The 288,358-nt window shown below is 45.1% G+C and overlaps 4 protein-coding genes and 1 non-coding gene across 7 annotated transcripts; 3 read left to right on the top strand and 2 right to left on the bottom strand.

The window, feature by feature from the left end:
* Positions 1–7,516: 7,516 nt before the first annotated feature.
* Positions 7,517–7,623, top strand: LOC118760254 (U6 spliceosomal RNA). Its single transcript, XR_004996674.2, has one exon. It is a non-coding gene; the product is annotated as a U6 spliceosomal RNA (small nuclear RNA).
* A 60,378-nt stretch (positions 7,624–68,001) lies between these two features.
* Positions 68,002–152,892, top strand: TRIM24 (tripartite motif containing 24). 2 transcript variants are annotated; one of them, XM_058681320.1, is made up of 19 exons: positions 68,002–68,704; positions 100,376–100,494; positions 106,199–106,346; positions 110,585–110,717; positions 111,602–111,718; positions 112,346–112,460; positions 116,037–116,183; positions 129,013–129,130; positions 134,000–134,166; positions 135,646–135,819; positions 137,959–138,132; positions 139,488–139,623; positions 141,675–141,747; positions 142,808–142,976; positions 144,943–145,271; positions 146,291–146,423; positions 147,241–147,315; positions 149,223–149,372; positions 152,584–152,892. In XM_058681320.1, exons 1-19 carry the CDS (start codon positions 68,353–68,355, stop codon positions 152,791–152,793), a joined length of 3,039 nt encoding a protein of 1,012 aa, XP_058537303.1. In that variant the 5' UTR covers positions 68,002–68,352; the 3' UTR covers positions 152,794–152,892. The 2 variants fall into 2 exon arrangements, with proteins under 2 accessions (XP_058537303.1, XP_058537302.1); XM_058681319.1 differs by having other exon boundaries at positions 68,072–68,704; positions 134,000–134,283.
* A 5,882-nt stretch (positions 152,893–158,774) lies between these two features.
* On the bottom strand, positions 158,775–205,002 carry SVOPL (SVOP like). Its single transcript, XM_058681466.1, has 15 exons — positions 204,913–205,002; positions 204,682–204,788; positions 201,830–201,928; positions 199,593–199,664; positions 196,614–196,738; positions 195,315–195,378; positions 194,069–194,194; positions 191,396–191,524; positions 173,436–173,509; positions 171,434–171,639; positions 170,735–170,846; positions 169,001–169,082; positions 167,648–167,737; positions 160,191–160,304; positions 158,775–158,867 (listed from the first exon to the last, which is right to left on the bottom strand). The coding sequence occupies exons 1-15, from the start codon at positions 204,992–204,994 to the stop codon at positions 158,856–158,858; spliced, it is 1,494 nt and encodes a 497-aa protein (XP_058537449.1). The 5' UTR covers positions 204,995–205,002; the 3' UTR covers positions 158,775–158,855.
* An 8,441-nt stretch (positions 205,003–213,443) lies between these two features.
* Positions 213,444–258,090, bottom strand: ATP6V0A4 (ATPase H+ transporting V0 subunit a4). Of its 2 annotated transcripts, none has more exons than XM_058681326.1 (21): positions 257,970–258,090; positions 254,814–254,947; positions 252,439–252,517; positions 252,083–252,177; positions 248,155–248,280; positions 247,616–247,710; positions 246,283–246,409; positions 243,628–243,710; positions 242,934–243,027; positions 241,047–241,259; positions 238,494–238,644; positions 237,545–237,684; positions 234,510–234,667; positions 231,678–231,771; positions 226,394–226,512; positions 224,809–225,025; positions 221,909–222,010; positions 219,365–219,493; positions 217,458–217,575; positions 215,518–215,689; positions 213,444–213,728 (listed from the first exon to the last, which is right to left on the bottom strand). In XM_058681326.1, the coding sequence occupies exons 2-21, from the start codon at positions 254,928–254,930 to the stop codon at positions 213,635–213,637; spliced, it is 2,523 nt and encodes an 840-aa protein (XP_058537309.1). In that variant the 5' UTR covers positions 254,931–254,947; positions 257,970–258,090; the 3' UTR covers positions 213,444–213,634. The 2 variants fall into 2 exon arrangements, with proteins under 2 accessions (XP_058537309.1, XP_004594429.2); XM_004594372.3 differs by lacking the exon at positions 257,970–258,090 and adding an exon at positions 256,402–256,721.
* A 21,666-nt stretch (positions 258,091–279,756) lies between these two features.
* TMEM213 (transmembrane protein 213) lies at positions 279,757–286,511 on the top strand. The gene is made up of 3 exons (XM_004594479.2): positions 279,757–279,949; positions 283,900–283,968; positions 286,047–286,511. The coding sequence occupies exons 1-3, from the start codon at positions 279,838–279,840 to the stop codon at positions 286,214–286,216; spliced, it is 351 nt and encodes a 116-aa protein (XP_004594536.2). The 5' UTR covers positions 279,757–279,837; the 3' UTR covers positions 286,217–286,511.
* The last annotated feature ends 1,847 nt before the right edge of the window (positions 286,512–288,358 follow it).

Raw genomic sequence — 288,358 nt, 5'->3', positions numbered from 1 at the left:
TGGCACGAAGGCCTAGGGGCTAAACATGCCAGGATCCCATATGGCACCAGTTCTAATCCCGGCAGCCCCACTTCCCATCCAGCTCCCTGCTCATGGCCTGGGAAAGCAGTCAAAGACAGCCCAAAGCCTTAGGACTCTGCTGCCTTGTGGGAGACCTGGAAGAAGTTCCTGGCTCCTGGCTTTGGATCAGCTCAGCTCCAGCCATTGTGGTCACTTGGGGAGTGAATCATTGGACGGAAGACCTTCCTCTCTGTCTCTCCTCTCTGTATACCTGATTTTGCAATAAAAATAAGTAAATCTTTTTTAAAAAAAAAATGGGCTTTTATGGTTGCCAGTTCATATCCTGGCTACTCTACTTCCCATTCAGCTCCCTGCCTGTGGCCTGGGAAAGCAGTCAAGGATGACCCAAAGCCTTGGGACCCTGCACCCATATAGGAGACCCAGAAGAAGCTGCTGGCTCCTGGCCTATTGAGATCAGCTCAGCTGTAGCCATTGCAGCCACGTAGGGAGTGAACCAGCTGGCAGAAGATCTTTCTGTCTTTGCTTCTCTCTGTAAACCTGACTTTCCTATAATAAATAAATAAATCTTTTTTTTAAATGAGGATTTTTTTGTTTGTTTTCACCATTTTTTTAAGATGGTGAAGCAAAAAGATCTTTTCCTCTCTGTCTTTCCTCTGTGTGAATCTAACTTCCCAATAAAAACAAATCAATGTTAAAAAAAAAAAAAAGTAGAAAAAAACAGAGAAAAAGACACCTTCCTTTGGTTCACTCCTTAAATACCTTCAGCAGTCAGGGTTGAACCAAGCCAAAGCCAAATCCCAAAACTTAGTTCATGTGTCTCCAAGGGCTGCAAGGATTCAAGTACATGAGTCGTGGCTGGTTGCCTCCCAGGGCACACGTGATCGGGAAGCTGTAAGTGGAAGAAGGGCAGGACTTGAACTCTTGCACTCCACCTACTTTTGGAGGTGCCCCAAGTGGCGTCCTAACCCTGTGCCAAACACGCCGTATTTTCTTATTACTTAGTTTTGAACATTCCTTATGTATTCGGCATGCAAATATTTTGTTCATTGTTCTGTCATCTATGACTCACCCTTGTGTTTTTAAAAAGAATGACTTTCCAAAGAAGTTTTTACTTTATTTTAATAAAATCAAATTGTATTTTTCATTTAAGACTTATGGCATTGTGTCCTAAGAAATCTTTGCCTGATCCAAGATGATGAGGTTTTTGAGCTTTTTGCATTTTCATATTTAATTCTTTAAACACTATTTGTTAAAAGACTACACTTTGTCCATTAAATTACCTAATTGAATAGATCCTCTATTCCACTGGTCTCTTCTGCTAATACCTTATTGTCCTGATCACAGTAGTGTTAGAATAGATTTTGAAATCTAGTAGTGTTAATCCTCAAGTTTAACTTTTTCAAAAAAAACAGCAATTCTTTTTTATTCTTACCTGAAAGGAAAAGGAGCAGAGAGGTCTTTTTTCTACGCTCCCTAAATGGTTACAACAGTTAGGGCTAAGCTAAGCCAAAGCCAAGAGTGTAGACCTCAGTGTGGGTCTCCGAGACGGGTGCAGGGGCCCTAACACTGGAGCCACCTCCACGGCCTTCCCAGGTGCACTTGCAAAGCAGCTGGAACTTGGACTTGCGCTTTGAAACAGGATGTGAACATCACAAGCCAGGGCTTAGCCCCCGGGCACTCCTCGCGGGACGTGCCTTGGACAGTGTCACTCTCTTACTCCTGCTCTGTTTCTCTGGGTTGTGTTTAAGTAGTGAGGCATTTTGTTCCAGACGTCTCCCTCTGCACATCAAGCTTGAGCTTTTTATCTCTTAGGCCTTTCTGTGACTGGCTACCACAGGCCTCAGCTGTCCCGTTTCTATTAATGTGCTCTGATTTCAAGAGGAAAGAATTCAGTCTCCTGTAAGTCTAATGTTAGCTGAGGTGTTCCACAGAGGCCCTTTCCCCCCATTCGTCTTTTGCTGAGAATGGACTTGAATTTTTTCCTGTCTGCATGTATTATAAAGATCCTACTTTTTCTTCCATTTGCTGATGTTACATATTATGTTGATTTACTTACAAATATTGAACCAATATTACGTTCCTTATGTAAACTCCCCTTTTCCAGTCTATCTTCTGCTGGATTCAATTTGTTAAAATGTTAAGGATTTATGTTCAATGAAAGTTATTGATCAAAAGGATTTATTTGTTTTGTCCAGGGACAGAATTACTAAAACCATTTAGTTTAGAGATCTTAGATGGCTTCATTTTGTGATTGTAGACTAGGGTATCGCTTAACTCAATGAAATCTGTGTGCTCCACTGAGCAAAACAGTTGAGCTATATAGACTGCAAAGACTAAGGACAGCAGGAAGAAAAAACAAAAAGCAGATTATTCATTTAAAAGTCACTCTCTTTATGTGACAGGGACAAGGAGACAGAACAATAGAAAAATAATCCATTGGCTCATTTGGGGTTACTGTTTGGTAAGGATCAAAGGATTAAATCCAGGGAGTTTCACTATCACATCAGTTGAACCTGTCCTGTACATGATTTTGTCACCTCTCTGTCCTGATTTCTTAGAGTCTACCTGGTTTTGGTTCGGTGACATGGAACCAGATTTTTAGTCTGGTCCCCAAGAGTCTTCTACTGGAACCCTGCTTACACATGAGAGTCTCCCATAATTTGATGATTCCACCGTTTGGACATAAATAGTAGATACCTTGTCAGGTCACCTTTAAATCTGTGGCCATTGCCTGGGTCCGAGTCTTCTAAAACTCAGAGCCTAAGACAAGGATTAGGGGGCTGATCACATGTTGGGTAGGTATGAAAAACAGACCTGAAGGATGTCATAAACAAACACGGTACAACACGGTAACATGCAGACCACTGCTTAAAAACCAGCCATGAAGAAACACAGCAGGTTATTCCACAGGCAGGCTTTCAGGAAAGCATGGTGCCTCAGGACAAGCCATAGAATGCCTGGAAACAAGGAGAAGAGGCCTGGCTCATCACATCTCACCCTTTGTTGTCCACCAGCCCATAGCTCATACCACATCATATGGTATGAATAATTCATAACCATGTAGTATAGATGGGAGATACTGTAGGAGAGAAAAACAAATGTCGTTGAAGTTTCACTCTGCGGAGAGGAGATAATTCACAACTACAGTCTCCTTCCTCCTCCCCTCTCAATACAGCCACAAAATTAGACGATCACCAAAAGAACACAAAGGTGGGGAGAGGATCCACCCCAGTGTTTAGAACCCCAGGACAGGAGGAACAGCCAGCAATGGCTTCCATAGGTTTCCTTTTTGTCTTCCTTGTATCTCAAACTGAGGCCAGCAAGCACAGACAAAAATGAAATTAATAAAATGGCCGGGTGAAACATGTACTCTGGAAAAAGAGTTGGTCCAGTAGGTACCCAGCTTGGAGGCTCAGCCCTCGATGTCACCCATTGACAAAATTTGGGTCACTCTGCCCCCAAAGGAGACATCAGGGGACTCTAAGTAGAGCATCATATTCCCACCTCAGCCTGGGGAAGCTGGGAGGCCCAGGCTGCCCTCTCCTGAGGTGTCAGCCAGCCCAGCATGGGGCCATCTACCCAGTGACAGAAGGCAGCTCAGGCCTAGTATGTCTCTGACCTCTTTTCCCCAACAGTGTAAGGTAATTCAGGTTGGCTCTCTGTGGCCCCAGTGTCACCAACAGAAATATGTTCACCTGCCAGGACTGGAAAACACTTTCTGTCCCAAGGGTTATGGCATCCCCCACTCCGCACCGGCAGTACCAGCAAGAATTGAGGAGGGCCCCTTTAGCACCAGGCAATCCTAGTATCCCACCATTTTCCCAGGTGCACCAGTGTTGTACACACACAAATAGTGACACCAAGGCCAGAGAAGCATTCCAATGAACAAAACAGACCAGAATAGCACTGAGAATGCTGAAGACTAATTTGTCATTGGAACTATATCCCACAAAAGAAAGTCAAGACCTTAAACCTAAGTGGGTGAGTCACCTGTTAAAAGATTTAAATAGGATTCAGTATCTTACCATAATATCTAATATATCTAGACTGCAGCAGAAAATCCCTCATTATCCCAAGAATCAGGAATATTAAAAATTGAAATGAGAAAGGAGAATCAATGAGCAACAGAAAGATAAGACAGATATTAGTATTGTCTGACAAGGAGTCTAAATAATTATCGTAAAAACATGTTATGATAAACAAGTGCAAATGTTCTTGGAACGCAAGAAAATAAACCAGAAAATACTATCAAAGAAATGAAGGCTTTGAAAAATGGTAATTATGAAACAGAAAATGCAAAAACTTACAGGAAGGACTCAATAGTTGAGTGGTAATGGCAGATTTTTGGAATCAGAGACTTGAATAAAGACGAGTAGAATTTACTTAGTGTAAACAACAGAGAAAAATCGGGACAGAAAGCAGGGTCTCAGAAACTAATGAGACAATAAGAAAAAGTCAAGCATGCTTATCATTGGCATGCCAGATGAAGAGAAATAATTCAAAGAAATAATAGCTAAACATTTCACAAGTTTAGCAAAAGCCAAAAAAAAAAAAAAAAAGGCACCCCCTAGCAGCTGGAGTTCTCGCCTTGAACGCGCTGGGATCCCATATGGGCGCTAGTTAATCCTGGCAGCCCTAATTCCCACCCAGGAATTTGGAGAATTCATATAATAAATCATGGTTCACCTACACAATACTATATAAGCACTGTATAGAATGAGGCATAGCTGTGTGTATAAGGAAAGATGTTTAAGACACATCAGAGAAAATGAAAGCAAAGATACAGAATCAGTATTGTATGATCCCATTTGGATAAAAAAAAAGCAAATATTTATATTTTTTACAACTCACCAAAATCTCCTTAAGAAAACAAATAAACAAACCAAAAAACTATTAAACAATTTAAACAGAACCCAGTGTGATAGCCTGGTGGCCAAACCCTTGCCTTGCATGTATCAGGATCCATGTGGGTGCTGGTTCATGTCCCATCTGCCCCACTTCCCATCCAGCTCACTGCTTGTGGCCTGGGAAAGCAGACGAGGATGGCCTAAAGCCTTGGGACCCTGTACCCGTATAAAAGCCCAGAAGAGGTTCCTGGCTCCTGGCTTTGGATTGGCTCAGTTCTGCCTGTTGTGGCCACTTGGGGGGGTGAATGAGCAGACGGAAGGTGTTTCTCTGTATAAGTCTGCCTTTCTAATAAAAATAAATAAATCATTTTTTTAAAGGAAATTAAATGAAGGTGTGGAGGGCAAGAGGACAGTAATGTGTGTGGCAGTTTTGGACTCCACTTACATAACATGTAAGGGCATAGGTTTGAATCCCAGCTGCTCTGCTTCCAATATAGCTTCCTGTTAATATGCCTGGCAACGGACGATGGTCCAAGTGCTTGGGCCACTGCCACCATGTACGAGGTCAGAATGGAGTTCCTGGCTCCTGGGTGACCAGCCCCAGGTATCGCTGTCATTTGAAGCAAACTAGCAGCTCGATTTCCCTCTTTGTCTATCCATTCCCCACTCCCCACCCTATATCCTCAATATGTGTTTTTCAAATAGACACATCTTTTAAACTAAGAGAACTATTCTTTGGGGGGAAAACTGGCACTTGTGGAAAAGAACTCAAATCTACTTTTCCTTATAACTTCCTATACTGCATGAATTTTTCAGTACATTTGTGTTTGATAATGTAGAAACATCTAAATAAATGACCAATAATGAAATGAAAATGCAAAGAAATGGATAAAGGGTTTGAATAGGCAATCCAAAAACATGAAAGTAGACCCCCAAAAAGTATAGATTTATTTATAAGAATGTTTATCACTTTGCAATTTATACTTTCAGAATTTAAATGTATTTGAATGGCAGATAGAGACATCCACTGGTTCACTTCCCATATGCCTGCTACAGGCAAGGGTGGGTCAGGCCAAAGCCTGGAACCTGGTGTGTGTTTGTTTGTTTGTTTGTTTGTTTTTAAGTAGTATACTTTTTATGATACAATTTCATAAGTCTGGGATTTCCCTTACCCCCTTCTCAAATTCCCTTCCTCCCAATGATTTCCTCTAAATTATTACAATAATATAGTTCTTTATAAGCAGTAACAAGTCCATCATTCTGCTTTTTAAGTGTATCCTGACATGACGGGTATAGACAATGGCAGAGAGTCCAACATCCTATTGTCAAGAAGGAGTAAACTGTCTCACTGGGAGTCCATCTTTCATTTGGAAGTAGAGATGTATACTGCATTGTATCTTCACATCTGAAATGATCATCTCTGTTGCATAGTTACTGTACATTCCCTTAAATGAAAAGCCATAAAACAATATCAACAACACGAATAAAGTTTACAAATTTGTAACGTCATGAAGTTAGATAACATGTTACTGAATGACCTATGTCCCGCTGAAGAAATGAAAATCAGAACCCATTTTGCAGAAAATGTTGTATGGTCTATGAGCTAGTGAAGAATTTAATAATAGAAAAGAAACCGTTTTGAGGAAAGGAATTTGGCCTTTCATCGGAGTCTCTCGTGTGGGCATGCAGGACCCAAGTGCTTGTGTTCTACCTGCTTCCTCCCTGGGTGCACATTAGCAGGAAGCTGGCATCGGACGCAGCACTGGGATTGGTCTGCCACAAAGCGTCTTTACCACTGCTCCATGTGGGCACTCCTAGAACATTTTGAAACCTAAGTATTTATCAATAGAGAATCGATAAAACCATTGTTCATCTTATAGCTGAATGCCTGAGCAGTCATTTTAAAAATAAAGATACTTGTCATACCATCTCTTCTTTTTTAAAGAGCTCCATGTTTTATTGCTATATCAAAATGCAAGCTACAGGACTGGGTGTTGTGGCAAAGCAGGCCACTTGGCTTACCCACATCTCGCATGAGTTTCTGGTTTGAGTTTGAATGCTTCATACTTCTGATCACATTTCCTCTTCAAGCTCCTTGGAGGTGCCAGAATATAGCCCAAGTGCTTGGGTTTCTATAGCCCATGTGGGAAACTTAGATAAGTCCTGGCTCCTGGCTTCAACCTGGATTGGCCTGGATAGTACAAGAATCTGGAGAGCTAATCAATAGAGAGGCAATCACTAGATAGAAATGGCTATGTGTGGGTATATGTGTGTACGTGTGAGAGTGTGTGTGGCATCTCTAATTCTGCCTTTTCAAATAAATAAGTTATCTTTAAAAAAAGGCATGCTAGATAAAATATATTACTCTGGTTTGAGCATCATTTCCGTATTATGCTTATTGATCCATTTATCAGAGAGAATGATAGATTAAATCTAAATTAAATCTATAAAATATTCTTAAAAGCAGAATTGAAACTGAATTCAATCATACATCCAGACTTAACTTCTAGTCTTACTAGAAATATAAAGCAAGAGGAACAGGAGGAGAAATGCTACCGTCTAAATGTGGACCCTAGAAAATTGAGCAAATAAATGGAATTATTATGAAAGCAGAGAAAGATCTGCTTGGGGTTAAAAGAAATTTGAGAGTGCTTGCTTCGGCAGCACATATACTCAGACTGGAACTATATAGAGGAGATTAGCATGACCCCTGCGCAAGGATGACACGCGAATTCATGAAGCATTCCATATTTTGTATTGAAGAAAAAAGAAATTTGAGAGATAATTCCATTCATTGTAATACATGGACCTTGTTGATGGTGAATCAAACGTTGACCACAAACTAAGTATTAGAGGTATCAGAGGTAAGACTAAGTATTGCTAAGAAATAAACATTTATTTTTTACTTTGTCGGTTGTGTTTTAGGGATGTGTATTATGTGTAGTCCTTATTTATTGAGGATACATGCAAAAATATGGGTAAATTTTTAATTTGCCATAAAATAATACCACACAGACATAGAGGGGTATGTACATGAAAAAATATCTTAGAAGTATCATCTTTTTTCAAAATAAGTTATGCATACGTAACTTATACTATTTGATTCCTTTCACTGGAGAGTGTATGTGAAAGTCCACAGGTTTTGCTAAAGATATAACTAACTGGGCAAACTTCATCAACCTATTTATAGTAATTATGTTGATGTGGCAAGATTAGGAATGATCTGCTTTTTTGATTTTTGCTTGTGCAAATTGTTCTTCATCAAAAATCTTCGTAGAAAAAAAATGTGAAGTTGGGTATTTTTAAAATCTCATTTTCTGTTCCAATCTTTTATCATGCCACTTAGCTTGCTCACGCACGCCCACTCTACTTGTCCTTTTAACCTCGCCTGTCTCATCGGCGCTCCCAACCCTTGCTTTCTTCCAAGTAGGCATAGGGGCTGTCACCTCCCTCCCCATCCAGGTGAGATCTGGACAGCCCCTCAAGCACTCAGGGTATCAGCAACTGCTTTGCGACGTTGTTGCTCCATTCAGAACAGCTAGGAAACCCTCAATCTTTGGATCAACCTTCAGCTAGAAAACCCTCTTTGTGCCAAAACCACTGAGTGCCTGCTGCGGGGATTACTACCCTCTGCAACCTCAGCTGGGCTCGGAAAATGGACTAGGAGATTCACTGTGGCTGTCAGCTTACCATTTCTTCTTTTTTTAAAGATTCATTTATTTGATTGGGAAGTTGGGTTTACAGAGTGAAGGAGAGACAGAAAAACCTTCCATCTGCTGGTTTACTCCCCAAATAGCCACAACGGCTGCAGCTCAGCCGATCAGAAGCCAGGAGCCTGGAGCCTCTTCTGGGTCTCCCATGCAGGTACAGGGTCTCAAGGCTTTGGGCTGTCCGCAACTGCTTTCCCAGGCCACAAGCAGGGTGCTGGATGGGAAGTGGAGCGGCCAGGAAATGAACTGGTACCCATATGGGATCCTGGGCATGCAAGGTGAGGACTTTAGCACTAGGCTTCCACGCCAGATCCCTTCTCATTTTTTTACAGTATTTTTTAAGTAGGCTCCTCCACAGAGCAGGCCAATGGAGAACATCGCCCAAGTTATGTACAATCCCCGTCTGCATACCATAGTCTAGTTTGTGCTATCAGAAAAGAAGAAGAAGACGACGAAAATTGGGTAGTAGGGACTGTAAAGCAGGTGTGGAGGCTGAGCAATCCAAGATTCAGGTGCCAGCAGGTTCAGTGTCTAGTGAAAACTGTTCTCCACTCACATGGTGATGCCAGAAGGGCAGGAAAACGCTGGAAGCTTCATGAATGCTTTATCATCTGGACTTTGATACCACTCACAGGGCAGGTGCCTTTATGGCCTACTCACCTCTTAAAGGCGCCACATCTTAATTAGTATTATCACATTGGTAACTTTTTTTTTAAATCTTCTATCAACATTTCCTTTATGCTTTTCCTGGGAATAGAGCCTCATCCCTTCCCTCCCTTTTCTCCCTCAGCATTTTCTGCTCCCCCCATTTTTTCACACTGGAAACTCTTGGACTTTGACAAGGACCCCCTGCAAACCACAACACCATCTTCCCAGCCCGTCTTTCTTTCCTCTCTCCTGTTTAATCTACCCATCCACCCTCAGCTTGGCTCTGCACTCCTTTGCCTTTGCCTAGAATATGTTCAAGTCTTCGCTGTGTTGAAACAGAACAGAAACAAACAGAACGCATTTTAGCCTCCGAGTGTGATGTCTATTATTACCTCTCCTCGCCTTCCCCAACCACTGAACTCTGGCTGTAGGCCTCACCTCTCCGTTCAGCCTCCTGCCAATGGCACCACGACTGTCATCAGTTAAATGCAATTTCAATCTTCAGTACTCTTCCACAGTCTTGGCTAGGAGTATCTGATCCTTCTTTGCTGAACTGTCATTTTTCTGCAGTTTCTATTCCATTAGGTTTCTTTTTTTTTTTTTTTTAAAGATTTATTTATTTTTATTACAAAGTCAGATATACAGAGAGGAGAAGAGACAGAGAGGAAGATCTTCCATCCAATGATTAACTCCCCAAGTGAGCGCAACAGCCGGTGCTGTGCCAATCCAAAGCCAGGAGCCAGGAACTTCTTCCAGGTCTCCCACAAGGGGGCAGGGTCCCAATGCATTAGGCCGTCCTCGACTGCTTTCCCAGGCCACAAGCAGGGAGCTGGATGGGAAGTGGAGCTGCCAGGATTAGAACCGGCGCCCATATGGGATTCTGGCGCATTCAAGGCCAGGACTTTAGCTGCTAGGCCATGGCACCAGGCCCTCCATTAGGTTTCTAAGACAATATTTGAATAGTGTGGGCCATGGCTGAAAAAAATTAGAAACCCTGCCCTATCTTTTAAATCTGACAGAAACTTAGCACTTTGATTAATGCAAACTGTTATTTTGTTATCTACTGGTTAACATCTTCTTTAGTTGCTAGGTATTGGCAAACCCTACAAAAGAAATCTCATGGAGAGAGGTTCCTCAGGGAGTTTACTCAGGAGAAAATTAAAGCTTTGCAAATCCAAATCTGAATGTTCCATGGAGATTCTCAGAAGGTCACAACAGGAGGCAAAGGGCTGTTAAAGGCAAAACAAGGAGGATTACATAAATTATTATCCTTGATCACCAGGATCAGTAACACCAATGGCATCCATCCAAGGGTGATCAGGCAGTTGTTGGGCAATTGGCCTCGCGGAACGAGTCTTTGTGTAAGATTGTGGCTTTCAGAGACTGTTTGAAATAGTTTCTATCATGGGCATATGTGTGAGGGCCTGGCTTCTGCACAGCTCCCACTTCGTAATCATCTGATTTCATTTAGCTTGGTTTTAACAGAGTGATTTTGTTTTGGAACCAACAACTTTCATAGTATCTAGGAGGTCACTCGTGTGCTTTATGTCCAGGTTGTCTAAGCATTGCAAAATACAATGTAGTTTTGCCTGGGTTGAAAGGTCAACAGAGGATGCTTCTCCTTCCATCAGTAATTCAATGCTACTGCAGGACCTCAGCCTCCCAGAGGCTCCTCTAGGCTGTGATTTGAGTCTCCCTTTCCCTGAAAATAAAACTCTGCATTTTTCACCTTGAGTGTACTCAATCTGCATAGTCACTCATCTTCCTATAGTTCCTGCCTTCAGAAGAGGGAAAAGTGCTCTAGGGTTTGTCCGTTTGTTTAGAAGACAGACTGATGGAAAGAAAGAAAAGACACCATCCCATTAGTTTACTCCTCAAATGAACAGGAAAGGCTATGTCAGCCCAAAAACAGGAGCCAGTCTCCATGTGGATGGCTGACACCCAAGCATCTGAGCCATTCGCTGCTGCCTCCCAGGGTACTCGTTAGCAGAACACTGGAATAAGGAGCAAAGCTAGACTCGAATCCCAGGAACTATGAGATGTGGACTTCGCAAGCAGTGTCTTAACTATTAGTCCCATACTTAGTTTTAAGCTCTTTAAAAATCGTGTGGTAATCCCTGTGAGTCATTCTGTCTTTAATCCCAGGTTTGAGAAATTTGGGTAAATGACATGGTTGAGTGGAAAGAGACCAGGCTCTCCAATCAGACAGGCATAAATTCAGTTCACAGCTCAACCTCCTACTAGTACATGAGCTTGGTTTTTCCCTTCATTCTAAACAGAACATTCCTCAAGAGTGCTTTTAGTTCTGTGAAGTCTTCTCACATTTTATCAGCCACACCATGCAAGTGGGGACTTTATTTTTAAGCCCTCAAATAATTTTCAGTAAGACTTTCTTTCTTTATTGAATATAAATTCTTGTGAATAGCTGTTGAAAAAAACACTTTCACTCCACATTAATAAAATTAAGTAGGCAAGAAACCAGTTTATTATTTGAATTATATTTATTAAAGATGTGTTTATTTATTTGAAATTCAGAGCTATAGAGAAAGGAAGAGACAGAGATCTTTCATGCACTGGCTCACTCGCAAAATGACTACAACAGTCTGAGCTAGGACGGTCAGAAGCCAGGAGCCTAGAATGCCACCCTGGTCTCCAATGTGGCTCAGGGGTGCAAGCACTTAGGACATTTTCCACTGCCTTCGCAGTCATGAAGAAGGATCAAGGTCAGAAATAAAGCTGTTCACTCCTATGTTCATAGCCGCACAATCAGTAATTGCAAAAACATGGAAGCAACCAAAATGCCCATCAACAGAGGATTGGATAAGAAAGCTATGGTTCATCTACTCCATGGAATACTACTCAGCTATTAAAAAAAAACAAAATGCAGTTCTTTGTGGCCAAATGGGCCAAACTGGGAACCATAATGCTAAGGGAAATGAGCCAATCCCAAAGGGTTAGATACCACATGTTCGCCTTAATTTAAGAAGATATGATGTTATGCATAACATGTTATGTTATGGATATTATGTCATATGTAGTATATAAACTAAAATGGAAATGTGAATGGGGTGGTCACAGAATGTGGTTAAGAAATTGCATTTTTTTTGAAGTTTTTTTTTTTATTAATATTTTGCATTATGTGACAGTTTCATAGGCTCTGGGAATCCACCCTCCCCGCCCCCTCCTCTCCCCCCTGGTGGATTCCTCCACCTTGATGCAGCATTACAGTTCAAATTCAATCAAGATTCTTTCCTTGCAAACATATACCAAGCATGGAGTCCAGCTACTTATTGTCCAGATGGGTTGAACAGTTTCTTGGGGAGACCATTTCTGGTCCGAAGTCAGAGCTGGTATAATATCATCACAGTGAATTAAGAGTCCCAATATAACATCAACAGCAGAAATTGCATTTATTTTAAACATGTTGGCTGCTCAATACTATGTCAATTAATTCCATAACGATGTTAATTGTTGCTGATAATATGTTAGTGCTTTTATTTGATCGGGATGATACTCTGCTGGCTCTGCCCTCAGACCAGAGAGGGTCTCCCCAATAAGTAGTTGGACTTGACTGGACTATAAGATGCTGGACTCTACAGAACTACTAGTGTCTCTGTTATCAGGCTAACACACACATACACACACACCTCTTTCCTGGATTAAATACATTAAAAAATAATAATAATAAAATTTAAAAAGATGCTGGACTCTATGCATGGCATGTGCTTGCTAAGAGGGAATCTCAACTGAACTTGAACTATGGTTACGCAACAGGGTAGTGGAACCGATCATGGGGGGAGGGTGTGGGGAAGTGGGGGGAGAATCCCAGATCCTATGAAATTACAACACAATGTAATTAATGAATAAATTTAATAAAAGAAAAAAGAAATAAAGCTGTTCGAACTTACTTTGCACGCCCAGGATCCCGTATGGGTGTCAGTTCGTATCTCTTCAGCCCTTCTTCCCTTCCAGCTCCCTGCCTGAGGCCTGGGAAAGCAGTAGAGGATGACCCAGAGCCTTGGAACCCTGCACCTGTGTGGGAGACCCAGAAGAGGCTCCTGACTCCTGGCTTTGAATTGGCTAAGCTCTGGCCATTGCAGCTACTTGGGGAGTGAATAAATGGATGATCTTCCTCTCTGTGTTTCCTCCTCTCTGTGTATCAGACTTGCCAATAAAAATAGATAAGTCCTTTTAAAAAAGAAAAAGAAGAAAGGGAATAGTGCCCAACGCTGTTCCTGGACGTGCTCACAGCAGCCCACATTTCCCCTAGTGTGTTCCTTCTACACTGTCCAAAATAATAATGATAGATAATTAAAAGCTGTTGGGACTCAAATTAGCACCCACATGGGATGCTGACCTGGGTGGAGACGGTTCAACTCACTTTACTTCAACGCTGACCATGTTTGACTTGGTTTGTAGCTAAATGATTGATTTTTATTCATTTGTTTATTTGTTTGCATGTTTATTTAAAGGACAATGATGTCCCATTCATTCCCCTAGAGCCTACAACTCATCAGCCAGTAACTCAGTCAAGGTCTGTAACGTGGATATAGGAATCCAATTCTTGGGCCATTATCCTGTTACCGTCTAAGGTGCTTTTTGGCACAAGTTGGACTGAAGAGTGTTCCAAGACTCAAACCAAAGTGCCCAACACATGCTGTGAGTGTACCAAGCAGTAATTTTGACATTCGTGCCAAATACCTACCCCATTTATTTGCATCTTTATAATCAGTGCTGTGTGTGTTACTGTGCTATCAGTATTTTCTGTGATTCTTGGCTATGCTTTGTAGAACAAGAACTTTTTTTTTTAATGTTATCTTTTTTTTTTAAGATTTATTTATTTTATTACAAAGTCATATACAGAGAGGAGGAGAAACAGAGGGGAAGATCTTCCATCCGATGATTCACTCCCCAAGTGAGCCGCAACGGCCGGTGCACGCCGATCCAAAGCCAGGAATCAGGAACCTCTTCTGGGTCTCCCACAAGGGGTGCAGAGTCCCAAGGCTTTGGGGCCATCCTCGACTGCTTTCCCAGGCCACAAGCAGGGAGCTGGAAGGGAAGTGGAGCTGCCGGGATTAGAACTGGTGCCCATATGGGATCCTGGCACATTCAAGGCAAGGACTTTAGCCACTAGGCCATGCTGCCGGGCCCTAGAACAAGAACTTAACAGTGACCCAAAGAATAAATTTTTTTTTTCTTTATCCAGAAGTCTGTACATCAGCAGGACTAAAACCAAACTGCAGGCCAATGTCTGATCCTCCTTGTGAATGCACTTCATGGTCATAAAAGAGCTTCCAGGGCTCCAGACATCAAGTCTACTTTCAAGAGGAGAGGGGAAGGAAAAAGATGGTATCAATCATATCTGTTGGTGCTTTTTTTTTTTTTTAAGATTTATTTAACTGTATTGGAAAGGCAGATTTACAAAGAAGAGAGACAGAGAGCTCCTTTATCCTGGGCCCAACGTGTTGACTCAGTGGCTAAATCCTCCCCCTCACAAGTGCCAGGATCCCATAGGGGCGCTGGCTCATGCCCCAGCTGCTCCGCTTTCCATCTAGCTCCTTGTTTATGTCCTGGGAAAGCAGCAGAGGATGTACTAAGTCCTTGGGATCCCATACCTGTGTGCAAAACCCAGAAGAAGCTCCTGGCTTCTGGCTTTGAGCCAGTTCAGCTCTAGCTATTGCAGCCATTTGGGGACTGAACCAGTAGATAGAAGATCTTTCTGTCTGCCTCTCCTTTTTTTCTGTAAATCTGATCTGCCTTTCTAATAAAATAAATAATATTTTTAAACAGTAGCAACAACAACAACAAAAAATCCTTCATCTATCAATTCACTCCCCAAGTGGCTGCAGTGGTAAGAGCTGAGCTAATCTGAAGCCAGAAGCTAAGAGCTTCTTCTAGGTTTCCCACATAGGTACAGAGTCCCAAGGCTTTGGGCCATCCTTTAATGCTTTCCCAGCAGGGGAAAAAATGGGAAGGAGAGAGTTGAGTGGGAAGTGCAACAGCTGGGACACAAACTGGCTGCCATATGGAATAACAGTGCTGGGAGCTGGAGAATTAGCCAATAGGCCCAGGGCGCCATCCCTTTTTTCTTTCATCAGAAAAGAAAAAGTTTTCCAACACTCACTATAGTTCTTTGTTTCTGTCACACACAGATCAAATACAAGTAAAACCTCAAAGGTCAGTATTTGGTTTCCCCAGTCTCTGTGGTGAAAACTTTCATGAAGTATGTCTACCACAAAATCACTGATGAAATCAACCCTAAACCACTCTGTTGCTTGGGAAATTAAGTTTTATTTCTGAGGCATGCATGCAGGAGAAGGCAATCTGACACCACTTATATTCTTATGCTTAACTCTACTAATGCTTAAGGTGTCCATTTTCTTCAGAGATGGGGTTCATTTTATATTTTAATAGAAGGAATCCAATACTCTTAAATCTAGGCAAGTTGAATTTGGGGCTCAGTTCCACATATTTATGGTGTATCATGGTACTGTCCCTCATTGGGGTTTTGTGGCAAAATTGAAACTTATTTTGCAATTACATATTTGTGGAGTAAAAATTATGGATACACTAAAGACAGAAGTATAAATGTAGAAGGGTAGAATATTATAGTAATGAGACAAGACTTCCCGTTTCACTCATATTGAAATATTTGTTAATAATTTCAAAGAGTTATAGAGATGGCAAATCATGTAAAATGATAGACAGTTATCACCAATATTCATTTATCATGTTTTAGTAATAACTAATACAATATCTTATTCATAATAAAATACTGTAATTATAAACAAATATTTCTTACTTCTTGCCACCCATGAACTGATTATATAAACAAATGCTGAGATATAAGTACTAACCACCTGCATTTTAACTTCTTTCTTCTTTATGTCTATGATGTGTGTATATTTGGCATTTAGCTGCTCACATGAGATCAGACACCTAAACCAAGTCCAGATGGAATGAAAATTAATGTATAGAATGTATCCTAAGGAATGACAATCTAAAAGGGGTGCTTCTAACTAAATAAATCAATGCAACAAATATAAGCTATAAAAATAGATACAAATTCATCCACTCCATGGAATACTACTCAGCTATTAAAAAAAACCAAAATGCAGTTCTTTGTGGCCAAATGGGCCAAACTGGAAACCATAATGCTAAGGGAAATGAACCAATCCCAAAAGGTTAGATACCACATGTTTGCCTTAATTTAATATGATATGATGTTAAGCATATCATGTTATGTTATGGATATTATGTCATTTGTAGTATATAAACTAAAATTGAACTGTGAGTGGGGGGTCACAGAAAGTGGTTAAGAAATCGCATTTATTTTTAACATGTTGACTGCTCAATACCATGTCAATTAATTCCATAACGATGTTAATTGTTGCAGATGGTATATTAGTGCTTTTATTTGACCGGGAAGATACTCTGCTGACTCTGCCCTCAGACCAGAGAGGGTCTACCCAATAAGTAGTTGGACTTGTCTGGACTATGGGATGTTGGACTCTATGCTTGGCAAATACTTGCAGGGAGGGAATTTCAACTGAACTTGAACTGTGGTTATGCAGCGGGGTGGAGGAACCCACCATGGGGGGAGGGTGGGGGGGAGAATCCCAGATTCTATGTAAATACAACACAATGTAATTAATGAATAAATTTAATAAAAAATAATAATAATAAATAAAAGCGCACACACACACAAAAAATAGATACAAATGTCTATGGGAAGTTACTGAAGGATAAAAGCCACATAGCAACATTACAGAGAAAATTAATTTGTAGTAAACAGTGGTTGGGATGCTAGGAAGCCATCTGGGAAAGAAACATGGCTTGGCTCAATGACCTCGTTCCTTTTGCCAGAGTAAATCTCACATGACTCAAATTTTAAGCATAAAAATGAAATCTTAAAAGTGGCAAAAGCCGTTCTTATATAAGATAATATAGACTTTGACATGAAAAATGTTAAAAGAGATGAAGAAGAACACCACATAATGACGCTCAAAGGATACATTCAGCAAGAAGAGATCACCTTACCAGTTTCTTATGCTGATTTCTTTTTCATTTCTAATTTTATTTGGTTTTTCTCTGTTTTCTTTGCTAGACTGACTAAGTTTGTTTTGCTCATCTTCTAAAAAATGGCTCCTTCTTGTTGCAATTTGTAGTTTTTGTTTCAATGTCACTTGTTTTTGCCATTTCTTGGTTCCAGTTCATTTTTCCCTTCTTAATAAGTCCTTGAGGTGCATTTAGATCACTTATTTGAGATATTTTTGGTTTTATAAGCATCAGATGTTACAAATGTCCCTCTCAATACTGCTTTTGCTATAACTCATGGGTCTTGATATTTTGTTTTAATTTTCATCTCTTCAAAAAAGTTTTTTTTCCCTTATTAATTTCCTTCAGTGACATGTAGGTCACACAATAGCATCATTTTCTTCAAGAAAGTTTTTGATTTGCTTTTTCATTTCTTCAGTGACATATTGGTCATTCAGTAACACGTTATTTAACTTCATGTTGCTTAACTTTTCTGTTTTTCTTCCTGCTGTTGATTTTGTTTTATGGCTTTTCATTTAAATAGACATATAGTACCTGTGTAATAGAGACTATCATATCCACATGTGAAGATACAATACAGTATGCATCTCTACTCTTAAATCAAAGATGGATTCCCAATGAAACTGTTAACTATTTCTTGACCATAGGGGGAAAAAGTAGTAGAAAGAAATGTAAATTAATCTTGGTGTATGTCTAAATAAGACACAGGGCCAAGAAAATCTAAAAGATGAATAAATTGGGCTCCTCAAACATGCCAGTTTTCTGTATGGCCAAAAGTATCACAAACAAGCTTAAATAACAAACCAGAAAAAAAATGATAACATATTTGGGAAGATTTTCTTAATATATGCTCTCTTTTTTTTAATATGTTCTCTTTTAACATCCTTTCAAATTTTTTATTTGCTTGAGAGGCAGAGAGACAAAGAGGAAAGAAGGAATCAAGAGACACAGGGAGACAAAGACTGACTCATTCCCCAGTGGCAAAGGCTTGAGTTGAACCTGCTCAAGTCAGGCACTGGGAACTCAATCTAAGACTCTCATAGGGCAGCGTAGATAAAATTATCTTGAACTATCACTGCTGCCCTTTCAGAGTCTGATTTAGCAAGGAGCTCCAATCTGGAGCCAAATCCAGGTACTCTAATTAGGGTTGTGAGCATCCCAGTCAGTGTCTGTGTTACTCAACCAAATGCTACCCCCTAGAGTTTCTCAATACCTACTTTGACCCAGAATTTCCAGTTTTAAAAATTTGACTATTGATATTCTTCCCCATGTATTCAAGGACATATTCACAGAACTATTCCTTGTAACACCATATAGACATAGCAGATAAGACACATGACTATTCATTATCCTGAGATATTAAGGGGAAAATTTTACAGCAATTTTTCAAAATGGGCTACATATATACATACATACTAATCCACAGAAATAATACATCATGAAATGAAAAAAAAAAGGCTCAGAAGAATGATTGCTTGAAAAATATACTTATGGAGCCTGGTGCCATGGCCTAGCAGCTAAAGTCCTCGCCTTGAACGTACCAGGATCCCATATGGGTACTGGTTCTAATCCTGGAAGCTCCACTTCCCATCCAGCTCCCTGCTTGTGGCCTGGGAAAGCAGTCGAGGACAGCACAAAGCTTTGGGACTCTGCACCCACATGGGAGACCCGGAAAGAAGTTCCTGGCTCCTGGCTTTGGATTGGCGCAGTACCAGCTGTTGTGGCCACTTGGGGAGTGAACCGTCAGATGGAAGATCTTCCTCTCTGTCTTTCCTCCTCTCTGTACATCTGCCTTTCCAATAAAAATTAATAAATTAAAAAAATAAATCTTGGGCCCGGCGGCGTGGCCTAGCGGCTAAAGTCCTCTCCTTGAAAGCCCCGGGATCCCATATGGGTGCCGGTTCTAATCCCGGCAGCTCCACTTCCCATCCAACTCCCTGCTTGTGGCCTGGGAAGGCAGTTGAGGACGGCCCAAGGCTTTGGGACCCTGCACCCACGTAGGAGACCCGGAAGAGGTTCCGGGTTCCCGGCTTCGGATCGGCGCGCATCGGCCCGTTGCGGCTCACTTGGGGAGTGAATCATTGGACGGAAGATCTTCCTCTCTGTCTCTCCTCCTCTTTGTATATCTGGCTGTAATAAAATGAATAAATCTTTAAAAATTAAATAAATAAATAAATAAATCTTGAAAAAGAGAATGACCTCATCCAAATGTCTCTCACATAAAAGTGCTCAAAGTTTTATTTTATGCGTTGAGCCTGCACAGTTCTCTGAGGCCCTAAATCCTCTCAATTGCTCTCAGTTCTGAGAAACGAAAAGGCTATTGTGATAGCATTCTCTCCACGTTGATACAAAAACCCTGAGGGGAAGAAATGACATGTCCCACATGTCTTCCTTAAGAAAGACAAAACTACAGTTGATCCTTAGACATATGAGTCCCTTCCAGGTCAACACTGCAGCAGACACAGGCTAGCAATGAGTCTGCACAGGGTAGCATATCACTTGCACACTGCACTAAGCTGGATCTGGAAGGAAACACTGGATCTTGTAAATCTGCCCTTAAAAAGTAATTGGGGGGTTCGGGCCTTGGGTTTGGGGGCAAGTGCCACTCCTCACAGTGTGGCAACTGTTGGGGGGTGCCCCTGCCGGGTCAGACCCAATGCTGGGGGCTCACGCCAAAGACACTGCCACAAGGCAGTGAACGAGTCCTCGGCCTCCCCCAGAACCCAAGAGAGCTCTTTACTCAGGGTAAGTGCGCCATGAGGGAACTTGGGAACTGGGTTAAAATTCCTAGCTCCACCCAGCTGCTAATATCTTGCGGCTGGGTGAGTTTGGAAGGGGTTCGGGCCTTGGGTTTGGGGTCAAGTGCCGCTCCTCACAGTGTGGCAACTGTGGGGGGTGCCCCTGCCGGGTCAGACCCAATGCTGGGGGCTCACGCCAAAGACACTGCCACAAGGCAGTGAACGAGTCCTCGGCCTCCCCCAGGGTAGTAGTGCACCATGTGGTGCCAGGCTTTGCCTGCTGGCCGCCCGGCGGCAAACTCTGGGGTTTTTAAGATATGTTTGCTGCCGAGTCATAGCTCCCACTGGTGAACATGTGACCCAGACTTGGGAGTCGGACAAGCTGGGCAAAGTAGCGCCAACAGTTGGCTAATGTGTAAATTGGAAATAGAACGCAATGTACTGGGCAGGACTGAGCAAACCTTAGCCTACAAGCAAAACTAGAAACCAGCATGGAGCACAGATCATACCGAGCTAGGCTCTAGCACCTACTGGTCCTCAGAGCAACCACAGGCAGGTGCGTGATTTATGGCTAGGAACAGACCCAACTGGGGAGGTAAGGGGACACCCTAACTGGGTTGAGGTTCCCACCAAGGGGCGCATGTGCTGGAATTGGGGCTGCGTTCTATCTAGGAAACAGTTGTAGTCACCCGAGGCACTAGTGTGGGCTGGGATAGGATGCACCAGGCCGGCACAGACCCCAACCATCTGGTGTCATGGAGAACCAGGGTAGATGTGGGTCTGACTAGGCTGGGTCTCAGCCCCCTACTGAGCCATGTGTGAGCTGTATGTGGGTATGGACGAGCCATGGCCGGGCTGAAACATCCAACAACAAGAACCAGAATGGGGTGAAAGCCAGCCAGGAAACACCACTGTTCCTGCTAGGACAGGAGGTGAACTGAGTAGGGCTGGCTCAAGGACCCCCTGGTATGTGCAAAATCTGGCATTGGGAGAGGTTCTGATGGAGGATCCTGGGCAACTCCTCTGGCAGGACACAGTCCCTGCAGGTAAGCGCAAGAAGCATGATAGGAAACAGCCCAGAATAGGCCATGGAGAGTTTCCCACTGGCACACATTCGGCATGGGTCAGGGGCAAACCAGGCCGAATCAGTTCATGTCATCCACTGGCAAATCCGAACACCAGAACAGAGTGTGGGTTGAGCCAGGTTTGGTCACGACAAAACCAGTACACACTATGGAATGTCAGGGTGAGGTTGCCTGTACTGGATGTGGCTGCAGCACCCAACCAGCACACGTGAGGTCCAGGAAGGGACAGGCAGAGCTGGCAGGGGGATTAGGGGCTGGTCCCCTCGCCGGACAACTACTCCCACTGGAGAGCATGAGCTGGGATGGGAGCAGACAAGACAAGGCAGGACTGCAACACCTGTGCGCTGCATGTGGACTAGATCAGGGAAAAGCCAGGCTGGGCTGATTATTCCTGCGGATGCAAGCATAAATTAGAGTGGGAGAGGGATGTTTGGGCTTAGCTGCAGCATCAGCTGGCAGAAGCTGGCACTGGGGACTAATTCTGTCAAGTCAAATCACAGAACCAACTAAAGAGTGCATAAACCAGGATCAAGAGAGACCTGGGAGGGAAAAAGTGGGTTCCCCCTTCTTGGGTCACTACTCCCGCGGGAGAGCATGAAAACTAGGACGGGGGCTGGGGTGGCTAGGCAGAGAGGCGCTCAACGACATCCGTGAGGGCTGGATGGTTGAGTTGATTAGATGGAACTAAGCTTTAATACCCATTGACAAGTACAAGAGCCAAATGGGATGGGGGACAGACTGGTCTACTGCTACACATACTGGCAAATCAGGGTAGGGGGCGGGCCTGGTGGGGGTTATTGTGGGTCGCCCCGACTAGGCTGCAGCTCCCACTGGTTGATGTAAGGGCCAAGTATATGCTGGGCAGAACCAGACTGGACTGCAACACCCATTGGTTCCTGTGCAACTCGGGACTGAAAACAGAACCAACCCAGCAATTGCAACCACCAGCTGATCGTGGTGATGGACTGTGCCCGGCCCTGTGTTTGCTAGAACATACAAGAATCTGGTCTGGGAATACCTCAAAGTTTCTTTGGAGATCTCCCCAATCGAACTGCTGGACTCAGAACTCAAACCAAGAAAAGACAGAAGACAGAACAGGTCAATCATTCATCTCAGCTATATGTTGGCAGCAAAATATGGGGCAAACGGAGACTTTATGAAGGACCATATCAATCAGTGGACGACCTCATCGAACGAAACTGGCAGCAAATCATAACTAGAGAACTATTAAAACCACTTGAACAAATATCTCAGAGCATGCCCCACATCCGGGACTTGGGGTGGGCGGGAAACCAGGTGGGGCTTCTTCCTCAATATCCCCCTTAATCTCAGATACATGATGGAAACAATATGGACATAATAATATTACCCACTTCCCTATACCCCCTGAACCTTTTTTTTAACCGTAATTAACTATGTAAAGATTGTCAACAACAATACAATAAAATACATTATTTAAAACACACACACAAAAAAAAGTAATCGGGACTTTTGTTATATCTGTGTGGTAGCATGATCCAAGTATACTGGCAGTCTTCCCAGAGGACGCAAAGAAATGTTTGCTATCTTGCTCAACAGGTGTACTAAGGGACACACTGTATAAATCAGGGACACAGAAACAAACAGTAGTCAGGGATTTTCAAAGGTAGTCTGTGTAGGATTGGGGACTACTAGTCTATTACTGTCCAAAAATCGCTATTTCATCAGTGGCTCTTAGATCTCAAAATGTATCTGCAATTTTGCTTGTTTGTGTTTTTTGAATTTTTTTTTAACTTTTTAATTATTATTATCATTTTATGATACAGTTCCATAGGCCCTGGAATTTCCCTTACTCCCTCTCCAAAGCCCTCCCTCCCCCACTGAGTTCCCCTATATTATTACTGTAGTACAGTTCTTCATAAACAGTTGTATGTTCATCATTGCAGACATGGACAAATGGCAGCCAGTTCAGCATCCTATTTCAAGATACGGTTAGCAGTTTCTTTGGGAGTCCAGCTTTGATCTGGAAGTAGAGATGCATATCGCATTGTATCTTCATATCTGGATACGATAGTCTCCATTACACAATTACTATATATGCCCTTAAGTGAAAAACCACATTGCAAAATAAGCAACAGGAAGAAAAACAGAAATTAAACACAGCATACAGCTAAATAACATGCTACTGAATGACTAATATGTCACTGAAGAAATAAAAAGAAACTCAAGAATCCTCTTGCAAATGATGCTACTGTATGACCTATGAGTCAGTGAAGGATTTAGTGAGAAAGTGTTTTGAAGAAATGAAAGTGAAAACAAAAACATTAAATCCATGAGATACAGTTTCTGCTTATCTTTGTTGGTGAGGTATGTCTCCCGTAGGCAACAAATAGATGGGTTTTTGTTTTTTAAATCCAGTCTGCTCATCCATGATGTTTGATTGCTGAGTTTAAGCCATTTACATTCAGGGTTAATATTAATGGGTGGTAATTCGGTCCTGTCATGTTAGCAATGGTTTGTTCATTGATTTAGTCTTCTATTGTTATTTTACTAGAAAGTTCTTCGCATTTGCCTTCAGTTTAGGTGGGCACTATTCCTCTTCTCTGTCAAGAGAACATTTTTAAGTATCCTTTTTAGAGCAGGTTTGGAAGAGGAATATTCTTTTTTTTCTTTACTGTGAAATAATTTTATTTCATTTTCAAAGACAAAGGAAAGTTTTGCTGGGTACGTTATCCAGGGCTGACAATTTTTTCCTTTAAAATCTGGAATATGTAGCTCCATTCTCTTCTGGCCTGTGGAGTTTCCTGCGAGAGGTCAGCCGTGAGTCTGATTGCCCTTCCTCTAGAGGGCAATTGATTTTTTTCACATGCACGGTTAAGGATCTTTTCCTTATGTTCGATTGAAGAGAGCTTGATTATCATGTATCATGGTGAAGATCACTTTTAGTCAACCCTGTTGGGAGTTCTGTGCCCCTCCTGGATGTTGTTTCCCAATTCTTTCTCTAGATTAGGGAAGTTTTCCTTTATTATTTCATGAAATACATTTTTAAACCCAGCTTCACTTTCTGTACCTTCTGGAACTCAAAACTGAGAATTTTAAATCTGTTTTAGTCCAGGAAGCATAGAGAGTACTTGGTTTTCCCTCACTGCCTGCACACATTTGCATTTGATTCTAAAAGGAATGATTACAACATTTGTCCCTTATCTAGACTTTCTTTTCATCAGGTATAGGTAAAGGGTCAAGTGCAGGAGGTGGAGGAAGAAGGTCTTATTCCAGAGCATGAAGAAGCAGAGGGTGGGCCAGGGAGGAGCCATAGGTAGATAAAGCACCGAGGCAAATTCAAGGGCAGTTGATTGTATTCTGTGACTCAGGTAATCCTTGTAAGTTCTGAGATGCTCTCAAAATTACATCTCGTAATGGATCTTTGTCTCAAGACACCCATCAATATAACTTCCCAGAGGCTGTTGTGGCACCCAGGGTTAAACCACTGGTTGGGAGTTCCACATTCCATATCCTGAGTGCTGGTTCAAGTACCAGCCATTGTGCTTCTGATCCAGCTTCCTGTTTACGTGTCCAGGAAGCAGCAAATGATGGTTCAAGTACTGAGTCCCTGCCACCCACATGGAAGGCCCAGATGGAGTTCCTGGCTCCTGACTTTTGCCTGGCCACGCCTTGATTGTTGTGAACATTTCGGAAATGAATCAGCAGATTAAAACTTCTCCCTCTTCCTGTTCTATTTCTGTCTCTCCCTTTCAATTTGCCTTTCAAATAAATAAATAGATCTCTTTTTTTTTCAGAATAGATTCATTTTATTTTTGATATTTACTTAGTTGGGAAGGATGCATGCCTATGAGGACCACCAGATAGAGTGGGAAGGGTAAGGAATGGGGGAAAGTGCATGAAGCAACTGCTTCTGATCTTCCTTTCTATACTTCCTGTATCTGGGGAAAGTGGAAGGGGGAGAGGGCTGCTTCCATCAGCCTAACTATACCAGTACCCAGAATGTGGGATGGCCACTCAATGTCATCCTGGGGTTCCTAATATGGAGTATATTCCAAGGAATCTCCTTAAGTAGTCTTGATAGTTCTGAGACGCTGTTGCTTTTGTTGCTCCAGGGTTGAGGAAATCCCTCCAAGTTCCACTGGCTGACATAGTCCACCTCACAGTCTCACCTCGACCTGCTATCAAAAGGGAGCCAGGACAGTTGTCCTATTTGTTCTGCCCTCCATGGTATTGGACATCCTCAGCAGGCCTCAATGATTTGTCATGTCACCCATGTACATCTGGGCATGCAGTCCCCTACATAGTCTCCAGTTACTAAGGAGACCCAGTTCTGACATCTTAGATCACAGATCCTGAGATTTTCACTGTGGTTGGAGTTTTGAATCCAGTGGTCCAGTTCTGAAGGCCCCTGAAATCCTCATTACAGGTGACCACAGACCTGACTCCTTTTGTGAGTCAGCTACTGCAGGGTCTGGCTCAGTCCATCACCCACATCAGCCTACACACACAGTGATAAGTATAGTCACGTGGTCAGTTCTGTCCCCTGCCCCATCTCATAAGCCAACCAATGGATGTTGAAGTCTAGCTCAACCCTGCCCATCACACATTTGGCCCTCAGCACACCAGTAGGTACTACAGTCCAGTCAGAACAACCCCCAATAACCTTTACCAGGCCAGCTCCCAGACTTGTTTGTGAACATGCTGGTATATGCACCAGACTGGTCTGTTCCATCCCACATCCCATTCTGCTGTCATAAACATAGATGGGTATTAGAGCCTAGCTCAGCCCAACCAACACCACTATCCAGCCAACGCTTATGCTGGTGGGTGATGCCACCTGATCCAGTCAGACTCATCTACAGTCCTGTTTTCCATTCTCACCAGTGGAAGTTGAAGCTTATCAGAGGGGTGCACATATTTCCCTAATGGGTCCACTGCCAGCCCCAGATCTTGTATTTTCCAGGTGGTACTGAAGTCTAGCCTAACAAGACCTGTCCCCAGTCGTGGCATTTGCCAGCTGGTGCTGCAGCAAAGTCCAATAAGCCTGTACCTACTCTGGTTCATGCATGCACCAGTGGATATGGTCACTTAGCCTAGCTTGGCTCTCCTCCTAACCAATCAGCCTGTACCTACTCTGTATCTACTCTTAGCGTAGCTTGGCTCTCCTCCTAACCAAGCTCATATGCAAGCCAATGAGTGCCCTACCCCTCTTGCTCAGCTTGGTCCACTCCAAGTCTCAGCTCTCAAATTCATCAGAGGGAGCAATGACCCAGCAAGGGAGCTCTTACAGCCCCCTAATAGGCTCCTTCCTGAAGTTCTTGTGTGTGCTGGTGGATCCTGAAGTCCAGTCTGGCTTGGTTCATTTCACCTCAGCATTTGCCAGCTAGTGCTGCAATCTGGCTGGACCTGGCCTGCCCCTAGTTCCAGCTCATGCTAGTGGACTGCAGTTCGGCCCAGCCAGCCCCAGTCACGGTGTTGTAGGGTTTTTTGACCCTGAGTGTGGCAGCAACCTCAATTCTTGTCTCGCAGGAAAGAAGAATTTTCATGCGGACACAGTTTAGTTTTAAAGTAAGATTTATTAGAAAAGCTGAGAAAGGAGACTCCCGTCCTAGTGACAGGAGGGGGTTCTGAGATAGAAAGACCCTAGTCCCCTGCCATAGTGGCAGGAGGAAAAGCAAAAAGAAAGACCTTTATTAATGGTGGGGAAAGCATCTTTTAAAGGTTCCCCTCAAAGATGTTTCTCTATAAACAAAGAAAATTCCTGGTTTCCATGGTACCTGGCCTTGGGACAAAAAGCCAGAAAGGTGTCACTGGCCAACTTCCTTGGTCCCTTTCTAATAATAAAGAGACCAGTCTGAAGCCATCCCCCTTGACAATGGCTGGAGACAGAAATGGGCTGAGGCTTCAGGTGGGGAATTGATATGTTAATGTCGCCCTTGTCTCCTGGGAAGCATTCCTGATAAGTTAAGATATGCACTTGTCTTGGGAGAGATGTGCCCTGATGAATCCAAGACATGGTGGGGAAAATACCCCTTTATATTTGAGACAAAAGAGACTTGGGGACCCAGAATACCCTAACTGCTTACTACCCAGTCTAACTCCTCTCACAACAGCACTACTGTGAACTGGCTGTTGCAGCCCGACCCAGCCTGTTCCATACCCCATCCTAGGGTTCTCATATTTGCTAGTGGGTGTTATGAACTGGCCCAGCCTGGCCCATGCATATGCTATCGGGTAATATAACCAGGCCTGGTTTGGGTTGCTAGCAGCCGTGGTTCTTGTACTCACCTGCAGTGGCTAAATTCTGACAGAGGACTTCTCCAAGCCCCTCTATCAGGTCACCTCCCAGTGGCAGATCTCAGGCACAGGGGTGGATTCTTGGCACAAACTGACTTGGCCTACCTCCTATCCCTAAATAAATCCTAAAATAAAATAACTTCCATGTTCTCCTTGTTTTAAAGATTTATGACATGGGCCCGGCAGCATGACCTAGTGGCTAAAGTCCTCGCCTTGAAAGCCCCGGGATCCCATATGGGCGCTGGTTCTAATCCCAGCAGCTCCACTTCCCATCCAGCTCCCTGCTTGTGGCCTGGGAAAGCAGTTGAGGACGGCCCAAGGTCTTGGGACCCTGCACCCACGTGGGAGACCTGGAAGAGGTTCCAGGCTTCTGGCTTTGGATCGGCGCGCACCGGCCTGTTGAGGCTCACTTGGGGAGTGAATCATTGGACGGAAGATCTTCCCCTCTCTCTGTCTCTCCTCCTCTGTGTATATCTGGCTGTAATAAAATGAATAAATCTTTAAAAAAAAAAAATTTATGACAGGCCCGGCAGCGTGGCCTAGCAGTTAAAGTCCTCACCTTGCATGTGCTGGGATCCCTTATGGATACCAGTTCTAATCCCGGCTGCTCCACTTCCCATCCAGCTCCCTGCTTGCAGCCTGGGAAGACAGTCAAGGACGGCCCAAGACCTTAAGACCCTGCACCCGCGTAGGAGACCCAGAGGAGGCTCCTGGCTCCTGGCTTCAGATTGGCTCAGCTCCAGCTGTGGCGACCGCTTGGGGAGTGAATCAGTGGACGGAAGATCTTCCTCTCTGTCTCTTCTCCTCTCTATAACTCTGACCTTCCAATAAAAATATATAAATCTTTTTTTAAAAGTTTATTGAAAAAGATTTATGGCAGGGTGGAAATATACAGAATTTGTAAATTGACTTGTTTAAGACAGAATGTGGATGGTTTGGGTCCAGGATACCGCAGCCCAGTGACCTTCAATGAGCCTTGAGCAATGTCCCAAAGTGCTCAAATTCTAGTCAGAATATATGTATTTCAAGCTTGACCTGAAAGAGGTAATTGGGGATTAGCTTCTTTCTGGTGGAGATTAGAATAAGATTTCTACAAACACCTTAGGAGAAAGGAAGGACATTGTCTCTGAAAAGAAGCTGTTGGTCACTGGTTGGTATTAAGGAAGAAGTATCTGGAAATGGGTTAGACTGCAAAGATAAAGGACAAAGGGTTGCTCAAGGTTTTTCCTCCTGCACATATCACCCAGGTGAAGTGGATCTGATTGATACGATTAACATGAATAGCCCTGTGTGGGCCACTGTTAGGATAAAGGCAGGGGTTTCTCCTGAATGCCTGGCAGGCTTTTTACGGGCAATTTGTTCTCACAAAATTTGCTGTTTGGAAAGGAAAATGGAATTCATCAGTTCTTTGTCCAAAAATTCTTTGTCAATAATGACTCCACTGTTAGGCATATTAGGCAGAAAAAAGTACTATGTAACTCTGATGAACATGAAATGGAACAAGAAGATAACTGTCACACCAGGAAGCTAAGAAGGGACTTCAGGAAGTTAGGAGGTGACACTCAATGATGTTTTTGGAAACGATTTACTCGTTTTTACTTACAAAGCATATACACAGAGAAGGAGAAGCAGAGAAGAAGGGAGTGATCTTCCATCTGCTGGTTCACTCCTCAAGTGACCACAACAACCAGAGCTGAGCCAATCCAAAGCCAGGAGCTTCTTCTGGGTCTCTCATGTGGGTGCAGGGGCCCAAAGATTTGAGCCATCCTCCACTGTTTTCCCAGGCCATAAACAGGGAGCTGGATGGAAAGTGGAGCTGCCGGGATTAGAACCAGCGCCCATATGGGATGTCAGCACTTAAGGTGAGGATTAGCGTACTAAACCACTGAACCATCTCCCCATTGAGATCAATTAGCAAGGATCATCACCTTGATAATTAATATCACTTAATTCCTTCCACTCTTTGGGGGACAAATGCCATTTTTTAACCTAAATTAAAAAGAGAGAGAGAGATTCTGCAAGGTTAGTAAGTTCATTCAGCCTAAACATGGAAATAGTAATATGTGTGGGTATATTCAAGAAAGTTAAGGTAAGGAGGAATTTGCACAGGCCAATGAAAAGGATTACAGAAATTATTTTTGAAAAAATAATCCTTGACTCCAAGGACCCGTAACAAGAGTAGCATCAGTCCAAGGCTGGCCAGAGCTGCTGGACAGGAGTGAGGGTTAGGTAAGGTTGCCTTTTCTGCAGAGCCTTCTGGAATACCCCTGCCATTGGACAGACACCTATGAGATCCGCTCTTTCACAACCTCTTGGCTTGGTTGATTCCCTTTTGCTGGAGTTTGACCCAAGTGTCACAGTTTTGATTCTGAAAACCATCATACATTCTACCTCAGGCTCCCTTCACTTTCTCCTGGGACTATGACAAGTTATTTCCAGTCACAGCATTTGAGTCTCATCTAGTTGGCTTCAATTTCTCCTAATGTTATTCTGGCAACATAGTTCTCACATGTCACTTTCATTTGAGGAATCTACAATTGTAACCTATTGTTAACGGTAGGGCCTGGGCATTTAAATTATACCATCATTTACTTGGAGATCACAGGTTAATTAAGAGGATTATAAGGGCATACATGTTTGGCACAATGTCTTTCCCTGTGGGAAGGCCTGAGTTCAAGATCCAGCTCCACTCCTAATTATGCCTTCCTACCAATAAGCTCCCTGAGAGAGAGCAGGTAATGACTCAAGTAGGTAAGTCCCTGCCACCCAGATGGGAGGCCCAGATTAGATTCTAGTTCCTGGCTTCATCCTGACCCCTCCCCAGCAAATAAGAAACATCTCTCTATGCCGTTCAAATCGATATTTAAAAAGAAAAAAATTTAAGGGCCTGGTGCAGTAGCCTAGTGACTAAAATCCTCACCTTGCATGCCTGGGATCCCACGTGGGTACAATTTTAATCCCAGTGGCCCTGTTCCTCATCCAGCTCCCTGCTTGTGGCGTGGGAAAGCTGTCAAGGACAGCTCAAAGCCTTGGGACCCTGCACCCGTGTGGGAGACCCGGAGAAGGCTCCTGGCTTCAGGTGAGCTCAGCTCCAGCTGTTGCAGCCACTTGGGGAGTGAATCATCGGAGAGAGAATTTTCTTCTCTATCTCTCTTTTCTGTATATCTCACTTTGCAATAAAAATAAAAATAAATCTTTAAAAAAGTATTTATCTGAAAGAGAGAGGCCCTCAAAGAATTAAATTTTAGATTATTTGGGGAACTAGGTCACTCAATAATAAATTAATCCTCCACCTCTAAGCACTGACATTCCATACAGGCGCCGGTTCAAGTCCTGGCTGCTCCTCTTTCCATGCAGCTCCCTGCTCATAGTGTGGGAAAGCAGTGAAGGATGGACCAAAATCTTGGGCCCTGGACCCATGTGGGAGACGCAGAAAAAGATACCTGGGTACTGGTTTCACACAAGCCCAGGTCTGACTGTTGTGGCCATTTGGGGAGTAAACAAATAGATAGAAGAGCTCTCTCTGTTTGTCTCTCTTTTCAAAAGTGGGGCAGCCAAGACTGAAGCTGGAGCCCAGATGGGAGGCCAGCACTGCAGGTGGAGGATTAGTTTGTTACCCCGCTGTCCTAGCCCCCAGGGCTTTATTCTAAAACTGAAATGTTAACTATTAATCTAGATCCGTAAATATTAAAATGACAAATTGACAAGACTGAAGAAAATCAAGTATGAAGTAATTACTTTCTGAAGTAACCTTAGGAATACTTCATCTAATGACATTGTAGACCCGAGAAACTTCTCTGGCTGCAGCTCTCGGATCCCTGTGAGTGAATCGAGGTGTTTGCAGCTGGCGGTTACAAGTTCTCTGCACCTGCACGTGCTGGCAATTCAACGGGTGCCCATCTCGGATGCTGCTTTGCCTCAGGTGGTTCCTGACCCATCCATGGCCGGCCAGTTTCCCTCCTCTCGGCCCTCAACCGTGTAAGCACCGTGACTGCTAATTTTACTCATAAATGGCCGTGTAGAGCAGTTCTTCCTTAAGGCCAAGCAAAGGGAGAGAATATTACGAAAGGGAAGACCACAGCCCCGCCAAGCCCAGGTCTACAATGTAGGATTGTTCACTTCCAATCCCGAGGAGGTTGTCCTAGCAACCTGCTTAACCAACTTTCCTATTTCTCTTTGCTCCTGATAGAGCCTTGAAGTGTGGCCCTCCTCCCTCCCAACCTTTGAAGTTCTTCTGAATCGAAAACCAAAGATTATCTATCAACTGCCCAAGCAGATTTCTCAACAGCCCGGAAAGACTTGCGGCTCACTCCGGAGCAGCCTGTCCAGCCCCAAGCACATGGCTGCTTGCTGAGTACAGCCCAGCTTGCTGCTGTAATTCACTAATCAACTAATATTTTGTGAATGTCTATCTTCTGGGCACCTGACTGATGCTACTCGTGTAGAAATAAAATTCGATCTCTGAAGGGGAGCATTTCAACTTAGTACTATCCTAATCCTGTAAATTAATACAATCGGATGCAATAGCCGTGGTTACATAGGAATAGTTGAAATCCGGCTGGCCCAAAACAAAGCACACCCTAAGTGTAAAATACACTCTGAAATTCAAAGACTTCGCACCAAAGGAAATTTTTTTTAAATAGCTCATTAATGATTGCTTATATCGATTATATATTGAAATGATAGCATTTTTATATACAAGATTTAGTAAAATATACAAAAATTAATTTTACCAGTTTCTTCTCATGTCCTTTTAAAAGATTCATTTTAATTTTTTTTTAAGATTTATTTATTTTATTACAAAGTCAGATATACAGAAAGGAGGAGAGACAGAGAGGAAGATCTTCCGTCCAATGATTCACTCCCCAAGTGAGCACAACAGCTGGTGCTGTGCCAATCCAAAGCCAGGAGCCAGGAACTTCTTCCAGGTCTCCCATGCGGGTGCAGGGTCCCAAGGCTTTGGGCCATCCTCGACTGCTCTCCCAGGCCACAAGCAGGGAGCTGGATGGGAAGTGGAGCTGCCGGGATTAGAACCAGCGCCTATATGGAATCCTGGCACGTTCAAGGCGAGGACTTTAGCCACTAGGCCATGCTGCCGGGCCCAAGATTCATTTTAATTTTTTGGACAGGCTGAATGATAGAGATAGAGAAAAATCTTTATCTTCATCTGCTGGTTCACTCTGCAAATGTCTGTACCAGCAGAAGCCAGGAGCCTAGGACTCTATTTGGATCACCCAGGCTGGTGGTGGGACCCAACTACTAAAACCTCTGCTCACCCAGGCACATTAGCAGGAGTTGAATCAGAAACAGAGCAGGGGCCCCCGTGTGGTAGCTTAGTGACTAAGTCCTCACCTTGCACACCTGGGACCCCATATGGGTGCTGGTTCTAATCCCACCTGCCAGGCTTCCCATCCAGCTCTCTGCTTGTGGCCTGGGAAAGCAGTTAAAGGCTCCTGGCTCCTGGCTTCTGCTTGGCAGAGCTCCGGCCATTGTGACCACTTGGGGTCTCTCCCTCTATGTATATCTGACTTTCCAATAAAAATAAACAAATCTTTTTTTAAAAGGCGCTCAAAAAAGTGAAGAAAACATAGGCTTTCTTAGGTGACCTTGACAACCTGCTTTCACAATCTGTTGGGCAAAATTGCAACTAGAATTTAAAGGCATTTTGAACTTTTCTTTAGTTGTGTAGGCACCTACCAAAAATAAACACTTTTTTAAAAAACATTATTTCTATTTGAAAGGCAGTTACCGAAAAAAACAGAGACATCTTGCATCTGATGGTTCACTATCCAATGGTCGCAGCAGTCCAAGCTGGGCAGCCAGGAGCTTCTTCCAGGCCTCCTGCGTGGGTACATAGGTCTAAACACTTGGGCCATCTTTCGTTGCTTTCGTAGGCCATTAGCCAGGAACTGGATCAGAAGTGCAGAGGTGGTACTGACACAATGGCTCAACCAACGAATGCCCTGCTGCCAGTGTCAGTACCCCAGCTGCTCTGCTTCCCACCCAGTCCCCTGCTTGTGGCCCAGGAAATCAGTGATACTGCCCCCAAACCTTGGGACCCTACACCTGCATGGAAGACCCAGAAGAAACTCCTGGCTCCCAGCTTCAGATCAGCTAAGCTGTGGCCATTGTGGCCATTTGGAGAGTAATACTGCAGGTAGAAAATCTTTCTCTGTTATCTCCTCTCTGTAAATCTACCATTCCAATCAAAATAAATCTTTAAGAACAAAAAAAAAAATGGAGCAGCTGGAACTTGAACTGATTCTTGTATCAGAGGTCAGTCCCGCAGGCTAAGTCTTAACCTGTTGTGTCACAACGCCAGCCCAACCTAATCATACCTGGCAGATTTGTATCAACTTCTGCCCAGATTATATTTCTAAATCAACTATTACAGCTTCACACTATCTGTGCACACCACTTCTCCTTAGATTTCTTGCAGCTTTTTGTCTATTTTTAGTTAAATTATTAGTTGCAAAATATGTCTGAAAGTGATGTACAATTTTTTGTGAGCTGTGAAATTTTTAAATAAATTGAAAATGTATGTACATTTTATTTGAAAGCGATAGAGACCTAAAGAAGAAAACAGAGATCTTCCATCTATTAGCTTACGCCTCACAGGCCTGCAATAAGCCAGGACTGAGTTAAAGCCAGAAGCCAGGAAATCAATCCAGGTCTCCTACGGGAATAAAGGGGGCTGGAATATTTGAGCATGGCTGCTGGCTCTCAGGCAACAGCTTAACAGGAACCTGAACTGCAAACAAAGCCAGGATTCCAGGTACAACGGCATGAGAGGCAGATGTCCTAACCCCAGTGCTGACTAGGCACCCCACTGTGAAGTGTAAATTTAAGTGGTCCTATTTTCTCTGTCACTTTTTACCTTGTATTCAGCTTTATTTGATACATGAGAACACTCCATTCTTTAATTGGTTTGTTGTAAATCAGTCTATAGATGGCTACCAATGCTGTGTAGACTTCAGCGACACCTTGATGTCCTCTCTTCCCCACATCTGTGCCCTGAACCTGGGGCTGACTGACACTGACTGGCCTGTTGGGAGGAGTGACAGTAAATTAAGAACTAGACTGGGACATTTATTCTCTGGCTGTCTCTCTCCAAGGTCCTTTAAGAACTTGATCAAACCCTCGGGCCTCGTCAGGTGCCTCTGCTTCTCAGTCTCAGGCTCTGTCACCTCTCCCTGGGCCCACGGAAGCTCCTGTGGTGACCACTCCCAGCCATTGCTGTCCTGACAGTGGGTGCTTTCTCTGTACTTGGTCCTTACTTTTTTTAAATAGCAAAAATATAAAACCACTTTAAATTATCCTAATTTGCCACTTTGTTTCCTCCTGGAAGACTCTGATTGATAGAATAATTGGTTTCAGTAGTGATCCTAGATAAATGTATCCCCAACATAGACTTCTTTTTTTTTTTTTTTTAAAGATTTATTCATTTTATTACAGCCAGATATATACAGAGGAGAGACAGAGAGGAAGATCTTCCGTCCGATGATTCACTCCCCAAGTGAGCCGCAACGGGCCGATGCGCGCCGATCCGAAGCTGGGAACCTGCAACCTCTTCTGGGTCTCCCACGCAGGTGCAGTGTCCCAATGCATTGGGCCGTCCTCAACTGCTTTCCCAGGCCACAAGCAGGGAGCTGGATGGGAAGTGGGGCCACTGAAACACGAACTGGCACCCACATGGGATTCTGGTGCATTCAAGGCAAGAACTTTGATGGCTAGGGTGCTGCGCCAGGCCCAAGGCAACCAAATTTAGAAGTCTATGTTGGGGGGCCCGGCGGCGTGGCCTAGTGGCTAAAGTCCTCGCCTTGAAAGCCCCGGGATCCCATATGGGCGCCGGTTCTAATCCCGGCAGCTCCACTTCCCATCCAGCTCCCTGCTTGTGGCCTGGGAAAGCAGTCGAGGACGGCCCAAAGCCTTGAGACCCTGCACCCGTGTGGGAGACCTGGAGGAGGCTCTTGGTTCTTGGCTCCAGGTGCAGCTCTGGTCATTGGAGCCACTTGGGGAGTGAATCATTGGACAGAAGATCTTCCTCTCTGTCTCTCTTCCTCTCCATATATCAGACTTTCCAATAAAAATAAAAATGAATCTTTATTTAAAAATTTGGTTGCTTCTGTCTTCAAAGAACATGAGGATAGCTTCTAGTCTGGGGTGTGTGGTTGGTCTGAGACAGAAGAGTGAAGCGGAGGCAGGTGCATTCTGAACAACATTTACACCTTATGTGCCCATCCTCTTCCTTCCATGCTTCCTCCCCAGGCTCATTTCTGATGTGGAGAAGAGTGTGTGTGGGGGTGGGGGAAGAGCCAGGAATGGAATCCTAATAATATGGGATCAAAATGACTTCCTCTCTGGGAAGCAGCCAGGTGACAGGAAAGACATGGTCAGATCTAGTGGCTTAGGCACTGTGATGACAATAGGGACCCTAAGGCTAGTGGAGTAACCTGGTTTCTTTTGATGATCGTGGAAGCTGGACATGATAAACAGAAAAGCAGTGTTACGCATGAGCGACTAACAGCAGACGAGAGAACTAGGAAGGCTTCATGACACATTTGAAAGGGCCCCACAGGGTCTGGAGCCTGGGCTTAGTACGCTAAGTCTCTGCCTGCAGTGCTGGCATCCCATTCATGGGCCAGCTGATCCACTTCCAATCCAGTTCCCTGCTTGTGGCCCACAACAACAGTAAAAAAAAGGCCCAAGTCCTTAGATCTCTGAACCCATGTGGCAGACCCAGAAAGAAGCTCCTGGCAGCTGAATGGGCTAAACTCGATCCATTCCCCATTTGGGAAATGAACTAGCATATGGAAAACCCTCTCTCCCTGTCTCTCCTTCTCTCTATAACTCTGCCTTTCAAATAAAAGTAAAAATATATTTAAAAAAGAAAGAGTCCCTCTTCTGCTTCTCAGGTCACTGCCAAGACACAAGGCCAGGATCTACATGTCAGACAGGCAGAGCTGCTCTGCTGGCCCTCCGCCCCCCAGGCCAGCGCACTTCTGGGCACAGGGAGTGGGATGCTGCCCTTGGGCGGCAGGTGTCAGGCAAACCTGGGTGAGGCTGGAGAATTTTTAGTACCAGGTTTCTTCTGAGTCCTCCCTATGAGGGGAGGAGATCTTTCCTAGTATGTAAGAAACATTCCCTCTTGATAAGCCCTTCTGATGATGCTTTTGATGATTAACTGAAGAAAAAGACTGCAAATTGATTGATTCCGCAAGATTAAAATAACATGCAAATTCTCACCATCTCCATGTTCTTGGCGAGTGCTTCATGAAGTTCTGTCCCAGCTCAATGTAACAGTTGTCATTGTTGTACAGCAATTTTTTTTTTGGTTGACTCAAGAAATATTTAGTAGATATTTACACTGTGTTTAGAACACAACAGCAAATAAAACACAAAACTCCCCACCCGCATTCCGTCTCAGATTCTCTCAACAATTGTAACGTTGACTTTCTGTTTTAAGGTACTTTAGACCAAGTTCAGTGAGCTGTTCCTCCATGACTATGGTTCTGCGCTGCTTCAAATCCTTTCCCTACTTTTGTGCTTCTTTTATTTTTCATTCTTCTCTTTTGAGTGGATCCCATCCATCAGGGTTTTTGTTTGCGTGGGTTTGGGTGCCTATTTCTTTAGGAAAATTTCTCGGGGAGCTTTCTAGAGAGTTCGCACATATGGAAAGGATTTCCTGTTTCTTTTACATATAAACTGAGAAGAATTCTTCTTGGGGAATTTTTAATGTCTTTAAACATTGCTGGAGAAATCTGCTGGTTGAGAGATTTCCCTATGAAGTCACTTCTGCCTGGCTGTATAGAGAATTTTTTTCTTTTTCTTTGGGTTAACTTTAGTTGAAAGAAACACATGCAACAAAGGAAAAAAGTCCTAAAGTAAGCCCCAGCCAGAATTTTTACTCTTTCACAATTCCCTTCTCGGAAGAAATGATCATATTGATGAAATGTTTAAGGAATTTTAATAAATGTTAATGAAATTAAAAATGGCATTCATCCAATCAACTGTCAATACCTTTAGCTAGACATTCTTTTTTTTCCCTCTTACATAACCTAAGCAACAAATGGTTATTTAGATATTTTCTTCTACATACAAAATTAAATGGTTGTAAAAATTTAACAAAAACAGAACTTTAGGGGAAGGTGTTTTGACACAAGTTAAGATACTTGGGAAAAATTATCCTGTATCTGAGTGCCTGGGTTCGAGTCCCTCCTGCTGCAGTTCAGATCCAGTGTGTTGCTGATGCACAGCCTGGGAGGCAGCAAGCGATGGCTCAGATATGTGGGTCCCTGTCACCCAAGGGAGAGACTCACCTTGCCGTCTCCTGCCGTGGCCTGACTCACTGTGGCTCCTGGGGGCATCTGAAGAGCAGAATGACAGGAAGAAGGTTCTCTCTTTTGCTCTCGCTCTTTCACACACACACACACACACACACACACAGTTGCTGAGCTTCAAATAACCTTTTTGAAAAAAAGAAAGCTGAACATGAAAAGGAAAAAAAAAAAATCAGGGGCTAGTATTGTTGCATAGCAACAATAGGAGCAGGGTTCGTTGAAAGAGATTAAAGAGATAGCACACACGCAGGGAGGAGTATGGAACGAAGGGACTGCCCAAAGTTCAAGGCGCCCTGTCTGTGCTGGGGTGGATGGTGCCCTGAGGTGGGGTTTGGATGGGGTTCAGTGTGCATGGCGATCGCTGGGATGCCTTCATGGTATTTCCAACTGAAGCTCAGCATGCACAAATGGTCATGGTGTCTTGTACAGGATGGGGAAGTAGCATGCAATGCCTCCTGGGAAAGTGAGTGTGCCCAATGAGCATGGAAGGGGGTGGAGCTTAGAGGGGTTTGGCTGCAGAAAGGGGACCACAGGAAGTCTCTTCATTCTTTTGCCCTTACCCAGTCCCTGAGTAAGCCACCTCAGTTGTTGCTTGGCCTTAAGTAAAACTGCATTTAAAGTTTTGAGAAACTGTCAGACTGTTTTCTATAGCATAACCCAGCAGCAATGCAGTAGGGCTCAAATTTCTGCTTTTAAAACTTTTTGTGGGCCTGGCAGGGTAGCCTAGTGGCCAAAACCTCACCTTGCATGTGCCAGGATCCCATATGAGTGCTGGTTCGTGTCCTGTGTGTTCCAATTCCCTTCCAGCTCCCTGCTTGTGGCCTGGGAAAACACTGAAGGATAGTCCAAAGCTTTGTAACCATGCACCCGCATGGGAAACCCAGAAGAAGCTCCTAGCTGCTGGCTTCGGATTGGGTGAGCTCCAGCCGTTGTGGCCACTTGGGGAGTGAACCAACAGATGGAAGATCTTTCTCTGTCTCTCTCTATAAATCTGACTTTCCAGTTAAAAAAAAAAAATCTTTAAAAAAATATTTTGTTTCTTTATTTCTTTATATGTAAATTGATGTATGTATTTAGAAGTCAGGGTTAGAGGTAGAGACGAAGATTTTTCCATCTTCTGGATCACTCTCCAAATGGCTGCAGTGGCTGGGGCTGGGGCTAGCAATGGGCTGTAGATTCTTCTAGGTCTCTCATGTGGGTCCAGAGCCCAAGACCTTGGGCCATCTTCTGCTGCTTTCCCAGGGATTTATCATGGAGCTGGATTGGAACTGCAGCAGCCTGTCTCAAACAGGTGCACATAAGGGATGCTAGCATTGCAGCTGGGAGATACACCCACTATGCCACAGCACTGGCCCCTTCAATTTCTACATATCTTCTCCAACAATTGTTAGTATTTATCTTTTTTATAATAGCCACCCTAGAGAATATGAACTGATATCTCATTGTGGATTTGATTTTCATTTCCCTGATAACTAATGAAGTTGAATATGTTTTCGTGACTGTATTACATATGTTCCTCTAAAAAAAAATCTTTCAGGTCCTGTACTTATTTTAAAATTAGGTTATTTGTCTTTATTATTGAAACATAAAATTTCTAAATATGTATTCTAGGTTGAAGTCCTTATCAGATGTGTAACTTCTCAACATTTCTTCCATTATATGAGATGTTGTTGTTTTTTTTCTTGATTGCAATACAAATGTTGGTTTTGTAAAATATTTTTAAAAGCTGTATTTACTTATTTATTTGAAAGGCAGAGCTACATAGAGAGATGTTCCAATTGCTGGTTTACTCTGCACATGGCTGCCATGACCCAGGCTGGGCTTGGCTGAAGCCAGGAGCCAGGAACATCTGCGTTTTGTGCATGGGTATGAGGGTCCATGCACTACAGCCATCCTCTGCTGCTTTATCAAGCACATTAGGATTTATTTGATTTTTGTTGGAAAGCCGGATATACAGAGAGGAGGAGAAACAAAGAAGATCTTCTGTTTGTTGATTCACTCCCCAAGTGACCACGATGGCTGGTACTACGCCAATCCAAGCCAGGAGGCCAGAGCCTCTTCCGGGTCTCCCACGTGGGTGCAGGGTCCCAAGGCTTTGGGCCATCTTCATCTGCTTTCCCAGGTCACAAGCAGAGAGTTGAATGGGAAGTGGACCAGCTGGGACATGAACCAACACCCATATGGAATACTAGTACATGCAAAGTGAGCATTTAGCCACTAGGCTATCGTGTTGGGCCCTCCCTTGTATTTTCTAACAGCTTTATAATTTCAGTGGTGATATTCACACCTTTAATAAAGGAGGAACTGGCACCATGTTGTAACGGGATAAGCCAGTGGTTCATTCCCCACTGACTCATTCCCTAATGGCTGCAATTACTAGGGCTAGGCCAGACCAAAGCCAAAAGCCAGGAACTCCATCTGGGTTTCCCACTTGGGTGCAGAGGCCCAAACACATGGACCAACCTCCACTGCTTTCCCAGGCCATTAGCAGGAATCCAGATTGGCAGTAAAACAGATAGAACTGACACCTGTAAGTGGTGCCAGCATTGCAAGTAATGGCTTAACCTACTATGCTACAATGCCACCGTTCCAGCCTCAGTAAAGATCTTTTTAAAGAATTGTATTCATCTTATTTGAGAGGTCAGGTGGGGCAGGGGATGGAGACAGAGAGAGAGAGCCCTCTTATCCACTGGTTCACTCCCCAAATACCCACAGTGTCTGTGGACTGACAGAGGCTAAAGTCAGGAGGCAAGAATTCAATCTGGGTCTCCCACTTAGGGACATGGACCTACATGCTCTGACATGTGCATGGCCATGCAGCTGAAATGGAGTGTAGACCTGGAACTCACACCTAGGCACTTCAGCATGGGATATGCATGCCCCAAGCACTGACTTAGTTATGGAGACCAATGCTTGCCCGATGTAAAACTCTTCATTTAATCTTTGCATTCATCTCTGATTTCTGCTATGTATTTTTCTCAAAGTAGAGTTACTTGAAAAAGAAAATTCTCCACTTTAAGTAATTAAATTGATGTTTCGATTGTTCTGTAATATACCTACATATGCATTTACCATAACTTATTTATCACCTCTATACCTAACATCCCCACACGCAATATGTAGCTAAGAAATATTTATTGAGTAAATCGATGAGCCCTACTTTTAAATTCAAATTTTATTATATAAATTAAATGGTACTGAAATGCACATTCTTATGCATCAATCTTTATGCCCACACTTCTGATTTTCTTAGCATAGATAGTTGGTGAAAGGTTACACTGGAGCCTTTTGCAACACACCGCTTTCTGGACATGATTTATTGCAATGAGCTCTGCAGAAATTATCTTTTATGGTTTATTTTCTTCCCCTAAATGATACACTTTTGGATCATTCAGACTTCATGTTATTTGGACAATTACATTTTCTCCCAACAAATTGAACTATGGTTTATCTTTTAAAAAAGATTTATTTTACTGTTTATGATCTGGGAAAGCAGTAGAGAATGACCCAAGGCCTTGGGACCCTGCACCCGTGTGGGACACCCAGAGCAGGCTCCTGGCTCCCAGCTTCAGATCAGCTCAGCTCTGGCCATTACAGCCATTTGGGGAGTGAAACAGCAGATGGAAGATCTCGCTCTCTCTGTAACTCTACCTTTCAAATATATAAAATAAATATATTTGTAAAAGATTTATTTATTTTTATTGGAAAGGCAGATTTTCCAGCGAGAGAAGGAGAGGCAGAGAGAGGTTTTCCTTCTGCTGGTTCACTCTCTACATGGCTGTAGTGGCGGGAGTTGGATCATGCCAAAGCCAGGAACCTAGGGCTTCCGCTGGGTCTGCTTCATGGGTTCAGGGGACCAAACACTTGGGTCATCTTTCACTGCCTTTCCCAGGTGTGTTAGCAGGAAGTTAGGCTGGAAGCAACTGGAACTAGTACACTTTCAGGATGCCAGTTTCAAGGCAGCTTAGCCCTCGTGTCACAAGGTCGGCCTCACAGCCTTCCTTCATCCTTGAAGCTGTTAAAGTCTCTTTTTTCTTTCTTTACAAAGGCTTCTGTAATACTGAGCTGGGTACTCCTTTGTCTCAGTCAATGAAAGGAGGTCAAAAGCCAACTGGCGCTCAGAGTTAAGGGAACAGCCCAATGCAGGAAAAATAGCAAGATTTTGCTCTGGAAAAAGGCAGGAGAGAGTGCCATTGAGCCCTCTTTCGCCTAAATCATCATCCTGAGGTCCCAAATGCTGTCTCCTTTGTTTACATGGTGTACAAGTTCTTCCCACTCTAAAAGGCAAACTGGTTCCTCAAGTTTTGCTTCTTTTCTATGAATTCATATGCATATAAAATAATAGATGTGTGCCTTTTCTCCTGTTGGTATGCCTTTTAGCCTTTCTTCTCCTTACCTTTTTCAATTTTTAAAAAATAGTCTTGGGCCCAGCATGGTAGCCTAGTGGCTAAAGTCCTCGCCTTTCATCTGCTGGAATCCCATATGAGCGCCAGTTCTAATCTCAGCTGCTTCACTTCCCATCCAACTTCTTGCATGTGCCTTGGAAAAGCAGTTGAGGACAGCCCAAAGTCTTGGGACCCTGCACCTACATGGAAACCCAGAAGAGGATCCTGGCTCCTGGCTTTGGATCAGCGCAGCACCGGCCATTGCGGCCACTTGGGGAGTGAATCAGCAGATAGAAGATGTTTCTCTTTCTTTCCTCCTCTCTGTATATCTATCTTTCCAATAAAAACAAAATAAATCATTAAAATATATATCAGGTTGGACCTGTTTCAATAGCTCAGTTGGTTAACACTCTACCTTCAAACACCGGGATCCTATATGGGCACTGGTTTTTATCTCAGCTGCTTCATATCCCATCCAGCTCCGTGCTTGTGGGTCACTCCAGAGCCACTCTTCAGACAAACCCATTGTCCTTTCTTTACATATATCAACATTATGGCTAAAAGGATACAGGTTCTTACTTGCTTCTCATCCTGGAAACACTATCTCTAAAGCACTTCTAGTATATATCTGATATCTCACATGTGACCTGGTTTTGTTTTTTTTTAAAGATTTATGTGTGGGAGACCTGAAAGAGGATCCTGGCTCCTGGCTTTGGACCAGCTCAGCTCTGGCCATTGCGGCTGCTTAGGGAGTGAATCAATGCACAGATCTCTGTCTCTCCTCCTCCTCTCCTTTCCAATAAAAATAAATAAATTTTTCTTCAAAATAAATAAATCCTGGGCCCGGCAGCGTGGCCTAGCGGCTAAAGTCCTTGCCTTGAACGCCCCAGGATCCCATATGGGCGCCGGTTTTAATCCCAGCAGCTCCACTTCCCATCCAGCTCCCCGCTTGTGGCCTGGGAAAGCAGTCGAGGTCGGCCCAAAGCTTTGGGACCCTGCACCCTCGTGGGAGACCTGGAAGAAGTTCCTGGCTCCCGGCTTCGGATCAGCGCGCACCAGCCCATTGCGGCTCACTTGGGGAGTGAATCATCGGATGGAAGATCTTCCTCTCTGTCTCTTCTCCTCTCTGTATATCCAGCTTTCCAATGATAATAAAATCTTGAATAAAAATAAATAAATAAATAAATAAAGTTTTACTGGAATCTATCCCCTCTGTTGGGGTCATCACTGGCTTGTTTTGTTCTGCAGTAGTTGAGCTTGCTCTCTGTACTACAAAGTTCATAGGGCACATGAAGACTGAAATATTTACTCTCTGACCCTTGATGTAATTCATTGTTTCTGCCTTCGTGTATGACCTGGCAGTTCTTGCCGCGTACTCACTATTCAAAATGAATACTCTGCCATCTGCACACTTGCTTTCCTCTCCTCTTCAAAAACGCAGTTGTAGCCAACAGCTACAAATCCCAAGGATTTGGAGACTTTTGGTCTACTCAGGATCCATAGATGAAGGAGCAGGAATTTCTGGGGCTCTGAGGACAGCAAAACCCACAAATTGTCCTTGGGGAAGGCTGTAAAGCAACCTGATCTTTTCTACCTAGATCTCTTGGGTATCTGGGATTTCTCACCACAGCTACCACAAAACAACCCCCACTGACAAATGCCAGTCAAGGAGAACTGGCAGTTGCCTTGGGATTTTATTTCCCGTTCCTAAGTGTTAGGGCTCAACAGGAACCCTTCTTTGGCTATAAATGAAAGTGCTGATGTTCTATGATTCCATATCTGGCACTGTTACTTCTGCCCCAGTTCCCTGGACCAGAGCTCCGCTTGCTATGGCTTGGATATTTGTCTCTTCCAAAACATACGCTGGAATTTAATCACCATTGGTATTAAGAGGTGGAGTTTGGAGGAAGTGATTAGACAATGAGGTCATCATTGTTGGGTTGGATTAATGCTTTTATTACAAGAAGAGCAAGCACACTGTGGTAGGAATGGGCTCATTTTAAAAGAGCTGGTTCAGGCCCCTTTTTCTTTTTATTCCCTGCTTCCTCCTGCCATGTGATGATGATACAGCAAGAAGGCCTATGTCAGATGCCACCACTTCAATGTTGAATGTCTCTGGCTCCAGAATTGCAAACCAAGAAATGCCTGTCATTTTAAGTTCCCCAAGCTAAGAGGTTCTGTGAAGAGCAACACAAAATATGTGAGGACAGTATATAATCTTAAAACCTGAGCTATAGCCCTCCTAAGAGATTGTTTTTAATTTTTTCAAAATTATGTATTTATTTTTACTTGAATGAGCTAGAGAAGGGAGATAGTGAGAGAGGTCCCATTGGCTGCTTTATTTCTCAAATGCCTGCAACAGCTAGGACTGAGCCAAGCCAAAACTGGAAGTTAGGCACTTCATCTGGGTCTCCCTTTTGATCAGCTATCACCTGCTATCTCCTAGGGTATACAGTAACAAGAAGCTGAAATTAGAAGCCAGAGCTTGGAATCCAACCCAAGCACTTTGGCCCTAACTGCTGCCCTGGATGCTCACAGCAGGGTGGAGCCACTAGCTATTTGTTTAACCTACCATAGTTTCAGGGGCACACGTAGAAAACACAAAACTCATGTGTCAGAAATGAAGGATGGTGCGGATGCCGTGGTGCAGTGGGTTAGGCTGTTGCTTGGGACAGCTGTATCACATATCAGCGTGCTGGTTTTAGTTTCAGCTACTCCACTTTTGATCTGTCCTCTTGCTGCTGTGCCTGGAAAACAAAGATGACGGGGGCTCCATGACACACATGAGAGATCTGGGTGGAGTTCCAGGACCCCAGCCTGCACCTGGCCCAGCTCCAGCTGTTCTGCCCATTGGTGGCATGGAAGATCTCTTACTCTCTCAGTCTCACCGTGTCTCTCTTTTCTGTCACTCTACCTTTCCAATGAATAAATACTATCCTTAAAAAAAAAAAAAAAGAAAGAAAGAAATGAAGGACAACTTATTGCTACAACAAAACTAGTGGTCTGAGCAACAGCTTTTAAATGAAGCAGGTCTTCAAGTCTAGCTCTCAGAGGTGACACAGGGGTCAGCTGTACACTTGCAGTGAGAACCACTATACCTGTACCATGCAGTGAGTGCGGTTACAGGAAAGCCTCTTGAGCTTTGAGCACAAGATGCACATTGTAGGCACACTTGCCCGTTGCCCTGGAGGAAGCCATTGTTCCACTACATTGTACAATCAATAATCTTATTCTCTGCTGTGAAGGAAGATACTGTCTCATCTTTCAAGACAGTTTGCTGAAAAAAAATAATAATAATAAAATAAAATCTTTGGAAAGATAGTTCACCGAAAAGGCAATCAGTGCCCTCGTTGCAGGATTTCCAGAAGTGCAAGAAATTTTTAGCGTCAACAAGCTCCATTTGGACCTGGTTTTTGGTGGTGACTCTTCTCTCTCACCCCGCAACTCTAGCCGAATGTTTCTTTCCCCGTGACTAAGTTGCATTTTCGCTAATGATCTTTCCCAGATTTAAATGTTTCTCTTCTACTTTGTAGCTTGATACCTGGCCCTTGATAGGAATATACTCTACCTATCCTAAGGACCCAACACAACATAGAAGTAAGTGCTTTCTCAAATTTTGTATGTTTTCAAGTACAACTTTATTAATTATTGTTGTGTATTGTATGGGCCTGCTTTCCGTTACTATCATGTAATACCTGAGGCTCACTGTCTTTATAAAGCAAAGAGGTTTATTTTGGTCATGATTTTGGAGGTTCGAAGTCTAGGGCTCTCATATAGTGAAGGCATTCTTGCTGAAGAAGTCATGAGATAGCAGAGACAATATATGTGTGTCTGGGTATAGCTATCTCCCTGTGTATATGAAGCTGTCAGGTTTCAGTCATGATGGCTCTGTCCTAATGACCAACCTAATCATATCTCAAAGACCCCACCTCTAAATGCCATAATTGAATTAAATTTCCATCTCTGGGCCATTAATGTGAGATTTTTTGAGGATTAAATTTCTTGCATGGTGACATCAGGCCAACCTGAGGCTTGCAATGTCAGAGCACCAGTTGAAGTCACTGCTGCTCCACCTTCACTTCAGCTTCCCGTTAAAGTGCTTTAGAAGACAGTAAAAGGTGGTCCAAGAGCTTGTGCCACAGTCACCCACATGGCAGACCTGGCTTTAGCCTTGCTCGACGTGAGTGCAGCAGCCATCTGGGAAGTGAAAGAGCCAATTTAAGATCTCTTTCCTTCATACCTTTGAAGGTTGAAGAATATATATTTATACCATGGCATCTGAAAATAGCCATACAACACTGGAATTATAGTATGTTTGAAGTATTCAGCCACCACCTCTTTTCCTCACCCTCCACCATGTCCTTCTGAAATTTTCCAAGCAGTGTATGTGCATGTGTGTTTCATGGTATGAATATCATGTTATTAAAGTCATGTGCCAGAGTTTGCCAGCCCTCATACCTACATGTTAGGAGTTACTCCTGGGCTCTTGTTTAGAATGTGCTGTGTAAGGAGTCTGTGGTACAAAGGAAAGGCCAAACAGAAGTGAATAAAAGGAAACAGGAAAGGGAATTGGGAACTGATCCCAAATAAAAACATCATCCGGAGGAAACAGGATAAGCCTGTCCACATGAGGAAGGAAATGCAATCATCAGAACAGATGGGCTGACAAGAAGCAGTCGGTGGCGATGGGGCCATGTTTATTTGAGAAAGTTGTGCCCCGAGCTTTCGGAGGTTTGGACAGAATGTGTGCTGCTCACCCCTGGCTCCCGAGGCTATGATGTTAAGCCGCTGGAGCCTGGGGCATGCACGTGAGCTCCTGTACCCTACCACCATATTCCTTCAGTCTGCAGTTCTCTGTCATTTGGGACTTTCTGTCTTCTTTGGTAAATGTTTCTTTTTCTCTGAGTGGACGCTAACTTAATCTATTCATTTCCTGCTGGTATCCAAGATATTTGAATTTCTAGAGAATTGCCGATCTGTATGGAGATGGGTGGAAAGGGATATTGAAACCAGGCCTGTCCCAAAAATAAGGGACAGATGGTTGAGGGACATTAAACAACGAGAGTTGTTAAACTTACAATATAGTGTCGTATTGTCTGCTGTATTTTTGAAAAGCTTGTAGAACATGGCATATGTTAGTGTTTCATCTCTTTTGATATAACAAAATTCCTCAAATATACATACAATTAAAAAATAGTCCTCTTCCGAATAAATGAGATGCCTGTGTGAATAAATGTGCAATTCTTTACAAATCAGTTTTGTATTTCACAGCTGTCCATAAGAGTGTTATGGATAATAAATTATACATTATATTCTGCATTCCTGGAAAAACACAAATGAAAGGATTTATCCGTTTTTCGATTTCCCATTGAAGTGAAATCCTTACTAATTACTCATTAGTCATAAAAATAATTTCTAGTTGTTTGATATTTTGAAGCATTTAAGTACATGAATTAATAGTTTATTCATATAACTGCTTTCACAAAGACAGAGCACCTCTTTCTTTCATACTTCATATTTTAGGAGTCAAATGCAATCTTTCTAAAGCGATCAGCATCGTTAGATTTTTGAGCTGGAAAATCATTCATTTTCTTTTGAAGATGTATCTGTTACGTTTATTTGAAAGTTACCGAGAAAGGGTGCACACACGCACTGGCTTACCCAGGTGTGTTAGCAGGGAGCTGGAGTTAAAATGGAACTGCCAGGACTCGATACAGTGCCCATGGTGTCATCCTGGCTTACAGGCAGTAGCTTAACCATTGCAGTCGCTTGGGGAGTGAATCATCGGACGGGGGATCTTCCTCTCTGACTATCCTCCTCCTCTCTGTATATCTGACTTTGTAATAAAAATAAATAACTCTTTAAAAAAAAAAAAAAAGAAAGCAATTGTACTTAGGGCTCAAAAGCTATGGTGTTAAGTTTTCCAATATAAAGCAAAGCTTCAAAATGCATATTTTATTATCAAATTTCATCTGGAGTGATTCAGTTCAAATATTTATGTGCAATGAATAATGAATTGAGTATAATAACTGGTTATTTCTTTTAATGATTGATGAATAAAGAAAGAAAAATAGGCTTGCGGTGAAGTGTGATTAGACCTCATGATTTCACTGATATCACTCCCCTACCAGACAACTTATAATAAATCATAATTTTGGGGGAAAAAAGTTTCTTAAACCCGGCTGGTCTGCAGTCCCTGAATGCATGTGCTGCATACCGCCACCTCCCACCCTCTCAATCTCCCAACCTCTGCTTCATGTATCCTTTCCCTGCTTGGCATGTGTGTGTGTGTTTATATGTTTAAAGACTTACTTATTTTTATTTGAAGGGGAGACTGACAGAGAGAATGAAAAAAGAGACAGCGATTTTCAATGCATTGGTCCACTCCCAAATAGACACATAGCAACCAGGGCTGCTTCAGGCTACAGTGGGATCCTAGAGCTCCATTCAGGCTCCAACAGACGTGTGAGTAGTTGGTCCATCCTTCTTTATTTTCCCAGGAGCCTTAGCAAGGTGCTGGATAGGAAGTGGGGCAGCTGGGACTCGAACTGCTGCTCCAAAATGAGATACTAGCATTGATGGCAGCAGCTTAACTCACTGCACCCATGAGGTTGGTCTCCTTGTCCCACTTCTTGATTATAAAGCAACCTGTTAATAAAATTAACTGGGTGAATTCCAAGTGTGGTGAAGGTATCCCCTGGACATAGGAAGTCACTTGTTTCTCCAATAATTGATGACTTAATAGTTAATATTGTCACAAGGGCTTTCCAGGGATGGACAGTCAGGAGGTCAGGCTCAGGGCAGAAAGTAGCTACCACCTGCAAACGGCGCCCAGACTGTAGCCCACTTTGCTATCATGAAGAACACAGATCCCAGCCAATCAAGGAACATGGCACTGAAAACCAATCAGGAACTTGAACTTGAGCTGAACACACCCCCTCAAGTCCCTACTTCAATCTGTAAGAACCTTTAGCCCTTGCACAAGGGAGCCTAAGAATTAACCTATAGCTGATAGGTCCATACTCTGCACTTCGCAACAAATATCTCAGCAAACATCTCGTTTTTTCTACTACTCTAACATCAGTAGTTGGTTTCTGCACATTAAACGAGCCGACACTGTTTTGGGGTAGAATTGCAACTGCTGCAACCAATTTTGAGTTTGTTCTCTGTCATTTCTCCATCACTTTGAGGTAGGAATGGTGTTGGGAAAAGAGTCTAAAATAATGGAAAAGGGTCCATGGTAGTCTAGTTGCTGAAGTCCTAGCCTTGCATGTGCTGGGATTTCATATTTGTGGTGGTTTGTGTCCCAGCTGTTCCAATTCCCACCCAGCTCTCTGTGGTCTGGAAAAGCAGTAGATAAGGCCCAGGGCTTTGGGACCCTGCACCTATGTGGGAGACTCCGAAGTTCCAGGCTCCTGGCTTCAGATGGACTCAGCTCCGCCCGATTGCTGTCACTTGAGGAGCGAAGCAGCAGATGGAGGAGTGTTCTGTCTCTCTTTCTCCCTGTGGATCTGATTTTCCAATTAAAAAAAAAGTGTGCCTGGGAAAGCAGTGGAAGATGGCCCAAGAGTTGCTCTTCTTGTATCTCTCCCCCTCTCCCTGTAAATCTGCCTTTCAAGCTAAGTACAATACTTAGTTTTTAAAGGCTATCTTTCAAAAATAGAGTAAAATAGTAGGAAAGTTGTTGGAAAGACTTCCAAAAATACGAGAAGACTCAGATACAACAGCCTATCGGTACAGAGCATCCGCAGGTTCCAGGCCCTGTGTGAGGCCAGAGATGTAGAGGCCACGTAAGTCAAGCTTCCGAGCTTTACAATCTAAGGAGGGAACAAATGACTTGAGGAAAAGGACAAATGACTTGGGGCTGGTGAATAAGGAAGGGAATGTAGTACATGAAAGACCCCACTACTTCTTTCTTTCTTTCTTTCTTTCTTTCTTTCTTTCTTTTTTTTTAAAGATTTATTCATTTTATTACAGCCAGATATATACAGAGGAGAGATAGAGAGGAAGATCTTCCATCCGATGATTCACTCCCCAAGTGAGCCGCAACGGGCCGATGCGCGCCGATCCGAAGCCAGGAACCCGGAACCTCTTCCGGGTCTCCCACGCGGGTGCAGTGTCCCAATGCATTGGGCTGTCCTCAACTGCTTTCCCAGGCCACAAGCAGGGAGCTGGATGGGAAGTGGAGCTGCTGGGATTAGAACCGGCGCCCATATGGGATCCTGGGGCGTTCAAGGCGAGGACTTTAGCCGCTAGGCCACGCTGCCGGGCCCTCTTTCTTTCTTTTAAGGCTTATTTATTTTTATTGGAAAATTAAATTTACAGAGAGAAGGAGAGACAGATCATCCATCCGCTTGTTTACTCCCCAAGTGGCTGTAATGGCTGGAGCTGAGCTGATCTGAAGCCAAACGTTTCTACCGTGTCCTACATATAGGTTCAGGGTCCCCAGGCCAACAGCTCTGGCCATTTTGGAGTGACCCAGCAGATGGAAACATCTTTCTTTCAGTCACTCTATCTCTATGCAAATTTACCACTCAAATTTGCTTTGACTATTGGATTGTTACTTTTTTTTCAAAAAGTATATGAATCTCAGTTTTAGATTTAGAGATTTAGAGTATCATAATTTTGATTTTTTAATTTATTTTTTATTGGAAAGGCAGCTTTACAGAAAAGGAGAAAGAGAAAGATCTTTTCATCTGCTGTATCATTCCCCAAGTGGCTGCAATGGCCAGAGCTGAGCCAATCCAAAGCCAAGAGCCAGGAGCTTCTTCTGGGACTACCACCTGGATGCAGGTTCACAAAGTCCTTGGGCCATCCTCAACTGCTTTCCCAGGCCAAATGCAGGGAACTGGGAAGTAGAGCAGCCTGGACATGAACCAGCACCCAGATGGGAACCTAGCACATGCAAGGTAGGCATTTAGCCACTGGGCTATCACACCAGGCCCCCAAAATTTTCTCATCAAAATTAATACAAAGGGTCCAGCATTGTGGCACAATGGGTTAAACCTCCACCTGTGTGACATAGATATCCCATATGAGTACCAGTTAGAGTTCCAGCTCCTCTACTTCTGATCCACCTCCCTGCTATTGTACTTGTAGCTATCTGGGAAAACAGCAGATGACAGCCCAACTGCTTGAACCCTTGTCACTATATGGAAATCCTGGCTCCTCCCTTCGGCCCCACCCACCTTGGCCATTATGACCATTTGTGGAGTAAATTAGAGTGTTATACGTGACTGAGTCAATGATTTGACTCAGATATTAGACAATGTGTGGGAATGTTATGGGGTGCAGCCAGTGATAGCCAGCACCCATTGACAGTGGGCAAATGAAACGTGGCTGTGTCCCCCACCCTCTGTCCTGAAGATGGGTACTAACAGCAATGGAATGTTAATTCCATCCTCAACCACTGCCCCACCCCACTACCTGCCCACCTGTGACTCTATCAACCGAGAGGGAACCATATTGCATTGTTGTGTAACCACTCCCCTCACAAGCCCCTTTAAAGGGGCTGTGAAGCAGAAGCGGGGGGCTCACTCTCTTTCTGGTCAGGTGCTTCCATTACTCTGGCACCTTGACTCTTGGCTGACCCAGGCAGGACAAGTAATCACCTGAGCATGGTCCCTGTGTACTGCTTAGATGGGACAATGGAAACGGTAATGTTGTATCTGGTCTATATACTATCAGGAGTTCCAGGAGAGATGAGGCCTAGCAGTGATGGAATGTGGACAGAGAAGTCAGGGAAAGGTGAATGTTTGCAGCTTTGTGTGTCCTGGTTATTTGTTGCATGTCTCTTAGGACAGCTTATATTGTTGGGGAAGCCAGGACATAGGTCTTCAGCTTAATGGATGGACTTCAGGGTAATGACCATTTGTTCCCTTTGGAATTGTTTGGTTGTACTATGATTGGTTGGATTGTGATCGGTTGGATTGCCCTATAGACTTGAGATGTGCTATTTCTAATATGTTCTATTATCACCACGCTTGGTTAATATAGACTCCTTAATAAACCTTAGACATGTCTGGTGTGATCTTGCTCACACCCCGTAACAAGAAGATGGGACATATCACCCTTTCTCTGTCTCTTTCTTACTCTTTCAAGTAAATTAAACAATTCCTTTCAAAATTAATGAAAAAAGGTTTAAAGATTTAGTAATTTTTATTTAAAAAGCAGTTTCAGAGGAGATGGAGAGACACATCGAGAGAAATCTTTCACCAGCCGATTCATTCCTCAAAATGGCCAAAGGCTAGAGCTGGGCCAGTCTGAAGTTTGAAGCTTCTTTCATGCCTTCCAGGTGGGTGCAGGGGCCAAGCCCTTGGGCCATTGTCCACTAATTTCCCATGTCATTAGAATGGAGCTGGATCAGAAGTGGAACAGTTTGGACTCAATCTGGCATCCTATGGGATTTTGGCACTGCAGGCAGAGGCTTAAAATTCTATGCTATGATGCTGTCCCTGATGCAAAATGTTTCTGAAGATGAATATTTTTTAAGGTTTTTTTTTTTTAATTTACTTATTTTCTCAAAATCTGAATTATAAAAAGAGATGGAAAAACAAAGAGAGAAACCTTACTGTTGGTTTCTGTTGCAGGGTGCGAGCAAGATCATACCAGACATGTCTAAGTTTTATTAAGGAGTCTTTATTAACCAAGCTTAGTGATAATAGAGCACAATAGCAAATCACAAGTCCATAAGTCAACCCAACCAATCATAACCCAACCAATCATAATCCCAAAAGAAACAAATGGTCATCATCCTTAAGTCCACCCATTAAGCTGAAGACTTATGTCCCAGCTTCCCCAGCAATATAAATTATCCTAAGAGACATGCAACAGATAACCAGGACACACCTACAAAGAACCTGGACACACTTACAAAGCTGCAGACATTCACCTTTCCCTGGCTTCTCTGCCCACATTCTACTACTGCTTGGCCTCACCCCTTTTGGAACTCCAGATAGTACACAAAGCAGAAACAACATCATTATAACCATTGCCTCATTTAAGCAGTACACAGGGACCATGCTCAGGGGATTACCTGTCCTGCCTGGGTCAGCCAAGAGTCGAGGTGCTAGCGTAATGGAAGCACCTGGCCAGAAAGAGTGGGAGACCCTGCCTCATGGGCCTTTTAAAGGGGCTTGTGAGGGGAGTGGTTACACGACAATGCAATACCATCCCCTCTCAGTTGATAGGTGAGTCACAGGTGGGCAGGAGCAAATACCTAAGTATTGTGGGCTAAGGAGTTGATTAGTGCTCCTTGGGATGGCAGGAACAGGAAGTGGGCTTGTACTTAAACACCTAGACTAATTGGACTTCCAATATCCTGGCTAATTTAGGATGTGGGGGAAGTGGTTGAGGATGGAATTAACATTCCATTGCTGTTAGGACTCACCTTCAGGACAGAGGGTAGAGAACACAGCCAAATTTCATTTGCCCACTGTCAATGGGTGCTGGCTATCACTGGCTGCACCCCATAACAGTTCCCTCCTCAAATGGCTGCAATAGCCAGTCTTGGGCCAGGCCAAATCAAGAGCCAGAAACTTTTTCTGAATCTCCCACAGGAGTACAAGAACCCAAGCTATCTTCTACTGCCTTCCCTACCCTATTAGCAAGGTGATGCATCAGAAGTGGAGCAGATCAGGGAACAGCTCCCATACGGGATCCTGGTGAAACTCGACCCCCACTCTGACCTGTGTGGAGGGGATTGGGATTGGAGAAGGTTTAATCCCTGCTGGCCGGCCACAGTATTACCTGACCAAAGAAGAGCTTCCACTTGAGCTGTTCCTTTATCAGCTGCAAGCAGAAACTGTTCAAAGGAAATTTTTGCTGTGCTCAGGAGCTAATAGAAATTGCTAGTCACATTGTTTCCCTTGAAGAGCCTCAGTATCAAAATCCTAACCAGGGCCCAGCAGCGTGGTTTAGCAGCCAAAGTCCTGGCCTTGAACACACCAGGATCCCATATGGGATCCAGTTCTAATCCTGGCAGCTCCACTTCCCATCTAGCTCCTGCTTGTAGCCTGAGAAAGCAGTAGAGACTGTAAGGCCCCCCAACAGGGAAAAACCTTACCAATTGTCTCGAGAGAGTGAGTTTCCCCAATGACCATCGAAGACGAGACTTGATGCAAAAGCAAGAGGCTTTATTCGATCACCAGCGTGCTGGGGCCGGGGCCAGTTCCTCACGCAGGAGGCTAGGCATCGACCCGAGTCATGGTATAGCATCCTTTTTAAAGGCTAAACCAAGTCTAAAATCATAAAACCATAAAACCATAACCATGAACAGGGAAGGGGAACCATAAACATAAACAGGGAGTGGAAATCATTAACATAAACAGGGAGGGGGCCATGCCATTAGGGGCGGAGGCTAGTTGCAGGTGCCCCTTATCTCTCAAGCCCCCAGGCTCTATCATGAAATGTTTCACTGCCCTTCACTGTCCTTTTACCGCAAGCAGAATACAGAAAGCAAAAAGCAAATTAAATTCTTCTGTCATTTCAATCCTAAATGTCCCTTTTCAAGAACAGCCCAGAGCCTTGGGACCCTGCACCCGTGTGGGAAACCTGGAGGAGGTTCCTGGCTCCTGGCTTTGGATCGGCACAGCACCGGCTGTTGCAGTCACTTGGGGAGTGAATCATTGGATGGAAGATCTTCCTCTCTGTCTCTTCTCCTCTCTGTGTATCTGATTTGTAATAAAAATAAATAAAATCTTAAAAAAAAAAAAGAAAGGACAAAACCATAAATATAAACAGGGAGGACAAAACCATAAACATAAACAGGGAGGGGAACCATAAATATAAACAGGGAGGGGGCCACTCAATTAGGGGTGGAGGTTAGTTGCAGGTGCCCCTTATCTCTCAGACTCCGAGGCTCTATCTAAACTTAATCATGAAATGTTGGTTCAGCTAGTCACTGTCCTCTAACACAAGCAAAATACAGAAAGCAAAAAAAGCAAATTAAATCCTTCTGTCCTTTTAATCCTAAATATTCCTTTTCAAGCCCATCACCTGAATTATCCTCTACTGCTCTCCCATACACACCTGCAACCAGGACACAAACTGGCACCCAAAAGGGATGCCTCTGTGGCTCAACCCACTATGCCACAACTCTAGCCACATCAGTTTCATCCTTGACTGGTAACCCAGCTCCTTCTGAATACAATGTTGCAAGATAAGCTTCCTTGGAACAGCTTTTGTGAAACAAGCTGGGGCAAGGAAACTGTTTCCAATTTTCTGTCCATCTTCCAGTGGTCCCCTCTTGCCTAAACTTCACATCCTGGGTTACAACAAGGAATTTAAGAATCCTTCATTTAAAACTCTGGACTTGGTGCTAACTCAATGAGATGGCTGGCTAGAATTCCACCTGCAGTGCTGATGTTGTAGGGTTTTTGACCCTGAATACGGCCCCAACCTCAATTCTTGTCTCACAGGAAAGCAGAATTTTTGTGCGGACACAGTTTAGTTTTAAAGCAAGATTTATTACGAAAGCTGAGACAGGAGACTCCCGTCCTGGTGTGAGAGGAGTTAGTAGGTAGTAGGAAGTTAGGGTATTCTGGGTCCCCAAGTCATTTTTTTCTCAAAGATAAAATCCCCCACCATGTCCTAGATCCAAGGGACAAAGGTGACATTAGCATATCAATTCCCCACCTGAAGCATCTCTGGCCTTTGTGGGGGAGGGCCTCAGGCTGGTCTCCTTATCATTGAAAAGAGGACCAGAGGAAGTGCGGTACTCCTATTCCCAAGGCCAGGAATGTCCAATGTCTGGCACCTGTTTGCTCTTTTGTCTCAAAGCCAAATACCAGGGGGACCAGGAATTTCCTTTTGTCCTTGGAAAACTCCCTTTGAAGTAAACCTTTAAAAGGTGTGTTCACCACCATTAATATGGGTCTTTTTACTTTTCCTCCTGCCACTATGGCAGACGACTAGGGTCTCTTTTTTTTTCTCCACTTCTCCTGCCACTATGGCAGAGGGTAAGGGTCCTTTCTGTCTCAAAGCCCCCTCCAGTCACTAGGACGGGAGTCTCCTTTCTCAACTTTTCTAATAAATCTTGCTTTAAAACTAAATGTGTCCGCACAAAAATTCTTCTTTCCTGCGAGACAAGAATTGAGATTGCTGCTGTATTAAGGGGTCAAAAAAACCCTACAACACTAATGACAGGAGGGGGCTTTCAGATAGAAACGACCCTTACCCCTTCATAGCAGCAGGAGGAAAAGTGGAAAAAAGACCTGTATTAATGGTGGTGACTGCACCTTTTAAAGGTTTACTTCAAAGGGAGTTTTCCAAGGACAAAAGGAAATTCCTGGTCCCCCTGGTACCTGGCTTTGAGACAAAAGGCCAGAAGTGCTACTTCCTAGGTCCCTTTTCAATGATAAAGAGACCAGCCTGAGGCCCTCCCCTACAATGGCAGGAGACAATGGCTGATGCTTGATATGTTAATGTCATCCTTGTCCCTTGGAAGAAACTTGCTCTGGTGAATCTAAGACATGGTGGGGAAAAGGCCATTTTATCTTTGAGACAAAAATGTCTCGGGGACCCAGAATGCCCTAACTGCCTACTACCCAGTCTAACTCCTCACACACTGGCAGCTCATATGGGCAGTGGGTCATGTGCTGACTACTCCACTTCTGATCCAGCACCTTGCTTGTGGCCTGGAAAAGCAGTAGAAGATCTCCCAAATCATCTTACCCCTGTACTCACATGGGGGACCTGGAATAAGCTCCTGACTCCTGGATTCAGATTGGCCCACCAATGGCTGTTGCCAACATAGGGGAGTAAAATAGTAGATAAGAGATCTAGATAGATAGATAGATAGATAGATATTGAATTTTCATGTGGACAATTTCAGTTAGTAAAACAAGATTTATTTAAAGAAAAGAGAGAAAGTGGCTCTTGACTTAGCAGCAGGAGGGGACTCCAAGGCAGGAAAGAGGAAAAAAAAAAACCAATGCACAAAGGGAATTAGTATCTTTTTATTTGTTTATTTATTTATTTTTAAAGATTTATTCATTTTATTACAGCCAGATATACACAGAGGAGCAGAGACAGAGAGGAAGATCTTCTGTCCGATGATTCACTCCCCAAGTGAGCCCCAATGGGCCGATGTGCGCCAATCCGAAGCCAGAAGCCTGGAGCCTCTTCCAGGTCTCCCATGCGGGTACAGTGTCCCAATGCATTGGGCCGTCCTCGACTGCTTTCCCAGGCCACAAGCAGGGAGCTGGATGGGAAGTGGAGCTGCTGGGATTAGAACCGGCGCCCATATGGGATCCCGGGGCTTTCAAGGAGAGGACTTTAGCCGCTAGGCCACGCCTCCGGGCCCGATTTATTTATTTTTATTGCAAAGTCAGATATACAGAGAAACAGAGTGGAAGATCTTCTGTCCAATGATTCGCTCCCCAAGCATCTGCAACAGCCGGTGCTGTGCTGATCTGAAGCCAGGAGCCAGGAGCCTCCTTCAGGTCTCCTAGCAGGTACAGGGTTCCAAGGCTTTGGGCCGTCCTCAACTGCTTTCCCAGGTCACAAGCAGGAAGCTAGATGGGAGGTGAAGCTGCCGGGATTAGAACCAGCAGCCATATGGGATCCTGGCATGTTCAAGGCGAGAACTTTAGCTACTAGGCTACTGCACCAGGCCTGATTTATGTTTTTAAGAAGTAATTTTACCAGGACTAGAAACCCTATCTGCCTATGTTATGCCCAAGTCAGTGAGGCTTACAGTCTACCCAGCCCAACGTGTACCCTATCCTGGCTGTAATGTGTACTGGTATATGTACTGACCTGACCCACACTCTGTTCTGGTGCTCAGATTCGCCAGTGGGTGATGTGAACTGGTTCAACTGGGTCTGCCCCTGAACTGTGCCAAATGTATGTCAGTGGGAAACTTTCCATGGCCTGTTGTGGGCTGCTTCTCATCATGTGTCTTGTGCTCACCTGCAGGGACTGTGTCCTGCCACAGGAGTTGCCCATGCTCCTCCATCAGAACCTTTCCCAAGTGCCAGATTTCATGCATATTGGTGGGTCCATGAGCCAGCCTTACTCGGTCCACCTCCTGTCCTAGCAGGAACAGTAACCTTCCCTGACTGGCTTTCAACCCATTCTGGTTCTTACTGTTGGATGTTTCAGCTCAGCCAAGGCTCATCCATACCCAAACACAGCTCACACATAGCTCAGTAGGGGCAGAGACCTAGCCTAGTCCATCCTACATTTACCCAGGTCCTCCAGAGCACCAGATGGTGCTAGAGTCTAGACTGGCTTGGTGCATCAAGTCCTAGTTCACACTTGTGCCAAGGGAGACTGCAGCCATATCCAGACCAGAATGCAGCCCCCACACTTCTCAGTGGGAACCCCAACCCAGCTAGGGTGTCCTCCCAGCTCCCCTGGGCCTGTTCCCAGCCATAGATTGCGCTCATGCCAGTGGTTGCTCTGACTCAGCTTGGCAAAGTCCCTCACTTGTCTTGGCTTTTAGCTTCAATGCTGTGGCCTAGCATGCCGGCAATGCCCACATCACCATGAATCCTGAGCCAAGCGGAGGGACTATGGTTGAAGAGAAGGCAACACACACTGGGTCATTCGTGTAAGGAGAATGCTGTTTATTGAAGCTCCAGGCTGCCTTTTATACTCTGCCTAGTATTTCTCAGTATTTATCCAATGGTCAAGTGGCTGTCCTAAAATCCCCTGGGGACATAACTTGATAATCAGGAAGCAGGAACTTGTGGTTAAGGCGGGGGCTAATTGTGTCATGCCAAGATTGCACATCCTGTTATACCTCTTGAGAATCAAGCTAAGCTGTGGAGTCAACCTGTGGGAGACCAGACCCTGCACTAGCATCCCTGGCTCATGCTGACCAGTTTGTGTAAGAGCCTGGTTCAGTATGGCCTGTGCTTTATCCTGATTTATATTTTTGCTTATGAGCTAAGGTTTGCTTGGCCCTGCCTGGTCCTGCCCCTTCCATAACCAACCCACACATTAGCCAGCCATTGGAGCTACTTTTCCCAGCTTGTCCGACCCCCCAGGCATGGACCATGTGATCACCAATGGGAGCTATGACCCACTAGGAGAATTTCCCAAGTTTCTCCATTTGACCCACTCCCAGACCCAGTTCACATACATGCCAATGGATGTTAGGCCAGTGTCCAGCAGTCTGTCCTCCCATTTGGCCTTGTATGAGCTGGTGAACGTTGCTGCCCAGCCTACCCCACACCCTATTTAGGGTGCACATTTGGGTGCTGCTGCCTTGACCAGCCCCGACTGTTGTTGGTTCCTTTACCCGTGAGTGCTGATGGCAGGTTCCATGGTCACACTTAGCTCAGCCCATTACGACCCCAATTCTTGAGCTAACCAGTGGGACTAGTATTTCCACAGTATTTGGTCCACACATTCCCCACAGAATTTGCCTCCAGAAATGGTTCTCTCATGTGCTGGTTAATGTCATGGCCCCTCCTACTGTGACCTGTCCCCTGATCCAACATTCTGTCAGGTACTAGGATTTGGACCTGCTAGACAAGCCCTCAGTCTAAGCTTTGGCATGGACTGGTGTAGAATTGTCAGCATTGTTTGGTGATAACAAGTCCTACACAGGACTCCAAGAAGGCTGGTATATCTATCTGACCCATAAAGATTGTCTGGTCTCTCCTCCAAACTGCCAGGTCTCAGTACCCTCGCTCAACTTCAAGGAAAAGTTACTCTGTTGTTGGGAGTCCTTCAGGATTGATTCGCAACCCACAAGCACAGTGGGCTCAACATGGATGTACCTAGACAGCAATGCATACACCCCAAACCCCAGAGTTTGCTGCCGGGAAGCAAGGCATCAGGGGTCTGGCGCCAAATGGCACGCTGGCCGCCTGGAAACAGCTCACTATGTGTTGGTGGTGGCTGGAGTCAAGGTAACAAGCATGGAGTCCGACCCAGCCCAGGACCTTCCAGCAGCCAACAACCTGCTGGAATTTCTCCCACCCAGACCCCAAGGTACACCCTTTTCCATTCTCTTTTTTTCCTTCCAGTATCTGGGGGAAGAGGGGAAAAAAGGGGAGAAGTCAGACCCAGTCTCCCAACCACCTCCATACCCTGGGATGGAGGACAGCCACCCAGCGCCATCCCAGGGTTCCCACTGTAGGTGCTCTGAGGGTCCCGCTCAAGAGGTTTTGATAGTACAGAAGTTCTAAATTAGTGTCGATTTCACCACTTCAAGCACGATGAAATCGCTCCAGAATCCACTGGTTGACATAGTCCAACTTAGAGTCTCCATTTGCCCAGGTGATCACTGCCAACACTTGCCTAAGGTGTGAGGAGTGGTTTGGAGAACGACATACTGCCATCCCAGAGCATACCAATTCCTTCTCAGAGCTCATGGAATTCATGTTGTTACAGGCAACAACCAATCAGATACAATTTCCTGGCATCTTAGCGGAGAATCACACCTCTCAATCTCTCATGGCCCCGTCCCCAAACCCCGCCCACTTACTAATCAGCCTTGGGCAATAACTTGTGACAATCTCAGGCACCAATCCCCTGGGGCCTGCCCTCAGTCCCTCCCAATACTCCGACACCTTGCTGGCTCACCTAAATGGCATAAAGGGGCCCCCAGATACACCTCTCTCTGTTCCTCTTGCTCTCCTACCAACCTTGTCCTGTTCCTGCCCTGTTGGAATAAAAGCTCCTAAAGTATTTTTTTTTTAAAGATTTATTTTATTTTTATTACAAAGTCAGATATACTGAGAGGAGGAGAGATAGAGAGGAAGTGGAGCTGCCGGGATTAGAACCAGCGGCCATATGGGATCAAGGCAAGGACATTAGCCACTAGGCCATGCTGCCAAGCCCTCCTAAAGTATTTTGTAACGTCTGGTGTTTTTGGCTTTAGGTTTTAGGCTTTGGCTGCACATAAGAAATTTAAGTGCATTTAAAACCTAACATGGGGTAGTTGATCAATTTGTACTGTCCTCTGTTATAGTACCAAATGTCTTCTGCAGGCTCCAGTGAAATGCCATATCCTCCCAAGAGTCCACTGCTCCCTCTAAGCCTCGGAGGTGGCCCAGTTCTTACGCATGCCCTCCACAGTCAAACCACAGAACCTGGAATTCTCTGCATGGTTGGGTTCGGTCAGTGATTATTCAGTTGGGGGGGACCCCCAAATAACATCATCTGAGGTGAACCCAGATTTGATTCCTGTGTGCATGCCAATACAGAACTTGGCACAGTCTGTCACCCAAATCAGTTTATGCCCATGCAATTGCTGGGTCAGTTCCATCTCCGGACCTGTCTTCTACACAAATCAATGGGTGTTGGAGCCCAGCCTGATCCTGCCCACCACATACTCAGGCCTCATGCAAACCAGTGGGAGCTGCAGCCTAGTCAGAGCGACCCGCAATAATACCTGCCAGGCCCACCCCCTGCTCACAGTAAAAGAACCAGGCTGATAACCAATATGCATGTTATTTAAAACAGTTAAAGTTCTAATTCTTACGTTATTACGCACAGCTAATTCCCGCAGCCTGGTTCTTTTACCGTGAGCTGAATACACCAGATACAATGAAGCAGGAATGGTGTGAGGTGGGGTAGTAGGTGGGAAGGGGAAGAGAGCAGAGCTGCACCTGAGGGCTCTTTTATGCCATTCAGATGAGTCCACAAGGTGTGGAGGGCGGGGATTGGGAGGGATGGAGGGCAGGCCCCATGGGATTGGTGCCTGAGACTGTCACAGGTAATTGCTTAAGGATGATTGGTAAGCGGGCAGAGTTGGGAAAGGGGTTGGGAGATGGGGGGGTGGGAGTCTCAGGTGAAATGCTGGGTTTCATCTGATTGATGATTGCTGGACCAGCGCAAATTTCACTAGCTGTGAGGAAGAGGAAATGGTGCCGGGTGGGACATTCAAGTAACTCCTTACAATGTACAGCGGACTGATCCAGTCTGTCCCACATCCCATTCAGCTCTTATACATGTTAGCAGACATTGAAACTTGGTTCAGGGCCCGGTGGCGTGGCATAGCAGCTAAAGTCCTGGCCTTGAAGGCGCCAGGATCCCATATAGGCGCCGGTTCTAATCCCAGCAGCTCCACTTCCCATGCAGCTCTCTGCTTGTGGCTTGGGAAAGCAGTCAAGGACGGCTCAATGCCTTGGGACCCTGCACCCGCGTGGGAAACCCAGAAGAGGTTCCAGGTTTCCGGCTTCGGATCGGTGCAGCACTGGCCGTTGCGGTCACTTGGGGAGTGAATCATCGGATGGAAGATGTTCCTATCTGTCTCTCCTCCTCTCTGTATATCTGACTTTGTAATAGAATAAACAAATCTTAAAAAAAAAAAGAAAAGAAACTTAGTTCATCCCAACCAGCCCCATTATCCAGCCCACACACCTGCCGGCGGGTACCGCTGTCTGTATAGCCATACCTGTCCCAGTCCTGGTGCTCATGCTCACCAGTTGGAGTGACAACCCAAGAGAAAGGTGCCCACTGTTTCCCCAAAGGGGCCCACTTCTACTCTTAGATCTTGTACTCTCTAGGATCTGCAGTTTGACTTGACAGAATTCGTCCCCTATGATAGCATCTGCCACCTGATGCTGTGGCAGTGCCCAACCTACCCACACCCACTCTGGCTTTCCCGTGATCCAGCTCACATTAGGTCAATAGGTGTTGTAGCCCTAACCGTCCTGGTCTGCCCCATCCCAACTCTCACACTCACCAGTAGGAATGGTGGTCCAGGAGGGGACCCCCACACAGTCCCCTATAGGGTTCGTCCCACCTCCCCCTACCAGGTCTCACATGTGTTGGTTGGGTGCTGTGGCCTCTTCTCTGCTTCTTCTTCTTCTTTTTTAAGATTTATTTATTTATTTAAAAGATGTACTTATTTTTATTGCAAGTCAAATATGCAGAGAGGAGGAGAGAAAGAGAGGAAGATCTTCCACCCGATGGTTCACTCCCCAAGTGACTGCAATGTCCGGTGCTGCGCCGATCCGAAGCCAGGAGCCAGGAACTTCCTCCAGGTCTTCCACGTGGGTTCAGGATCCCAAGGCTTTGGCCTGTTCTCAACTGCTTTCCCAGGCCACAAGCAGGGAGCTGGATGGGAAGTGGAGCAGCTGGGATTCGAACCGGTGCCCATATGGGATCCCTTCCTCTTGGTCTCTCCTTCTCTCTGTATGTCTAACTTTGCAATAAAAATAAATAATAATAAATAAATCTTTTTTTTAAAAAGTGGCCACATGAAATGAACATGTGAGAAGATCATCAGACAGGAATGAAATTGTGCAGAGCTTTTTCAGTGTTCTGACAAAGGGGAGGAGTGGGGGGGTGGGGAAGCCACTGTAAAGCTTGGACCCAACAGGAGGGTTTGATTGCCCACCCCAGCCTCTGACAAAGGAAGGCAAATCTCCCATCTCCTAAAGAAAGCAACCTGTATTTATCCTAATTAAAATAACCAAATGTCCAGGTAGGTGGGCTGGAGTCAAGGCTGATGGCATTCTGGAGGACAGTGTCCCTTGTTTAGAAAAAACAAGCATCTGGGCCCTGAATCTCCTTTGGGGATTGTGTGCTTAAGCAACCCTCTTGTTACTGACTTGGCCTTTCTGCTGCAAAAGCTAGAATGTCCCTCATTTTTCATGTTAAATGGTCTATTCCAACTAAATATGAAAGGCATATAATCTGCAGTGCAACTTAGTGGGTCAACCAGCCACATTCCTACCTGTAAAAATAGTTATTTATGTGCAAGACACAGAGAAACAGACACAGACATTTTCATCTATTTGTTGGTTCACTCCCCAACTGCTGGCAATAGCCAGGACCAGATCAGGCTGGAAGTCAGGAAACAGGAAATCTATCTCATCTCCCTTTGGGTGGGAAGACAATATGCAGAAAGCACAGAGTAGCTGAAACTTGAATGAGGAATCCTTTTTTTTTTAAAGATTTATTTATTTTTATTATAAAGTCAGATATACAGAGAGGAGAGAGAGAGAAGATCTTTCGTCCCATGATTCACTCCCCAAATGAGCACAACTGCCGGTACTGTGTCGATCTGAGGCCAGGAACCTGGAACCTCTTCCGGGTCTCCCACAAGGGGGCATGGTCCCAAGGCTTTGGGCTGTCCTCGTCTGCTTTCCCAGGCCACAAGCAGGGAGCTGGATGGGAAGTGGAGCTGCTGGGATTAGTACCGGCACCCATATGGGATCCCGCGGCATGTTCAGGGCGAGGACTTTAGCTGCTAGGCCACGCCACCGGGCCCTGAATGAGGAATCCTATTGTGGGGCGTCAGCATTGCAAGCAGCGGTTTAACTTGCTGTGCTACAATACTGGTCTCAACTATTCATTGAAATGACCAAGTTTGCTTTCCCTAGTGCGAAGGCTTTTAAAGTACAGCTCAAACAATACAGGGCATGGGCAGAGGACAGGAGTGCTAGACTTTGTCCTAGATGGTTTGAGTCTGAATTTTGAAAGATGGGCCTTCACACTCCAAGGGAATAGAAAGTGTGAAGTAGGGTGGCATTAAAATTGCTGGCATGTCATGTCTGAGAAGAGTGACAGCCTCGCTTTGAGACATTATGAGGAAGAAACGGGCTGGCGGGTGAAAAGACTCTTGGACGAAAGTGTGTTTCTCTGAAAGTGGTTCCAGACCACCCAGTTCACACCCACTTGTAAGCAGTGGAAACTGAACTTGGAGATGAGCCCTAGACCTTGCTTAGAGGGAAGGTTCTCACAGGATTCTTATGTAAAATAAGACTCAAGAAACTAACTACTGCTGATATCTGCCTTGTGGCACAGTGGGTTAAGCCATTATGTGCACCACTGCCATCCCCTATCAGAGCACTGGTTCAAGTCCAGGCTGCTCTGCACATCAGAGAGCATCAAAGGGTGGCTCAAACACAAGATACCTGCCACCCCGTGGGAAGCTCAGATGGAATTTCTGACTCCTTGCTTCAGTCTGGCCCAGCCCCATGAGCATTCCAGACATTTGAGGTTGGCCAACAGATGGGAGATCTTTGTTTCTCTTTTTCTGTAAGTTTGCCTTGCAAAATACATCAAATAAATCTTAAAAACAAAACCACTGCAGTGCTTTCCCCGTCCTTGGGTGATTGGTTACAGATGTCATAATCACACGGTCTGCACAGGCTTAGTTCCCTTACATAGAATGACGCCACACTTGCAAATAGCTTATGCACATCCTGCTATGGTCTTTAAATCCCTGCTAGATGCCTTCTATTTGAGATGAATAACTGCTGTTCTATGTTGTTTAGGGAATAAGGACAAATTCATGCCTGAGGAACACAGAGATGTGGAGAGCTGGCCAGGTGTGGAGTGTTGTTAAGTAGTGGAATTTCATACTTGAGTCCTAGAGAATAGAATTAAAGACTTAGTTGAGAAAGCTGCTGGGAAGTTGTTTGTTTTGTTTTGTTTATTTAATTTGTTTATTTGACTGACAGAGAGGAAGAGAAAGAAGAGAGAGATCTTTCATCTGTTGTTTCCCTCCCCAGATAGCTACAAGGGCTGCTGGTCCAGGAGCCAGGAGCTTCATCCATATCTCTAACAGAAATGGAGGGCCCAAGCACTTGAACCATCTTCCCTTTCCTTTCCCAGGCCATTAGCAGGGAGATGAAAAAAGCGGAACAGCCGGGAGACAAACTGGTGATGCCAGCGACTTAACCTACTAAGCTGCAACACTGGAGAGTCTAACAGAGAAGCTCGGATGCCGTTTCCCTCCTGGTGGCCGTTCTGTTGGTGCTTCCAAGACCTGGTCACACCCACTGGAGCAGAGCCTCCGATCACCCACCACGCTGTCTCCAAGATTCAGCACCGCTTATTTTGTACCTCGACACGGACTTTCAGAAATGACTTGTATACCAACAGCTTTATGTCTCTGCTCTTTCCATTCTTCAAGCCCCTGCAGGTTGGGGTTTGATAACAAGTATGTAATTTCTGTTATGAGTATAGAACTTTTGAGGGAAGAGAGGAAGATTTTGAACTCATGAATTATGCGTTTAAAATTTTCTTTAACGAAGCCATTTCTGTCCAATGCAGATATTTGCAAATCTTTATATGTAGCGATTCCTTGAAAGACACACCCGTTTTCACTCATTTAAAAAGCAAACCACTCACTTAAAAAAAGTTAACTTCACTTTTTTTTTTTTTTTGGTCGGGGAAATCCTTCAAAAATTCTGGTTTGCAAGAGGACCTTCCCCTGTTCTACTCACATGCATTCACTTATTACAGAGTTGAGTAAACTCAGGTTTGAAAAACTTGATGCTGCCGTGCTGGGACTGTGGACAATGGAATAAGCCGCCTTCAACAGCTGCATCTCATTTGGGCGCCAGACACCTGACTGCTTCACTTGCAATCCGGCAGTTGCTAGTGTTCCTGGAAAAACAGCTGAAGATTGTTCCAGTGCTTGGGCCCTTTGCCCCCATGGAGGACTCCTGGAAGAATCCTGAGGCTCCTGGCTTCTATTGGGGCCATTTGGGGGATACAACAATGATGCAAGATTTACCTAGTGTTCCCCTCTCCTCTTTGTTGTTGTTGTTGTTGTTATTGTTGAAGATTTATTTATTTTTAATTGCAAAGTCAGATATACAGAGAGGAGAGACAGAGAGGAAGATCTTCTGCCTGATTCACTCCCCAAGTAGCTGCAGTGGCCAGAGCTGCACTGATCCGAAGCCAGAAGCCTGGAGCCTCCTCCGGGCCTCCCATGTGGGTGCAGGGTCCCAAGACCTTGGGCCGTCCTCGACTGCTTTCCCAGGCCACAAGCAGGGAGCTGGATGGGAAGTGGAGCAGCTGGGATTAGAACCGGCGCCCATATGGGATCCTGGTGCGTTCAAGGTGGGGACTTTAGCTGCTATGTTATCGCGCCGGGTTTAACTGCTAGGTTATCCCTCCGGGTCCTCCACATTCTCTCTTTCACGTAATACTTTTTTCCTCTTTCCTGTGTGTGCTTCACCACCTCCATTTCAACCTCCCTTGACCATGTTGATCCCTCATAGACCCCTTGTCAGTAGTAAAACCCAAGGTTTCTTGATTAACGAGATTGTGTTACGCCGGGATCTGTTGTGACAGAGATAGCTGCTGCTGTTTGGCTCAGGTCTGGAGCCCCCCCCCCCCAAATTAATCACCAGGAGTCTGATGTCGTAGCAAGCGCACAGGGCGGTTTATTCATGCTTGGGCCCCAACCGTTACCATCACAGTGGCTCCAGGTTGAGACCCCAGACAGGTTGGCGCGGGGTTTTTATCACAATATAGGAAATTCCACACAGTTACACTTGTGATTGGGTAACACACAATTACACTCATGATAGGTTCACTTTTAAAGCTACATAAAGTTACACTCAGGATTGGCCAATCATTCAAAAAGCACATGTTGGCAAGTTTCTATTGAAGAAAAAAAGTTTCAAATAGCGCAAATTGGCGGGCTAAGCAAAGTGGCAGGCTGTGGAGTCTTATCTCTATGAGGCACACGAGGGGCCCTTGCCGCATTTCCCAAAAACACATTTTGCAGAAACAAAACTTGTGCAACTTCTGATTAGGCTAAGGCGGGAGTCACCTAGGCAACATTAGACTAAGGCTGGAGTCACGTAGGCAACTTCAGATCAGGCTAAACGGATAGTTGGAATTCTGAGTTCCCTCAACGAGACAACGTGGAGGTCTGCCTCAAGGGAGGAGCTAACACCAGTGCACCGAATTAGGTGTGTGTTCGTTAACAAACGAAGCCTAATCCTCACAGAGGAGCAACACACACAAAGGGCCAATCAGAGGCCGCGAGTCTCGGTGGCGTTCGGGGGGCGGGGCTGCGAAGGCCCCGCCCACCTCACCGCCTCCCGCTGGCACCGCCCGAGCCTCACGGGCTTCGGCAGGAGCCGCCCCCTTACGAGGCGCGGCGGGGATAGGGCGGCTACGCTGCTCGTCAGCGCTTCAGTTGCTGGAGGAGGGCGGTATGGGCGGGGCCTAGGCTGGGCCTGGAGGCCCGAGAGAAAGGCGGGGAGGCGGGGAGGCGGGGAGGAGGCGAGGGCGGGCTGGGCGGGTTCGACGAGCGCCTCGGCGGTTGGCGAAGCGGCCGGGGTGCTGCCTCCCCGGCGTGAGGAGCGGGGCCCCGCTGACAGATTCCCCCAGCTTCCGGCCTCGCCACCGGGGAGGCGGCTCCCCGGGGGCCCGAGAAAGCTTCTTCGGGTGGCGCTGCCTGCCCGGCTCGCTGGTTCTCCGGCGGGTGGAGCGAGCGGCCTCTGAGGAGGAGGAGGAGGAGGAGGTGGCCGGGGTCGGCGGGCGGAGACTCCCCCTTCGCCGGCGGCCGCGGCGGGCAGGACAATGGAGGCGGCTGTGGAGAAGGCGGCGGCGGCGGCGGCGGCGGCGGCCGCTCCGGCAGCTGCCGCCGGGGGGCCCTCGGCGACGGCGGCGGGCGGAGAGAACGAGGCCGAGAGTCGGCAGGGCCCGGACTCGGAGCGGGGCTGCGAGGCGGCCCGGCTCAACCTGTTGGACACTTGCGCCGTGTGCCACCAGAACATCCAGAGCCGGGCGCCCAAGCTGCTGCCCTGCCTGCACTCCTTCTGCCAGCGCTGCCTGCCCGCGCCGCAGCGCTACCTCATGCTGCCCGCACCCATGCTGGGCTCGGCCGAGACCCCGCCGCCCGCGGGCGGCTCCCTGCCCTTCGCCACCCAAGGTGAGAGCGGGGCGCGGGCGCGGGGTGGAGGCGGGCTGGGGGCTGCGGGGCGGCCGGCGGCCTGGCGATTCGCTGTGCCGTCGGCCGCCAGGGCTGCGCGGCGGGGAGGGCCGGGCGGAGGGGCGGCGGCGGCGGGGACCGGGAGGGCTCTGGCCTGGGCGGGTGTGCGGCGCCCGCCCTGCAACTTCCCCGGGCGCCGTGCACTTGGCCGCGCAGCTGCCGCTCCTCGGCGGGCCGGGGGGCCGAGGGAGCCGGTGCGATCCGCCCCGTATGCGAGCTCGGTCCGAGTGCCCGGGAGCGCGTCCCCGTGTTCCTTGCTGACTGCTAACCGCTGCTTCTGCACAGCTTTGTGCCGGCTCCCTGTGATCCTGATCAGCTCGGGTTCCCTCCCGTTATTTGAGCAGGAGGTGGGGGAGGGAGAGGAAGGATGAAGAGAAAGTGATGGGGACTTTGTTTGAAGGTTGATTGCAGATTGAATGCCAGCTGTTTCCTATCCTGGGTGTTTTTTGGGGGAGCGTTCTTTACCTTAGTGAGGTCCCAAGACTCCTCTCCCCCCTTTTTTGCTGGGGACAAAGGAACTCTGGGACGGTGTTTTGTTGTCTCTTTGGAAGGTTGTATTTTGAGATGGTAAATACTCAAGAGGACTGGAAGCAAGTGAATGTTGAGCCCAGGGTTTTCTTAGGTTTTGTAGACCGCTGCTGTAAGTTAGTTACTGTTCTCTTTGTGGTGTTTGTTACAGTGTTAGGTGACTTTTTGACAGGTAGTTCCCATCGCTGTGGATAACAGGTCAGAAGCATTAAAAGTGTGTGAGAGTAAGCACGGTAATTTTAGTAGACGATTGGAGGCTTTTACATTTTAGTGTTGCAAATATTTGAGCCGCTGCTTTTGAAAAATACAAAGTAACTGAAAAAGTAGCATTTGATTTACACCATTTTAGCGGGAACAGATGATTTAATTAGAGATATGAGCGCTAATTAGGTAATTGTACCAGGTGGGGGGGATGTGAAATTAATGCTTTAAAGAGATTGTGGTCTCAGATTTGTCTCACCGTGTGTTCGGAACAGTGTTTGCTTGTAGGGGACACTTTTCTACGGGTCTGTCTGCTGTGCTGCGGGCAAGGACTGATTGCTCTTTGTTTCTGTTTTTTTTTTTTTTTTCCCAAGGATGTTGTGTAGGGAACAGCCTTGGAAAAAAGAGATAGTGTCTTCCACCAGAGCCAAGGGCAGGCATGCCTGCTGTTCAGAGGATAATGTCTTCCTCTGGAGCCAAACAGGAACCATGATTATTGCCCATCACAGAAGATTAGGGTTTCCCTAGGCGCAGTGTCCTCTCCTGCGACACAGTCCCCTGCCTGTGTAGGTGTCCGGCAGCTTTTTCAAGAGATGCGTTGTGGGAACTGGAACTCTGGGAGTGATTGCAAAAACATGTAGATGCCTTCCTTGGCTGGTGCTGTTGCTGCGAGGAGGCAATAAACTGCCCTTTGTCTCTGACCCTGGAGTCTTAGTCTTGTATTACCATCGGGAAACCAGGAAGCTATTTTGTTAGCTTGCAACTAGGCTACAGTTCTTCACAGGGGTTTACTAGAAAGTGGCCCACCTGTTGGAGAATGAATGCAGGTGAAAGTTAAATCTGAGTTTAAAATTCTTAAACGTTAAGGTTTCTTTGATCATTATCCTTTTGGAGCTGTGAAAGAATTGATTCCTGCATCTGTTTAGATACAAATTCTTGGTTATCTCTTCCTTATATAAAATGATGTACAGTTTGCATAGACCATATTCGTTCTCATTTTATTGCAACCTTTGCTAAATTATTTATAATACTTTGCTATTATGTTGATATTACAAAATACATTGATATTATGCATATGATATGCAGATAGTTACAATATACTGTTATACTGAACATGTACTTATTTTTTGTCATTCTGCTAATTTTTTCTGAATATTTTGTGTGAGGTTTGTTGACTCCATAGATTCTGCAAGTGGACTTTTGTTTTTTAAAGATTTACTTTTATTGGGAAGTCAGATAGAGGAGGAGAGAGAGAGGAAGATCTTCCATCCCATGATTCACTCCCCAAGTGGCTGCAACAGCTAGAGCTGAGCTGAACAGCTGGAGCTGGGCTGATCCAGAGCCAGGAGCCTTTTCTGGGTCTCCCACACAGGTGCAGGGTCCCTGCTTTGCCACACTACAAGCAGGGAGCTGGAAGGGAAGCAAGGCCACCAGGACTTGAACCGATGGCCATATGGCATCCTGGCACATGCAAGCCCACTTGGCTACCCAACTGCGCCCTCTCCTTAACTCTTGACAGTCCTGTAGATTGTCAGGTGAGAGTTCAGAGCAGGTGTTAAAGTATTTGACTTTTTGAGAAGTCTGAACTCTGGATTTTGCTGTAAAATCTCTATAATTAGGTACTGGCAGGTAATAATATTGCTTTGTATGTTCTTCGTATTTACACATGAATATATGTGTGAGTTCATATTATAGGCCATGCAAAATGGATTTGTTGAGGTTGAATTCGCCTTTTTTGCTGTAATTCAGACAGTGGTGTTTAGATACTAACAAAAATCATTTGATTTTGTTAAATGTTAGGTTTCTAGCTACCTCCCTCAAGGCAGTCTGATTCTTGATTGTCTAGTATATATATACTAAGCCCTAGTACTGCTTTAGGTCAAGCTGTATTGTATTTCAAAATACAATTTGTCACAAGAGGATTCTTCAGAAAATTAATTTCAAGATTTGGAATAGTACTTCTCAACACTGCAAGAAAGTTTTCTGTTTGCTGTACAAGTATTGTGAGTGTGCCATTGATGATCTTAAATGAAATTTACGGAAAATATATCCTTCCTAGCAACTTGGCTTAGATAAGTCAGCATGGTATTTTGTTTCATAAAGAAATGTGGGACAAGGGGTTGTGGTACAGTGGGGTAAGTTGCTGCCTGCTGCTGCTCTGGCATCCTGTATCAGTGGGAGTCCCAGCTGTTCCGTGTCCAGCCCAGCTCCCTCCTGTACCTGGGAGAGCAGTGGAGTAGGAACTCTGCCTGCCGTGTAGGAAACCCAGATGGAGTCCTGGGCTCCTGGCTTCAGTCTAACCCAGCCCTGGCCAAAAGAGTAGAAAGATGAACATCATAAGACGTAGTGGCAAAGAATTAATAGCATTTGAGATTGGTCTGTTTTTGTACAAGTTCTGTATGAAATGTGTCGCTCTCCTGTTGATGGAAGTTAGTACAGTAATCCTCCCTTATTTTGAGTTTCTGTTTCAGCAGTTTGTTCTTGGTAAACCACTGTCTGAAAAATATTAAATGGAGGATTCCAGGATTAAATGGCATGCTGCTCTGGGTAATGTTGTGAAATCTGCCTGTGACTTGAATCATCTTTTGTCCCTGTGTACCTGCTACATTAGGACACCTGTCAGTCACTTAGTTGCCTTTCAGTTGTCAATTTGGGCTGCTGTAATGTCAGTGTCTAAGGAAACCTGACTGTGTAGCTTACGGGCGCATCACAAGACCTCCCTCATTGACCTGACTTCATCTGTATCATGTAGGCTTTACAGTATCTTACATCACAAGTGATGATGTAAGTAATATGTATACAATATTCTAAGATTTTGAGAGATTGCATTCACATAACTTTTTAAAATTTGTACTTAGATGAGCTCCTTTTGGTCCACGAGTTTACTGAATGCCTGCAGTGAATCCCTGACTAGGGTCAGGAGCTGAGAACTCGATTCACAGCACCATGTGGCTGACAGACACCCTGCTAGGGTCTGTATGAGAAGGGACTTAGTTCAGCACTAATGGGTTTTGTCCCGGCACACAGGTGCCTTCACTGTGAGGCTCAGTGCCTGCTCCAACTGCAGGATGTTGTTAGTTTTTGTTAGTAACCTCACTGTTTTATGTAACAATTGAAGTTTATCATAGGAATTACATATGGGAGAAAACATTATATATGTGTTTGGTGCTATCTGGTTTCCGGTATCCTCTGTGGATAAGGGGGAATTGCTGCGTAGTAAATATTTGTGGATGTGTCTTCATTTCTTTGGGTAAATAGTAAGAGTTTGTTAGTATGATAAACGCATATTTGACACTGGCTATGTTTGTTTATAATCAGCAGTTCCCTCCACAGTTCATTGGTTACACCCTTGTCTATTTAGCTATTTTTGGTCTTTTTAGTTTTAAACATTCTAGGTAGGTGTGAAAGGATGTATCTAATGTTTTTACATTTTATTTTCCTGATGAGTGATGGTGAGCCTGTGTGATTTTTTTGTGCTTAGTAGTCATTTGTTTATTTTTGTTTGAAAGGCAGATTTTCCAGAGGTGCAAGTGGGGATGGTGGGGAGGGGAGCTTATCCATCTACTGGTTCACTTTCCAGATAGCCACAGTGGCTGGAGCTTAGCCGAGCCAAAGGCAGGATTTTCTTAAAGGTCTCCAGTGTGAATGCAGCGGCTTGGGACTTAGGATGTCCACCTCTGCCTTCCTGGGCTATACCCAATGAGCTGGATCAGAAGTGGAGCAGCTGCACTGGCTAACCTTGAACATACAAGTGCCAGGACACCATATGGGTGTTTTGTGTCCTGGCTGTTCTTCTCTTGATCCACTTATGACCTGGGAAAGCAGTGGAGGATGACGCAAAGCCATAGAACTCTGTACCTATGTGGGAGACCCAAGGAAGCTCCTGGCTTCAAGCATTAGGTTGGCTCAGTTCTGGCCATTGCAGACTTTTGGGAAGTGAACCAGCAGTTGGTAAACCTTGCTCTCTGTAAATCTGACTTTCCAATAAATAAATAAATCTTAAGGAAAAGGGGAGTGAGTAGCTTGGAGTCTTTTTTTAACTTATCATTTATGATACAGTTACATAGAGCCTGGGATTTCCCTTATACCCTCCCTCCAATTCCCTTCCCCCTCACTGAGTTCCCCTATATCATTACTATAATACAGTTCTTCATACACAGCCATCTATACATCATTGCGGGCATGGACAATGGCAGAGAGTCCAGCATCCTATTGTCAAGATATAGTAAACCTTCATTGGGAGTCCATCTTTGGTTTGGAAGCAGAGATGCATACTGCATTGTATCCTCACATCTGGATATGATAGTCTCCATTACACAGTTACTATACATTCCCTTAAATGAAAAGCCACAACTCAAAATCAACAGGAAAAAAATAGAAATTTACAATGCCATGAAGTTAAATAAAGAGCTACTGGCTATGGTAGTCTCCATTGCACAGTTACTATGTATCCCGTTAAATAAAGAGCTACAAAAAATCAACAGGAAGAAAAAGAAATTAACACCACCATGAAGTTAAATAACATGCTACTGAATGACTAATGTGCCACTGAATAAATAAAGAATAGAGAACTTTCTTGAAGAAAATGATGTTACTGTATGAGCTATGACTCATTCAAAAATTTAACCAGGAGAGTGTTTTAAGAAATGAAACTAACAAAAAATGTCAGAATCCAAGAGATACAGTTTCTGCTAATCTTTGTTGGTGAGGTATGTCTCCTGTAGGCAACAAATAGATGTGTTTTGTTTTTTAACCCAGTCTACTAATGTGTGGTGTTAGATTGATGAGTTTACACCATTTACATTCAGAGATAATATGAATGGGTGGTAATTTGGTCCTGTCATTTAGCAATGGGTTGTTCATTGATTTAGTCTTCTGTTATTTTACTAGGATGTTCTTTGCATTTGCCTTTGGTTTGGCTGGACACTATTCCTTTTCTCTGTCAAGAAAACATTTTTAAGTATCATTTGTAGCACAGGTCTGGAAGAGGCATATTCTTTTTAAAGACTAATTTTTATTGCAAAGTAAGACATACAGAGAGGAGGAGGAGAGAGAGAGGAAGATCCTCCATCTGATGATTCACTCCACAAGTACCAGCAGTGGCTGGTGCTGCACTGATCCAAAGCCAGGAACCAGGAACTTCCTCCAGGTCTCTCATGTAGAGGCAGGATGCCAAGAATTGGGCCGTCCTCAACTGCTTTCCCAGGCTACAAGCAAGGAGCTGGATGGGAAATGGAGCTGCTGGGATTAGAACTGGTGCCCATGTGGGATCCTGGCGCATTCAAGGCAAGGACTTTAGCTGCTAGGCCACTGTGCTGGGTCCAGAGGTATATTCTTTAAAATTTTTTTTTTACTGTGGAAGATTTTTATTTTCAAAGACAAAAGTTTTGCTGGGTATGTTATCCTGGGCCAACAGTTTTTTGCTTTTGGAATCTGGAATATGTCACTCTATTCTCTTCTAGCCTGTAGAGTTTCCTGTGAGGTCTCAGTTTAATTGGCATTCCATTATATGTCAGTTGATTTTTTTTTTTTTTTCCCACGTGCATGTTTAAGGATCTTTTCCTTATCTTCAGTTGAAGAGAGCTTGATTATCATGTGGCATGGTGAAGACTACTTTTGGTCAATCCTGTTGGGAGTTCTGCGCCCCTCCTGGATGTTGTTTCCCAATACTTTCTCTAGATTAAGGACATTTCCCCTCACTATTTCATTAAATATATTTTAAACTTAGCTTCTCTTTCTGCATCTTCTGAGACTCCCATGACACTTCCATTTGGCCTTTTAATAGTGTCTTTCAATTCTTGAGTACTTGTTTTAGCTTGACCCAGCTCTGCTTCCAGCTTTTTGTTTGTTTCCCCCTGGTGACAGGCAATATCTGCCAGTTCTGAGATTCTTTCTTCTGCTTGCTTCATTCTATTTTGGAGACTACACTGTACTTTGCTCCACTGTGTTCTTCATTTCTGATATGTCAGCTTTCATTGGATTCATTTCCAGTGTGACCTATTCCTTGAATTCCTTGAACTCCTGTATTACGTGCTTCTCGTTGTTGATACGAAGCTTTATGACAAGTGTTTTGAATTGAGTATCCCCATTTTCTCAATGTATTGCTTAATTAGCTCTGAGGTTGGCAAAGGCTTTTGTTCTTTTGCAGTTGAGTCTTTAGTAATATTCATTGTGCCTTTGTCTCTTGTTTTGCTCTTGGTCGTTGTCCTTGTGGTTCTCAGATTCTTCTCCTTGGGGCAGGTTTCTAAACTGTGTCACCCACAGGTCTACAGTTGAATTTTACTTATTGTGGTTGGTCCACGGCTCTTTGCAGTCACTTATGCCAGTCCCTCCAGCAAGTTCCAGGTCTGGGTTCTTATGGTAGACTTCCACCATGGTCTCCAAGGCCCCAGCTTGTGGCTCACCAGTCTTCACCTCCTGTGATATGGTGCTGAGTTTGTACTGTTGTCTGTACAACCTTTCTCCCTCTTCCTGTGTTAGAGTTAGAGCAGGTCCCAGGATTATGGAGACACCTGGTACCCTATATAGTTAGGTTGTTGGTGGTGTTGATCTTGCCAGAAGGTGTTGGGTGTGAGATCTGAGTGCCACACGGACTTGTTTTGACCCATATGATGCCAAAGCAGTATTATCTTCAGTGTGGGACCAGTGCAATGCACTGAGCTGAGTGAATTCTCACCGGGCTCAGCACATGTGCAGCTCACTGTTGTCCCTGCAGTCTTAAATTCTTTGCCACACTGTAAGAGATGGCACCTGATGTGCCAGTACTAGAGTTCTTGATCTGCTGGCTGTCAGGCATGAGGGCTACCCGGACCTATCTTGGGTGGAACCTGTAGGATGTCATGTTGTTGCAATTAAGAGAGGCAAAAATGAGTTCACTCCCAGCTCAGTGCATGCACAGTACTGTCCATAGCCCTTGCCTTCTTAAACAAATGGCGCCCAATCCCGCTCTAGGGGATTGACTGGACTATGAAATCCACCCTGTTCCTGTACTGCCATCTGAGACTGCTGCCCTGCTGCTACTGGTCAAATCATACACACAAGCAGGACAGGCAGTGCTTTGTCTTGGTTCACCTCCTAAATCCCCAGTGAAAATCCCTTCCCACCTGTTTGCTGGTGGAGTTCTGACTGCTGGTGAGATTTGTATCACCACTTGCTGGGTGCCCCAGAGGTATTAGTCACTGCAACACCACACCATTGTGTCCTGTGCCTGTCAGTCTCCAATTGCCCCTCTGCTGTTACTCTTTCCTCCTCTGTTTCCTGGAATGTGCCCTCTCTGCTTCACACTGACTAATGTTTCTCATCTCTTTAATGTCCGTTTAAATGTGTACTTTCCCTATTTTGCTGTCCTGATTCTCCCCACCTTGGATTCTTAATTGGTACCAATATGGGATGCCAGTGTCACAGGTGAAGGATTAGTGTGCTGTGCCACTGCACCAGCTGTGGTGGTCAGTCTTAAATTTTTTTTTTAAAGATTTATTTATTTTTTATTACAAAGTCAGATATACAGAGAGGAGGAGAGACAGAGAGGAAGATCTTCCATCCGATGATTCACTTCCCAAGTGAGCCGCAACAGGCCGGTGCGCGCCAATCTGAAGCCGGGAACCAGGAACCTCTTCTGGGTCTCCCACAAGGGTGCAGGGTCCCAAAGTTTTGGGCTGTCCTCGTCTGCTTTCCCAGGCCACAAGCAGGGAGCTGGATGGGAAGTGGAGCTGCCAGGATTAGAACCGGTGCCCATATGGGATCCTGGTGCTTTCAAGGTAAGGACTTTAGCCACTAGGCCACACTGCCAGGCCCAATCTTTTGGGCAATATTTTGATTCAATTCTTGGTGATTTTGGAAATTAAGTGTAAAAGTAAGGAATATTAGTGTACTGATATTGCATATCCTGGTTATTAGAGAAATGTATTGCGAGGATTCAGCTGTTGGAGCCATCACCTGCTCCCGCCCAGGTGTGCAGAAGCAGGAAGCCGGAGTCTGTTTTTTTTTTTTTTTTTTTTTTTTTAAGATTTTATTATTATTGGAAAGCCGGATATACAGAGAGGAGGAGAGACAGAGAGGAAGAACTTCCATCCGATGATTCACTCCCCAAGTGAGCCGCAATGGGCCGGTGCTGTGCCGATCCGATGCTGGGAACCAGGAACCTCTTCCGGGTCTCCCACGCGGATGCAGGGTCCCAAAGCTTTGGGCCATCCTCAACTGCTTTCCCAGGCCACGAGCAGGGAGCTGGATGGGAAGTGGGGCAGCTGGGATTAGAACCGGCGTCCATATGGGATCCCGCGGCGTTGTAGGTGAGGACTTTAACCACTAGGCCGCACCGCCGGGCCCAGGAAGCCGGAGTCTGACACAGAGCCAGAACCCAAACCCGGCACTCTGATGTGGCTGTTGTATCCCAAGCACTGTCTGGGACCGCTGGGTCTGATACTGCTCTTACACTTGAGATATTTTGTATATCTCTCCCAGTTTTTAGGTTTAAGTTTTTAACCTTACATTAAAGCATTCATTCAGAAAAAGTATTTAATTGTATTACCGTGACCTTATAGGTATGGTCTGTTGCTGTAGTCTGTTCCAGTTTTGATTATTACAACTTTTAGCAAATTTTGAGATCGTATCATCTCATTCCTTTAGGTCTCTAAAGATCTCTGCTTCTCCTTATACATTTAGGATTTGCATGTCTGTTTTTACACAGAAGATGGCTGTTGTTTTGGTCACAGTTGCATTGGGTCTAGATGCCTGCCAGTCTGGGGAGAGTGTTCTGATTAGGAACATGATAGGAACAGTCTGGTTATAAGTGTTTATTTACTCTCACCTGCATCTACACTGCTCCATCAATACATACTTAAATGAGTATAGATAAAAATGGATCCATGGGAAATATGGGCAGTAATATTATCAATAATCTTTATTATGTTCTTAATATTACTACACTTCTGTCTGAGATTGATGACCCAGAGATAGCTACAGTAATAGACCTTTTATGTAAATCATGCTGTGACTTAAGAATGGATATAGTATGTATGTTGGAACTTTTGAACAGAAGTGACTTCATCTTCCTAGTCTGGTAAAGTGGAGTCACCTCTCATATCACTCCTGTCAAGAAGCTCTAATGCAAGTAAACATGTTAAAAAAAACAAGTTTTGGTAAAAACGATAAAAGAAGAAAAATATGTTTTGACAAATGTGTAAAAAGCATGTTTTGCAGAATTAAGAGAAAGCAAAATGTGTTACTGGTAGATAAGTTATAACCAATTAGAGATAAGTAAACATGTTTGTGAAAATGAAAGTAACCAATGGAAATACATTGTAACCATGTAATAACCAATCAAAAACATTGTAAACACCTGCTTGCTTGACCCCCTGAATTGTATGTAAACCCATGCCTTGGTCCCAGTCACCTGAAGTCAGCAGGCTCCCACTAGACCGGAGCCAACCCCCCTTTAGCTTCCACCCGAAGCCAGCAGGTTCCCACTAGGCCGGAACCAAAGCCCACCAGGCTTCCACGGTAGATAAGCCAAGGGGCGCTCTCGGTGGCATCCCTCATCCTGTTTGGTGTGTGCTTGCCTGAATAAACGTCTGATTGCACGCATCCATTCTCTTGACTTGTGGCGTTTGTTCAAGTGACTGGGCTCGGTGTTCGCGACAGGACATAGGAGATCAATATCTTGAGGTGTTACCCAATAGCTTCACGCTGGAGTGACTCAAAGGAAAGCTTTATTGGTACAAGTAGAGAAGGGTATGGTACCTTGATATTACCGTCCTAAGAATGGGTGTTCCCTGATGTAGAGGAAAGCCATAAAACTAAAAAATTCTCTTTTGGTTTGATTGTTTCTCTAAAAGCAGTTTTCTAGTGAGTTTCTTTAAATTCTTACTCAGGATCCCAGAGTCTGTTGGACAGTGTACACAGGCCTTCCTTTACCACCCTGGCAGGGAGAGGAGAGAGGGCTGGATTCCATTCCCGGTTTCCCAGGAAATATGCCTGCAGGTGCGGACTTGGCCCAGTTTGAAACCCAGTTTGTGGCCCTGAGGTTCCTGGTCTGGTTCTGATGACATGGCTGTCCAAGGGGGCAGGGTTGAAGTTGTTGACGTTGGTCTTTATGTCTGCTGTGTTGGTACTCGCTCTGAAAGGTGAGCTAGCAGCACAAGTGCCAGTGTGAAGATGTGTAAATTTGTTTTGTTTTTCTAATAAATGCTCATTATCAAAATGAAGAAGCACTTTTGTATTTTAAAGTATATTTTTATCGGAAAGTGAGATATAGGGAGAGGAGAGAGAGAGGAAGACCTTCCGTTTGATGGTTCGCTCCCTAAGTGACTGCAACGGCCAGTGCTGTGCCGATCCGAAGCCAGGAAACTTCTCCAGGTCTCCCACGCGGGTGCAGGGTCCCAAGGCTTTGGGTCATCCTTGACTGCTTTCCCAGGTCACAAGCAGGGGGCTGGATGGGAAGCAGGGCCGCCAGGATTAGAACCGGCGCCCATATGGGATCATGGTGTGTTCAAGGCGAGGACTTTAGCTGCTAGGCTACTGCGCTGGGCCCAAAGCACTTTTCTATTACTGTTACACTGAAAAATTTGTTGGTTTACTCCCCAAATGGCCAAAGCAGCCAGCTCTGAGGGGATCTGAAGCGGGAGCCTCTTCTGGGTCTCCTGTGTGGTTGCAGAGTCCCAGGGCTTTGGGTCATCCTCCATTCCTTTTCCAGGCCACAAGCTGGATGGGAAGTGAAGCCGCTGGGACACAAAGCGGGGCACATATGGGATGTTGGTGCCACAGAGTGGAGGATTAGCCTGTTGAGCCACAGCATGAACCCTCATGTATGTATGTATATTTCTCTTTTTGAAAAGTTCTGTTTGAAAGAGGGGGAGACAGAATGTAATCAGTTGGCTCATTCCCCTAAATTAGGAGCCAGGAACTGCACCAGCACTAATGAGACTCACAGACTGGCATCCCAGTGGTGGTGTTTTTGTTTGTTTTTTAATTTTTATTTTTTAGGGATAGGGTTAGGGTTCAGGTTCAAGTGGGGTTAGAGTTAGGGTTCAGGCTAGGGTTAGCGTTAGGGTTGGTAGACTCTGGGGCAGGACAGTGGGTGTGGTTAGGGGTAGACTTGGGATTAGGGTCCAGTGGTGGTTTTGCTCGCACCCTTTCAGTGTTTTTAGAGCTGGTGGCTCTTCTTTTGTATTCAATTATTGATAATTCATGTTCTGTTTTTCTTGCTATTATTACTAGGGTCTTGTGAAATAACGGTTTTGTTAATTTTCATTACCGTTGTTTTACATTAATTTACTTAAATTTTATTTTTTAAGTATTTATTTATTCCTATTGGAAAGTCAGATATACAGAGAGGAAGAGAGACAGAGAAAGATCTTCCATCCACTGGTTTATTCCCCAAGCGGCTACAACAGCTGGATCTGACTGATACGGAGCCAGGGGCATCTGGGTCTCCCACATGGGTGCAGTGCCATCCTCAGCTGCTCTCCCAGGCCACAAGCAGGGAGCTGGATGGGAAGTGGAGCTGCTGGGATTAGAACCGGTACCCATATGGGATCCTGGTGCTTGCAAGGCCAGGATTTTTGCCACTAGGCTACTGTGCCAGACCTTGATTTACTTAAATGTAAAGATTTATTTATTTCAGCTAAAAGAGTTACAGAGAGAGAGAGACAGATCTTGCATGTGCTGGTTTACTTCCCAAATACTTGCCATGGCCAGAACTGAGCTGGACCAAGGATGGGCATCAGCTTCTTCCAGATCTCCCACATGAATTCAGGGGCCCAAGGCTTTGGGCTGTCCTCTATTGCTTCTCCAGGCCATTAGCAGGGCACTGGATCAGAAATCTCACAGCCAGGGCTTGAGCTGACACTCGCAGATAGAGGATTAGATGACCACTATGCCCCCATGCTGACCCCACATGTATAATTTTCTAAGTGTTGTTTTATTCCATTGTAATCAGAACATATATTCTGTAAGTTGAAATGAACTCGTTTGAACATTTTTTTAGATTTACTGTCTTTGCGTGTTGTGCATCATGTGTATTTGAGCAGAATTTAAATTCTGCAGTTGTGAGGTATAGTGTTGTCAATGTCAATTAGATTGGTTGGTTGAGTCTTGTACAAATCTCATGGGGGTTTAGCTGATGCCAGTGTTGGATGGAGGAATTGCTCAGGTCTTCAGTTGGGATAGGTTTGTCTCTATACTCTAATTTGATTAGCTTTTGTTAGACAGTTTGAAGCTTTGTCATGGAGGCATTTCCTGTCTTTTTTTTTTTTTTAATAAAATGACTGTCTCTTATCCTGTGACTGCTTTGTTGTAAGTTGTACTTTGATAATACAAATGAGCCAATTTATCTAAGTATTACTTTTTATGCTTTTAATATGTGTGTATGAAGTGTGTGTGTAAAGCATTTAGTTGTCCTTTCTATGCACTCTCCATTTTTACTTTCAGTTCGTGGTGGGTTTACACTGAGTATGGCTGTGGTGGGTTTAAGACTGTCATCCTTTTGTTTTCTCTTTGTTCCTGCTTGGCTCCCAATATCTTTGCTCCTGTTCAGTCCCTTAGCAGCTGCTCTCTTTGGTAAACTTCCCTGGTCTGTCTCTGCACATGCGTGGACGCCTTCAGCCAAGGACTTGGCAAAGCTCTGCTGCTGGCATCCTTCCTCTGTTCAGTTTCCTTCTCTCCAGTGCTTTGCCCTATATTTTCCATCTGGTACATAGTCCCCAATGTTCTCTGGCTCCTTAGCTGTATTCTGCTTTGGCTGTGGTTCCTAGAGCTCTGGTCAGAAAACAGTTCCCCATTAGACAATAGACTTTGTGGGGAGTTCACCAGTTTTCTTAGGAGCCACAGTATTGCATTGCCTGTTATCCACTACCTGAAAAGAGCTACCCTGTGCACTTTTTCAAGTTTCGTATAGTAATTCGTGACACAACTTTTTTCCTTTACTAGTTACACTATCCTGCTGGAAAGTTGATGTCAGAAAACATCTTTTGAATTGCATTGTATCTTCTTGTATACTCAGATGAGGGTAATTTGCAGACATGGGTTCTTATTTCCAGAACTTTTCTTAATGTCTGTCCAAATTAAGCCATCACCTAGATGTGCAAGTCTATCAAATTTCTTCTTGTAACCCTGACCCATTTCTCTAATTTTTAATATACACTAGATCAATAGTTGCCAAAAATGGGATATGTGCCATATGATGCAGTAAACCATAACCCATGAAGGGAGGGAAAACCTTAGAGCTTGTTAGAAGTGAAGCTGTAAAACGCTTGAAGTAGGTTGGCCCGTTTACAAGAACCAGCTTATCAGATGGTTTTGCAGAGAGAACTCCAGGCTGTTGCAAGCCTAAAGTGTCTATTTCCAGGGGTTAGGAAAAAATGTCCTCTTGGCAGGAGTAGTACTAATGGCTTATATGCCTCAGAAAGTAGGATGCAAACTTTTTTTTGACCTTTATTTTTCCTGAAGTCAGGAAATCTCTTGTATAATCTATCAAACTATATATGGCTGCCCTCAAGTTAATGGGATTTCTGTACTGGAGAACCCGTTGCTAAACTGTACTTTGTGAATTCAACAATTTCTGTGTGCTTGGATAATTATGTTTCTGAATTTTGAGAAGATGTTTACTGTTTGCATCTACTTGAAGGGCAAAGAATCTTGCATTCACTGGTTTGCTTCCCAAATGCCTGAAACTGCCAGGTCTAGACCAGGCCAAAGCAAGGGGCTCCTGCATTTAGGCCATCGTCTGCCACCTTTCAGGATTCATTGGCTGGCAGGAAGCTGGGATGGAAGCAGGGCAACCAGCGCTTGAATCAGCACTCCAGTATGGAACAGTGACCTGCTTGTGCCATAGCGCTTGCCTGTATTTTTTTAAGGTATTTTTGTTGGAAAGTCAGATACACAGAAGAGAGAGAGAGGAAGATCTTCCGTCCGATGATTCACTCCCCAAGTGAGCCGCAACGGCCGGTACTGCGCTGAAGCCAGGAGCCAGGAACTTCCTTTCAGGTCTCCCACACAGGTGCAGGGTCCCAAGGCTTTGGGCCGTCCTCATCTGCTTTCCCAGGCCACAAGCAGGGAGCTGGATGGGAAGTGGAGCTGCCGGGATTAGAACCGGCACCCATATGGGATCCCGGAGTGTTCAAGGCGAGGACTTTAGCTGCTAGGCCATGGCGCCAGGCCCTTGCTTGCCTGTCAGTTTTACGTTTTTTCCCCCTAAATTTTTATTGTATTTAGAAGAGTGGACATACACAAACTCGCACACACCTCTCCCATATGCAGGTTGATTCCCTAGTTGTCTGTAACAGTACGGGCTGGACCAGGCCAGAGCCAACAGCCTGGAAATCATTTTGGGGCTCCTAAATCGGTGGAAGAGATCCAAGTATTGAGCCATCACCTGCTGTCTCCTAGGATGCATGTTTGTCAGGAAGCTGGAATTGGAATTCAGCCAAGTCGCAAAGCCACACACTCCGGTGTGGGATCAAGTGTCCTGGTGGCATCCTGACTACAGGGCCACATGCTCACTGATGTGTGTTAAAATTGTTTTTTTTTAGCTGAAAAAATGAAAGTTCGGAATGAAAAGTGTAGTAGACCATTAGCAGGCCTCTGGAATCAAGCCCCAAGTCTCAGTTCCTAGGAAAGTCCCATATGGAAGTTGCTTGTAAAAGTCCCTCAGTTTCCGCCAGTCTGGAAAGTCCCTAGTTGGAGGTTATGTATAATGTGTTCAGTTCCAATAAGGAGCACGGAGATACTGTAGTTCCAGTCGACTCTGTAATCAAGGTTGGGTCCTCATGGTGTGGCATTTCCACTGCAGTGTAGGGAAATGCAGGAGGAGGACTCCAGAGAAATCCAGGTTGCTGGTATTTGATTTCCCAGTGTCATGGAGATGGAACAGACACTGTTGTTCCTGGCACCTGAATATGCAGTTAGCTAGCAAGGAAATCTGTGTTGCATGGAAAGTTGTAACCGTTGCTGTTCCGTTATATCAAATGCATGGGTTTATGGAAGGGTGATTTTTATACCATCTATAAATTATCTGAATATTTGAAGCTTTATTCTCAGGTATAGTAAAGGTGGTAGTAATTTGCAAACGTGATAATATTGTGACCAAGTTGGCAAAAGGCAGCCCCCTTTTTTTTTTTTTAAGATTTATTTTAATTGGAAAGGCAGATACACAGAGAGGAGAGACAGAGGAAGGTCTTCTGTCCGATGGTTCACTCCCTAAGCGGCTGCAACGGCTGGAGCTGAGCCATTCCGAAGCCAGCAGCCAGGAGCTGCCTCTGGGTCTCCCACGCGGATGCAGGGTCCCAAAGCTTTGGGTCATTCTGAACTGCATTCCCAGGCCACAAGCAGGGAGTTGGATGGGAAGCAGGGCAGCTGGAATTAGAACTGGCACCCATATGGGATCCTGATGCGTTCAAGGCGAGGCCTTTAGCTGCTACTCTGTCGCACTGGGCCCAAGTCAGCTCTTTTTAATCTAAGAAGTAAATCTAAAAATTTCTAAATTAATAAGAAAACTTGGGCCTGGTGTGATGACTCAATTGGCTCTTCCTACCCTTGCCAACACCAGATAGTAGGCAACAGTAGGCACTACTTTGGTCCCAGCTGCTCCACTTCCCATCCAGCTCTGCTTGTGAGCTGAGAAAGTAGTTGAGGATGGCCCAAAACTTTGGGATCCTATACTCCTGTTAGAGACCCAGAAAAAGCTAGTGGGCTCCTGGCTTCGCTTCCATTCTGCTCCAGTGGAGTTACCATCATTTGGGAAATGAACCAGTGGATGGAAGATCTTTTTCTGTCTTTCCTTCTGTGTAAATCTGCCTTTCCATTAAAAATTAATAAATCTTAAAAGCAAAAAAAATCCTTGAAATTGATTGCCATTCTGTTTTTCTTTTTGTTAATCATGACCCAACTACTGAAAGAGGGAGAAATAATGGATACCCAGCTTGAATCCATTTTGTCTTGTTGCTGGCCCCCCTGAATTCATTCTTACTTTGAATATGAGTGAATGTTCGTCCTAGTGTCTCTTGCTTGTTTTTAGCATGGAATGTAACCTTGAGATATTGTAGAATATGAAATTCCTAGTGTCTGTCCCTTTGACCTGGTACCTGTGGTTACGTGTGTCTTCCTGGCCTCATCAGTCTTAGAGATTTTGTTATTGATCTGACTAGCTTTTACTACTCTTTCTCATCCAGCTGTCCCGTACGCTTTGGTATTTTAAGTTCTGTTCCTCTGACCTTTCCTCTTAGTGTCTTGTCTTTTGCTTCCTTCTCTTTTACTCTAGAGAACAGAAAAGGAAATCAGCTAGGATAGCATAATGTGCATTGCTACTAGATTAGATGACCCCTACAAAAGGAGAGTGAACAGGAGAAAAATAGTCTTGGGAAGAAAGTGTCAACAAAGGCAGTCATTTTTTTTTAAGGACTTTTAGAGGCAGAATGACAGAGTGGAGGGAGAGAGAGAAAATCTTCCATCTGCTGATTCACTTCTCAAAGGGCTGAGAACTGGGTCAGCCCAAAGTCAGGAGCCGGGAAGTCATCCATGTCTCCCACATGGGGATCTGCTGCTGCAGCACTCTGACCATCCCAGGTGCATTGGCAGGAAGCTGAGTCAGGATGCTGTCAGCAAGAATGCAGCAGGACTTGGTGCACAACAGCACTGGGTACAGCAGTGTTTTAAAGAGCCATGTTCCTGCAGGGTCGGGTAAGAAAAGATTTTAAAAATAGGGGGACTCAGACTCTGCATCCACTTTGAAAACATACAAACCAACCTTCAATATGGCAGTTGTGCAAAAGCTTATTTTTGTATAGAGAAGAGAAACTAGATTGAGGTAGATGGAAGCAATGTGTGGCAGATGAGATGTAATTGGAAAGGGTTTTTTTTTAATATTTATTTTTTTATTCGTTAATTACGTTGTATTACATGACACAATTTCATAGGTACTGGGATTCTCCCCCCTTCACCTTGATGCATAACCACAGCTCAGGCTGATTGGAGTGATGGACTGTGGCGGGCACTGTAGTTACTAGTAGTACATGTAGAAGCCTGGACTGGGAACGCCTCAAAGTTTCTTTGGGGATTTCCCTGAACAACATGGAGGAATCAAAACATTAATCAAGAAAAGATGGAAGATGGAGTAGATCAATCAACCACCTCAGCTATATGCTTGCAGCGGATAACTGGACAAGGGGAAACTCTGAGATGGACTATGTCAATCAGTGGACTCTGCACCAGTCTCATCGTACCTGGACTGTTGCTGATGATATGTTGGAGCTTCTAATTGATCGAGGTGACGCTCTGCTGGCTCTGCCTTCAAACCTGAGAGGGCCTCCCTAAGAGGCCGTTGAACTTGACTGGACAGTGGGATGCTGGACTCTGTATGGTGTGAGCTTGTAATTGGGGAATCCCAACGGAACCTGAGCTGTGGTTAATATTTATTTTTATTGCAGTCAGATACACAGAGGAGGATAGACAGAGAGGAAGGTCTTCTGTTCAATGATTCACTCCTCAAGTGACTGCATCGACCAGTGCTGCGCCGATTCCAAAGCCAGGAGCCAGGAACCTCCTCCAGGTCTCCCATGCGGGTGCAGGGTCCTAAGGCTTTGGGCCGCCCTCAACTGCCCTCCAAGGCCACAAGCAGGGAGCTGGATGGGAAGTGGAGCTGCCGGGATTACAACTGGCGCCGATATAGGATCCTGGTGCGTTCAAGACGGGGACTTTAGCTGCTAGGCCATGCCGCCAGGCCCTAGTTGGAAAGTTTAAACAACTCGGTGAGGTTTACCTCTGGAGGGCTCTGCAGGGATGAGGCCATGTCTGACGGGTGACGAATATGGAGTTAAGGTATTTTATTACATCTTTTTTTTTTTTTTACAAATGCTTTGATTCGGAAGGATCTACTCAAAGTGTTGAATATGCATAAGAAGGGTTTTGTTTTAAAGCCTCCAGGGTTTCTGAGAAGAAAAGAGTACCTCTAAGGCATAGATTGGAGGATTGGCAAGAATGGGTATAAAATACAGAACCCTTGTGTTTTCAAAGTGAGTGGAGTGAGCAAATTGTGAGCCCCACATCTCAAGTAGGAAGGGAGGTCATCTGAGAATGGAAGTGTAGCAGTGGAAGGGGACAGTTTGAGGAATAGTTGGAAGATGGCCAATTCAATGGAGTTGTTAATGCAGGTCGTTTTGAGGTCCATTTGCTGCTAGACTGTGAACATGTCAGTGGTACCTTACGCGGAAGAGGAGGGCTTTCTAGGGATGCCATTGCAAGTGTGGTTCACAAGTTGTTCATGTGGATCTGAAATAAGGAGAAGTTTGCCACAAGATGTGATCCAATGTTGTCGTTCCTTGTCCAGCAGATCTACCAGCTAAACCAAGTGTTTTTGGTGACTCGGTTCATGTTGTGATACAGGCTCTTTAAGGACCTAGTAACAAACAGCAAATGGATACTTTATGCAATACTCTTTAGGGTTATGGGTGAGCCTGGTTATTAAAATAAATGCTACCAGAAGTAAGTAAGTATGCCTCATCAGAATAATAAACAGCCATGCAGAAGCAAGCCAAGAGATTTCAAAGGGAATTCCAGTGGTCCTTATAATCAGACCATATAGATAATATCAGTAAATAATGTCCAGAAAGAAGGATTGACCTCAACATGAAGAATACACTCTACCTTTTTGGGAATAGTAGTTGAGACAAGAATGAAGCATATTAGATTCAGATGTCTGGGTGTTGTCTAGGCAGCCAGAAAATCTGAAGTACCTAGGGGAACCTGATTCTTGAGCTTTTGGAAACAGCAGCAAAAGAGTCCTCCGCCAAAATCAAACTGCTGCAAAGGCCCAAGATGGTCAGGGTAGGAACCTGGGAAGGACACCGGAGGAGGCAGAACTCAGAGTATTTGAGAAATGCTTGATTAAAACAGGAAGTAACAAGGTCTTACATAAAGCTATACTTGAACTGTATAGTATTCCTAAAGAACACAAAGGTAAACCAGTGGGACGTTTCTTCTGTATCCATAGTGATGCATCAGTTTGGGTACAGGTGGTATGTTTTCAGTGCTTTACATTAAAAACATGCCAATTCTCTCCCATTTTTATTAGTATTGGCTTTGATCATTTACTTAAGATGACTGCAGATTTGTCTTCTTCAAGGAAGTGTTCTCTCCTGCCCTTTGTAGTTAATAAATAATCTCGCATGAGGTATTTTAGGGACTGAGTGTTTGGGTTCCAGATTCATAGATAGGTACCCACTGATTCTTGCCTTTGTTCCTGTGATGTAAAAATGCTTATCGTATCATTTCATGTTTATCAGCTGATCATCTACTGTATGGAAAGACTTCCTCATTTTATTTTTATGAGCTTATTAAAGTTTTACTGTGTTGCAATCTGTTCCTTTCATTATTGTGACAGAGATTGTCTCAGCAGACAGTAGACCCGTTTCTTTTTACTTATTATTACCATTTTATGATGCAGTTCCATAGGTCCTGTAATTTCCCTTCTCCTCTCCCCAAGTCCCCTTTACATGACACAGTTTCCACTGATGTTGGGTGAGATATGTCTCCTGTAGGCAACAAATAGATGGGTTTTGTTTTTCATATCTAATCTACTTATCTGTCATGTTTGATTATTTTAATCCATTTACATTCAGGGTGAATCTGAATGGGTGGTAATTTGGTCCCATCATGTTAGGAATGAGTTGTTCATTGATCTAGTCTTCTGTTACTTCACTGGAATGTCCTCCACATTTGCCTTTGGTTTTGGTGGATGCATATTCTTTTTTTTTTTTTTTTAAGATTTATTTATTTTATTACAAAGTCAGATATACAGAGAGGAGGGGAGACAGAGAGGAAGATCTTCTGTCCGATGATTCACTCCCCAAGTGAGCCACAACGGCTGGTGCACACCGATCCAAAGCTGGGAACCGGGAACCTCTTCCGGGTCTCCCACACGGGTGCAGGGTCCCAATGCATTGGGCCGTCCTCGACTGCTTTCCCAGGCCACAAGCAGGGAGCTGGATGGGAAGTGGAGTTGCTGGGATTAGAACCGGTGCCCACATGGGATCCTGGCACATTCAAGGCGAGGACTTTAGCTGTTCGGCCACTGTGCCACCAGGCCCTCCCCACAGATTCTAATCCCAGACCTGGTTCTGTCTCATGCTGGTTGGTGTTATTGCCCAGCCTCTGTGACCCATCCATTGTTCTGACACTCACTGTCAGGTCTTGTTACCTAGACCTGCCAGGCAGACCCTCAGCTCTAGCTTTCGTGTGGGCTGGTGTGCGGTGTTCAGCAATGCTCTGTGCTAACAAACGCAGAACAGAACTCCCCTTGTTTGCTGGTGCATTGGTGTTTTACCCACAGAGGTTTTCTGGTCTCTTCCCTTCAGCCACCAGGTCTCAGTCCTCTTGCTTACCTCTCAGTATAGTGGACTTGTCCTTGGGAGCCCTTCTGAAGTCATGCCTCACCTGCACTGTGATGGCCTTTTCCCGTGATGTCCGTCAGCAGTAATTCTTCTGGGCATGAATCCACAGGTCATCGCTCACCCTTACCTGTACGATTTCCCCAGTCTCCCTGCATATCCACAACCTCACGTCCCCAGAGCATGCCGCTGTGTGGCCCAAGGTTTACACCCAGTGCCCTTGGCATCTGGCTGAGTCTGCTCCCCACCCTTCTGTGCTGCTGGGCGCTCTCCAGAGTGGCCTCCAGACCTGGGTTGGGGAAGACACCCCTTCCCCCCTCCCCCCTTCCATGTGCCTCACCTGAGCCAACAGTTTTTTTTTTTTTCAGAGACGATTTCTATGAAATTCTTTATTTCCCCTGTGAATGTGGTATGTTTCCAGTATACTTCTGTGTTTTGACCCACTTTAAATCATAAACGTGGTATAATGTGGTAAATCTGGGTGCCAGATTCTCTTAAAGGACTGACTTTTGTCACCTTTCAAAGTCTAAATCATCGTTAGTCTATATGATGACGTTCTAAACTTGATCATCTTGGTAACCTTATCACTAACTCAATTTTCTGTTTGCTGTTATTATAAGTCCTTGCTTCTCCATAATGTCCCTTAAATTTGCTTTGTTCATACCAGAACCCAGAGCAAATTCTGTCGATTGCATTTGGGTTACTAGGTGTCATTCTAAAATATTCACTGTTTAGTCTTTTTTTCCCATTATTTGAACTTTCTAGAACCAACCAGTGAAATTGTGAAATAATCTGCATTGTTGGTTTGTATGTTTCTTCTTTCCTCTGAGTTGGAAGTTCATGACGGAATTTTAGGTGAAATCTTTCAGGTAAGAAGTTAGAACGCATCAGGAGACAGATAATGCCAGATTGCTGTTAGAATGGTACTGAGTTTTACTGGCCAGATCACATGATAGTAGTTTCCATTCACAAACTACTGAATAAGTTGTGAGGTGGAATTTGGAATCCAACTGATGCTCATAAATGAATGAACCCACGGCTTCTGCCTGAGAGTTATGTAAACAGTCGTTGAATTCCGTAGACTGCATTGTTCTGTATGACAATGCTCTTACTAATTAGGCTGCTAGTTCTTAACATAGTTACAAGATAATTGTGTGAATCTTTAATAACTTTCAGAGGTAAAGGCCAGGGTCATAGTTACCGCCATTGGTGGTAAAGGGTTCTTTGGAGTATCAAACTAACTTAAGTTTTAAAAATTACATAGACTTTAGTGAGTTAATTTCTGTTCTTTTCTCCTTCATTTTGTCCTAACCTGGTTCAAACTTGCATGGCTTAACTGTTCCATGCCTGGAGTGAAACAAAGTGTCCCAGTCTCCTGATAACATGACTTCAGACTCAGAATCAGCTGTTTCTTTTTAGTAGTGGGACTGGTCTACTCTGGGGATGTGATTTATTTCTAGGTTTTTTTTTTTTTTAAGACTTGTTTATATTTAGTTTTCTTGGAAAGGCAGATTTACAGAGAGAAGGAAAGAGAAAGATCTTCAGTCAGCTGGTTCATTTTCCAAATGTCCACAATGGGTGGAATTTAGCTTGTTTGAGGTCTGTGCCCAGTCTCCCACACAGGTGCAGGGTCTCAAGGCTTTGTGCCGTCCTGCTTTGCTTTTGCAGGTCAGAATGGGAAGTGGAGTAGCCGGAACATGAACCAGGCACCCATATGGAATGCAAGGCAAGGGTTTAGCCACTGGACCATCACACTGGGCCCATTTCTTGGCTTTACAAAGTCTACTTGTAAATGTAAATATTGGTATTTCCAGTTCAGTTTTTAACTTTTTGGGTTTTACTGTTTTGGTAAGGACTATGATACTAATTCGTTGTCCTCCTCCATTCCCCTCCTTTTCCTTTCTTCTAAATTTGAGAGACTGAGAGTAAACTTTGAATCATTGATTCACTCCCCGGTTGCCCACAGTGCCCAGGGCCGGGCTGAAATTGGGAGCTGATAATTCAGTCCAAGTCATCCGCATGGGTACAGTAACCTCATTCCGTGGTGTCACTGATGCCTTCCCTGATCGCTGTTAGCAGAAAGCTGTACCTAGGATTGGAGCCAGATGCTGAGCCAGGCCCACTGCTGCTGTCTCAACTGTTAAGCCAAACACTTTCCCCTTGTTGAAATATCAGTATAAAACAAGGAATTGACTTATTCAATTTCACATTTGTTTCTCTGTTATGCTAATAATCTTCATTCTAATGAAGTTAATGTAATTATGTATTTCATGTTTAAAAAAAGTCTTAGTAAGCACTGAATACTGTCAGAATTACTAGCAATAAATTCTACATAATAGCTCATATTTTTACCGTTTTTATATCTAAACAACGCAATGGCACTCCCAATGCAGATGCATATGGCCTTCTTGAAAAGATGTCAACACTTTTAGTAGTAAGAGTACATGAATTACAGCTATCAGAGTAATTGTTCTCTTATCAGACAAAAATTTAAAAGTCTGAATACATTGAGGAGCTACATACTGTCTATTCCCAAGGTGCAGATCCTTTTATCCTTTGACCCACAAACCCACTTTTAGGAATCTATTTTAAGGGTACATCTGGCACTTGTATAAGATAATGTGTAGACAAAATTATTCATTGTGTCATTGTTTGTAATAGAAGATTGGCAAAAGGCCATCAAAGAGAATGGGGAATAATCAGGGTTCCTCCCCACAGTGTGAGGAGAATGAGCTGAGTTTCCTGCTGCCAAATGATCAGCAGGATGTATTAAGTGAATAAAAGGAAACTGCCATATCTAATAGTGGTAGCAAAAGAAATAATGTTGCAATGATAAACATGGAAAACAGCATAACGTCGGTCATTACCACAATAAGAAGTAATATTTTTATTTGAAAGGCAATTTTTATGGAGAGAGAAGGAGAGACAGAGGCCTTCCACCCACTGGTTCACTTCCAAATGGCCACAATAGCCAGAGCTGAGCTGGAGCCAGGAGCTTCTTCCTGGTGTCCCATTTGAGTGCAAGAGCCCTAGGGCTTGGGTCACCTTCTGCTGGTTTCCCATGCAGTAAGCAGAGAGCTGCATTGGAAGTGGCGCAGCTGGGATACAGATCAGAACTCATGTGGGATGCTTGTGCTGGCAGGCCGGGGATTAGCTTCTTACTTTCTGGGGCCAGCATGGTGGCGTAAGTTTATGAGAATTTCGTGGGAAGGGAAGAAGTGAAATTTGATTTATTTTTTGTAGTAGTTCTTTCCAATTCATAAGTGTCTTACATGTTTAAAAATAAGTTTGTATGAACGAAGTAAATTCTGGAACTAAAAGCGAGGTGGTGCACCTCAAATAATCAAATTAGTGAAAACAGCATATCAAATCGATAGTATAGTTTACAATTAGTTCATCTTAATTTTATTAAGTTTCAGATGCTTGCTAGGCAATTACCACTTGGACATTTTTGTACTGTCTTAGATTTTGTGGGTGATGTGAAATAATAAGTAAACAGTTTAGCTTTTGTCCTTTATAGCCCATTCTTTTTCAAATTTCTTTTAAATCTTTGAGTTTTATAGTTTTAATGTGATAGATTTCAATATTAGTCTCCTTTGTATTTGAGGTTAATTTCTTCTGCAAAAGTTATAGGATTTATTACATTTTTTTAACCTTTTAAATGTTTTTTTATATCACATCTTTTTCTCATTTATTTATTTTTTTATTTATTGGAAATGCAGATATACAGAGAGGTGATAGAAAAAGATCCTCCATCCTCTGGTTCATTCCCCATGCGACTGCAGTGGCCAGACCTATGCATGTCTGAAGCCAGGAGTCTCTTCTGGGTCTCCCACATGGGTGCAGGGTCCCAAGGCTCTGGGCCATCCTTGACTGTTTTCCCAGGCCACAAGCAGGGAGCTGGATAGGAAGCAGGGCTGCCGGTATTAGAACCGGCATACATATGGGATTCTGGCATGTGCAAGACGGACTTTAGCCACTAGGCTACCATGCCAGACCCATGATTTACCACTTCTGCAGAAGTCTTTTTCATAAATCTTTCAGTCGTTGAGACCCCAATTAAACTTACTCTCATTGTAGATGTATGTGACTTTTCTCTCTGTAATGCCTATTTTTGTCTTATATTTCTGTGCTACATCTTTCAAAAAATTTTTCCTACTTTTATTATTATTATCATTTTATGATACAATTCCATAGGCTCTTGATTTCCCTTATCTCCTCCCCCTATCCCTCCTCACTGAGTTTTCCTGTATCCTTACTATAGTGTAATTCTTTGTACAGTCATATGTCCATTGTTGTGGCCATGGACAATGGCAGTGTCCAGCATCCTATTGTCGAGATACATTCAACAGTTCCTTTGGAAGTAGAGATGCATACTGCATTGTATCCTCACATCTGAATATGATAATCTCCTTTACACAATTACTCTACATCCCCCTATTCCACCATCTTGATTCCCTTTTTTTGTTTTTAAGATTTTGAGAAGTCTTTCATCCTCTGGCATACTCACTAAATGGCTATAAGGGCTGTGGCTGAGCTAGGCTGAAGCCAAAAGCTTCTTTTGGGTTTCACGTAAGTGTATGGGGGTCTATGTATTTGGGTCATCTGCTGCTGCTTTGCTGTGTGCGTTGGAGAGCTGGATTGCAAGTGAAGCCCCCAGGACTTGACCCAGTGCCTAGGGAATACTGACACTGCAGGTAGCAGCTTAGCCTACTATGCCATAGTGCTGATCCTCTGGGGCAAGTCATGAAATCAAGGAACCTATTTTTCCAAATTTGTCATGCTTTGAAATTGTTCTTGTGTTCTCTACCCATTGCATTTTCATATAAAGTTTAGAGTCAGTTTCTGTAAAAAGCCTGCCTGAATTTCAATTGAAATTGCATGGAGTCTTTAGGAGATGAAGAATCCTAGTTATATTGAATGTTCCAATACTAGGAGGTGTGTGTGTGTGTGAATGTGTGTGTTTGTGCATACATACATATGGCTTTATTCTTATATATGGCTTTATTCTTTTTTTTTTTTTAAAGATTTATTCACTTTATTACAGTCAGATATACAGAGAGGAGGAGAGAGAGAGAGGAAGATCTTCCGTCCGATGATTCACTCCCCAAGTGAGCCGCAACGGGCCGGTGCACACAGATCCGAAGCCAGGAACCAGGAACCTCCTCCACGTCTCCCATGTGGGTGCAGTGTCCCAAGTCCTTGGGCCGTCCTCAACTGCTTTCCCAGGCCACAAGCAGGGAGCTGGATGGGAAGTGGAGCTGCCAGGATTAGAACCGGAGCCCATATGGGATCCTGGGGCATTCAAGGCGAGGACTTTTAGCCGCTAGGCCACGCCGCCAGGCTCTATGGCTTTATTCTTACTTGAAAGGCAGATTTACAGAGAGAAGGAAAGACGGAAAGATCTTTCATCTGGTGGTTCAGTCCCCAGATGGCCACAACAGCCAGAACTGAGCCAATCCAAAGCTGGGAGCCAGGTCTTCCAAGTGGGTGCAACAAGCCAAGGACCATCCACTGTTGCATTCTCAGGCCATAAGCAGAGAGATGGATCAGAAATAGAGCTACTGGGACATAAACTGTCTCCCATATGGGGTGCTTTCGTTTGTGGGTAGAGATTAACCTGTTGAGCCATATGGAGGTGTTCTGTCTACTGGTTGATCCCCCCCAAATGGCCACAGTGGCCAGTGCTGGGCCAGGTTTAACACTGTCAGGAACTGTGAACATCCAGGTCTCCCAAATGGGTGTTGCGGCCTACGTAGTCAAGCCATTCTCTGCTGCTTTCCCAGCAAATTAGTAGGGGATTGATTTGGAAGCATAGCATCGTCATCCTGAACCACATTCTGGCATAAGATGCTAGAGTGACTTAACCTGCTCTACATCAGCATCAGCTCTAATTCAGGAATATTTTAAATATCTTATAATTAGTTATTTAATTCTTATTTTCGTGATACAAGTCTTAGACATTGCTTGTTAAAACATTTCCTATTATACAGCAGGTGTGTTGGCATGTGCTTTCTGTTTCTTATGTATAATTCACTTCAGCTGTGACTGTAGCTTTAGTTGATCCTTTCCAATCTGTTTGCATTTTCTTTATCTTTTGTGTACTCAATGAAACAGCTTTGAATAGAAGTAGTGAGTGGATACTCTTCCAGTCGTAGCAGAAAGCATTCAGGATTTCACCACTAAATATGTGAGCTGTTGGTTTTGCTGAGTTACTCATTATCAAGCTGAAGAAGCCTCTTAAAAAATAAATTCATTTTATTGTCTATGATATTTACATAGTTGAGGGATGCATGCCCGTGTGATTAGAGTGGGGAGGGTTGAGGGATAGAGGAAGTGAATGAGACAACTACTTCCTTTTTTCTTTCTGTATCTGCAGAAAGTGGGAAGGAAGTGGAGAGGGCTGCTACCAACAGCATAACCCCGTCAGTACCCGCGACGGGGGACAGCCACCCTGTGTCATCCCAGGATCCCCGATGTGGAACATGTTCTGAGGATACTGTTTAAGTGCTTTTGATAGTTCTGAGATGCTGTTGATTTCATTGCTCCAAGGTTGAGGAAATCCTTTGGAAGTATTATAGTCTGGATTTGCTCAAATACTCGCTGTTAAAGCTTGACCAGGACAGCTGTCAAATTTGTTGTGTCCTCCGTGGTACTAGATGTCCTCTGCAGGCCTCAGTGAACTAGTGTCACATTCCCCTTGAGCATCTAGGCATGCCATCTGCCGTAGCATCGTCAGCAACTTGGGAGGACCAGTTCCGACACATGTACTCCATGGTCAGACCACAGATTTTGTAATTTTCACTGAGGTTGGAGTTTTGAGTTCAGTGATCCAATTTTGGGCTCCCCCCCAAAAAAAAAAAAACTCACCAGAGGTGACCCTCTGTGTGTGCCTGTCTTTGTGGAATCCGGCTTGGACCATTACCCATATTAGCACACACAAACTGGTGGTTGCAGCCCTCTCCCAGCCCCATCACATATGCTAGCCAATGGATGCTGCCGCCAGGCTCAGCCTCGTCTGCTGCACACTCAGCCCTCACACACAGCAGCAGGAACTGCAAACTAGTTCTGCAATCCCCAATAACCCTCACCTGGTTCACTCCCAGTCCTCGTTCCTGTGCATGCCAGTATGTGCAGCAGAGTGGTCCAGTCCATCCCACATCCCATTCAGCTCTCATACACATCAGTGGGTGTTAGAGGCTGGTTCAGCTTGATCCACTCCACTGTCCAGCCCACACTCATGCCGTTGTGTACCACCACCTGTCCAGCCAGGCGCTCCCCCATCCCCGATTCCCATGCTCACCAGTGGGAGTTGCAGCCCGAGGGGTGCCCACAGTTTCCCTAGTTGGCCCACTCCCAGCCCTATATCATGGAGTTTCCAGGTGGTTCTGTGGTCTGTCAGGACTTGCCCCCAGTCCAAGCATCTGCTAGCTGATACTATTGCAAAGCCCAGCCAGCCTGCATTTACTCTGGCTCATGCATGCCCCTTAGCCTGGCTCTTCCCCTAACCCAGCTCGCATGCAGGCCGAAGTGTTTTGTAGCACTGCCCATCCTAATCTGCCCCAAATCCCTGTTCTAATGCTCGCAACAGGAGTATTGGTGAAGCAGGGAAGCCCCAGCAGCCCCCCTAGGTCTCACCATTTAGTTCCTTGCCAACTGGCAGGAGAGCTGTCCTTGATGCTGCTGACCAGAGCAGCAGCCGCCTCACCACCCTGACTCCTTCATCCCTCACGAGATTGCTGGCAGCAGCCTGTCATAGATGTTCGCCATTGCCTGCCCTGTGACCTGCTGGCCCAAGTCTATATCAGCCTCAGCAAGCTCTGCTCACTGTACCAGCTGTATGCACTGCAGACCAACTCCCATGGGGTTTGGAAAGCTAAAGTAGAGGCAGGGAGAAGTTCAGGGTCAGCATGTAGAGGTGGCTGAGGAATTATATCCATGCTAACTGGACAGGAATGATGAAACCAGGCCTCAGTGGGGTTTATGGCTTACTTTTAGAGGTCTGAAGGCTGGGTGTAGGCAGTCCCTGTGACTGCTTACCTGTGTGTTATACTAGCCCTGTTTTGACTGTCCAGAGATGGCAGCAGTGGTGAAAAGGGACAGGCAGGATCAGAAAGGAAAAAGGCAGAGATGCTAGGTTTCTAAGGTGCCTCTGTAGATTCCTACTTGGCATGAAATGGATCCCCACCAGCTGCTCAGCAGTGGCTGTCAGCCTGTGCCATGGCCGCCTGGATGGCTTGGGAAAACTCGCCAGGTACCCTTGTGATTAGGAGAAGCTGCAGCTGGTGAACAGGAATGAGATTAGGTCATGGGAGGCCAGGGCATACAATAAAAAGTCAGACTAAAAGGAGTTCGCAGAAAGGCCTGAAACTACAGCTCTAGGATTCTCAAAACAAAAGGCTTGTGAGAGGCACACCTGCCCAATGGTCTGTCCCGAGAGCCTGCCCCTGCAGTCGGGCCACCTGAATGTCTTCTACGGCTGCTCATAACAAGAATCTGCAGTCTCAGGAGGATGTCATTTGAACCCACCCATACAACTCTTTCTTAAGCCTGCTCAGGGACTGACACTGTGGCATGGTGGGTAAAGCCACCTGCAGTGCCAGCTTCCCCATATGGGTGCTGGTTCCGGTCCTGGCTGTTCCATTCCCAGTTCCCTGCTAATTGCCTGAGAAAACAGTGGAGAGTGGCTCTAGTGTTTGACCCTGCACCCACATGGGAGACCTGGAGGAAGCTCCTGGCTCTTGGCTTCAGTCCGCTATGGCTATTTGGAGAGTGAACCAGTGGATGGACAGATCTCTCTCATCCTTCTCACTTTCACTCTGATTCTCTGTAATTCAATCTGTTAATAACTACAAAAGTTTTTGAACAAAAAATAAAAGTACTAAATGAACCAAAACTGAAATGAACAGAAAAAGCTGAGCGAGAGGAGTGGAAGGGGAAGGGGATGGCTTGGGGGTGGGGAGAGAGAAGCATAGTCTCAGTGAGCTGAACTGAAATCCTAGAGAGGCACAGCAGGAATGCTGAAGCTATGGCTGCTCCCGTGGGAGAGGGCTTCCATCCGCTCACCCCTAAGGGAAAACGGCCCCTTTTACAGGTCACCTTGGGGTCGCCAGGATGGTTAGCGATCCCAGCTTAGGGCCAGTAGATGTGCATGAGGCTAACCACTGTTGGGGCTTGCACTTGCACACCAGGGAGAGTGTGATGCGAAGAGGGTCCACTGGCTGCCCTCCTATAGAACTAATCTTTGTGTGAGATTGAGGAGTGAACTCTGCCACACAACACTTTGCGTAACACTTATGAGTAATTGAGTGCTCTGCATGCTCTTTTCTTGATGCCCATAGCACGTTCAAACTGAGTGTTTCTCACTACTGGCACCCCAGGAAGGTCATACATCTTCGAAGCAACACCTCCAGTCCTTCCAGCCCCCATCCTACTGTCGGGTTCTGTGAGAGCAACTTTTTAGGCTCTCTATGATGAGGACATACAGTATTTGTCCTCTATACCTGATTTATTTTACTTATGTGTACTGCAGGAGCATTCCTGTTATCATAAATGGCAGAATTTTTTTTTTGCTCAACTTTTCCAGTTAAATTTTAAATGTTTAAAGCCGTCACGGTGTCCATTGTGTAAAAGCCAAAATGAAACATTTTTCTTTGCTTGAATGTATTACAAATGACGGTGCTTTATGGATTGCTTTGCATCATGTTATGCATTTCACTGAAGCCAGTGCTGAGAACCTTTAGATTGTATTAGATTTTTTAAAAGATCTGTTTTCACTGGAAAGTCAGATATCCAGACAGGAGGAGAGACAGAGAGGAAGATCTTCCATCCAATGATTCACTCACCAAGTGACTGCAACGGCCGGTGCTGTGCCAATCCAAAGCCAGGAGCCAGGAACCTCTTCCGGGTCTCCCATGCGGGTGCAGGGTCCCAAGGCCTTGGGCCGTCCTCGACTGCTTTCCTAGGCTGGAAGCAGGGGAACCGGTTCTAATCCTGTATGGGCAACACATGAGATCCTGAAGCGTTCAAGGCAGGAACTTTACCTGCTAGGCTACCACGCCAGACCCTTGTATTAGATTTTTAATGTATTCATAATTGTTTTTACTTAACGTTACTAAAGAGTTCTTTTCTCCAAGGTATGTGATTTTTATTTGTTGAACAGGAATAGAAGGTAGCACTTCTTACTCTGGCAATTGTAAGCAAAATGATTGTCTATGCGATGCTTACAGAAATCCTGACTAGGCCTGGAGAGAGCCAGTTTCTGGTTTTGTTTGAGATCTCCTATGTGGTTCTGTACCACTACAGGAAAAGTTTAAAAAACAAAACATTGTAGGTGATAGTTCATATCACACTGATATGTTGTGTGCATGATTACATAAGTCATGTGTACATGCATTCAGTTGTAAGAAAATCCATTATCAAGAGACCTGTAACAGTTTGGATCTGATGTTTGGTTAGTTCTCAGCATTTTCATTAAAGCTTTGGATATGATTTTTATTTTCCATAGTTGGAGTCATCCGGTGCCCAGTTTGCAGCCAAGAATGTGCAGAGAGACACATCATAGATAACTTTTTTGTGAAGGACACTACCGAGGTCCCCAGCAGTACAGTAGAAAAGTCTAATCAGGTAAGTGTGGTGAAGCCCTTGTCGAGGCAACTTCAAACATTAGGCCATTCATTCATGGGATTGTACTGATAGTATTTTCAAAGTAAGCAACAGTGATTGGCTCCTTAAGAAACAAGTCCAAATGCAGAATCCCCCGAGTGCATCTGTGTCATCTGTCCCCCACACTCAGCCATGACTCTGTAGTCATTATTTCATTTCTTGAACTTAGTGGATAATTCTTTAAACCCCTTTCTCTATTTTAATGATAAACTCTATAATGATATACGAAAAACAGCATTTCTTTGAACAATAGTTTTCTACAAGATTCTTTTGTTTTTGGTTTTACTCTGGAAAATCTCATCTCGTAGCAATGTTCGCAGTTTTGGATGAAGATTCCCAATATTTTTCTTCTATTGCCTACCTCTCCCCATTGGTCCCCTGAGTTGAGATGTTCAGTGCTTGGTATGATAGCATATGCTACTTACAGTGTATTAGTTACTTGTGGGTCATGATTTGTTGATAATTTCTGTAGGCTGCTCTTTTAATTTGCAGCAGATCTGGAAAGACTAAACCTGAAGGGAAAATGGTTATTAGCTATATGTACTTATCAAGAGGCGGTTTTATTTTCCTTTTTTTTAAGATTTATTTTTATTAGAAAGGTAGATACACAGAGAGGAGGAGAGACAGAAACAAAGATCTTCCGTCTGCTGATTGAGTCCCCATGTGGCCGCAATGGCCAGAGTTGCGCCGAACCAAAGCCAGGAGCCCAGACTCCCTTCCGGATCTCCCACATGGGTGCAAGGTCCCAAGGCTTTGGGCCACCCTCCACTGCTTTCCCAGGCCACAAGCAGGGAGCTGGATGGGAAGCAGGGCCACCAGCATTAGAACCAGCGACCATATGGGATACCGGCACATTCAAGGCAAGTACTTTAGCCGCTATGCCTCGCACCAGATCTTGTTTTTTTTTTTTGGTTTGTTGTTGTTGTTGTTGTTGTTGTTGTTGTTGTTGTTGTTTTAATTGTTATTGCAAAAAGGGAGAGGCAAAGAGAAGGATCAATCATTGATCCGTTGGCTCATTCCCTAAATGGCCGCAGTAGCCAGAGCTGAGCCAACCCAATGCCAGGAGCCTAGAGCTTCTTTTTTTTCTTTTTAAAGATTTATTTATTTTATTACAATCAGATATACAGAGAGGAGGAGAGACAGAGAGGAAGATCTTCCATCCGATGATTCACTCCCCAAGTGAGCCACAACGGTCCGGTGCACGCCGATCCGAAGCTGGGAACCTGGAACCTCTTCCAGGTCTGCCACACGGGTGCAGGGTCCTAATGCATTGGGCCATCCTCGACTGCTTTCCCAGGCCACAAGCAGGGAGCTGGATGGGAAGTGGAGCTGCCGGGATTAGAACTGGTGCCCATATGGGATCCCGGGGCTTTCAAGGCGAGGACTTTTAGCCGCTAGGCCACGCCGCCGGGCCTGAGCCTGGAGCTTCTTATGGGTCTCCCACATATGTGCTTTGTGCCATCCTCTGCTGCTTTTCCAGGTCACAAGCAAGGAGCTGGGTAGGAGGTGGAGCAGCCAGGACATATAAACCAGTGACCATATGGGATGCAGGCACTTGGAGGTGCAGAATTAGCCAGTTGAGGCAACGCATCTGGCCCTATCGACATTTTTAAAACATGTGGCAAATTTCTGTACATCTTTTATTTTCATGTTTTTATTTTTGAAGACATTGCAAAAATTGAAGCTTCACTGGTTGACTACTCGTATGCCTTGGAACAATTATTGCTGGCTAAGGCTAAAGCCTGGCTCTTTGAGATCCTGTAATTCCCTACTGGGTAGCAGGGATGCAACTGCTTGAGCCATCATTGCTGCCTTCCAGCATGCGCATGAGTTGGAAACCTGGTTAGAAGCTGAGAAGCTGTTGCTTAAGCCAGGCATTCGGAAAGGGGATGCACATGTCCTGAGTAGCAAATTTATAGCTGTGCCATACATACGCCCCTAGGAGTCATTTTAAGTAAATAGAGCCACTTCTACATACATACCTCCCTTTAAAAAAAATTTTTTTTTAAAAATTTGAAAGAGTCAGAGAAGAGGTAGTGAGATAGATCTCCTGTCCTCTTGTTCATTCTCTGTATGACCACAACAACTGTATCCAGTCTGATCTGAAGCTAGGAGCCGGGGCATCTTTGGAGTCTTCATATGTGTGCAGAGGTCCAAACACTCGTGCCATTCTCTGCTGCTTTTTCCAGGCTATATGTGGGGAGCTGGATGGGAAGTGGCACAGCTGGAACTCGAGGTGACACCCAAATGTCACCTTAGTCCACTGACTGCAGTACCAGCCCCCTTAGTATTACATCCACAATTCTACAAGGTGAAAGGTGAAACTTGATGATAGACCAAAACAGGGTCTGCTGCAGAGCTCATACTTTAATTACTGTAGAACTGAGGATCAGGGCTGGTGTTGGGACACCACTATGTTGGTACTGTTCAAGCTCATCACCTTTGGCTTGATTGTTTTTACAGGCCTTGCAAAGGATGATGAAGCCAATTTTTATCAAATACAAAGTATAAAACTGGACATTTCTAAATCCATTTGAGAATTCTAGGAGAATGTTCTTTAATTGTATATTTACATTTCTGCCCCCCTGCTGGAAATAATGTCTTTTAAAGTTTTCCATCAGCTGATTTCATTTGCCAGATGGCCACAATGGCTGAGGATGAGCCAACCTGAAGCTAAGAGCTTTATCTGGGTCTTCCACATGGGTTGCAGGGATCAGAGACAGGACGTCCCCAGCTGCTCTTCCCAGGTCAGTAGAAGGGTGCTGAATCAGAAGTAGGGTGGCCAAGACAGGAAATGGCACTCATGGATTGCTGGCATCACAGACCATAGCTTTACCCACTGCCCTCTTGATTCTTAATTAAATTGATGCAATCATTTTCTTTTTAAATATATATTTTTTATTGGAAAGGCAGATAAACAGGAGAGACAGAGGGGGAGATCTTCTGTCCCATGGTTCACTCTCCAAGTGTCTGCAATGCCATCCATCCAATGGTTCACTCCCCAAGCTGCCACAACGGCTGGAGCTGAGCCAATCCGAAGCTCAGCTTTTCCTATGTGACACGTTCCTTAAATTTTTTGAATTCTTTTATTATGTGCTTCTCGTTGTTAAGAAGCTTTATAACAAGTGTTTTGTATTGAATATCCCCATTTTCTAGATGTCTTCCTCAGTGAACTCTGAGGTTGGCAAAGAGTTTTGCTCCTTTACAGGGGAGTTTTCAGTAATACTCACTGTGCTTTTGTCTCTTCTTTTGCTCTTGGTACTGCTTGTTAGCAGAGTCTTCTCCTTGGGGCAGGTTTCTAAGCTGCATCGCCCACAGGTGTACAATTCGATTTTCTTTTTTTAAAGATTTATTTTTATTGCAAAGTCAGATATACAGAGAGGAGGAGAGACAGAGAAGAACATCTTTAGTCTGATGATTCACTCCCCAAGTGACCACAACGTCTGGAGCTGAGCCAATCCAGAGCCAGGAGCCGGGAACCTCTTCCAGATCTCCCACACGGGTGCAGGGTCTTAAGGCTTTGGACTGTCCTTGACTGCTTTCCCAGGCCACAAGCAGGGAGCTGGATTGGAAGTGGGGCTGCCGGGATTAGAACCGGCGCCCATATGGGATCCTGGTGCGTTCAAGGTGAGGACTTCAGCTACTATGCCACGGCGCTGGGCCCTACAGTTCGATTTTACTCATTGTGGTTGTACATTGCTCTTTGTCTGCAGTCACTTGTGCTATTCCCTCCAGTGAGTTCCAGGTCTGGGTTTTTATGTTAGACGTTCACCATGGTCTCTTTAGCTCCATTGAGGCTTGGCAGTCTCTACCTCCTGTGTTAGAGCAGTTCCTGGGATTAGGGAGACAACAGGCATCCTATATAGCTAGGTTGTTGGTGGTACTAATCTTACTGGAACCTGTTGACTGTTAGGTCTGAGGACCACTTGGACCTGTTTTGATCTGTACTTTGCCAAAGTCTGTATTTTCCACTCTATACAAAACTGCACCTAATGTGCCACTACTAGAGTTCTTGATCTCCTGGCCATTAGGTCTGAAGTCTACTTGGATCTATCTTGGTTTGAACCTGTAGGATGCCATGTTATTGCAGTTTAGTGAGCAAGAAACGAGTTCACTCCCAACTCAGTGCATGCCATGTGCAGTCTTGTCCCATAATATTTTCCTCCTCACACAATTCGTGCCAAAATAGGCCCTAGCAGGTGGACTAGGCTGTGAAATCCACCATGTTCTCACACCGCCATCTGGGACCTTTTGCTCTGCCTCCCAGTGGAAGCCCCTGAGCTCCCAGTGAAAGCCCCCTCCCACCTTGTTGCTGGTAGAGTTCTGGCTGCTGGTAAGTTCAGATAACCACTTGCTGAATGCCGCTGGGGTATAGGCACTGCAACACCTCACCACTGTGTCCTCCTGTGCCTGTCAGTCGGCAGTTGCCCCTCTGTGGTCATTCTGTCCTTTCCTGTTTCCTGGAATGTGCCCTTCTGCTTCACACTGGCTGCTGTTTCTCTCTCTGTTAAAACCTGTCCTTACCCTATTCGACTATCTTCAGTTGAGCTGTCACTCTTGCTTCCCAACATTTTGCATTAGCAAAAAGCTGGTGTCAGGAGCTAGAAATTAAACCCACATATTCCCACGTGAGACAGTCAGTCCATCACTTTAGTAACCATTTAAGTGCCATGAAACAAACAATTTTTTTAATTTGTAAGTAATGCACCTACTTAGTAAGCAGTTTTGCTTCAGTTTTTGTGTTTATCCAACTGAATTTTTTCAATTTAAGTTTGCACAACTAGATGGAAAACATTCATGTATACATTAAATTCATACAGGTAGATAGGAAACATTCATGCAGTGCAAAATGAAATTTGTAAAATAAGGTTTGTTCACAGAATTTCTACGCATTATAGTCTCGCTGCATTTTTTATAGTATAGCAGCAGCAATACTAAAATTCAAATAGGCCATGCCATACTTGCTTTTAACTAGGTGGCTGTGGACAAAGACCAGCATAACCATGTGACCCCTCCTGACCTGGCTGTTCCTTGCCTTGCCACCAGCTCCCTCTCTTGTCCACTCCCTCTGTTGCCCCCTTGATGTCTCCATTTCAGTCATACTAGGTTCCCTCCAGTTTGTTCAACCTGTCTTCCTCTGCTACTCTTGACTTTGAGTCCATGCAGTCTCTTGCTGAGAAGGCTTTTCATCCAGTAGTTGGTGACGTGACTTTCACATCTTGATGCCAAAACCATCTCCTTAGGAAAAGTCTTTGCCAGCCTTCCTGCCCCACCAAACACTTCTCATACCCTTCTATGCTGGCACTTCTCGGTTTGTAGTGAAGATGCCACTGTGATTATCTGGAGCCGCTCTGCGATTACTCAGTCAGTGGGGGGGAAAAATTTACACCTGTGGTGCATCTGGGAGACTGTCATAAGGGTAAGTGACCGTGTTTGCTATTCCTAATTGTATATATCCTCAAACATAGTATGGTGCCTAAAGTATTAGGGTATGGAAAGAAGGATAAAATGTATTTATAGTCTTGCCTGTGCATAATCCTGTTTAGTATGTTTATAATTAAATACAGTCATCAATTTAAATTCAGAAACACTGGTAAGAGCTTATCATGGTATGATGAGCTTTTCAATTATCTGAAAAATTCAGATGACACATTTCTTTTATTAGGTGTGTACAAGCTGTGAGGACAATGCAGAAGCTAATGGATTTTGTGTAGAGTGTGTTGAATGGCTGTGTAAGACATGTATCAGAGCTCATCAAAGGGTGAAATTCACAAAAGACCACACCGTAAGACAGAAAGAGGAAGTATCTCCAGGTAACAGATCGGTTTTGTGCATTTTGATTTGGGTATTGCTTTTATGCACTGCCTACACTGTTGTTTTTAAATACAAACATCCGCATGTTACTTGAAATGGAAGTGTTTATATATATATAGGTTAGTGTAAAGCATATCCTTTGGCCCTGTCTTCCCACTGCTTTTTGTTGCAAACATGAAGACCGTTTTCTAATACTTGTTTTTTCTTTTTCTCCATTATTACTTCTTTTTTTTTTTTAAAGATTTATTCAGTTTATTACAAAGTCAGATATACAGAGAGGAGGAGAGACAGAGAGGAAGATCTTCCGTCCAATGATTCACTCCCCAAGTGACCGCAACGGCCGGTGCTGCGTCGATCTGAAGCCGGGAACCAGGAACCTCTTCCGGGTCTCCCACACGGGTGCAGGGTCCCAATGCATTGGGCCGTCCTCGACTGCTTTCCCAGGCCACAAGCAGGGAGCTGGATGGGAAGTGGAGCTGCCGGGATTAGAACCGGCGCCCATATGGGATCCTGGTGCGTTCAAGGCGAGGACTTTAGCCGCTAGGCCACGTCGCCGGGCCCCATTATTACTTATTTCGAAGGTGAAAAATAACTGATTTAAAAGTTTTATAACACTCTTCATTCTGATGCTCTTGTAGATAAACCCGCTCATATTTGGCTGATAAATAGATAACCAAAGGTGTTGGCATTTTATGTTACTACGGTTTCTGGATTTTTATGTTTTTAATGCAAAGTTCACTAACATACTTTGCCAAAATAAACCGATATTTAACATTTTCATTATTTTTAAGTATATAGTTCAGTGGCATTGATTAGATTTGCAGCCTTGTGAATCTGTTTTTAAAATTTTCGTTATTACCTCAAGCAATTTCTCTCTATCTCTTTGCCCATTAAGTAATAAATCTAATTACTTCCCCTACTGTCCTATATCTAACCTTCATTTTCTGTTTATTTCATACAGGTGAAATTACACAATATTTGTGTTTATGTTGCTTTTTTCATGTAGTGTATTGCAACGGTTCATCCGTGTTGTATCGGAATTTCAGTGTTAGGGTTTGTTACTGCACTTTTAATTAAAAGCCATTTTACTGCTTTCTCAAAATAATTTTTATTTGAAAGACAGAGTGGGTGAGAAGCAAAGAAATGTTGTATCCACTGGTCCTCTACATACATGGGCATAACAGCCAGGGCTGACTGGAGCCCAGAACTGGAGCCTGGATCTCCATCTGGGTCTGCGCACGGGGTCCAAGCATGCGCTTATCTGGACCATTTTCTGCCTTCCCTAGCACATCAGCAGGGAGCTAGATCAGAATAGAGCAACTGAGACTTAGAGCTCATGCTTTGAGAGTCCAGGAGTACCAGTGGCGGCATACTGTGCCCCACTAGCCCCACTGCTGCTTTTTCCTTTAGTAAAAGGCAAAAGATTTATACGATCTGAAGAGAAACCAGAGTATTGCTTTTTCTTTAAGTCAACCAGTGTTTGTACAGCTACTCCGTGTTCCAGGAAGTTTAAGTACAAGGGATGAAAGGTGAATGAGACAGGGGCTACTGGATAATGAAGACCATAAACAAATAGGTAATGTTTCATCAAGTAAGTTCTGTTGTAGCACATGGGAGGAGTGCCGATCTGAGTTTAAGGTTTAGGTTAGGAGCCAAGTAACTCCAGCAGAAACAAAATTGCAGCTGTGGAAACAGGATTGCTGAGTAGATTCAAAGTAATATGCAGTGTAGGCCATAAAACTCATCTTGGCAGACTGTGAGTGGGTGTATAGAGAAGTTGAGAGATACCTAGGTTTGGGTTTGAACTGGACAGAATTACAGAAATTGAAATAGTAGTCAATGGATGTAATGACATGTTGAAGGAACTTTGAAACGACTTTAATGAGAAAGGAAATGCAGAGAGTTGGTTGACAGAGGTGGGGGGGCAGGGAACTTAACCAGGCAGAGAGGCGTGTTACAAACGAAGCAGCTGGAAATTGATGCAGTGCTCTGAAGCGGTGCCAGCACCAAGGGTGGCAGCTTAAGGTGCCAGTGCCTACCCAACAATTCTTGTAAATTATCAGTGAATTTTCCCCAGTGCTTTGGTTATATTTGTATATCTTACCCTACAGTATCAATATGTTACGGTCAGAAAATGTGAGCTTACTAGCTTATTCTGCTTTCCAGCACATATTTAAGTGTTTGTAAGGATTGATGAAATAAATTTTATGTAAGAATTAAAAATTTAGGGCCCGGCGGTGTGGTCTAGTGGCTAAAGTCCTCGCCTTGAACGCACCGGGATCCCATATGGGTACCGGTTCTAATCCCGGCAGCTCCACTTCCCATCCAGCTCCCTGCTTGTGGCCTGGGAAAGCAGTCAAGGACAGCCCAAAGCCTTAGGACCCTGCACCTGTGTGGGAGACCCAGAAGAAGTTTCTGGCTCCTGGCTTTGGATCGACGCAGGACCGACCGTTGCGGCCACTTGGGGAGTGAATCATCGGATGGAAGATCTTCCTCTCTGTCTCTCCTCTCTGTATATCTTATTTTGCAATAAAAATAAATAAATCTTTATTAAAAGAGTAGCAGGTATTTAGCACTTAAGAGACCTGCAACCCACATCCGAGTGTGTGGTTTTTGTTGCTGCTTCCAGCTCCTGGTGGGAGGAAGCAGGAATGGCTCAGGACGTTTGGGTGATGGACATTGTGTTCCTACCCTTGGTGCTAGTCTCAGTCCATCCACAACACACAATTTGCAGAGTGAACCAGCAAATGGTTCTGTCTTGCTCTTTGCCTCTCTCCCTCTCCAGCAAATTAAAAATATTTTTAACAATTCAGTGTTTTTAAAAGAGAAAGCTTTAAGTGAGCCTTCTGGTGGTACTTGGAAACCACTGCTTGGGAAGTAACTGAATTCAAATGCCACGTCTGGTGGTGATACAGCTTCCTGCTATTGCACATCCTGCTCAGCAGCAGGTTGGTTCCAGCACCTGGGTCCCTGCCACATACATGGCACCTCTTAGCTTTGGTCTGGCCCGAGCATGGCATTTGGCGAGTGAACCAGTAAATGGATGATTCCATTTCTTCTTCCCTGTCTTCACGTCTTTTTTTCTTTCTTTCCTTTTATTTCGTCTGATGACACAGTTTCATAGACTCTGGGATTCCCTCCCCCCCCCCCCCCCATGTAGGATTACTCCTTATTGTTACAGCAGTACCATTCATATCCAGTCATGAGTCATTCATTGTGGGTATGGACCATGCAGAGAATCCAGCATCTTACTGTCCAGATAAAATCAACAGTTTCATTGGGAGACCATCCCTGGTCTGAAAGTAGAGCTGGCAGAATATCATCTCCTCCAATGAAAAGCCACAATACAACTTCAACAACAGTTTGCAACATCACGAAGTTAATTGAAATGGTACTGAGTGCCCAGTGTGTTAGAAAATGCAAGTTCTTAACCACATCCTATGACTTTCTGTGACTACTTCATTGACCAGTAGTTGGGTGATTCCCTTACTTCTTCCCTGTCTTCCTGTCTTTTGTTGTTTTTCCTTTAAAATAAATATTCTTAAAATAAATGTTCAGAGAAAGACCCACTGGGCATTAGGCATAGTTTCCTCTGGTAATAACATTATTTTTTCAATATTCAGATTTTTTTTAGTTAGTGATGTAGTTAACGTTTGATATGTAGTAAGTCATCACATTTGTGTTTGTTCCATTTAACATAGTGACATAAGCATTTCCTAGTTTTATCTCCATGGAGAAAACTAGTGAAAAGTCACATGGGAAACTACAATATAATAGCACAAAGATATTTTTTTCCTTATTTTGTTAGGATTTTTGCAGAAGTGAGGTAATGGAATATTTATTATTCCATTTATTCATTTTAATTCAGTTTTTAAAATTGATGCCAAAAGATCTCTTTCCATGCTTTGAAGTTTGGAAATATCTAAGTGCTTCATACTTTCCAGGGATATTAAGACTGGTTATTCAATAAAGCATGTTTTCACCACGCATGACTCTTCTGTTGATCCCAAATTAACTTGGAACATAAAAGTTTAATTATCTTTTCTTCAATTCTTAGTAATAAAAATGCTTTAAGATGGTTAGTGTTTTCATATCTGTAACACCTCATGTTACGGTAAAGATGAAATTATGGCTGTTCCTTTAATATCTGAATTTCAAGTGTAGCAGATTATACATAATCATTTCTCTTTTTCAGTTGTGTTAATGTTCTTCTCTTTCGTCTCCTGTTTTTCTGCAGAGGCGGTTGGTGTGACCAGTCAGCGGCCAGTGTTTTGTCCTTTTCATAAAAAGGAGCAGTTGAAACTTTACTGTGAGACTTGTGACAAACTGACATGTCGGGATTGCCAGCTGTTAGAACATAAAGAGCATAGGTACCAGCATCTTTGATTCTACACACAGACGTGTCAGACAGCTTTGCGAGGACTGCAGGGCGGCTGCCACTCCATCCACAGGGCTGTCTGCAGCTGTTTGGCTTGACCACAAGTATGCTGGTCTAAACCAGAGTGTCTCAGCTTACACAATATTGACATTTGGGGCTTGCTAATTTTTGTTGTAATGTCCTGTGCATTGTACAGTGATTAGCAATATCCTTGAGCCTCACCAAGGAGATCTCTCTTCTTTTCACTGTTGTAACAACCCAAAATGTGTCCATAGATGCCACATGTCTTGGCGCAACATTGCTTGGAGTAGAGATGCACTGGCCCACACCACATACTGTCGGCAAATACTACCTGGTGCTAGTTGCCATTGTAGTTATGTGAGGAGATTTTATATGGAAGGAAAAAAAAGAAGCTAGATTTCTGACCTTTTTGGGAAAGAGGTAGCTGTTGTAACCCTGGGTCCACATACTTTTATGTCCCCATCTTGCTGGAATTGGATTGGGTGGTCTTGGAATCAAGTGTGTGTTTTCTAGTTTGTGCTAGTCTCCACTATAGAGAACAAAGGCGACAGTTGAGTCCTGGCACTCTTACATTGGATGGGGCCACAATGAAAAGTGTTAAAATAAGTGCTCTTTAAAAAGTATGCTTACAGTAAGCATTCAGAGTTATCAAATAATGAACATAATTAATGTATCTGCAAAAATGCGTTACTCCTGTTTTTGTTTCAAGAATAAGTTAAGAAGGGAAAGTCTGCCTTTGTGGTCATATTTGATAATTTAAAACATTTCAATTTCTCCTATAATTTTATCATTAGTTATATCTGTACTTTGGGACTTGTTATAATACTTGTATTAAATAATTTGCTTATTTTTCAGATACCAATTTATAGAAGAAGCTTTTCAGAACCAGAAAGTGATAATAGACACACTAATCACCAAACTAATGGAAAAGACAAAATACATAAAATTTACAGGAAATCAGATCCAAAATAGGTAAGTATATACTGTGATGCGGCATCTTATTCATTTTTACAGGTGTTAAATGTATTCAACTTTAGAACATTTTTAATTCACTGTGAAGTATCAAGTTAAGAAATGAGTAATAATAAATGCGTTTGAAAGGGTTTCTCTAAAAACCTTGAATTGAAATTTTTCAACCATAAAAATTTAAACGCTACCATGAGTATTGAGAATATTGTCTGTGTGTGTGTATGTTTTTTGTTTTGTTTTTGTAGGTTTGGGGTTCCTTTCCACTTCTGCCTTCCTCCTTGTTTCTACCTCTCCTATTTCTCCTTTTCTGTTGCAGTGAATACAATAGAATCTATTCATAAGCACAATGGATCTTTTTTCAGGTTCTTTTGGTAGAACTCTCTCCCTGTGGTTTGATATTCCTGGGTGTCTTTGAAGGCATATTTTTCTAATTTCTTTTTTCAGTTTCTTATACTTTGAATCTAATTGAATCTAATTCAATAGATACGTAACCCGGAATAATTATCTTCAAAGTATAATTTTTAAAATAAGGTTCTAAAGGACTGAAAACATTTCTATCTGGGTATTGAAATAAAAATTAAGTATTAGACATAAATTTTAGTTGTTTTTCCTTTTCCATCTAATTTCTAGAATAATTGAAGTCAATCAAAACCAAAAACAGGTGGAACAGGATATTAAAGTTGCTATATTTACATTGATGGTAGAAATAAACAAGAAAGGAAAAGCTCTCCTGCATCAGCTAGAGGTAAGTTCTGGCCCTGTGTGTTAAGAAGCAATTCAACATATTTCTGAATGTGTTTGCGAATGTGCGATTTTAGCCCTCATGGCATTATTTATTCAGTAATTCTCCATACAAGAGTTTCCTCTTGCCAGAGTCTACATTGAAACCATCAGATTATGGCTCATTAATAACACTAGAAGTGTTTGCTCCTCATTGTTTTCTTCCCAGCACAATGCCATGCGTGTGAGGTTAGCAAATGTTGAAGACATCAGTTTTTGAGTTTTATTAAAATCACTACCTTGCATCAACGATAGGATGTATTGGAAAACGTCTTCCTGGGAAGTTGTGCAGTGTCTCCAGTATACAGTCATTAGTAGCATGTGAGATTTTAGTTGATGCCCTGTGTGATGGTACACCGGTAAGACTTTATCATCCAGTGACATCATCACCATCTTAATTTCTGTTGAAAAGGATTCCTATGCTCATGGAACAATAAAGTTTCCTATCACTGCCTTTCTAAGCATTGATCAAATCATGATATGATACATGATAGCTCTTTTAGTCTTGTTATAAATTAGGAAATAGAATGTGAAACCTGCTGTTTTTAGGATTCTGTGAAAGCAGATTGTTATTTCAGGTATAAAGAGTACTGTATTCATCAGCTGAGGTCAAAATCCAAGTCGGTGTCTGCCTTCAAATAATAACCAGTGACCCTCTGTGCATTCTTTCTCGCTATTAAGTGCTAATCACATGAACTTTTTTCTTTATTGATGTAGAAAAATCAAAATTGGAAGGTAATTTAGAATAAGCAGATAAAACAATTCTATAATGTTGAGATAGTAGGAAAAAGGAGACTCTTAGAAATAATTTAGTTTAATCTGTTTCATTGTAGAGTAGGTTACCAGGTCTCTATGAGAAAATAGTCTCCTTCCTGGGGAAGTACAGTTATTTCCATGGTTTATCACAGATGTGAAACAAAGGCTCAACTAATTCTGTTCTTTTGCAAGCAAGTAGTTACAAAATTAAATAGGAAGTATTCTGAGCAGATGGAATCATACTCTATTTTTAGCAACACTTTTTCAAGGTACTGGGAACTTCCTGCTTGTTTTTAAAGATGGGAACATTTAAGCAGAAATTGAAAAGTTTTCAAATCTCTTTAAAAAATCAAACATCACTTTGGTTTGCTTTCCTATATTTGGTTAATTCATACATTTACTGTGGCTTTGTTTTCAAACTTGACTGAGCATCAGAAACACTAGGTCTTTAAAGAGGAAAAAAGGAAAAATGATTGGACCTATAGGAATGAATCTGATCATCACTACTATGACTATATGATTATTTTCCATTTATATTAGTAAAGGACAGTTATAATAGATCTTTCAAATGATGGGTTACTCCCTCAAATGACTGCAGCAGTTTAGCCAAGGGCCTAGAGCTTCTTGCAGGTCTCCCACCTGCGTGCAGGGATCCAAGTACTTGGGCAATCATCCACTGTTTTTCCAGGCTCATTAGTAGGGAACTGGATCAGAGGTACAGCAGTCAGGACACAAACTGGTACCCACATATGAAGCCACCTTTGGTCGTGGTTTAACATGCCATGCTACACTGTGTGCTCCCATTGTTATCACTACTATCATCAAGTTTTGAAATATTTATGTTGTTGTTACTTGAAAGGCAAATTCCCGCAGAGAGGGAAAGATCTTGCGTCCACTGGTTCAATCCCCAATGGCTGCAACAGCCAGAGCTGAGGCGGTCTGAAACCAAGAGCTTCTTAATCTCCTAAATGTGTGTAGGGTTCCAAGGATGTGGGGCTGTCTCATTGCTTACTCAGACCTTAACTAGAGAGCTGAGTCAAAAGTTGAGCCACCAGCACAGAAACTGGCATCCATATGGCACGCCACTGGTTGAAGGTGGCACATTAGCCTGTTGAGCTTTGGCACCGGCCCCTTATTATCATTTTTTTTTCATTTATTTGAAAGGCAGTGCTATAGATAGTGTAGTGAAAACAGAAATAACTTAAGTTTCTGGTTCACCTCCAAACAGTGGGCGTCTGCAGAGCCAGGCCAGAAGCCAGGAGTGTCTTGTGGGTCTCTGTGTGATTGGCCTCCAATGTAGGGAAGGAAGCTGGATTGAAAGTGAAACAGCTGCAGCTTGAACTGATGTTCAGACAGCATCTCAACCTGGCATGCCACAGCACAAGCTCCTAGTATGTTTAATGAATTACAGCACCTTTTAAATAGGACTCTTAATTGTCAAACCCATTTCAGTGGTTCAGAATTCTTTAAGACAAAGCTAGTAATTTTTTGGCTGAAGTGAAATTGGTCTGAAGAGTTGCCACACAATCCCAACACTAGGGCTTCTGATTCTCTGTTTGTATCCTCTGTAGACATTAATGGCAATTCTGTTTCCAATGAAACATTCATATATTAAAGAGATGAGAAAAAATTAACAGGTAAATTATCTTCTTTCTGAAGTTAGATATGACCAAGATAGTGAGTGGTGACTCAAGATAGTGACTTGGCTTGTGAGGCTAGTCAGTTCATTTTAACTTGCATGTATTTTCCATGTTTGGAATTGATGAGGGCCAAGATCTGGTTTCATGTGTTATTGAAAATATTTGTTCATCTTATAGTTTTGAAATTTTACTTGTAAACATTTTTAATTTGATTGACATAGGCAGACCTTTTACTTTCCCTTTTGTCTTGACAGGTTATGGACAAGGTTTTTGGATAGGGACCATTAAAATAACCCATAGTTTTCTTCACTTTTAATTATTCTATATTCTACTTTTGCCTAGCTTTTCTTATGGCATTGTAGTGTAGTTTTTCCTTTATCTGTTGTTTAATTGTCAAACTAGGTGTTTCTGAAAAAACTATACAGGGGATAAGTATTTTCTGTCACAGGGCATGAATCTGAGCACAAACTAGTTACTTCAGGGACTAGAATTCCTATAAGCTTAAATCAGATGATTGATTCAATCATGTTTCTGACCTTCACTGGGATGCCAAATGATACATTAATTTTGGTTGTGAATATTAAATTCAACAGGTACTCATTAAAAGCAGTTCATGCTTTGGTCCTTTCTAAAATGATTGAGTTTTTAGGTTTAATTTTGAAGCAGAAACAGAACATGCATGCTACTATTTGTTGATTTATTTAGTTGCCTAGTACAGGCAGCAAAAGCTGGGAGCCAGGAACCGAATCCTGTTGCCCCATGTGTGCGGTAGGAACCTAGCTACATAAGGCAACACCTGCTGAATCCAGGGTTTGTGTTGAGAAGTTGGAGGTTTCTACTCAAACCTGGCAATGCAGTGTGGAGTATGCACTACTTAACTTCAAGGCTAAATGCCCACACCCGTTGCTTTTGTTCCTTTTTGTATACATATTTTGTTCCTTTTGTATGTTTTGTGTATAATGAACACAGATCCAAAGGCAGGCATAGGAGCTGGAAATGGGGGAAATGTTTAAACATTTATTGCTGTAGTAAGAGTTGTCTTTTAAAAAAAGAGAAAAGGTGAGTATTTTCAGTTGCTCTCTATGATTTCTTGAAAGAAAATACATCAAAATAATGCTAAATGCAGATATCTTTATTGTTTTCAGAGCCTTGCAAAGGACCATCGTATGAAACTTATGCAACAGCAACAGGAAGTGGCTGGACTTTCTAAACAGTTGGAACATGTCATGCATTTTTCTAAATGGGCAGTTTCCAGTGGCAGCAGTACAGCATTACTTTATAGCAAGCGACTGGTGAGATAAAATGTGGTGTTTAAAATACAGTACAAATGCACTGTGAAATAACGCTCATCAGAATGCTTAAAAGTCAAAAAAGTGGTGGTGGGGGGGTCAGTCTATTGATGGCATGGCTATCGCTTATAATGTTAGAATCCCGGCTGGAGGGTGGTTTAGTGTGAGCTAATTGGCTTCTTCTCTAGCTCCCTACTAACGTGCCCAGGAAACTAGCAAAGGCTGGCCCAAATGTGGGTTCTTGCATTCCTGTGGGAAACCTGGTTGAAATTCCTGGTTCCTGGGTTTGGCCAAGGTTTGGCTGTTGAAGCCATTGGCAAGTGACCCAGATGATTAAACATCTTTCTGTAACTCTGCCTTTCAAATGTGTGTGTGCGTGTGTATGTGTGTGTATGTATGTGTATTTGTGTGTGTATGCATGTGTGTATTTGTACATATGTTAGAAATGTACATTAGTTTGGGCTTTAATGTTTTTTATCTGTTTAAGATTTATTTATTAGTTTTATTTGAAAGGCAGAGTTACACAAAGAGACAGATCTTCCATCCTCTTGTTCACTCCCCAGTTGGCCTCGATGTCTGGATCTGAGGCAACCCAAAACAAAGCCAGAAGCCAGGACCTTATTCTGTGTCTCTGTTGTGAATGCAGGGCGCACGGATTTGAGCCATCCTCTGCTGCTTTCTCAGATCAAAAGCAGGGGACTGGCTCAGAAGTGGAGCAGCTGGGACACAAACCATCTCCTATAAGAAATGCCAGAGCTACAGGCAGAAACTTAGCCTACTACACCATAGTACCGGCCATATCTATTTCTAATTTTAAGTGATTAAAATATTTAAGTTTTTAATCCTGAATTAGATATCAATTAATGGCATTATTCCCATTTTATTTCCCCAAATATTTTGTCTTCATGTTAAGTTCAACCTACATTGGTCATCTGCAGTCAGTAACCCTAGGCATTGTCTGTGTAATGAGACTTCAGTGTCATTTTTATGCAGCCGGCTGATCTATTAATCTGCACTGTATAAATGTTGAAATGAAAATACAGGATTCCAAATGTCAACAGTAATAGAGATAGCCAGTGTCTTAGCCAGAATCTCAGATTTGACTCCAGAATCTGTATTCTACTGGGCTGCCATGTACGCCACTGAATGTTTCAACATCATTTGCTATGGAATGATGTCTGTGACTGCCAAAGCATTTTTTTTTTTAAGACTGACTTATGTTCATTGGAAAGACAGAAGATTTCCAGAGAAAAGGAAAGACAAAAGATTTTCCACCCACTAGGTCACTCCCCAAGTACGCATGATGAGCTGATCGGAAGCCAAGAATCAGGAGCTTTTTCCAAGTCTCCCATGCTGGTGCAGGGTCCCAAGGCTTTGGGCTTTCTTTGGCTTCTTTCCCAGACCACAAGCAGGAAGCTAGAATGGAAGTGGAGCAGCCAGGACATGAACCAACACCCATGTGGGATCCTACCGTTGTGGAAGGCAGATTTAACCATTGTGCCGAGTATTGCTGAATTATTTTGAAAATTATCTACAGCCTTGCTAGTGACGACATCATCACTGATTCTGAATCCTTGAGGCTTCCCCTTTCTAAGTTTGGGATGATGGTATTTCCTGATGATGGTTGTTGTATGGACCATGCTTCCCATAGCAGAAATCTTTAGGGTTTTTCCCCCCCCTTTTTCTCTAATTTTATTTTTGTTGATGTCTACATAGTTGATGAGAGTTCTGAGTGTCAAGCACCAGAGGAAAGTCTGTGAAACCACTGTTCCCCATTCCCCACCTGCTGCTGCTTCCTTTCTGTATCTGGGAGAAGGGGAAAGATAAGGGGAGAAGCCACACCCAGCCACCTCAGGGTCCCCGATGTGGGCCATGCTCTGAGCGTCCCGCTCAGGTGGTCTTGATAGTTCAGCCGTTCTGAATTGTTGTTGATCTCACCACTTCATGCACAATGTAATCTCCCCAGAATCCACTGGCTGACACGGTCCACCTCAGAATCTGACTGCCCAGACATTCACTCCCAACTCTTGTCTGGGACAGCCGATCAACATATCCTGTCCTCAGTCCTCCATCGTGGTACCAGGTGTCATCTGCAGGCTCCCATTGCACTGCCATAGCTTCCGTGTGCATCTGGATATGGTCTGTCCACTGCTCAGTCTGAGCCATGGAGGAGGCCCAGCTGATACAGGCGCTCCACTGTCAGACCGTGGAACCTGCAGGATTGGAGTTCTCTCCATAATTGGAATTCTTTTTTTTTTTCAAGATTTATTTATTTTGTATTAGGTGGATATACAGAGAGACGGAGAGGCAGGGAGGAAGATGCTCCGTCCAATGATTCACTCCCCACATGACCGCAATGGCCGGTACTCGCCAGCCAGAAGCCAGGAGCTCTTCCGGGTCTCCCACATGGGTGCAGGATCCCAAAGCTTTGGGCAGTCCTCGACTGCTTTCCCAGGCCACAAATTGGGAGCTGGATGGGATGTGGGCCTGCCAGGACTAGAACCAGCTCCCACATGGGATCCCGTCGCGTGCAAGGCGAGGACTTTAACCACTACGCTGTTGCGCTGGGCCCCATGATTGGAGTTCTGAGTCCAGTGGTTCAATTGAGGATTCTTTGGGGATCTCCCCATCTGAGGTGATCCCAGTCCTGATTCCTGAGTGCTTGCCAGTACAGGGTCCGTGGCCCCATCAGTCTATGTACACTGTATTGGTTTTAATTGCTGGGTCAGTTCTGTCTCCAGCCCTGTCCTCTACGCAGACTAATGAGTGTTGCTGTCCAGTCCGATCCTGCCCACCCACCACACAATTTGGCCTTCACATGAGCCAGTGGGAGCTGTAGATTAGACGGAGTGACCCACAATGACCCCCACCAGGCTCCGCTCCCCCCACTGGTTTCCATGCCTGCCAGCATGTACAGCAGACTGATTCAGTCTGTCCCATATGCCATCCAGTTTTCTTATGTCAGTGGGCACTGAAACCCACATAGCCACACCAACCCCACTATCTGGTCCACACTGGTGCCACTCCTCTGTCTAGCCATGCCTGTTTCTAGTCCTGTTTCTCATGCTTACCAATGGGAGTGGCAACCCAAGAGGGAAATGCCCACTGTTCCATAATGGGTCCACACCCACTCTCCAAGGTACTCTGCTGCTCTGCCTGCCTGACAGACTTTGTCCCCTGTGCCAGCATCTGCCATGTCAGCTGATGTTGGGGTAAAGCCCAACCAGCCCACACCCACTCTGTCTTATACATGAACCAATAGGAACAATGAATCCAGCCTGGCTTTCTCCTGAAAGGATCTTCAGTTGTAAGAAGAATTAGCAACTGGAACTCCTGACATATAAACATTCTTAAACATTCCTGTTTTCTTTAATTAAAGATGGAACAAATATTTATTCTGAGTGATTTATGACTTCCAAACTAGTTGTCTCTGTGTGTTTGTACATATATGCACTATTGTGCAAGTAAATAACATTTTTTTATTTTCTTGTACATAAGATGTACAGGGATTGTCATAACAACCAGTTTTCCCATGTGTGTTTTTCTAGGTGAAATTTTTCAATGCATTAAATGAGTCATGCCCCCCCTGAACTTCTACTTTATTTATGCTTCAACAGTTTTACTCCCCACATTGTACACAAAATGATTCATAGTGTAATAGGCCCAATAGACTTAAAATTTGTACAACAATTTTTTAACTTGTTTATGTAAAGTAAGAATCAGGCAGTGAGCTCTTTCATCCACTGGTTCACTGTTTAAATGAATGCAATGGTCAGAGCAGGGTAGTCCAAAGCCAGCAGCCAAGAGCTTCTTCCAGGTCTCCTACATGGCCAAGGGCTTGGAGCATCTTTCACCACTTTGCTCAGTCCAATAGCCAGGAGCTGGATCAGAAGTGAAGCAGCTGCTATTCAAACCAGTGCCCATCAGTATGTCAACCTTGGAAGTGTCAGCTTAGCTTGCTTTGCCACAATACTGGCCCATCTTGGATTTTTAAAAAAACTATTTTTAGATTGATTTATTTTATTGCCAAGTCAGATACACAAAGAGGAAGAAAGACGGAGAGGGAGATCTTCCATCCGTTAATTCACTCCCCAAGTGGTCGCAACGGCCGGAGTTGAGCCAATCCAAAGCCAGTGCCTGGAGCCTCGTCTGGATCTTCCACGGCAGGTGCAGGGTTCCAAAAATTTGGTCCATTCTCAACTGCTTTGCAGGCCACAGACAGGAAGCTGGAAGGGAACTGGGGCCACTGGAATTAGAACTGGTGTCTATATGGGTTTCTGGCGCATTCAAGATGAGGACTTTAGCTGCTAGACTATTGTGCCGCCCGCACCCCCCCCCCCATCTTGCGTTTTTGCAATTTGCATAATAGAATTTTTAAACCTGGATGTCAGTGTCTTTCCCATGATTTGGAAAGTTTTTCAATAATTTCTTTGTTAATAAACTTTATAGCCTTTTTCTGTTCTCCTGGAAGAACCATAATATAAATGTTTGCTTGTAGTTTCATGTCTTTAAGATATTTCTGTTCGTTTTAAATGCCTTTATGTAAGTTTTTTTTTTGTTTTTAGATTTATTTTATTTTTATTACAAAGTCAGATATACAGAGAGGAGGAGAGATAGAGAGCAAGTGGAGCTGCCGGGATTAGAACCGGCGACCATATGGGATCCTAGAACGTTCATGGCGAGGACCTTAGCCACTAGGCCACGCCACCAGGCCCTGTTTTTTCTTTTTAACTGGACTATTTCAAAAAAGCTTCATTGAAACTCAGATTCTTTGCTCAGTTACGCTGTTGAGGCTTAACTGTTTGGTTTATTAAGCGCCAAGATTAGATAATTTTTTATGATCTCTAACTTGTCATTAATATGAATTCATATCTTTGCATTTTTATGTCTGCACTGTCTTTTATCTCTTCTTTTCCCTTTAACATCCTAAGTCTTTGCAAAGCAATACATTGGTTTTAATTTTTTTTTTAATTCATTGATTACATTGTACTATGTGATACAGTTTCGTTGGAACTGGAAATCACCCCACCCCTCCCCCCCGCCCTCCCCCCATGTGGAATATTCCACCTTGTTGCATATCCACTGATCAAGTACAGTTGAGATTCCCTCTTTGCAAGCATAAACTAAACATAGAGTCCAACATCTTATAGTCCAGTCTAGTTTCTCAGCTTCCTGGGGAGACCCTGTCCGGTCCGAGGGCAGAACCATCAGATTATCAACCTGATCAATTAAAGGCTCCAACATACCCTCAGCAACAATTAACTTCGTTGTATAACTAATAGTTATAGTATTGAGTAACCAGTATGTTAAAAAGGTTTTACTTTTTTGTAGTCTATTCCTGGAGAGTTACTGTGGTCTTTGAAGCCATGCTGTTGCAGTTTTTTAGATTTTTTTTTTTAAATTTTTATTACAAAGTCAGATACACTGAGAGGAGGAGAGAGAGAGAGAGGAAGTGGAGCTGCCGGGATTAGAACCAGCGGCCATATGGGATCAAGGCGAGGACCTTAGCCACTAGGCCACGCCGCCGAGCCCCCTGTTGCAGTTTTTTAAATTACCCTTGCTCTGTTTTGGATTTACTTTGGATGCCGAGTATCCGCAGAGTCCCTTGTGTGAAGGGCTTAGTCGTTACGAGGTGCTATTTGGAGGTGGTGGGATACAGCCTTGTTGGGAGTGTTTTATGTCATTGGGGGTATACCCTCAGAAAGTACTTTTCTTGTGAACTCTTATTCTCTTGAGAACTTGGGTTTCAGTCTATCCACTGTTCCCTGGTTAACACTGAATCTTTTCTCTGACTGCTTTTCCATTACCATCTGCTATCATCAGAAGACAACCCAATCAGAGTATCCAGTCTAGAATGAATTTGTGAAAACAGTGAACTGTTACTACAAGTGTTACGTGGTGAAAGGCTCACTAGTATGCTTCTTACATCCCTCTGTTAGATTTTTTTATTTGATGGGTCTGTTTTTTCTACTAGTTTGATAGTGGTTCCTGCCTTAATGGATTTTGTTTTGGTTATTGGCTTCATGCTGGTGATTGGCTATGCTGCGTTGGCTTTGGCTTCAGGTGGTTATGTCAATATTGTGTCCTTGTAGGTTCTTGAGCTGTATAACCTTGACAGTACTGTGACAGGTGCTTGCGTGCAGCTATCTTAGGCAGAGTAGACTCACTGACAGTGCAGAAGCAGTGCCCACTCTCTTCATGGAGCTTCGGGGAGCCAAACCCTTCAGGAGCACGTGTGCAGCTGCTTGCTGAGGTCATAGGGAGGTGAGTCGTAGCAGCTGTTTTTCTGCTCGCGCTGTTCCATATCATAGTTGTTCTGCAGATTGCCTCTTGGGATAGTTTATGGGCAGGAGCAGCAAGGTGGCCAGGGCCACAGAATGGCAGGCAGGGATCTTCTGTGTTTTGAGTCCTCCACAGACCAGGCCATTGGGGTGTGTTGCCCAGTTACTTTCTCTTGGCTGTTTGAGGGTTAGTGGGAGCCTTCTGGCTGGCTCAGGGACAGGCTTACAGGAGCGGTTGGGGAATGATATCACATGGCTGACTTTTTGTTTGTTTTTAAAGATTGCTACAATGTGGTAACGCAGCAACTATCGACAGTTGACCAAACCTTCTGTGGTATAGTAGGGACTGCCTGCTGACCCTTTCCCTGGTGAGTGAGTGGCAGATGCTGTGTTCCCTTTTTTGCATAGCTGTCGTAATCTTGCTGCACAGTGGTTTCTGATTCTGTGCTTACTTTTTTGCCCCACTCTTCCCAAGAGAAGTCTTTCTATGTTTTCCCTCCCTTCTCTCATCGAGGGGTGATGTTAGCAGTCCCTTGGCCACTTCATTGATGTTCACTGATGTTTGACTGACTCAATTTGCAGTTGTTAGCCTGGAGGCAGGGGCCATATGGCTCTGCACACGCCCCTTTCATCCTGCAAGGCCTGCTGTTGAGGGCTGGACTAAATTCCTTCTCCATCCCTCAAGCGAGAAGCATCTGTTACCACATGCCACCAGGAATTCCGGCATGAATGATCAGAGTAGTTTTCTCCTTCTTTGCTTCCTTCCTTCCCTCCTCCCTCTTGAATGCATCTTATGTAGACTAAAACCAGGTGCTGTGAACTTTCACCTGACTTCCCCAGCTATTGTTAACTTGAAAGAAGATTGTGTATGAATAGGTAGCTGTTCAGATTAGTGTCTCTGTAGAAAAATGATTAGTGAAACATCTTATACAGTTGCTATCTGTCACCTCATATCTGTTTCCTCGAATGAAGTGACAAGTTTCCTGTACTAAATAAAAAAGTACTCCTAGATCAGACCTCATAAACATTGAATGAAGTACAAGAACTTTTATTACTTACTTTTTTTTTTTTTTTTAAGATTTATTTTTTTATCACAAAGTCAGATATACAGAGAGGAGGAGAGAGAGAGAGGAAGATCTTCCGTCCGATGATTCACTCCCCAAGTGAGCCACAACGGACTGGTGCGCGCCAATCCGATGCCGGGAACCAGGAAGGAACCTCTTCCAGGTCTCTCACGCGGGTGCAGTGCCCCAAAGCTTTGGGCCATCCTCGACTGCTTTCCCAGGCCACAAGCGGGGAGCTGGATGGGAAGTGGAACTGCCAGGATTAGAACCGGCGCCCATATGGGATCCCGGCGCATTCAAGGCGAGGACTTTAGCCGCTAGGCCACTCCACCGGGCCCTTCTTTATTACTTTCTAAAAACTGTTATTTGATTGGGGGGGCGGTTTCCTCCATAATTATCACTGATGTCGAAGCACGCTTTAGAACAAGTGTTTCATTTGTCCTTTCAAAGCTTAAGGTTGAGTTGAAAGGTGGAGAGACCAGTACAGGAAGAGTTCTTCCACTGACTTACTCCCCAGGTGGCCCTGACAGCTGGAGGTGGTCTGGTTCCAAACCAGGAACCTGGAACTCCGTCTGGGTCTCTCCTACATAGATAACAAGAGTAAACAACTTGGGCCATTTTGTGTTCCTTTCCCAGGTGCCAAGACAATGTCAGGAGCCAGGAGCTGCAGCTGGGTTTTCCTGCAGGCCACCAGCTGCTGCCGTGCTTGATGTATTAGCAGGGAATTGAATTGGAGACGGAGCAGCAAGGACTCAAACCACCACTCTGCTATGGGATATGATGGCTTAACCTCGCTGTGCCATGATACTGGCACCCTGTGTTTGTCTTACTGTTAAGCATATCTATAGCACAGACTTCTCTGTTCCTTGTAGTTTCTAAGGCAAGCATGAAAAAGAAAGGAGTTAATCTGCATAATTATCTCCTAAAATAGAAGAGATAAGTAATAGCCTTTAATAGTTTACACTGTGGAAAATAGGTACAGTGAATCATTTAGAGCCCAAATTACTACATTCCTGACTAAATCATGTTTTTCCAAATTTTAAAATGCTATGGAACCCAAGTAAACCTTAATGAATCACTAGTAACAGATGTAGCTTGTGAAGTGATTTGCTTGTGTGCATGCATAACAGGTTGTGATTGTTTCTTTGATTTCTTTTTTTGAAGATTTTTCCACCTCTACAACATTTAATAGTCACAGTGCCTGTTTCTTCTAGAGTTTTCTTTTACCTTACAAATCAGGGTATTTCTAACATTTATTTTATTGGAAATCCATATATACACAGAGAGGTGGAAACACCTTCCCTCTGCTGGTTCACTCCCCAAGTGGCCTCAACATCCAGAGCTGAGCAGAGAAGGAGCCAGGAGTTTCTGCCAGGTTTCCCACGCAGGTGCAGGTCCTCAGGCTTTGACCTGTCCTCTACTGCTTTCCCAGGCCACAAGCAGTGGGCTGGATGGGAGGTGGAGCAGCCAGGATCCAAACTGGCACCCGTATGGGATCTCACCATGAGCAGGACAAGTATTTAGCCACTAGGCTATTGCGCCAGGCCGATGAACACTCTTTTTAATAGAAGCAGGTATGATAAAGTGTTAATGATTATGTAGCTATAAAGGCACAAGTAACAAGAAGGATTCTGTATTCTCTTCTACTCCCATTATGTTTCTTGAACGTCTCCTTTCTAGCCCCACTGACAGTTCCTTACTTTTAACCTGAGGACTCAGATTACATTATGCTTTCTTGCTAAGGAACTTGTCGCTTTTCTTACCATGTCTTCCCCATTGCCTTCTTCCTTCTGCTCACGTTAATACAGACTAATAAATTCAGTTTAGGTCATTCTCCCTTTCCTCTTAGCAGCCTTCTAAGGTGTTTACCCTTTTATTGTGTGCTTACAACCTCCCTTTACCTTGAAAGTCATAGTTAGATTTCCAGAGATAATGGGAAAGAGAAATGTTCTATTTGTTGGTTCACCTCCAAACTGGGCCACAATGGCCAGAGTTTAAGAAGTCCAAAGCTGCGAGCCACAAGCTCCTGAGTATTCCTTGTGGGTACAGGGTCCCAAGTGTATGTGGTCCATCTTCTGCTGCTTTCCCATGCCACTAGAAGGGAGATGGATTGGAAGTAGAGCAGCTGGAACTTGAAACTGCAATCCTATGGCATGACCACTGCAGATAGAGGAATGGCTGGCTATACTGCCATGCCAGCACCCTGTAAGTGACTTTTATCTGCTGTTAGGTCCATACTTTTTCCTATATTGCTAGACTTTATGTTCCTATAGGGTAGACTCTGTATTACCCAGTGCTTGACTAAGGAGCTAAATAAAAGGATCACTGGTTAAAAAAAAAAAAAGGGACCGAATAACATTCTTTCAAGTGTTTTGACAGATAAAACTCCATTTTATTTTGTAGAATTAAAAATAAACACCAGTTTTCATTTCCTCTTTAGTGGAAAGAGGACAATACATGGTATTGCCACCTTTCATATTTATAAAATTTGAGTTCTCTTGTTTATGCTTTTGAGTAGCTAGGTTTCTGTTTTAATGTCCAATTTCATTCTATGCTGAAGATGTGAAAGAATCCACAGTATTTTTTTTCTTTTAAGATTTATTTTGTTTTGATTGGAAAGACCGATATACAGAGAGGAAGAGACAGACAGGAAAAACTTCCATCTGTTGATTCATTCCCCAAGTGGCTGGATTGGCTGTAACTGCGCTGATCCAAAGCCAGGAGCCTGGAGCCTCTTCTGGGTTTCCAGCGCAGGTGTAGGATCTGAAGTCTTTGGGCCATCCTCAACTGCTTTCCCAGGCCAGAGCAGGAAACTAGATCGGAAGTGGGGTGCCTGGTATTAAAACTGGTGCTCGTATGGGATCCTGGCATGTGCAGTGCGACAACTTTAGCCACTAGGTTACTGCACGCACCCCAAAATGTTTTTCAAGATTTATTTTTTTAGTTTTTTTTTTTTTTTATCTGAAAGTTAGTTGTAGAAAGAGGAAGAGAGAATCGTGTGTCTTCTGATTTACTCTCCAAATGGCTGTAACGGCTAGAGGTGGATTGCAAGTGGATCATCTGTGTCTCTAATGACCACCCCCAATCAGGAAGGTTTCTTAATCCAAGACACCACAATGCTGGGGCCAAGATTGTATTTTTATCCCAGACAAGTTAATATATTCATGGGGGACGAATTACTGAAATGCAGAAAGATTAAAATCGCTGAGCAGGTAAAAGTGGCTGGCTTCTGCAGCCAATGTGAAGAATTGGCTACACCCAGAGGCATGGATATTTAATGCAATGCATTAGGAAGGCATATGGTACTGACAGGATGTGAACATTGATGTTTGTTCTGAGTATTATTCCTATTTGGTTGAGATGCTGGAGATTTGAAAGCTAAAAAGAAAGTATCAAATAGAAGTAGTCGGAACAGCAAATGGCACAATGCTGGACCAGCCTCCACTTGGGGGCCTGTGATCCGTCTTTGCATGAAGTAAGATCAGTTGCTTTATCAGTTCTATCATATACAAGCAGAATGAGAACCTACCTGGAGTGGATACTTCTTCTGCCTAAGGAAGGAAAGAAAAAGTAGCATGTATGAATAAATTCAAGAAAGAGGCCATGGAATAGACACAAGGAAATGATTATAATTGTCCCTGACTGTAAGCTGAAAAGCGAGAGATAAAAGGCAAGGATGAATTGAGATAGGATGAAATGAAAAGTTAAGAACAAAGTCTTATGAAACTGATGGTTTTTTGGGTACTAGGGGAAATGACCTTGAAAGAAAGTTCACCTAATTTGATACCATAATATCATTAAAGCCAGTGTTGTGGTGTAATGGGTAAAGACACTGCTTACAATGCTGGCCTTCCATATCTGTTCATATGCCTAGTAAGGCAGTGCATGTTGGCCCAAAGGACTTGGGAGACCTGGATGGTGTTCTAGTCCAGCCTTAAAGCTGGCCCAGGCTTGACTATTGTGACCATCTGGGAAGTTAACCTGTGGGTGGTAAATTGTCCATGTCTCTATGCCCTTCACATAATAGCTAAATCTGAAAGAATTCGGCAGTACAAACTCATCTGGCATTGTAAACTCGTCAAGAAATATGACAGGAGTAGCAGTAGAGATAGTGATAGTAAGCTAATGACCGAGAACTTCAAGCACTGAATGAGTAAAATTTTTGAAGATTACAGTATGTAGATAGTAACATGGTATATGACTATGTGATGTTGAAAGCTAGGTGTTAGTAGGAGGGATGGAGCTGTAATGTAGAGCTGTAATGTGGGTCTCTCTCTCTCCATTTTCTTAGAGATGATGTGGTAGTCTGGATAATTCAGTGCCCCCACCATGTCCAAATTCTGAATCCTTTCTTAAAGGAGTGGTTAAATTAAAAGAGCACAAAGATGATAACATTTTAAAAAGTTGTATTTTGTAATAGGATCCAGTGTGGTTTAGCAGGTTAATGTGCCATCTGTGATTTGAAGATGCCAGTATTGAAGAGCCAGTTCTAGTCCCTACTCACGGTTTCACTTCTGTTCTAAATCCCTGCAAATGCAAATAGGAAAGTAGCAAAAAATGGTCCAAATACCTGATCCTTGGCCACCCTTCGGGGAACACTGAATGAAATTTCAGGCTCTTGATTTCACGCTTACCTAGTTCTGGTTGTGGCAGTGGGTGTTAAACCAAGACATGGAAGATGTCTCTCTGCCTGTCTGTATGTCATGCTGCCATTCTGATAAAACAAATTAATCTTTTAAAAAGTGTTACAACTTTGGGGCTCGGCAGCGTGGCCTAGTGGCTAAGGTCCTCGCCTTGATCCCATATGGACTCTGGTTCTAATCCCGGCAGCTCCACTTCCTCTCTATCTCTCCTCCTCTCAGTGTATCTGACTTTGTAATAAAAATAAAATAAATCTTTAAAAAAAAAAAAAAAAAAAAAAAAAAAAAAAAAGTGTTACAACTTTGAATTGATATTTCTATATAAGGGCTTTTTGATTGAGAAAATTCATTTTAACCTGTTACATTATATTTTCCAGTTTGGTGTCCATTAATGTAACTGATTTAGTCACACTTAAAGGATGGTTGTCTTGGGAAGAAAATGTATGTCTATAATTTATATATGAATATTATGTGTTTGGATATGCATCAGAGACTTAAAATGTTATTTAGTTTATGATTTGAGAGAGAGCTCCCATCTACTGTTTTCACCTAAGATGCCCACAGCATCCTCTTGGTGAGGCTCAAGCCAGGTGCAAGTGTCCCACATGTGTGTTGGGATCCAAGCACCAAGTCATTGCTGCCACGCAGAGTGAGGATTAGCAGTAAGTAGTAATCAGGACCCTTAGCTGGGAATTGAAGCCAGTCATGCCCATGTGGTTACATAGATGTTGCATCTGTGTAACTGCTAAGCTAAACACACACCACCCAGGCAATGTTTTTACATTTTCACTGGACACTTAATTTATTATTTTCCTGATAGATACTGATGTTCCTTTGTCTCTTGTAGATTACATACCGGTTACGGCACCTCCTTCGTGCCAGGTGTGATGCTTCCCCAGTGACCAACAACACCATCCAGTTTCACTGTGATCCTAGTTTCTGGGCTCAAAATATTATCAACTTAGGTATGCAATTATTTTCTTTTTATTCAAAATATTATTTTCTTTTTAGGTATGCAATTATTATTTTCTCAGTTCTGGAAATCAGAGCAATTATACCCTGTTATTGAAAATAGACGTTCCCTTTCACCCCCAGTGATATGATTGTTTTTGTTTTAAAGACATGAAAGTGCAAGATTAGTTCTATATGGGAACACATTATTGCTTGTCTGTCATTCTTTTTTTTTTTTTTTTTTTTTTTTTTTAAGATTTTTTATTATTGGAAAGCCGGATATACAGAGAGAAGGAGAGACAGAGAGGAAGATCTTCCATCCAATGTTTCACTCCCCGAGTGAGCCGCAACGGTCCGGTGCGCGCCGATCCGAAGCCGGGAACCTGGAACCTCTTCTGGGTCTCCCACGCGGGTGCAGGGTCCCAAAGTTTTGGGCCGTCCTTGTCTGCTTTCCCAGGCCACAAGCAGGGAGCGGGATGGGAAGTGGAGCTGCCGGGATTAGAACCGGCACCCATATGGGATCCTGGGGCTTTCAAGGCGAGGACTTTAGCTGCTAGACCACGCCGCCGGTCCCGCTTATCTGTCATTCTTACAGGATATTTACAATATTTGTTTACAATTCTGTTTCTTCTGTTAGTGGTTTGCTTATCTTCTGGCACTTGATTAAGTTTTTAGCTTGCTTCAGCAAGCCAGTTTGCTTGGCTAGATCATTTTGCGTTTATAGCTAGATACACCAATATACTGTGTAAGGCGGATGTGCAGTTCACTGAATGATTGTAGATTACTGTGTGGTAATATTGGGAGCTAACACATTGGAAGCAGTTGACTGGAAAGTTGTTTCTTGAGGTTTTGGTTATACTACTTGTTGAATACAAAATCAATTGGCCTTCTTTCTTTTTAAGATCTATTTTTATTGGGAAGGCAGATTTACAGAGAGAAGTTGGTTTTCTCCCCAAATGGCTACAACAGCCGGAGCTAAGCCAATCTGAAGCCATGAGCCAGGAGCTTCTTCCAGGTCTCCCACTTGGAAACTTTGTCCCATCCTCTGCTGCTTTTCCAGACTACAAGCAGGGAACTGGTTGGGAAGTGGAGCAACTGGGGCATTAAATGATGCCCATATGGATCCTTGCTTTTGCAAGTAGAGTTAGCCAGTCAGACCATTGTGCTACACCCCTTCCACAAACTTCTTAATATACCCCGATACTTTATAAACACATTACATGTAATGTACACACACAACTGCATGTAAACACAAGAACATTTAAGAATTACATTTCATTATAAAAACACACGTGTTCTCACCAAGTTCATTCATGAAACTGATAGAACAGTGGTTTACTTTATATGTAAAGTCTGTTTATAGCTCAGTAAATTTATTTATAATTTGCATTGCATTTCTGCAAAGGAGGAGACAAGTTTCTCAAGTTGTTTGTGTTGGGTTTTACAGTTCATGCAAGCCCGTTTGAGAAAAATCTTAGTTTGGGTGAATGTCTGGCTAATGCTTTAATGACTATGGCGAAGTGCTTTACAACATTCAATTTAAAACATTTTCTTAATGATTTTGTGTGTTTATTTTCAAATCAGAGAAAGCAACCTTTTCATGTGGGCCATCACCTGCTGACTTCTCAGGTGCATTAGCAGGAAGCTGGGCTGGATTCCAAGTAATCCCAACTCTGGCATCCTGGCCCCTGATTCTAGCTTTGGATCAGGATCCGCTCCAGCCTTAATAGCTCTTTGGGCAGTAAAACAGCAGTTGAATAATCCGTCTCTCCTCTCTAAATCAGCCTTTCAGATAAATAGAACTTAAAAATAGTTGCTGTCTAAAATATTCCTCGAACGTAGTATTGTAAAAACATAAGAAAACTGTTAACACTGAAGAAACAAATTCTTTTGGATTATTATTAAAGCCAAAGACAGGTTTTCTTGCTCTGTACTATGGTAGTTCTGAAATGGTAGTCTGGCTTACTAGGCGAATACAGAGATTTTCTTTCCCCAACTTTATCTATGTCTCAGACCAAATGTTTTTTTGAACGTATTTTAACTAACATATATGGGTGTTCAACTGTTAAGCCAAACCCTTTAATTTTTTTTTTTTTTTTTACTTTTAAAAATTATTGTCATTTTATGATACAGCTCTACAGGTCCTAGATTTCCCTTACCCTATCCCCAGTTTCCTCCCCATCTACCCACTGAGTTCCTACGTATTATTGCTATAGTACAGTTCTTAATACAGAGTCATATGTCCATCATATTTCCATGCATGGACAATGGCAGAGAGTCCAGCATCCTATTGTCTAGATATAGTGAACTGTTTGATTGGGAGTCCATCTTTAATCTGGAAGTAGAGATGCATACTGCATTGTATCCTCACATCTGGATATGGTAGTCTCCATTACAGTTACTATACATCCCCTTAAATGAAAAGCTATAATACAAAATCAACAACAGGAAAAAAATAGAAATTTATAATGCATGAAGTTAAATAACCTGCTGGATATGATAGTCTCCATTACACAGTTACTTTACATCCCCTTAAATGAAAAGTCACAAAACATAATCAACAACAGGAAGCAAAGAAGAATTAAAAATGCCATGACGTTAAATAACATGCTACTGAATGACTAATATGTCGCTGAAGAAATGAAAAAGAAAATCAAGAACCTTCTTGAAAATGATGCTTCTGTATGATCTGTGAGTCAGTGAAGAATGTAAGGAGAAAGTGTTTTGAAGAGGTGAAACTAAATTAAAAAAAATCAAAATCCATGAGAAGTTTCTGCTTTGTTGGTGAGACATGTCTTTTGTAGTAAACAAATAGATGGGTTTTGTCTTTTTAGTTCAGTCTACCAGTTATGATGTTTGATTTTAAGCCATTTACATTCAGAGTTAATATAAATGGGTGGTAATTTGGTCCTGTCGTTTTTGTAATGGTTTGTTCATTCATTTAGTTCTGTTACTTTACTAGGATGTTCTTCGCATTTGCCTTGGTTTTGGTGGGAACTATTCCTCTTCTGTCAAGAGAACATCTTTAAGTATCATTCATAGGGCAGGTTTCGAAGAGGCATACTTTTGTTTTACTGTGGAAAAATTTTATTTCCTTTTCAAAGACAAAGGAAAGCTTTGCTGGGTATGTTGTCCTGGGCCGACAGTTTTTTGCTTTTAGAATCTGGAATATGTCACTCCATTCTCTTCTGGCCTATAGATTTTCCTGTGAGAAGTCTCCTGTGAATTTAATTTTCATTCCTTTAGTTGTCAATTGAGTTCTCTCCCCCCCCCCCCCCCCCCCCCCATCCACATTTCAGGATCTTTTCCTTGTGTTCTATTGAAGCAAGGTAGATTGTCCTGTGTCATGCTGAAGATCACTTTGGTCAACCCTGTTGGGAGTTCTGTGCCCCTCCTGGGTGTTACTTCCCATTTCTTTCTCTAGGATAGGAAAATTTTCTCTTATTATCTTATTGAATACACCTTTAATCCCAGTTTCTCTTTCTGCACCTTCTGGGACTCCCGTGACACTTCCATTTGACCTTTTCCTAGGGTCTTTCAATCCTTGAATACTTTTTTTTTAGCTTGACCCAGCTCTGCTTCCAGGTTTTTGTTTCCCCCTGGTGACAGGCAATATCTTTCAGTTCTGTGATTCTTTCTTCTGCTTGCTTCATTCTATTTTGGAGACTACACTGTACTTTGCCCCACTGTGTTCTTCATTTCTGTTAACGTCAACTTTCATTGGATTCATTTCTAGTGTGACATATTCCTTAAATTTCTTGAATTCCTGTATGTGCTTCTTGTTGATACGAAGCTTTATGACAAGTGCATTGAGTATCCCCATTTTCTCTGTCTTCCTCAGTGAACTCTGAGGTTGGCAAAGGGTTTTGCCCCTTCGCAGTTGAGTCTTTAGTAATATTCATTGTGCCTTTGTCTCTTCTTGTTTTGCTCTTGGTCATTGTCCTTGTGGTTATCAGATTCTTCTCCTTGGAGCAGGTGTTAAAGCTGTGTCTCCCATAAGTCTGCAGTTTGATTTTACTTATTGTGGTTGTACATTGCTCTTTGTCTGCAGTCACTTGTGCCACTCCCTCCAGTGAGTTCCAGGTCTGGGTTTTTATGTTAGACGTTCACCATGGTCTCTTTAGCTCCATTGAGGCTTGGCAGTCTCTACCTCCTGTGTTAGAACAGTTCCTGGGATTAGGGAAACAACAGGTATCCTATATAGCTAGGTGGGTGTTGGTGGTGCTACTCTTACTGGAGCTTGTTGACTGTTAGGTCTGAGGGCCACACAGGCCTGTTTTGATCTATATGATGCCAAAGTTGGTATTGCTTTTCTGTGGGACGGTTCAATGTACTGAGCTCAGTGAATTTGCTCCTATCTCAGCGTATATGCAGCTCACTGTTGTCTCTGCAGTCTTAAAGCCTTGATCTGCTGGCTGTTGGGTCTGAGGGCTATCTGGATCTATCCTGGGTGGAACTGGTAGGATCCCATGTTGTTGCAGTTCTCTGAGCCAAAAATGAGTTTGCTTCCAGCTCAGTGCTTGCGCTGTCCTCTTCCAGGTCAGATCTCCGCTTCCTGATTGTCGCTGGGATATAGTTCACTGCAACACCACACCACCATTGTTTTTGCTGATTTTCTGTGTCTGTCTGTCTCCAAGTGCCCCTCTGCTGTCATTCTTCCTCTCCTATTTCCTGGAATGTGCCTCGTTTGGTTCATACTGGCTAATGTTTCTCTGTTTAAATGTGTCCTTACTCTATTCCGCCATCTTGATTCTCTGGGTTTCTCTATTTTAAAGAGTGAAGTGTCTTAGCAGTTCTGATTTATTTACAAGTTATCTGTACAAAATATGCTATTTCAGCAGTTACCCAAAAGCTTTGTTCCTAACCATATTCTCTTTGATTAGGTTCTTTAGTAATCGAGGATAAAGACAGCCAGCCGCAAATGCCTAAGCAGAATCCTATCGTGGAACAGAATTCCCAGCCCTCAGGTGGCTTATCTTCCAACCAGTTATCCAAGTTTCCAACACAGATCAGCCTAGCTCAATTACGACTCCAGCATATGCAGCAACAGGTAATGGCTCAGAGGCAACAGGTGCAACGGAGGCCAGCACCTGTGGGTTTACCAAACCCTAGAATGCAGGGGCCCATCCAGCAGGGGCCCATCCAGCAACCTTCCATCTCTCATCAGGTAAATTCGGAAGTAGGCCTGTCCTAAGTTGGATAATGTTAGTGTAACTCTGTTCAACAGCTCTTGAAATAACCAAGGCATCCATGATCCATGCTTTACATTTATGAATTTATAATCTTGTATCACTGGGAATTAATTAGCAACAGTTAATAGATACTATGTGCAAAGCATTATTTATCAAAGTAATGACAATAGAAGTAAACACTGAACCTTTAGCCTGCTTCCTTTTTATCTTGAGCACAATAGTCAACAAGTATTATGTCACACAACTTTTGCAGTGGCTTTGTGTTTGCACTAAAGTGTAAACATTTTAGTATTTTTGTTGAGATTCTAGTAATTTTGTGTAATGTTATTCTTCATTTACATTGGTAGAAACATGCAAATTTGCTTTTCACTACATCTGTAATTGTTGGCCACTCTTAAGTTAATGAGTGAACTTGGTGCAAACCAATTTATGAAAGAGGAAGAAAGAAGCAGTTAACCTGAAACAGTGGAGTAAATTCCACAGATAGGATTAGTGAAAGAAAGACAAAACAAGGGCAGGCTGCTCTTTATAAATGTCTGCTTTCACTTTGGTGGAGGTGCTTGTTCGAGAGTGTGAGAAGGAATAAAGCCCTCTGAGTTTTGATTATTCACATTCATGATACCCTTAGAATATGAGTTCCAGCCTCCTGGCCCTTTTATCTTGCCCAGCCACAGCTGTTGGACATTTGTAGGTCACTAGCGGATAGAATTTTTCTGTGCTTACACATTCAAAAAGAAAAAAGAATACAGACTTCAGAGGCAGACTCCTAGTTCAAATCTGAGCTCCATCAGTATTGTCTTAATGTTGGACAAGTTACTTTGATTTTCTAAAGATTTCATGAGTGAATACACATGAAATAATTAAAGAAATAATAACCATTCAGTAAATGTTAGTGGTATTCTATGATTATTTAGAGGGCTGCAAGAGGGCAGTTCTTTGCCAAAGATAATCATCCAGGGCTTGGCAGGAGAGCAAAGACAAAATATACCCATTTCCCAACATGGCCTAGTTCTAATCATGGTATAGCCTAAGAAAAGTGTAGCCGCCTCCCCTCATGCCTGGGCAGGATACCCTGCACCATCCCCTCGGGTTTCTATAATACTGTTTCTATGGGGTTGTTTTGTCTGTTGTTTTGTTTTGTTTTGTTTTAGGTTGTGCACACAGATTCTGGAGATCCTGTACATTTCCCTCTACTCCCCAATAGCTTTTTGTAATGTTAATATTTATTCATGGCAGAGTTTCGGCCTTGCTGCAGCAGTTTTATAAATTTTGTATCTCTGTGATTTGCCCCTGAGGAAATAATTGTCACTGAATTGATTTAATTTCTTGTTTTCTAGCAACCTCCTCCACGTTTGATAAATTTTCAGAATCACAGCTCCAAACCCAATGGGCCAGTTCTTCCTCCTCATCCTCAGCAGCTGAGATATCCACCAAACCAGAATGTACCCCGACAAACAATAAAGCCCAACCCCTTGCAGATGGCTTTCTTGGCTCAACAAGCAATAAAGCAGGTATAGTCTTCCATCCTCCCCTTGCTTGCTTATTCCACCTCTTTGCAGATCATGTTGCATATAGATTAGGCAGAAGGTATAGAGAGCAAGCTTTTATTCTTACCGACGTGTCTGAATCACAATGCTTATTACTAACAGAAATGTGGAAACAAATCTAAGAGAAGGTATCTGGATGCTTTATGAGAATGCCCATAATAACCAGGTCATGGTAGTCATTTTACCGCACTGGTGTTTCTGTTGTATAGGTGAGTAAATGGAATTTCCCAGTACTGAAGGATTCTAAGAGCAACAAATTGCATTCCACAAAATGGGTAGTAATGGGGTCTTTAACATGTTTCATGGAAACTTCATTCTTTGGGTAAACATTTTCTAGACTTTTTTTTTTTTTTTTAACCAAAGAAGAAGACTGTTTTTGTTTTGCTTTTTTCAGCAAGTCCCAAGTCAAGAAGATAATGTTATTTTCATAACTGTCTTTGATTTTGTTTTTCAAATCATTTGGACATTTCATTCTACCCAAGTATGCTGTGCCTGAGTACATATGTCTGTGTTTAGAAATTGCAGGGGCAAATGTTTGGCATAGCTCCTCGTATGACACTTTCAGTACTCACACATTGTAGCGTCTATTTTCAAGCCCAGGCTGTTTGCCTAATTACAATTCCCTGCTAATTCTTACCCTGGGAGCCAGCAGCTGAGAACTGAAGTAGATGGGTCCCTGCCACCCAAATATGACACATGAATTGAGTTCCTGTCACTCTGTTTTAGCTTGGTCCAGACCTGAATGTTTTTGATTTTGGGGGGTAGTGATCATCAAATGGAGATCTCTCTTTCTCCCTCTGTCTTTGAGATGAACATGAAATAGGTGTGAGTGTTGAGCATGGCCAATAAAGTGCCACAGATAGTGCCTGCATCCCATATTGGAGTGCAGTACTTAATTGAGTTCTACGTCCTTGGATGACAACAGATAATTGCTCACATACTTGGGTCCCTGTCACTCATATGACAGACCTGCGTTGAGTGCATGCTTCTGTCTGGCTATACCTTAGCTATTGAGTTGTTCAGGTAATGAACCAGTCCTCTCTGTTGGCCTCTGGCTCTCTGGCTTTCAGGTTTTCCAAGAAAATAAAAACCATATTTTTAAGATTTATAGAAAAATGAACAATAAGCTGATTCAGAATAAGTTTCGTAAAAGAAGGAATTATCCTAATGATAGTATGTACATAAAGCATATTCTAATATTTGACATATTTCATTTTAGTGTGGGTGTTTTTTTAAAATCACTTGCAGTGGAAGATATCTACCAGCTGAAACTAGTTATTCTTGGGAGACAAAGGACTGGGGATTATAGTGGATGAAACTCAATGAGGGATAGGTTGGGGTTAAAGTGACATTTCCATACAGCTTTGTGTTTTTGTATGTAGTTTCAACAATGAGGCATATAAATTACATTTGAAAACTTGCAACATTTGAGATAACTATGTAATGGGATCATCCATTTGTCCATAAATGCAAGTGTATTTGGGGAAGTGGTTTGGCCTGCATGTTCTTGCAGCATCTCTAATAACTTTTCTTTTCCCATTGTGAAAACTTTACGGTATAAAGGAAAAGTTGGAAAACTTGAATTTTCCTCTGTTAGCCTTATCCTGTGTAATTCATACGCGCTGATATAAGTTGGTTTTTCTATCTACACATCAAGCAATTATTTCTAATTTATTTTTTTAAAGTGTGATTTATAAGTTACAGAGACACAGAAATATAAAGATTTTTCCATCCGTTGGTTCACTTCCCAAATGTCTGCAATGGTCAGGGCATGAGCCAGGATAGAGCCAAGAGCTATATCAGTGACTGGCAGGTGTCTAAACACTTGGACCATTTTTCTGTGGCTTTTCTCATGGCATTTATAGGACACTGGATCAGAAGTGTGGCATACTCTGTATACTGAAGCATACGTAGTCTTAATGTATAAGAACAATTTGTAACATGAGTTTTAACAAGAATTTACTCATATGTATATTTGTTCTGAAAAGTGGAAAAGAGAAGTTGCAGCTGATCTAGTTTCTAATGGAGTGATTTGGACACAGTTCATTCCATAGGATTCTGATTCTTTATCTTCCGTCCTTGTTTGTCTTCCATTCTCTGTAGTGGCAGATCAGCAGTGGACAGGGTACACCATCCACTGCCAGCAGCACGTCTTCCACTCCTTCTAGTCCTACCATCACTAGTGCAGCAGGGTATGATGGGAAGTCTTTTGGATCACCTATGATAGATCTGAGTTCACCAGTGGGTGGCACTTACAATCTTCCTTCACTTCCAGATGTAAGTATACACCAGCTCTTTTTGAACTCCTCTTTGGAAAATTGTCATTGAAAGCATGCAATTGTTGTGAAAGTCATCTGTTGCACCGAGAAATGCATGCCTTAGGAAGTGGAATGTAGAGTATAAATTAATTCCCATAGTTCAATTCAGCATTCAGGATTATTGTGTACAATAGAAATAATTTTCTTTATGTTGAAATCTAATAAATGCAATCCCTTCATTACTTTCCATACTCTGAAAAGTATTGGCAATGATAATTGCAAAAATAATGTAAAACAAAATGATCCTATACACTGGGTCTAGTTTTCAAGTGATAGAGGACCCACTGAAATCAAAATTTCCCCCTTTGCATTTTCCTCCATAGTCTTTATAGAAGTGATACGTTGCTTAACAGCTTTTCTCAACTGAAGTTCCTCCTCTGAATCACAGAATAAGGGAACTTATTTTTAGTAACTCTTGCTAGATTTCCCATACATTCTTCATAATGGATACCATTATAGGTGCATAGGCCATTGTGTAAGGTTGCACTCCTGGTTTCAGGTTTTAATTCTCTTATATAATCATTATTGAAAAAGGCTAGAACTGTTTTGAATTTCAGTGACTTCCAATCATAAAGACATTCAATAGAATTCTAGTGTTCATGCATAATTAGAATACTTGCTTGTAAAGAACTATGTTCTCATTAGAAATTTTCTCCTGTCAGGGAATTGTGAGAACAGTGTTATTTGTATACCTGTTACATTAAAAGAGAATTTATGTATGAGACTGTCACATTTAGTGAGGTTAGTGCTTCAGAAATCTGTACCTGAGGAGTCAGTTTATCTTGTGCTTCTCCAGGGCATCAGTTCTGGACCCAGGACTTTGGGTTTCCTACAAGAGGTCTAGAATGGCCCACACATTTTGTTCATCTTCTTCACCCACATGCTGAACATAGAGGCAAATATAACAATCCAGTTGGTTGCTGTTAAGGTAGATATTAGGAATTTTAAACCTAAATAACTGGACTATTCTCACTGAAGTTTTTTTATTTTAATACAGCTACCATTTGTTATTTCTAAATGAAATAAGAAATGTTTTTAATTTTCTTGTGTGAATGACATGAGATACATCTTCCTACATACTCTAGGTTTCTGACTAATATGACCTCAGTATATTTATTGAGGAATGGAATATTTAAAAATAAATTGAAAACTTTTACATTGCTTATGAAAAAAATCTTTTGGAACTCTATGTGAGATTAAAATATTTTCTTATTTGAAAGAAATTAAGTTACTGAAGTTTTCTTTAAAATGACTTTTGTAAAATCAAGATGCCCTGACATAATTTATTTTCGGATTAATTTATTTTCTTATCAGATTGACTGTTCAAGTACTATAATGCTGGACAACATTGGAAGGAAAGATACTAGTATAGACTCTGGCCAACCCAGACCACCGTCAAACAGGACGGTGCAGTCACCAAACTCATCAGTACCTTCTCCAGGCCTTGCAGGTAAAATCAGGTTGGAACTTTTTTAGTTTTTCCTTATTAAAAAGCAGAATCCTTCTCTGCCCTTTCTCCTTTTATTCCTTTGATGGTTAGGATGTGTCTGAGTTCTTAGCACTATATTAAAATTGATATTATTAGAAACTAGGAAGAAGTTAAAGTTCCTCACATTTTCAATCTGAATGTAACCTTAGAGATACTTCACTACCAGAAGGAAATTAGTATATTGTTGTGTCTTTTATTCATAAATTAGGTTGCCAATGATATGGTCTCTTTTAGGATGTACTTTACCTAGAGGCACAATTCATTGGTAACAGTACACAAAGCATTCTTTAGTGGTTGTTTGTGGTGTCAAGTTGTGTTAAACATTTTAACATGCCTGCTCATTTCCTGTGAGAAACACACCATTGCTGACAATCTTGTCAAAGTAGGTATCTTACACAAGAATAAGAGCTTATTAAGTCAGTTTTTATAGGTATATGGACATAATAAGGCAAAACCAGAATTTTAAAGATGTGATAAAATATGTCAGAAAAGCTATGTGTCAGGACACGGCCATTTGAATAAATAAGGAGTGAAGTAGGCATTGCCAAAGAATATGATGAGAAGATAAATCTCCAGAGAGAAAACACATGCGACAAGTACGCAGAAATGTTTGTTCTCACTGATAGTTGTAAGGGAAATAAAAACCAGATCTGAAAAAATAATCATGACAGCCAGCAGGATTATAAATTCTGAAAACTTTCGTGGAAACCATCTAAGCAAATTACCAAAGGTTACATTGAACCAGTTAGTACTGTGTGCCCAGCACTCAGCAAAATGTCTTATATATGCATTAGCTCATAGAATATTTATAGTAAATATACATAGCCTTGAACCAGTAAGTTCATTTTAATACTTCAACTATGAAGAAGTACTGGTCCAGCTGTTATTTTCATTGTTTGCAGTAGGAAAAATTTCAAAGCCATATGAATGACTAGATACAATGAAATGGGAAACAATGCACTCATAAATATGGCATTAATTGACTATTCATTGGGTGCTTGAATGAAGAGTTTTTAATGCTATGTTATGGTACACTGTTTTGGTAAAATAGTACAAAGAACTGTAGGAATTATAAAAGCTGTAAATTTTTATACATCACTTAAATGTTTTTAATTACCAATCCTGTTAAATCTTTTTGTAATTTACAGCTGTGCTGACATGAAGCATGTTACTTTTGTTAGCAAAAGGCAACAGCCATTGTTTTGTTTTTAAAGGAAGTTCTCCAGAATTTGTAGAATAGTGAACTAGATTTATTTCTCAACACTTTTTATCAATTTTTTTTAGAACTTTGTCACTTTGCAGTTACTTACCCGTTTAACACTTTTATTGTATTCCTATGAGTACCACTTAGTTGAGACCATCATCACTTTAAAGCAGAAGTCTCTGCTTCTCTTTTCCCCTTCATTTCTTGGCTGCTTTTACTCTTGTTTTTATTCTTCCGACTCTCAGAACATAGCTTCTTTGTCATCATTTTCATGGCTACAGGCTGGAAACCTCTTTTGTTACTGCCTCAAATCTTGGCCTCTCAGTGTGACTTTCAGTGTGTTCCATTATTAATTGGCTCCATTTTCTTTATGTGGTCTTCTTTGTTGAACACCTTTTGCATTCACTCAAGTCACTTCCTGTAGTTCTAATTAGCTTGCACTGGCACTAAGGTCCTCTTTAAGATCCTAGCCCGGTTACTGCAGCATAGGATCAACTTGGCAGTGTTTGCAGATAATTTTGATTGTCACGTGGAAACCTGGGAGATGTAGAGAGATGCTGCTTAAACATCATGTAGTATGTAGACATTTTCTCTCATCAAATTATGTGTCCCAAGACAATACTGCTAAGTTGGAAAAATCCTGCTAGTCTATTAAGACATAGAAGACTGTGCTAGGAGTTCTGCAACTACTTGTTTGATGTGGTATCATTATATGTTTCAAAGTTGTGCTAAGTGAGCACATTCAATAGGATTTCAGTATGTGATTCCTAACTCATTTGATGAATGTGTGTGATCTCCCCCTCCTCAGGACCTGTTACTATGACTAGTGTACATCCTCCAATACGCTCACCTAGTGCCTCCAGCATTGGGAGCCGAGGAAGGTAACTCACTTAACCATGTTCTCTAGCACATAAATTTCTCATTAGTATCTCCTGCCAGTGCTCAACACAGTTTGATACTCAGTATATTCAGAACAACTTCCTTTTTCATTTTTAGTGCAAATTTCAATGATCGTATTTTAATTCAATAGATTAAAGAATAAACACAAATTTATTTTTAAAAATATTTACCTATATGTTAAATGTTTAAACAAGGGGAATAAAAGATGAAATAGAAATAAAAACACACTGTACTATGTAGAGACACATACTTATGTAAAAGAAAGTTTAATGTTATACCAATTTCAATATTCTCTGAGTTTTCTCCCATCCAAGTACTAACCAGGCCCGACCCTGCTTAGCTTTCGAGATCAGACGAGATCGGGCGTGTTCAGGGTGGTATGGCCATAGACAATGACTTTTCTTCTTTAAGAAAAAATGAATATACGCTTGTCAGTTCAGTTCAGTTTTAAGTTACTGTGCTAGTCTTGCCCTCACACCTGGAGTTAGTCCATGGAGGTGAACCTGATTCTTTCGTAAACAGTGTGGAAACATTCTCAGGGAGAACCTTTAATCCTGTGAGAATAGTGGTTCTTTGTATAACAAAAAAAAAGGTTTTTGCCCCACTGCCTTCTTGAGGTAGCAGAACATCAGTAAATACTTGTATAGTTTGTGGTTTTCACACTTTAAATGATTAGTGTGAGCTTTGAGTTGTCATTCTTGCTACATGAAAAATTTGATGTTAGTTCCACGATACCATATGTGTTTGCCTAATATAAAGCTCAGAATGTTAAAATCAATCTTTTAAGTTGAGTAATGACTTGTTTATTTAAGCATCTTCCCAGATGTGGTATGTTGCAGTTTACATGGGCTAATACCGAAAATCTTTGTATCATAAATGATACTTTGCATTACAACAGGTGCATTTCAGTTATGCATCCTTCATTGCTGATGCAACAGTTGTCATGGTTGTGACATTTTTCCAGTGATTGTTGTACATGCTTGTGAAGTTTACAACACAACATTCTTAGATTGTTCTCTCTTTGTCTCATTATGCTTATAGCTCTGGCTCTTCCAGCAAACCAGCGGGAGCTGATTCTACACATAAAGTCCCAGTGGTCATGTTGGAGCCAATCCGAATAAAACAAGAAAACAGTGCACCACCTGAAAATTATGATTTTCCTGTTGTTATAGTGAAACAAGAATCTGATGAAGAATCTAGGCCTCAGAATGTAATTATTTAATTACTAGGAATGCTGTTTGCCTTTGGAGGAGTGAGTTGAGGAACATTTAACTTGCTCTTAGGATTTTAAAAAACACTGCAGTTAAAAACTTTGAGGAATTCTCATTACAGAAAAAAAAGATGCAAAACAAGGAAGAAAATTTTGAAAAAGGCTGAAATGAGGAAGGTAGACTTTTTGGGTGAGAGGTGAACAGAACTTAAATTACAAAAAAAAAAAAAAAAAAAAAAAAGAAAGAAAAGGTCCTATAAGTGAATGGCCCAAGAATCTGGATTGAAAGGAACCAGTGAGTGACATACCAAGAGTTTGTTTTTTTTGTTTTTTGTTTTGTTTTAAGATTCATTTATTTTTATTACAAAGTCAGATGTACAGAAAGGAGGAGAGACAGAGAGGAAGATCTTCTGTCCGATGATTCACTCCCCAAGTGACTGCAACAGCCGGTGCTGCGCCGATCCAAAGCCAGGAGCCAGGAACCTCTTCCGGGTCTCCCACGCGGGTGCAGGGTCCCAAGGCTTTGGGCCGTCCTCAACTGCTTTCCCAGGCCACAAGCAGGGAGCTGGATGGGAACTGGAGCTGCCGGTATTAGAACCGGTGCCCATATGGGATCCTGGTGCGTTCAAGGCGAGGACTTTAGCTGCTTGGCCACGCCACCCGGCCCGACATACCAAGAGTTTTAAAAAGACCTAAAACAGATCATCATGAATTCCAGAATACCAGGAGAAAAGGCAAATCCTAAAGGGTTCTAGAGAAAAAAGCATCTTAAAAAGGGTTAGCATTCAAGTTCTAAACACAAACGCCAGAACCCAGAAGACAATAAAGAAATAGCTAATGTATGATGGAAATTTTCCCTTTTTTAAAAAGATATGTATTTAAAAGACCAATAGCGGGGCCCGGCACATATAGACTAAGTTACCTGGGGGAAATATGCAAATAAAGAAATAAGATAATTATTGATCACTATTAACAATGAAAATTGTGTAGAACAGGTCTTGTAGTCATAGTATATTTAGCAATTCCACAATGAACTATATTGACCTAGACCAACACTTAAATAGAGACCTGTAATGCAATCAAAATATAGCCTGAATTTGAATTTAATTAAGAATTTTTTATTTTTCAGAACCTTTAGCCAGTATAGGTAGCTACTGACCATTTCAAATAATTGCTGGCAATAAATGGATAATTCAGAATCTCAGTGCTCAATAAAAACTATTAGGCAAGGTGGGAGGTGTGGAGGTGGTGGTGTAGGAAGTATAAGGGGGATTGTGTATAAAGTGAGTGTACGGAGTCAGAATGCAAAAATGTACTCTTAATACTTCTCTGGTAAGGATTATATAAAATACGTATATATACTTCTAGATAGAATATATAGCACTGCTATACAACTTACATATTGGAAGTGAAAATCCAAGAAATTGCAGTATTAGCATTTCATTTAGAAATAGTTCTGTAACATAAGGAAAAGATAGATTTGAACTCAGTTGTCTCCAAGGAATGAGTGTTTTTGACTGTTTACATTTATGTGGAAAACATTTTTTGAAAGGTTTTGAGGAGACAATTTTTGTTACTGGTTTGAGATTTTTCATCGCCCTAGTCCTTTTCATAAAGACTCAAGTAGAATTTTTGTGTCTTACATGTGATTAGGGTTAACATGCATTTCATGTAGTCCACATTACCTAGTCAATCTTCGATAACTATCCCAAGATTCAGATTTTTTTTCTGTTATCAGCACCTCTTGCTGCTGATTACCTGTTAATGATATTTTTTGTAAAGGTCTATCTTCTATAAAACTATAAAATGATTAGCTGTAAGCATATCTTGTTCCCATACATTTTCAGATCCCTTGAAGTAACCAAGTATATATGAGACGCGTGTGCAGTCCATAATTATAGGAGGGCTAATTAAAAATGCCAATTCAAAACCCAAGTACACATAGTGTTCCCTCTTGACATTGCAGACCAGTTATCCTAGAAGCATCCTTACTTCCCTGCTGTTACATAGTGGCCAGAGCTCTGCTTCTGAAGAGACTGTGGTAAGATCTGATGCGCCTGATAGCACAGGAGATCAGCCTGGATTGCACCTGGAGAATTCCTCAAGTGGAAAGTCTGAGTGGCTGGATGCCTCCCAGAAGTCTCCTCTTCATGTTGGAGAGACGAGGAAAGAGGATGATCCCAATGAGGACTGGTGTGCGGTGTGTCAGAATGGAGGGGAGCTCTTATGTTGCGACAAGTGTCCCAAAGTATTCCATCTCTCTTGTCACGTGCCCACACTGACAAATTTTCCAAGGTAATAATTTGTTGCATTTCCATTTTATAAATAACATCAGAAATAAGCTTTTGGACATCAGTGTAACATAAAGCCTTTATAAATACTTGTACTTGCAACAAATGTGCAATCCCAAATACTAAACAGTAACCAAGGGTTTCTTGAACCTGCATCTTCTTCCCTGTGTATCTCATAGAAACCTAGTCTGTCGCAGGAAGGGGAGGGAAAAAACCCTAACAGGCCCTTTACATCAATACAAGGGGAGTCAGCTTGGTGGCACAGCAGTTTACTTGTGATGCTAAATGTCCATATTTGCCCCACTTGCAGTCTGTCTTCTTCCTTATCTGCCTGGGAAGGCAGCAGATGATTTTCCAAGTGGTTGGAATGCTACAAGACCCAGACGGAGTTCCTGACTCCCAACTTGAGCCTGGCCCAGAACTGGCCTTGGCAGCCATTTTGGGAGAGAACCAGCAGATTAAAAATAAACAAACTACCACAAGACATTGCATTGAATAACATCAATTTTTTTAAAGTTTGTATTTTTATGTTAGATTATGATTACATAGTGGATCATGGTGGGAAGGATTGAGGGTTAGGGAAAAGTGGGTGTGATCATTGTTTCAGGTTCCTATTTTCTCCTTTTTGTTTTGGGAAGGGGAGGGGAGATAAGGAGAGAAGGTACAGCCAGCCTCCCAAACGCCCCAGTACCTGAGGATTGGGAATGGCCACCCAGGATCAACCCAAGGTCCTGATGTGGCATATGCTCTTGAGGGTTCTGCCCCGGTGGATTGATCCAAGCATGAGGAAATCCTTCCAAGGTCCTTTGGCTGACTTTGGTAGGAGAAAGGCTAATTCCAGCTCACTTTAGTCCTAGATTGGTATGTACCATTGGTTTTCCAGACAATGTCCTTAACCACTTAGGCCCGCCCACATGTGTTTTCACTTCTCAGCATAGAGCTGTGTATCAGTACGTATATGGTAAACTCAATGATTAAGGTTTATGCTAAATGGATAATTCCATATCTTGGATCTCTCTGCAGTGGAGAGTGGATTTGTACTTTTTGCCGAGACTTATCTAAACCAGAAGTTGAATATGATTGTGATGCTCACGGGCACAGCTCAGAAAAAAGGAAAGCTGAAAGCCTCAGTAAGTTAACACCAGTAGATAAGAGGGTAAGTCTTTGAGGTTTTCACCCCTGTGTTTCAGACAGTTTTATTTTTTTACTAGATGTAGTCCATTTTGAGCTGAGAGGCGTTTTCTTTTTTAAACTGAGCACACCAGAACATGTATTCTTTATGTAACCTGCCTGGGGTTTTGAATGTAGTCTTCACTTAATTTGTTTTCCACCACAGAAATATTTATTTCCCCTGGATTTGCTAAGTATTGGTACCCATGAGATAGGTTTCATTATTCACTCTTCCAGGAAATGATTCCACTCTTCAACTGTGTATTGCTAAGTTTGTCTATTTAGCAAAGTCTGCGAAGGGATTTAGTTATAATTAACACAGAAAGCTCCTAAGTTGGCACTTTGCATTACTAAAGAGTAGTCAGTGAATGTTGCCATCCAGGAGGGGGCACCAGTACACCCTGCTGAACCCACAAGGTTTCCTGCTGTTACCCCCAGGGGGATAAGTAGCAGGGCACATGCAGAGTCAGGCAGACTGGAAGCAACCAGTTTGTTTGTTTGTTTTTAAATAAATCACAAAACTGTACACAACCTGAAGTGATAAATGGCAGTTTGATGCTAAAGGATTTTAAATAGATTTCTAGCAATACTGTTAATTTATTTGCAGAAATTACTTTAAACTATGTTGCCAGATAGTACAGTTAAGGTAATAAATGGGAAGTAGCATAAGAAAATTCCAGATTCAGTCTTTGTCTTTTATTCATTTATTTTTAAAATACTTATTCTGGTACTTTGAGGCCTGTAAGTTTAATAATTGAAAATAAGCTGCAACTTCATCTTGAATTTTTTCTGTTTTTGCTTAGAAGTGTGAACGTCTACTTTTATTTCTTTACTGCCATGAAATGAGTCTCGCTTTTCAAGATCCTGTTCCTCTAACAGTAAGTAGTAGTGTCATTTTGTGGTTTTACAGTGATTTTTCTAAAATCTTATTTATAAGACTAGTTTCTGTACCATTTCTCAGTAGTATTTATTTTTATTGGAAAGACAGATTTATAGAGGAGAAAAATTTTCCATCTGCTGAGTCACTTCCCAATGGACCACTATATAGCTGAGCTGATCTGAAGCCAGGAGCCATGAGTCTCATCTCATCCAGGTCCTTCTCATGGCTGCAGGGTGCCTAGGCTTTGGGCCATCCTTCAGTGCTTTCCCAGGCCACAAGCAAGCAGCTCAATGGGAAGCGGAGCAGCCAGGAGACAAACCAGCACCCACATTGGATGCTGGTGTTGGCAAGCTGGGAATATACAGTTGAGTCCTCATGCCAGTCCCTTAGTGTATTGTACATATCAAACTGTTGGATACATATTTGTTTATACATATTCATGAATACATATTGAACTTTAAGCCTCTCCAAATTTTCTGTGCATTTTGATGTGAAAGTCCACATTTTAGGTAATAAGTGATTTTATACTGCTCAGTAGCTTCCAACAGTTCCATATCGAATGTTTTATATTGCTTGCATTATTATGAAGTGCTGGAAAAGGTTTGCATACTGTTCAAATATATTTTGGTCCTCTATGCTTTGATGTCTGAAATGACCCTAAAATGCTGTATAATAAATTTTTGTTTCACACCGTGATAAAGTTTAAACACAAACTTGCAAATACGTTCAGGTGACCACACAGCCTAAACATCAGCTTCTTTTGTTTGGGAAGAAAAGAACCTTTGCAGCTCAAAGAGGCAGAATCAGATGAAAGAAACTTACAACATCTGTACAACCAATATCTAGGTTATACAAGTATAATCTAGAATTGGCATTTTTTATGATCTTGGCTTACTGTTAGCACTTGTTATTAAAATTGGAATTTACAAACTCTCAAGTTGCGAGGAGTATAGTATCTATTTGGAATAATGAAGAGAATAATTAACTTACGCAGTATATGCTACTGAGCACTAGAACCAAGTCTTGAATTGAAAGCAGTTCCTTACCACTTATACCACATGTAGGAAAGGCATGGCAAAACGTACTGTGGTGATTTGCTTGTGGTTCATAATGTGAGAATACTTCTCATAAAAAATATTGAAGAGTATCTCTGTGTTGTAACTGGTGAGCTATCACTTGCATCTCCTGTTGAGCCCTCTGAGTCCAAGCTACACTTTCAATTCCAGCAAGTGCACACCCCGCCCATAGCAGTGATGACTCAAGTAATTGGGCCCCTGCTATCCATTTGGAAAACAGGAATTGAATTCCTGGCTTTTGGCCATTGCTGGCATTTGGGGAAGAAAAGAAGAGGTTTGTTTGTGTATCCCCATCTCAAATAAAGAAAAGATTTGTTAAAAATTATTGGAAGTCGGGCCCGGTGGCATGGCCTAGCGGCTAAAGTCCTCGCCTTGAAAGCCCCGGGATCCCATATGGGTGCCAGTTCTAATCCTGGGAGCTCCACTTCCTGGGAAAGCAGTTGAGGCCGGCCCAAAACTTTGGGACCCTGCACCCACGTGGGAGACCCGGAAGAGGTTCCTGGTTCCCGGCATCGGATCGGTGCACACCGGCCCGTTGCGGCTCACTTGGGGAGTGAATCATCGGACGGAAGATCTTCCTCTCTGTCTCTCCTCCTCTCTGTATATCCAGCTTTCCAATAATAATTTAAAAAATCTTTAAAAAAAATTATTGGAAGTAGTTATAAAAAATTATGTTTGGGAGGCAGAAGGCACTTTAAATGTTGCTGAATATAAGCTTCCTTAAGGTGGAAAAACACTACACCAAAAAACAGTAACAGTCCTGGAGAATTTATTTAGGACCAAGTGGAATTGAATTATTTGTATAATAACTCATCATCTATTTTTAAAGGTTCCTGATTATTATAAAATAATTAAAAACCCCATGGACTTGTCAACCATTAAGAAAAGACTGCAAGACGATTACTCCCTGTATACAAAGCCTGAAGATTTTGTTGCTGATTTTAGGCTTATCTTTCAAAACTGTGCAGAATTCAATGAGGTAAGATGGGCAAAACAAAGCAGTAACAATGTGAGAATTAGTACTGAATGAAGAAACCAACATGTATGTGTTAAAATGAATTTAGTATTGTAAGTCTGGCAATGAAAGAGGTGATTAAAACTCTGTGCACATTTATGATCCAAGATTTGTTATGTGAAGTGGAAATGTGAATTGCTGCTGATAAAGATAATTCATAAATAATTTTTTATGAATACCTGGGATCATTTTTACCCACTCGCAATTATTTTTTTTTTTTTTATATAATCCATTTTATTGTATTGTTGTTGACAATCTTTACATAGTTAACTATAGTTGAAGGAAAATCAAGAAAGAGAAGGAAAAAAAAAAAAAAAAAAGGTTCAGGGGGATAGGGAGGTGGGCAATGCTATTATGTCCATATTGTTTCCATCATGTATCTGAGGTAAAAGGGGATATTGAGGGAGAAGCCCCACCCGGTTTCCCGCCCACCCCAAGTCCCGTATGTGGGGCATGCTCTGAGATATGTGCTCAAGTGGAGTTAATAGTTCTCCAGTTATGAGTCACTGCCAGTTTCGCTCGATGAGGTGGTCCACTGATTGATATGGTCCATCATGAAGTCTCCATTTGTCCCATATTTCGCTGCCAACATGTAGCTGAGATGAATGATTGTCCTATTCTGTCTTCTGTCTTTTCTTGGTTAGAATTCTGAGTCCAGCAGTTCAAGTGGGGAGATCTCCAAAGATACTTTGAGGTATTCCCAGACCAGATTCTTGTATGTTCTAGCAAGCACAGGGCCCGGCACAGTCCATCACCCTGATCAGCTGGTGGTTGCAATTGCTGTGTTGGTTCTGTTTTCAGTCCCGAGTTGCACTGGAACCAATGGGTGTTGCAGTCCAGTCTGGTTCGGCCCTTACATCAACCAGTGGGAGCTGCAGCCTAGTCGGGGCGACCCACAATAACCCCCACCAAGCCTGCCCCCTACCCTGGTTTGCCAATTTGTGTAGCAGAAGACCAGTCTGTCCCCCATCCCATTTGGCTCTGGTACTTGTCAATGGGTATTAAAGCTTAGTTCTATCTAATCGACTCAACCATCCAGCCCTCACAGATGTTGTTGAGTGCCTCTGTCTAGCCATCCCAGCCCCCGTCCTAGTTTTCATGCCCTCCCACGGGAATAGTGACCCAAGAAGGGGGAACCCACTTTTTCCCTCCCAGGTCTCTCTGTCCCGGTTTATGCACTCTTTAGGTGGTCCTGTGATTTGACTCGACAGAATTAGTCCCCAGTGCCAGCTTCTGCCAGCTGATGCTGTGGCCCTGATCTTGTCCACATGCAGCGCACAGGTGTTGTAGCCTTGCTTAGTCGTGTCTGTCTCTATCCCAGCCAACACTCTCCAGTGGGAGTGGTTGTCCAGCGAGGGGACCAGCCCCTTAACCCCCCCGCCAGCTCTGCCCCTCCCTTCCTGGATCTCACGTGTGCTGGATGGGTGCTGCATTCATATCCAGTACAGGCAACCACGCCCTGGCGTTCCAGAATGTGTACTGGTTTTGTCGCAACCAAACCCGGCCCATTCCACACTCTGTTCTGGTGATCGGATTTGCCAGAGGATGACATGGACTGATTCAGCCTGGCCTGCTCCTGACCCATGCCGAATGCATGCCAGTGGGAAACTTTCCATGGCCTATTCTGGGCTGTTTCCAATCATGCTTCTCGCGCTTACCTGCAGGGACTGTGTCCTGCCAGAGGAGTTGCCCAGGCTCCTCCATCAGAACCCCTCCCAATGCCAGATTTTGCGCTTGCCAGGGGGTTCTTGAGCCAACCCTACTCAGTTCACCTCCTGTCCTAGCAGGAACAGTGGCTTTTCCTGGCTGGCTTTCACCCCATTCTGACTCTTGTTGTTGGATGTTTCAGCCCAGCCATGGCTCGTCCATACCCACATACAGCTCACACATGGCTCAGAAGGGGATTGAGACCCAGCCTAGTCAGTCCCACATCTACCCTGTTTCTCCATAACACCAGATGGTGCTGGGATCTGAACCGGCCTGGTGCATCCAATCCCAGCCCACACTAGTGCCTCGGGTGACTGCAACTGTTTCCTAGATAGAACGCAGCCCCCATTCCAGCACATACACCCCTTGGTGGGAACCTCATCCCAGCTGTGGCATCCCAGATTGGGACCGTTCCTAGCTGTAAATCACGCACCTGCACGTGGTTGCTCCGAGGACCATTAGGTGCCAGCCTGCTACACAAGCCGGAGCTTATCTTTTACTTGATAGGTGTTCAAAGCTCAGCATTATTAAGGGATTGGAAGTTCTTCAAAGGAAGAGTTACTGGCATTGGGAATCTTTAGGATTGACTCAGATCCCAGAAACAGTGGGGTCACTCTAGAGCTATCTCAGCAGCGATTCAGATGTCCAATACCCCAGAGCTCCCCGGCCGCCCGGGCCCAGCCCGCCATGAGCCATGGGCACATGGCGGACTGGGTTCGGGATCCGAGCTAGACGTCCTCTCCCGCAGCCCTCGGCTCGCCTCTGGCAGCCGGAGGTTAAATCCTGTAGGCCCGAGGTTGCGCCCCTCCCCAATCCCGTTCACCCACCACCCAATGAGGGTGTTGGGTGGGTCCCGGACATGCCCAGTCACGGAGGCCTCCCCCCTCGGCGTACTCACCCCAGAAGGAAGCAGGCCGCACCCAGGCATGTCCGGGCCCAGCCCGCCATGAGCCATGGGCACATGGCGGACTGGGTTCGGGATCCGAGCTAGACGTCCTCTCCCGCAGCCCTCTGCAATTATTTTTTAAAATACAGCATTGGCAGACTGTGTATTCCTTTTTCATGTTGATGGCCCAAAAGCCGTAACTTGAGAATTTCTCATCTGTCAGTCTGTTTCACCTTTTGTCAGACTTGCTGCATTAGATTATTAGCTTGTATTCTATGTTACACATCTATGTATTCTATGTTGCACATCAGAGTGCAGCTTTTTACATTGAATGCTCCATATTTTCCTGTTTGAGAGCATGTCACTAATCTTTCACAATTTAGTCCTTCCATTAATTACCCTCCCCTTTTACAATAATCCAGACATGCAGGCCTGATTGACTTTTTAGCAGACTTTGTCTAACCCCAGAGTACTATGCAGAAGCATTTGCCATAAGTTCACGTGGGGGGACCCTGCTAGTTATTTGTTATTGACTGCCTAAAATGTCAGTCTTTATTTTTTAATTTGTTTTTATTCCAACAGCCTGATTCAGAAGTAGCTAACGCTGGTATAAAACTTGAAAACTATTTTGAAGAACTTCTAAAGAACCTTTATCCAGAAAAAAGATTTCCTAAACTAGAATTCGGGAATGAATTTGAAGATAATAAATTTAGTGATGATTCCGATGATGACTTTGTACAGCCCCGGAAGAAACGCCTGAAAAGCATCGAGGAGCGTCAGTTGCTTAAATAAGCAGCACCGCTGGCATGTGGCTGGTACTTAGATTTGTTTTCCCGAAACAGCTGTCAATCATTTAACAACAGTACCAAGAAGAATTTGTGACCTCTCTGATCTCTTGTTTTTGATGTTTGCTGGACTTTGATTTCCTTAATAACCCCTTCTCTTAACTTATTAAGGAACAAAGGCAGGAAATGAACACAAAGGAAGGAGGGGAGATAGTAGCAAGGAAGACTCATCAACATAAAAGACATTCCTCCTGCTCCCTGAATTTAAAAACCAGTGTGGAGTGATTAGCTACTAAAGAAAGAAAATAGACTTTGTATGGACCCTTTGTTGAGAATTTGATGTGGTTTGAATGTGTGTTGATCCATGTTTAGAAAATTCAATACCGCTGCCCATTAATTATGGCCCAAGCAAATGAGTTAAGTATACTATACGTGAGAGCAACACATGAACATGAGTAATGATGAGTTCTATCCAGAGTGGTGACTGGTACAACAAAAGAATAGGTTAGATGCTATTAAGATGGCACCTAATTGTATATCATGTATGGTGGCAACTGTATTAAAAAAATCAGGAAAACCAATGTTTGATTTTTGTTTTTATCTTGTCTGTAGAAGTGTGTGTTATAGCAGATTTTCAAGTGCTGTTTAGAAGCAATTCTAGATTTTCTTTACCTTCTTCCATTGAGGGAAGTTATGTGTGCACATGTTTGATTTAGCTGTGTTGTCTGTGTGTGGTTTGTTTGTGTTAGCTGTGCAGGTGTGATATTTTTAAAAGAAGCCTCATTGTTGGAAGTTTGGCTTTTAGTAAAAATTCTCAAATGTGCACCATTTTTGATGTGAAATTTCATCGGGATATATCCTGGGCATTAAATATGTTTCCCCACGGGGGGGCTAGTTCTTGTGGTTTTCATCTGTCTTGATATTTGGAATGAAAATGTACTGTAAGATTTGGGAGCAGGCACCTGGGGGAAGGTATAGTGATGTCATTTTTTTCCCCTGAGATCTGTTTTTGCATCCCCTATACCCTTCTCCCCCCCCCCCATTGTTGTGTTTTGTTTCTTTTTGATTTTATTCTTTTTGAGCATCAAAGTTTGAACTTGACTTAATTTTGCATTTAATTATGGTCTTGTACAAAATCCTATCTGTTAACAGCAAATTCTTTGGGCCAAGCTCAGCTGGTTTGACATTTGTTTCTTTTGCAAATTGTTTTTTAGGATCTGATGAACTGTCAAAGGAGAAACAATTACAACAGAACTGTCATAATATTCAAAGTTTGGCAAAGTACACATGAATATTTTTAGTTTGCGAAAGTATGCATTTAGTAATAATATTTTACAACTAATATTTGGGGGAACTGTTTCTTTAGGATGATTGAGTCCATATGCAGCTGACTTGAAAGAATGTTGTGAATTTTATCACCTTCCGTGAATGAAACACAGAGGACTTGCTTTTATCCAAATGGCATTACTTCTGGAAATGAGCATATTTTGTGGGTAATACATTGAGTTTTCACGTATTGCTAAAGATAAATAAAACAACTTACTAGCAATACTTCTATGTCATAGTTTCTATGTAAACGTGGATCTTGTTCATGTCAATTATGTGTGAATTGTTAAAAAGGCTTGCTTGGTTTTCCCAGATGTGTTGCACTATGATGAGTACTGTTTTGAATATGTAGCTTGACTTCCAAATAGTTTTACCTCATTTCAATGCAGCAGTCATGCTGCTTTGGCTAGTTACTTTATTGTTCGCATCATGCAAGTTCTTCTTGTAGGTTGTGGTGTCATACTCAGAATATGCGTTAAACGCAAGTATCACAGGTAAGTTATTTGAGAATCATCACCAGGGAACATTAAGGTAGACATTCTGGCTCAGAATGTATGTTATCTAAATTATCAGTAATCTGTGCCACATTTTTTTCTGGGTCAGTGTTTTTATTATCTTTTGCTAAATGAACATAGTTGAAAACCATCTTTCCTGTAGTTGTGTATAATATGTTCAAAGCAAATGTCTGTTTCCTCTCTCCAAGTATCATCTTGTAATGGTCTCTAAATCCTGTGACATCATTTAGCTCTGGTGTGTGTGCCCTGGTGGAGCCCATGTAGCCATCTCTACATTGGATACGAACACAAATAAGCCATGAAAGAAGCCTAACTATGCCATGCTGAGAGAGGATGCCCTAAAATTCAGGATCATTGAAGCAGGCTTCAACTCAGCTCACACAGACTGATAACTCAATTCTGACCAAAAACTTTAATCTGGATTTGGGGCTGATAACTGGTCTAACAGCTACACAATTCCATTACTGAGTAATCACTTTTGATGACTGTCTTAGAATGAAGAGACCACGTGACGGAAGTTGGTACTTCCTTAATTTCAACTCGACCATTTCCCCAGATGCCAAGCATCTGAATCTTTCTGGCAATAAGCAACACAAGGACACCATAATAATAAAGGCAAGTGTAGTTTTACATCAGCATCTGGCCATGCAGTTGTTGTCTGCTGGGTCTGTCTGCTCTTCCCAAGTTTTTTTTCTCCCTGCTAAAAAAAATATGCTTTGCAGTTGACCACTGTACAGGTGAGGAGGGTGAGTATACAAACATTTGCTTCATTTACAAATTCATTTTGAAGTCCTGTTCTGTGGCTGTGCTTTGAATTTAGAGAGACAAGGAAAGGGGAACTTTTGCTTGAGACCTGATCCAAAGTTTGGATCAAGAAAGTAAACCACGACATATGAGCAAGATTTTCAAGTTCAAACTGAGTATTTTCTGTTTGTAATTGCTATAAGTGAAATTGGGTGATCTAATTGGCCATTATCCAGACATGATCATGAGTTTAGCTCTCTTAATTCATGAAATTGAGCTCATGTTTTAAAAGTCTTTCATGGCCGTTTGTAAACTGGTGGTTTTTATAAATATCTAAGATGAAGGTACAATAAATCACAATGCCATGCTGGGGACTCCTAGCCAGTTGGATCACAAATCCCAGCGTCCATGAAGCTTTAACTTACTGTGGAGGACATGTGAGGCTACAGGCTATTAGCTTCAACTAATTTGGAGTTCAGAGTGCAGATTTTGATTTTAATAAATCTTAAATGTGAATTTATACTTGAAATAGCATAAGAATTTTGGAATAGTGTTGTGATTTGAAACTAATTTCCCTTATTACCTCTGCGTTCCTTTGCCTATAATTTTAATACATAAAGGGGGGCTCTTTGATAAGTATATTGGCAAAATTTCTTCATTCCAGCCTAGGTATTTCACGAGCCTGAAAAGCAGCAAATAGGGAAGTGGGAATAAATATCTGGAGTATTTGAGGATTTTGCCGTGGAAGGAGAAACTCCGGTCTCCACTCCATTGAAGGCAGACAGACTGGACTGTTATAAGTCTCTTTGCAGCTTTACTTACATGAATGGAGCCTCAGAAATCATTGCTATTTTTGAAAAATTGCCAATACATTTTGAATAGATTTTAGTTTTATTTTGTTCTATTAGTTTTTACAAAGAATTAAGTTAAAATCTTAGCAAAATCGGGTCCCCCAACATTTTCAAATGTGCTGTGGGAGAAAGACTGTTGTGACGTTCTTTTCCATGTTTTCAGAATACTTGAGTATGTATTATTTTTGCCCATGTTCTATTGCCTTTAACTTAGCCAGAAAACTGCAGCCAGGAGTCTTTCCATTGCAAACTCTCTTATGACAGTGGAAATATGGAGAGCATGGAGTATGCAGATCAACCAAAGTAAGTATTTCTTACCCTTGGCATGAGACCTCGAAGTGGGATTGGCCAGAACAAAATCGGGATATTGCAGGACAGGCTTCCATAGTGATGCTCACTATGTAATCATAGGCATTTCACTAGCAGCAATGCTAAGGAGGTCTGGTATACAAAAAGTTCCAAATAGATGCTTTGGCTGTTACATAGACTAGATAATTAGAAATGTCAGAAAGTTAATCTATTGTACAGATATTACAGTTCCATAATCCTTTCTATTAAATTATGTCTTGACCTTTTGATGATCTGGGAAGACGCTCCAAAAAGCTTACAGGTAAGTGACTGCTAAGCCTTGCCTTATTTCTGTTACTCAGTGTGTGTTGCTAACCCGACTTAAGAGTGTATAAATAAATCTTAAAAAAAAAAAGTTTTTGTTGGGCCCGGCACGGTAGCCTAGTGGCTAAAGTCCTCGCCTTGCATGCACCAAGATCCTATGTGGGTACTGATTTTAATCCTGGCTGCCCTGCTTCCCACCCAGCTCCCTGCTTGTGGCCTGGGAAGGCAGTCAAGGATGGTCCAAGGCCTTGGGACTCTGCACCCACATGGGATACTGTAAGAAGCTCCTGGCTCTTGGCTTCAGATTGGCTGAGCTCTGGCCATAGCAGGCACTTGGGGAGTGATTTAGCAGACAGAAGATCTTCCTCTCTGTCTGTCCTCTGTATATCTGACTTTCCAATAAAAATAAATAAATCTTTAAAAAGAGTTTTTGCTGAATTAAATAGTAAGCATTGTAGGGACAGTTAATCCATTTTGGGACATGCCGAGTTTTGTCAAAAGAAAAACATACTGCTGCCCTTAGGTTTCTCCTATTTAGTACTAAGGGTTTTCTTTGTAATATATATTTTTTAAGTCAGATATACACAGAGGAGGAGAGACAGAGAGGAAGATCTTCCATCCGATTATTCACTCCCCAAGTGAGCACAACGGCCGCTGCTGCGCCGATCCAAAGCTGGGAACCTGGAACCCCTTCCAGGTCTCCCAGGCGGGTACAGGGTCCCAAAGCTTTCGGCCGTCCTCGACTGCTCTCTCCCAGACCACAGGCAGAGAACTGGATGGGAAGTGGAGCTGCCGGGACTAGAACCGGCGCCCATATGGGATCCCGGCACATTCAAGGCGAGGACTTTAGCTGCTAGGCCACGCCGTCGGGCCCAAGTACTAATGCTTCTATTGGCTGCTATCTGGTTGAAGCCTGGATTTCAAGCAGTGTTGTCAAAATCTTAAGGCCTCCCATACATAGAGTTCTGAAATGTGGAAATATGCTTGACTAACTCAGTAAATTACAAACTGCTATTAAGCTGAGGGTTGAGATTTTCAATTAAAATTTGTAGTGGGTTGTTCTCTAACCCTACAAATGTAATAGACTTCTTAGCATCTGAAATCTTTTTTCTGAAACTGAAGAACTGGGGCCCGGCGGTGTGGCCTAGCAGCTAAAGTCCCTGCCTTGAATGCCCGGGATCCCATGTGGGCGCCGGTTCTAATCCCGGCAGCTCCACTTCCCACCCAGCTCCCCGCTTGTGCCCTGGGAAAGCAGTTGAGGACGGCCCATGGCTTTGGGACCCTGCACCTGCGTGGGAGACCTGGAGGGGGTTCCAGGTTCCCAGCTTCGGATCGGCGCAGCAGCGGCCGTTGTGGCTCACTTGGGGAGTGAGTCATCGGATGGAAGATCATCCTCTCTGTATATCTGACTTTGTAATAAAAATAAGTGGATCTTTAAAAAAAACAATTACTTACAGCCTGAAAACCAGGTGATGTCTTTACGGTCCAAAATCACAATGTCAGAAGGTCCATGTAGCTCACAGATCTCTAAGAAAAGCCTAGTAATACAACCGCAAGTTCTTGTTTGGGTTCTGCAGAAGAAAATATTAAGAATGTGTTTCGTCTGATTTATTGTGTAAGCGATGGTGATCAAGGGAAGAAAAGCTATCTTTCTTCCATTTCTCCCATTCGTACTCTTTTCCAATTTTATTGCTTAAGATGCCTGGGCCAGATACGTGCTTCTGACACCTGCTAAGACAGACCCTAGGTGGTGGTGGCATCTCACATCACTGTGTTGTTACCACTGAGTGGGGGGCCTGGATATGTTGCTTTGGCCTGACCCAACCCCAGCCTTTATAATCATTTGGGGAGTCAACCAGAAAAAGAGTCCATGTTCTTTGTATTAAGTAAGAGCAATTACCCAGTTAATCCATAATCATTTATTCCAAAGGTAGCATACAGAAGTAGAATGTTAAGATATGCAAGTCTGTTGAAAAAAAGGGAGGGGGAGGCATTTTTCTTCAACACAGCAGTACAGATCTTCATTTGATTTGCTGAGCAAAGAGAAACAATTGAATCAATATTTTTAGAAAGCATTTGGCATTCATACTCACATAAGGCAGTAGCAGAATTTTAAATACAACTTGTAACTAATTGTTGGATCTTAGTTATCCCATTTTCAGGTTCACAAAGTATTCTTCAACGTAGGTGGCATTAGGAAAAATACTTGTACCACTATTTTGGTTCATCAAATGTATTCTGAAAGCATTTTCTGAAGTATAGTTTACACTATTGTTTCATTATCAAATCATTCATTAACTTACTTTTTAGCACATGTGCAGACAACCTCCCCCCAAATTTAAGTTTTTGGGCCTATTCTTAGACACATCCCTAGGTCTATCAGATGGTTTCATATGGTCAGTAGGACTGTTTCAAGAGATACGTCCATACCATAACTTCAACATGGAGGTGTAATATTTAGGACCACTATCAAGTCTACAAAATCATTCAACCTATATCAACAAGGAGCCCTTACAGGTAAATATTGCTTGTCATGCAGATTATAAAAAGAATCTTGATTGAATTTAGCTGGTGTGTATACAGAAATTGCATAAAATGACTGGTGTAAAGGAAGCACATGCCTCATCTGTATCTGGTCCCATTCACTGAGGCGGCCGTTTTCTAAGCCAGGAAACTAAATGAAGCCCTAAGGTCATTGCATGGTAAGTCTAATATGCGGTAATAATTCATATAACTCCAACTAGAGAAAATACATTGAGGCAGGTATAAGCCATTTGTTCTTAACTCACTGGAGGCATCCTGTGTGCACCTATCAAGGGAGAGGCAGCAGGCCCCATTCGGTCACTGACTCCACTGCATCCTATTCAGCAACAGGAGCTCAGGACCAAGCATCCAATCTAAGCTCCAATGATTCTCACCATCATTTACACATTTGCTTCATTCGTGACACATAAGCTTTGTGGTAAAAACGGTAAAACATTAGAATGCTGGGTCAGAGTCTAACCACCCAAGGAGGTATATTTTTAGGATACCCTGTGTATATGAGCCGTCTGTTTACTTTCTGACTGCCTGTATTGGTTGGCAACGAGTTCTTAACAGAGGTACTGTATTAAAGGAAGCTGGACCTCTATCCAAACGGGAGGAGGCTGAGATGTTGCCACTGCTTCTGAGTATAGCTTCTGCTGTAAGGGGTTTGAAGTAAACCATTTTGGTGCCCTCTGCGTGAAAATAATTTGCAGTTCAGACAGTAGTTGAAACCCACTAAACATTTCATCACCACAAATGTGGATATGCATAGACCAAGTTCTGTGTTTTTTGAGAAAAGGGTAGTTAAGACTGTTTACTGAGCCACTTACCTGCAGGGCCCGCCCCTTGGTCTCAATGGGGAGTGTAAATGCAGAAATGGCACATAGCACACAGACAGATGAAAAGAGACACAGGGCTCCCAAAAATGATGCACTCATTAGAACCTGCAAATAACAAAGGGACTCTTACTCAAAAGGTGCTTAGATGGGGGTGGGAGACATTTTGTGTAGAATTTCAGAGCTGACTAGACAGGTAGCAGGGGATAGTGCCTTGGTGCTGCATGTTAAGCAACCAGCAGCAGTGCTGGCAGTCCATTGTGCACTGTGACCCAACATCCTGCTAACGCACCTGGAGAAGCAACAAAGATAGCCAAGTGCCTTGGGCCCTGCCACCCACATGAGACCACCCAGCAGGTATGCCTTTCAAACAAAAAATAGTGAAATATGTAGAGATGTCTAAACAGATGAAAATTTCTAAAGATCAGCCAAAATGAAGTTATATAAACCCTTTGATCACAAACTATCCAGTAGACAAGATAAAATCTTTTTGCTTCAGACATACTTGTATGGTCCCAACCTTCCCTTAGTCCCTGCCCAACAGTAGAGGTGTGTATTTTCTGTTTTGCATATTTTCACAGCATTAATCCTGGTATCGTTCCTATATTCTTTCTGCGCTAGAATGAAACTTAAGTGCAGCACTTGCACGCATTGTCCAGTGTTCCATTGTTTTGTGACAAATAAAAATATGAATTAACAAGAAAACACTTGTGTACCCACTTAATGAAGTGGATCTTATATATCCTGACAAAAATTAGTGGAAAACAGTTATGTGTACATTTTCACAGCTATGTACCTACAACCTATAGCTGTGGATCAAGAGTGAATTAATATTTTGACATCTTTAAGCCTCATTTCCTTCAGTGCCATTTTGAAGAAAAATGTGCATAGAAGGAAATCTATAATCCATAAAGGATGACATTGTGTTCTTTACAGCTGAATGAAAATAAGTATAGAAAAACACATATGCTAATAGAAGCTAACTCATCTTGTATACAACATTACAGTGGTCTTGTTAGTGTAGGCCAAACAGTATAAAATTTAGACAGCAAGTTCCATTGTTTGTAGCACACAGGTAATTTGAAATTTAGATGATCTATCTTTCCATCCCTGTGAATTTACTACCTAGATGGCTGCAACAACCAAAACTGCAGGACCTTCTTTTGGGTCTGTTATGAAGTACTAAAATTCGCAGGCTTCAAGCAGAAATAAGAGTAATTAACTAGCTCTTCAAGTTAACAATTATATAATATTAAATATACATTATTCAAATATATTTAATATGTATACTATTAATTATATTATCACCCTTTCCCCAAGAAGTATTCGAATTTTGAAAAGTATGTAGAAGAGTGTCCCTGCCCACAATTTTCTTACATAATGAAAGGAATTGCAGAGAACCACCTACTGCCTGTCCAAGTGCAACTGGAAGCTGGTGTCCTGTAGCCAAGCGGAGTGGATTAATACCCCAATCAACATCATTGGCTAGTTGCAGCAGCCTCAGGCTAAAAGTCTACTTCAGTAGCAGTAAGCCAACAGCATGCGGCTTCTGTCTTTCACTGAATGTTGCTGGGCTGTTGATGTACCATTGCAATATTGGTGACCAGAAGACCATTCATTTGTGCCTAACATAGTCCCCGGCAGAGGCTGATGAACTTCTGAACTTCATTCTAAGCAACATACCAACCATGAACATGGAAAATTAGGCTTGTAGCAGTAACACCACAATAGCAGCTTACCCGCAACAATCCTAAACTAGGCACATTCTTAATGCTGAGATAGCAGTATTCATAGGCTCAGAAAACAAAATCGCTTAGAATTTCTAGAAGGACAATGGCAGCAAGGTCAGATAATGAAACTAGGGAAATACTGCTTCAGTGCATAGGTGATGTCATATGCCAGCAACTATGCGTAAGTTTTAGGAAACCATAACCTTACAGGTCAAATAAGGTGTCAAACCTACTGTAGGAATGAACTAAGATTCATAAATACTTGAAGAAACTGAAATACGGATTAACAAACTGGGGGCAGCTTAGTGCTTAAGGTCTGGAAAAGCAGCAAGGGATGGCCTAAATTCTGGTGACCGTGCACCTGCATGGTCGATCCAGAAGCAGCTGCTGGCTTCAGGTCAGATCAGCTCTGCCGCTGTAGCCAAGTAGATTGCAGGATCTTTCTTACTTGTTCCTCCTCTTCTCCATAAATCTCCAAAGATGGGTAATTTTTAATAAAATGAACTTCAAAAGGACACAGATCCAACAGCATATTAACAGGCTTACCAGAGAGGGAGATCCTTGAGCTAAAAAGCAAGCAAAACAAAAAAAAAAAGAAAAGAAAATTACCCTAACGCTAAAGAACAAAAAAAAAAAAGCAAGCAAAACTTAAAATGTGATAGAATGCATCCACAGCAGAATACAAAAGAAGGAATTGGCTCAGAGACAGAGGTGAAAACAGAATCAGGATTAACAATTCAGCTTTGGGATAGCATTACAGGAAAAAATATTCAATGTATTGGAGTTTAAGTGGGATTTTTGAGAGTCCCAACAGAATAAAAAGCACATTCAAAGAGCTCTGTACAGAAATCCTTCCTGAATCTACAGAAAGACATATCCAGGTACGAGTGGGTCAGAGGCGGCCAATCAGAGTCAACGTAGATAAGTATACCCCTAGACATACTCAAGTGCCCCAGATAGAACACAGTAATAGGAGACTAATATTCCATTTTCAGAAACGCCTGTGTCAGAAATCAATATGGAACAAAAGTGTAGCCTACTTCAATGTTGGACTTACATAGAAAATTCGACAGGTCCAGAACAGATCACATGGTAGGTCACAAAACAAATCTCAAAAATCAAAAATCTCGACTACGTTGCGTAAAACTGAATAAACGTAGACCAATCAGTAGCGAAATAGACATTGGGAGCTATATAAATATTGGTAAATAAATAATTGAGCATGAACCAATTGATCAAGGAAAAGGAATTTAAAATGTAACAAATGAAAACAGACATACAACCTTTAATGATATATAGGATATACTGGAAGAAGACGGCAATTTAAACTGACAGTAACCAATGACTCCTTTGCTGATTCTGAATTTCAAGGGAATATAAAAACAAAGTTATACAAAAGATAAAAGCCTATTGCACACACAAAAAACCAAACAGCTCTTTCTTGGGAAAAATGAAAGTCTCAATGAGATGAGGAGATGGAGAACATTTGGTAACAGTGGTACAAGCCTCCTAGGGATTCTCAATTATTTGTACTTTTGTCGTCAACATTGAAACCTTGCATGGAGAAGGTCAACCTGTATGTGCTATGCTACCTTTCAAATAAAACTTGCCAGAACTGACACCGTGGCATTGTGCACAAAGTGTCGTGTAACACTGATCTTCCATCATGCATACCAGTTCAAGTTCCAGATGTTCCGCTTCTCTTCCACATCCCCGCTAATGCATCTGGCAAAGCAGCACAAGATGTCCACAAGTTTTGGATCCCTGAATCCAGGTGGGAGAACCAGAGCAGCCCCTGGGTCTGGGCTGGCCCCACACCAGCTGCTGTGACCATTTTGGCAGTGTACCTCTTCCCGCCTGTCCAATAATTAGACATTCCAAATATAAAGTAACAATATTATGAACATGAAAAATTTTTTTAGAAAGGAGTTGTTTTTATGAGCAATTACATGTGACCAGATTTGCCAGTCAAGAAGATATGGACAAATTCCTAAAACTTGCCATGAGAGAAGAATCAGAATGCCTCAGCAGGTATTGAGATGGAATCATTAATAAAATCTCTACCATCAAAGAAAATTCCAGAAGGAACATGTCTTCACAGCTCAATTTCCTTGAACACTTATCAGAAAGCTATATTAATTAGGATAAAGAGATAGAAATTATTGCCAGCAAGATTGGCAGTAACCTTTGTTGAGAGTAACAAAACCATCTGGAAGATACCTTAAGTAGTAGCATTGATACAAGCTTCTCGGAGACCTTTAGCACAGTGTACCAAAATGGATCTCTTGATCTGCCAGTCCAATCTCTGAGAACTCACCCGAGGCAGATGATCACATAGTTGGGTAAAAATGTGAGCATACTGACGCTCATGATTATCATTTATAACAGGAAAATATCTGAAACAGCCTAGATGTTCAGCTATATGTAGAACTGATTAAGTGATTTAAAAAGTAGCTTTTGGAGTATATGTAATCAAGTACTTTTCAACATTTCAAGAACACTTGAATATTTGCAATGTTTTGAGTGCAAACAAAGCAGGCTTCAAATAGAATATGAACTCCAAACATTTGGTGCACACACACATTTTAAAAATTATTTTCAATGTATTTGAAAGGCAGAGACAACACAAGAGATCTTGTCTGTGGTTTCACTCTCCACATTCCTGAAACAGGCCAGAAAGAACCCAGCAGTCTGGATTTAAGTCTGTGCTGCGCACACAGGTGGCAGGAACCCAAGCACTCATGCTATTAGGTACCTGCTGCTTCCCAGGGCATGCATGAACAGGAACTTAAATGCAGACATTCCCATATGGGATGCTGTGCCAAACACCTGTCAAGTACATCCATGTGTACACGGAGGTGTTCAAAGAACTTCATTAAACAATTTACATTTTTTTACTTGTAAGTACTAAAATATTAGGTATTCAAATTTAGTTTTGTGTTTTCGGTGAAAAAAAAATCATACACAGTCAAAACTGCCTTTGGAACCTCTTAGGTCACTCAACAAACACAAACATAAAACCACACTGGGCAGCGATGAAGATGCTCCCTTTTCCGAACTCTAGCCTGCCTCCCCAGGGCCTCTTGCAGAGTGGATCCCCGGGCCGTACGCGGCACGGCTTTCACAGTTCAAAGCTGATCCCTAGAAAGACCCGAGCGCTCCTTAAAGGCCTGCCAGAGCTAACTGAAAGACTGCCAACACAAAGTGTTTCTTCCAACCAGCATCCGAAAATAGAGGCCCTAGTTCCTCAGTGCGAGAACAGAAATCTCAACTGGTAAGCACCACTAAGAAACAGATGGAGTCCACATGGACTAATACCCTTTTATGGATTTTGTATTCACTTCTACATGAGCCCCCGTCCTCCTTCATACTGCCTTAGAAATAGTCAGGCCCAGGGTTATTGAAAAGCCAGTAAAATCTGCTTGCAACGCAGACACATCACCTGTGTGTCACCTTGTGCTCTGGCCACTCCACTTTTAAAAGATTTTGTTTATTTATGAAAGTCAGAGAGGAGCAGAGACAAAGATCTTCTGTCTGCTGATTCTCTCCCCAAGTGGTCACAATGGCCAGAGGTGAGCTGATCGAAAGCCAGGAGCCTCTTCTGGGTGTCTCATGCGAGTGTAGGGTTCCAAGGCCTTGGGTTATCCTCGACTGCTTTCCCAGGCCACAAGCAGGGAGCTGGATAAGAAGCCAGGCTACCAGGATTAGAACCAGTGCCTACATGGAACCCCAGGGCATGCCAAGCAAGGACTTTGGCCCTTAGGCTACCATGCCAGGTCTGCCACTCCACTTTCAATCCAGCTCTCTGCTAATTAACGACCTGGGAGCAGAGTATGATCCAACTGCTTGTCTCCTGCCACTCACTTGGGACACCTGGAAGAAGCTCCTGGCTCAGGGCTGGCCTTTGTAGCCATCTAGAGAGTAAATCAATGGATGAAAGAGCCTCTGTTTCTCTAATTCTAAATGATAAGTAAATTTTTACCAAAAACCACCTAGTCACCTCTGGCCCAGTGGAAGTGGAATCAACTTCCTCTGGGTTCTTTTCCTTACTGTTGTAGTTATTACTGATTAAAATCCTTGCCACTTGAGGTAGTGTTCAGTTTTGACTCTGACAATATACAGTTTCTCAGCAACTTAACTCCATTGGAAATCACTTATGAAAATATGTAATGTAGCTTTGATGTTCATTATGAAGTAGCTGGTATTGAGTGTTTACTCTGTCAAGTATTGAGCTGAGTGCTTTGCAGTTATTGTCACATAATCCCCAGAACATACATACAGTGAAGGTTAGTGCTCATCTTCATTTTACAGTGACAGCAGCATGGAAAGGTGAGTGATAACCACCTCTGGTCACCTTTGGTCACAAAGCAGCAGCCAAGCGGAGTCCTATGGCCCAGGAGACCTAGTGCCCAACCCACAAACCATCAAAAGCATCATGGCCTCAGACATAAACACTCCCAAATACCCAGGGAAAATACCTCTAGTGATTGACAAGGAACTCAGTTCCTAAATTGGAGAATCACACCATGCTTCCCAGTCTGGTCATCCAGAACTATTTAATATTTCACTGCCCTCTTTTATGATTATTTTCTGAAAATCATACAATATTAGGAAGATATTTTGTAAAGCGCAAGACATGTAAATTCCCACAAGAGGTAAGAAAATTCCCAGAGGCAAAATGCTCTGTTAAATTAAAATATACATTAATGTCTACTTGGCCCATGACTACTCGCTTTGAAAACTTCATTTCCCACCTCTGCCTTTATATATAACCCCAGATGTAGCTTAACTGTGGACAACTGGCCAGAACTGGGCTGGACACCCTCGCCCCCCCCCCTTTTTTTTAAGGAAGTCCGAGCTAGTCCAAGAGTGATGTGTATTTCAGATTTGTAGGAATCCCATGTATGCACGTTAGCACAGCACGCTGGTCTTCAGGCAGACAGGAAGAAAAGATGCATGCTCAGGAGAACTGAGGGCCCCAGGCCCCAAAACAACATGTGAAAGCAGAAGCTGGGTTCCTGCCAACCCTCCTGCTTGCTGGACCATGCCTCCCCGCCAGCCCTCTTACACAGCCGTGACCCAGCCTCATTCCTGCCACCAAATCATGCGGATTTCTGTTCTCTTCTACTCACAAGAGAGTGACCAGTGCAGAGGGACACTGCTTGGTGCTCTTCAGTGACCACAGCCCTCTAGGCCATCCTCTCTGCCCCTATTTTCTCTCCTGAAACAAGGTCTTTGGTTCCTGGTCACATTGAATTTTATTCCAGTCTGCATTTAATCTGCCTGTCATACAACTTCTGCGCAATGCCTCCTCCCTGCTTGTCAGTGCAGCCACCCGGCACCTTCAGGCTCCATCCTCAACGTGGCCAACTGGCCAACTGCCTGGACAACAAATGGAACTCAGAGTTCGAGCCACGGCCCCTCCACTGCTCCGGTTCCTTGTATTAGCCCTCCTCTTTACTCCTCCCACAACAGTAAGCAGTTTAAAGCTGACCAACACCAGATGTGAAGCCATACCTACCAAGGACCGGCTGAAAGCCAGGTCACAGTAATGCACTCTTTTGCCCTACCCAACCCACTGAACAATGAGAAAAACGGTGCCCTGAGCAGCTTCACAAATCAAGCAGGAATACTTGGTTACATCCTTAATCTTGGGTGACTTGGGGTCCTCTCTTCCCCCAACTCTCAGGCTCACTCTCCCCCTGGACACACTGGCTGTACCTGGGATATAAACGGCGCCAGCATTGCTCCGATGCGGCACAGCGAGCCACTGGTTCCCATCCCCAAAGCACGCATCGTTGTGGGGTAGACCTGGTGAGAGAGACACAGGAAGGGCCAGCGGGTTACGTTTCTTCTAACTTTCCCTCGCCCCTCTCCAGGGCAAGCTTTTCTAGGTAGATAACAGTAAATACTGTTTATGATTCACAGAAAAAAAACATTTTCTTCGTAACAGAAGCTTGCATTTTTCTAACAATATCAGAAAAAAAATTGAAATTATCCTTTAAGTGAACAGTTTCCCAAAATGTTTAATTGAATATTCCAAATACAGTGTTAGAATGGTAATCTTTGGAAGCAAATAGAAGATTTTCTCTTTAGGATAAAAACTTTAGTATAAAAGTTCTACTGATTATAAAGAAAATACCAACTACCCCCACAATAATGATCTGATGAAAAACAAATTTGAAAGATTTTATGTGAAAGGCAGAGTTATAGCAAGAATTTTCTATCTGCTGGCTCACTCCGTCTTCCAGGTCCCCACAAGGACTTTGGCCATCCTCTGTTTTCCCAGGCCATAGTCGCGAGCTGGATTGGAAATGGACAGCACCTATATGGGATGCCAGTTCCAGCAGGCAGAAGATTAGCCTGGTACACCACAGCCCTGGCCTTAGGAAATAGTTTAACTTCAGTAGAAGGGAGAGTGAGCAACTTTACACTTCTACGACCCGGTGTCACTTGATGCTCACTCCCCAATGAGTCACTTTCCATATGTCTGACATTTAGTGAGAAAGGGGAAAGGACCCGCCATTTTTCTTCAAGATTGGCTTTCAAGAATTAAATGAGGGGGATTGACATCTTGGTATATCGAGTTGAATTGCCACTTGCATGCCAGCATCCTGCATCAGGCCTGTTCCACTTCGAATGCAGCTTCCTGCTCATGTGCCTGAGAAAGCAGTGGAAGGAGTTGAACCCCTGACACTCAGGATTCCTGCTTCTGGCTTTGACTTGGCCCAGATCTAGCTTGGGCCGCCACTGGGGCAGGGGGTTGGAGGAGGGTCAAGCAACAGACTGAAGTGCTTCCTCTCCTTCTGCCCCACTTTTTATATCTTTCAAATAAATACGTCTAAAAAGAATAGTAAAATTAAACTCATTAAGCCATACAAAGTCCTTGGTTTAAAAAATTAACAAAAGGGGAAATCCACATCAAGTAAAGCTTTTGGTCTCGTTTTAATTTGCTGCTTGAGGAATATGTGCAAAAATCAAGAGAAGCCAGAGATACATTACATGTGTATTAACCCACTAGAAACAGCTCTCCTGGGATGTCCCAAGGTAACCAACCTTGTCAGGAGCGCATACCTCGGCAGTATAAATGTAGATGGTGTTGAAATTGGCAGCCACCAAGGCCCTCAGCATGAAGAGGAAGCCAATCAGGCCTGCACTGGAGAACAAGCAGCAGAAGGAAGTTAGGAGAGGCTTCCAGTGGCCCCCTCCAAGTGCCTGATAAAGGCTGGAGCACACCCACAGGCAGCTGTGGCCCAAGAGAGCCACTGTGCCTGGCCCGACTGTGGGGTCCTCGAGTCAGCCCCCTAGTGCTCCTCGTTTGGCCTCTTCATTCCCTCAGCTGGATCATTCCACCCTGGCCCACTCTCTCGGCCACCCCAATTTTTTTTTAAAGATTTTTTTATTTTTTTATTACAAAGTCAGATATACAGAGGAGGAGAGACAGAGGGGAAGATCTTCTGTCTGATGATTCACTCCCCAAGTGAGCCGGGAACCAGGAGCTTCCTCCGGTTCTCCCACGTGGGTGCAGGGTCCGTTTTCGGCCGTCCTCAACTGCTTTTCCAGGCCACAAGCAGGGAGCTGGATGAGAAGTGGAGCTGCCAGGACTAGAACCGGTGCCCATATGGGATCCCGGCACGTTCAAGGCGAGGACTTTAGCCGCTAGGCCACGCTGCCAGGCCCCACCCCAATTTTCAAACCGGTACAGTTTGAAGAGAAACAGACATATAGTCATGTCCAGTATCTGCAGAGCTTGCTTCCAGCCTCTCCTTTAAGATGCAAAATCCCAGGCTTGCTGCTGTTAAAGGGCTAAACTACTGTCTACAATACCAGCATCCCATCAAGTACCAGTTGGAGTTCTAGCTGCTCTGCTTCTAATGTACCTGGGAAAACAGTGGTGGATGGATCAAGTGCTTGGATTCCCTGCCACCCATCAGCGGCCAGCTGGAGTTCTTGACTCCTGGCAACTGCCCCAGGTTTTGTGGTCTTTTGGAGAGCGAGTCGGTGGATGGAAGATCAGCTTCTTTGTCACGTTGCCTTTCAAATACATACTTTAAAAAGTCCATGGGTGCTCCACGCCTTATACAAAAGTGCATGGTATTTGCATAGAACGTAGGTACACTCTCCGGGATGCTTTTCAATCATCTCTAGATTTCTACTAATAGCTACTACAGTGTCAATGCTATGGAAACAGTTGCTATACTACATTGTGTAGGAGTGACAAGAAAAATCTATACATGTTTAATACAAAGGCAATGTTTTAGTATTTTTTCAGTATTTTTCTCTCGGTGGTTAGTTGAATCTGCCCTTGGAAGGTGTGGATACAGAGAGCTGGCTGTGAATTACAGCTCAGAAAACACTGGGACGGCCAACCAGAATGTAGTGAACTTGATAACACAAGGTATGGGTATGTTCTCTGTATCATCACATGGGCACCCCATCATCCGTGGGCACCCCATGGAATGTCAGCACTGCAGGTGAAGGTTTCATTTACTATGCACAGCACTGGGCCCAAGGTACAGATAATTCAATAAATGACAAGGGTCCTGATCCTCCAGAAAGCTTTGGTGGGTCAAATGCGAACAACAATGCTGGTGCCCACATCCCTGGGACCTGAAGTGGGGCAAGAACAGCAGCAAGAAGGAAGTAGGAATGGAGATGCCAGGCAAGATCCTTTTAGACAAGTATTCTGTTCTCTACCCATCCTGGAGAAGGGACCTCTCCCGGATCCCCACTGAACGCCATACGCCAGGAGACCCCATCATAAACCACCAACCATACTTGTCTTGAAGCTACCGAAGAGAAGCTTACCTGGACGTGCAAATATTGAGGAGAAGGAAGAATACAGCTGTGCATCCCATGGTGATGGAAAGGCTGAGCCGCCGGCCCAGGAAATTGATGCCCAAGATATTCAATGGATTCACTAGGAAGCAAACAGCAAAGAACTAATTCCTGGGAGCTGGGAACACTAGTGGCCTTTCTCCCCAGCGACGTGGAGTCACCCTTCACCCAAATCTTAGGACAGCCCAAAACCCATCACACTGTCATCAACCTCATGACTCCATTTGCCATACTTTCCTCACATGGGTCCAAGAATGACAAGGGGCATGCTATACATCCAGGAAGCTTATTCTATCACACAGATCTATTGCCAACTGCCAATCTGTTAGGCCTGTGTTTCAAATGGCTTCTTCTGTTTATCTCGAAATTCAAGGTGGCACTAATGGTTCAGTAACTTCAAGTAGAACAGAAATAAAAACTGCTGCTTGAAATGTAGCAAGCCTGGAAAGCACACCCAAAATTCAGAGATATTAAAATGTGGAAACAATACATCTGATAATGGGTAGAATACAGCGATTCGAAGTTTAACCCCTCTAGACTTCCTCATGTCACATCTATGAAATTTGGGGACTTGGTCATCTACTAAGTCATGTCACAAGCTTGTCTCCTCCTAGACACAAGAGCCACACCCAAAGCAGTCAGAGAGCCAGCAGAGAGCAGAAGACTTACAAGCAATTTCGCCCACAGTGCTGATGATCATGGTCCTGTAGTCAGAGGGGGCGAACATGTGGCAGTAACAGGGGCTCCGATTCTCCTCCGAGTCCCCCACAACCACCACCGTGTCAGACTTGGATTTTGAACCACAGACCAGGTCTCGCTCCAGCAGCTCTGCACTGGCCAGGATGACCCCATAGTAGGCAAAAGAAATGCCCAGCCTGGGAGTGAGAACACACCGTGAGCCAAAGCTTCCTCCAGACCTGGAGGAACAGCATCACACAAGGCAGGGGAGGCCATTGCGAGTGGAAGGCACACATATGGAAAGACCAATGGCACAGAAAACTCAGTCCTGCTATCAACAACATATTCGCTTTGCTGAGCACACACATGCATTTCTGTTGGGTACAGACCTAGCAGTGGGATTGTTGGGTCACTAGTAAGGCACAGCTCCAGTTTTCCAAAGCAGTTGTGTTAATTTAAAACTATCATCTCCAGTTACTGCCCATCCTTTCCAAAACTTGGTTTTCTAAATGCAGTCATTGTCATAGACTGACAGATTTGTAATAGTGTCTCATTGAATTTTAATTTACATTTCCCTGATTTCCTTAAGGTTGAGCATGTTTTGACATTCTTATATGATACTCATGTTTTGGTGAAGTGACTGTTCCATTTTCTTGCCTATTTCTAAACTGGTCATCTGTTTTATTCTTAAAATACTATGTTATATACAGTCGCTTTGCAAGGCACCGCAAGAAGTTTTTGGAAGAACAGGTGTTTAGCCAAAAGAGTAAAATGCTCATATACAAGCACCCGGATTTAATTTCCAGTAGCAATTCCTGACTCTGGTCCCCTCTCCCCACCAATATTGAACCAGGGAAGCAGTGGCAACAGCTCACATCATGGGGTTCCTGCCGCCCACTTGGGAGACATAGACTTGGTTTCCGGCTTTGGACTGTTGTCCAGTCCAGTGCTGCTATTGCAAGCATCTGGAGAGTGAGCGAGCAAATGCGAGCTTTCAAATTTTAAAAAACTTAGTGGAGCCAACATTGTGGCACAGCATTTTAAGCTACTATCTACAACACCAGCAACCCATGTCCAACCGGCTTGAGTCCCAGACACTCTGCTGCAAAATTCAGCTTCCTGATAAAGGACCCAGGAAGGCAGTCGACGTTGACCCAACTGCTTGTACCCTTGGCATTCATTCACGAAAGAGACCCAAACGGAGTCCTAGCCACCACAGCCACTGGGGGGAGAGCACCCAGAAATGGAAGATCTTTCCCCGCCACTCTGCCTTTCAAAGAAATAAACCTATAAAATACATGGACTAAAAATTCTGTGGAAAATTAAGTTTGCTTTGGTAAAGAAATCCAGGTGTAGTTCTTTGACAATTCATTTTCAATTTACTACTTCAAGTTACAGATTTCAAAGTTTTTTTTTTTTAATCAGAATAAACTCACCTTTTCATTCCATTGTTCATGGACTTTTGAAAATATCCTTATATACATTAATGTATACATAATGTGTTGGATACTTGTGTATATGTGTATATAAAATTTCCTCTTCAGTTGATAGCTTACCTAACAGGTTCTTAATGACACCAAATTCCTAACTTAATGTAGTAAAAATCACCAATCTTTTCCTTTACACTTGGCACTCCACGTGTCCCACAGAGCAATTGCTCAAGGTTATGGCTGCAGAGAAATACAGCAGAGAGGGGACCACATGAGTCTCTCCCGCTGCATCTGAGATGTAGGGAAAAAGTCCCAGCTGCCAAAGGTGAGCAGTGAACTCAGGGGTTCCTTAGAAAAAACAAATTGGAAAGCTGGGTGGAGACCTAATGGGCCTCCTTCTGTCTCTTTGGAAAATGTCACTTTGTTTCAGTAGTAAATGTTACTAGGAGCAATGCTTGGAGTCGATCTGGTGTTTTTCGAGTTGGCAGCACTCAAAGGACATGTTTAAGCAGATGTCCTCCAAGTGCCTGGTGAGGCAAACTCTGAAATCAGTCCATTCTTACCATATGACCCAGATCTGCAGTGTGGTTCGTAGATACTTGGCATCTAATAAGTCCATAAATCGTCCTCTCTTTTCCTGGGGTGAGAAGGGGAAGACAGAATACAATTAGCAGGGCTAAGGATAAACAAGATTATGTCCAGGGTTTAGATCACAGGAAACAAATGCCAGAATGTGGTAGGCGAGACCATCACGCAGCTCCATTGAGTATAGCTCATGCAAACCCCAAGGGTTCACTATTTTCATGCATTTATCTCAACCAATCAGACCTCGTGGTTTTTGTTATTAATGGTAAGAGGCAAAACTCGCTGACCTCAAGGCTCTAACTCGCCTTCTCTGCCTCTCCTAACCTGTGCTGTTGCTGGATGGGGGAACAGAGAACACACAAGTCAGGCAGCCAGATGGGAGAATCCTCCTAAATGGACATCAGAGTGAAAAATCAAGACAGAACTTGAGGTTGGTGTAAGACAATAGCATAAATGTGGAAAGGAGATCAAACACCTCATTTGTAGGAGCAGTATTCAGCAGAGATCTTCCTGTCCATCTCGGAGCTCACTTCAACACTTCTGGATAATAATGAGGATGCGCTGCACGCGACTGCACAGAGATGGAGTTTCATGTCAAGAGAGGGATGTTTCAGAGGGTGCTCAAGTGAAAAACAGTGACCCCCAGGATTACAAAATTTCCCAGAGGGATCGCTAGTGCGGACCTGGTTCCCATCGTCGCAGGCAGAGCATGAAGCAGACTTAGAAGTCTTATGTTCCCAGGGCTGGGGATTTAGCTCCTGGAGGTCTTTGTGGGTTGAGGGCAGCAGCAGCAGCCCCACTTCCACCTGTTTTATTCATTCAAACCCTGCTTCCTTGCCACTAGGAAACACCTGCCTAGTCCTAGCCTGCAACTTTCCAGCGGATACGTGGCCCAGGAGGCTGGCTTTGCAGTACAGCAAGATAAGCCACCACCTGAGATGCAGGCATCCCTTATGGGTGGCCGTTCAAGCTCCAACTGCTCCACTTCTGATCCAACTCCCTGTTCATGGCCCGGGAAAGCAGAAGAGGATGGCCCAGGTGTTTGGGCCTCTACATCTACATGGGAGACCCAGAAGAAGCTCCTGGCTTTGCCTTGGCCCAACCCTGGTCATTGCAGCCATTTAGGGAATGAACCAGTGATTCAAGATCTGTCTCCACCACTCTGTGTTACTCTGCCTTTCACAGAAGTAAATCTTTTATAAAAACCACATGGCCCAGAGAGGGCAAATAGCTTCTCTGTGGCTGCACAGGCATTTGGAGCCAGCCTAGAATCCAGGTCTCCTAAGCCCAGGCCTAAGACTTGGCCATCCATCTCTGTCATAATCCCTTATCTGCCATGTGACGGTGCTGCCCAAGTGTCACCGAAAGCTCACAACACTGAACCCACCAGTGACTCCTAGATGTTATTCCAGTAAAGCGTTTGGCTCTCTGAACCTTCAGCTACAAACCAGATGGGAGAATTCGTTCATCTTATCCCCAGCATGGCCTTCCCTCTGACTCTGGAGCGAAGCAGCCCGTGTTACCCCATTCAGCCCTCTCAAAAAATACTGTGGTCCAACTTCCCAGGCACCACTGCATTTGCTGCTATGGTCTCAGCTCACTCTCCTCCTGCCTGCAGCACCCTCTTTCCTCTACGAGGGTTTATTGTCCTACTACTTATTCCCCTGGAGGTGACTCACCTAGCCCCAGTCAACCCTACCTGCACCACTCACACCCTGCCCTAAGCACCAGGTCTGCTTTGTTATTCTTTCAAGCTCAAGACTCATCTCAGCACTCAGAAAGGAAGAGACAAGAAGGCAGGGCCTGTGACTTGGGGCATCGCTTAGCAGGTGACGGTGCACCAGGACAAGAGGGCTTAATGGGCATGAGAAGAGCCTGCAAACTTGAGATGGGAAGAGGTCAAGGATGAGGGAGAAGGGAGGGGAGGAGGAGGAAGCAAGGGAGGTAGCAGAGCATGGGAGGCATGGGAGGCCAGGCAGAACTAGGACATGAAGGGGGGAGGGCAGGCAGAGGGGACAGGATGTGCAGGACGGACGGAGGACAGAGAAAACAACAGGTGATAAGGACCAGGTCTAGGAGAGGGGAGAGGTGATGGGAGAAGAGAATGAGGAGGCCCCCTCTGCACTTGTGGCTGTAATGCCTGTGTTCCACTCACACGGCGCACGCCAAAAATGGTCTTGGGCCTCCTGTTCAGATCACCACCTCTGGTTTAAGCTCTTTGTTTCTGCTAAGTTTTTTTCCCTAACTCTTTATTTACATGACTGTTAATCAAACCATAGTCAAAGATTCAGTCTACTCTTTATCGAGCATAATGTGTTCATTTAATCACACCTGCTTGACAATCAGTCATCCTACCACGCTTCGCACAGTAAGATGTAATTCTTGGCAGCCCAGCGGCTGAAATTCTCGCCTTGCACACCCAGGATCCCATGTGGGCGCCAGTTCTAATCCCAGCGGCTCCACTTCCCATCCGGCTGCCTGCTTGTGACCTGAGAAAGTAATCAAGGACGGCCCAAAGCCTTGGGACTCTGCACCCATGTGGGAGACCCGGAGGAAGTTCCTGGCTCCTGGCTTCCGATCAGCCCAGCACCGTCTGCTGTGGTTACTTGGGTAAAGAATCAGCAAATGGAAGATCTTCCTCTGTCTCTCTTCCTCTCTGTATATCTGACTTTGCAATAAAAATAAATCTTTTTTTAAAAGAAGATGTAACTGGGCCCGGCGGCCGTGGCCTAGCAGCTAAACTCCTCTCCTTGAAAGCCCTGGGATCCCATATGGGCGCCGGTTCTAATCCCGGCAGCTCCACTTTCCATCCAGCTCCCTGCTTGTGGCCTGGGAAAGCAGTTGAGGACGGCCCAATGCATTGGGACCCTGCACCGCGTGGGAGACCCGGAAGAGGTTCCTGGTTCCCGGCATTGGATCGGGGCAGCACCGGCCGTTGCGGCTCACTTGGGGAGTGAATCATTGGACGGAAGATCTTCCTCTCTGTCTCTCCTCCTCTGTGTATATCTGGCTGTAATAAAATGAATAAATCTTTTAAAAAAAAAAAAACAAGATGTAACTGCTGGTCTCACAGGAAATAGCGGTTGCCCAAATTCTGAACCCACAGGAGTTTCAAAGTTCAGAGAATGAACTGGAATAGGAGAGTGCCCCTTAATGCCTGGGGAGAAAGCTCAGATTTCCTGTTCCACAATCAGGTTTTGAAATACACGTAACACTGAGAACCTGACCTAAATGCAGTGGGGAGTCTGAGGAGTGTCCAGGATACTTCATCCTCATGTTTTCTGTGTAATCACCGAGTACATGCTACCGACACGTTCACTGCATTCCCGGCATGTGGCGTAACGGGGAAAGCTGAGCCCGCAACACCAGAATCTCACATGCATGCCAACTTGTGTCCTAGCTGTTCTACTTCTGACTCAGCTCCCTAATATGCCTGGGAAAAGAGCAGAAGAGGACTCAAGTGTTTGGAAGACGTGTATGAAGCTTACGGCTTCAGCCCACTTAGTCACTGCTGCCTTCTCGAGGGTTAACCAGGTGAAGATCTGGCTCTCCCATCTTCCTAATAATCTTAAAAAACAATAACAGATGTTACACTTGAGACTTCCTCAACCCCACTCCTTTCTTTTTTTATAAGATTTATCTTTTCATTGGAAAGTCATATATACAGAGAGGATGATCTTCTGTCTGCTGATTCACTCCCCAAGCAGCCACAACAGCCACAGCCAAGCCGATTTGAAGCCAGGAGCCAGGAGCCTCTTCCAGGTCTGCCATGTGGGTGCAGTGCCCCAAGGTCTTGGGCCATCCTCGATTGCTTTCCCAGGTCACAAGCAGGCAGCCGGATGGGAAGTAGGACTGCTAGGATTAGAACCAGTGTTCATACGGAATCCCGAGGTGTGCAAGGCGAGGACTTTGGTTACTAGACCACCACACTAGGCCCCAATCCTTAATTTTAGATCTAGCTTCCTGCTAATCTATATCTTAAAGGAAAGCAGGTGATGGTTCAACTACAAGGGCATCGACCACCCACATGGGAGATCCTGATCGAGATCCAGGCTCCTAGCTTTGGCTTGGACATTCCCTGTAAGTCAGTAACATCTAGGGAGTGAACCAGCAGATCAAATTTTTAAAGTGAAAACAGGCCCAGTGCAGTGGCCTAGCGGCTGAAGCTCTCGCTTTGCACACATCAGGATCCCATATGGTCGCCGGTTCTAATCCCTGCAGCTCCACTTCCCATCCAGGTCCTGCTTGTGGCCTGGGAAAACAGTCGAGGACGGCCCAAAGCCTTGGGACCCTGCACCTGTGTGGGAGACCCGGAGGAAGTTCCTGGCTCCTGGCTTCGGATCAGCCTAGCACCGGCCGTTGTGGTTACTTGGGGAGTGAATCATCAGACAGAAGATTTCCCTCTGTCTCTCCTCTCTGTATATCTGACTTTGCAATAAAAATAAATCGTTTTTAAAAAGTGAAAACAAGTTTAAACGTAAATAAAATCTTTAAAGGAAAAAAAATCTGGGCCCAACAAAGTAACCTAGTGGCCAAAGTCCTTGCCTTACATGAGCTGGGATCCCATATGGGCGCCAGTTCATGTCCCAGCTGCTCCACTTACCATCCAGCTCCCTGCTTGTGGCCTGGGAAAGCAGTAGAGGAGGGCCCAAAGCCTTGGGACCCTGTACCCTCATGAAAGACCCAGAAGAAGCTCCAGGCTCCTGGTTTCGATCAGCTCAGCTCTGGCCATTGTGGCCACTTGGGGAGCGAACCAGTGGATGGAAAATCTTTGTTTCTCCTTCTCTGTAAATCCAACTTTCCAATAAAAATAAATCTTAAAAAAATCTGCAGGCCAGGTGGCACAGAGACTGAAGGTTTCCATCACCAGTGACTTCAAGAAATCAGAGGAAAGCCCAGAGCAGCCCCCTGCTGGCTGCCTGGAGCCCTGGAGCCTGGAGCCCTGCTGGCTGCCTGGAGCCCTGCTGGCTGCCTGGAGCCCTGGAGCCTGGAGCCCTTCAGGCTGCCTGGAACCCTGCAGCCTGGAGCCCTGCTGGCTGCCTGGAGCCCTGGAGCCTGGAGCCCTGCTGGCTGCCTAGAGCCGACGCAGATGTCACCTGTCCTGGCATGGCCACCTGAGCCCTCAGAGAGCAGGGCTGCAGTGAGGCAATGGGGAGCAGGATCCAGGATGGGCTTCCTCAAGGCCACGGCAGCCCTGCTGTGGCTGCTGAACCGACAGCTCCTACACCTGCTGGTGTCCGTGCTTTCGACTCCGTCCTCAACCTGGTCGTGACGTCTTTTCACTCTGCTAGATATCCCACGTGCTTGTATTCTGTCATTCCTCCTGTCAAGATCTGCACTGGGTCATGATCTATGCACTTTTCTGATTAAGAGTTCTACCGATCAAGGTCACAAAAGGCCTTGAATGCCAGGATGAGAATTCTTGAGCAGCTGGGATGGTATGTGACATCTGACAAGCATTTGTGCGACAGTGTCTCATGTTAGACAAAATCACACGAATAGAGGCAGGAAAAGTGGCCGCGCACAGAAAGATGGGGAGAAAGCCTCGGTGAGTGTCGGCAGCCGACGGGCAGGGAGATGTGGGAGTATGAACTGAGAGCTGGCTGGGGACACACCAGGGAACACTCACAGCACAATTCTGCTAATGTGCATTTCTGCATCAGGTGACTCCACAGGGGCAGAGGGAGCACAGCATTCCAGGGCCAGAGAGAGGGAGTGGCGAATTATCATTGAATGGGTGCTGCTTCTGTAGGAATCATTTTTTAATTTCTGGTAATAGTCATAATAGCTATACAAAATTGTGACTGCATTTGATGTCCCTGAATTGAACACACAGAAAAATTTTTAAAGGTAAATTTTGTTATATAGATTTTTAGCTAGGAATCTTTTATAAAAATGTTGGTTCATATATTTGAAAGGCAGAATGACAGAAGGAAAGGCAGAACTTGTATGTGCTGATTCGGTCCCCAGACGGCTGCAGCAGCCATCTGAACCAAGCTGCACCAAGCTAAAGCCAGGAACTCCCATGTGGGTGTCAGGGCCCCAAGTATTAGCAGGAAGCCAGATACAAAGTGGAACAGCCAGGACTCATACTTGCACTCCAATATGGGATATGCACAAGCCAGCCCTGGCCCACAACCATGATTTTTAACAGGAGGGAAAAGAGGGAGGACTGAAGGGAAAACAAAACTCACTGGAAGAAAAGGAGCTCTGGGTGAATCTGCGGTTTATGCACCCAACAACTCCAAGCATTAATAGGAAGGTGCTTCAAAAAGTTAATGAAAATGGGGCCCAGTGCGATAGCGTAGTGGTTAAAGTCCTCGCCTTGGCATGCCCAGGATCCCACATGAGCGTCGGTTCTGATCCCGACGGTCCTACTTCCCATCCAGTCCCTGCTTGTGGCCTGGGAAAGCAGTCAGGATGGCCAAAGCGTTGGGACCTTGCACCCATGTGGGAGACCTGGAAAGAAGCTCCTGGCTCCTGGCTTCAGACTGGCTCAGCTCTAGCCATTGTGGCCGCTTGGGGAGTGAACCATCGGATGGAAGATCTTCCTCTCTGTCTCGCCTCCTCTCTGTGTATCTGCCTTTTAATAAAAATCAATAAATCTTTTTTAAAAAGTTCATGAAAATGGAATTTAAAACATTTTTTATTACAGGTATATATTTTTAAAAACTCACAAACTATATCATGGAAGAAATCTACTCAGATTTAAAAGGTTTGCACCAAAGCAATCTTCTATTTTTTTTCTTTTTAAAAAAGATTTTTATTGGAAATGCAGAAATAGGAGGCGAGACAGAGGGGAAGATCCTCCATATGGTTCACTCCCCAAGGGGCCGCAACGGCCGCAACTGAACCAATCCGAAACCAGGAGCCTCTTCCGGGTCTCCCACGCGGGTGCAGGGTCCCAAGGCTTTAGGCCATCCTCGACTGCTTTCCCAGGCCACAAGCAGGGAGCTGAATGGGAAACGGGGTGGCCAGGACTAGAAATGGCACCCATATGGGATCCTGGCATGTGCAAGGCGAGGACTTTAGCCATAGGCCACCGTGCCAAGCCCTAATTCTGCTTTTGTATGGCCGTTCTGAAGTACCTTCATCTCCTATGGAGAGAAGGGCGATCTGGAGCCGCAGTGTGGATAAAGGCCAGGACTGAACATTTGGAGTTTGTCAAATCCCATGGCTGGTCAGGTCTCATGCACTCCCAGAAGGGCCCAATTTTCATGTCAAAGACGCTTCTTGCTATTCCCCAGAAACACAACTTCTTTGGCAAGTGTCCCAAGAAGTTCTATGAGAACAGGTGCCATTTTGCAAGTCATTAATAAGAGGATTAGGAACTACAAAAATATTTTAGAGAATAAGTGTAAAAATAAATGAACCTAACACAAAAGAGATAAACTTGATAAAAAAAATATGCTGTTTTAAATTTTCATCTGCAAGCACATTTTTACAAATAAGGTGAAGAAGATTTATAAGAAAGTTTATAAGACTCAGGATTCATATGAGCAGCTGTAAAATGCTTCTAAGAAACAAATGCTTGAATAAATGGTCATGCATATTTGTAGCAAGACGAAAGTGCACAATGTAAGAAATTGACTTCTTCAATACCAGCGCATCAAGTCAACAAAACCACAATCAAAGCCTCATAGGATTTTTTTTTAGGGGAAAATAGAGAAGATCTTGACAAAATGAATCAAACAGAGGCCTGAAAAATAGATTAGGAACTTCTGAAACAGAAGTTTGACCAGGCAAAAAGAACCGTATTATAGCATGTTACAATTAAAACAGTGCCACATTCTCTTTTTCCAAGAACGTGTGGTGTTCTATAACACAGGTGGATCTATAAATCATTACAGAATAAGTTGTGAAAAATAGATTTAAATTCTCATATTATGAGATGGATTATCTAATAAAAACCACCAGCGCAATTAGTTTGGGATATAACAAAGCTATATTTGTGCCATGTTTTATACTCAAACTCAGATTCAACATTTAAATACTAAAATCGAGTTAATCCAATAGATGGGAATTTAAGGAATCAGTGCTGATTAAAAGACTAATCTTAGGGGCTGGATATTTGGTACAGTAATTCAGATGCAACAGTGGTGAGGACGCCCCTTGGACACCCTCGTCCCTCTTGGAATGTCTAGCAGTCCAATTTCCACTACCAACTCAGCCTCCTGCTGAGGTGGGAATGGGAACAGGTAACAGCTCAGGCGGCAAAGTCCCTGCTGCCCATGCTAGGGCCTCACGTCGAGCTTCTGGCTCCCAGCTCAGCCTGAGCTAGTCCTGGCTAGTGCAGGCTGCTGAGGAATAAACCAATGGATGCGAGGGAGAGCTCTCTGCACCCTCTCTCTCCCAAACAAAATTAAAAATTCAAAGATGAAACATGTACGACCCAAGTACCGAACTCAAAAAGTTAGAAGAAAAACAGCAGAAATCAATGAAATAACCTCCCAAAAATCAATACAGAAAATCAGCTAATGATTGTGTTTCAAAGTCTAACAGAACAAACAAATCTCTAGTAAGATGGACCCAGGGGGAAAAAAAAGCAGAAATAAACAGTATTAAAGATGAAAGAATTGAGACTCGCAAGATGGCCGACATAGGAGGAAGACTGTGAGAGAGCTCACAGACAGAGAGGGCTAGAACGCGACAAAAGCGTAAGTGGAGCAGCATACAACTACAGGGAGAAGAACGTGAAGTTCCCTGGACAGTGTGGAACCAAAAAAATCCACACAACTCGGAAGAGCAACCAGGGAAAAACAAAACGAAGGGCAGGGAAGACGACTTTCCGCTCCTGACCTGCTGAGTCACCTTTGAGTGCAGACACTGAAAGCCGCCGACCGACCCACAGACGCTGAAAGCCGCCGACCAACCCGCAGACGCTGTGGCCGTGAGGACCGGCGGTGATTGGGACCTGCTGGCATCTGCTCACCCTGGTCACCAGGACCCGCCAGGACCTCCGCCCGCTGCGGACACCAGGACCCTGAGTCACCGGGACCCGCCGGCATCCGCCCACCCTGGTCGCCAAGCCCCACCGGGACCTCCGCAGCCTCCAGGTTCCACCCGCCTACACCCGCCGGGACCAGCAACCAGTAGCCAGGAGACGCACCCGCAGCGAGGGTTCCCACCAGAGGGAGAGGCAGACTGCAAGAACCTGAGGTTTGAGTGAGTTGGGTGGGGACAGTGGTGGGTTGGAGGCTTCGGGAGTTGGCCCCCCAGGGGCATGCACAGAGCCTGAACACAATTGGTGCTCATCTCCCCGCCCCTCGCCCCCCCCCCCCCCGAGAATCCAGCGTCTAGAGACACCGGGAGAGTGCCTTGAAACTGCCAAAACTGTGTCTGGGAGAAAGGCAAAAGGCATACTGAATACTCCCCCGTGCCTTTGCGGTCTGGCACTCAGCTGGGCGGTGCTATCCCACAGGAACCCAAGCACGCCTCTGGGCTGGGCAGTCCCGTGCTAGCGCTGGGGCAGTCGGCCCCCTGCAAGCGCTGGGGTGGGTGGGCCTGCACAGGAGGCGCTTCCAGAGAGCACCTGGAACACCCCAAGCCTTATAGTCCCGTGCTTGGGAGACGAACCAGGAGAGCACTGCGGACCCGCGTGCAGGAGGTGTTCCCAGAGAGCACCTGGAACCTCCACGCCCTGCAGTCCCTGGCACTGGGGACACACCAAGAAAGCACCTAGAATCCTCCGAGCCCTGTGATCGCGCGCACAGGGGGCGCACACAGAGAGTGCCTTCACTCCCCCACGCCCTGTGGTAGCATACCTGTAGGGTACGAGCTGAGAGTGCGCTTTGAATCCGCTGGGCCCTGGAAGTGGCAGCCTGAGGTCCAGTGTTCTGGAGACGCACCAAAAGTGCCTTGAAAATTCCCACACCCTGCTACTCCACGCCTGCAGACTCCGATCTCTACAGGATAGTGCTTGGAGACCCCTCAGCACACTGGTGCCTAGGTCTCTCAAAAAAGAAACACTAACACAATGGGAAGAAATACCAGAAAAGGTAATGATCCAGATGAGAGTGCCAACACCCTACCAATAAAGGATCAAAAGCCAATGTCTATTTCGGAGATGCGAGATGAAGACATAGAAGATCTACCAGACAAGGAATTCAAAAAAATAATGTTAAAATATGTCAGAGACAATGAGAAGAATTGGGAGGACTTCAAGGAATTCAAGAACCACATAGCCTCAGAAATACAACAAATGAAAAGTAAAATCCTTGCCTTAGAGCACAAAATTGAGAGCCTAACCAACAGAACAAATACAGCAGAAGAGAGGATCTCTGAAACGGAAGACACACAAAACGAACATACCCAGTTCATTAAACAGCTGGAGACAAGTCTGAACAAAGCCAATAAGACCATACAAGAAATGAAAGACAACCTCAGAAAATCGAATATTAGGATTATTGGCCTTCCTGAAGGAGCGGAAAAAGAGTCAGGAATGCAAATGGTGCTCGACGAAATTATACAGGAAAACTTCCAAAACACTTGGAACATGAACCCAGCCCAAATCCAGGACGGTCAGAGGACTCCCAGCAGATATGACCCAAAGCAATCTTCACCCAGACATATGGTGCTCAAGTTCTACTCCAATGAAGACAAAGAAAGAATCCTGAGACAAGTACGAAGCAGAGAAAAGATCACATACCGGGGAAAACCAATCAGGATCACTGCTGACTTCTCTGAAGAGACTTTACAAGCAAGAAGAGAATGGACAAAGATCTTCCAAATCCTGAATCAGAACAACTGTCAACCAAGAATATTGTACCCAGCAAAGATCTCATTTGTATTTGAGAACGAAATCAAATACTTTCACAGCAAAGAGAAATTAGAAGAATATGCCAGCACAAAACCAGCTCTACAAAATCTCCTTAGAAATGCACTAAATCCAGAAAAAAAGGAGGTGAATCATAAGCAAAGATGGCAAACAGGAAGATCTCCCCACTAAAGTCCATACAAGGAAGGGCAATTACACAGATATCAACACCCACAAAAACAAGTATGGCAGGGCAAAATCACAACCTCTCAATTTTAACTCTTAACACAAATGGCCTGAACTCACCAATCAAAAGGCATAGATTAACAGAATGGATTATCAAACAGCACCCAACTATCTGTTGCCTACAAGAGACACATCTAACCAGAAGAGATTCGAAGAAGCTGAAAGTGAAAGGTTGGAAACAGATATTTCATGCCAATGGACGAGAAAAAAAGGCTGGGGTAGCTGTCTTAATTTCAGATGATGTGGACTTCAATCTGACACACATCAAAAAGGACAGGGAAGGACATTATATATTGGTGAAGGGACTGATCCATCAGGAAGTAATTACCATTGTGAACATACATGCACCAAATTCAAATGTACCTAGCTACGTGAAGCAATTACTCACGGACTTAAGGGGAGACATAGATATGCACACAATAATAGTGGGTGATCTTAACACCCCACTAACAACAATAGACAGATCAACAAAACAAAAACTCAAAGAAACAGAGCTCATACAAACAATAGAACAACTGGACTTGGTTGACATTTATAGAATTTTTTACCCTAAGGCCACAGATTATACATTTTTTTCAGCAGTGCATGGCACCTTCTCCAGGATCGACCACATGATAGGACACAAAGCAAACCTAAATAACTTCAAAAAGATAGGAATCATACCATGTACCCTCTCAGACCACCATGGAATGAAGCTGGAAATCAGCAATTCAAAATGCCCCAGGAAATACAGAAACTCTTGGAGGCTGAACAATATGCTATTAAACGAACAATGGATCAGAGAAGAAATTAAAGATGAGATAAAAAAATTTATGGAAACCAATGAAAACTCTGACACAACATTCCAAAATTTGTGGGACACTGCCAAAGCAGTGCTACGGGGTAAACTCATCGCAATTGGAGCTCATGTCAAGGCCCAAGAGAGACGCCAAATACAAGAACTAAACACACACCTCCAGGAATTGGAAAAACAACAGCAGAAGTGCCCCACACACAATAGGAAACAAGAAATCATCAAAACAAGGGAGGAAATCAACCAGATAGAAATAAAAAAAACCATACACAAAATCAATGAATCAAAAAGCTGGTTTTTTGAGAAGATAAACAAGATAGACACCCCACTGGCCCGACTGACAAAGAAAAAACAAGAGAAGGCAAGAATTACCAGCATCAAAGATGAAAAAGGCAACATAACAACAGACACCGCATCCATTAAGGCCATAATTAGAAATTACTACAAAGCACTGTACTCCAACAAATCAGAAGATCACCAAGAAATGGAAAAGTTCTTAGACTTCTACCACCTGCCAAAACTTAGCCCAGAGGCAACAAACGACCTGAACAAACCCATAACTGAAGTAGAGATTGAATCAGTGATTAAAAACCTCCCAACAAAGAAAAGCCCAGGCCCAGACGGCTTCACTACAGAATTCTACAAAACATTCCGAACGGAACTGACCCCAATCCTCTACAAACTCTTCAAAACAATAGAAAAAGAGGCAACCCTTCCAAACTCATTCTATGAAGCCAACATTATCTTAATCCCAAAACCAGAGAACTAACAGAGAAGGAAAACTACAGACCTATCTCTTTGATGAACATTGATGCTAAGATTCTCAACAAAATCCTAGCCAACAGAATTCAAAAACACATCAGACAGATCGTTCATCCAGATCAAGTAGGATTCATCCCTAGAATGCAGGGATGGTTCAACATTCGCAAATCCATAAATGTGATACACTACATCCAAAAACTGAAAAACAAGAATCACATGATAGTATCAACAGATGCAGAAAAAGCTTTCGACAAAATCCAACACCACTTCCTACTAAAAACCCTAACCAAGGTAGGCATAGATGGAAAAATCCACAACATAATTAAAGCCATATATGAAAAACACAACGCCAGCATCATACTGAATGGAGAAAAGCTGGAACCCTTCCCACTGAGATCTGGAACAAGACAGGGATGTCCACTTTCTCCACTACTATTCAACATAGTCCTAGAGGTACTCGCTGAGGCCATAAGAAAAAGAAATCAGAGGAATCCAAATGGGAAACGAAGAAGTCAAACTCTCACTACATGCAGATGATATGATTCTTTATGTAGAAGAGCCAAGAGACTCAATACAGAGACTGCTAGAACTTGTACGAGAGTTTGGTAGAGTGGCAGGGTACAAAATTAATGAACAAAAATCAACAGCCATAGTGTATGCGAACAGCCCCAAGATGGAAAAAGACTTAACCAGCAAGATACCATTCAAAATAACAGAGAAAAGTATGAAATATCTGGGAATAAATCTAACCAAAAATGTAGGAGACTTATTTGAAGAAAACTACAAACTACTTAAAAAAGAAATTGAACAAGACCTAAAAGATGGAGTAACATCCCATGCTCCTGGATAGGTAAAATCAGTATCATTAAAATGTCTATACTACCAAAAGCAATATATACATTCAACGCAATCCCAATCAAATTGCCCAAAACATTCTTCATGGAACTGGAAACAATGATCCAAAGGTTCATCTGGAAGCACAAAAAACCACGGATAGCTAGAACCATCCTGAAAAACAGGAAGTTAGCAGGGGGAATCACAGTTCCGGACCTCTGGACATACTATAGGGCAGTGGTTATCAAAACAGCGTGGTACTGGCACAAAGATAGAGAGGAAGATCAATGGAGCAGAATAGAAACACCAGAAGGAAACCCACATAGATACAGCCAAATAATCTGACAAAAAGACAAACGACAATCCAGGCAAATGGGAAGGTCTGTTCAATAAATGCTGTTGGGACAACTGGTTAATAGCCTGCAGAAACAAAAAGATAGATCCACATCTCTCACCATACACTAAGATCAGATCTAAATGGATAACAGATCTAAACCTACATCCAGAAACCTTCAAACTATTGGAAGAAAATGTTGGAAACACACTGGAACACTTAGGGGTAGGCCCTCACTTCCTAAAAAAGACTCCAAATGCAGTAGAAATCGAGACCAAAATAAACAATTGGGACCTCATCAAACTAAGAAGCTTCTGTACAGCTAGAGAAACAATCAACAAAGTAAAAAAGCAACCCGCAGAATGGGAGAAGATCTTAGCACACGACATAGGTGATAGAGGGCTAATCTCCAGAATACACAAAGAGCTACAAAACAACCAAAATGTCAAAACAAACAAGCCACTCAAGAAATGGGCAAACACTTCACAAAGGAACAAACCCAAATGGCAAATAAACATATGAAAAATGCTCAAGTTCCCTGGCAATAAGGGAAATCCAAATTAAAACATCAATGAGGTACCACCTAACGCCAGTAAGACTGGCCCACATGAATAAAAGCACCAACAACACTTGTTGGTGAGGTTGCGGGGAAAAGGGATCCCTACTCCACTGCTGGTGGGGCTGCAAGCTGGTACAGCCTCTATGGAAATCAGTATGGAGAATATTCAAACAACTCAAATTCAACATACCGTATGATCCAGCAATAGCACTCCTAGGAATATATCCAGAACACTTGTTTTATGAGAAACCAACATGCACTCCTATGCTCATAGCAGCACAATCAGTAATTGCAAAAACATGGAAGCAACCAAAATGCCCATCAACAGAGGATTGGATAAGAAAGCTATGGTACATCTACTCCATGGAATACTACTCAGCTATTAAAAAAAACAAAATGCAGTTCTTTGTGGCCAAATGGGCCAAACTGGAAACCATAATGCTAAGGGAAATGAGGTTAAATACCACATGTTTACCTTAATTTAAGATGATATGATGTTATGTATAACATGTTATGTTTTGAATGTTATATGTTGTGTATAAACTAAATTGAAGTATAGGTGAGGTGGTCACAGAAGGTGGCTGGGAACTCGCATTTACTTTTAACATATTGGTTACTCATTACTATGTCAATTAATTCCATAATGATGTAAATTTTTGCTGATGGTATGTTGGAGCTTTCAATTGACTGGGATGCTACTCTGCTGGCTCTGTCTTCAGACCAGAGAGGGTATACCTAAGAAGCCGTTGAACTTGACTGGACAATAAGATGCTGGACTCTATGTTTGGTATACGCTTGCAATGGGGGAATCTCAACTGAACTTGAGCTGTGGTTATGCAATAAGGTGGAGGAATCCACCATGGTGGGAGGGTTTGGGGAGGGGTGGGGAGAACCCAAGTATCTATATAACTGTGTCACATAATACAATGTAATTAATGAAGTTAAATAATAAATAATTAAAAAAAAATAAAGATGAAAGAATATATAGGTTATTTAAAACTCAGTTTAACACTGGGAGAAATCTATATGAACCATGCAACAATTCTTTTATATATGAAACCAAACTGGACTCAACAAGAAAGTATGAAACAAAAATAGACTACAACCTTCAGGTAAATCAAATCACATAAAAAAAATGTATTTTGTACTAAAATGAAATAGACACGAGACAGCTGAATGGTACCTTATAGCAATTTTTTTTTAATTATTTATTGTTTAACTTCAGTAATTACATTGTATTATGTGACACAATTACATAGATACTTGGGTTCTCCCCACCCCTCCCCAAACCCTCCCACCATGGTGGACTCCTCCACCTTGTTGCATAACCACAGCTCAGGTTCAGTTGAGATTTCCCCATTGCAAGCGTATACCAAACATAGAGTCCAGCATCTTATTGTCCCGTCAAGTTCAACGGCTTCTTAGGTATACCCTCTCTGGTCTGATGACAGAGCCTTTTTTTTTTTTTTTTTTTTTTTTTTTTACTTATAGCAATTTTAAGGTATATAGCAGCCGGTCCTGTATATAAACTAAAATTGAAATGTCAATGAGCTAATCATAGGTTGTGGTTAAGAACTTGCTTTTTTTTTTTTTTTTAACATACTGGTTACGCAAAACCATGTCAATTCCATAATGTCGCAAATTGCTGTTGATGTTATACTGGGACTCTTAATTGACTGGGATGATATTCTACCAGCTCTAACTTCGGACCAGAAATGGTCTCCCCAAGAAACTGTTCAACCCATCTGGACAGTAAGTAGCTGGACTCTATGCTTGGTATACGTTTGCAAGGAAGGAATCTTAATTGAATTTGAACTGTAATACTGCATCAAGGTGGAGGAATCCACCAGGGGGGAGGGGGGGGGTGGGGGGGTTCCCAGAGCCTATGAAACTGTCACATAATGCGAAACAATTAATAAAAAAAATGTATTTTGGAATGGCGAACTGGGACCCCTCTGTTCCACTGGTGGGAAAACAACCTGGTAATCGCTACTGTGAAAAGAGTTTGAGGAGTTCCCAAAAAAAACCATAAAATTACCAGGTGAGCCAACCCTTTCTCTTCTGGATATACTCAAATAACTGGAAACAGTAAATGAAGGGATATTTGGACACTCCATATGGTAGCATTCACGGCAGCATTATTCACAACCACTGACACATCGAACCAACCCACGGAACTGCCAACAGAGGATTCGGATCGTCAAAAAGGAGGACCCTACTCTAAGCCAACAAGCCGCAAGTCACCACCTACAACACTGGCATCCCACATGAGCGAGTCCTGCCTGTTCCATTTCCAACCCAGGGAAGGCAGGGGAAGATGCTCCAAGTTCTTGGCACCTGCCAGCCACGTGCGAGACCCAGATGGAGTTCCCCGCGGCAGCCTGGCCCAGTCCCAGCCATCCCAAATTTGGGAAGTGAACCAATAGATGGTCTTTCCCTATGTCATTCTACCTTTCAAATAAACAATTTTTTTTCAATGTTTAAGACAATAAAATTTTATTTTATCTATGTTTTATCACAATAGAAAAATAATACAAACCACCTCCATCAGCTGCCTTTAAATCATCTTCCAAATTATCTTAGGTCAAACCATTTATTTTTTTTTTAAGATTTATTTATTTTTATTGGAAAGGCAGATATACAGAGAGGAGGAAAGACAGAGAGGAAGATCTTCCGTCCGATGGTTCACTCCCCAAGTGACCACAACGGCTGGAGCTGAGCTAATCTGAAGCCAGGAGCTCTTCCGGCTTCCGATGCGGGTGCAAGGTCCCAAAGCCATGGGCCGTCCTGGACTGCTTTCCCAGGCCACAAGCAGGGAGCTGGATGCTAAGCTCGGTAGCTGGGACACAAACCAGCACCCATATGGGATCCCGGCACATGCAAAGCAAGGACTTTAGCCACTAGGCTACTGCGTCAGCCCCAGCTTGGTCTTATTTTGATATCAAGTTTATAAATCACATTACATGAGTTTTTCCCCCGACATTTCTGGAAGTTTACCTAAGGTAGAAATTGTGTTGAAGGTTTGACAAACTGTGCTGATGAAATGGTTTGACCTGGGGCCCAGTGCGATAGCGTAGTGGTTAAAGTCTTCACCTTGAAAAGCCCCGGGATCCTTTATGGGTGCCTGTTCTAATCCCGTAGCTCCACTTCCCATCCAGCTCTCTGCTTGTGGCCTGGGAAAGCAGTGAGGATGGCCCAAAGCCTTCAGATCCTGCACTCATGTGAGACCCAGGCTCCTGGCTTCAGATTGGCGCAGCTCCAACCATTGCAGCTGCTTCGGGAGTGAACTGACAGAACATCTTCCTGACTCTCCTCTCTGTGTATCTGCCTTTAAATAAAAATAAAATAAATCCTTTTAAAAAATAAGTCAAAGTCAATACACTGGAACGCTAAGACAACTTCCCACATATGAATAAGGAAGCCAGCTCAAGCGATTAGCTTTGCAAGCCTGGTGTCACTGTTCCATTTACTGTTTGAAGAAAAAAGCGTGGAAGCATGCCAGGGCCACACGGCTCCTGGTGGAGCAGCGTGCTGTCCCCACCTCTGCTCTCTACCTCCAGGGACAGAAGCACACCTCAGGCCCCCCCTCCCACAGGCTTCCCCAAGGAGGGGCGTCCCCCCGGCGCCCCCTGGCGACTTCAGGAGTACACTCACCAGGACAGGCTCCACCAGCTTCCCCTCTGGCATGACCGAGCGGTTTATCCTGGCGATGCGCTGCAGAGTGGCCAGGGCCGCCTGGGTGTTCCCAGTGGAGACGTTGAAGCGAGCGGATTCAGGGATAAACTGGGCACAGATGACAGAGCATCAGGGTTGTGACTGCGGTAGACACCAGGGTGTGGGTGGCAGCGCTCCCTAAGCTACCGGTGCTAGTCTCCCCCAAGTAGAAGAGCGCAGCCAGCTTAAAGGCGGGCGAGACAGCAGAAATGCCATCAAAGAATCAGCTGCAGCAGCAGTGGCACAGTGGGTTAAACTGCCACTGTGGAACATACATCCAATTTTAGAGTGCTTTGTTTGTATCCCAACTACTCTATTCCCAGTCCAGTTTCCTGCTAAAACATCCTAGGAAGCAGCAGGGAATGGCTCAAGGAATTTTGTCCCTGAAATCATTCAGGAGACCGGGACAGAGGTTCAGGCCCCTGGCTTCAGCTTGACTGTAGGCATCTTGGGGAGTGAACCAGTGCATGGGAACTCTGAGTGCATGGTCACTCTCTGATAAGGAAGCTTTTTAATAAAAAGTTCATTTGGAAACAGATGTTTTCCTTATCACAGTCCCACCAAGGATGGGCTTACACCAACCTCTTACTAGTAGGGTCCAACCTAGCTGTCAACACCATGAATTTCTTACAAGCAGCTAATGAGGAGCTTCTCTGCTAGTCCCCTCACCCCAGAGCTCAGCCACCTCCCCAGGGTGCTGGCGCCTGCCCACCAAGCCACAGGGCCCCCAGCACCCGCGGGTTGGAGGAGTTGATGCTACAGCGTTCATCCCAGTCCAGGTGGCAGTTAGAAAAAAGTATTTACTTAAAAGGTAGAACGAGAAAGAAACCGAGCCTCCATTGCCGCTTCATTCCCCAAAGTCAGGAGCCCCTCTCAGGTCTCCTAGGTGGGTGGCAGGGACCCAAGTACTTGAGTCCAAATTGTGTATCAACAGCAGGAAGCTGGATCAGAAGTAAAAGCAGGACCCAAGCTCAGTCATTCCGAGAGGAGTTGCAGGTGTACCAAGCAGCAACTTAACCCAGTACACAACAGCACCTGCTCCAGAGCCGACATTTTACTGTGCTTCTATCTTTCTCACCGATTGGCTAAGAATTTCTAGGTGACAAAAATGGTCTTTGAACACAGTCGTAGTCTTGCATTGAAACTTAGTATTGAGTCCGGCATACACTCCACGTGAATGTGCCGAGAGAAATGACAGGGTCAGGATTCAAAACAGTAACTGCTAAGAAGGTGCCAGCAGCACTCACCTACTGAGCATGATGAACCAGGCACTATGTTAAGACAGCTGGGGACTGGCATGGTGGTACAGCAAGTTAGCCCTCCGCTCTGTGGCACTGTCATCCCATGCAGGCCCCAGTTCCGGTCCTGGCTATTCCACGCTTAAACAGTCCTGTGCTTATGGCTTGGGAGAGCAACAGAGGATGGTCCAAATCCTTGGACCCCTGTACCCACATGGGAAACCCTGAGGAAGCTCCTGGCTCCCAGCTTCCAATTAGCTCAGCTTTGACCATTGCGGCCATTTGAATGAACCAGAGGATGGAAGATTCTCTCTCTCTCCTCTGTAAAACCTGCCTTTTGCATAAAAACAAATATTTAAATAAAGCTTTACATGTTCTCTTGCCTAGTCCTTGCAACAGCCCTGAGCGCCAGGTACAAAGCGGCGGGCTGCCCGTCCTGGAGGAGGGAGGACTCAGAGCTCGGGCTTCTCCTGAGAAATCAAGCGCAGATAGAACACAAGCTAAAAGCAGAAGAGGGAGTTTAAGTGCCTGAACTGAATTCAGATTTAACTCGTGAGAAAATGGGCAGGGATAAGGAACCAGATGTCATGGGAAACACCTAAGGGACATGAGATGGCTTCATTTAGAAAAGTCTAACCCTGGTGAGACACAAATTCTTAAAGAGGTCTTCCAAAGAGAATGCGTGAGGTTCCCAGGCAAAATTTATAAAGGGAAACTCTGCTCACTATCCGAAGACCATAACAACCAATTGCATGGAGATGGAGCATTACAGAGGTCTATTCAGTGATCACGCGCCTGAATCGGAGAACATTCTGGAACAGATCTGCTGCTATAGGACACATCTGCATTGTCTTCAAGTCTGAGACAAATGGACACAAATTCCGAAATTTTGATGCCAAGGAATACATAGGTGACAACAAAGCAAGCTGAGAGCCCCGAGCCTCGTTGCCCTGAGTCACCTACCCCCTCGCAGAATCCCACTAGAAATTCAAGAGGCTGCTGCTGCAGCTGGGCGTCTCAGGGATTCAGGACAGGGCAGGAGGGAGAGCCAGCAGGTGGACAGGGCATCCAGCAGGCAACAGGGGTCAAAGAAAACTGGCCGTCTCAAGGAGGACATGGGCATGTGCTGGGAGAGGCAGGCTCCCCAGTAAATAGAAGACACAGGATACATTCGGGGATCTTCCCAAAGTTCACGGGAAACACATAGTATGAAGGAAACCAGACGTGGATCTCAATTTTTTTTTTCGCATCAGAACAAACTTTTCTTATCCCACTGTTCCACCAGTTTCCTCAAATTCCCTCATTCCTGTGGAGCACAGTGGCCAGTGGACTAGCAGCTGGGGAGGGCAGAGGGGGGTCCTATGAGTTTCCTCACCTTGAAGGCGAGGATAAGGATGATGCCAGGGATGGAGGCGATGCGGATGAGCCAGCGCCACCCGATGGTGGGGATGACCACAGAGGCCAGGCCGATGATGAGCAGCGAGCCGGCCAGCCAGAAGACCTGCGGGGAGACAGGAAGAGGACATCCAGCCATCACTGGCTGCAGCACTTCCTCCCTCAGGAGCTGCTTCCCCAGCGTTTTGCCAATGTCAGAAGACGAGCTGGGGACGTGTTTACCGAGGAGCAGGTTCTACTCCCAGTACTACCTCAGACTATGGAGATGGACTGAACAGGTTACTTCACTTCTCCAGGGCTCGGGGGCTCGGCTGTGCACAGGAGCCCCTGCTGGAGAGCCTAAGCCCAAGGTGCTCTAGACCTTACAAAGTCTCAGACTTTGTTTTGTTCTGGAATTCCTAACACGCTCACTGGACCATGACATGAAAGACACAGGGTTGGCTGTGAAGGCACTCCTCATGCTCTGCCATCCTCGTTCTCATCTCAGGAGGAACCAGGATCGGAGATGGCATGTTGGCACAGTGGGTTAAACCACCACCTGCAACATTATGCTGACTGGTTCAGGTCCAAGTTGCTCCACTTTTGACCCAGCTGTGTCAATGCAACGTGGAAAAGCAGAAGATGGCCTAAGTGTTTGGGCCTTTTCTCCCACAATGGGAGACCCAGATGAAGTTCCCAGCTTCAACCTGGCCCAGTCTCAGCCATTGTAGCCATTTAAACAGAAAACAAGTGGATAGAAGATCTCTCACTCAAATGTTAGAACAATTTGCATATACCTAGAATAGCTTTTGAAGGATGCTGTGGTACAGCAGTAAAGCCACCGCCTGTGTGTCCCATGAGGACACCAATCCGTATCCTGGATGCTTTGCTTCTGATCAAGGTGCTAATGGTTTGCTAATGGGCTAGGAAAGCAGTGAAGATGCCCCAAGTACTTGGGCCCCTGTAGCCAGGTGGGAGATGGAAATTCCTGGCTTCAGCCTTGCCTAACACTGGTCCTCATTCCAGTGAAAGCAGCTGTTGGAATTGACCATGGTTGTTGGGGACGCTGTGGTTACGGTCTGAATGTCACTGTTGACTGATGAAGTCCTGTTCTTAGAAAACCCTGGGATTGAACCTGTCATGCCTTCACCATGCTCTTACTGCCGCTGGCCGGCAGTGCTCTAACCAAAGCAGCCTCACCGCATCCTACCGCAAAAGGCCTCACGGGGATCCCTGGTTCTCCCTACCTGAGACAATGGTAGCATGAAGCCCCGATATTTGGTGGGTAAAAATTCAGTCTTGATGATTAGCCTAAACAGAAGGGAGAAAAAAATTTTGTTTTCATAAAGCCCAGATAACAAACTATGACTTGTCTTAGGCATAAGAAATCAAAAAACAAAGTTTATTGTACATCAAAATTGTTAATACCCACGTAAGAGAAAAACTCATAATGACTCCTCTGTTTACATTTTAACTCACATTGTTATTTTAAGTCTCTCTACCATTTCAGAGGTGTCGGCTTTATTTCTTTTGCCAAGAGAAGCATCAGTAAAACGTTTTCCCAAGCTCAATTTCCTTTCTTAAAGCATGAGGGAAATGAAAACATGCCCAAAAGAAAAGAAATTGTGATCCCAGCTAATGATAGTCAATGCACAGATTTCTAATTAAGTGAAGATTAATCTTGTGACTAGGAATCAATGGGATGCTAGTCTATCGGTCGTCTACTTGGTCTGCTCTTCCCTGTCATTAGCCAGGGTGTGCAGTCTCTAACATTTATGGGGCTGCCCCTTGAGGGATGCCTTCCAAGCTGACTCAGCTGTTCCTCCTTCAGGGCTCACAGCACTGCTTCACTTTCAACTCCCAAGGGAAGAACAATTCTTTCCCTAACACATTACGGCAATAATGAGCTGCCTTCACAGCTTCTAATGTGTTTTAAGGATAACTTGCTCCCAGGCACCCAGTGAAGAATAGCTTGAGGCACCCTGTTAATTTCAGGGAAGCCCTAAAGGGCTGTTTACATACCAGCTTCTACACGCTTGCATAGCAAAATCCTACACTCTTGCAAGGGTGGCAAGCAGACATGCCCCACACTGCATCTGTTTCAGTGTGGCTGTCCTGATATGCAGATTCCCCTGGGCGTCACCTTAGGTTACAGAACAATGACACTTTACATAATTATTCCCAAACATTACAGGCGCTTAGGGCCAAATTAAATTCCTTCAACAGATTCTCATGAAATAAATTGTGCTTGCTTTGACATTTTTGTTACCGTCTATGATATTTTGTGTTAATATTTAGTCTTACATAATATCACTCATTTAGAAATGATTAGCTTTAGTTAACACATGCTCAATTTAGCATCCTATTAGTTCGCCATAAAGCACCGGCTCCTAGTGGAATAAGCAACCACCACACACACAAAAAAACACTCAGCAGAAAGGAGCACCGGTCTATAAATTTCCAACTTATTCATGATATTGGTTCACTGAGCCCAGGCTGTGAGCACCCCACTCCCCTCCCCGGGCTCCCCCAGGACCAGTCTTTACCCTTGTGCATGGCCAGACACACCACAGCCCACCATGGTCCGCAGGAAGACAAACCAGATGTAGGAGGGAGAGAAAGAGGTCAACAAGGAGAAGTAGGCTCCCCACAGGAACGAGATGAACAAAATCTGAAACAAAGATATGTTAGGGGGACCTGCCTCAGTGGGCAGAGGGAGACCAGCTAGTGTCTGAAGTTTTAATTTATACACAGTAGTTATTTGAAAGGCAGAATGAGAGCTTTCATCCCGTTACCTTCCCAAACGGTGAGCTAAACAGGAATCGCCTGAAGCTAGCAACCTGGCACTTCATCCTGGCTTGCCACATGGGTGGCAGGGGGTCCCAAGTTCTTGAGCCATCTGCTACTTCCCAGGGAACTGGATCAGAGTTCGAGCAGGGGCTGCTGTGGTGGCACAGAGGGGTAAGCCACCACCTACAATGCTAGCATCATACATACATATGCTGGCTCAAGTCCTGGATGATGTTCTAATGCAGCTCCCTGCTTATGTGCCTGGGAAAGCAGGGATGATGGCTCAAGTACCTGGGCCCCTGCCATCGACATGGAACACTTAAATGGAGTTCAAGGCTCCTGGTTTCAACCTGGCCCTATCCAACCACTAACCATCTTTTGGGGGATGAACCAGTAGATGGAGGATCTCTGTGACTGTCCCTTTAAATCAACAAGACAGCAGTAGCAACAGAGCAGCCCGATTTATATCTGTGCTCCAGTAAGGGATGCCAGCCTGGCAAGCCGTGGCTTAACTCCAATGTACCACACTACCAGCCGGATTTGTATCTGTGCTCCAGTAAGGGATGCCAGCCTGGCAAGCCGTGGCTTAACTCCAATGTACCACACTACCAGCCCGATTTGTATCTGTGCTCCAGTAAGGGATGCCAGCCTGGCAAGCCGTGGCTTAACTCCAATGTACCACACTACCAGCCGGATTTTTCACATTTCCTTCCCTTAGGATCTGATCTTGAGCAAATCATTGATTTCCATATGGAAGTAATACGCGTATGCCACTCTATCTTCCGTAAGCTCAGAACTTCCAAATTTAGACTTCTCAATACTGTGCCCAGAATTTTCACAGCAGAAAACCAGACAGTGACACAGTGGGTGAAGCCAACACTTCCCTAGAAGAGCACCAACTCAGGTGCCAGCAGCTTTGCCTCCCGATTCCCTGAATGGCCTGGGAAAACAGTGGAAGATGGCCCAAGGCCTTTGACTTTTGCCACTCACATGAGATCCACGTTCCTGTTTTTGTGTGGCTCGGATCTGGTGGTTGTGGCCAGCTGGGACTGAGCCAGCTGTGGAAGATCTGTTTACCTCTTTCTCTCCAAATTAACTTTAAAACTTTTTTTATGATCCAGGTCCATAGGCTCAAAGTCTCCCCTCCCCCTTTGACATTAAATTTAAGAAGTAAAATAGTGATCTCTCTACTCAAAAAATGATCAGAGCACCAAAGCAGCCACACTGTGTGGAAATGAGCATACTGAGGGAGTTTACTATAAAGTTCATAGTAGAGAATGAGGAAGGAGAAACAAGGAACAAAGCAAATGACATCTTTTATCCACTGGCCCAAAGAAATGACCATTCATACCGGTGAGCCCTGTTTTCATTTGTAAGTGCCAACTATTAATAGCTATAAAATGTTCAGTGGAACTACGCTGCAACGCATGTAATATGACACGCAAACCTATTCTAAGTCTGTTTTTGAATGCTGAGGCTGTTTCACACCTGCCTGTGCAATAAGCTGCTGCTGACACCTACACGTGTTTGCTCAGTCTCTGATAAGCTAAATTTCCGGAAAGCAAACAGAGTAAGCAAATAGACATTTTCAGTGTTCTTGTTCATATTGCCAAGGTGACAGGAAAATTATGCTAAGAAGTTTAATTGTCCTGAACTCAGTAAGTTCTTAGATGGGATGGATCCCTGAGATAAGCAATTCATTCATAGTTTATGTGCCCATCATGCTGCAGGAAATTCAACAAGAAGCATCTCAGAAGGGTGCGCACTGGGTGCAGCGGTTTACCACCGGGACGCTCACCCCACTGCAGCGGGGTGAGCCGCAGACATTTTAACTGCTCATTATCTGCCCCAGATATCGTATGCACTTTAAGATGTTGAGAAAGTTTTATTAATGTCTTCCTTTGGCATTAAAAAAAAATTATTTCAAAGTGACAGAACAGACACCAAGATCTCCCAACTATTGGTTTACTCCCCCAAATACTCCCCAAAGCTGGGGCTGAGCCAGAACAAACTGCGAGGCAAGATTCAGTCCCTTTCTTCCACATGAAAGTCAGGGGCCCAGCACATGACGCAACACCTGCTGCCTCCCAAGGTACCATCAGCAGGAAGTTGGAATCAGGAATGGAGCAGGGACTCCAACCTGGGCATCCCAAACGGCATCTTACCCACTACCCCAAACGCCCACCCTACCTTTCTCCACCAGAAATCAAAGCGGAAAAAAGAGACAGACCGGGATTTGTAACCAGAAGACAGGCATATGTGTTCTGGTGTTTAATCCTAATAGATGTGTGATCCTGACCAAGTGGCTTAGTTTTAAGGCTAAGACCAACTAAGATTTATCTGCTTCTATTTATACCCCTAAGTGCGCACATTCTTGTATTCCCCACTGCAGAAACAGAGTTTTGTAACAAACATATTGTATAGATTCTGGACCCACGTACTCAGTGGCCAGATCCCCCACTTGCCCTCATCCAAGCAGCCCAGGCACAAGCCTCAGCCCACTATGGCCTGTGGTTCACCCAGTCTCTAGTATGTTCCAACCTTGCCCATCCATTAGTTCCACAGCTGGACTGAAGAGGACCAGATGTGGAGACAGGATCCAGGACTATGCTGTCATGGAAGGACGCTTCCATCCTGGACAGGGAGATGTCCAAAGGCCAGAAGAGAAGCAGAGGCAAGATTACTACAAAATATCCCAAAGAAGAATCCAGGTTATAATCCAAGGCCTGACTTACCTTCCAACGGCCATATCTGTCAGCCAGGAGACCAAAGAGGATGCTGAAGACCATGTAGCCAAAAAACACCATCTAGGTGGGGGTGAGGAGAAAATATTCTCTAAGCAGAGTTTAAGATGTGCAACGCTGGGGCTGATGCTGTGGCATAGTGGGTAAACCTACTGCCTGCAGCTCTGGTATCCCAGTTCAAGTCCTGGATGTTCCACTTCCAATCCAGCTCTCTGTTAATGTGCCTGGAAGAGCAATGGAAGATGGCCAAGGATTTCAGGCCCTGCTCCCATGTGGGATACCCAGAAGCAGCTCCTGGCTTTGGACTGCTCCACTTCCAACCCTTGTGGCCATTTGGGGAATACAATCATGGAATGGAAGATCTCCTCTTCCTTTTCTCTCTCCTTCGTACTTCGTGGTGACGGATCCCACAGCTCAGGGACACTGCTCCAGGTGGACACAGGGGTCCGGGGCATGGAGAACTACTTTCCCTCTCATCCAGCAGTCTCTGCTATCTGCTTGCTTTCGCATTGCTCTTCCTTTGTCTTCTTAAGTGCTAACTAAAAATTATTTTAAACTAAGTTTCCATATCAGGCCCCAACAAACCAGGGTAATAATCAAAATGGAGTCACTCGTGCGAAAGCCTCCCGCGTCACCAAGCTTTTTATCTGCTCTTACCTGCCCTTCCCACATACCAGGATTAGAGACAGAACTGCCAAGTTCCCTAACAGGCCAGTTTCAGTTGGCAAGAGAATGAAGTTCCCTCAGCTTTAATCCCAACACAAAAGGTAACAGGATGTTACCAACCAGCTCTTTTCCCACTGCCCTGACTCCTAGTCCCCAGCCCACGAGTGAAGCAACTCCGAAATGCTCATTCCCTTTCTATTCTTGGATTCCACTTTCCTTAGTTTTGTTCACAAAACCAACTTTTGCTCAGCCCATCAGCCCATCCAAACACTGTATGAAGTGTTGCCAGTTTCCAAGAACTGAAAATAAAGTGTTTCAAGATGGTTAGACTAAATTTTCTTTTTACCAGAAGACTCACATGCATTTTTTTCACTGTAAACTATTTTTAAAAATCATGAGTTCTCAGATAACAAAAGTCATGGTTTTGCCCTGTGCGCACTGCTATCTAGTACAGAATCCTTGACGCAAAGTTAACTTTAACGCCAAGGCTTCTAAACCCAGATTCTATAACCCTCCATGCAAGGCTGTGCAGCCATAGCACCTGCTCCCCTCCTTCAACCACCGGTCTTCTCTGGTCATGGCTAACTACATGTAGCTTCCGATTATGCTATATATGGAGTTTGGTTTAACATTAATTTAGCAATATGTGAAAGATATTTATTAGCACACAATCCATGAGTTACTCAATTAACAATGCTCAGGCCAAGTTGTAGAGAAAGTGGGATGGGAGTTAGGAAACTGAAAACACGAAAGGGAACCAATGCCACAGAATAGGGCCTGGCGCAGTGTCTCAGTGGGCTGGGCCGCCTTTTACAACATGGCTGGCACTCCATGTGAGACTAACTCAGTCCTGGCTGCTCTGCCTCGGATCCAGCTGCCAAATGCACCTGGGAAAGTGGCCCACGTGCTCGGGCCCCAGCCCCCACGTGGCAGACCCAGAACGGAGTCTCAGGCTCCTGTCTGCCCAGCCCAGCCCTGGCCATCAGAGAATGAACTAGCAGATGAAAGACTTCTGTTTCTTCCTCCGACTTTCAAATGAATGAATCTTTAAAAAGTAAGAGGGAGAGAATTTCAATGTGGGAGAGGGAGTGAGAGAGGAGCACAGATTCACTGCTATGATTGAGCATGACACCAGACTCAAGTCCTCGGGTCTCAAAGACACAACTGGTCATTTATGAGACACCACACAGGCCTCAGGTGAGGGATCAAGCCCAGAGGCATGTTGACCGAGTGACAACTGTCCTCAGGGGACATGACTTGGTGATGGGTTAAGTCACAGTGGTCTTCCTAATCCGACTTAATCCAAGACCAACTCACTTTAGCTTGCACATCTCTCATCTGGACTGTCTCAGGGCTGGACAGCAAGCATTTCAAGGTCATAAACTCCAGGGGAGCAGAGAAAGGCACCCAGTGCTAGTTTGAGTCTGTAAACCCTTGAGCTTCGGAAGTCAACACACCAGGTGGTGAGGAATCTGAATGGTGGCCCTGGGGGGGTGTGGGGAGGAGGGAGAGGAGGCCCTGCCCACAGGGGTTCCCCCAAAGAGCAGAAAGCAGCTACTCACTGTTGTCACCAAGGCCACCTGCCAATTCTCCAGTTGCCATTCACAGCGGATGACAGGCGACACTACAGCTATTAACATGATTTCCATGGCCTCAGCAACCTGCAAACAGGAAGACAGAACATGGCATCCCAGGGCCAGCTCGCAGTCATTTCCGCCACATCTGTTATCCATTGTTGGCCTGGTGAGAACCCCCTCTTGCCCTTCCCTTCATGGAGAGCACCCCTCCTGGATACCCGCAGCACTGCTAACTGCATAAGGAACTGGAGAAAGTTCGCTTTCTTGGATAGGACCTTTGGAGTTCGAACAACTTAAAGGTATTCCCAAAGCTTTGTGGCATGTGTCCCCTTGTGATTTTGTGACTCACACATCACATGGGAACACTGTGATGGTGAGTATTGGGCAGGGCGAGGATGGGGGTAGAGAGAGGCAGGCCCATGGCTGGTGAACCCAGCATTCCCAAAGTTGGAAAGGATACAGCAACTAGCACAAAGTCAAAGTTCACCAGGCAAGAATGTGTTGAGCAAACTTAGTGCAAGATGTGCTACTAAATATTGGCTTACTTTGGGCCCGGCACGATAGTGTAGTGGTTAAAGTCCTCGCCTTACATGTCCAGGATCCCATATGGGCGCCGGTTCTAATCCTGGCGGCTTTACTTCCCATCCAGCTCCGTGCCTGTGGCCTGGGAAAGCAGTCGAGGACGGCCCAAAGCCTTGGGACCCTGCACCCGTGTGGGAGACCCGGAAGAGAAACTCCTGGCTCCTGGCTTCGGATTGACTCAGGTCCAGCCGTTGCGGCCACTTGGGGAGTGAATCAGTGGAAGGAAGATCTTCCTGTCCATCTCTACTCCTCTTTGTATATCTGCCTTTCCAATAAAAATAAATATTTTTAAAAAAATACTGGTTTACTTTGATTTATTTGAAAGTCGGAGAGGCGAGAAACAGATCTTTCAGCTCTTAAAAAGCCAGGGCTGGGCCAGGAGTTCGTAACTTCATCAGCCCCCCAACCACAGTGGCAGAGCCCCAGCTGCTTGAACCATCCCCCAACTCCCAGGATGTGTACCAGGAAGCCGTAATCAGAAACAGAGCCAGGAAAAACACAGGCCCTCCAATACGGGATGCAGGTGTTCCAAGCACCTTTAACTTCTATGACAAGCACCTGCTTCCTTCACATTTTTTCAACTTAAAGTTTGATATCATCCTGTAACTGTATTTGTAACCCACAAATTTGTAACCCCTACCTCCCTCTGGCAAAGAACATAGATGCTAAAAAAGAAACATGAGACAAAAATGAAGTACAGGATATGGAGGGACTGAAAAAGTGCTAAGTTACGGGCCCGGCGGCGTGGCCTAGCAGCTAAACTCCTCTCCTTGAATGCCCCAGGATCCCATATGGGCGCCGGTTCTAATCCCGGCAGCTCCACTTCCCATCCAGCTCCCTGCTTGTGGCCTGGGAAAGCAGTCAAGGACGGCCCAACCCTGCACCCTTGTGGGAGACCCGGAAGAGGTTCCTGGTTCCCAGCTTCGGATTGGCACGCACCGCCAGCCGTTGCGGCTCACTTGGGGAGTGAATCATCGGACGGAAGATCTTCCTCTCTGTCTGTCCTCCTCTCTGTATATCTGACTTTGTAATAAAATAAATAAATCTTTAAATATATATATATAAAGTGCTAAGTTACGCTGAGCTACTGTGCCTAGAGGTGGACAACAAATTGTGCAGAACAGGGCACACTGCTAGGATATTTGTGTCACTGAGTAGACCATTTAGAACTTTGCAGAGCTCAGAGGTCTGGGACAGCAAAGCCAAAACATTGGCACCGCCTAAGGATACAGGCTTTCGCAGGATGCGTCAGAGCTGAAGCGCTGCTCCCAGCCCCAGACCCCTATGCTATCTGTGGAGCTGAGTGGGGGAGGCCAGGGAGCCCCAGAGTGGGCCCTCTGCTCTCTCGCTCACGCGTCTATCTCCCACCCTTCCACTGCTGGCTCAAACACTCCTTTTAAATTTGCCTTTCTGTCTCATTACCGTCATGCTCAGTGTCATTTCCTAACACAGTCTCACCCCCACCCACAGACGCGGCGGCAGCGAGAGCTTACCCTTTCACACACTGTGAAAGCCCTGGGGGAAGCCAGCCTTCTGTTTCCCTGTGCCAGCCCATTTGCCTCAGGTACGCCACAATACCTGCGGCCCGGTAACTTACAAAGTCCAGAAATGGATCTCCTGCTGTTCTGGAGATTGGAAAGCCACTATGCAAGCGGCAGCGGCTTCCGTGGCGCCTCCGGAAAACGAGGAGAGGTACGCCAGCAAGCAGGGCGCTCTGCGCGCAGCCTCTTTCAACCAAGTCTTAACCCTGTTCACGTGGGCAGAGCCCTTCGTGGCTTCCCCACCTGTGAAAAGCCCCACCTCTAACTACGATCACACGGGCCCCACACCTGGTTCTCCAAGCAGTAAAACGGTAAACCCTCGTGCCTCCTGAAGGCGCAGAAATCCGTGGTTGTAGCAAGCGGCCCAGGTGATTCTTATGCCATGGGCCTGATTTTACACAGAAAAGCGCCATCGTTGCCTCCCGGCTTCCTGTGGCCTCAGTATAAAGGCTTTTTAATAAATAAATAAATAAATAAATAAATAAATAAATAAATAAATAAATAAATAAGTAAGTAAATAAATAGTAAGTTCTCAGATAAATAAATAAACAAACAAACAAATAAATAAATGGTAAGTTCTCAGAACCGAGAAGGCACCTCCTGTCGCAGGTGCAGGAGCGGATATGGGCTCTCTTGCAGTCTGCCCGCTCCTGTACCCTGTACCCCGCCCAGATGGAAGGCTCCGGCCAGCAATGGCCTTCCCCGAGGACTCACCCCCGTGCTGCCCATGATCAGGAACAGGGCAATGTGGAAGCGTCCGAAGCCAATGGTCTCTACTGCTTCTTCCACGGTGAACGTCTTGGATTCTATGGGAGGAAGAGCTGCCCAGGGGAAGGGAAGGCGTGTCACGACCACTGGCCACCACCGTGACAGCAACAAGCTCCTAGGGGGCGGTGAGCGACAGGGCAGTGGCGTGAGAGCCGGTCACCTCCGTGCTGGCCTTACCTTTGGGCTGTGGCTCTGGGACAGCCACGCTCAACTTGCGGAGGCTGAGGATGGTGACAGGCTCTGACTGTCGGCTCGCCATCTTCTGAATGGTTCTCGTCCCACCAGCTTCCCGGATGGAAGCGAGAAAGGGTAGGAGAAGAGAAGAAGGCAGCTCAGTACATGTTCCAGGTCAGGCTTGCTAGGCACAAATTCTCACTGGGCCCTCTGGGCACTCCTGCGGGTGTTTCTGCCCTCCTGCCAGTCTCCTACCCTCCTCCTGTTTAGGCTTGTGCTGGAGGAAGTTGTCTCTCACACACCTGGGTTTTCTCATCTCTCAGTTGGGGGTAGTAGAATAATTGTAACAGAATTCCAGGTTATTTTGAGTTCATAGGAAGCATTTAACCCAATCCCGGGTTGCACTAAAATGCTCAGGCAGCGGGAGCTATTGGCATTATTACTATTTATCAAGATTGGACTTTTGCCCTCAGAAACAATAACAGGTGCAAAGGAGTTAAACATATCAAAGATGTTGAGATACTTCTTCATAGTACTAACAGGAAGGCCTCCTGGATCACCTTTGGAGGATGCTAAGCAATAAACTCATTATTCTTGACTTTCTTGTACAAACTGCCCATACATTAGGGTCACCAAATAGTTAAACAAAATTATTCTTGAATTTCATCTAAAACTTGCAGAATGAAGGATGGAATTAAATCATCACTATCTTTTAACTCCTAACAACACAATGGCTCCAGCCAGGGATGAATTAGGACTGATAAACTATCAGGTAAAGGTTCTTGGAGAACTTTCCTGTGAGAGGAGCCTACTGAAAACTTCTAAAACCAACTGAAAGGAAAACAAGCCGATAAGCCAGGGAGATGCAATTCAAAAAAAAAAGTGATAGTATTACCACCTGTGAATTATTCTCATCAAAAAAGCTTGGACCTGAATCCAATCAACCCTCTAGCTCTATCTGCCAGTTTGTCCCCAAAATAAAAAACATGTTAAACTATTACCAAATGGATGTAATAATTAAAAAATCCAGAATGTAAGAATCTGGATTATAAATTAACGATCTGGCTTCTTCAGTAAATAAATGATAAGGGGGAAACGAAGAGGAAATAGGAACGTAAATATTAACATCAAAGACGTGGCTACTGCATGCCTGAGTGGCTCTTAACTGGATCCTCAAATCAACTGTTAGAAACAATTACAACAATATAAAAAGCAAAGGAGTACAAGAACAGGAAAATAAGGGAAATTTAAGCAAATGTGTAATCTTGTCATCAGGTATGACAGTGGTATTTCAGCTATGGGAAAAATATTCCTATCTTTTGGAGATATTTAAATATGTAATGATAAGGATGTCTGGGATTGGTTTTGCTATAATTGAGAGGTTGGGAGGCACAGTGCAGGTAGGAAGTAGCTGTGTGTCTACATGGTTATAGACAGAATGGCTGAATGTTGAGCATCACTGATGGAGGCTGACGGACACACTGGAGTTCATTTTACTGCATTCTACTTCTGCATATGTGTAACATTTAAAAAAAGTGGTTCCCAGAATGTGGTCCTAAGGTTCTTATGTAACTTACCCAAGGTCAGACCACCAATAAATGATAGTGAATTCAGAAAGTGTTCATATCCAAAATATATTGAGGAATTCCTGCAACTCAGGAGAAAAACAAAAACAGTCCAATGAAATAACAAAGACCCTGACTCAACAGTTCTCAACACGGGTGCACGAAAAGTACTCAGCCTGGCTAATCACCCGGGAAACGTCCATCAACGGTGTCACGAGAGTGCTCCCCCCAGGAGGACATCCTGCTGTCTACAGCAACATGGGCAGACTAGAGAACATGCCTGCTAAGTGAAAGGGCGCTGAAGGATCAACACCACGTTGAATCACGTGCAAGGAGAATGTACAACAGTCTAAGTCAAAGCTAGAGGATGGACTCATGGTCACCAGGAGGGTCCAAAGTCTCAGTTAAACCACATGAGTGTGTCCCACACATCTGCTAAACAACACAGGGCCTGTGGTTAGCAGCACTGCCACACTTGCACTCAGAGGGCTGATCTTGTTTTAATGTACTTATCACAATAATAATAAATAAGAGATCAGGAGGAAACTTTTGGAAGTGATGTATAAATACATGGAATATGGGATTGGTGCCATGGCATAACAGGCTAAGCCTCTGCCTGCAGCGCAGCCATCCCATTTGGGTGTCAGTTTGTGTCCTGGCTGCTCCACTTCCCATGCAGCTTCGTGTTTATAGCCAGAGAAAGCAGCAGAGGTTGGTTCAAATCTCTTGGGAATCTGAGCCTACATGAGAGACCCAGAAGAAGCTCTTGGCTTCAGCTCAGCTCAGCTTTGGCCGCTGAGCCATTTGGGGAGTGAGTCAGCGGATGGCAGATCTCTCTCTCTCTTTGTCTCTCCTTTGGTCTCTAAATCTGTCTTTTGAACAAAATAAATAAGTCTTTTAAATAAATAAAATTTACATAATATTTTAAAAAAATTCAAAATAAGGGCTTGTCTTTCTAGATCGTAAAAGTAGCCCACTGAGCACTGGTGTGGTAGCACATCCAGGGCATGTCTATTTGTCAGATGCCAATTCCATGCTCGTGTCATGGGGGCTTCCAAGAAGGGTCTAACGCGTCCCCTGTCCTCAGGCATTTTGAATCTTGCTGGAGACACACGACACACATGCAAACAATTACCCTGCAATGTAGACAGTCTTTGTTTTCCGGCCACACAAATGAGAGATCAACACTGCTCAGAAAGAATCCATGCAATGCTCCCACCCGAGGGGACTTTCACAGAGCAAGCAGTCAAAATCTTGGGCATCTCAGCCCGTCTGAGAGCCCGCAGCCAGGAGGGGCAGCCAGGCCTTAGGCATCACTCGGTGTTCAGACATTGTCAAAACATCCTTTTGAGATGTTCTGCATCTGGCCATTTTTAGTATAAATAAATAAACTGTTAGCGGGAAATGTGCCTTCTTTGCATTATAAATAAGACTTCAGTACACATTAAAATATTGGCTAGGACTGAACATGGTTGTAGACAGCAAGACAAACCATTAACATTGATTGAAATCAATCAAAATCTGAATGTAAGATGATTCAGTGGGAGAAAGGACAGCCTTTTCCATAAACTGGTTAGTCACATGCGCAGGAATCAAGTCGGACTCTGATATCAGATGCAAAACTAACTCGGGGCAGAAAGTGTGGCACAGCGGCTTAGGCCACCACATCCATAGCGGAGTGCCTAGGACCGAGTCCCTGCTGCTCTGCCTCTGACACAGCTTCCTGTTAACTAGGACCGAGTCCCTGCTGCTCTGCCTCTGACACAGCTTCCTGTTAACACCTCCCGGCCGGCAGGCAGCAGAAGATGGGCCAAGTGCCTGGGCTCTGGCCACCCAAGGGGAAGACCTAGATGGAGGTCGCAGCTCATGATTTCAACGCGGCCCTGCCACAGCCGTTACAGACATTGAGGGCGTGAACCAGCACAGACCTTTTTCTCTGTATCAATATCTATATCTATATCTATGTCTATGTCTATATCTATATCTACTATTCTGCCTTTCAAATAAATAGAAATTATCATTTTTTTAAAAGATTGATTTATTTATATTAGAAAGGGAGATGTAGAGAGAGGGAGGGAGACACAGAGAAACACCTTCCATGCACTGGTTCATTCCCCAAAATGACTAAAATGGCCAGGGCTGAGCTGGTCCAAAGCTGGGAGCCCATCCGGGTAACAGGGGCCCAAGCACTCAGGCCATCCTCGACTGCTTCCCCAGGTCACAAGCATGGAGCTGGATGTGAAGTAGAGCAGCCAGGACATGAACTGATGCCCATAAGGGTTTCTGGCACTTGCAAATGGAAGATTAGCCAATTGAGCCATTGTGACAGCCCCATTTTTGGTTTGGTTTGGTTTTAAATAACTATGAGGGCCCGGTGCGGTAGCCTAGTGGCTAAATTCCTCGCTTTGCATGCACCAGGATCTCATATGGGTGCCGGTTTGAGCCCCGCTTCCCATCCAGCTCCCTGCTTGTGGCCTGGGAAAGCAGTCAAGGATGGCCCAAAGCCTTGGAACCCTACACCCGCATGGGAGACCCAGAAGAAACTCCTGGCTCCTGGCTTCAGATTGACTTAGCTCCAACCGTTGCAGCCACTTATGGAGTGAATCAGCGGACGAAAGATCTTCCTCTCTTCCTGTCCGTATATCTGACTTTCCAAAAATAAATAGTTTATAAAAAGCCTATGAGGATGCCAGAGATAACTGAAAATACTTATCCTCACAAACATGTGCCCACAAATACAGCAGCTTTACACTCAACAGCCAATGCCTGGCACAGCCTACGTCAGCAGGCTGGATGAACAAATGTGGTAGACACTATCTCTCAGTATCTCTGTGACTCCTCAAGTCCCTCAGATAAAACAAATAAATAGCTGCAAATGGGCCAAAGACCTACATGCATAAGCTCCAGCTATAAATCTCTAGGAAGGACACATCAGTGACCCGCATCGTGTTTGGATCAGGTGGCCTCCTTCCAGTGAGCACCGAGACAGACACTGAAAGAAAAAACTGATCAAGTGGATTAAACCCAAACTTAAAACTCTTTTACCTCAAAGGACAACATCAAGTAGAAGAAAAAAGGATGCAGAATTGGAGTAAATATTTGGAAATTGTAGGTCTTCTGGGAGACAAAGAGGAATCCAGTATGCAGCTCTACTTTCAATGAAAAGAAGGCCCCCAATAAAAATGTTCAATTTCCCTGACAGCAAAATACTAGACTCCCTCCCTTTGCTTTTACCTACAGTGTCACGACACGGGAAGAGCGAAGCTGGCGTTGAGACGATAGCTGAAGGTGTGTGGCGGGGGCAGCGTCCTCGCCCGGGTGGCTGAGGTCATTCCAGGAGGAGGGAGGGACACACAGTCACACTCAAAGGGAGAACCCCGTGTGAACAGCAAGGCAGGCATGGAGCTGATGCACCCACAAGCCGAGAAACCCCAAAGACTGTCAGTAGGAAAGCAGAAGCTGGGGGAAGCACAGGACCAATCATTCCTTGAGCCTTCTAAAGGACTCACCCTGCCAACACTCTGATCTTGAACTTCTGGCCTCCAGAACCAGGAAGAACAATGAATTTCTATTGCTTCTGCCATGCAGTGTATGGCACCTTGTTACAGCAGCCCCAGGGATTCACACAGAAGTTTGCACGTGGATGTTCATACCAGCGTAACGCACAAGGGCCAGGAAGTGGGAACAAGCCCAATGCTTAGCAACCGATGAATGGATAAAGCAGATGTGGTACATCAGATAATGAAACACTAGGCAGCGCTTAAACAGTACTGACACATGCGACCACATGAAAGCATTATGACAGGTAAAACAAAGCAGACACGAAAGACCACATGCTGTACAGTTCCACTTACAGAAATGTCCAGGACAGGAAAACTTAGAGGAAGAGAGGTGTGCGGTTCCTAGCATTAGGGAGAGGAGGAGAACGGGTGACTACTAATGGGTCTGGCATTTGTTTTAGATGTGATGGAAGTGTTCTGGAATTACACAGCAATGATGCCTGTCAGGCCTTGTAACCATCCTCAGACTTACTTAACTATACCCTCTTACATGGACAATTTTGGAGTATGCAGAACATATCAATTATGTATCTATTCTTTTTATAAATCTGTATTTATTCCTATTGGCCAATGACTCAAGAATGCTTGAAAAGTTGGTGGAAGGAGAATTAAGACTTTTGTTTTACTGTAAACATTTTTTTGAAATCCTTGCATATTTTTCCATAATACACATTTCCCACAAACTTTTCAAAGTATTCATGTATGTTACTTTAAAATAATAACAATGCCAATTATGGTGGAATACTAAAAAAACAAATCAAAGGTTATTTCAGCAGTTATGAATATATTACTAGTGTTTAAAGCAACCAGGTTGCATGGGAAAATAATTGCTTTTAAATCTCACTCTAAATCCCTTACAATCTAGAGCGTTTCAATTGAACGGTGGATGAGTGTCTGGACAGGATGAGGAGAGGATCAGGTGGATAAATGGCTAGCTGGATGGGTGGATGATCACTTGGGTCAACTCAGGAAAACAAGAGATAGCACAGGGAAGAAGGTTTCATTTTCCTCATTCTCATTTTTCAAAAAAACTACAATGGAAAAGGAAATCTGTAACCTACCTACAAAACCTTGATAAATTGGGATTTACTCTGAAACGCACAAGCTCAATTGGAGTTCAAGTTTCATTACAACAAATACAAACCACTGGTTGATATTGTGTTTTTTTGTGCTAACGTTTTAAAGCTATAAATAATTGGGCCACTACATATTTTTAAAAATGGATTTTGCGCATGATATAATTTGTTCTGCAATAGCATCAACAAGAAGAATGAAAATTTCATGCTCCATTTGGGTTTAGCCATGCATGAATAGTCAACTTTCAACTCCCACGCCACCACTCAAAGCTTCAGGAAAAACAAAGCTGTATCTATAATGCCGGCCAAGAGATTCTTACCTCTGTGAATTCCTTGGAAAGCTTTCCACTCTGGGGCTCCTGGGGTTCCCCTTTTACCACGGCGAAGTTCTACACACAAGCTGGACCACTGATGCCTTCTTGGCGACTTCTGGCCTTGCCGTCCAAAGAAACCTGGATCCTGCCCTTACCGTCTCCTTTCAGCTCAGCTCTCCAAACAGGATTTCTTTAAGGAACAGCCTTGCATCCTGGGCCAGCGAGTGACACCCAGAACACACCCCTTTCTCAGTAGTCCTACACCTGATCTCTGTTTAAAGAAGAAATTATATCTCTCTTTGGAAGGGAAAGTGGCTGCCAATCTTTGGAGGAAATCAACATGTTATTCTCAGGAGAGCTGGAGGATTTCCGAAAGAGTAGGTGTGGGTAAGGGACAGAAAGTTTTGCCCTTGCAAACATTTTTTTTTTCAGGGCTATTGCTGTCTAGAATTAGAGGGCCTAATGTTAGCGCTCTAAGCACGGGAGGTTTGGGGGATAGATGCTAAGAAGAGCTGCAGAAAGTTGACAGCCTTGAAACTGTCCTTGACCATGGCAGCGTGGAGGTCTCTGTGCTTCCTACAAGCACTCTGTACGCATCGCGTCAGCCTCGTCTTGCCGTTCAGCCCATATCACCTCCACATGCAGTGCTTTACAGAGGTGAATATCTGATCTCTTATGGCAACAAAGGGAACAACTCAGTTTCTTGTCCACACGATAAAGTCTGGAAGTAGGAACTCAAACATGTATTTGCACATCTTCTCCCTCCAAATGATAGTTTTCTACTCATTGAATGAGTAGTACCTCATTAAACATGGATTGAACACTTAACATGTGTCTTCAACTGTGCTGCACAAATCATGATACTGACATGGAGAGTACAGACATTTTCTCTAAGGGTCGAGTCATGCCTCTTCCATGAGCATTGGTCAGTCCTTCCACATGCAACAGAGGTGAGGGCTAAAATACAGTCAGTCCCATCCAAATGGTGATTCTGAGTGAGTTCAACTCTTCTGGAACCCTGTTTATTAACTGTGAAACCTAAAAATCAAATAAGAGGGGCAGGCATGGTAAACCGCCTTCTGGGACACCAGCATTCCCATATCAGAGCGCCTGGTTTGAATCCAAGCTCTTCCACTTCCAAGTCAGCTCCTTGTTAACGTGTGTGAGAATGCAGTGAGTGATCGCACGCATACTTGGGTCCCTGCCACTATGTAGAAGTCCTGGTTTGACCTCCAGGCTCCATACTTTGACCTGGCCCTGGCAGTTGTGGGTATTTCAGGCAGTGAAATGGCAGGTAAAAGATCTGTATCTCTCGCTCTCCTTTTCAAATAGTGCCAATTATACTTAATACCAGCTCAGTTACCAAACAGAGTATAATTCCCCTGGATAAGGATCAATCATTCAGACAAAAGAGTCAACAGGATGACTTCTCAAGTTCACAGGCGCTTGCCTGACCAGGTGCCCTAAGAAATCTCCGTGGAACCCACAGGCCCAGGCAATAAGGCCAGACTCTCTGGGGGCCACCATTTGTTAGAATTTGTCCAGGTTGACACATCTCTTTCCTCCAGTTACTCCAGCATATTGCACTTGATGGTGCACCAAGTCCTGAATGCCATGTTGTCACTCTGAATTCTTACAGGATTAACAATGCAGGGGGCCCCTCCTGCCTGAGAGTATTATCTATTCTTCCTCATCTGGTGTGAAAGCTCGTGAGAACGTTCCTAAGCCTGTAATGCTAAGCTCTAGATGGGAGAAAAAGCTGTTGGAGGAATGGGGAAATGAGAGTAACATTATCACAATCCTTCTCTGGGATTACTGGGTTATGTAGCTCTATTGTCCAGCCCGTGATTATCAATGCTAAATGTTACAGAATAATTCTGAATAAAGATATCTAATAAAAATGACTCCTTTATTGAGCATAATACTCAAAACATTGTGAGAAGACATCGGTTGCACACTGTCCCTCATTTCTCCATCATTTATTATTTGATAATTAAGACTCCACACAAAGTTAAAGTGATTTGCCAACGTAGCCCCTCTGCAACACGGCTGAGTCACATGAAACCCCAAGGAATTAAAGAACATGGAGCTGCATGCTGCAGGCTAGCCAGGAGCTATTTCCCAAGGGGACACCTTCCAGAGCTGACATCAGAGGCGAGACGGGACCCGTGGGGGCACAGAGACCGACGCACATGGTGCAGATGGGCAGCCTAATCCTCCGCCGTCCCGTCCAGTATTTGTTTAAAGGAGAAGGGAGAAAACTTGTAACCAGCCCCGATGTAGAACTTGTTCTGGAACTCCACCCTGTGGTGGGGAGGCAGAGGGAGAGAAGGGGGTTACAGCCATATGCTGCACGCTGACAGGTAGATCAAGCAGAAGAACTTTGGGCAGACGAGCAGGTCTAAAACACCTGCCAGGGAAGGCAGCTGGGCCAATGGCTGCCACGGGACTCCTATGAGTTCTCAAAGCTTCTTCTCTCAGCACCGTCCCCTTGCCCTTCACGTTTCCCTTCCTCCAGGTTGGCGATAGTAGCCTCACCAACCATGGCACAGCAACTCTTCCTTCCCCCACACAATGAGCTCCCCTAGCCCAGTCACCAAGATGCTTGGGCTGTGCAGCATGCTCTGACGTCAGCATTAGCAGGAGGTAGGCATGCTCGATGCAAGGTTATGTGAGGTTTTCCATTTCTAGCCTGATCCTCAGCTGGGAAGCTTACACAGCTGCAAAACAAATAGAATCTGTACATACATACGTATGCATGTATGTATGTATATACATATACACATATGCATACACACATAGGCTTGCTTATTTTTGTAAAGAATTACTTCATTTTCATTTGAAAAGCAGAGTTACAGAGAGATAGTGATACACAAACCTCTGATCCACTGCCTTACTCCCCAAATGGCTGCAATGACCACAGTTGAGCCGATTTACAGGTCAGGAGGTAGGAGTTTCTTCCTGGTCTCCCACATGACTGCAGAGAACCAAGCCCTTGGGCCGTCCTCGACTGCTTTCCCAGGCCACAAGCAGGGAGCTGGATGGGAAGTGGAGCAGCTGGGACGTGAACCAATGAGCATATGGGACACTAGTACCACAGGCGGAAGCTTAGCCTACTAATCCATGGCATTGACCCCTAAGGCTTATTTATTCATTTGAAAAGCAGAGCAAGAGAGTTAGATAAGTGGAGAGCTTTTTTATCCACTGGTTCACTCCCCAAATGCCCGCCAAAGTCAGAACTGGGCCAGGCCAGAGCCAGAATCCCAGCACTCTATTTGGATCTCCCACATAAGTGACACACCCCCAGGTACTTACACCATCATCTGTTGTTCTCCTAGAATGCCTTAACAGGAAGCTGCACTGCAGATGGAGGGATCGTGGCTGGAGCTGGGCACTCCATCGTGGGGTGCAGGCACCCCAGGCGGCACTTGGGTTGTACCTCTCCTCCTGATGTATAATCTTATAACTTATATAACTGATGTCATGTAGGACCCTCGTGTTCTGTGATAGCACAGCTCCATATCCTAAATCCCATGGGGAGGCATCACTGTAATTACCCATGGAGAAGGGGCTGCTGTGGTACTCCCCATTCAGTCCATGAAGTATAAAATCTCTGATTGGGGCAGGCATTGTGGGGCAGCAAGTTAGACTATTTCCTGCAACACCTGAATCCCATACCAGCATGTTAGTTCAATTCCTGACTGCTCCGCTCCCAAAGCTTCCTGTTAATGCACTTTGGAAAGCAAATGATGACTCAAGTGCTTGGGCGCCCACCATCCATGTGGGAGACCCTGGCTGTTAACTTCAGCTTGCCCCCCTCCTTTGGCCATTGTGGCCATTTGGGGAGTAAATCAATAGCTGGTAGATTCTCTGTCTTTCCCTTTCTCTCCTTAACTCTTACTTTCACATAAACAAATATTTTTAAAATAAAAATAAAATGATACCATTGATGACTAAATTCATGCTCCACAAGGTATGTAAATTACTCATGTGGCACAACAGGGCAGGACTTGAACCCAGTTAGCTGGCTGCACAACCCAAACTGTTCCATAGCACCTGCCACCCGGACCCTGATCGGGATATCCCAACTTACCAGTGCAGCCGTAGGGCATGCAGGAAAGCAGAGAGGCCCTCCATGACGAGCAGGATGGCAACCGTGAGAACAGCAAAGATAGCAAAAATGATGAAGACCCCAACAAGGCCCCCCCAGCCCCGCAGGCTGAGGCCAATGTTCATCACCATGGTCCAGAGTACTTCCGACAGTTCTAGAAGACACAGGAGTAGCGTTGTCAACCACAGAAGGATCTTGTGACTGTCGACCACTGTGCGCTATCATCCTGCACCTGCCCAGCCTGCCATTCAGCATCTCCGCTTGGAGGGCAGAACCAGGAAGTGTGTATCCTGGGGGGTGGGAATGAACATATCTACAGAGCTTCCGTAGAGCTTCCCACAAGAGAATAATGGCAAATACGTGATGGCGTGATATTCACCTGTGAAAGTTGGCCAGTTTATAGCCACTGAACAAATCTGGATAACAAAACTTATATTCAGAAAAGTAAGATACAAAAGAATACATGTAACGTGATTTGGTGTGGGCTGAATGTTTATGTCACCGTAAGATTCCTAGGTGAAACCCTAACCACCCAAGTGATGACGTTTGGAACAAGGACTTTTGGGAGGAGACTGGAGTTAGACAAAGTTATAAGAGAATTAATAATCTTTTCAAAAAAGATTTATTTTATTTATTCAAAAGGCAGAGTGACAAAAAGGGATTTTCCAGCTGCTGGTTCAGTTCTCAGGTGGTTACAACAGCCAGGGATGAAAGCCAGCTCTCATACAGGAGCTTCAGGCGGATCTTCGTAAGCACTTGGGTCGTCTGCCGCTGCTCTCCCAGGCACATGGGCACGGAGCTGGATGGGAAGTGGGGCAGCCAGGACTCAAACTGAAGCAGTGTTGCATGTAGTGACCTACTACACAATGGCACTCCAGGGAATAATCTTAACCTTACCGGACAGTTTTTCCCCAAGGAAATGATTGCCTACTGCTTAAACCACACCACCTATGGCGTTCTTCACTGGTAGTACAAGCCGGTGAAGCAGGATTCTACTCATGTGAATTCTAGCACAAGTACAACTCTACTCAGTTGCTCAGGGATGCATAAATGCATGACTAATAGAGGGGTCAGTGCTGTGGCACAGTGGGTAAAGCTGCCGCCTACTATACTGGTGTCACATACAGGTGCTGACTTGAGTCCTGGTTGCTTCACTACTAGTCCAGCTTCCCGTTAACATTCTTGAGAAGGCAGCAGAGGATGGTCCAAGTGCCCACGCTCCTCCCATTACATGGGAGACCCAGAAGAGGCTCTTGGCTCATGCCTTCAGCCTGTTCCAGCTCTAACTGTTGCGGCCCTTTGGAGAATGAAACAGCAGATAAAAATGCTCGCGCTCTCTCTCTCTCTCTCTCTCTCTCAAGGTTTATTTATTTTTATTGGAGAGTCAGATATACAAAGAGGAGGAGAGACAGAGAGGAAGATCTTCTGTCTGCTGATCCACTCCCCAAATGGCCACAATGACCACAGCTGGGTCAATCTAAAACCAGGAGCCAGGAGCCTCTTCCAGGTCTCCCACATGGGTGCAGGGTCCCAAGGCTTTGAGCTGTCCTCAGCTACTTTCCCAGGCCACAAGCAGGGAGCTAGATGGGAAGCAGGGCCACCAGGACATGAACTGGTGTCCATATGGGATCCCAGTGTGTGTAAGGCAATGACTTTAGCCACTAGGCTACCACGCCTGGCCCAAAAGCTCTCTCTCTTTGTCTCTCCTTCTCTCTCTGTAACTCTGCCTTTCAAATGAATAAATAAAATCTTATTTCAGAAATCTTAAAAAAGAAGGAGGAGGAGGAAGAGAAGGAGCAGAAAGAGGCTGCCTATATTACAATAGCTACTCAGGCAGACAAACCACAGGTACCCAAGAGGATGCACCTGTACCTACAGGTCACATCACACCTACTTCCCAGGGAAGGAGGCCGCTCACTCACGCGCATGAGCCAGGCTGAGAGCCCAGAGCCGGAGGTAGGAGGCTGTGTTTGAAATGCACCCCAGACAGTACTCAATGGTGTGGATGGCTTGATGGACAAACACGTCTCCAAAGTTGAACTGAAAGAGAGAGTTATAAAACCTATTTCAGCAAGTCTTTTCCTACATGAAACGGAATACAACACAAGGATGTGCACTTGGCTGTGAAGATGCTGCCGATCCAGTGAGAACAGACAGCGCCGCCCCTGGGAAAGAGCATTAGAAACACAGCTCAGAACATGGCGCGTGTGCACTCATGATTTTCAGCCTCTCCTCAAAGACAAAAGTTCAAGGAAGGAGACATGAGCGACATTATGCTGTGAAGGACACGTGGGCATCTGGAAGTAAGACAGGAACAAAGTATTCCTAATGGAACCGGGTAGCAGATGGTGGCTAGGAAGGCAGAGGTGGGTGGCTGGGAATACCAAAGTTTAGGAGCCAGCAATCTGGCAGAAACAGGAGCTCAGGGAGGCGGGGAACAGAAGATGATGCTTGGGTGTTGGACGTTCTGGGGAAGCCAGGTGCAGGTGGAGTGAGAAACAGCTTGGAGATAGTGAGAGCCACGGGAGGTAGCTGGGTACTGGTGGAGCGGGTACTGGGGAGGATGGATCTGGCAGCAGAGTGAGTTAGAAAAGAGACAGTCCATCAGCAAAACAAAACGAACAGAAAGCTAATGTGGTGGTTAGTTTAGTAACACAAAGGAGCCAAAGCCCACACTTTCCTTCCTGTACTCCGTGCTGTGCCGAACTACTGGGCCACACTGTCCTTGCCCTCAAGTAGCTCACAGCCCAGGAGAATATGCCAACACACGGTGGTAATGTGGGGGACACCGAGAAGGGCCCTTACCCAGGTAAGCCAGCTCTAGAGTGGGCTCTGAGGCTTTCAGTGGGAGAGAGAGGCCAGTGGCTGATTCATGACAAGTGAGTATCAGGTGCCAGTGGGACCCCTGGGCAGAATTTGAGCACAGGTGCAGCTGAGGTTCAAAGGGCAAGGCCTGGTTGGAGATAGAGCCCAGGGGAGAGAGAAAAGACTACCAAGGTCAAGATCACAGACCGAGGAGCCTGCAGCTTTGGGGCAGGTCTTCACAGGAGGACAGGGTGGGCCCAGGAAGCTGGGGAAGCTAGAGCTGCAGTCAAGAGGGCCCAGGAGAGAGAGGCATCTGGGAGGAACGAGGCCGTCAGTCCACCAGGCTGGGAGTCCTGGTGAAGAAACAAAAACCAAGGCCTGCCATCTCAGCAGTGCCAACAGTATGAGGGAGTGAGGCGCAGGGCCAGGCGACAACGCAGCACGCTGGTAGATGGCCAACAGAGAGAAGGCGTGTGCAATGGAGACCCGGCCTTGTCCCAGCTCCTGGGAGGTAAACGCTGAAACCCTGGCACTTCCCAAGTGGAAAATGTCTTTATGATTCATGGGGGTCCCGGGACCACCCCTAATAGTTAATACTGTAGAGGCAGTGTGTGCTAGACACCCAACAGTTTACATAGGGGCTGGCTATAACATAAAGACCAACCATGTGATTTGAGCACGGATGCTGCTATCCAGGGATGGGAAGGAACCAGAGACTGAGTGTACCCCACACTGATGTCACAGCCATACTTGGGCTAAAATATTAGGGTTCTCCTAGACTGGTTGGTCAATAGCAGGTCTGATCCTCTGACACCCTGTGCCTTCCCTGGGACCATCCTGACCACCCGTGACACAGGAGCCTCACAGCTGATGGCCAGCAGGGACCTCTGGTCTCCACCTCGTTCATGGTCATGGTGCTTCTAACAGGTCAGGACTGTGTCCCCAATGACTGCTAAAACCAGACCTATTTTCCAGAGCCAGCACAAACTGGAAAGCATTCCTTTGGCACCCTGGTCCCACATACCTCCTCCTCACCGTCGTCCGCAGCCCCGTGGGCACCTGCAGAAGTCTTCTGCCCAGAGCTGCTGGATGGGCTGGGGTTGCCACCTTCGACGTCCTCCGTGGCATCTTCTTGGATCATGGCTGAATGCAACTGTGAGTGAGCAAGGACGTGAAGATGGCACCCCACACACCCGTAACAGGAAAACAAGCTCATGCCAGTTAGTCTCCCAAGCAATCATTTCATGCAAATGCAACTGGCATTCAAATAGAGAAGCAAACAGTAACACCGGACAATCTGGGCAAAGCCCAAGATAACACAGCACAAAGGCCAGTAAGCACTGGAGCCAGGACTCACCAGGCAGTCTGTTTCCAGTGCATACACGTCTCAACAGGAGGCCCCAGCAGGTGCCAAATCAGATAGTTTTTTCTTCCTTCCTTCCTTCCTTCCTTTTTTCTTTTTTTTAAAAAAATTTATTTATTGGGTCCAGCATGATAGCCTAGTGGTTAAATCCTTGCCTTGCATACACCAGGTACTAATTTGTGTCCCAGCTGCTCCACTTCCCTTCCAGCTCCCTAAATGTGACTTGGGAAAGCAGTAGACAATGGGCCAAAGCTTCTCCTTGGCCTTCTCACGTGGGAGCAGGAGTCCAATCCTTTGGACCTTCTACTGCTTATCCGTTAGCAAGGAGCTGGATTAGAAGTGGAACAGCCAGGACTTGATCTGATTCCCATATGGACTGTCTTCATCACAGGTGGCAGCTTAACACACTGCACCACAGCACCAGCGCTGCCATTCACAGCCTTTCAGTGTGTCCGTGTGTGTCCCAAAGTGCCTTCCAGCTACAGAACTAAGACACACTGTTGCAAATTGTCCCTCGGCTGTAACCTCGAACAGCCGCATTTCCATGGGCTGTTCTGCTTTTTCAATGCAAATATTCCTTTCTTTAAATCATTTAATATAATTAGCTTGGAGAAGTCAGTGCTGTAGCACAACGGTTGAAGCCGCCATCTGCAACGCTGCCATCTGATTCGGGGTGACTTTGTAGACATTTGGGGAGTGAAAGGGCAGATGGAAGATTTCTTTCTCTGTCCTGCCATCTCTCTGTCACTCTGCTTTTCAAATAAATAAAATGCATAATGAGATGTCTCAGAATGGAACCCACGTCTAAACATAAGAGTTATGTTTCATAGCCACCCTGTACTCAAACCCTAAAGGTAATGGTACACGATGTTTTTAGAATGCCTTCAGGCTGAGTCTGATCTGTCACATGAGGTCAGCTGTGGAATTTCTGCTTGTGCCATTGTGCTAGTGCTCAGAAAGTTATGGATTTGGGAGCATTTTGGATTTTAGATTAGTGACGCTCCATCGGAATTTCTTTCACGTCACTGTGAAGTGCTATACAGCACATTTTCAATGTGCCTTTCCTAGAATGACTTCAAGGGAAAAGTATCATAAATTAGGCACTAAAATATCTCCATTCTGTTGTAAACGAGTTTGCAATAATAGCTGCCGAGTTCTGAGCAAAGGTAAAAATGGAATCCATATGCAATAGGTTTAAATATTTAAAAATTATAAACCAAACCTGCCAACTCCCAACGAAAACATGTCCTAGCATCCTTGTTTGATGAGCATCTCCTGCTATGAACTTGCACCCAGCCCTCCAGACTCTCAACAAGCGGTCCCCAAAGCTCCCATCAACCTCGTCTCCCCCGGAGCAATCAACCAACAGATAAACACGCTTTGCTTTTCTCCCTCTCTGTTCCTGCCTCGATGAGGTTCCAGGTCTACATCCATGGAAGGTTTTAGAAGCTAGGATGCAGCCTGACAAGATTTAGAATTGTTAACAGCATGTGTGATCTTCCACTTGATCCATTGTTCCAAGGAGGGACAGCAGACCCCGAGGTCCCACACAGCCTCTGTGTCATTTCTAGACTTGGTGTCCCCTGGAGGCCATTCACATTCTGAAACTCAATTTGATTTGGGTTGATATTAAACTCTTCTCCACTGAGTAAATCTGAGGCTCAGGAACCACTTAGCCCAAAGGAGAGAAGGGCTGGAACTGGTATTTGGCAACTGGAGCAGGTATCACAAATCAAACAGTACTGACGTCTTTGAATGAGTTTACTGCTCTTGGTCACTGACAAGCAGTAACAGGACACAGTAAAACGTCACAACATTAAGACACTAATGAAGAACAGCTTTTAATATTCATTTAAAACCTCCAGGCTAGTAAAATACGTATTCAACTAATAAAAACAACCATGTTCAAATCCTTGTAAGCCATTAACTCCCACCCAACAGCACAGACATACACAGCCTGAGCAAAATCTGATGTAGGATGTAATGAGTGTTCAAAAACAAGCTGATTGCTCTGCTGGGAATAAAATGGCCCAGGGCTAACTCGCCAGGCAGAGGCAGCTGTGGGTAGGGCAGCTCTCCAACAACACTGCCATGGTGCTTCATGTCCTTGGCAGCCCCAGGATCTCTCTAAACTCCAGACCTCAACCTGCGGAAGCCCAGGTCCCTGCCCACAGTGGGTGGTGACTCAGAAGACACGCCCCTTACCTGGGACTTGCGGTGATTGGCTCTGAGAACAAACGGCTTAATCAGAAGCATCCACGGCACAGAAATCAAAGCCATAATGACAAAGAAACTCTGGACTTCCTTCTGCAAGACCCAAACAGCAAGATCCTATCATCTTCATGTAACCGCAGAGCACACTCCACAGCATCAAGATGGTAAAGACTGCCGAGTTACGCCACGGCACGTTGAGATATCCTTGCCCTGGGGCCCTCCTCGTTTTTCCTATACTCATCGAGTGCCAGCGGTGAGCAGCCACTCGGAGTTGCCACTGCCCAGAGGCAGCTCCGCCAGCGCTCCTGAGCGGGAGCTGTCGAGGGTGTTCCGAGGAAAGGCCATGCTGTCTCTGAGACTTTCCATGCTTCAGCTGTTCCAACTACGCTTCCACGGAATGCCAGGAGACTATCATTACCCCAGTGGTTACAAGATTCACCCTGGTAATAGTGGGAACACTTTATCCTTGCTCCATCTTCTATACTGGTTTCACTTCGAAACGCTCAATGGAGGGAAGGGAGGAAAGCGCGTGATCCTATGTTGAACTTGGCCATTTCACTCACTGTGCATGATGCTACTGGGATAACTTCTCAGGCAGATTATCGAGGGGCTGGACCAGAGGCAGAGCAGCCAGGACTTGAACCAGCACTCCAATGTAGAAAGAGAGCTTAACCTGATGTATCCAACACTGCCCCCAACAAAGAAAACACTGCTTAAGAATAATGTAGGGGGGGGCCTGGCGCGATAGCATAGTGGTTAAAGTCCTCACCTTGAAAGTGCCGGGGTCCCATATGGACACCAGTTCTAATCCCAGCAACCATGCTTCCCATCCAGCTCCCTGCCTGTGGCCTGGGAAAGCAGTCCAGGACAGCCCAAAGCCTTGGGACCCTGCACCCACGTGGGAGACCCAGAAGAAGCTCCTGGCTCCTGGCTTCAGACTGGGTCAGCTCCAGTTGTTGCAGCCACTTGGGGAGTGAACCATCAGACGGAAGATCTTCCTCTCTGTCTCTCCTCCTCTCTGTATATCTGCCTTTCCAATAAAAAAAAAAAAAACTTTTTAAGAAGAAAGAATAATGTAGGAGCCTGCATGGTAGCATAGTGGCTGAAGTCCTCATCTTGCATGCATCAGGATGCCGTAGAGGCGCCAGTTCCTGTCCTAGCTGCCCCACTTCCCATCCAGCTCCCTGCTTGTGGCCTGGGAACGTAGTTAAGGATGGCCCAAAGCCTTGGGACCCTGCAGCCATGTGAGAGGCCAGGAAGAAGCTCCTGGCTCCTGGCTTCAGATTGGCTCAGCTCTGGCCATTATAGCCATTCAGGGAGTGAACCAGCACATGGAAAAATCTTTCTCTCTTCTCTCTGAATCTGACTTTCCAATAAAAATAAATAAATCTTTTTCAAAAAGAAAAAAAAATAGGATTTACTTAAACAAAAAGTGTCACGACAGTAGCGTGAGGGATACTACCAAAAACCTTTCAGAGGCTGTTTCTTCTTGGAAGGGTATCTCAGACAGTTTCTTGTGCAAAGCCTGTCAGAAGACCTTTTCCTCTTCATCTGATGCTCCTCTAGGGAAGAGCACAACGAAGACCCAAGTCATGACGTGTGTGGTCCTGGAGGAAGCGGCACTTCCCCTGGGATACCCAGCAGGGTATGACTGGCACTGCCAAATGAGCCATCCGGCTCTAGTGAAAACTCCCTGCCAACAGTACGGGGCTAAGCATTGGCACGAGCTAGGGCAAAGACCACGTCATCCTTATGAACTAATGACACATTGTTATTTTCATATCCAGTTCTCAAGGGATAGTTCTAATTCCTAAAAATAAAATATTAGGTCCATAAGAGGCTGAGCAGCCTGACTCTTAGATGCACAGAGATCAGAAGGCAGAAAACATCACATCTCCACTGACCTCATGCTCACGGTCTCTGAGATAGCCACTGGTCACGTGAACGCAGGACCTCTCTTGTTGATTCTATTCTAATCCTTATTGTAAAACTTAAGTTAATTTTGGAACAAAAGGTTAAGCTTTTGGGCCTGGCGGCGTGGCCTAGCGGCCAAATTCCTCGCCTTGAACGCCCCAGGATCCCATATGAGCGCCAGTTCTAATCCCGGCAGCTCCACTTCCCATCCAGCTCCCTGCTTGTGGCCTGGGAAAGCCGTCGAGGACGGCCCAAAGCCTTGGGACTCTGCACCTGCATGGGAGACCCAGAAGAAGTTCCTGGCTCCTAGCTTTGGATCGGCATAGTACCGGCCATGGTGGTCACTTGGAGAGTGAATCATCGGATGGAAGATCTTCCTCTCTGTCTCTCCTCCTCTCTGTATATCTGACTTTGCAATAAAAATAAATAAATCTTAAAAAAAAAAAAAAGGTTAAGCTTTTAAGGTGCTGTTCAGATTATCTTGTAGCCTCAAAAGAACTTGAAGAATTTTTTTTTCCCTTTTCATATCCAATTTCAAACGCCTTTGCAATAACCCCTCCCCAGTGTGATTCTATCAGGAACGGCTGCAGACTCGCACCTTCGAGACTGGTACACTGGTCTGCTAAGAACCTGGTGAAATTTAGAGAATTTGTACCTTTTACTGGGTGTTAAAAACAGCTCAGTCTTGCAAATACAACGCACTTGAAAAAGTTGTTGGAAAATGAAATTAATGTATTTTGGTGCAAAAATAGTTTTAAAAGTATTTTTTTTTCCTTATAACATGCATTATCCGGGAACTTTTGGAAAATGAAATGGATTTCAATTATTTTTTGGCAGTAAAATCAACATATTTTTTAATTGCATTTCCCACAAGTGCCCTCTGATAAATTCCTCTTTGCCATCCACTGAAGATACGAGAGAGCCAACATAGTGGTTAGATTAAAACAAACAAACAAACTTGCTACAAGCCAGAGCACCTGGTGCCTGTAGAGAGGCGCGTTGGTGGCTTCGTTGTAGTCAAACAGGAACATGTTGATGAAGTGGATGAGGATGCTGGGCGCGTGCTGGGACGTGTGCGCGTCAAAACGGCACCACTTGAAGATGATCATGAACACCAGGTAGCCAAACAGACACAGGAGAAAAATCAGCTCGGGGATAAATTGCAAAACAATGTTGAGAGTCTTCCTGAAGTATCTGAAAGCACAGAGGAGAGAAGGCGGGGGGAAGACCAGCAGTTTGTTCTTCTCCCCAAAGCCCAAACACAACAAAAACCACCACCGCCAAGCAGCAGCTCTGGCAGCACAGAAAGGAGAAAACAAAAACACCCAGAAAGTGCTTTCATATAAAAAAAAAAAAATGCATGCAGGGGCCTGGCATGGGTGCTCGCCTTGAACATGCCTGGATCCCATATGGGCACCGGTTCATGTCCCAGTGGCCCCACTGCCCATCCAGCTCCCTGCTTATGGCCTGGGAAAGCAGTCCAGGACGGCCCAAAGCCTTGGGACCCTGCACCACATGGGAGACCTGGAAGACGCTCCTGGCTCCGTATTGGCGCAGCACCGGCCGTTGCGGCCACTTGGGGAATGAATCAGTGGACGGAAGATCTTCCTCTTTGTCTCTCCTCCTCTCTGTATATCTGACTTTCCAATAAAAAAATAATTAAATCTTTTAAAAAAATTCATGCAGAACCACGACTTTAAAGGGAACTTCCGAAGCACAGGCCACACCCCCAAAGGGATGCTCCGGCTGCAGCTTCACTCAGAGCGCTACGGAAGCACAGGTGCAATGTGGCATCCGGAAGTGTTCCTCCAAGAAGGCTCTCAGATAGCAGTCAGCAAATCAAGGAACACAGATCAGATTGAGCCCATTATTCGGTTTTACACAGGCTCAGAATTTGAAAAAAAAAAAAAAAAAAGGAGGGGGCTTTTATGGAACCAAAGTCGTACCGCAGCAGGTTAAGTTACTGTTTATTGTTCAGCTTCTCACTACCTCCAGTCCAGCTTCCTACCGATGTGCCTGGGGAAGCAGCAGGGGTGGCCAGGTACTTGACCCCTTCCACCCAAGTGGGAGAGCCAGACCAGCGGGCACACTTGAATCTCTGTTCACACCTCTATACCTCGGTAGAAGGAAAGGATTGGGCCAGCCGACATCAAAAAGAGAAGAAATGAGTGAGCGGCTGCTGCCAGTAGGAAGGAAGGACACTGGACAGAATGCAGGACCAGAGGGACCGTTCGCTATAATTTGCTGTTGTCCCACTGTTTGCATTAATGGAAGAGCCAAGCCTGCATGCAGGTTGGGGGACACAGTGTGACAGGCTTCTAAACCCTCAAATATTTCCAAGGTGAGAGACGCACTCACTTCCGAGATTCCACTCAGGAGGGACAGGTGTCGCCACTTCTGAGCCCAACTGAGACACACAGAGATGTGCCCCGCCCCCGCCCCACCCCGCAGGAAAGAGGCGGAAAGAGGCTGGTGCCGGGGGACACCCCGCTAAGGCCTGAGTTCTGTCCACACTCCTTGATGCCTGCAGATCAACCAGCAGAGGCTGAGTCAGGAGCTCACATGTGATTGAAGAGGCTGAGAACGACGCCGAAAACCATCTGTGCGATCCCCAGGATGACCGACATCTTCATTTTGTAGGAATTCAAGAACGTGAGCTTGTTTGAAGCCAAGTTCCAAATCTGGAGGGGAAATGGCACAGGCAATGGGTGAGACCGAGCCTCAGGTGGGGCTCCCCCTGCAGGTGGGACTCCAGCATGACCGTCCCTGCAGAAGTCATCCTGGGCCTGCCCAGTGTGTGCATCAGAGAAACACCGGCCCCTTCAACAGCGCAACTTTCACGAACAAAAGTGTCAGAATTCTTAATGTTATGATCAGGTTTCTGAAAGAAAACCAAAGAGCCCTCGTCGACTTCTCTCCTGCACTAGATAAGATCATCTGGAACAGCAGGGAAAAATCTCAGGCCTGCCTCAATTCCCCTGGAAATGTACCAGGCTGGCCCAATCCATTGAGACCAGGGTGGGGGAGTTTTTTTTTTTTTTTTTTTTCCTGCACAGGGCCATTTGGATATCCGTAACATCATTCACAAGCTACACAGAATTATCAAATTAAAAATGAGCCTGCTATGGGTTGAATTTTGAGTCCCACCTGTAGTTGCCGTGGCCAGGCAAGACAAGATTTCACAGGGCTTATGCAATCCGCAGACCGGATGCTACCATCCTACTCTAGAATAACACTACCATTTACTCTGAATTTCCACAGCACCCCCCTTTACAAAGCATTCCCTGTTCTACAACAAGCCTTTCCTATAACCAGTTCTGACGAGTGCCAGGGGCAGCACCCAGTTCCTACCGTGCACACAGTACCTGCCCCAGCTTGCAAGGTGGGGACCCATGTGCCTGTCAGCCTGCCCCAAGAGAAGCACAATGGTTAAGCAATGGGGTGAGTGCTTAACCAGCTAATGACCCACCACTAACTCTCCTGCCCTCACAGAATCTGCTTCCTGGTCTTTGCGCCTCCCCTGACGGGCACAGACCAGACCACCCACTGGAGGTCTCCAACATTCTCCACCTCCCCTGACGGGCACAGACCAGACCACCCACTGGAGGTCTCCAACATTCTCCACCTGCATCTCAGAGGGAAGATGGCCTGTGTCTCACCGGGCCTCCAAAATCATTTCTTCCTTCACAACAGACTCTTTCTGGTCTGTTAAAGGGCCAGCACTGAGATAGGCAAGAGCCTCGACACAAAGCTGTTTCCAAAGCTAGACGACATCAGAATTAGAAGCTGAACTTGGAAGTAGGTGTTTGGCCTCAGCGGTCAAGACGGGGACATCCCTGGGTTGGATTCCTCTCTCTGGCTCCTGACTTCAGCTTCCTGCTGACGGCACTCCGGGCAGCAGCTCTCCCGCCTGGTGACCCAGATGGAGCTCCTGACCGTTTCAGAGCCCGTCCAGTCCTGGCACTGTGGCCACCTGCAGTGACCCAGTGTGTCAGGACGCTCGGTTTCTCATTCCTTTTCTGTGACCCTCTGCCTCTCAAAGAAACAAAACATTTAAAATCAGCACCACCAACAGCAAAAAAATTTAAAGAGATATTTCTTTTGGTTTCAAAAATGAAGCTTTAGAATTCACGTGTGCATTTTTGATACTATGCATTTCTATGAACTCTCTGAAGACCTCCACTTCTGTAATCCTCTGGATTCCTCCACCAAGAGCTCGTGGACACAGGTGCGCACACATACACACACAGAGGAGCTACACCTCATTGGATCTTGCTTTGCAAGGTTCTGAGTAGGCATTACCTGGGCAACCACTAAGAACCTGCTGGGCAGCAGTGATAAGGGTACCAAGAACAAGTGCCTGAACACCAAAGCCCCTCCTTCACCCTCACCCATCTGCCTTGGCTTCCCGGCTGCACCAGGCTTGCCCTCGGCGCTGTCTTTTTGCCTGTGTGGCTGACTAGTTCCTGTAAGAGGACTCAGCACAAGGAGGGCCAGGTTGCAGACACACTGTTGACCCAGCCAACCAGTTGTACAGATAACGGGAACCGTGATGTATCCGGTACCTGCCAAGTTCCTTGGATGTTATTTAATTCTAACAAGGACTCACTGAGGTAGGGCTAACAGTTCATATGTTATAGATACTGGGATTTATGATTATCATTATTTACCATTAATCTCAGGAAGACTAAGTGATTTATACACTTAGATACCCTATGAGGACAACTAATGCTGGGCTACTGACCATGGTTACACACCAGACTCCATTCTAGGGATTCTATGAGTAAAGCTCACTTCAGCTGGAGCATCTCTCGGTGAGAGGTCTGCGTGACAGGGGAGCAAACAGACACACAGACATGCTGACTTGCTCAAAATCCCAGAGGAAGTAAATGGAGAAGCCATGGCTTAAGACACTGATGTCCAAACCATTGTGTTATGGCCATTTATTATAAAATAGTAGAAAACACTAGAAGGGCTTGCAGCTTTGATGGAAGCCCAATATTTTGTGACTTTATTCATAAGTAAATGCTGAACACAGTATATAAATACAACGTGGAAATTTACATTATAGAATGGGGCCAGTGCTATAGCAGTGCTATAGCAAATTAAGCCACCATCAGCGACACCAGCATCCCATACAGGTACTAGTTCCTTTCCTGGCTGTTCCACTTCCAATACAGCTCCCTGTTAACGCACCTGGGAAAGCAGTCGGCAATGGCCCGAGCGCTCAGGCCCGTGTTGCCCACACAGGAGACCCATGTGGAGTCCCAGGCTCCCGACTTTGGCAACCATGTGGGCGGTGAATAGCAAATGGACGATTTTGCGCTCGCTATCTATATATATAGCTTTGTCTTTCAAATTAATAAATATTAAAAAAAAAAAAGAAAGGAAGGAAGGAAGCTACATGGTGGGAACGTTTAACTCTTCCTTCCGGTGTGACCCAGGAACGCAGGCACTGGGAGAGCCAGAGGAGCAACTCCTGCTTTTCCTTTTCCAGGTGAGGTCTTTGTATTACCTATTTGAAATACAGAGATGTGTACTGTTCCTAATAAAAAGCAGAAATATTCTCAGAACTTGAAATGACACCAAGAGAAAAAAAAAATCTACTCTGTGCCACATGGCACTCTGTCTTTCCCACTGTCATGGTTCCCTTTTCTTCACCGCAGGCAGGGGTGACACTCAGGCTGCCTGGCCCTGGAAGGACTGCACCCCAACTCTGGGTGAGCAGAGCGGGCAGGTGGAATCCGCTGGTGAGTGCAGCGTGGGCTGAACCAGGAATAGCAAGGATGCAGCCGACTCCAGGGACAGGCAGGGTCACCCTCCTCCCCTGGCTCCTCCCCAGCCTGCCTGGTGAACAGAATCTCTGAGCAGCACACGGAGCCAAGAAGCAATCACCTGGATTTCCCTCCCTCGGCACCAGCTCTCAAGAACTTCAAAGTTCCTTTGAATTTACCGCACCTGGGTCGCAAGGCAAACCAGACTTGGGCCATGCTTTCTGTTTCGAGGAGGGAGGGAGCACCCAGGAAAACTGGGGAGGAATTAACCCACTGTAGGGAAAATCCAGAGAAGGGATTTTAGGTCCAGTACTGCTTTTTGGTTTAGATTCCTCTTTTTGAGACACAGGGAAAGGTGATCAGCTCCCATCTGCTGGCTCTTTCCAAATGCTGCAACAGCCAGGGTTGGGCAAGGACCAAAATGGAGAGGCAGTAACAGGTCAGGTCCCTCGAGTGAGGGAATCCAGCTACCGCAGCCCTCACCACCCCCTCAGGGTCTGCATCAGAAGGAAGCTGGAGTCGGGCACTGTGATGTGGTCTTCACAACCGCTGGCCCAAGTGCTCCTCCACAACCAGAGGGCCTGAAAGAACGTTTGGGGGCAGCATTTGCCACAGTCACCTCAAACACCCATACTCATCCAGAGCACAAGGGCGCCACCTGGTGGCAGCAGGCACTGGCCGGCCCCATGAGCACCGCTCAACAGACACCCCAACTTGTTATAAATCACAAATAGAAAAGCCAAGACTTAAACCACACGCGCCTACTCCAAATGCCTTTAACATCCGAATGCTGGGAGACAAGCAAGCAACTCTGTTTCGCTTGAATCACATCGACTAGATTAAATAAGCAAGGAAAAGAAAGTACCTACTTAAAGCTTTCAGCAATTCTAAAAATCAGTAAAAATAAAAGCAAATCCACACTTGTACGGGTCTGTTCCTCTTTCAATCCAGTTCCCTGCTAAAGCGCCAGGAAAGGCAGTGGGAGATGGCACACATACTGGAGCCTCTCCCACCCACATGGGAGAACCTGGCAGAGGCCTTCTGACCCAGCCCCACGTGGTCAAGCAGTGAGTTGGGGAGTAAACCAACAGACAGAAGGCCCCCTCTCTCTTGCTGTCTCCTGTTCTATTTCCTAACCTCTCTGTAACTATTTTCAAATAAACATTTAAAAATTAAAAAATACATGATTTCCAGGCAACCAATGACTTTTTAAAGTTATTTTTAAAAATTGTGTAATTTTTTATTTGGAAAAATCCGGGTAACAGAGGGAGGAGAGGCACAGAGAGATCTCTCATCCGCCAGCTCCCTCCCCAGATGGCTGCAATGAGCCAGAGCTGAGCTGAGCTGAAGCTGGGAGCCAGGAGTTTTTCCAGGTCTCCCATGCGGGAGCAGAGACCCAAGGATTTGGGCCGTCCTCGGCTGCTTTTCCAAGTCATAATCAGGGAGCTGATTGGGAAGTAGAGCGGCCAGGACATGAACTGGTGCCCATATGGGATGCTGGTGTCTGTAGGCAGATGATTAACCTGTTATACCACCACATAGGTCCTGGACTTTTTTATTACTATTATTAAAACTCTTTTATCCACTGGTTCACTTCCCAAATGGCTACAATAGACAGGGCTGGGTTAAGCCTAAACCAGGAGCCAGGAGTCTCCCACACTGGTAGAAGCAGCCCAAGTACTTGGATTATCTTCTGCTGTTTTCCAAGGCACATTAGCAGGAAGCTGGATCAAAATTAGAACAGCTGGGATTTGAACCCACACCCCTATGAGATGCTGGCATCGCAGACAGCAAATGAACCTGCTATGCCACAGTGCCGGTTCCAACCAAGGACCTTTTAAAAATATTGTCAGGGTATAACTGATGGCAAAAACAAACAACAAAAAACAGAGTTTTGAGGAATGTGATGGGCAATGACCCAGCTCAAGGTGTTAAAAACCCTTCAGGACAAGTTATTCCACTTCGATGTGAGCCTGGTGATCTCACGGGCCTGGCACTTTCTCCTTTTCTATCCAGAGACTGTAACAAGACACTTTACCTAATCAGTATTTAACCCAAGGAGATGCGCTTACCGGATCAATCCCAAATGGGTATGGGTTTCCAGAATATACTCCTGGCACGGCCGGGTCCAGCTGTAAAAGCGGAGTTGTCTCCAGGACGTGAGTACTACAGAGGAACAAAAAAAGAGAACAAAACAAAACATGAATCAACCATGGGTGGGGAGAGAACTACAGGGCATGCCACTGGATGGGAACCCGCAGGCCCAGCCGGACTCCACTGCAGCTACAACCCAGCAGGGGGTGTCCTAAAGTCACTCCACGCATGGGCACTGCCTGGACGCTATGCAGGTGCTGAGGCTACGGCGAAGACCACTCGGCCACCGGCCGCTGAGGAGCTCACAGCCTGATGGGGCAGAGTAAAAAGCTCGGATCTGTGATGTGGAGGCAGCCCTGCCCGGGGCGGAGCGGGGGGAGGGAGGGACAGAGGGGGAAGGAGAGAAGCCTTTCCCTGGGGAACACCTGGGTTTTAACACAGAGACCTCGGTCTTTGGAAAACAGCCCTAAAATGTTGTCAGTATTTTATAACTTTTAAGTCTGTTTCCCATTTTCACCTGGAAGCAGGACTATCAGTGAGGAGCAATTTCTGACTCTGGCCCTCCCCATCAGCCTAGAGGAGACAAGCGTCAAGGTATGCATCTTTGGAGATGATCAAGAACTGGGGACCAGCCATTTTTGACAGCTGCCCAGAAATCACACCCACCTACAACCAGGTGCTGGGGTTCCCAGGCCACAGCACACCCCCCACCCTGCAGCATCCACCCCAGGCCAGTGGGTGGTGTTGCGCAGGTTTGCAACATGCAGACAGCCTGCCAAGACAGACTGTCTCAGATGGAGACCTGGCTCGCAGCGGTGTGGCAGCGCAGGTGGCTGGACTTCATTCGCACAGATGCTAACACGGAGGACAGCCTGGCAGCAGGGAGCCCCCTGGCACCCACAGCTAAGCCCTAGTGCCTCCTGCTAAATGCAAACAGCTTCCAGGACACCCACCTCAGCCCTGGGCTGCCTTGTCACTATGATGGAGTAAGACTAAAGTAAGACTGTCCCATCATCACCCCAAACACAGTTAAAAAGGACAACATGCAAACCTCAGAAACAACCAAGTGACCCGTGATCCTAACACGAGCTGAATCCTCCAAGTCCTTGACCATGCCCCCTCCCAGAAAGGCCCATGCTTACAACTGTGCCCCAACTGCCTTGGAGAGGCCATTACCCCAGCCTGGTGACCACAGCTGCGACTGGGCACACTGTCACTTGTCACCGACAGCAGGCCCAGGATTCGGGCTCAGCTGGGGACTAGCCTCAGCATGCTGTGCGCCTCAGCTCTGGGGGCTGGCTGGCAGCGGCTCTCAAGGGGGCATGCACACAGCTGTGTAGCCCCCAGACCCGGGCTCCAGCAACCCAAGAATCCTGAGCCGGAAAGAGGTCATTTGCAAGTGGCTGGTAAACCATTCTCCTCTCCATACCTGGCAGATGAGCTCAGAGGGATGCATTTGAACCTCCTCAAGCCACATGCAAGTTGTGACTCAGAGCTTATGGCTGCTTCCATGAGCATCGAGCCCTTAGAACACCCTTGGAAAAGTTCCCAAAGGAACCTTGCACTGAATCTTCTCCAACTGAAACACACCAGAGGGCAGTGCTGTTTATCATCTTCTTCCACTTGGGATCCTAGCTGCAGATTTGAGTGGGCAAGCAAGACCCCTGAGGCGCCTTAGATAATTCTGGAATCCTACCATGCTTGGGGGAGGAAGGGTGGGAAGAAGTGGAGAACATGCCTCTAGACATGTTTGCTTCCACTTCCTTTTGATCCGGTCTTCTCGTGTTTACCTGAGAATCCTGGAACGTAAAGATGAACACCCACTGACCCTCTGGCACACAGGAGGGGAGCAGCATCAATTATGCGATTATGCAAGTGAGCCCCTAGACCACGGGGGCATCGTGGGCAAGGGGATAGACGCAGCCTAAGATCCTTGCAGGTCATGAGGCCATGCACATGTCTGTCCCCCACCCAGGCCCTAACCCTTTCGGGCCTGTCACTTCTCCCCCAGTTCATTAAATTTGCCTACCTCTCAAGGTCTAGAATTTTCTCTTCCTTCTCCCCTGCAATCCCCATGCCAAGCGCTCCTACCATTCTGAACTGTGCACTGCCCCTGGCGGGCAGAGAATGGTGGGGTCCACAGAGCTGAGGGGCCCCTCTTTTCTGCAGCTCTCCCCCCACCCCCGATGGCTCCTCACCAGCCACCCTTCCTGGGCTCTGCTCATGCTGCCAACCATGGGGCAAACGCAGGGAGCCATCAGTGCAGAAACTCACCACCTCATCCTAGGCTGCCCACTTGGGAATCAAGGCTCCCTGACCAACCAAAGAAAACTCACTTTTGGAGTCTGTGGCCACAACCCTGGAAACTGACTGTCTACACAGTTCTCTCTTGATATCGCGTCCCTTCTCACGGAAAAGCTTTTGGTCTGAAATGCCTGTATGTGTCATTTCACACTACCTCCAGTTCCCTTCTGGGAGAAAGTACATTTCACATATCACATTCTCCTCCAGGAAGCCTGCTATGATTCTTAAGATGCCCAGTTTATACCTGCTCAGTTTATACTTGTGCTGGCCCTAGTACCCAGTACAGGGTCTGCACTCCTTAATACAGATTTAATTGAGCAGAAATCTTAAACACTAGTTCCATGAATGGCAATTACAGGCACAGTGTCTGAGAAAGAAGGAGCGCAGGTCTGGGAATTATTTGTGGAATGTGCAGGTACACCTCTGAGTACCGCCAGGGCTAAATCCTTAGGACATGAGAGCAGTCATGGGCGGCCAGGGAACAAGCCACTGGTGTCCATACTTACTTCCACGTGCCATTTCTGAACATGGACCGAACGCTCCAGGAAGAGCCGAAAATGTTGAAAGACTTGGAGAAGCAGTCGTTGTAGATCAAGCCCGTGTAGATGGAGAAGATGCCCATCAGAAGGATGAGATAGCGTCCATTGAAGAAGGTGTTCCAGATCTGGCCTCACAAGAGAGAGCAGGACTGTCAGCGGGCTCTGCAGCTGAGCCCGGAGCAGGGATGGTCTAGGAGGTTTCCAGGGCAGACGCCCTCTAGAGGGATCCCAGGACCAAGGCAGACACCCATCATGCAGTGGGAAGAACACACAGTGTGTTTTCCCAAGCTTGTATAGATGAGCCAGAAAGTCCCATGTTGGTATTTGTTATTGTGGGAACAAGTAAAAAAATATATATATATATATTTATATACACACATATACATATGTTTCATTTTTTCTGTTTGTTTGTTTTTCAGCATCAGCTGGAAAATGAACTGAATGGGCCAGTGTTGTGGTTCAGTAGGTTAAGCGATCGCCTGTGATCTCAGTATCCCATCTGAGTGGCAGTTCAACTCCCAGCTGCTCAGCCACTTCCTGTCCAGCTCCCTGTTAAGGCTCCTGCGAGTAACAGAGTGATGGTCCAGTATTTGGGCCCCTGGCACCAGAGAGGAGGTTCAGATGGAATTTCTAGCTCCTACTTAATGGGACTGGCCTATATCTGGCTAGGATCTCTCCTCTGCCTGTAAGGAGAAGGTGGGGAAGGAGACAGAGAAGAAAATAGGCCTCATGTGCAAAGGCAGGGACTTGAAAGTTGGAGGCTGGCTGCCACATTTCTGGAAGGTCCAATCTGCACTCCCTTGAGACCTTGTCATTGTCAAGTTGAGCTTCTTTCTGCCTGCTAAAAGGAGTGAAGGGCTTTCCCCAGAGCCTGGATGGTATGCTTCAATAACTCCAAGAACTGCTGAAGGGTTCTCCTTGACATTTAAATGTTTACTGTAGCACATGACCTTTGTTAAGCCTGTCACGGAAAAAAGTATGTTAACCACAGGTAGTTTTTTGCCTACTAACATTGCTTATGATTAACTTGCAATGGCATTGCCCAGCTAGCTCTAATGAATTCAATCAGTAATAAAGGATGGCAGATACTCTTAAAGTGAGGAACAGAGCTAAAGGCATAGTTCCACTTTGTACAGTGTATTGCAAGGAACATAAAGTGTATAACTGATAAGCCTTGAACTAAAACAGTTTTGTTTTGTTTTGTTTTGAGAGGCAGAGAGAGAGAGAGAGAGAGAGAGAGAGAGAGAGAGAGAGAGAGAGAGAAAGCATCCATCCACAGGTTCACTCTCCAAATGCCAGGAACAGCTGGGCCAGGGCTGAAGCCAGGAGCTGGGAATTCTGTGGCCTCCAGGGACTCACAGGGAACCAGTCACTTGGGCACTCACTGCCTCCGCCCGGGGAAGCTGGACTGAGAGGCTAGGGCCAGTCATCAAACCCAGGCCCACAAAATGGGAAACTGGCATCTTAACCGCTGGGCCAAATGTGCGCCCTCTGCTGCAGAGCCTTTGGGTTTCCACCTTCACAACCCTCTCTAAGGATACCTCAGAACTTCAAGTGCAGAGCGAAGCCTTAGCATTAAGGATTTCCCAGCATGTCGCAAGGACATTAGCCACAGGTTTACAGGAAAAGGATTCTGTCCTGAGAACATAGTCCTGATATCTTAAGGCTTTTCTGTTTTTGTTTTTTAAAGGAGGCTACAGGAGCCAGTGCAATAGGTATAACTAGGAGCTACTATATACAGGCGCCAGTGCAATGGTGTAGTAGGTATTACTGCACCCATAACACCAGCATCTCACATGGGTGCCAGTTCATGTCCTGGTTGCTCCACTTCTGATCCAGTTGCCTGCTTATAATCTGGGAAAGCAGTGAGGGATGGTTTAAGTCCTGGGGCCTCTGCACCCATGTGGGAGACCTGGAGGAAGCTCCTGGCTACTAGCTTTAGATTGCCTCACCTCTGGCTGCTGCAAACATTTGGGGAGTGAACCAACAGATGAAAGATCTTTCTGTCTCTCCTTCCCCTTATAATGCTGCCTTTCAAACAAAAATAAAATATTTTAAAAGGAGAATACTAATAATATTCACTCTGTTGCCAAGTTTTGAAGATTATACATGAACTTATAAGCATAAAAAATAATTGGACAGTTCTTCAGACCCATTAATGGTGGTGTTTCTCTAGGTGGTTAGATTGTTTGCTTTTCCTACTTTTTACAATCAATTCATGTTCCCTTTATAATCATGGGAACAAAACCAACATCCTTGTCCAGCCATGAATGAAAAACACAATGCAGAACAGGACTGCACCAAACCATCCAAAGGAATGGAATTCCGGCAGGTGTACTATGTTGAATTTCGTGTCTCATTTGAAAGTGTAAAACAGATTTTTTCGTCAATCAATTTACTCCCCAAATGTTCAAAATAGCAGGCGTTTTGGGTCAGATCCAAAGCCAGAATCCTAGGACCCAGCACAATAGCCTAGTGACTAAATCCTCGCCTTGCATGTGCCAGGCTCCCACATGGGTGCCAGTTTGTGTCCCAGCTAGTCTACTTTCCATTCAACTGCCTGCTTGTGGCCTGGGAAAGCAGTAGAGGATGGCTGAAAGCCTTGGGATGCTATACCTGCATGGGAGACCCAGAAAAAGCTCCTAGCTCCTGGCTTCAGATTGGCTGAACTCTGGCCATTGTGGCCACACGGGGAGTGAATCAATGGATAAAAGATCTTCCTCTCTGTCTCTCTAATAGTCTGCTTTTCCAATAAAATTAAATAAATCTTAAAAAAAAAAAAGCCCAAACCTTAAACTCACAGGTTTCCCACACAGGTGGCAGGGGCACACATTGACAGGAAGCCAGCCTTGGCGGTATAGCTGGCACTCAAACCCTTGTACTCAGGTAGGGGGTATGGGCATCTCATGCTGTGTCTTAACAGCTGTGCCAAATGCTGGCTCTGAATTTTGATTCCTTTTTCACTTGCCAAGGAATGAGGCTGGATTCCTAAGGGCACCCACCTCACTGCTGATCTTCTGGGAGAGCAAGTGCTGCTCATTGACGACCATCCAAAGGGCTGCCAGGAACATCACAAGTCCGTGGCCACAGTCTCCGAACATCACCGCGAACAGGAAGGGGAAAGTGATGATGGTGTAGGGAGCTGTGGAGGGAAGACACACAGAAGCCTGACGCCTGTGAACGGTACTGGGCCCCCCACCCCCAGAGTTCTCTGTCCCAACTCCATGGCCTACAAGCTGGATTCCTCTCTTGCCTTCTTCCTTCACCATCCCCACTCTGATACCTGCTTAGCTCCCACATGCATGAACCCATCCATGAATATGCTTTCTTACTCCCCACCTTCCATGGGTCCTGAGCCTGAGAAAGGTTAAGGGACCTGCCCATGAGTGCAGGGTGTGATGGGATTTTTAAGCATTTGCTGTATTCTTTCTATCACCACCACTCATCTGATCTTTCACCATTGATATGCACCAGGCATAACCAACAGTTGCTCGCAAGGATCGTTAACCCTGGGGAACCCTGCACCTTGAGTCACAGGATAGCTTCAGACTCAGGCTGTGGAAGAATGGTTCCATGAATTGCTTGGCTAAAACTCATCTGATCTCCCCCTTTGGCTTTGTTAACCAGGGTACCAAGACCCCACAGCTTAATGCGTTGGAAACCCACGCTTCTGAATCCGAGGTCTCTGGGTTTTTTCTTTCCCAGAACAACTACAGAATTGTGGTTTTGCTAGGATGGTCCTTGTTGAATCAGCAAAGGGAGAACAATAAAGACAAGAAAACATCTCTCACCAATCAGCATGCACAGTAGACAACACAGGCCACTCACAGGCCAGGTCAGATTAAAGGACGCCTCAGTTACAACATTCTCACCTCCCAGGCCCCTCCAGGACTACTTGTCATGCAAGAGCACCCCCCAGCGGGTCAGCTGAGCAACGTTGTAGATCCTTACCTGGGTTGATCTCGCGGTAGTTGCCCACACCATAGGCATCCACAATATTCTGGAAGCCGGCTGTGAACTTGTTGGTTCTGTTAAATGTCGGGGGAGCTGTCTTAGACTGCAGTGTGGTCAGGATGGGGGCCATGGAGGAGCCACTGAGTTCCTGCAGAAAGAATGCATGCCAGTAATGTACTAGGCACAGACCTGTGTGTGGGCTGTGTGTGTCCCAGTCCCAGGCTGCACTGACTGGGGACTCCTGTCACTGTGTCCAGAGCTTTTTGAGCGGCATGATGTCATTTGCAAAAAGGTGAGAGGACCATCAGTTCACCCAGCAGGTGAGCCATCAGATCAGAGGCCCTTCACACTCCTGAGCAGTTTCCTATCACCCGCTCCTGGGAACAGCTGCTGCTTGGCTCAATTCTAAGCTGTCCACCCTTCCCTGGCTCGCTCCCTCTCTCTCTCTCCCCCCATCCCCCCTTCTCTCCCAAAGGGCCTGGCACTTGTTTCTTAATTGCTTGCTGAGACTGTCAAACTCCAGAGTGAGGCCAACCACACAAAAACCCTGAAAACCACACAAAAACACTGAACCCTTCGGCTTGTCCTCTGACCCAGCCAGGTCTTCTGGTTCCCCAGGCTTCTTCCAAAGCACCTGTCCATTCCTCCCGGTCTCCTGACACTAGGGTCATCACAGTTATCCCATCTGCAGGTTTAACCTACCACTGAGCTTGCTACTGGGCCCCCTCCCCTCAGAGTTCTCTGTCTCAACTCCATGGCCTGCAAGCTGGATTTCTCTCTTGCCTTCTTCCTTCACCATCCCCACTCTGATACCTGCTTAGCTCCCACATGCATGAAGCCAGGAACCTGGAACCTCTTCCAGGTCTCCCACGCGGGTGCAGGGTCCCAAGGCTTTGGGCCGTCCTCAACTGCTTTCCCAGGCCACAAGCAGGGAGCTGGATGGGAAGTGGAGCTGCCGGGATTAGAACCGGCGCCCATATGGGATCCCGGGGCGTTGAAGGCGAGGACTTTAGCCGCTAGGCCACACCACCGGGCCCATGAATACTCTTTTTTACTCCCCACCTTCCATGGGTCCTGAGCCTGAGAAAGGTTAAGGGACTTGCCCATGAGTGCAGAGTGTGATATGATTGTAAGTACTTGCTGTATTCTTTCTATCACCACCACTCATCTGATTTTCCACTACTGATATGCATCAGGCATAACCAGCAATTACATTAAGACTAGCAACAGCTGTCAACTTCACAAGCCCACTGTTCTGCCATTCCGCACTAGAGTGGGATCCCCTCCCCCAGCATCAAGGGGCTGTGGTGATCAGAACCAGTCCCACGCTGCACCCCGCCCCTCCCCATCGCCTCCTGGAATCACTTTGGACAGGCTCACATCTTGCTTTCTAGGGCCTTGCTCTGCCGGTGTGGCTCTGGAGCAGTTCCAGATCCAGGAACCGTGCAAGTTCAATGAGGGTACACAGTTCTGAGCAGAGTCTCTGGAACGCAACAGGCAGTCTGCATTTCAGCTCTTCCTGCAAGCGTTTGTTATTCGTTTCTGCAGCTAGACTGTGACCCCCATGCAAGTGATTTCTGCAGTTGTCATGTAGTGTCTACAACAAAGCTAGCAGGGAGGGGTCTGACGTGGTAGCTAGCAGCCAAAGTCCTCGCATTGCACGTGCCAGGATCCGTTGTGTGTGCTGGTTTGATTTTCAGTGGCCCTGCTTCCCATCCAGCTCCCTGCCTGTGGCCTGGGAAAGCAGTCAAGAATGGCCCAAGGCTTTGGCACCCTGCACCTGTGTGGGAGACCCGGAGGAGGCTCCCAGCTCTGGCTTTGGATTGGCTCAGCTCCAGCTACTGCGGCCACTTGGGGAGTGAACCATTAGACAGAAGATCTTTCTCTCTGTCTTTCCTCCTCTCTGTATATCTTCCTTTCCAACAAAAACTTTAAAAATCTTAAAAAAAAAAAAAAAAAAAAAGCTAGCAGAACAACTGTCACATTCATGCTCAACAGGTACCCACTGGACAGAAAGAAAAGTGGGCTGCCCGTCAAACACTGAAGCAATGTTATTCCGTCCATGTGTCTTAGCACTGGGTTAAGAACTGAAGACATGGGGCTGGTGCTGTGGTACAGTACGGTAACCCACCACTGGCAGTACCAGCATCCCATATGGGCACTGGTTTCAGTCCTGGCTGTTTGACTTCCTATCCAGCTCCTTACTAGTAAGCCTAGGAAAGCAGCAGAGGATGGTCCAACCTGGACCCCTGCACACAAGTGGGACATGGAAGAAGCTGCGGGCTTCTGACATCAGTCATATGGACAGCGAATCATACACAGAAGATCTCTCCCTTTGTCTCTCCTTTTCTCTCTCTAAAACTCTGCCTTTCAAATATAAATAAATCTTTAATTTAAAAAAAAAAAACCGAAGACATAAAAATGGAAGAGATGAGCCCACTGCCAAGTCACCTGCTTAGGTGATGTGACGTAGGAGGCTTGCGGGGGACAGCCAGGGCTGAGGCTGGTGGTCCCTCAGCTTCCCTCTCGCCAGCTGCACTCGCCACTCACCATGCCCTGCTCCAAGGCCCTCTTGATGCGCCCCGTGTCTGCCACCGGGAACCAGATCTCAGCGATGACACACTGCTGGGTGACGTCAATGTTGCACATGTTCAGGACGTGGTAGATGGCCTTCATCTTCTGCACTTTGGTGACCCAGGAGTGCCAGTTGGCCGCGGCTTCCTGTAGCAGGTGCTGGCGGTGAGATTCAGTCTGGGTGATGACCTGGACAAAGAACAACCCACAGAAAAACAAAGGATGTTTATGGACACGTCTGACAAGGTGGCCAAAGCAAAGGTTCATCAGTCATCATGGCTCTTTGTCTTTGACCTGCAGCTCTCACGCCTGGCCTTAACTCTTACAAACAAGGTATCATCCATTAACACCTGCAGGCTAAAAAAACAAAACAAACAAACAAAAAAACCCCTACCTTTCTCTTCTAAAACCCTTACAGTCTCACTATTCTATGTTGAACTGTGTACCCCAAGGTGTCTCATTGAAATCCTAAGACCCCGTGCCTGTGAATATGGCATTATTTGGAATTAGGGTCTGCACAGTTGGAATCAAGATGTGCTCATGTTAGAGTAGGGATAGCTCTAATCTAAGACTGGAGTCCTTAGAATAGAAACAAATCAACCTTTTTTTAAAAATTGGACATCAAGGCACATGAGGAAGACTACCACATGACAAAAGCAGAGATAGGGTGATGCATCTACCTGCTGAGTGACACCCAGAGCAGCCAACCACCACCAGCAGGTGGGAACAGGTGAGGAAGGCTCCTCCCTTGGTGTCTTCAGCCACATGGACACCTTCGTTTCTCACCTTAAGCCTCTCAACTGTGATAAAAATATATTGCTATTGCCTTAGACCAGTGCATTTGTAGCCATTAGTTACAGCAGACCCAGGAAGTTAATATACCGACCAGAATGCTTCGCACACATAATCCTTCCAACGATGACAAGTGGATTAGTGAAGCAAGGAAGGGATGAAGGATTCGGCCCACATAAAACTTGTCTAAGGCAAGCAGCGCATGCTTTGATAATACAGCAAATGGAGTAAGTTTTTCTGAGGACCTTTACATGTGGCCACAGAAGGAACACACTGTGGCTACAAGATGAACACAGCAGTTAAGTTGCTGCTTGGGACACCTGCAGCTACTGTCAGCCTGGCTTAGAAACCCAGCTTCTCTGTTCCTGACCTAGCTTCCTGCCAGCGTGTACCCTGGGAAGCAGTAGGTGATGGCTCAAGTGCTTGGATCCTTGCAATCCATGTGGGAGAACCAGATGAATTCCGAGTTCCTAGGGCTAGCATTGTGGCACAGTGAGTTAATGCAATAACATCCCACATGGCTGCTCCAATAAGACCCAGCTCCTTATTAGTCACTTGGAAAAGCACTGGAAGATGGCTCAAGTACTCCACTCTCCGCTGCCACCCATATGGGAGACCCAGAAGACACCCCTGGCTCCTGGCTTTGGCCTGGCCCAACTCTGGTTGTTATGGCCATTTAGAGAATGAACCAGCAGACAGAAGATCTCTCTGTGTATATTTCTATCTCAGTAACTCTGCCAGTCAAATAAATAAAACAAAATCTTAACAACAACAACAACAAAAAAAACCAGTAATAATAAAGATTAGTTGGATCAGGCTGGGGTGGCCACCTGAGGATCAACTAGGGTCAAGGTCAGCTCTCACTTCCAGCAAAGCACAACTGACAAGTAAAAATCATCACCTCCAGCTTATCACATCCTGTTTTCTTTAGCTGTGCAATTGTCGGTAGACACAGCCAGACCAGACAGCAAATATCCCAGCCTCCCTTCCCCTCCTCCCCAGGTGACAGGACCCAGAGGGCGAAGGCCCAGGCAGCTGTTCCAGGATCACCAGCCCAGGCCCCTCACTCACGGTGATCAAGTCCTCCAGTCTCACGTTGACATTAGCCAGCATGTCTCTGCGCTCAGCCGCAGGCTCTGGACACGGGTACACGGTGGCTCGAAACCTGTGTTGGGTTCATTCCGAGGGACACAGGCAGGTTAGTGTGGGCAAGCCACCAGCAATGCCTTCCCTGCTTGGTCATCGCCCGCTGACTTGGCTTCAGCGGTCTCGCTTCCCTAGAATAACTGCCTCCTGGGTGCTTGGAAAATGAGTAGCACGTCTCCCATACTATGAAGCGAGGCTGTGGCTCTGCCAGGTGAATCCTAAGACCTGAGAGCTGTTCCATACATCAGACCACACCCTTGACCACCTCTTCCCCCTCCCGAATCCATCCTGCTGTCCTGGGTAATTCCTGCTTCAAGGAGCTGCGTTGAAGAAGGTTCTGGAAGACCAGAGGCCAGCTTGGCTGCGCAGTGTGTCTGCTCCTTAGCTGCTGATGAATGGCATGTCAAGGATGACACGGAAAGGGTTAGCACAACTTGCCATTGTTCAAATCCCTACAAGAGTCAGCAGTATTTTTAATACCATTTGCCAAATGCAAGAAGCTGGCACTCTGAGCCCTGCCTGATCTCCAAGAAGCCCCCATCGGGTGCATTTGCAAGGCACTTCTCCCTGCCTCCTGCTGCCCCAGCACGGACGCGGCAGGTACAACCTGCCTGCTTACCCATCACAGATCTTCTTGATTTTCTGCCTAAGCTGCTCTCCTTGATAAAATATGATGAATATATTCTTCTTGATTTCTTCTCTCTAGAAAATCAGAACAAGTTAAAAAAAGAAGATTTTTTTTTCTTTCTTAGAACCGAGAGAGGAAAATACAAAGTCCTACTTTTAGGGTTAAATGTTGAGAAGTTTTTAAAACATTAACAAATTTCAATTGTCCCCAGTTTGTCTAAGTTTGCAGATCACACCAGCTGAAGGCCAGGGTAGCCAAGGAGGGCAGGATGGGACTCAGGGAGGCTGGGCCACACTGCTTAGAGGGAGAGCTGGGCTCGGTATTCAGTGCTAAACCAATGCTGAGGGATGTGTCGGGGTTAGGAGACTGCAAGTCTTACAGAGAAAGCGCCTGACGCAGCTCATCAGAGCTAGCCCGCACAGAAACACTGCACTTCACGGATGAGTGGGTGTTTGATGCTTAACAAAGATAAAAGCCACATCTAACTTTAGGCTCCCATGGTAGCTCCCTGCGGCCTCATCGAACACTATTTAAATTGCATTTTTCAAGTCCAAGTTGGACAGTACATGAGAGAGGAAGAAATCTATGTTCCATAAGTGTGTCTGACGATGTACACAGAGAAATGGGAACAGAAAGGCCCGGCGCGGTAGCCTAGTGGCTAAAATCCTCTCCCTGCACACACCAGGATCCCTGTGTGTGCTGGTTCTATTCCCAGAGGCCCTGCTTTCATCCGGCTCCCTGCTTGTGGCCTGGGAAAGCAGTTGAGGACAGCCCAAAGCCTTGGCACCCTGCACCCATGTGAAAGACCCAGAAGAGGCTCTGGGCTCCTGGCTTTGAATTGGCTCAGTTCCGGCCATGGCGGCCACTTGGGGAATGAATTAATGGACAGAAGATCTTCCTCTCTGTCTCTCCTCCTCTCTGTATATCTAACTTTTCAATAAAAATTAAATAAATCTTGGGCCCAGCAGTGTGGCCTAGTGGCTAAAGTCCTCGCCTTGAAAGCCCCGGGATCCCATATGGGCGCCGGTTCTAATCCCGGCAGCTCCACTTCCCATCCAGCTCCCTGCTTATGGCCTGGGAAAGCAGTTGAGGACGGCCCAAAGCTTTGGGACCCTGCACCCGCGTGGGAGACCCGGAAGAGGTTCCTGGTTCCCGGCATTGGATCGGCGCGCACTGGCCGTTGCGGCTCACTTGGGGAGTGAATCATCGGATGGAAGATCTTCCTCTTTGTCTCTCCTCCTCTCTGTATATCTGACTTTGTAACAAAATAAATAAATCTTTAAAAAAAAATTAAATAAATCTTTAAAAAAAAAAGAAATGGGAATAGAAGCAATGTGTTACTTTAATCTCGTTTAGCTTGAGGGGATAAAGGTAAAAATACAAAACCCATTATTGGAAAAGTTAGGGCAAGTCTGGTGAACAAATCCCATAATATTCAGAGCACTGGATTCAAGGGCTGAAAGGCCCTTTGTCAGGACACATCAAGTGCTAACGAAGCGCCCACATCTGTAAACCAGCAATCCTATTTGCCCTGAATTGATGTTATGGAAGTAAATCAAAAGAAACCCATCAAGAAAAACTAAAAGGGAAGTGTCCAAAAATAGATAAAAACCACACCAGCCCATGGGACATCCTGGGCCTTCCTAACAATGCCAGCATTAAGCAGGATTCCCGTGGGCAGACGCTTGCAGACACAAGGGAAGCTGTGCCTTCTTTCCAAAGGTTCCCCCATCCCTGGAGTCTAGCGGGTCCTTGGCTGGATCTCACGGGATCTGTTCTGACCTCAGGACAGCCACTTGGGCACTCTCAATGTCGAGGGTCATCTTAGCCTAGAGACGTCATTTAGAAATGCTGTATTCTCTACTGCCATGACCAGTATATGTCTGCTGGGGTCCGTGCAGTGGGTGTACATGACACGAGGGTGTGAAGAGAACAGCTCCCCTGAGTGGCAAGGCCCGGGGGAGCTTCCAGCTGTTAGGCAGGGCCCGGCGGAAGTCTCTCTGACCACCTTGACACAGTCTCACCACCTTTTTGCATGGAAACTCAAGTACCCTACTAAGAATTCTGTGATCTATTGAGGCATTGTTTGCCCCTGTGAGATGGCTTTTGCCACCAACGAGAGCTTGAGAGTTAATGTTATTGATAATGTCTTGGTGAGTGGACCTTTAACTGCGCACAACAGTACAATTAAACCCATGCCATTTCTGGACACCTTATTGTGTACCTACCCATTGCCCTGAAATCGGGCCCAGACATAAAGCGTGCCTTCTGGGAAATGGTTTAATAAGAATTTTACAAAGTAATGGAAGTGATGGGAGTGAGAGCTGAAACTGCTATGGCAGTAAATATAGTTATTGTCATCTCAAAGGCTAGCCTGTCTTTGCAACTTTTTGGAGCATAGAAAATGTAACTGTTTTAGCCGCTTTTATAATTTTTAGCTAGAGGAATTAAGGATGCTTTTATTAAAGAAAAATGCTTTTGATTATTGTCTCATTGTTTATGGGGTTGTAGAGTCTGTAGTTGTAGGGGGATTCTATATTTGAAATTTCTGTTTTGGATTTTAGGTTTTTTCCCTTGTAACCTATTTTCCCATTAAATGATGGTTAAATTGTAGAAGTAGAAATGGCAGTCGCCTGCCGGCCTCACCGTGACAGGGTCTTCCAGAGGCGTGTCCATCTCAGTGAACCTCAAGTACACGTTGCCTCGGCACACTCTCCACAGCAGCCTCTCGAAAGAAGCCATCCTCTCCCTGTTGATCACGCCGGCTGTGAACCTGGGGGGTCGGAAGAGGAGACTTTGGGGTGGGAGTGCAGAGAGACATTGGGGTGGGAGTGCATGGAGACACTGGGGTGGGAGTGCAGGGAGAAGCCCCCATAGGGCCGCCACAAAGGAAGCTGTGAGCCAGGAGGTGTCTTCCCCCAGTGCCGTGACAGGGGCCACCAGGCCATCCCCACCCCAGCTGCGCCCGGCTCCATTTTGACCTTCTCTTTTCTTGGATATGTTGAGGTTTCTTTAATCACCCCAATACAATAGATGTGCTTATTGTTGTTAAAAGCGTGATTGACATTCACTGTAGCACGGTGACTAAGGGAAGCAAATGATCGACCATGATCTCCATGAGGTAAATACATATATCGATTTTGAAGCACCTCTATTTTTTTTTAATTATCCAGCTACTCAGACAACTGATGACCCAAATATCTTACCTTATCCTCCTCAGCTTGGTGACTTTGGCTGACATTATTTTACATGTACATTGGCCCTAAATGAATTTCTGATGAAGCATTTTTGAAAATCTTGTCCTTCCATTTCAAACCCATTACCTGCCTACTGCCTCAGACAGCAGGCTCTCAAGTATGTGAGGACTGACCAATTGGAACTCACAACTTTCAGAAATACTTTGGAAGTTCATCAATTTAATTTACACCCTAAATGAAACCCCCCATAGATCTACAAGGACAAAATTAGTTTCTAGTACAAGGGCTTTAAAGTCACTTGATTGTATAATTAACCTATTTCTAATTATCTTCAAAATCCCAAACTCCGAAAACATTGTATTACCATAGGGGTATTTTAAACATAAAGAAAAGACCTATATCCAAAAACCACATTCCCAAGCCCAGGAAAAGCTGAGAAACTCATTCAAATGATCATCTCCACACTTTTCCTACACAGGAACAAAACAGGCACTGCATGCTTTGGGATCAAGAAGTCAGGTCATCATTAAAATGGACACAACCTCCAACTCCTCTCACCTAACAAGGTGACATCCGGGTTGACTACTGTGGGTCAGACTTACATCCGCAGTTATTCCGGGGAAGCAGTTATCCCGGGGAAGCAGTTATCCCAGTGGCTAGTGGCCACTTGCTCTTTCATTCATTCATACAAACACTCAGGGAAACCTAGCACATGTCAGGCACTGAGCTGAAGACCACAGACCCAGCCACGCATGATTCTCAGCATACGCAGTGACACTAACCCCAACTTGCCAGCCACGTGGGCAGGCACCGCTCTCAACTCCAGGAGCCCCGAGGTGTCTTCCGTAAAGAAATCTTCAGCTAAGTTGGTTTCTGTCTGAAAGTAAAAAAAAAAAAAAAAAGCAGTGCTCTGGTCATGTACACACTTTCAGAGAACTTAAAAGCCATCCACACCCTTGGGTTTTCTCTGCTTTGAATGAAGGTGGAAATCTCCACAATTGGCTGAGAGAGTTGGAACAAGCAGAATGCCCCCGGCCACCAATACCCCAATCTGCCCAGACCAACTGTACTCCGACCTGTGTTTGCAGCTGGGTTGGTGTGAACAGCGCCTCTCTGCTGAGCACGGTGGCATTCTCGCCCGCATCTCAGCATGTACCGCACTGTCCTGACTGGGCTACAGTCCCCCATCACCAACACAGGTCTACCCATGGGGACAGACACAAGCAATGTTGTCATCTTCCAAATGCAAATTGAGGCTGTTAGGAGAGGGTCCTGAAATAAACAGCATCCCCCCCCCAGAAAACAAACAAACAAACAAAACCTCAAAGAAGTCCTGGGTTTTCTTCAGGAGATATTTCAGTTCTGTCAGCTCTAAGAGACTCCTTTTCAGTGCCTGCTGGTTCTGGTTGGCTTCCTGTAACTCCGCTTCCAGTTTTTCCAGAACAGTCTGCACAGGAGGGCAAAAGAGGATCAGCCTAGTTGGAAGTGGGCTGGGACAGTCCCACGATACATGAACCCCGTCAGTGAGCTAAGAATGAAAGTGCTCAGTGCTCCGTCAGCAGTCAGCAACTCCATGTGCTTGGAGAACACGAGCTGGACCACACACTGCCTGGGCGCCCACCATCAAACGCAGGATCAGAAGGCACTCCAGGGAGATGGAAGGCAGCACCATGAAGAAGCCAACACACGTCAGCCATTGCCTAGCATTCTTGCATTTTGAAACGGAAGATAGAGGGAGGCCACTTGTTAAGAATTCTGTGCCTCAGACATCTTACAACAGCGGGTGAGCCCTAAGGAGGGGAACTGAACACCACCTCTGAGTCACCACCGGGCCTCAGAGAGGGCCACATCTAAGCCCAGAAGATGCTGCACTCAGGGGTGAGCACAGCAGTCAAGAAGAGAAAAACCAATCTCCTTTGCTAAATGAGCCTAAGCAAAGAAGAGGCTCGGGGTCAGCATAGTGATAGTTAAACACCAAGTGTCACACACGGGCGCTCTGGTTCAAGTCTCAGGCTGCTCTGCTCCCAAACCACCTTCCTGCTAATGCACCTGGAAGATAACAGATGATGGCCCAAGTGCTTGGCCCTGCCTCCTGCATGGAGACCCAGATGGAGGCCCGGGCTCCTCCTGGTCTCTGCCTGGCCCAGACCTGGCTGTTACGGCCACTGGGGGAGTAAACCACTTGAAAGGGATCATTTTCCCTTGCTTTCTCTGTCTCTTTCCTGAATGAGAAATATATGTGTCTGTGTATTTGTTTATATATGTGTGTATTTATATATTTATACATATGTAAGTGTTTATAAATATATTTGTTTATATGTGTGTGTTTACATATATTTATGTGTATGTTTATATGTGTATATATATTTTTGTGTTTATATAAACACAAAATCGACTCATTGAAGTTGTATTTATAGAATAGTCTGGAATATAACTTAATTTTACAATGTCCAAAGAGATTGCTTCTAGTCTTTTAGCTAAGATCAAGTGTAAAATGTTCAAACATATATAAAAAAGTGCTATTTCTATTGGAAAAACACACACATAAACTCACACACACACATACAACAGATTATTAAGCAACCATGTCCTATAATAAAAAATATATAAAAATAAAGCTATCAAGACATCTTAAAAAATTAAAACTGCCCCAGAGAGATAGATCAGCTGTCTACTGTACATAATTCATTAAAATAATGAATCATTTAAAAATATAAAAGATCATTTAGTCAAACACCTATCAACAATGAAAAGGGTAAAATTCAATAAAAAAAGAATACAGCGTAGCAATGAAAATGATTTAACTTCAGAAACATGAAACAATGCAGAGTCTTTAAAAATAATAAAATAAAATACCAGGTTACAGAACAGTAGTGTAGCTCCGCCTGTGTTATTTAGAACATTGAATTACAATAAATAAAAGATAAGGAAAGAGAAAAAGCACACAAGCTTGAGGATGGCACATGGAAGTTCATCCTTGGCGCTACTTGTTTCTTTCATTTTTATTTTTAATTTTGATTTTTATGATGCAATTCTATAGCGTATGGGACCCCCCACTCCCGGGGGGTACTTTCTGTCTAACACAGGGTGACAGGCACGCAGTGTTTGCAGGGTCATGATTTCTTATGCCTTTTACAAATTTCATGAAAACTCTATCAATTCAACATTTAGTAAAAATTGCAAAGAGATCCATATGCAAACATACTGTAGCAAAACTACACAACAACAAAAAGCCATGTAACTCACAAAGAAACGACCACTGGACTAGCAGCAGATTTTAGGAGAAAAATGTATGCATCCTGACCTCTTAACTAACTGGGTGTGTGTCTTGCAATGTGAAGCATCAGTGTAAATCATAGCTCTCAAGCCAAGAGAGGGCAGAATGGGTTGGTACATTAAGAAAAGCAGGAAAGGGGGTGAGGGCAAAGGGGGCGGGAAACGAAAAAGCCAGTAAATCAGTCATCGCAGAAAGTGGCCTGGGATCCTGTTAAAAAGGAGCTGGTTCTAAACTTGGAGGGGAGGGGAGGGGGAGGAGGAGAGTCCATCTCAAACACTCCCCCTGCCAAAGCAATAAAATACACGAGCAATGAAAAAGAACACCCATGCAAATGTTAGCGCGTCTCCTCCACCCTGACTCTACAATATCAGACAAAAATGAAAGGTTTTACGCATAGAATGCAGAGACCTGGAATGTACGTTTCTTAGCAAAGTCCGAGAAAGGGTTATGGGATAATGGATTCAATCAACCCACACTAAATTCACCTGGAGAAATGGTGGCTTTAAATTAGTATCTGAAACACAAGGAACTTCCAAAAGTTTGTGGAAAATTAGGACTAAAATTATGAATTGATTGCAACAATAATTTCAAACTCCATGCATAGCAGCAGGTAAAACATCGGTTAAGATGACCCCATCCCACATTCAAGTTCCCGGGTTTAACAGCTGCTCCAGGCTCCTGTCTCCAGCTTTCCGCTAACGCATCCCTTGGAAAGCAGGAGTGATGGCTCAGGGAATTGAGTTCTTCTGCCCACATGGGGATTTAGCTCCTAGCCCAGTCATGGCTGTTACAGCTGACTGGGTGTAAACTGGTGGCTGGAAGCTCTGTCTCTTCACCCCTCAAATACATAGATAAAAATTTGAAATGTATGTATATATTTTTTCACAATACCCATTTTATACCTATTGTGAAAAAAATATTTTGCACCAAAAGCATTTTTTCCACATCAAAATGAACTCACTTCTAATTCCATTTCCCTGCAAATTTTTCGAACTCCCCTCCTATAACTTTGTCTATATGGAAATAAAAACACATGCTAACTTTTAACAAAAGCAAGGAAGTCTCTGTGCTTACCCAGTAATATTAAGTAGATAATATTACTAGTAATATTAAGAAGAATATCCACAGTTATCTGAATAGATTGTAAGATATTCCTCCCTTTTCCAACCACGTATCTGGGCAAAGCTGGATTATCTTCCTGCACATCAATAAATACTCAACTGGAATGTCACGGTTTATACTACTGATAGTTTCAAAAATCTCAAGAATTTGGAGATGGCTTCACACATTCAATAAAGGAACACTCTAGGCAGTGAAGAAGCTCAGCTTTACAGAGCCTTACCCTACCTGCCTGTCCCCTTCCTCCCCGGAGAACAAAGTGTGCCCAGATCCTACCTGGTCTGACTCTGCCTACCTCCTGGGGTTCCTCTCCCTCCACCCTGCCCCCTCACTTCGTGCCCCACTATGTGCTCCTGGAGGCCTGGGCAAAGTTGCTTGCTCCAAATGGCACCTTGCACAAGGTGGGAAGTCAATGTTTTATGAAAGACGAATGGGAAGGCAGCAGACAGGGCAGGGAAGGAGCAAGGGAAGGGACTCCCGAGCCATGACAACCTTGGGACATTGCTAACTGCCTGCAGGTGAGCTACAGGAGCCAGTCTGAGGAGGTGCCTCCAGCTACAGAGGACTTTCCAACCAGGCAGACAACCAGAAACCTGCAATTGTCCTGCAATTGAACTAATCAGTGACACAAAACACTGATAAGACTTTGCTGCCTCTAAGAATCTCAAGCTGAAATGGCTCTGAAATTGGTCCACTGGGATTGCCCCCAGGGGAGAGGGAAGAATGCTACAAGGTGGACATTCAGGTAGCTCAGTCTCTGAGCCTGCAGCAACCCAGTGGCAGATGGCCAGAAGTCCCAGTTGGGATTGGGGGATGGGACTGGCTGCAGTGTCTGGTGCAGTGCAGAGCTTACCTCCAGGGTGATCATTTCCCGTGGCAGAGGGGTCTGCGGGCACTTCTCAGGCAACTGCACGGCAATCTCACTCTGCATTTCATCTTCCAGAAAACCTGCAAGGGAGGAAGCCCCATGAGAGCACCCCAGGGGACTGTGGGTTTTCATAACTTGAGAAGTAGGGTCAAGCAAGACAGGTGTCTTTGGGCTGCATCGCCCTTGGGCCTGCTGTAGTTCCTGAGGGCCACCCCTCGCCTCCCTCAGGACCATCCCCCAAAAAGCATCACAAACTGTGCCATATTTGCTTAATGAAGTCCCGTAAACCATTCGCCACATTGCCAGTTCACATTTGGATGCTAAGCAAAAACTTGGCTTACGAAGGATTCTTTCCAGCGACTCACACCTTCGGACTTCATTCACAAATTTCCTTTGGAAACTGCTCACGTTCGCATTCAGCTGCAGGATTGGGGAAGACACAAGGCACACATGTAGCAACAGCTACCAGCATGCTGAATTTAAACACTGCATTATCTTCCCAATGCTGGAGAATGTTAGTGGTATTGTCTTAGAGATAAATATCTTCACGTAGGTAAGATAGGCAAGTTATAGGCAAAACACACTTGGTTTCCCTACACTCAATCACCAATCTGAAAGAGAGTAAAAGTGCTATTTTATATTGGTCCTATGTCTTTGTCTCTCTTACGATTTATTAATTTGATGGGGATGGTGCTATGGCATAAAGCGTAAAGCAGCCATTTGCACATACAGGTGCCAGTTCAAGTCCCAGTTGCTCTATTTGTGGTTCCGCTGCCTGTTAATAGCCTGGGAAAAGTAGCAGAGGATGATTCCAAGCTTGGGACCCAGACACACATGGGAGATGGCGAAGAAGCATCTGGCTTCCATAAATGGATTGGCCCAGATCTGACCATTGCAGCCATTTGGGCAGTGAACCAGTGCATGGAAGATCTCTCTGTCTCTTCCTCTCTCTGTAACTCTAATTTCAAATAAATGAGAGGATTTACTTGTTTGAAAAGCAAATTGATAGAGCTAGAGCTAGAGTAAGGGCAAGAGTGAGCAAGAGAAAGATCTATCTGCTGGTTCTTTCGCCAAATGGCTACAACTGATGATGGGCCAGGCTGAACCAGGAACCCGGAACTCCTTTTAGATCTTCCCTGTCAGTGGCAGGGAGCCAAGTATGTGCTGTCCCAGGCACACTAGCAAAGAGCTGGATCAGGATTCAGAGGAGCTGGGACTCTAACAGGCCTATAAGATGCTGGCATCATAAGCAAGTGGCTTAACCCACCATTCCACAATGTCAGTCCACGGCCCTCTCACTTCCAATGAAACAAGTCTTCCTATCTCTATGCTGTACATATTCTTAACTACAATTGCATGTTTGATCCTCATAGACCTTAGTAAGATCATGAATATGACCAGACTTTGAAAACTGTGTAGTCCTTTGGTACAAATTTAACTCTAGTGTTAGGAATCAACCCTTGGCTCAGTCAGTTCAGACTGAGAGTCCTTTCTCTAGAAGGCTTATCTGTGGAAGTGCTTTGGATTTTGGATTTTCTTAGATTTTGGAGTATTTACATGTAAACGAGGCAGCTTAGGAATAGGACCCAAATCTAAACACAAAATTCTTGCACGCTTGAGACACACTGGCTGATTCACACAATAATTTGACTGTACATGGAGTGCAACTCATCACATGTCATGTTGGCAATCAAAAAGTTTTGAATTTTTGAGCACCTCACAACTCATATTTTCGGATTAAAGACGTTTAACCTGTAAATGTTTTTGAGATCCCGCTTTACATCAAATCCCGAGGTACACTCTAGAGAAGCAACAACAAGAAATGATGCCTCCTCCCTTAGCTTTGACTTTGATCTTGGTGGGGAAGTTAAAGAAAAATAATCAGATGAGTTTTCCAGTTTGGACTCCATCAGAGGTAGGTAAAGATCTAAACTTTTGCAGAGGGCCAACATTGTGCAGCAGTGGATTAAGCCACTCCCCCCAACACTAGCACGCCAAACAGAGAGTACTGGTTGAAGTACTGGCTCACTTCCCAACCTGATAATGTGCCTGGGAAGGCACTAAAAAGTGGCCCAAGTCCTTAAACCTGTTACCCACCTGGGGAACCTGGGGAACCCGGATGGAGTTCCTGGCTTCTGACTTCAGCCTGGCCTGATCCCATTTGCTGCAGCCAATTGGGGAGTAAATCAATGGATGGAAACATCTGTGTGTGTATATGTGCTCTTTCAAATAAATGAAATGAATTCTTAAAAACTAAACTGCCCCTAGGAAATGATCCCCTGATATCACACATGAGACAGCCTATCCCTAGAACTGGAACTCAATCCTGGTAGTCACCATTAACTGTAGATCCAATACTTTGTCCCAACTCTGACTAGTCACAGAAAATAGGTTTCTATGTTCAAACCAAGATATGGTGAGCCCACTGACTATACCCAAGGCTTAAAGATCCCACACAGGAGATAAAATACAATGACATTTAAAGGTGGTGATGGCTTTAGAATTTCAGAAGATCCCTGCAGCCGAGAAAGCAAGGGAAACCTGTCTGTGAGTGGCTTTCCCAGGATCATCAAAAATCCTGGCTAGAGGACCAGTATCATGGAATTCCACCTGCTCTAGCTCTGGGGGTGGGGGGGCTCCCTGAGAAGAAGTGTTGTGAAAGAGTTCCTATTTCCATCCCCACCTGCCTCTTATCGCCAAAGAATGCAGAGCTTACATCTTTGAATTGAACCAATCCAAGCTCTCCAAGTTCAGCCACACAGCAGTACGCAGCCTCCACCTGGAGAAAGAGCTGTGACAAACACATCTCCTCACTCCGAAACACAGACGCCATCCTGGCCCAGCCTTAGCCTGCAGGTGGAGAGAAACAAGATATGGAAGGCAATAAATGCATGGAAAGCTTCAGCTGGAATTTGTTTAATTAAAATACCACAAGGTAAAACAACCCAACAGCAATTACTCCTGACTTTTTACTCTCTTTCAGGTTGATGAAAGATTTAAAAATATGAATGAAAGTTAGAGGGTATGAGGAAGCAGGCACCTTTATATACTCAAAATGAAAACTGTTCAGGTGTTGTTAGTGAAAATTCTTTGTAGCATTTACAGAGAGCAGTTGCCAGGATCTATTGGATTTTATGACCTAAAGTTTCCACCGCTATTTATCCAGATATGTATAGAAAAGATATGCACAATGAAATTTCTCATAACATTGGATATAATCATTAAAATAAGTGGCTCTTGGGGCTGGCACTGTGGCATAGAAAATTAACCCACTGTTTGACATCCCATATACAAGCTCCTGACCTGGCTACTTCAGTTCTGAAGCAGCTCTCTGCTAACACACCTGAGAATGCAGCAGAAGATGGCCAAGTGCATGGGCCACTACCAGCCAGGTAGGAGACCCAGACAGAATTCCAGGCTCCTGGCTTCTGCCTGGCCCGGCCCCAGCTGGTGCAACCATTTATGGAGTGAACCAACAGAGGAAAACAGCTGTCTCTTCCTCCCCCTCTCTCTATGTAACTCTGCCATTATTTTTTCTTTTTAAGAGACAAAGGATAGAAAGAGAAGGAGAGACAGAGAGATCTTCTGTCTGCCGGCTTACCTCCCCCTGCCACCAAATGGCTGTAATGTTAGAGCTGGGCTGGTCCAACGTCAGGAGCCTAAGAATTTCTTCTGGGTCTCCCACATGGGTTTGGCAACTCAAGGACTTAGGGTCTCTCCCAATGCTTTCCCAAGGCATGCTAGCAGGGAAATGCATCAAAAGTGGAGCAGCTGGGAGTTGAACTGGTGTCCATATGGGATTCCAGCACTGCACGTGGCAGCTTTACTTGCTATGCCACAGCACTGGCCCCATAACTCTGCCTTTCAAGCAAACAAATAAAATATTTAAAGGTAAAATAAGTGGCTCTAACCTAGATATCCATCAATAAGGGAACTACTAAACTGTGAGAAATCGCAACTCTGTGCAGCCAACAGGTACTCAACAAAAAGAGGAAGAAATTCTGGGTTGGTTCTGCTCACCTGCAAGTCGTAATTCCACTACGCAGTCATAGGCATGCAACGAACAGCTAATTTTGGAAAATGACTCAGACTCACACTCTGGAGATGGGGTCCCAGATACAGAGACTCAAGTACAAGGACAGGTGGAGCATTCCTAATCTGAAAATCCTAATCCAAAATATTTTCCCATCTCAACTTTGTGTCAGCCACATGACCTCAACCAGTGAAAAATCCCACCCACTCCTGCCCTCACAGGACAGGTCACATTCAAACCAGGCAACACTTGAAATACTAGATGAGATTACCTTCAGGAGACGGTAGAAGATAAACAGGAACCCAGAAATGAATTTGGTGTTTACATTTGGGTCCAATCCCCCAGTATATCTCATTATCCAAAATCTGAGAAAATGTCAAACGTGAAACATGTCTGTTCCCAAGATAAGGGACATTCAACCTGTATTAGAACCATCCAAAATGCCTTGGCAGGTGCATGCCCCAACTGTGAAGCAGGGAGAAGTAACCCCATGGCGGGGGCGTCATCCACCTGAACACAGCATGTATTCTACGGGAACTGAGCCCAGGCAGGGTCAGGGACCCTGAGAAAGAATCAACGCCCACTGAACCGTGGGGTGTGGTAGCCCCCAACGTAGTGAATAGACCCTATCTTTTCAGGAAGCTAGCAGGCCAGGGCACCTCCAGGCATGCATGCTTTTCAATGGCTCAGCCAGATCCTGTGAAAACAAGAGGAAAGTGGGGGCTATAGAATCCCTTGCAGTCCAGAGATCCTCTGGATCTGCCCTGCCATAGCCAACCCAAATTGTTCCCCCCCTCCCCCGAGTCAACATTCTGGAACAGCTGTCAATTCTAGAACATGTACAATTTGCCAGACTGTGTGTGGCCATTGTCCCAGTTGTGGCGGGACAGTTGAAAGCCTTTGAGCTGGCTGAGAAAAGGTTACCACGTTGGTTTGTTTCCCGCAGCTGTCATCTGCCTTCACTCAGCTCTCCGGGAAGCTTGCATTTTATTCTTGAGCTCCCATCCACCACAGGGCTTTTGTCCGTGCTTCCCTCTGGGTTTGGAACCTCAACACCACTTCTCCCCAGCCCATCTTCCTATCTATAGAATCCTGACATTCTTCCAGTCCTCCTCCTCTCAAAGGTCTTTCCCAATCTCCACCAACACCCCAAATGACTCAAGGCTCCTCCTGTATGTTGCCAGGACATCCATCATTTGCAACTACTTGTGAAAGGACCGTTTGTATTCCACACGAGCTAGTAAAAGCGCGAGATGAGGTTAAACTTATGCCAGGCTTTTACTACAGCACTTTTTTTTTAAAGATTTATTTATTTTTGTTGCAAATCAGATATACAGAGAGGAGGAGAGACAGAGAGGAAGATCTTCCGTCCAATGGTTCACTCCCCAAGTGGTCTCAATGGCTGGAGCCGAGCCAATCTGAAGCCAGGAGCCAGGAGCTTCCTTTCCTCCAGGTCTCCCACGCGGGTGCAGGGTCCCAAAGCTTTGGGCCATCCTCAACTGCTTTCCCAGGCCACAGGCAGGGAGCTGGATGGGAAGTGGAGCTGCCGGGATTAGAACCGGCGCCCATATGGGGATCCAGTGTGTTCAAGGCGAGGACAGGCCCTACTCCAGCACTTGTATAGTTCAATATGGACCACAAAGAGGATGCTCAACCAACAGATCCCTATTTTTGTTGACTGGAGAGTCAACAGCAGCCCCTCCCTCCATAAGTGCACTGCCAAGGTAAAGGAGAAGTTTTCACATTGTCCCTTCTAAATAAAGCAGAAGAGAGTCCTTCCTTTGACATTAGCTTCATGCAGACTAAACAGCACAGAAGACCCTCTCCCCACCTGCTTACCCTCACTTCCTCCCAGCCAGTCGTGGTGAGGGGTCTGGAGCTGGCCCAGGGGCTGCAGCTTTAAAGTGTCTTCCTTTACCCAAAGCACCACGCAGGGATCCCCTGGCGGCAACAGTCAGATTGTGTGGCCTGCTAGGGCCCTGGGGAGGAGGGGCCTGGCGGCTGATCCCTGACCGCCTCCCTGAGGCGGCGCCCCGCCCTCTCTCCTCCCCAGGTTGCTCTGTTGTATCAACAGCTGCCTGTTGTGGGTGAGGACAAACCTGCCTCACCGGCCAGCCCTGCTCAGTCCTCTCAACCCACCTGTGCCCTCCGCTCTGACCTTGAGCACCCACCAGGAAGCTGTGACTATTTTCTAATGAAAGTACCCTGCCCCTAGCTAAGCAGAGGACTGGAACCAAGGTTTCTTGGGGCCTTAGGAAAGCCCTGTGCAGACGACATTCTACTGAGCAAACCAAGCACCATTGAAATTATAAAAACGAAATGCACTAAAAGTAATTTTGTAATAGAAAAAAACCATCATGCTCACCATCCTGCCAACCACTGTTTTCAAAAACACTCCATGTACTTTCAAAGACCAGACACATAAGGCAGTTTTTTCCAACTGTCTATTTGAAAGAATGACAGACAAGAGATTCTCCATTCTCTGGTTCACTTCCCAAGTGGCTACAATGGCTAGGGTCAGGCAGAAGCCAGGAGTTTCTTCTCGATCTCCCACGTGGGTGCAGCGGGCCCAAGCAGCCGGGCTGCCTTCTGCTGCTTCACCAGGCATAGTAGCAGGGAGCTGATTCGGAAGTAGAGCAGCCAGGATTTGAATTGGCACTCATATGAGATGCCGCTGGCTAGAGATCCATCTTTCTAAATACTCAATGGCTACAATTTGTACACAGCCCAGGAAGGAAGGAGACGGAGCCAAATGTGATATTTACCCTTCACTTAGTGAGGATTATTGTCTTTCCTCTCTCCATTTAGCTGGAGTGGAGGAGGGTGAGCAGGCAGTGAGCTCCAGGATGGTTCTACTGGCTCTGCGTAAACTCCACTAGGGCCACCTGCCTTGAGGTTAATGTTAATGAGTTTCCCTATGTACTCCCACATGGAGTCCCTGTAAATGTTTCCCCACATGAGGGGATGCCTTTTGGTTCTGTTTCTACTTTTTTTATTCTAGACAAAATAAAAGAAAACAAAACTTTGGCATGAATCCAGTGAGGAGCCCCCGTCTGCATCAACAGCTGTGGGCTTTGCAGCATCTACACCCCACCTGCTCTTGATTAATTTGAAGCAACTATTTCAAACTATTTTGGCATTATCGCTAAAACACACACACAAATGTCAGTGGCTATTTCTAAAGTACAGCAATAGTTTCTTAATATCAAACATCCTATCAAGGTTCAAATTTTCCAAGTTGTCTGAGATTTGCATTTTCATTAAATTGTTCAGCTGATCCTTGTGCCAGACAAGCCAGAAAAGCTGTTCTAAGATCCCAGGCTGGAAAATGAAGCTTTGGCTTGGGAGGCACAGGTGGCCAAGCAAAAATGTGACTGTAACATTGTCTCATTATCTATTGCAACATTGTTCGTATTAAGCATGTAATTGGAAACCACCTAAATCCTGTCACTCATCGGATAAACATTTGCTAAGAGCCTGCTCTGTTCTGGAAACAGAGGATAGGGCAGTAAGTAGGAGGTAAGGCGCTCCCCCTACAGAAGATGGTGTCCATGTGGAAGAAGCAAAACTGTAAGCAAGGGGCTGGCACTGAGGCATGACAGGCTAAGCTCCCAGCTGCAGTGTCAGCACCCTGAATTTGCACCAGTAGAAGTCTCAGCCACTCCATTCCCATCCAGCTCCCTGTTAATATGTCTGGGAAAGCAGCTGAACATCATTGCCCAAGCATTTGGACTCTTGCACCCTCATGGGAGACCTAGAAGTTTCTGGCTCCTGGATTTGGCCTGGTCCAGCCCCAGCCATTGTGCCATTTGGGGAGTGAACTATCAGATTGAAATCTCTATTTCTCTGTCTCTCTCTCCCTCTTTCTCTCTCTCTGCCATCTTCCCCTTTCTGTAACACTGTCTTTCATCTAAATAAATATGTTTTAAAACTCGTGAGCAAGCAATAAATGAGCAGAATCATGTAGATTGTGAGGACTGCAACTGTGGAGTGATAGGCTTTAGAGAAACAGAGAATTCATTTCAGACAGGAGGTCAGGGAGGAGAGGGCATTTGTGTTAAGGCTTGCAAGATTAATAAAAGAAACCAGTTTTGGAAAAAAAAAAAAAAAGGAGCCAGGAGATGCCATTCCGCGCACCAGGAGCAGTACTTACTGAAAGAGCAGAGATGTGAAATCATTACAGCAGCTCATGACCTGTGCTGGCATTGTTCTTGGCAACCTTAGAACACACTGAGTTAGATGAACTATATTAAACACGTTAGTTTATTTCATCTTCTCAACAACCTGCTGAGAAGGCAATGTTCTTACTCTCCCATTAAAAACAAGAGAACAGAGGCACAATGAGGCTCTGTTTTTTTCCCTTTGGACTCTCAGTCACTGCTAACATGCCATTGGATAGGAATCCTTGTTCACAGTAACTACATGGTACTATCTCACTGAAAAGGAGTAAGGTGTTCAAGAGAAAAGGGGCCAATGGGGCTGGGAGGGGAGCAGGAAGAGATATGTGAGAGCTTGCTGGAGTGATGGACATTGGCCAAGTCTTAAGAGGCCTGATAGGCTATGAGCCAGGGCCTCCAGGTAGCTCTCCCACAGGGCTGACAGGAACCCAAGCACTTGAGCCATCAGTTTGCCTTCCCAGATACATTATCAGGAAGCCAGGTCAGAAATGGAGACGTCATGACTCGAACTTGATGCAGGGTGCATGCATCCCAAGCAGTGCCTTAACTGGCTGTGCCCTAACAACCGACCCTCAGTTCACATCTTAAAAAATATTACCCTGGTGTTTGCTTTTGAAAAGATGGAGCACAAACACCTTTTCTTCCCAATCAGTTAAAAACTGAAAACCCAAACACCACATGCACAGGAAACACAAGAAGACAGAACATCCAGGGACGCCTGGACTTGAGAACGCACACAGAGCTGAGCTTCCGGGCTTTGTTTTCACCTCATATATACCAGGCTTCGTGGTACAGAATCTGGGAACAAAGAAAATGCACCAACAAAGATCTGTCTTCTCTAGCCAAAGGACCTAGAAAGGACAGCCTAGCAAGAGGGGACACTTTCATACAATCACCATGCTAATCCAGCCAGCCATGGCCTTGCCCCACCCATGCCAGCAAAACCCTACTCCGGACTTCTGCCATCATTCAGCTGGGACCAGGTGCACTCCCCCATATGTGGTTCCAGAGAAGCCTGGAAGGAGTCTGCTGTGCCAATACAGTGGGTTAAACTGCCACCTGTGATGCCAACATTCCATATCAGAGTGCCAGTTCAAGTTCCAGCTGCTTGCTTCTCATCCAGCTTCTCGCTAATGGGCCTGGGGAGGCAGTGGATGATGGCTTAGGGGATTTGGCTCCTTGTCACCCCTGTGGGAGACTAGGATGCTGTTCCTGGCTTCTAGCTTCAACCTGGCCCAGTCCTGGCTATTGTGTCCATTTGGGGAGTAAACCAGAGAATAGAAGACTTATCTCTCTCTCTCTCTGATTAGCTTTGCCTTTCAAATAAATATAAATAAACACATCTTTTATAATAACAAAAACAGCAGGAAGCCTAAACTCCCATCGCCATCCTGCCACATGTTGACCCGTAGGGTGTACAGTCAGAAGATGCCTGCTTAGACATATCATGACTGTCTACTGAAATGAAGCCACTTCTTCACTGCAGGGTAGAGCTCCCATGTGGAGCTGTGGAAGCCAGCGTGCACGTGGGGAATGGTGCTGTGGATATCGGCTCCTCCCAGCCCAGTCACATCAGCTGAGGCCTAGTGTGAAAGGAACAAAGCAGTGGGAGAAACCACTGGGCCCACCTTCACAACTTGCTGTACAGCTATAGCAAACACCACCAAAGATAAAGATAACAGCAAGATCGTCATTCCATGCAGTATGATACAACTGAAAATCCACTCTCTGTTTCCTAGAAGACAAATTCAGTAACGTTTACTTTCTTAACAACTCATGATTTAAATACTTTGATGCAAGCTAACAATAAACACAAGTACTGTTGTGGAGTACCAGAGAGACTGCACTGGACACAAGTGTAAAATGTTAAAAGTCTTTATCTTATTTGAAAGGTAGAGCAGGGCCCAGCATAATGGCTCAGGTCTGAATCTTCACCTTGCAGGCACCGGGATCCTTTATGGATGCTGGTTTGTTTCCTGGCTGTTCCCCTTGCCTTCCAGCTTTCTGCTGATGTGCCTGGGAGGGCAATAGAGGATGGCCCAAAGTCTTGGGGCCCTACACCTGCATGGCAGACCCAGAAGAAACTCCTGGCTCATGGCTTTGAATTGGCTCAGCTCCAGCTGTTGTGTCCATTTGGGGAGTGAACCAGCAGATGGAAGGTCTAGAAAGACCTAAGATTGTTTCTTCTTTTCTCTATAGAACTGCCTTTCCAATAAAAATAAATAAATCTTAGAAAGAAAGAGAGTGTGGTAAGGGAGAGAGAAAGAGAGAGAGAGGAAGACAGACAAGGCAGAGTGGCAGGGAGAAAGGTAGAGACAGAGGAGAGAGATCTTACCTCCACCGGAGTTCATTCCCCAAAAGGCCACAACTACCAGATCTGGTCCATGCCAAAGCTAGAAACTGGAACTCCATCAGGGTCTCCCACATGGGTGAAAGGAGCCCAAGTACACGAGCCATCACGTGCTGCCTTTCCAGGCACATGAGCAAGAAGCAGGATCGAAAGTCCAGTAGCTGGGATCCAACGTAGCACTCTGACAAGGGGCACCAGTGTCACAGGCAGTGGCTTAACCTATTGTTCCACACTACCGGTTCTCGAACTGGTTCCATAATTCTATAGCTGGTCTTTAGAACTACTTTCTTCTACTAACCGTTCTGTACTCTGTGCCTTCAGTAGGCGCCTCTGCTGGGAGTGGCTGTTTACCTAGTGGGATGTCCCAGATCTTCATTCCTGAACAGTCTTGACTTTTGGTAATTCTGCTTGGATCGGGTTGCCGTAGTTTTCCACGAACCTTAAACACATGATGTGAAAATCCCGAGAGATGCTGCAGGGGATCTCCTGCATTCCTCACATACTCTTCCTTACCTGCACTATGGAAGAGTTCTCCCTTGGTAATCCAGACCAGTCACCCACGTCAGCACTTGAATCATGGTCTTGCCTTATTTGTTCAGAGGCATGAGGAGTCCCACGCAGTAGTCCTAACAATTAGTTCCATTAAACCATTGTTAAAGCACTCTTCCCGCTGGAACGAAGACCTTCAGGTCAGATTCTGGATGCCGATTCGGAGCATCCGCAGCCTTCAGGAGAGCCTTAGCCCAGCCCCACATGGTGTTACCATGTAACTGAAGCTGCTGCAGGATGGTTTGGGAACTTGAAAAGACTCATGAATTCCATAACTGTGGGCCCAATGCCATCCTTTTTTTTGGGGGGGGGCATGAATTGAGTTCCTTGAGAAGCAATCCTGTGTATAATGCCATGATGCCGGGTAAACCCAGATGGTAGTTTTGGCTGATACACTGAAAGCAGGAAAGGCAAATCCACATCCAGAGTAACTGTTCCAAAAAGAACAAAATACTATCCCTTCCATGATGGAAGTGGTCCAACACGATCAACCTGCCAACATGCAGCAGCTGGCAGATCATCCGAGGAGTGGTACCATGTGAAGTGCTCAGCTGCCAGGCCAAACACCTGCCGCCTGTGCTTCACTGATTGATTTGTTTGTTTTATTATGGAATTAGCTACAACTTCCAGTAGGATGCTGAAAAGGAGTGGTGAAAGGGGCTCCCCTTGCTTTGTTCTTGATCTTCCTAATGATTTTTAACATACAAAGGGAACCTGAGACCAAAACACCAGGGGACCACCAGCCTGGGGAGAGTGGTGTCCTCAGGAGTTCCATAGCCCAGCACTGCAAACCAGTAGCTACAATAACAGCCGTGCATCGTGTTCCGGTCCTGGAGGCTGCCAAGTTTGAAATTAAGGTGTCTGCAGGAGGGGCTCCTTTTGAGGGCTCTGAGGGTTGAATCTGCCCTGTGTTTCTCACTTGCATCCTTGAGGTTGTTGGCAACCTTTGGCACTCCTCATTGTTCGTCTGCTTCACTCTAATATCTGTCTGTCTGTCTCTCTCTCTCTCTCTTTCCCTCCCTATCTCCCTCCCTCCCTCCCTCTTTCTCTCTCTCTCTCTGTGCAGCGGATATCTGATTCTTACAAAATACCATCTGTGAATACTGGATTAGGGACCCACCCTAACTCTAGCTACCTCTGATTCCAAATAAGGCCACACTCTGAGGTCCTGGGAGTTAGCACTTCAGCATATGAATGGGAACACATGGTCACCCTAAAACAAAGAGGAGTCACAAACATAAGAAGCTCAAAGGGATTAAGGCTGGACTTAAGAGACAGACAAGGAACATGGAAGGACATGACGAACCGAGCTGGACACTGCACTGGCTGGCACACACACAGGAGTCAGGTCTGGGGTCATCTCTGGAAAGGTTTCTTTTGGGACTTCCCCTACCCATAACTGACCCACTGGATTCAGAACTCCAACCAGGGGGGAAAATCATAGGATTTTCCATGAAGTGCAAGTGTCAGAACTGGGTCTCCTCAGTTGCTGAAGCCTATGCGGCAGACGGCATACCCAGATGCACATGGATACATGACAACCAGTTCACTGAGGCCTGCAGAAGACATCCAGTATCATGGAAGACAGAACACATTGGACAGCTCTCCCAGCCAAGCTTTGACAGTGAGTATCTGAACAAATAGATACTCTAACAGGGACTATGTCAGCCAACGGACCTTGGAAGAATTTCCTCAACCTTGGAGCAACAAAATAAACAGCATCTCAGCTTTATCAAAACCACTTAAGCAGTACCCTCAGAACATGCTCCGCATCGGGGACCCTGTGATGACACTGGGTGGCTGTCCCCCATCCCCAGATGCTGACACTGCTGGGCTGTTGGGAGCTTACACCCCAGAAACCAGAAAAAAAAAGGAGACTGGAAACAGTTGTCTCATCCACTTTCCCCCATTCCTTGACCCTTTCCACCCTAACTGATGGTCCACATGGGCGTACATCCTTCTTAACTATGTAAACACCATCCAAGGTAAATGTTACACATTTTAAAAGAAGAAAGGAACGTAGCTCATGGAGTGGTGAGGAAGAGGAGGCCTGAGATGCACCCAGATGTTACTGGAGAGCCAGCAGAGTTACTTCAAAAGAGTGAGAGGGCAGATCCGAGACAACAGTGGGCAATCGGGAAGCAAGTGGCTGGGGAAGAAGGGACGCAGACTACAGGCTGACAACTCTTTCACCTTCAGGCAGCACTGGGGGAGGGGCAGCCCCACAGTGGCTCAGAGCAAGTGAGGCAGCGCGGTAAGTTTTGTTAATTTTTTTCTCAAGGGAAGAGACAGTTGATAACTCTTCAAACTCCTCTGGGTTCTGGTTGGACAGCACAGGCTGAAAACCGGGACTCCCGGTTCTCCTTACCCATGACACACATCTGAGATGGTCCCTTTAAAGCATCCAAGATGCTCTGTTTTCCATCTCTGTTAAGTTTCCTGGCCGAGCTCAGGATTTTAGGTGCAGTATTTTTGAGCCTTGAAAACTCAGGAAAGTTGCAACAAGCAAAGTGTGAAGGACCGCAGTCTAGTTTGTCTAAAATCAAAGTGAGCTTCCCACGTTCTCCACCGTCAATTTCAAGAGCGAAGGAAGAGGAGGGCAGGTGGGAAAAACTGCAGCCAACACAGCCCCGGTTCCCAGAGGGGTTTCCAGAGGTGTGAGAAACACGTGGTGTCCAATCCATTCTTCTGGAAAACACAGGAGCAGCAGGGAGGCTCAATGATTTGCTCAAAATTAGATAGTACATTCTAGTTTCTTCAAATATTTGAAAAAAGCAAGATTCTAGTAATCACTAAATATGTGTAAATGTTCATGCGTTCTCAAAATTCACAACTCAATCAGTTCTTTGAGGGAAAATAGTTCAATGTGGCATTAGGTTCTTGAGTTAAACAGCTTTCTCAGCTGCAGAAGGAACCCTCTAGATCATCCAGAGGAGACTGTTCTTGACCGGGGGTGTTTAATAGCATTCTCGCTGTTTTATTCATCTGGTCTGGAGCACAGGGACTGTGGCAGCCCATCACACTTGTACTTGAGGGTCTCTGGTGAGGCACTTTCAAGCTCAAGAGCTTTCTAGAAAATGGCTGTTGAGGAGCTAAAGAGAAGAACATTCCACATTGGGAAATGTCAAGTGGGCATTCCTCTGAACAGAAGCTGCCTGTGTTCTCAGCTCCTTGTGCCCAGGATTAGGCAGATACTGTGCAGAGCCACAGGTGCGGCTGCACAAGATTAACTTACAGGAGCTCATCATCATTTAGAAAGTGAAAAGAGATAAGCAGAGAGCAAGCTCAAATGCGTGGAAGGAATTTAGTCCAAAAATAATCACCTAGTTAGAAAATAACTATCTGAGATTTTCCCAAACTGAATTCCAAGATCACCTTCATGCAAACAAATGTCGTATTTTACTATCCTAAATGCTTTCCCACCACTGTCCAGGCATTGACCCTACCACCCGCAATCCTTGACAATGTGCATTCTTAGAGAAAGCACCCCAGACACAGACAAGGATTGGAGGTTGCTAAAAAGGAGAGCAAATGACCCTGAGTTCCCTCTGTCTACCACCAGCACCCCACCCACACACACACAATTAGATGCAGTTCATTGATTGGAACGTCCAAGGGTTCCTGTACCCACCCACTGAAATCAACTTCCTCCATGCTGGAGCCAGGATCACTTCTTCCTGGTCAGGGACTTTCTCCAGCAGGGCATCTCAGGGCATGTTGATGTCACCCAGTGCACCTTGGGCCCCACTGCTGATCTCCTGCTTCATGTCCTTTGGGTCATGCCTTGGGCATGGCCTTCAGAAACTCTTAGAGATAGTTCCATTCTTCTCACCTTCCCTGGCCTTGCCTCCTCCCTTCCTCACACTCCCACTCCTCATTCTCAGAAAATCCTCCAGCCTGGGCCCTTCTGGCTTCCTCTTCTGCACTCCCACACACTTGGCCGGGCCGTTCTCTTCACAGCACAGCTGCTTTATATCCTTCCATTCTCATCTCTGCTTGCCACATCACAGGCTACCTGGTCCTGGATGTAGGAAAAGAACATTTCATCAGAGAACAGAACACCCCAGTGTTAGCTATGAATGGATTTTACTCACAGTCACTTTGAGTCCTGCTCTTGAGAACACCTCCCTAGTTATTAATACTATTATTATTATTTAGGAAGACCTGGTTACAGATAGAGGAAGAAACACGTAGATCGTACAACCACTGGTTCACTCCCCAAAGAGCGCAATGGCCAGAGCCATATATCAGGAATGTTGCTTGGAAGATATGTCTCTCTCTCTCTCACTGTACTTTTCAAATAAATAATCATCAATAAAAACATATTTTAAAAAAGAGAGAAATGATAACAGGGAAATTGGGTTAGGACTGGTGACCATGGACAGCTTGGACAAAACGACAAATAGAGAGGAGCAGGTGCCATGGCTCAACAGGCCAATCCTCCACCCTGTGGCACTGGCATCCCATATGGGCACCAGTTAGTATCCTGGCTGCTCCACTTCCCACCACCTCCCTGCTTGTGGCCTGGGAAAGCAGCAGAAGATGGCTCAAAACCTTGGGACCCTGCACCTGCCTAGGAGACAGGGAAGAAGCTCTTGGCTCCTGGCTTCACATCAGCTCAACTCTGGCTGTTGCAGCCATTTAAGGAGTGAACCAGCAGATGGAAGACTTCATCAAATCTCTCCTCTCTATAAACCTGCCTTTCCAATAAAAATACATCTTAAAAAAAAAAAAAAAGAGAAAGAAAGGAATTTCTAGAAGAGGCCAGAAGGACACAGTAGCAGACCAGAGGGTGGATTCTGAAAACACAGCACCAACACGCTTTGCCTGGACCATGCGGTGTTTCTCAGTATCATACTGAGAACACTGAAGGAGAGAAGGTGGCTTAACCTTGACCACAAACTTGCAGCTCATGTCCCCAAACCTTAGCTGAAAGTTACTCTTTAAGAACCCACACCTGTTTACTAAACAAAATGGAAAAATAAAAAAGGATCTAACCACAGCAGTGTTGTGCCAACAGAGGCAGGGAATTGAAGCCAGGCAGCAATGGCTGGTCCTAGAGTCCCAGAGCTGAGGAGACCACTCCTCGAATTACCCATTAACCTCACCTCTGCATGCCCTTACCTGCTCGGCGCTAGTAACTTAGTAATTTTCCTCAATCCACAGAGGAACTGAATGCCTTACTGAGAAGTCACATGAAGCATTTAAGAAGGCCAAGGAACAGCCTTCAGAGGAGGGCCAGGCCAGTGCTGCTACGCCAAACTCTGTCCCATTAGTTTCTTTTTCTTCTTCTTCTTCTTCTTTTTTTAATTGCATTTCATTTTACAACATCGTTTCATAGGCTCTGATGTTCCCCCAACCCGTCCCCGTGCCCTCCCCCCATGGTGGATTGCTCCACCTTATTGCAGTATTACAGTTCAAATCCAGTCTTGTTTCTTTCATTGCAAGCATATGCCAAGCATAGAGTCCAGCATCTTATTGTCCAGCTCAATTTAACAGTTTCTTGGGGAGACCATCTCTGGTCTAAAGGCAGAGCTGGCAGAATATCGTTCCTACCAATTAAAAGCCATAACATAACATAACATCAACAAGTTTCCAACATTATGGAGTTCATTGACATGGTACTGAGTGACTGATATGTTAGAAAATGCAGGTTCTTAACCACATCCTGTGACTCATTAACATTTCAATTTTAGTTTGTATACAACTGGCTTCTATTTACCTTAAAATGGCTATGGGATACTATTCAGCTGTCTCGTGTCTATTTTCATTGTAGTATTTAGCAGTTTATTGTATTGAAGCATAATTTTTACCGAACTTTGTCCCATTAGTTTCTTTGTGAAGACATTCCCAGTGGGCTAAGGGGTAAGCCGCTGGCCTCGGAGATCCCTTCCCAATATGGAGCTTCCCCTCCCCCAGAATCCTACATCCTGAACCTCCCTGGGTGTGTCTGCACAAACTGGGGTACACACCTTCAGCATCCCAGGCCATAGGCCGTGAGTGCACACTCTCCACACCACATGAAATGTGAAACCTAAGATTTCTAAAATGTAAAAAATTCTCTAATATTGAAAATGTTCCCTAGGCAATCAGGCACTGAAACCATCTGTCAATTGTGACCTGACAGTATTGCTTTTTTGCAGAGCACTCTTCTTTAAAAATGTACTCACTTGGGGCCGGTGCTGTGGCATAGCAGCAAAACCACATTGGCAATGCTGGTGTCCCAGATGGACACTGGTTCAAGTCCCAGCTGCTCCATCTCCAATCCAGCTCCCTGGCAATGTGCCTGGGAGGGTGGTGAAGGACAATTCAAACGTTTGGGTCCCTGCATCCACCTGGGAGATCTGGAAGAAGCTCCTGACTGCTGGCTTTGGACTTGGCCAGCTCTGGCCTATGCAGCCATTCGGGGAATAAATCAGCAGATGCAAGTGTTCTGTCTCTCTCTCTCTCACTGTTGCCCTTCCCCCCAAGCCTCCTCCCTCATGCCCTCTCTGTACCTCTATCTTTCAAATAAATCAAATATTTTAAAGTATTAACTTGATTTTAGTTCTTGCTTTAAATTCTCATTTAGTCGTTTGAGAGGTGGGAGCTTCCATCTGCTGGTTCATTTTCCAGATGTGTGTTATGAGTGGAGGGGACCAAATCCTGGAGCCAGGAATGCAATCCAGACCTCCCACGCGGGGGCAGGAACCAGACTACTGCAGCCTTTACTACTGCCTCCCAGGGCTCACATTAATAGGGAACTTGAATCCAGGGCTGGAGCCAGGAGACCAACCCAGGTCCTCTGATGGGGAACAGGGGCACTTTCCTTTTCTTCTCTCCCTCTCTCTCTCTCTCTTTCTGTCTCAACACTTGCTCATGTAAAAGTCAGAGTTACAAAGAGAGAGATCTTCCATCTGCTGATTTACTCTCTAGGTAACAGGTCTTCCATGGAGGCGGCAAGGGCCCAAGCACTGGAACCATTTTCCACTACTTTTCCTAGGGCATTATCATGGCTTATATCGGTAGTAGAGCAGTCAGGACTTAAACCAGTGCCCATTAGAGGATGCCAGCACTACAGATGGCATCTTTACCCACATCACATGTCTCATCATGACTGCTAGATTCAAATACCATCCTTGAGCCCGGCACGATAGCCTAGTAGCTAAAGTCCTCGCTTTGCATGCACTGAGATCCCATATGGGCGCAGTTTCTAATCCCAGTGGCCCCACTTCTCATCCAGCTCCCTGCTTGAGGCCTAGGAAAGCAGTCAAGGACGGCCCAAAGTCTTGCGTTTCTGCACCCACTTGGGAAACCCAGAAGAAGCTCCAGGCTTCGGATCAGTGCAGCTCCGGCTGCTGCAGCCGCTTTAGGGAGTGAATCTTTAGACAGAAGATCTTCCTCTGTCTCCCCTCCTCTCTGTATATCTGACTTTGCAATAAAACTTAATAAATCTTAAAAAGAAAAACCACTCTCAAACTTGTCTTTGATTTGGTTTTTCCATGACTTCCACTCTGTTATTTATCCATATAAACCCAGATACGGATAAAAAAAAAAAGTAGATTGACATTTCTAATAACATTGGATAGAATAATCATAATAAGTGGATCTAACCTGGATATCCATCCATGGGGAAATGACCAACTAAGCTGTGACATAGCAGAACCCTGTGCAATCAGCAGGGATGAAATACACCCTTATGGCCTGTATGTGAAAGACACTCACCAAGGAGGAAGACATTTCTGGGAGGTGTCATGTTCAGTGAGCTTCAGCGGCCACATGTGGCACTGGCACTTCCATGGGAGGTCAGCCCGCGCTCTGTGGCTCCTTGCTCACGCGCCTGAAACAGTGGCAAATGACGACACCATTCCTCGGGCCCACACCACCAGCGTGGGAGATCCAGATGGAGTTCCCGGCTCCTGGCTTCGGCCTGCCTCAAACCTGGCTGTTGTGACCATTTGAGGAAGTGAGCCAGGAGGTGGAAGCACGCACGCTCTCTCTCTCTCTTCCACTCTGTCACTCTGCCTTTCAAATAAATAAAATAAATCTTTTTGTTTAAAAGTCAGGGGTCAGTATTGTATCATAGTGACTTAAGCTGCCAATTGCAGTGCCGGCATCCCATGTGGGTGCTGGCTGGAGCCTCAGTTGCTCCATTTCTGATCCAGCTCCCTACTGTGGTGACTGAGAAAGCAAGCTGCAGAAGACTGCCCAGATGTTTGGGCCCCTGATACCTTGGTGGGAGACCACGATGAAGCTCCCAGCTTCAGCGTGGCCCACTGTGGCCATGTAGGGAGTGAGACAGCAGATGGAAGTTATCCCTCTCTGTAATTCTGTTTTTCAAATAAATAAGAATAAATCTTTTTTTTTTTTTAAAGATTTATTCATTTTATTACAGCCAGATATACAGAGAGGAGGAGAGACAGAGAGGAAGATCTTCCGTCCGATGATTCACTCCCCAAGTGAGCCGCAACGGGCCGATGCGCGCTGATCCGATGCCGGGAACCAGGAACCTCTTCCAGGGTCTCCCACGCGGGTGCAGTGTCCCAATGCATTGGGCCGTCCTTGACTGCTTTCCCAGGCCACAAGCAGGGAGCTGGATGGGAAGTGGAGCTGCCGGGATTAGAACCGGCGCCCATATGGGATCCCGGGGCTTTCAAGGCGAGGACTTTAGCCGCTAGGCCACGCCGCCGGGCCCAATAAGAATAAATCTTTAAAACTTTGTTTTTAAAGACAGACTCACACCCTTGACAAATGGGCTCATAGACAAATACCAAGATAGTCTGAGCATCCCTACTCCACAATCTAAATACAATCTAAAATACTCCAAACTCGGGAACTTTCTGCATGCTACCAACATGTCCTCACCACGAGTGGAAAACTCCACACCTGAACTCAATCAGCCATATGATAGCACTTCAAGAATATTGAAGACGACAAACCATCAAAGGATGTTTGCAGATGGCAACGCAATTAAGCTGCAGCTCTGTAGCAAACTGGTCATTGGAAAAACACTGTGTTTGGAAGTTAAGAATTGTACTTCAGAGGGCACTGCAGGAGTGGAGCCAGGCTCCTCCGGGTGGAAGATGGCCCTGCCAGGAGGACACTTCATGCTTTGTACTGACCCCTGCTCTCCATAGAGCCATGCTGCCAGCGCCTCACCTAGCAGTTAGAGATTCCGAAGGAAGCACCTTGGAACTGCCTCAAAGGGTGGGCTCCACACCTCGGGGCTGGTAACCTTCACCGCCTCTGTGGCATAAATGCCATGTTGGGCCCCTGTGGTTTTCCATTCTCTCACAAGGACAGCTGTATTTCTCTCCGCACTACAGGCTCACCACCAAAAAGCAGTGAGAAAGATCAGACTTCTCCCCAGGCCTGAGCTGCGGTCAGAGCAGGTGCATCGGTTTCAGCCACAGACTAACCTTAGTTTTGTGTGAATAGCTCCCAAGCAAACCACGCGTGGGAGGATCTTCAAACTCATCTCCATGGGGACGTTAGGGAATAACAGGTAGATGTGTGTTTAGGGCTGTGATTCTCAGATCCACTGGAGATGAAAGCCCCAAGTTCAAGGCCAGTGGGTCTCTTCCCAGGGATGCATAGGTGGAAGAACCTGTCAGAATCATAGAGTAGTACAGAGTAAAGCTGCCATGCCAGCATCCCTTAGAAGTGCAGGTTCCAGTCCCCAGTGCTCCACTTCCAATCCAACTCCCTGGTGATGCACCTGGAAAAGTAGCAGAGCTTAGATTCCTGCATTTAGGTGAGAGACCAGGATGCTGCTCCTGGCTTCAACCTGGCCCAGCCTGAGGCACTGCAGCCATTTGAGCAGCGGCCAGCAAATGCACGATCTGTCAATGCCTCCCTCCTTTCATTCATCTCTCACTGTCACTCCTCTTCCAAATAAATAAAGTAATTAACAAACAAAAACCACAAAAGGCCCTGGCGCAGTGGCCTAGCAGCTAAAGTCCTCGCCTTGAACGTGCCCAGGATCCCATGTGGGTGCTGGTTCTAATCCCAGCAGCACCGCTTCCCATCCAGCTCCCTGCTTGTGGCCTGGGAATGCAGTCAAGGACGGCCCAAAGCTTTGGGACCCTGCACCTGTGTGGGAAACCCGGAGGAGGCGCCTGGCTCCTGCCTTTGGATTGGCTCAGCTTCAGCCATTGAGGTCACTTGGGGAGTGAATCATCAGACAGAGAATCTTCCTCTCTGTCTCTCCTCCTCTCCGTATATCTGATGTTGCAATAAAATAAATAAATCTCTAAAACAAAAATACACAGGGAGATGAGGAAGAGTCTTCCATATAAAATAGCCTTCCTGTAGACTGGCCGTTGCAGACCACAGAGCACTGCTGGCTTCTAATCTTGCAGCACAAGAACCTCTGACCCTCTTTGTTTTCAAAGGATATCCTATCAGGAACACTGGATAAAGCTGGAGGCAGTGAAAGGTCTGACATTTGCCCCTGTGGTTCACTCCCACTCCCATCACCACCATGGAGCCTAGCCACAAACATGATTAGCCTGGACTTCATTTTATTAAAGTAAGTGTAATCAAATCCATATCTCCACCACATAAGCAAAACAAAAAAAAAACCCAACAACAACAACAAGAACCCTTGAGAAAGTTCCTGCAGAATGTCTAGCTTTGAGCAGTGCCGCAATGCCACTTCCTGGTACATGGTCTAAACTAAACCTGATCCCTAATGTCAGAGCAGGTTGCCACGCAAGGTGCCTGGCCATGGGGGTCGCCCACTGTAGACCCGTGCACACACCGGCCCGTGCAGCGAGGCCTGGCCGCCCTCCCTGTCAGTGAATGAGTTAGCAGTGGGCCAGGCAAGCTGGTCCTACTTTGGGACAAGAAAGTCCTCTCATCTGTTGATAACATGTTTGTCCTGGGCCCGGCGGCGTGGCCTAGTGGCTAAAGTCCTCGCCTTGAATGCCCCGGGATCCCATATGGGCGCCGGTTCTAATCCCGGCAGCTCCACTTCCCATCCAGCTCCCTGCTTGTGGCTTGGGAAAGCAGTTGAGGACGGCCCAAAGCCTTGGGACCCTGCACCCGCGTGGGAGACCCGGAAGAGGTTCCAGGTTCCTGGCATCGGATCGGCATCAGCACCGGCCGTTGAGGCTCACTTGGGGAGTGAATCATTGGACAGAAGATCTTCCTCTCTGTCTCTCCTCCTCTCTGTATATCTGACTTTGTAATAAACTAAATAAATCTTTTAAAAAAAAAATGTTTGTCCTAATTGTCCAACTGATCTAAAGGACTATCAAAATCAAATACCAGTGAAGAAAAGCAGGGGTGGAGGGAACAGAACATTAGCTTCCCTTCCATTTCCACTGTTTCACAGAACAGCTCTCACTGATATTTGATAGGATGCTGTAGGCTTAGACAGGTGGGTGGCAACCAAACCACCACCACCACCACCGGCACCAGCGCTACCACCATAGCCCAGCTGGGCCATTTTCAGTCTGTGTGTCTCAGGTTCTTGCCATGTGAGAGGAACATGCCCTGCTTATAACAAATATATTAAAACACACCCAGTGTACGCCACTAATTTGGGTCTGTTTAAATGTCTGAAATGAGCTATAAGACTCGGTTTTTTAAAATCATTATTTCGGAGCCGGTGCTGAAAAGACCAGTCACTAAGATGTTAGTGTGGCTGGGTTCAAGTCCCAGCTCCGGCTCCCCATTCCAGCTTCTTGCTAATGCACAGTTTGTGAGGCAGCCACGAACCCTCAAGTAACTAGATTCCTGCCACCTACGTGGGAAACTCGTATTACATTTCCAGCTCTCACTGTGGGCCTGACCAAGACCTGGCCCTTGTAGCCTCTGAATGGAGGGAGAACTTTCTCCTTTCTCTCTTTGCCTCTCAAATAAGGAGTAAATAGCACCCAGTACAATAGCCTAGTGGCTAAATCCTTGCCTTGCATGAGCCTATATAGGTGCTGGTTCCATTTCCCAGCTGGTCCACTTCCCATCCAGCTCCCTGCCTGTGGCCTGGGGAAGCAGTTGAGGATGGCCCAAAGCCTTGGGACTATGCAATCGTGTTAGGAGAGCATGGAGGAAGCTCTTGGCTCCAGGCTTCAGATGGGTTCAGCTCCGACTGTGGCAGTCACTTGGGGAGTGAACCAGAGGATGGAGCATCTTTCTCTTTCCTCTCTGTATATCTATCTGCCTTTGCAATAAAATAAGTGTTTTTGTTAAAAGATTTATTTATTTTTACTGCAAAGTCAGATATACAGAGAGGAGGAGAGACAAAGACGAAGATCTTCTGTTTGCTGGTTCACTCCCAAGTGGCTGCAACAACTGGAGCTGACCCAGTCTGAAGCCAGGAGCCAGGAGCCAGGAGCTTCTTCCAGGTTTCCCATGTGGGTGCAGGGTCCCAAAGCTTTCGGCCGTCCTCGACTGCTTTCCCAGGCCACAGGCAGGGAGCTGGATGGGAAGCGGTGCTGCTGGGGTTAGAACCGGCACCCATGTGGGATCCCGGGGCATTCAAGGCAAGGATGTTAACCGCTACGCTATCACGTCAGGCCCAAAATAAGTCTTTAAAAAAATAAAATAAAGAGTAAATAAATGAGCTAATTGTTTTGCCCAGCTTTTGTGGAATATGAATACACAGACCGTTAAGACCTTGTAGATTGAATGCACTGCTATCATTTCTAGTGGCCACTGGATAAATCCGTCCTGGACCACAAAGCTCATGGCAGGGTTTATTGAGGGAAAAACATCGAGAACAGCATTCATTCTGATTAGCAAGGTCTGCTCCATTCCTCTCTGGCTTTGCTGTCACCACGGGACATGATTGCAGAAATTTCATGTCAGTGTGTTCCCTGGCTCCGTATTTCTCTTCCAGAATTGAGCAAGCCTTACTTCCTGAAAAGAAAATCAGTGTTCCGGTAGAAGACGGTTCTGCAAGTCACTCTCCTTGTGAGATGGAAACAGGAAGGGACAACAAAGGAACACATGCCCGTTGCTCGGATTATTGTCACATCATTCAAACTGGCCTGTTTGGGAGATGTGGCTGTCATCTCCTGGTCTCAGAAGCTCAGCTAGCAACTGGGGTTCAGCTGGATGACGTGAAACTGTAGCATGAGTGACTCCATTTTGAGTTTTAGTCTAGCATCAGGCCCAGTGCAAGTGACAGCCTCCTGAGCTTCTAAGTTCACAGTTTCAAGGGCAGCATGCTTTTCCAGCTTTCAACTGGGAAGCCCCACATCACTGATGTGATTAAGTTGCCCTCTTCACATTGGCTACCAAGAAGCTTGGAAAAAAGCACTTTACATTGTGTGGTGTCAACTTGCCATGGACCCATCTTCTAGGTCCCGAGAGTTCTCTTTCTCTCTTTCTATTTTAAAGATTTACTACTTGAGAAGCTACAGAAAAAAAGAGAGGAGAAGGAAGGAGGGAGGGAGGGAGAGTTCTGAGGTCTTCCATGTTTTGGCTCACTTTCCAAATGGTCACAACAGCCAAGTCTGAGCCAGACGGAAGGTAGCAAACAGGAGCTCCATCCGGGTCTCCCACCTGGGTGGTGGGGCCCGACCACTTAGGCCATCTTCTGCCTTCCCAGGCACTTCAGCAGGAAGCTGCCTAGAGAGCGAAGGAATGCTGGAGGGCCCAACACAATGGCTCAATTAGCTAATCCTCTCCTCGTAAGCACCAGGACTCCATATGGGTGCTGGTTCATGTCCCAGCTATTTTGTTTCTGATTAAGTTCTCTGCTTGTGAACTGGGAGAGCAGTAGAGGATGGCCCAAAGTCTTGGGACTGTGCACCTAAGCAGGAGACCCAGTGGAGGCTCCTGGTTCCTGGCTTTGGATTGACTCAGCTCTGGCTGTTGCAGCCACTTGGGGAGTGAACCAGCAGATGGAAGATCTTTCTCTGTGCTTTGCTTTCTCTAAGTAAATCTACCTTTCCAATAAAAAGCAAGTAAGTCTTTTTTAATAATAAATGCTGGAATCACAGGTAACAGTTTAACTCACCATGCTACAGTGCCAGTACCTCTTCCCTTGTGTTTGAAACTCATTTTATCTACCACAATGAATCATAGGTAAACAGCCTGAAGCCCTTTGGAGACCATGGCAGGCTATAAAATCAATACATAAATAGCATTATTTTCCCCTAAAGCCATCTCCCCTGCCCCATTTCCCCTGGTGTTTCCAATTTATGATGACGGTCCTATTCAGAGCACTCATTAGCATATATGTGTACTCAGATTTGCTTCGCTTGGTACTCTACATGGATTCCCTCCCAGAGCCACCTGCAGTCCCTAAGGTGTGGGCTATTGTGATATTACTTTGGGGATAAATAAATGCAGGCCGGGATACATTAGGTCACTTGCTCAGAGCCACCAAGTCAGCCGGAGGCAGGTTTAGAAGGTGAGCCCAGGCTGGCCCCAGGACCACTCATATCTCTTGAAACTTGACATGACTCCTGCCACACACCTTGTCCTGGATTCCCTCCTGTTGATGTGGCCTCCTAAGTGCTGCCTGGAACTTGTCCGTCTCCTCCGTTCTTGGTCCAGCTTCTTATTGCAGGATCTCAGGCAGGACTGTGACAGTGGCGCTACGGGGGCTCCCTGCATCGAGGTCCGTCTCTCTGAGGTCTGACCTCTAAATGTGTCTCCACCTGTGTGTGCTTCTTAGTGCCCAGTTGTAGCAGCCAACTCGCTCTGTTTTCTCCGGCTGCCTGGACAGCATCTGTTCTTAGTCTAAAGAGACAAACCGACCCTTCCACATGCTCCCAGGGCTGGAAACCACAGTCACTCTCTAGGCAAGGGCCAGTGTTTGTGCCTGGGACTCTGCCTACATGGTTAGCTTTCCCTGCACCTGGAAAACTAGACATCCTTTTAGTGTTAATTAGAGATGCCACCTCCACTGTGGTTTTGCCCTGGTCAGTGGACAATGCCCAGTGCATATATTTCACTGCTGAGCGCATGTATTTGGCTGGTTGGCCATTTGTTATTTGTTCACCTGCCTCTCTGGGCTGAGCACTCCTCTAGGATGATGCAATGAGCTCACTCGCTTTGGAATTTGTCTGCCAAGGGCCCAGCATTAAGCAGCTACTTGGTGACTGCTCAGTGTTCAACCAGCGATAAACACAAGCTGAACTTTGTCCACTGCCCAAAGATTTCCTTTCCCAAAGCAAGTCAGTCCCATCCTCAAAGCCAGGGACTTCACCACCACTAATTGGTACCTCTGGCCTCAAAGGAAGAGCATATGTGTTGCACACATTCCTTGTCTAAGCAGCTACACCACAGTAGGACATCCCAAGTTGCTGCTCGCATATCCTGCTACAAAGCTTGAGATGAAGCTGGTTCCAACCCTTTCTCCTGCCAGGCCTGTCCTTCTGCAGAGCACAGTGTCCTTGTCCCTGCTGGCAGAGCTGCACACACGTCCCCCCCCACACACACACACACCTCTCCCCTTTGTGTGTGTTACCCCTTTGACTTCCCAAGCTCAGGCATTTCCCTGACACATACAAACCTCAACACCTGCGACTCCTTTCCCTGCAGTTCTCGGAGGGAACTCCCTCCTTCATGTATATTACCACATTGCAGAAAAACCCTTCAGTGCCCAGCCTCCCTGCTGGGATTGCACGCTCCTCAAGGAGTCGCAAAAGCCTAGGACGATGCTTCTCACTTCTGTGGAAGTAGATCCACAGCCGTTCCCCTCCCTCCCCCCGCTTTATCCACAGACTACTTTGCAATTTCAGTTACCTGAGGTCAACTGCAGCCCAAAAATACTAAACAAAAAGGTACACACATTGATAATGCACACTTTTAAAATCACTGATGATCATCACTGTTCTATTATTGTTAATCCCTACTGTGCCTAACTCATAAATCCACTTGCTCACAGGCATGCACTGCGGCTCTTGGAACACATCTCCTGTGGATACGGGCTCTACAGTAACACTCTGGGCTCAAGATGAAGCATCCATCAAGTCACACTCAGCTCCAGTCGTCACAGAGCCTCTCTCTGACTTCCTGACCCCACATCTGGCTCCTGGGCAAGGCAGGCCAGAGGCTCAGTCTCGGGGCTCTCTGATCTCCTTCCCTTCCCTCACCTCTGCCACTCAGATCCCTACCCCACGTACCCAGCATGCCCTCTACTCCTCCCCACCTGTCAATATCCTACCCATCCTTCCAGGCCCAATTGTCAAGTACCCATCCGCAGACACAGCCCCTGGCTGCTGATCAAAGTACTTTGCTCTTCTTGGTTCCTGTCTGAGACACGGCTCTGGGCTTCAGTGATGCATATTTGTAACAGAAGCATTTTCAGGACAGGTGTTTCCATACTTCAGAGCTGGACTAACAGCAATGGAGAATTCCTGCTACATCTGTAGGCAGAAGAGTCACCTAACCCATCTCTAGAGAACTGACAATCTCTCTCTGTCAATCTTGTTCTCCAAAGCAACACATCCTGAGCTCAAGGAAGAAGGGAGGCTTGCCCCTCCTTCTCTCCAGCTAGCCGGCATAGTTTCCCTTCAGGTGAGGTGGAGCGGCGGTGACAGGTGCAGAAGCGCCTTTTGCTCCACCCCTCTCGCTTCCCCTAAACACAGAGCAGCCGGTCTCTGGCTCCTGGAAGACGGAGTCCCCTGGGCAGCACGCAGCACCCAGGCGACAGACGCCTGGCACCGGCACTGGGCACACCTCTGCGGAGATGACCCTGCCCCGCGCGTCCCCCGAGAGCAGGCAGTGCCTCACCTCTGCCCCCCAAGCCGTCCTGCTTCTCAGCCTGATCTTCACCTCCTTCCACTCGGCTTGCTGGGCAGGTAGAATTGTGAGCTTTATTCTTGGCCTCACTTGGGAAGGGGGCGGGAGGGGGCGGGAGGGGGAGGGGGAAAGGGAGGGAGGGGAAGAGAGGGAGGATTCCTTGGCCAGGGTTGGTCCCGCACAAAGAAAGAGGAACCTGAGCTTTCTTGTCTGCAGGATTAGGCATGAAACAGGGGTGTCTTAGGTTTGTTGTAAGCCGAGATCACAGACTCCTCACAGCTGGGACAGGAGCAGCCACCTGTGCTGGCCTGCGGCATGACAGACTCACCCCGCAGCTTGCCATCCTCGGGTTGCTCTCTGTCCCTGGAAGGCCCCTCTCAGCAGCCTTGAACCGTCTCCAGCATGTGTTTGACCTTCCCTTACCTGAGCTCATCTGTCGCTCATGACCTTGGTACTGCAACTTCAGAAACCCTGCACCCCGACCTCCCCAGGCATCAGAAATGTTGGATCACTGCCCTGTTTTCTCGTCGTTTTTCTTTTTCTTTTTTTTTTTTTTTTTTGTATTTATTTATTTGAAAGACAGTCACAAAAAGAGAGAGGGAGAGAAGGAGAAAGGGGGAGAGAGGGAGGGAGAGAGAGAAAGAAGCAGATCTTCCACCTGTTGGTTCACTCCCCAGATGGTTGCTTCAGCCAGGCCAAAGCCAGGAGCCAGAAACAACTTCTTGGTCTCCCATGTGAATTCTGGGGAAGCCTCTCACTGCCTTCCCAGGTGTGTTAGCAGGGAGCTGGACAGGAAGTGGAGCAGCCAGGACTCACGCCAGTGCCCATATGGGATGCTGGTGTTCACAGGTGGCAACACCATGCCCTAGTGTTGGTCTCACTACCCCATAATGAGACTTCACTCTCCTGGGATGGCCCTGCACCTTTCAGCACAGGACCCTTGGCTGCCCCAGCACAGGGTCCTGCTCCATGCCTGATTCTCCACTCTCAAAGCCAGCCCACGTGTGGCGGTCAGCATGTGGGCATCCATGACCACCAAGCCTCGACCCCACTCCAGCTTCCACAACTCCCCGGCTGCGTGACCTTGAGCAAATGACCTCACCTCTCTGTGCTGCCACTTCCTCTTCAACCACTGGGATAAGGTAGCGCTGAGTTACAGGGCTATTGCAAGGAGGAAGCAAGAGGACCAGAACTTAACATTAGCATTGTGGTTAGCATGTTTGTTTTACTTACCAACTCCTGCTCTCTCCAAATATGATGTTTCCATTTCTTCCCATTTGTTTTCACGGTGCCTTGCTTATGACAGGGGCGCATGACAGGTTGAAGTGTGGTGAATTGTTGGCCTCTCCCCAGTGGAGTCAGTGCCTGGCTGGTTCTGCTTACAAGGAAAGTGGGTAATGTTTAAATTCTTAGGAATGTTCACCTGGGCTATTCCTCCAGCTGAACCATATGAAGCTGCTAATATTAAACAGCTTTCTTTTAAAGCCAATACAAACAGCAATTTCCAAGACTTAACCTACAACCAGCACCCCACTAGCCAGGTTTTTTTCCATCAGCTTGCTTTGGCTGGGGACCGCTTCCATTCTGCTATGGAGCACAGATGAAAGTCAGAGACAAGAAAGTTACTGAGTTATAAAGAAAATTAAAATGTTGACGAATCGATTTCTCCCGAATGAATCAAGACCTAGCCCTCAGCCACTGAGCTGTAAATAATTTACAGTTCCAATCAGATTGCATAAGGGAACTGCCACACTTCAGCAGGACACTGGAGGGGTCTAGGGCTCGGGTGGCATGACATTAGTTAGTCTGAGCAGCAGTTTTCTGGCTTTGGCTAAACAAGTTTCTTCTCTGCTATGCGACAACAGGCACCTTGGAAGGACACACTGACCTAGGCTGGGGAGCGAGGTGAGAAGGGGCCTTGAAACTTCAAACTATCATGTTTTTTTTTTCTTTTGGCATTTGCAAAGAGGCAGAATGAGTAGACATGTGCTTTTCTGAATCTTCTTTAAAAATCGTTCTCTTGGCTTTGATCGTCTAAGGTTTGGGAAAGTGCTGATCTCCGTGTTCCATAGTGGGAAGGCTCCACCTCACTGTTGTGCTACAGTGGTGCTGGTCACATGGGGACGAGCAGCCTTGGGAATGACTAACATGACCAAAGGGATTTTTTTCCAAAACTTGACTGATTTGTTTATTTAAGATTTGTTTAGTTGAAAAGCAGAACTAGGAGGGGCAGAGAGAAGCCTTCCACCCACTGGTTTGCTTTCCAAATGGCTTCTCTGGGCAGAGCTAGGCCAGGTCAAAGCCAGGGGGCTGCAATTCCATCCAGATCTCCCATGTAGGTACAGGGGCCCAAGCACTTGGGCCACTTTCCACTGCTTTCCCAGGCTGTTAGCAGGGAGTTGGACTGGAAATGGAGTAGCTGAGACTCCAGCAGGTACCCACACAGGATGCCCATCACAGGGAGTATCACAATCCTCTGCTCCATAACAGTGGTCCCCTAAACCTCATTTAATAAATGAAATGGTCACAAATAGCTGGTAGCTAATGCAGAGGACAGTGTAAGCCATCCGCCTTCCTGTTCCCTTGCATGTCTTTTAGTCTGTGGGTCCTTATGCCTATTTCCATAACCCAACCCTACCCCTTACACTGATAGTGGCTGCCCAATCTTTGCTTCCAGGAGGACTTCAAGAGCAAGCTGAGAATACCCAGTAGCAAGTAGCAAGTATGTTACTAAGAAAACAAAGACACATTCTACCAATGCGGTAGGGCTTACCTGGAAGAGAGTGGCCTCATCTCTGAAAGTTTTACCATAATATGGATTGTTTAATTAAAGGAAAGTGATGGCTAATAACAGAGAAATGTATATGGTTTTTCTTGGAATCCAGCTGCCCTCCATTTTGCTCCTTATATCTGCTGATGTTTCCTGTCATGGTGCTGGCAGGTGCATCACCTGGCATGCCACTGCTCTGTCATGACACTATGGTGTTGTATAGTGGTCAGTCTAGGTCAGCCTTCGCCCTGAAACTGTCATGAACTTGGGCCAGGCATCTTCAGAGAAAGAATCAGCCCCATATTCCATCGACCTTGGCTCAGCTGCTCTTTGGCTCAACAGCTCATTCCGCCTCCATCTCTCAGTGGAACTCTGGACATGCTGCTAATGTGCTTTTCCTCTTTGTGCTCCTTGCTTTCCAATCAGGGACAGTCCTAAGTGCTACAGATTGTAGGGATCTCTGGCCTTGCACGTTGCATGTTTTTGACAGCCATCTACCCTGGGTAACGTCACAACCCTCGGCAATATAAACAAACAAGTTCCATGTGCATGTTTTCGAAAGGAAGTCAAGATTGTTGTTAGAAAATATTTTACATGTTTTCATGGACATTGTATAGCTATGTTCATAGAGAAAGAAGCTGAAGTGGCATATTTGGACAACCACAGGCAGTGAGTCAAGAAGAGAACGCCTTCTTGGAGTGACACAGCAGCTGTATCCCTCTGCTCAGTCTGTCCTAGCTAACAGTGCAGCATGGGTGACTAAGTCAACAGGAAGAGATGTTCCCACAGCTCTGGAGGGTGGAGGTTCAACATCAAGGTGTCAGCAAGCTTGGCATGTTCTGGGGCCTCCTACTCTCTGTGTCCTCACATGGCCTCTCCTCCCTCAAGCCAAGTGGTGCTGCCTCCTCTTCTAAGAGCAACAGTCAAATGTTTTCAGGATCGACCCGTAGGACCTCACTTCATCTTTACTCCTCTCAAAGACCCATTCCCAGACACAGCCACATGGTTAGGTACGAGAGCAGGGTGGGAGGCAAGTGGAAGACAGTTCAGCTCACAGCAGTTCAGCTCACAGCAGGAAGTTAGCTTGGCTCCCTAAAGCCTCAATGGACCCACCACACTCACAAAACTCACTATTGGCTTACTGAAAAATAAATAAATAAATAAATAAACAAACAAAGGTTTGCAACTGAGTCTGAGACCAGATTTTCCCACCGAGATGTCTCCTGTCTTTTTTTCCAGAAGCAAGCAGCAACAATTCAGCTTTGAGCACCCACCATCCAGACTCTGGCTTCCTGGAGCAGTGCCCCAGTAAGTTCCTCCTGTCACCTGCCCTCAGCCTGCAGCCGGCCCTAGAGCCCAGGAAACTTAAGCCCCCTTGCCTTCTGCCAATGGGTGTCAAGTGGCCGGGTGCCTGGCCTTCCTGTGTGTTGTTTTTTGTCCCAGAACCATTTGAAGAGTAGGGCGAAAAAGCTCTCTTGGCTTTGAACCCAGACTAGGTTTGATGTCTTTGGCTCAGGTGGCTTTAAGCTCCATCCCTTGGTTGGCAGCCAAGGATGATCTGGGTTCCAACACCTGCAGAAGTTTGGAAGTGAACAGCCATTAAAATAAGCTGGTCTTGCTTCACCCCAGAGCCCAGACTTGGTTTCAGTACTCTCCCTATTTCTGTTTCCCCTCTAGTTGAATATGCCATGGCAAGCAGCTCGGTCATGCAAAAAGCAACTATTGTTTTCTATGTCTAATGTTTTTGAAATGTTTAATTATTCATTTGAAAGGCAGTTACACAGAGAGAAGGAGAATCAAACCATCCATTTATTCAGATCCACTCTTCAGATGGCTGCCACAGCCAGGGCTGGGCCAGGACAAAGCAAGGCACCAGAAACTCCATCTAGGTCTCCCACTTGGGTGCAGGTGCCAAAGCACTTGGGCCGTCTTCCACTGGTTTTCCCAGGTGCATTAGCAGGGAGCTGGATTGAAAGTAGAGCAGCTAGGCCCAGTGCGGTAGCCTAGTGGCAAAAGTCCCTGCCTTGAAAGAACTGGGATCCCATGTGGGCACAGGTTCTAATCCCAGAGGCCCCGCTTACCATCTAGCTCCCTGCCTGTGGCCTGGGAAAGCAGTCCAGGATGGCCCAAAGCCTTGGAACCCTGTACCTTTGTGGGAGACCCAGAAGAAGCTCCTGCCTCCTGGCTTTGGATCAGCTTAGCTTCAGCCATTGTGGCCACTGGGGGAGTGAATCAACGGACAGAAGATCTTCCTCTTTGTCTCTCCTCGTCTTTGTATACCTGACTTTCCAATAAAAATAAATAAATCTAAAAAAAAAATAATAAAGTAGAGCAGCTGGCACTCAAACCAGCCCACATATGGGATGCTGGCATCATGCACAGTGGCTGCTAGCATGACTAATTATTAGTAAGTTTTATTTTAAGTCTGGCTTCGTTTTATAGCACTTTTACTGAATGGCCAAATGTGTTTATAGCTGAGGATTTTCAAGGTAGGGCAATTGGCAAAATTAGGTAGAAGTTAGTAATACAGCTTCGGAGTCCCCTGGACATGGGTTTGGGTTTCACTTCTGCCACCTTGAGGGCTTGGACCTGCATAACAGTAGTTGTTTCCGAATTACTGAGTTCTTTGCCACTGGCTATATAATTCAACTAAAAGGACAGCAAAAATAGGGAAGGAGTAAGGGAACCAAACTCCAGCACTGGGCAAAATTAGGACCAGCTGATCTTTCCTTTTTTTTTTTTGAAGATTTATTTTTCTTTTTTATTGGAAAGGCAGATTTACAAAAAGAAGAAGCTACACAGAGAAAAATTTTCCATTCACTGGTACACTCCCCAAGTGGCCACAATGGCCAGAGCTGAACTGATCTGAAGCCAGGATCCAGGAGCTTCTTCTGGGTCTCCCACATGGGTGCAGGGCCCAAGGCTTTGGACCGTCCTCTATTGTTTCCTAGGACACAAATCAGAAATTGGATGGGAAGTGGAGCAGCTGAGATACGAACCAGCACCCATATGAGATCTGACACTTTACAGGGGGAGGATTAAGTCACTGAGCCATCACCCTAGGTCCAGAAACAGCTGATCTTACTGGCCTGTCATGTCAAAGTTTCTAGAGGTGTTGGAACCCAGGCTGCCTTGGGCTGCTGACTCAGGGGATGGGTCCCTGAAGGCAAGTGACAGTCTCAGTATCTTGATGTAAATTGGGAACAAGTGCACCTACACTTGTGTAAAAGCAGTGAGCATAATCCCTGGCACAGGATCAGTGCTCCTGGAGGCCAGCAATTATGATACCATCATTATTGACACTGCCAAGGATTGTGACTTACACTAGACGGTGAGCGAGGCAAGGCCCGTGTGATACCTGTCACCTTTGCTCTCCCCCGCACCAGGCGTCGACTTCTGCCCACAGGCAGCCCGCTGCTGCCACGCCGGAGTGGATGGGTATGGCTGGATCGCGGCGGCTGTCGGCTGGAGCCTCTGGTTTCTTACCCTCATCCTGCTCTGTGTGGACAAGCTGATGAAGCTAGCTCCAGAGGAACCCAAGGACTTGCAAGCATGAGACCCGGAATCGAAGCCCCCAGAACGGCCAGGGTCACCTGCTTGTGGATTGTAGAGCAGGGGCAGATGGGTGGGTAGTGCTACATGGCTGCTATTGTTTTGGAGTGATTTTCAGCTTTAGCCTTCAGCTACTTGTAAAAGGGAAGGAGGAGTGAAGGGGGATCCAAGGAGGCCAAGCCAGTACTGCCTTCACTCCTGGCCTAAAGAAGAAAGTTCTGGTTAAAGAGGAGCCATTCCACAGGCCTGTGTTGAAGGAAGTTGCTTGGTGTCAGTTCAGGAGCTATCCCCTTCTTATTCTAGTCTTTTCTCACTCTCATTCTTCCTGCACCATTGCCCCATGGTGGCCCTGTCTCCCCGTCCTGCTCCCAGCACCCTTGTTCTGTTAATACCAGCCCACACTCTCTCAGGGATGCCTTACTCTGTCTCAATGACTTGGGCTGTTGCTCCCAGCTTGCCCCAACCCCGCAGAAGCGCCACAGCAGGCACTATGGCTTCTTGCTGCCATTCACACAAGCTCCTCGTGACCAAAACATCCCAGCCTGGCAGCAGGCTCCATGTGTGAGCACAACCGTCTTTCCAGGAGTCAGGGTTCCTACAGGTCCTCTCACTGTCCTGACGTCTTCACTTTCTGTGCTACCTCTCGGGCCTCAGGACTGCAGGCCATTCCTCAAAGACCAGCTCAAAAGCCAGAGCCCTCGGTGACTGCTCTTGGGCAGCCTGGAGCTTGTGCTCCTGGACTCTCCTGCCCTGCCCTGAGCTGTGGCCACTGTGAAGGGGCCTCTTCACAATCAGCTTCCACTTCCTTCTGTCCTGCATATGTGCGTCCACTGGATGGAAGGAAGGAAGGAAGGCAAGAACAAGTTCTTGCCGTGAATGATTTACAAACCATCCCTTCGCACTGAGAATACCCATGTTTCTGCGAATGGCTGAAGCCCTCAGCCTCTGGGAGCCATGGTCTGACAGTTCTCGTCAGTTAGCATGGGGACTGGCCATTGCCTGCCTCTGGGAACTCTTCCTGTGGCGGCCATCGAGGGAGGTGGTTCCAGGAGGAAGAAAGAACAAAATTACTCTCCATGAAACTATTTCTCCCCTCTGAGAAAACACATCTTTAGATCAGATAAGCTCAAAATAGTAAACATATAAAAAAAAAAGAAAAATGAAGGGCCCTTAAAATAGGAGGAAATATTTTCTAGACATGAAAAATGACTCAAAGCTATTAAACTGCTCCTTCAAAACATCTGAATAGATTTCCCTGACAGCAGGGACACAGGGCATGGCCCAGCTTATCCTGCGGTCTTCTAGAAGGTCAGCAAGTTTCCAAACATCAGGAGTGTAGTACCCTGGGAGGCTCTGCTCTTCCCAAGTGTTCAATGATGGTGGGCCCGGTGCCTGCCCAAGGCCCCACGCCCCATGCCCCACTGGGGACCTGCACACAGAGAGGCTCTCCCCAAGATGTGAAAATACCCATCAAGGAAACACTTTGAGTTCCTACCCACATTTGAACAATAGAAGTGTGTTACCTGGCCCAGGCTGAGGCCAGGAGCCCAGAGCTCCATCACGGTCCATCACGGTCCCTCACGGGTGGTAAGGGCTCACACACTTGGACCATCCTTTGCTGTCTTCCCAGGTACATTAGCAGGGAGCAGCTTCAGGTACGGAGCAGTGAGTGGGAGCTCCAACCAGCATATGAGACGTCAGCATCACAAGAAACAGAAATTAACATTAATTTTTGGGCAGTGTGAAAAGAAATGTCACTTTCCCTTGCTTGGCACTCACTTTCTAAGCAGAAAAAATACAGCAATTGGATCAAAACAGTGATTTCAAGCTCAGTTGTGAAAACTTAAGGGGCTATTTGAGGAGCTGCGTGGAAGGGGGTTATACCAGGCAAACATCTACCCAACCTGAGTAGCTAGGCTCTAATTTCCCTGCTAAGATTCCCTTCGTAGCTTTTGTAAGTGTCAGGTCAGAACCCGGGCTAGCGTGTGAGCCCTCCTTCCAGCCTGGGGGCAATAGCATCTCTGAGATCCATAGCCGGCGGCCAGATTGACTTTCCGCCACATCACATGAACATTTAGGCATTCTGTGTGTGGCTCCTCTTTCGGAGACCAGAAAGGAGGTCCTGAAATGGGACGGTTCTGGCACC

This window comes from Ochotona princeps, chromosome 25, assembly GCF_030435755.1.
Source record: "Ochotona princeps isolate mOchPri1 chromosome 25, mOchPri1.hap1, whole genome shotgun sequence".
Taxonomy (NCBI): domain Eukaryota; kingdom Metazoa; phylum Chordata; class Mammalia; order Lagomorpha; family Ochotonidae; genus Ochotona; species Ochotona princeps.
The sequence above is the reverse complement of the archived record's forward strand: the minus strand, read 5'-3'. Positions and strand labels throughout refer to the sequence as shown.

What these genes read in the sequence shown, in the direction of transcription:
- SVOPL (XM_058681466.1), bottom strand. Translation starts at nt 204,994, where the DNA reads ATGGCGAGCCGACAGTCAGAGCCTGTCACCATCCTCAGCCTCCGCAAG. An exon ending in AGGTGGCCTTGGTGACAACA is followed by an intron (nt 199,665 to 201,829) that starts GTGAGTAGCTGC and finishes ACCCCCACCTAG; the next exon opens with ATGGTGTTTTTTGGCTACAT. An exon ending in CACTGTGGGCGAAATTGCTT is followed by an intron (nt 170,847 to 171,433) that starts GTAAGTCTTCTG and finishes TTTGCTTCCTAG; the next exon opens with TGAATCCATTGAATATCTTG.
- ATP6V0A4 (XM_058681326.1), bottom strand. Translation starts at nt 254,930, where the DNA reads ATGGCGTCTGTGTTTCGGAGTGAGGAGATGTGTTTGTCACAGCTCTTT. An exon ending in CTCTGGAAGACCCTGTCACG is followed by an intron (nt 243,711 to 246,282) that starts GTGAGGCCGGCA and finishes CTGATTTTCTAG; the next exon opens with AGAGAAGAAATCAAGAAGAA. An exon ending in CTACCGCGAGATCAACCCAG is followed by an intron (nt 237,685 to 238,493) that starts GTAAGGATCTAC and finishes TTCCCTCCACAG; the next exon opens with CTCCCTACACCATCATCACT.
- TMEM213 (XM_004594479.2), top strand. Translation starts at nt 279,838, where the DNA reads ATGACCCTGCCCCGCGCGTCCCCCGAGAGCAGGCAGTGCCTCACCTCT. An exon ending in CCACTCGGCTTGCTGGGCAG is followed by an intron (nt 279,950 to 283,899) that starts GTAGAATTGTGA and finishes CTTTTTTTCCAG; the next exon opens with AAGCAAGCAGCAACAATTCA. An exon ending in CTTCCTGGAGCAGTGCCCCA is followed by an intron (nt 283,969 to 286,046) that starts GTAAGTTCCTCC and finishes CCCCCGCACCAG; the next exon opens with GCGTCGACTTCTGCCCACAG.
- TRIM24 (XM_058681319.1), top strand. Translation starts at nt 68,353, where the DNA reads ATGGAGGCGGCTGTGGAGAAGGCGGCGGCGGCGGCGGCGGCGGCGGCC. An exon ending in TCAAAATATTATCAACTTAG is followed by an intron (nt 129,131 to 133,999) that starts GTATGCAATTAT and finishes CTCTTTGATTAG; the next exon opens with GTTCTTTAGTAATCGAGGAT. An exon ending in CTCAACAAGCAATAAAGCAG is followed by an intron (nt 135,820 to 137,958) that starts GTATAGTCTTCC and finishes CATTCTCTGTAG; the next exon opens with TGGCAGATCAGCAGTGGACA.